The 269,323-nt window shown below is 45.6% G+C and overlaps 2 protein-coding genes across 3 annotated transcripts in view; one reads left to right on the forward strand and one right to left on the reverse strand.

The window, feature by feature from the left end:
* The first annotated feature begins 51,389 nt into the window (after window positions 1-51,389).
* PAPPA (pappalysin 1) lies at window positions 51,390-243,357 on the forward strand. The gene is made up of 22 exons (XM_058159425.1): window positions 51,390-52,113; window positions 83,754-84,825; window positions 100,449-100,594; window positions 106,276-106,569; window positions 107,607-107,799; window positions 112,209-112,330; window positions 114,046-114,553; window positions 128,745-128,873; window positions 133,266-133,357; window positions 160,151-160,344; window positions 179,792-179,890; window positions 181,426-181,570; window positions 182,550-182,763; window positions 189,495-189,663; window positions 197,400-197,583; window positions 200,719-200,929; window positions 205,980-206,151; window positions 208,087-208,234; window positions 214,106-214,215; window positions 222,327-222,398; window positions 233,134-233,232; window positions 241,587-243,357. The coding sequence occupies exons 1-22, from the start codon at window positions 51,591-51,593 to the stop codon at window positions 241,692-241,694; spliced, it is 5,004 nt and encodes a 1,667-aa protein (XP_058015408.1). The 5' UTR covers window positions 51,390-51,590; the 3' UTR covers window positions 241,695-243,357.
* Window positions 243,358-257,016: 13,659 nt separating this feature from the next.
* The window catches only part of ASTN2 (astrotactin 2), a 479,279-nt gene continuing 466,972 nt past the window's right edge, over window positions 257,017-269,323 (reverse strand). For both annotated transcript variants that reach the window (XM_058159180.1, XM_058159179.1), the window contains exons 21-23: window positions 264,002-264,102; window positions 262,055-262,238; window positions 257,017-257,982 (exon numbers count right to left, since the gene is read on the reverse strand). In XM_058159180.1, the coding sequence (XP_058015163.1) occupies window positions 257,745-257,982; window positions 262,055-262,238; window positions 264,002-264,102 (523 nt within the window). In that variant the 3' untranslated portion in view covers window positions 257,017-257,744. The remainder of the gene's footprint in view (window positions 257,983-262,054; window positions 262,239-264,001; window positions 264,103-269,323) is intronic.

Consider the following 269,323-nt stretch of genomic DNA (forward strand, 5'->3'; position numbering starts at 1 on the left):
CACCTCAGACAGTCAGTAAACAAGGAGGAACGGAGAGACTTGGGGGAGGATGGGCGTGTGGGAACTGACTCAGCATCTGAGGTGTCTGAAGGTGAGACACTCTGGAAAATGCCAGCCTTTGCTTTGTTGTTCTAACCTTTCTTTCTTTCTTTCTTTCTTTCTTTCTTTCTTTCTTTCTTTCGAACCCATCAAAAAAATTCACCAACCTCCAGCAGGATGAGTATAAGAGCATTCATAAAATAACATAACGTAACGTAACGTAACGTAACGTAACGTAACGTAACGTAACGTAACGTAACGTAACGTAACATAACATAACATAACAGCATTCAAAACATTTGCCAGACCAATTCTTGAATACAGCTCATCTGTCTGGAACCCATACAACATCTCTGACATTAATACAATTGAACGTGTCCAGAAATATTTTACAAGAAGAGTTCTCCGCTCCTCTGAATACAACAAAATACTTTATTCCACCAGATTTGAAATCCTGGGATTAGAAAACTTAGAACTCCACCGACTCCGACAAGACCTGTGTTTAACACCACAGAATCATCTATTGCAATGTCCTTCCTGTTAAAGACTACTTCAGCTTCAGTCACAATAATACAAGAGCAAACAATAGATTCAAACTTAATGTTAACCGCTTCAATCTTGATTGCAGAAAATATGACTTTTGTAACAGAGTTGTTAATGCTTGGAATACATTACCTGACTCTGTGGTCTCTTCTCCAACTCCCAAAAGCTTTAACCAAAAACTGTCTACCATTGACCTCACCCCATTCCTAAGAGGTCTATAAGGGGCGTGCATAAGTGCACAAAAGTGCCTACCGTTCCTGTCCTATTGTTTCCTTTCAATATATGTTCTTGTATATAATGTTATGACAAATAAAAATAAATAAATAAATAAATAAATAAACCAAATTTGGACAGGGTTAAACCCACTAAGCGACCACGTCATAGGGACGCGGTGACTTAGTGGGTAAGACGCTGAGCTTGTTGATCGAAAGGTTGGCAGTTCAGCGGTTCAAATCCCTAGCGCCGCATAATGGGGTGAGCTCCCGTGACTTGTCCCAGCTTCTGCCAACCTAGCAGTTCAAAAGCACGTAAAAAACGCAAGTAGAAAAAATAGGGACCACCTTTGGTGGGAAGGGAACAGCGTTCCGTGTGCCTTTGGCGTTGAACCATACCGGCCACATGACCATGGAGACATCTTCGGACAGCGCTGGCTCTTCGGCTTTGAAACTGAGATGAGCACCGCCCCCTAGAGTCGGGAACGACTAGCATGTATGTGCGAGGGGAACCTTTACCTTTACCTAAACCTTATTGTAAGGTGGGGCAGGGAGAGGAACATCTGTCAGCTTAGGTGTCTAGCACAGGACTCTGAAGGCCACCACTTCCAATGGTCCCCTCTGAAAGCAAGTTCAGTTCCCCCCCTCCCCCCCAAAAAATGTTTTTTCACTTCCCAGACCTTCCCAAAGAGTTTTGGTTTGTGGGTTGAAACGGAGTTCCTCCTCGTTCTCCGCGCTCTGCCAATGGCTCAAAGGGAGTCCTTAAGGAACACAAATATTTCAGGGAAAGTCTTAATGGAAGTCTTGAAATAGCTCCGTGTCGGTTTGAAGAATGATACTGGAAGCTGCGCTTTGACCTTTTTCCTCACTGTGGAACAGAAAGAAAGGGTAAGACCCCAGTTCAAGACCGTCCTCAACACAAAAAGCACATTTTATTTTTATTTATTTTATTTTATTTATTTTGTCAAGCATGTATAAGATAACATGATTATGAATACAGGAAATGGGAATGAATAAATGAGGACAGCAGGACAGGGACAGTAGGCACGTTGGTGCTCTTATGCACACCCCTTACAGACCTCTTAGGAATGGGGTGAGGTTGACAGTAGACAGTCTAAGGTTAAAGTTTTGGGGGTTTGGGGAAGAAACCACAGAGTCAGGTAGTGCATCCCAGGCATTGACCCCTCTGTTGCTGAAGTCGTATTTTCTGCAATCCAGTTTGGAGTGGTTTACCTTGAGTTTGCATCTATTGTGTGCTCGTGTATTGTTGCGGTCGAAGCCGAAGTAGTCATTGACAGGTAGGACATTGTAGCAGATAATTTTGTGTACAACGCGTAGGTCAGTCTGAAGGCAGCATAGTTCTAAGTTGTCTAAGCCCAAAATTTCAAGCCTGGTGGCCTAAGGGATTCTGTTGCGATACATGGGTATCACTGGCTTTGTATCACTACTTGAGATGGTGCAAAAAGAATTGTGAGACGCTAGGTCAAAAATTATCCTCAATATGGAAGGCGCATGGATATTGTTATCTTTATTTGGGTGCTGGAAGAAAGTTGTGATCAGTTCTAGAGTCAAATAAGTATCGTAAGAAATAATATACTGTCCTTCAGGTTTTAGGTTAGGGTTAGGGTTTTGGGTTGTTGGGTTTTTTTTGTTTTTTGTTTTTTGGGTGATACCACAACTTTAGTATTGACACTATACCTATTTTGTTAGGTTACCTGTTGACTTTGCTTTTTGGAAGCCAACTGGGAACGTGACCAATGGTGATCACATGATCACAGAATGCCATTCCTAACATTCTGTCTTTGGGGTTCAAAGAAAAATGTTGGAGGAGGGGGGGGAGGAGGAGAAAAAAGAGAAGGAGATGGAGAATTAGAGTTAGAGTTAGAGTTAGAAGAAGGAAGAAAAGGAGGAGGAGAATTAAAATGAGGAGGAGGAGAGGAGGAGGAGGAGGAGGAGGAGGAGGAGGAGGAGAAGAAGAAGAGGAGGAGGAGGAGGAGGAGGGGGAGGAGGAGGAGGAGGAGGAGGAGGAGGAGGAGGAGGAGGAGGAGAAGGAGAAGGAGAAGGAACGCCCCACGTTGATTCCATTTCTCCTCTTGAGATATCTTGGACATAGTTGTACAAATTGGCTGAACTGCCTAAAGCGTTCCTAGAAATGAAGGAAAAAAGTATGAACATAATTGCTCGGGTTGCCTTTGGAAACAGAAAAGTCTTCTGATACTTTCCTGCTTTAATACTCTGGAAATGTTTACTCGGTTCAACTCTCATAGCTAATCCCTATTAAGCAGTTTTCAGTTAGCTTTTATTTATTTAGGTTTTTTTTTTTTAAGCTCCTCATCCCATCCTGAACTTGGAGAACAAGGTTCAACCTCAAAATGGGTTAGCAGGCAACAGCAAATTGCCCAGGTTCATAGCCCAGCTTCTAAGCTACAGAATTTGACTCTTCTAAGAGGGTTTCTGTAAAGCTTTCATACCAGACGTGTGATTTCATGCAGTGTGCAGCTGCTGCCAAAAAAGCCAACACAGTTCTAGGCTGCATAAACAGAGGGATAGAATCAAGATCACGTGAAGTGTTAATACCACTTTATAATGCCTTGGTAAGGCCACACTTGGAATCCTGAATCCAGTTTTGGTCACCACGATGTAAAAAAGATGCTGAGACTCTAGAAAGAGTGTAGAGAAGAGCAACCAAGATAATTGGAGGCTAAAACATATGAAGAACGGTTGCAGGAACTGGGTATGTCTAGTTTAATAAAAAGAAGGACTAGGGGAGACAGGATAACAGTCTTCCAATATCTCAGGGGTTGCCACAAAGAAGAGGGAGTCAAGCTATTCTCCAAAGCACCTGAGGACAGAACAAGAAGCAATGGGTGGAAACTAATCAAGGAGAGAAGCAACTTAGAACTAAGGAGAAATTTCCTGACAGTGAGAACAATGAATCAGCGGAACAACTTGTCTCAAGATCAGTGGTGGATTTTACTTACCTTTGCTACCGGTTTGCTCGCATGAAGCTTCTGCGCATGCACAGAGTGTATTTGATTACATCCGTGGGGGCGGGCAGAACCTTCTGCCGCTGCTACTATGGTCAGCAATCCACCACTGCTCCAGAGGTTGTGAATGCTCCAACACTGGAAGTTTTTAAGAAGATGTTGGATAACCATTTGTCTGAAGTGGTGTAGGGTTTCCTGCCTAAGCAGGGAGTTGGACTAGAAGACCTCCAAGGTCCCTTCCAACTCTGTTATTCTAAATGCTAAACTTAAGACGTCAATTGAATATCCCACCCCCCAATCTCTTCCCCCAAATGAGCCACAGAGTGTTGGAGAAAACTGTCTTCTGTTACTGTCTGGATCCTGGAAAAATTATGTTTCCTTAAGAATGAGCCAGAAATTCTATACTTCCAAATTGAACATTCAGAAGATTGTGCTGTGCACGCAGACAATTTGCCACAAATTTAAATCTTTCCACCGCTCTGAGATTCTGATGTGTGAAGAAGGGGGAAAACTCCTCCCCCCTCCAAAAAAATCTGCATTTTTTTTATTAAGATGAAGGTACTTCAGTGCTGGGTTTAACCGGGAAATAACGTTCAAAATGATGGATCCTGCAACCAGGCACACAATCACCCCAGCTGTTAAGAAGAAAGAGAAGGAGGAGGAGGAGGAGGAGGAGGAGGAGGAGGAGGAGGAGGAGGAGGAGGAGGAGGAGAAGAAGGAGAAGGAGAAGGAGAAGGAGAAGAAGAAGAAGAAGAAGAAGAAGAAGAAGAAGAAGAAGAAGAAAGAGAAGAAGAAGAAGAAGAAGAAGAAGAAGAAGAAGAAAAGAAGAAGAAGAAGAAGAAGAAGAAGAAGAAGAAGAAGAAGAAGAAGAAGTCCATACACCATTTCAGACAAATGGCTGGCCTATCTCTTCTTTAAAAAAATCTCCAGTGTTGGAGCACCCACAACTTCTAGAGACAAGCCATTTCACTGATGAATTGTTCTCGCTGTAGTGCGAAAATCCTGTTTCTCTTTGCGGACCAACTCCTTGCTGGCTGATGGATATTCAGATTATTCCCTTTGAAAATAGGGAGCCTCTGTTCACTGGGAAATTCCCGGACCATACAGACAGTCCTCGACTTACAACCATAATTGAGGCCAAAATATTATGTTGCTAAGCGAGACATTGGCTAAGTGAGTTTTTGCCCCCTTTTACAACCTCGCTTGGCACAGGCTGTTAAGCGAATCACAGCAGTTGTTGATTCGGTTATGAAGGGGAATCTGGCTTTCCCATCGACTTGGCTGGTCAGAAGGTCGACCAGCGACCAGAGATCGTATTCAGCTGGTTCAGACCAGTTCGCCCGAACCGGTAGAGGAAATTGTGGGCGGGCCTGCCCCACCCCATCTTTTTGTCATCCTACTTAGACACGTTTTTGAGGCCGGGCGCAGGTGCGGAAGGCAGGCGTGCGCACAAACCAGGCGCATGCACACACGGCAAACTGGTAGTAACATAATCCGAAACCTACCATTGAAGGGGACACTGTGACCCCCATAAATAAGAGTCTCGGTTGCCAAGTGTCTGAATTTTGATCACACGGACACCACAAAGATCTTAAGTGTGAAAAATGGTCGCAAGTCACTTTTTTTGGTGCTATTGTAACTTTGAACGGTCACTCAGCGAAACTGTTGTAAGTTAAGGACTCTCTGTACTTTCTACAAAGCAGGCATTTGTCTCTTGGTCCTATGACCATCATTTGTGTTGTAAATGTTGTACCTTTGATGTATTTTTTTCTTTTCTTTTTTCTTTTTCTTTTATGTACACTGGGAGCATATTCACCAAGACAAATTCCTTGTGTGTCCAATCACACTTGGCCAATAAAATTCTATTCTATTCTATTCTATTCTATTCTATTCTATTCTATTCTATTCTATTCTATTCTATTCTATTCTATTCTATTCTATTCTACTTTACTCTACTCTACTCTATTGTTTCCTAATTCTATTCTATTCTATTCCTATTCTATTCTATTCTATTCTTTCCTAATTCTATTCTATTCTGTTCTGTTCTGTTCTGTTCTGTTCTACTCTACTCTACTCTACTCTACTCTATTGTTTCCTAATTCTATTCTATTCTGTTCTATTCTATTTACAGCATCATGGGTTTTTGGACCGATCCAGGACATTCTAGAGACACTAACTCAGGGGTTGGCAAACTGAAACATTCAAAGAGCCACAAGGTCCTAACTGGAAGCCCCCTCCCCTTTCATTTCTGGAGCTGACCAGAAGTCTGGTTCCCTCACCATAGAGTCTCGTCTTAGCATGGTGTCCTTTTTCCTCTGCCGACTGGAAGTCCGGTTCCCCCACCATAGAATTTTCTCCTAGTGTGGCGTCCTTTTTTCCTCTGCCGACCAGAAGTCTGGTTCCCACCACCACCACCACCATAGAGTCTCCTCCTAGCACGGCACCCTTTTTTCCTCTACCTGCCCTAACCGAAAGTCCTATCAATTGTGGAGCTGCCTGGTGACAGTGAGACACAGCAGAAGGATGAAAGAGAGCCGCAAGCGGCTCCAGAGCCGCGGGTTGCCGACCCCTGCACTAACCGATGGCCAGGTTGCTTCTGTAAAGGTTGAAGAATTCCTTCTTTCTCTTGGAGAACCTTGGCTTGAAATGCTTCTCCAGCTTGTCTGCTGGCCACAAAGGACAGAACATTTCGAGAAGCTGTTTATGCTCAGCTTCACCAACAATGTAAATACAGAATAAGGGAAAGTTTCTCACCGTTATTTCTACCCAAACGCACAGAAAAGCCTACAGCTTTGCTTATTTTAAAAGCAATTATGCTTGCAAAAGCTTATTTGGCCCACGCATTGGTTGTAAACTAAGCACGGGGCACCCTCCGTGTGATGTCGTGTGAGCAAAGCCATCATGAGGTAACCATTTTATTTTATTTTATTTTATTTTATTTTATTTTATTTTATTTTATTTTATTTTATTTTATTTTATTATTTTATTTTATATTTTATTTTATTTTATTTTATTTTATTTTATTTTATTTTATTTTATTATTTTATTTTATTTTATTTTATTTTATTTTATTTTATTTTATTATTTTATTTTATTTTATTTTATTTTTCATCCCAAGCAACCCATAATTCCCCTGGTCACATTTCTCACTCCTATCAGCAAGTCTCAGCCAAATGTTTTCAGATCCAAGAGAAAACATCACAAGGAAGACAATAATTTTGTTGGCTAAACCATGAGCTCAGTGGCCGAGCTTGTCAATTGAGAGGTCGGCAGTTCGGCAGTTCGAATCCCGAGTGCTGCATAACAGGGTGAGCTCCCATTCCTTGTCCCAGCTTCTGCCAACCTAGCAGGTAGAAAGCAGGTAGAAAATGCAAGTAGAAAAATAGGGACCACCTTTGATGGGAAGGTAACAGTGTTCCGAGCGCCTTTGGCGTTGAGTCATACCGGCCACATGACCACGGAGACGTCTTCAGACAGCACTGGCTCTTCAGCTTTGAAACGGAGATGAGCACCGCCCCCTAGAGTCAGGAATGACTAGCACATATGTGTGAGAGGAACCTTTACCTTTACCTTAAACCATCAGCAGAGAAGTGAAAAATGGGTTTAATCGGAAGCTGCAAATAGCAGCAACGAAGCACCTGAAGGCCTTTTAATTAATTCTCTGGCAGACTTAGAAAGAGATTAACTCTGATGGCAATCTGTTCAGGATGTCCAAAAATTCATAAAGATCTCCTCAAGAAGAGAGAGAAGTGGATTTGGAAAAGCTTCTTTCTGCAGCCTTTCTGTGCCAGCTAGAAATGTTGAGATTCTAGAAAGAGTGCAGAGAAGAGCAACAAACATGATTAGGAGGCTGAAGGATAAAATAAAAGAAGAACAGTTTCAGGAACTGGGTATGTCTAGTCTGATGAAAAGAAGGACTGTGGGTGACATGATAGCAGTCTTCCAATATCTCAGGGGCTGCCACAAAGAAGAGGGAGTCAAGCTATTCTCCAAAGCACCTGAGGGCAGGACAAGAAGCAATGGGTGGAAACTAATCAAGGAGAGAAACAACTTAGAACTAAGGAGAAATTTCCTGGCGGTGAGAACAATTAACCAGTGTAATGGCTTGCCTCCAGAAGTTGACCAATCAAACCGATCAAACCAGTCAGTCCTAGAGGAGATCAACCTTGATTGCTCTTTAGAAGACCAGATCCTGAAGAGGAAACTCAAAACCTTTGGCCACCTAATGAGAAGGAAGGACTCCCTGGAGAAGAGCCTCATGCTGGGAACAATGGAGGGCAAAAGAAGAAGGGGACAGCAGAGAACAAGGTGGCTGGATGGAGTCACTGAAGCCATCAGCGTGAGCTTAAATGGACTCCAGAGGATGGAAGAGGACAGGAAGGCCTGGAGGAATGTTGTCCATGGGGTCACAATGGGTTGGACACGACTTCACAACTAACAACAACAGCAACCAGAAGTTGTGGGTGCTCCAATTCTGGCGGTTTTCGAGAAGAGACCGAACAGCCACTTGTCTGGAATGGTATGGGGTTGGACTAGAAGACCTCCAAGGTCCTTTCCAGCTGTGTTATTCATTATTCATTAATTGATCTAGCTAATGCAGCTACAAACATCATTCCACTTTCAAAAAGAAAAATCCATATTGGGAAGAGGTGAAGCAAATGTTCTAAACCTTTTCCTTCCTGTTGCATTTTCCTTGTTTACCAAGCCTAGAGATTGATCATCAAGCCTTTGTCTTCCCGATCTAAATACGTTACCGCCAGCCATTTACTCATTAGTAGCCCTATTAAGGTCACTGGGATTTCTCCATAATAAATGGCTTTGGGCCGGCAGCCAATTTCTGCACATACATTGACCCAAAGGAAGCGTCTCTCTCTCTCTCTCTGTGTGTGTGTGTTTGTGTGTGTGTGTGTTGTTTAACTGCAAGTCAAAGATAAATGGCTCAGGCAAAATGAAACAGATTTGGATAAAAGCTATAAATAGAGGTTAACCCTGAAAGGAACCTAGAGTGGGAATTGACTGAACAAAAGCATAACTTCTTGTAGGCTTGGCTGTAACCCGAAGTATATCCAGATGCACAAGGATTGAATTTGTGCCTTCTCCCATTTGTCCCATTAGGATGCTGCTATAGGGCATTGCATGCCAAAACAACTGGACACAAAGATAATCCCAGCCCCAGCCCCCATGCCATTGGTGCGCTAGGTGCTAAACACCTAATTCCCACAGCACTGTCTTAGGCCTAATGATGTTTACCCATGTAGTAGGGCTGTATTGCTATTACCCTTCTCATCTTTCCTACTATCTTCTCCTGTTGGTATTTTAGGATTTACCACTTGTTCTTTCAATGATTTATGATTGCATCTTATGATTTAGGATCTTTGAATTATCAGTTTGTTGTTTGTATGTACACAGAGAGCTTATGCTTATGTTCATGATAGATAGATCAGCAGTTCTCAACCTGTGGGTCACGACCCCATTGGGGGTCAAATGAGGATTTGCCAGGGGTCGCCTAAGACCATCAGAAATATGGGAAGTATACTTGCGAGTCGAAGAATCACGCTCCAATGGTTGACTCCACAAGCCAGCTGCAGGCTCTTCAAATCGCTAGCCGAATTTGGCTTCAGGCGCGATGCATTAAAAAAGAGAGAAATCTTTGCTCTGATGTCTCCCTCTCAAGCCAGCCGCAATCACTCCCAATCGCTAGGCTAATCTGGCTTCAGGCGCGATAAACTTAATAGGGGAGGAGTCTCCGCTTTAATGCCTCCGTCCTCAAGGCAATCGCAAGCAGTTCAGATCGCTAGCCAATACGGCTTCAGGCGCGATAAATTCAATACGAAAATAATTTTATGGTTGGGGTCGCCACATCGTGGGGAATTGTATTAAAGGAGTTGCAGCACTATAAAGGTTGAGAACCACTGAGAGAGAGAGATAGATAGATAGATAGATAGATAGATAGATAGATAGATAGATAGATAGATAGATAGATAGATAGATAGATAGGGATGATAGAGATGAGATGATAGATAGATAGATAGATAGATAGATAGATAGATAGATAGATAGATAGATAGATAGAGATGATAGATAGAGATGATAGATAGATAGATAGATAGATAGAGATGATAGATAGATAGATAGATAGATAGATAGATAGATAGATAGAGATGATAGAGATGATAGATAGATAGATAGATAGATAGATAGATAGATAGATAGATAGATAGATAGATAGATACTCATGGATGCTGTAAACAGAGCTTAGAAGCTTCTTGCATGCAAAAAAACCCCACATATCCGCTACTACAGACTCACATCAGGGATGCAACTGCCCCATTTTGGCATGCCGGTCATGTCTCCTTTGCAGGAGATGGAAGCTAGAACTTTTGGTATGCAAAACATGCGCTCTGTCGCATGGGCACCGCGATCCATCATGCTTTGTAGCATCTGTTCCCCCTGCCCAGGGGTTTCACACACACACACACACCCAATTTCAGTAAAAGATCATTAACAGCCTCGCTAGCCTAATCTCTTTCAGCTGGAAACGCTGGGAGATTGGACTAGGGAACTTCAGTATGGACAAGCAGAGGTTCCGGCCCTTCGGCTGTCGTCCCTTTGTGGAGAAGAATCAGGTGTGGAGTTCTACATGTTCTACATCTTTCTGACTGTTCAGACCGGGTGGTTTGGGGGAGAGAGAGAGAGGGAGTGGAGAAAGGCTTAATTAAACTAAACAAAGTTCTCCTGGGACAGAGCAATATTAGGTAAATTGATTGGGAGGGGGAAGCTGGCTGGGTAGCCGGAAAACAGATAGCATGGAAAACAAACAGCCAAGGCTGATCTTCCAATCAAGGAGAATAACTCCACCGCCTTCGACATGACCTGAGTTTAACTCATAAGAGTCATCTGTTACAATGTCCTTTCTGTCGAAGACTACTTCAGCTTCAACCGCAACAATACACGAGCACGCAATAGATTTAAGTTTAATGTGAACCGCTCCAATCTTGACTGTAGAAAATATGACTTCAGTAACAGAGTTGGTAATGCCTGGAATGCACTACCTGACTCTGTGGTCTCTTCCCAAAATCCCCAAAGCTTTAACCAGACTAACCAAAAGCTAGAAGACAGTGGGGTTCTCTCTCTCCCCCCACCCCTTTTGGCACCGATGACATTACCTAGTTACCTAGTAATGAAAAGTCTGCAAGTAAACAACCAAGCTCTGAGACCATCAAGAACCCTTCAAATCTGATCTTTCAAGAAAGTTGGTGTTTCTTCTTCTTCTTCTTCTTCTTCTTCTTCTTCTTCTTCTTCTTCTTCTTCTTCTTCTTCTTCTTCTTCTTCTTCTTCTTCTTCTTCTTCTTCTCCTCCTCCTCCTCCTCCTCCTCCTCCTCCTCCTCCTCCTCCTCCTCCTCCTCCTCCTCCTCCTCCTCCTTCTTCTTCTTCTTCTTCTCCTCCTCCTCCTCCTCCTCCTCCTCCTCCTCCTCCTCCTCCTTCTTCTTCTCCTTCTTCTCCTACTTCTTCTTCTCCTTCTTCCTCCTCCTCCTCCTCCTCCTCCTCCTCTTCTTCTTCTTCTTCTGCTTCTTCTGCTTCTGCTGCTTCTGCATCTCCTCCTCCTCCTCCTCCTCCTCCTCCTCCTCCTCCTCCTCCTCCTCCTCCTCCTCCTCCTCCTCTTCTTCTTCTTCTTCTTCTTCTTCTTCTTCTTCTTCTTCTTCTTCTTCTTCTTCCTCCTCCTCCTCCTCCTCCTCCTCCTCCTCCTCCTCCTCCTTGATTGATAACTTGTTTGCTCTTGCTTGTGTCTTGGTGTCAAGTTGGTGTCAACTCTTAGCAACTGCATATATTTTTTCTATGATGAGGTAATAATAATAATAATAATAATAATAATAATAATAATAATAATAATAATAATAATAAGAAGAAGAAGAAGAAGAAGAAGAAGAAGAAGAAGAAGAAGAAGAAGAAGAAGAAGAAGAAGAAGAAGAAGAAGAAGAAGACAAAGACGAAGGAGGAGGAGGAGGAGGAGGAGGAAGAAGAAGAAGAAGAAGAAGAGGAGGAGGAGGAGGAGGAGGAGGAGGAGGAGGAGGAGGAGGAGGAGGAGGAGGAAGCAGCCCTTGCTTTTCTGACTCCAGCTATGCAAGTGGCAAAACAAATAGCATAAAGCAGAGCTTGTCTGGGGGAAGGCTTCCAAGCGTCCACAGTGAAGAAATCTCAGAAAAAAAAGAGCCCAGCGAACCAAAACAAAAATGCAAAGTTTCTGAAACCAGACTCTTCCTTCTGGGACCAGATCAAAACAACCCAAAGTCCCAAAGATTCACTTAAGCTCAAGTCAAATTAGTTTACTATGTTACTATGTTTCTCAAAGCAAAAAGTGTTTACTTTGGAATTAAGAGACGAGCAAGTGGACACAAGCACACAGAGGACTTGCCAGAACTTCCAAAAGGTGTCTTAGTAATTTTCAGAAGAATAAAGAAGAGGGGAAAACCAAATCAAGGGGCACCAACCGGGTCTTTGGATTCCTCGCTCTCTGATGGATTAGGATGTGATTCAGGCAGGATGGAAGTGGGTGAATAGGATTTCTCCGACCATTTCCCCTAACTGGCTCCTGAAGGAGATGATCTCACGTTCCAATGTGATTCATGCATAGCTGTCAAGAGGTACTTTGTCTGGTCAAGGAGCCACCATAGGTGTTGTGTGTCGTCCTCCCTCCTCTCGTCAGCGGGCCCCTCCCATCTACATTCGGGCCTGTTATCAGACTCTGAGTCTGATAATGAAGATGAATGGCCTGTCATGCCTCCAGCCCCCAGCCCTGGCCCCATGCCTGGACAGGATGTCAGGAATGAACAAACAAACCTCACTCCTACAGCATGTGAGCAGGGAGCCAGCCACATGCTGGAATTACCGACAGCAGATCCAGCTGAAGAGAATTCACAGTGGGAGGATCCTCACTTCCGGAGATCTGAGAGGCGACGCCAGCAGAAGGAAGGGAGGGGCAGGCCTGGATAAATGCTGAGTCATGGAGCCACACCCCACAGCCTATATAAAGGACCTGCTTGTGGCATTCCAACCTTGAGTCAAGCAAAGTCTCATCTAGTTTGCTGAAGTCACACCTTGGACTCCTGCCTGCCCTGAGAAATCTGGAAGGAATTTGGCAAAGCTGCAGAGGCTTCGTGGCCACGCTTGATACGGACTTCCTAGACCCGGTCATCGGAGGGGGAGGGGGACACGACAATAGGAATCTTCTCGGATCAGTGGTGAACTTCTGTTTTCTGAAAGTCCAGGCCTTATAAATAAGATGGAGGAAAGAAGAAAGAGAAAATGTTCTCTGTTGTTGTTGTTCTTCTGCTTCTGCTTTGTGTAGAATTATCTCAGGGACTGCAACAAAGAAGGGGGGGTGGGTCAACTTATTTTCCGAAGCACCTGAAGGCAGGACAAAGAAGCAACAGATGGAAACTAACCGAGGAGAGAAGCAACCTAGAACTAAGGAGAAACTTCCTAACAATTAATCAGTGGAAGCACTTGCCTCCAGAAGTTGTAGGTGCTCCAACACTGGAGATTTTAAAGAAGAAACTGGAAGCTGTTTGTCTGAAATGATATAGGAGCTCCTGCTTGAGCTGGGAATTGGACTGGACGACCTCCAAGGTCCCTTCCAACTCTGTTATTCCGTAGAAGATGGAACATTGAAGTCAGGGATAGGCAGCCGTTTCTTGATTGGGTTCTTGGTGTTCACTAAGCTTGGTATTCTGTTCCCTGATGGGTGGACGAAAGACCTACAAGAAAAAAGCCAACAAACACCAAGATCTCAACGGTTCAAGCTTGAGTTGACATGCATTCTCTGCTATTGGAATCACCTTTTCTTGGAGTCATTGAGAAGGTGGATGGCGCTAACCTCCACAGTGAGCAGGACCAACTTTCTTTCACACACATCTTCCTTCTGAGGTCTGAGAAGGTTTATATCTTTCCAAAATCACTGGGCAGATTTATCCTTTCTTTGTGCTTGAGCTGAAAATCTGGAGACCAAATTCTTTGGCCCTTTTTGATCGCATTCCTAACTAAACCAGAATCTTCTCCAGGAAGATGACAAAGTTAGTTTAAATATCAAATGATGTTAGAATTATTAGTTTTGAAGAAAAGAAAGGGAGGGGAAAAAATCACCTTTGGCTACTTTCACAATAACATTGCACTCCTTTTCTGCATTTGGCCAGGAAAAGGAATATAACAATGTCTGTACTTTATATTATAGCTTTTGTCGCTTTGAAATTTTCCACAGTTTTTATTTGTTGGGAGAAAGTGGCAAGGATATGAGATCTGTCACCTTTCACATATAATAATGCTGCATTATTATATAGCCTCTGGTGGCTCAGCAGACTAAGTCTGTCTGTTATTAACACAGCTGCTTGCAATTACTGCAGGTTCAAGGCCCAAGGTTGACTCAGCCTTCCATCCTTTATAAGGTAGGTAAAATGAGGACCCAGATTGTTGGGGGCAATAAAAGTTGACTTTGTATATAATATACAAATGGATGAAGACTATTGCTAACATAGTGCAAGCTGCCCTGAGTCTTCGGAGAAGGGCGGGATATAAATTCAAAAAAAATATATATTTATTCTAATCAGACATTTATTTGTCATACATGCATCCAGTTTTGGTCACCCCATTGTAAAAAAGATGTTGAGACTCTAGAAAGAGTGCAGAGAAGAGCAGCGGATATGATAAGGGGAATGGAATGGAGACTAAAACATATGAAGAACAGTTGCAGGAATTGAGTATGTCTAGTTTAATGATATCAGCCTTCCAATATTTGAGGGGCTACCACAAAGAAGAGGGCGTCAACCTATTCTCCAAAGCAGCAGAAGGCAAGACAAGAAGCAATGGATGGTAACTCATCAAGGAGAGAACCGTCATAGAACTAAGGATAAAATTCTTAACATTTAGAACAATTAACCAGTGTCTCCAGAGGTTGTGGGTGCTCCACAGGGGTGAAATTCAGCCGGTTCTATCCAGTTTGGGCAAACCGGTAGCAGCGACTGCAGGAGGCTCCGCCCACCCACATGATGTCACTTTTTGTGACATTTTAAGCCTCTGCCCATGTGCAGAAGGCTTTATGCATGCGCGGACGACAGCGCATGCACATTTGCAAACCGGTAGGGGAGGTAAGTTAATTTCACCCCTGGTGCTCCATCTGTTGTGACCCAGGCCCAAGTAGGTAGTAGGAAACTCAGTCCGTGAAAAAAACAAACAAGCAGCTGAGAATTACTTCATTCCCAGCGTAGTTCAACTCAAATTAAAACAAATTCCTCCCAACACAAATTCCTCAGTCCTATCATCAACTTTGATGATACTTCCAATTAGGGAAACTGCCAAAGGCCTTTCTTGGCAAACGTTCAGAAGTCACAAAAATAAAGGCAAGACGTAGACGAAGCAGAAGACAAAGCTACCAACATTATTTTCCGGCAAAGCCCAGATGCCGTTGTTGGTCTGTTTTAAGCCTTATAGGAGGGGCCAATCATCTCTTGGCCTTACTCCTGAGTCATCCTCTCTGCTTGAGCTGCTCTTGCCTTCTGGCAGCTCTTCTCATGCATGTATTAGGAACAGGCTCCTCCTGTTCCTCTGCCTCCCTACTGTCAGCCTCTGGAGGCTCCGGAGTCCGCACCTCACTCCCCGATGGCCCTGGCCTCACCTCAGCCTCATCGCTGTCTGACTCTGTTGCCAGCTCTGCTGGCAGACCACAACACCATCACTGGAGGCTTTCAAGACCATACTGGATGGCCACTTGTCTGGAATGGTATAGGGTCTCCTGCTTGAGTAGGGGGTTGGACTAGATGACCTCCACGATATTTTCCAACTTTGTTATTCTTTCCCGTTAAGGTATACTGCATTCCCACACGCATATATATACATAAAAGTGCAACTTCCCATTCATAAACATCTTGCAGTTAATATAGAACACGAGATGAAAACAGTGCCACTATTTGCGTTGCGTCTGTGTGACTTCGAAAGGACTGTTTGTGCGGTTGGATCCACTCCTTGGAATGTTTGTGCTTTCCGCGAAAGGCAGTTGAAATGTTTGCACATTTTATTTCATTTGGAACTCAAGGCCTGTATGTGCGCATTTTATTACGCTGGCCATTTTTCTTGGTGGCATCTAAAGAGGGTTTTCAGCCTCTGTTCTACCCTAGCATGTCATTCGTGCACGTAGATTTTATAGCTGTTGGCAGCCCAAGGACTCGTGCTCTCTCTGTTTATGCGTGTGTTTATCTCTGTGTGTGTGTATGTGAAAAAGAGAGAAGCGGTGTGTGTGTGTGAGAGAGAGAGAAGCATTGTGTCAGGAAGAGCCAAGAGCAGATCTGTGCCACACAGCATGGAAGACGCACTGCATTGTTTGAGACAACATTGCCAGACACACAATCAAAATAAAATGGAGCAAGTTTTCAATAATGTTTAGTCTTGCCTGAAAATAAATATGCTGTCAGGGTATGTTCCTATGAAGTCAGTGCTAAGAAGGCAGTTTCCATGGTCATTAAGATGCTTTGGTTTATAGGAAGAGGACAAGAAAATACTGACTCCGAACGATGGTGCAAGGAGCTTTTCAGTTGCTGGTATCACCATCACTGTTTGAATATATATATATATATATATATATATATATATATATATATATATATATATATATGTGTGTGTGTGTGTGTGTGTGTGTGTGTGTGTGTGTGTGTGTGTGTGTGTGTGTGTGTATGTATATATGTATGTATGTATGTATGTATGTATATATGAACCTTTCACTGGTGAGAATGGAATGGAATGGAATGGAATGGAATGGAATGGAATGGAATGGAATAGAATAGAATAGAATAGAATAGAATAGAATAGAATAGAATAGAATAGAATAGAATAAAGAAAAGGGAATGGAATGGAATGGAATAGAATAGAACAGAATAAAATTTATTTATTATTTATTTATTTATTTATTCATATTTTTATACCGCCCTATCTCCCTAGGGACTCAGAAAAAAGAAAAAAGAAAAGGGAATGGAATGGAATGGAATGGAATGGAATGGAATGGAATGGAATGGAATAGAATAGAATAGAGAATGTGGAATGGAATGGAATGGAATGGAATGGAATAGAATAGAATAGAATAGAATAGAATAGAATAGAATAGAATAGAATAGAATAGAATAGAATAGAATAGAATAAAAACGAAAAAAGAAAAGGGAATGGAATGGAATAGAATAGAATAGAATAGAATAGAATAATGGAATGGAATGGAATTAAAATAAAAAATAGAAAGTGGAATGGAATGGAATGGAATAGAATAGAATAGAATAGAATAGAATAGAATAGAATAGAATAGAATAGAATAGAATAGAAAAAAGGGAATGGAATAGAATAGAATAGAATAGAATAGAATAGAATAGAATAGAATGGAATGGAATGGAATGGAATGGAATGGAACGGAACGGAACGGAACGGAACGGAACGGAACGGAACGGAACGGAACGGAACGGAACGGAACGGAACGGAACAGAATAGGGAATGGGGTAGGGGTAGGGGTAGAGTAGAATAGAATAGGAAATGAAACTTTATTGTCACTTTAAATGTACTCTAATCAGCATATATTAAAATGAAATTTCATTGCATTCAGGCTCTCAAAGAATAACCATTATGCATATACACACATGTATGACACAGAGAAATATCACAGTCCAGTTCGAAGACTAACAGTTGGAAGGGACCTTGTAGATCATCTAGTCCAACCCCACCCCACCCCACCCCTACCCCAAGCAGGAGACCCTACATCATTTCTGACAGATGGCAGTCCAGTCTCTTCTTGAAAGCTTCCAGTGATGAAGTTCCCACAACTTCCGAAGGCAACTTCTGTTCCATCGGTGGATTGTTCTCACTGTCAGGAAATTTCTCCTTATTTGTATATTTGAATCTCTCCTTGATCAGTTTCCATCCATTGTTCCTTGTCTGGCCTTCGGGTGCTTTGGAAAATAGCTTGACCCCCTTCCTCCTCTCTGTGGCAGCCCCTCAAATATTGGAAGTCTGCTATCATGTCTCCCCTGGTCCTTCTCTTCACTAGACTAGCCAGGCCCAGTTCCTGCAATCGTTCTTCATATGTTTTAGTATTCAGCTCCCTAAACATCTTTGTTGCTCTTCTCTGCACTTTTTCTAGAGTCTCAATCAGACCAACATCTTTTTTATAGTATGGTTACCAAAACTGGATGCGTATTCTAGCTGTGGTCTTACACACGTGATTTGGGGGAGGCAAGGAAAGGAAGGACTCAATGCAAATTCAATCCCAAGGGGGTCAGCCTTACCAAATAGACCGGACTAAAAACATGACCAAATGAGCTCCTTATTTCTAGGCTGAATCTCTCCTTGATATGACATATGTTGACACAAAGTGAAACTTTGGCCTGGGATTCCATCCATTATCACTGTCCCATTTATTGCTACCTGACAGGTGTGGACATCCTGGGACTTCACAAAACAGTAGATCTTCTTTGTGGTCGCCTCCCCCATAATATGAAATATACCAACCCCGTGAATTCTGAAGGTATCTTCTCGTCTCCTCTTCCTTCCGAAAGATTCTTCCTTCGGAAGATGTTGGCCCCAACTGATTCACTCAAGTCGGCTGCGTGCATTATTGTTTTATTAGCTGCACATCTTTGGTCTCTGTTCCACACACCCCCAGAGTCATAAAACTGCAGTGGCCACCAAATCTAATGAATGCATAATGACGCTATAGAGCAGTAGTTACCAACCAGCGGTCCGTGGACCACTGGTGGTCCGCGAGAAAATTTTGGTGGTCCGTAGAAAAATTGTTTGCATTTTTATATTAGCACTAAATACTATTTATCTTTTAAAAAAATTCATATAACTGGTCCGCAGGATTTAAAATTATGAATTTAGTGGTCCCTGAGGTCTGAAAGGTTGGTGACCCCTGCTATAGAGCACTGCACACCAGAACAACTAGACACAAGAACAGTTTTTTCCCGAAGGCCATCACTCTGCTAAACAAATAATTCCCTCAACACTGTCAAACTATTCACTAAATCTGCACTATTAATCTTCTCATCGTTCCCATCACCAATCTCTTTCCATTTATGACTGTATGACTGTAACTTTGTTGCTGGCATCCTTATGATTTATATTGATATCGATTGTTTCCTGATTGCTTATTTGTACCCTATGACTATCATTAAGTGTTGTACCTTGATGAACGTATCTTTTTTTTTTATGTACACTGAGAGCAGATGCACCAAGACAAATTCCTTGTGTGTCCAATCACACTTGGCCAATAAAATTCTATTCTATTCTATAAATAAGTGGCTGCAGCCAATATTTTAGATGCTGTAATATTTTGTTTTCCCCGTTGTTTTCCTGTGCTTCTGCCACTTAAACAAAACACATTTGGCTTTCTACGGTTTGAGGGTTTTTAATTTTCCGTGATGGCATGTTTCCTTTTATTTTTCTTAATTCGTTCCTGAATTTAGAATTCGCTTTTCCGTGCCTTCTGACCATCAACGCAACTTTACCCAACGGCGACAACAACCCATAAAGTATAATTTCGAACAGCTTGAAGAGCAATTCGCGAGCATCGCTGCTTAAAATCATGATCTATGGAAACCCCCGACCACCCCCCAAAAAATGTTGCATGAATGGTCTGGCTATAGAAACAGACTCGATGGAAGCAAACTTATCTCTTACGCATTCATTATCCTCATTGAAGAACTTGGGCCAAATTAGCAGAGATTTCTTTTCCTCCAGAAGGAGGAGAGAAAGCGAGGGGAAAAAAAATTAAATAAATCCACTTCTGCTGATAGTCATTGCAACATCTTATATTAATGACTTCCACCAGGAGTTTTGGCATGTCGTGAGTCAACCTTGTGGTCGCCTCTTTTACAGGTCCTACTTTAAAAGTCACAAGGATTGGGCAAGCCCTACATTCTCCCCTATTTTTTTTATAAAAAGTTTTTTCTTTTCTTATAGGCATATTATAAATGTACATTTTCTTATTCATAGATAATCGTACGTATTCTCTCTAAAGAAAGCACAAAAATAAAACATTTTAATTCCATTTGGAGTTGCTCTTCTACCCTTTCTTTCCCTCTGTTTTACAACAAACTTTTCTCTTTTCCCTCTCTCCTCCTTCTCCTTTCCTACCTTCTTCCTCCTCCTCTCCTTCCTCAAACCTACTTCTCCCCCACTCCTCTTCTCTTTCCCTTCTTTCTCACCTTCTCTTCTATTCTTATCCCCTAACCTATCTTCCTCTCCTTCTCCTTCCCTCCATCCTTCTCTCTCCTTCCCCTCCTCTATCTTACCTTCTATTCCTCTCTTCTTTCTTTCTTTTATATTTATTTATTTTTGTCACACAGTATATATAAGCATAAGCATGTAATAACTATACAATATATAAGCATATATATATATATAAGCATGGGTATGTAATAACTATATTAATTGGATATAACGAAAGGAAATAATAGGACAGGAACGGTAGGCACGCTTGTGCTCTTATGCACGCCCCTTACAGACCTCTTAGGAATGGGGTGAGGTCAACAGTAGACAATTTTTGGTTGAAGCTTTGGGGATTATGGGAAGAGACCACAGAGTCAGGTAGTGTATTCCAAACATTAACAACTCTGTTATGAAGTCATATTTTCCACAGTCAAGATTGGAGCGGTTAACATTAAGCTTAAATCGATTGTGTGCTCGTGTATTGTTGCAATTGAAGCTGAAGTAGTCTTCGACAGGAAGGACATTGTAGCAGATGATTTTATGAGTTGTACTCAGGTCATGCCAAAGGCGGCGAAGTTCTAAAGTTCTAAGTCCTTATCTCCTTCTCCTTCTCCTTCCCTCCATCCCTCTCTCTCCTTCACTTCCTCTATCTTACCTTCTATTCCTCTCTTCTTTCTTTCTTCTTTGTCGTATGATATTTCCCTTGTTTGGTATCTGAGCAACTCCAATCTTCTGATAATACATACTTTCTTTTCAGTTCCTTTTCTATTTTACCCAATCCATCATTTCATAATTGTACATTTATATCTTTAATCTTCTTTAACCCTAACTCTAACTCCCCACCCCCATCCCTTAACCCCCATATTCTGAGTCAAAAAATAACTTAAAAGAGTAGCTGGGAGGCTGGGAATTGGCGAGGCAGCCTTCTCCTTGCAGCTCACAACCCATACTTGGCATTTGTCTCCTTGTGAAATACAATCGCCTTTAATTAATACTATGATGATCCGTCTGGCATTTTAGCAAGCTTAACAGCCGGTGCATTTCCACCTGGGCCTGATGCCCACTTTACACTCTGATAAATAACATTTAAAGACTTGTGAGGAGGAAAGCATCCCGAATGGTCTCTGGAAGTCAAAGGCTCTCTCTCTCTCCCCTTGTTCTCAAGTCCCATTGTCTGGGCTGTAAAGAACGGAAAAGCTGGCAGACGCGGTCGATGGCTTGCGTCTTTTACGGATCTCGGAGAGAATATGGGACGTTTTATCTCGTGGTGCTTCGGATATTTCTCCTGCCACTTCTCTTAGCCTTCCCAATGTCAGGCATTGGTTTGGAAAGAGGAAAGGTCACGTAGGACCAGTCAAGGAGAATATTTGTAGCTCTAAGGTTGAAATGAGAGGTCCTTGGTCAAGGGTGGGCTTCAAAAATTTTAGCTAGGGGTTCTCTGCCCGGTTGCTGGGTGGGCGTGGCCATGGTGGGCGTGGTCTAGTTGGCCTCCTGCACCATGGGAGGTGGGGTTTGCCCTTCTCGGGCTCTGGAGGCTTTCCTTGAGCCTCTGGGAGGGCCTAAACGGCCTCCCCAGGCTCTGGAGGCCCTCTGGAGGCTGGAAACAGGCCTGTTTCCGGCCTTCCTGAACTTCCGGTAGGCCTATTTTTCACCCTCCCTGAGCCTTTGTGCATACCCTGCACTTACCTGCACCCAAAACAGTCCTGGGATGGGCAGGGAGGGGTGAGCAGGGCCACCCAAGAGTGGGAACTGCACAGAATCCTAGCTAGAAGTTCTCCCGAACCCCAAGCAGCCCACCCCTGTCCTTGATGCTCTCTAAGCTTGATGGTTTTCTTGCAGATGTGCAAGATCTCCATGTCCATGATCCAAACTAGGTAGCATCATCAGTGCTAAAAAGGAGGGGAGTTTGTAGGAAGGAGGAGGAGGAGGAGGAGGACTTTGTGGTCCTCGGAGCTCTCAGATTTGGTGGTTTACTTGCAGACGGTTCATGACCCAGACTAAGTAACATCATCGGTGCTAGAGGGGAGAGAGCAGGGGGTAAAATCCAGCAGGGTTGTGGAGAACCTGTAGCAGAAATTTTGAGAAGTTCGGAGAACCGGTAGCAGAAATTTAGAGTACTTTGGAGAACCGGCAAATACCACCTCTGGCTGGCCCCAGAACTAGTGATATTCCTGCAATGGATCAAGCCAGGCCACACTATAATTCTAATCCTAACCCAGGTACACCTTCTAGACTTTTGACCTGGAAGCATATACTCTGTTTTCCCCAAAATAAGACATCCCCTGATAATAAGCCCAATCGGGCTTTTGAGCGCATGGCAATAAGGCTTATTTCAGGGTTCAAAAAAATTTAAGACAGGGTCTTATTTTCAGGGAAACACGGTAGTGATACAACATTTTGGAGGCATAGTCTTCCCACACATTGCTTTCCATACTAACTCTTAGTCTATCCATCCTTAAGACCAGAAGACTACTTGGGAAGTTTCATAATGTTGATGGTTTTTTTCCCACCGGCCAGGAGGAAAGACACAATTGGGTTAAAACTGCAACTCTCTTGCCCCAATTAGGGGCCTGCACAACGCATTTGGTTCTTGACCTTAGCTAAGTATGCTGTGTAACCACAGCTAGCCAGAATACATGATTATGAAGCCAAAGTAGGTATAGTGAATGAAAATATTTAGATCTTGTCTTCTCAAGGGAACAGGAAAGGAACATGCAGGGCTGGTAAAAATTGCATGCCCTATCACCAATAGGCACACGTGAACATCTGGCGTGATCAAAAAACCCCCCAAAAAACGTAGGTCCAAAATGTCAGTGGGGCAAGCCATCCATCATTAGCAAGAGCATCCCATAACAGCAGTGTGTTTGGATGGCACAGCGTGGCCAACACTTTCCCATCTGGTCCCTCAGCTATCACAACTCTCTCCCTCTCTCCCTCTCTCTCTCTCTCCCTCCCTCCCTCCCTCCCTCCCTCTCCCCCCTCTCTCTCAATACATGTTTGAGCCTTTCTTGGCCTCCTGAAAAGCTAAGACACCTTGGACCTTCTGCAGGGTGTGGAAAACTGTCTTCTCTGAATGGCCTTTCTAGCAGAGTGAATAGTGTAGGCAGCTTTTTTTTTTTTTTATTCCGTAGAACTTCAAGCGTTTTCTCTCAAATGCCATCCGCGCAAGCCATCAGAAATGAAGTTTAATCTGGGTGGGCCTAAAAATAAGATGGAGAAAGAGAGAGAGAGAGGAGGAGGAGAGAAAGAGAGGGAGAGGGAGCAGAGAGAGAGAGAGGAAGGAGAGAATGAGAGGGAGAGGGAGAGAAAGGAAGGAAGAAGAGAATGAGAGGGAGAAAGGGAGAGAGAGTGGAGAGAATGAGAGAGAGGCACAGACAGGAGGGAGAGAGAAGAAGAGAAGGAGAGCGAGAAAGGGAGAGGGAGAGAAACAAAGAGAAAGGGGAGAGAGAGGGAAGGAGAGAATGAGAGAGAGGGAGGAGAGAGGAAGGAGAAGGAGAAGGAGAGGAAGAAAGGGAGAAAGGGAGAGAGAGAGAGGAAAGAGAGAAAGGGAGAGAGAGGAGGGAAAGGGAGGGAGAGAAACAAAGAGAAAGGGAGAGAGAGGAAGGAGAGAATGAGAGAGGGGAGAGAGGGAGAGAGAGAGAGGAGAGAAGGAGAAGGAGAGGAAGAAAGGGAGAGGGAGAGAGAGAAAGGGAGAGAGAGAGGAGGAGAGAGAGAGGAGAGAGAGAGAAGGAGAGAATGAGAGGAAGAGACGGAGAGAGGGAGGGAGATGGGGAAAGGAGAGAATGACAGGGAGAAAAGTAGAGAGAGGAAGGAGCGAATGAGAGGGAGGAGAAAGGGAGAAGGAGAGCGGGAAAGAGAGAAAGGGGAGAGAGAGGTGAAGGAGAGAATGAGAGAGAGAGAGAGAGAGAGAGATGCTGCGCTTCAACAGAGGCTGTTGTTCTCCCCAAAGAGGGTTAGAGTCAGGGTTTAGGTGGGCTGAAGGGAAGGAGAGTCTGTATTTGGCAATGATCGACCAAGCTGCTCACGGCAACATGAAAAAAAAAAAAAGAGAGAGAGAGAGAGAGAGAGAAAACCTTAAGGCTTTGAACTTGAATTTAGCACCTGAGGCCCCCTCTGGATGAAAGAGTTGGGTTTCTTTTCATGGTCCCTCTGGAGCTGCCAAGCTACCTCCAAAGAAAGCAAATTTAAAGATCTCTAGGAAACCACAACGACCCTTTGCTGACCCTTCAATATGAATAAGAGTTTAGAAACTCCGGCTACTGTTGCTCCCTCTGCAAAGTCCAGATAAGGTTCCCTCCCTGCCCCCCACTTTTCTTAAACTTAAAAAATATATATCTTATTTTGATATTTCACGTGTGAAATATCTTGGACGTCTCGTGAGAAGCGAGTGTGCTCCAGGCCATCATTGTGAAAGGAGTGTGGTATTTTTATTTTTTTTAAAGGATTCTATCGCAATTCCATGTTATTTTGCGGTTGAGAATTGGATGCATGTGCCTTCTTCGGTGGGGTGACAATGGAATCCTTCTCTGTTGCTCAAAGCCAGCTGCAGCTCCCTGGTAGAACATCTGTTCTGGGTCTGGAAGGTCTTGGTTTTGCTCTTGATTCTTCAGAATGGGTTGAGAAAGACGGCTTTGGTCAGGCTGGCTGGCTGGCTGGCTGGCTGGCTGGCTGGCTGTACTAGCTAAGGTTGACCAACAGATACGACAAAAGGCAGAACTAGAACGATAGTTGCACGCAGAACGTTGCGGCTTTGATTTCCACCCTTGGGATCAGTCCCGGTCATCTCCTACAGGACAAGACGTTCTTGCAAATCTGCTCTCCTAAAAAAATCTACAGCAGCTTTGTTTGGACACCTTTTGACTCAACTCCCAAGAGGTGCATCAAAGAATAGAATGGAATGGGATAGGATAGGATAGGATAGGATAGGATAGGATAGGATAGGATAGGATAGGATAGTGAATAGCATAGCATAGCATAGAATTGAATAGAATTGAATAGAATTGAATAGAATTGAATGCAGAACAGAACAGAACAGAACAGAACAGAACAGAACAGAACAGAATAGAATAGAATAGAATAGAATAATGAATCGGATAGGATAGGATAATGGATAGGATAGGATAGGATAGGATAGGATAGGATAGGATAGGATAGGATAGGATAGGATAGGATAGGATAGGATAGGATAAGGAATAGCATAGCGTAGCATAGCGTAGCATAGCATAGAATTGAATAGAATAGAATTGAATAGAATAGAATTGAATGCAGAACAGAACAGAACAGAACAGAATAGAATAGAATAGAATAATGAATTGGATAGGATAGGATAATGGATAGGATAGGATAGGATAGGATAGGATAGGATAAGGAATAGTATAGTATAATATAGAAATAGTGTAGTGTAGAGTAGAGTAGAGTAGAGTACACTAGACTAGAGTAGAGTAGAGTTCTTCATTTGGCCAAGTGTAATTAAGAGACACAACAAATTTGTCTCCAGTGCAGAAGCTCTTGGTGTTCATGTGAAGAAATATCATCATCATCATCATCATCCCAATAAGATGTAAAGAAGTAAAGGAGTTACGTACTACCTGGGTAAATAGATATAGACATAAAGAACCTAACAGCAATCCAAGCCTATCACACTGTTGTGCCTTCCATCTCTCTTACTTCCCAACTAAGGCAGTTGCCCCATCTCTCCCTTTCCCTCTCCCTCTCCCTCTCCCTCTCCCTCTCTCCCCCTCCCTCCCTCCCTCTCCCCCCCACCCTCTCTCTTTCCAAAGCCATAGGCAGCAGGCAATTGGAAGACCGATCAATATTGTCAGACTTGTGCGCCTTCAGATCGTTCATCTCCGGGTGGTTTGTAAAGTTTAATTTTTATAATGGGATTGCGGTGGCCAGACAGTCCTCTGGATCCCTCTCCAGCACTTTCTGCTGAGAAGAAATTACTGAATGGAGGGATGAGTCACCCTGTAGGAGGAGATGCAACTGCAAACATCAATATTCTGTTTCAGAGCCGAGGAGGAGGAGGAGGAGGAGGGCGGAAACGGGAGGGTGGGCTGGCTGAAATAAATTACCTCCCTCTTTCTCCCCTCCCCTCTTTCCCAAACCACCTTCCCCAACCGGGAGTCCATCTAGAGAAGGGAGAGTCAAGCAGGACTTCCTAGGGGAGGCCATCTTTATAACTTATGCATTGCCTGGAAATGCCATAAGAAATTAATATGTGTTACAGAAAAAGCAGCAACACATTAATATTTCAATGGCGGGGAGGGGGAAGGAGAGAGATGAATATTTAATTTGAAAGCCGTGATTTGAAAGCGAACACGACAAGACTGACACAGACGGCGGCAGTTGCTCCTTGGTTATGGACACTGAGAGCATATGCCCCAAAGACAAATTCCTTGTGTGTCCAATCACATTTGGTCAATAAAGAATCCTATCCTATCCTATCCTATCCTATCCTATCCTATCCTATCCTATCCTATCCTATCCTATCCTATCCTATCCTATTCCATTCCATTCCATTCTTCCCTTCCCTTCCCTTCCCTTCCCTTCCCTTCCCTTCCCTTCCCTTCCCCCTTCTCTATTCTATTCTATTCTATTCTATTCTATTCTATTCTATTCTATTCTATTCTATTCTATTCTATTCTATTCTATTCCATTCCATTCTATTCCATTCCATTCCATTCCATTCCATTCCATTCCATTCCATTCCTCTCTTCCCCTTCTCTATTCTATTCTATTCTATTCCATTCCATTCCATTCCATTCCATTCCATTCTTCCCTTCCCCTTCTCTATTCTATTCTATTCTATTCTATTCTATTCTATTCTATTCTATTCTATTCCATTTCATTCCACATTCTCTATTCTATTCTATTCTATTCTATTCTATTCTATTCTATTCTATTCTATTCTATTCTATTCTATTCTATTCTATTCCATTCCATTCCATTCCATTCCATTCCATTCCATTCCATTCTATTTCTATTTCTATTCCATTCCATTCCATTCCATTATTATGCTATTCTATCCTATCCTATCCTATCCTATCCTATCCTATCCTATCCTATCCTATCCTATCCTATCCTATCCTATCCTATTCCATTCCATTCCATTCTTCCCTTCCTTCCTTCCTTCCTTCCTTCCTTCCTTCCTTCCTTCCTTCCTTCCTTCCTTCCTTCCTTCCCTTCTCTATTCTATTCTATTCTATTCTATTCTATTCTATTCTATTCTATTCTATTCTATTCTATTCCATTCCCTTCCCTTCCCTTCCCTTCCCTTCCCTTCCCTCCCTTCCCCCTTCTCTATTCTATTCTATTCTATTCTATTCTATTCTATTCTATTCTATTCTATTCTATTCTATTCTATTCTATTCTATTCCATTCCCTTCTCTTCCCTTCCCTTCCCTTCCCTTCCCTTCCCTTCCCTTCCCTTCCCCCTTCTCTATTCTATTCTATTCTATTTTATTCCATTCCATTCCATTCCATTCCATTCCATTCCATTCCATTCTTCCCTTCCCCTTCTCGATTCTATTCTATTCTATTCTATTCTATTCCCTTCCCTTCCCTTCCCTTCCCTTCCTCTTTCTATATTCTATTCTATTCTGTTCCATTCTGTTCCGTTCCGTTCCGTTCCATTCCATTCCATTCTATTCTTGTTATGCTTCCCGCAAGGACCATCCAGGCATGGGCACAAATCAGAACACCATCAAACATCTTGCTGCTTTTCCTGTGGTGGTCCATTCATGATGTGGAACCAGCTCAGCAAGTCCCAAAGTCATCCAAGAAGCTCCTTCAAGGAAAAACAAAGTCCAGTTGCCTTTAGAAGAAGCACCTTTGGGACAACCATGACCTGGATGACTGAGAATCTCCATAGATTTTAGCTACACCAGAGCTGAAGAAGCTTCTTGGATGAGAAGCAAAACATCTTCAAAGAAAAACAAGGAAGTCCAGTTTTCTCTTGAAAAAGCACCTTTGGGACAACCATGACCTGGATGACTGAGAATCTCCATAGGTATCTCCAGCTCAGCAAGGTTCTCAGCTCTAGTTGCATCCAACCATGGATGAAACCTCAGTAGATGACAATGCTTGACAGCCACCCATTTGTTTTGATGATGATGATGATGATGATGATGAAGAAGAAGAAGAAGAAATGATGATGATGATGAAATGATGATGATGATGATGATGATGATTCTGCATCCTGGCAATGGTTGGATGAGAAGCCCAGCAGAGATGGAAAAGGGTTGAATCAAGAGTGGACAAGTTATTCAATTTTCAGCCATGAGAGTCCGCTGGGTTCGGTTGTAATTTCAACGCTAGCATTTGGGACCAAGACAAGAGTGGAGCTTGTCTTCACATCTTTTGACTTACTGAATGTGGATGAATTTGTCGTGTCCCACTCCTCCGCTGATGGCCAGGTCAGGGAAATCCGAATCAGGTGTGCCTCTGCAGCTCTGCCAAAGTCCTAGCAAAGTCCTCAAGGCAGGCAGGAGACCAGAAAGTGACTTCAGCAAGATATATTTAGACTTTGCCTGACTCAGAGAATGCCAGAAAGCAGATCCTTTATATAGGCCATGGGGTGTGGCTCCATGACTCAGCACTTATCCAGGCCTGCCCCTCCCTTCCTTCTGTTGCCTCTGCCTATCAAGTCTTCTGACGCGAGGGTCACTCCAGTCTGCAGCTGTTGGCAATTGACCTCCCTCAGGCTCACATGCTGTGGAGGAGGGGGAGGGGTCTAGTTGGTCCGTTTGCCTGGGCATGGAGCCAGAGCTGGGGGCTGGAGGTATTTCTTCTGTGTTCGGAAGCAGATAAGAAGACCCCGGCTGAGTTGAGATTGGACGAAACACAACAGAATTCTAGTTAATACGATGGTTCTCCACACAGATCTTGAATGACACGGAGGGATTTTTTAATTACCTAAAGTTTTGAGGAAGGGTAGGTGGATGCAATGTCATAGTCGATCATAGAATAATAAGAGTTGGAAGGGACTTTGGAGGTCTTCTAGTCCAACCCTCTGCTTACGCAGGAGACCCCTTTACCATTCTGGACAAAGGACTGTCCCATCTCTTCTTAAAAATCTCTAGTGATGGAGTACCCACATCTTCTGAAGTCAAGCCCTTCCACTGGTTGATTGTTTTACCTGATAGGAAATTTTTCGTGAGTTCTAAGTTGCTTCTCTCCTTGATTATTTTCCATCCATTGCTTCTTGTCCTGCCTTCAGGTGCTTTGGAGAATAGTTTGAGCCTCTTTGTAGGAGCCCCTCAAATATTGGAAGACTGCTATCATGTCCTCCCGGTCCTTCTTTTCATTAGACTAGACATACCCAGTTCCTGCAACCGTTCTTCGTATGTTTTAGCATGTTGGAGTCTCAGACTGTACAACCTCTGATTTATAGCCAAATATCGATCAAAATAAGCATCAGCTTTGATTAGTTAGATGTATCCAGCATTACAAATCATCTCCCAGACACTGATTTTGCAAGGCAAGCTTGGTTAAAAGTTGACCTGTTCAGGGAAATAGAGATCATTTCCTTGGAAATTACAGTTTAATTACATTTTTGTATGCTGTCCTTTTTTATTTTTTTTGCTTGTTTGTTTTTTTCCAAGACGTTTGCCACATTCCCATGCCACACTTTGTGAATACGTTCCTGTGAAAAATGTTATCGTACACTTTTAATATAGGTTTCCACCAGCCAAGAACATTAGCCGAGAGCTTTCTCTTGCTAGTTGCCATCTTATCTCTTGCTGAATCGAGGTAGGCAGCAGAAGACGTGTTTTGTTTTTTTTTGGCAAACCTCCTTTGAATTTGGAGAAATGAATCCGAGAGAAAATGGCCCTTTTGGTGCGACAGGATTTTACCGTGAACTGAACTCGGAAGCTGATCGGACGGAATTTTGGCTGTGTCCGCCTCTTTGAAAGCAAAGCTCTGTTATGTCTATGGCTTATCCATCCTTTGTGCTTAGCTGAACTTGTTGGTCCAATTGGGTTATATACCGGTCAATGGGATGAACTGTGGTCTTTTACACTCTAAATGGCAGAGAACTGGATTGGTGAATTCTAATCTTGGCTTGGCCGTACAGAGATATTTTGCTGGCCTTGGAGAAGATGGCAATTGAAAGCAAGCAAGCAAACTCAGAGAGCACCAAGGACCCCTCATGGCAACCCTGAGCTACAAATATTCTCCTTTATTAAGAATAGAATAGAATAGAATTTTTTATTGGCCAAGTGTGATTGGACACACAAGGAATTTGTCTTGGTGCATATGCTCTCAGTGTACATAAAAGAAAAGATACGTTCATCAAGGTACAACATTTATAACACAATTGATGGTCAATATATCAATATAAATCATAAGGATTGCCAGCAACAAAGTTACAGTCATAAGTGGAACGAGATTGGTGATGGGAACAATGAGAAGATTAATAGTAGTGCAGATTCAGTAAATAGTCTGACAGTGTTGAGGGAATTATTTGTTTAGCAGAGTGATGGCCTTCGGGAAAAAACTGTTCTTGTGTCTAGTTGTTCTGGTGTGCAGTGCTCTATAGCGTCGTTTTGAGGGTAGGAGTTGAAACAGTTTATGTTAAGATGATGGTTGTTGACATTCAGGGACCAAACATGATTGAATTGGGAATTGGCTGAACTCATCACACCCAAACTCTCAATTCTCTACTCAAAACTCTTGAGGTTCCACATCTTCTGCCTGAACTAACTGTCATACATTTGATCTGAACGGCAGGACTCGCCTAACTTGATGTAGGAGAAGAGAAGGCAGAGCTAGGGAGGCGGAGTTAAATGTGTCATCAGCTTAGCTTCTTTACATTAGCTTAAATGATCCAAATCCAGTCCCTCTTGAATTCCATTGACTTATTTAGTGCCAATTCTATTAGTTGACTAGATTCTTGTATATAGGCTTCAACTATAGGTGCTGTTCAACAGGTTCTGACAGGTTCTGGAGAACCAGTTGCAGAAATTTTGAGTAGTTCAGAGAACCAGCAAATACCACCTCTGGCTGGCCCCAGAGTGGGGTGGGAATGGAGATTTTGCAGTGTCCTTTCCCTGGAGTGGGGAGGGAATGGGGATTTTGCAGTGTCTTTCCCCTGGAGTGGGGAGGGAATGGGGATTTTGCAGTGTCTTTCCCCTGGAGTGGGGTAGGAATGGGGATTTTGAAGCATCCTTCCCCTACCAAGCCACACCACACCACGCCCACCAAACCACACCCACAGAACTGGTAGTAAAAAAAAATTGAATTCCACCACTGGCTTCAACTAATATGTCTTCTATGCTGCAACTTAACTCCTAGTTCCGATCCTTTGTGCCTGACACCCATGCCTGAATTTTGCAAGGACTCTTTTTGAAAGTCTTAAACTTTTCTTCTACACAGGAACAGTTTACATTCACTGATCGGTTTCTCAAATACCACTCAGTCCTTCTCAATTCACTGAAAATTACCCCAGATCCCTCCTTCACCTTTCCTTCATAGAGGAAGCAAAGGGGACTTTTTATTAAGTCAACGAATAAGCCCCTGGAATGTTTTCGTAATGCAGGCTGCAACTAATTATACAGAAACAAGAACAGCCTTAATTTAAAAAAAAAAAAGCTATGGAGACATTGGGTGCAGTTTGCTCTTGAGGCCACGCATGGTAGGTCTCTGGCTTTGTGATTCTAGCTTTGCTTGAAGACTTTTGCAAAATAGAAGAGGGAAAACCAAAAGGATTTGCTTTTTGTAGCAAGACAAACAAATGTGTGTTCCTTCATCTGTCCATCAGGTACCCTTATAAAAATCAGTCTTAATAAAACCTCGGCAAAACCAAGAATTACCAAGCCCAGATATAGGGCACTAGTGAACGTCGGCTTAAAGGCAGGCAGCATCACCGAACCAAGTAGAAAAAAAATCTTGTTTGGGTTTTCCAAGGGAATTTAACACTGCTAGATGGGATGGGTGACAAGATTCAGGATCTGTTTCCAACCAGGTTCGCTCCCACTAGATTATAAAAGAGACATTGTAGGAGAAGAGCAGGCGATGCTGGGAGGCAGAGTGAAATATGTCATCAGTTTCGAATCTTTACGCTGCCACAATTGATGGCCCTCTTGAATTGTGTTGACCCTTATCTGGCTGATTTGGAACCCAGGATTCAGAGTCACCATAATTTGCCACGCAGAAGAAAACTAATCTGCTAGGATTCTTACCCAGTAGATTTAACTTAGGTGTTGATGCTCAGTCTGGCCCAGTCTATTTTGAGTGCTTGTGAGGATTTAAGAGAGAAGGACTATGAAACCACCCTGTGTTTCTGCATGTCTGAATTCTTTCTTAGCTTTGGGACTGTGAAATTTATTTGGACAGTGACCTTCATCCATGTCACTTTGCCTGCTTCTTCACTGACCAAACATATTTCTCATGCAGGATCTTCACGTAAGAAAGAGAAGAAGAAGAGGAAGAGGAAGAGGAGGAGAAGAAGAGGGAGAGGAAGAGGAAGAGGAAGAAGAGAAGAGGAGGAGGAGAAGACGAAGAGGTGAGGAGGAGGAGGAGGAGGAGGAAGAGGAGGAGGAGCAAACTAATTGAACATTGGGCGCTATCTAACAAAATGAAATTCAACAGTGAAAAAAGGAAGGTTCTACATTTAGGCAAAAAAACCAAAATGCACAGGTACCGTATATGTGGTACCTTGCTCAATAGTAGTACCTGTGAGAGGGATCTTGGAGTCCTAGTGGATAACCATTTAGATATGAGCCAGCAGTGTGCAGCAGCTGCCAAAAAAGCCAACACAGTTCTGGGCTGCATAAACAGAGGGATAGAATCAAGATCACGTGAAGTGTTAGTACCACTTTATAATGCCTTGGTAAGGCCACACTTGGAATACTGCATTCAGTTTTGGTCGCCACGATGTAAACAAGATGTGGAGACTCTAGAAAGAGTGCAGAGAAGAGCAACAAAGATGATTAGGGGACTGGAGGCTAAAACATATGAAGAACGGTTGCAGGAACTGGGTATGTCTAGTTTAATGAAAAGAAGGACTAAGGGGTGACATGATAGCAGTGTTCCAATATCTCAGGGGTTGCCACAAAGAAGAGGGAGTCGGGCTGTTCTCCAAAGCACCTGAGGGTAGAACAAGAAGCAATGGGTGGAAACTGATCAAGGAAAGAAGCAACTTAGAACTAAGGAGAAATTTCCTGACAGTTAGAACAATTAATCAGTGGAACGACTTGCCTGCAGAAGTTGCGAATGCTCCAACACTGGAAATTTTTAACAAAATGTTGGTTAACCATCTGACTGAGATGGTGTAGGGTTTCCTGCCTGGGCAGGGGGTTGGCCTCCAAGGTCCCTTCCAACTCTGTTGTTTTATATATTATATATTATAATTCAAAGGATCCTAACCAGTAGAATCTCCTTTGTCTCTTGATTCCTCTTGAAATCATAAGAAAGCAAACACAAATCTGAAAAAAAGAAAAACGAAAATCCCATCATCTGCTGGTTATTCCCCTTCTGCTTGGCCCTCAGACGGCAGTCTTTTCAGGAAGATCCTTCATGTGGATTGCGTTGTCTACCAAGTTTTTAAAAGTATGAATGGCGGGTTCTGCAGCCGGGTTGAACTCTTTCCTTGGTTTGCATTGGGAGCGCTGAGTTGTTTTCATTTCTACTGCAACTCGAAAGGCCACCTCTTTCTCCTCCGCAACCATCTTGGAGGCATCTACTCAGAGTCTCAGGTGGCACGCTTGGAATGTTTTCATTTCATTCACTCCTGGGGTCCCTTCCCTTTGTGGGATCGATCAATCAAGGGATGGCTGCCTTAGTGGAACCCTGAGGGTGGGAGGAGAGAAAGAGAGAGAGAGAGAGAGAATAAGGGAGAGAAAGAGAATGAGAGAATGAGAGAGAGAACATGAGAGTATGAGAGAGAATGAGAGAAAGAGACAGAATGAGAGAGAGAATGAGAGAAATTTGAGAAAGAGACAATGAAAAAGAGAGACAAATGTGTGTGAGAGAGAGAAAGAATGAAAAAGAAAGAGAAAGAGAAAATTAGAGAGAATTAGAGAGAGAGATAATGAGAGAGAGCAAAATGTGAGAAAAAGAATGAGAGAGAAAATGAGAGTGAGAGATAGACACAGAGAAAGAGAGCGAATGAGAAAGAGAGAGAGAGAGAGAAAGAAATGAAAGAAAGAGACAGACAAAAAAGTGTGTGTGAGAGAGAAAGAATTAGAGAGAGAGAGAATGAGAGAAACAGACAGACACAGAGGAAGAGAGAGAGAAAGAGAGAGAGAAAGAAAGAATGAGAGAGAAATTAATGAGAGAGTGTGTGAGAGAGAATGAAAGACACAGAGAGAGAATTAGAGAAAGAGAGACAATGAGAGAGAGAGAGAAAAATATGTATGAGAGACAGAAAGAATCAGAGACAGAAAGAGAGAGAGTCAGACAGACACAGAGAGAGTGAGTGAGAATGAGAGAGAGAGAGAAAGAATGAGAGAGAGAAAATAAGAGAGTGTGTGTGAGAGAGAATGAGAGAAATAAGAGAAAAAGAAAATGAGAGAGAGAATTAGAGAAGGAGAAGAAGGGGTTTGCATGAAGGAGAAGGAGAGGGAGAGGGAGAGGAAGAAAGAGAAGAAGGAGAAGATTTGTCCATAATCCAGCTTGGTAGCAAAGTTGTGACAGGATGGATTCCAAGCCAGCTCCTGTTGAAATAGGAACAAACCTCCTTCTGGCTTCCCAGACTTGAAACTCTTCATTTCTCTGGCGCGAGCCACAACTTTTTGTTCATTCTGTGGCTTTCACACTTCCCTTATTCCTGACGGATCGAATCAAGGCAGCTGATTGAGCAAAATACAAGCCGACTTCTGGGGTCGTTGAAAACATGTCGGTGGGTTGGCGGGCTCCATTACACCCAGCCAACTTTCCCTACTTCCCTCCCAGGGACAAGATTTCTTCTTCCAGCGGTCTCAGCAATGGTCAACCCCCTTGGAGCTACTCCATCCTAGCTCACCTCACCTCACTGCCATCAAGGACAAAAGGCTTTGGGCCCAGTTGCGGAGTTGGTGTGTTTATGCTTTTCTTGGTTCCATTGGTTTTTGGTGCCTTTCCCACGATTCTGCAGTTTTCTCACTGTTGTGTTTACCTTTCTCTCTTTTGGTGGTTATAAGGTGTCCCATTTTCTCTCTGGATTGCTTCGGAACAACCACCTGTCACTCTGAGAATCCCTTCAAGGGTAGACAAAGAGCCCACAGTCCTTCTTCTCCTTCTCCTTCTCCTCCTCTTCCTCTTCCTCCTCTTCCTCCTCCTCCTCCTCCTTCCAATTCTCCTTCTTTCTCCACTCCACAAACCCCACTCCCTTCTACCACTGATGATGTTCCCGAGCTGGGTCATGAAACGACTGCAAGAAACCCCCAAGTGCATAGAGCACCAAGGACTCTCACAGTCTTCCTCCTCCTCCTCCTCTCCTCCTCCTTCTTCCAATTCTCCTTCTTTCTCCGCTCCATAAACCCCACTCCCTTCTACCACTGATGATGTTCCCTAGTTGGGTCATGAAACGACTGCAAGAAAACAACCAAGCTCAGAGAGCACCAAGGACCCCACAGATCCAACACTCCAACATTTTGGAATGGGGGACAAACTCCAATTGCCGCTCGTAAGACCAACCTCCTACCACAGATAACCTAAATCAGTGGCCTCTGACCTTTTGGGCACCAGGGACCAGTTCTACGGAGAGAGTTTTTTCCATGGACCGGAGGGGATGGAGTTTCATGTGCTGGCTGTATCCTGAAAATGGGGCCTTTTGCTTGTTTGCATGGCCCCTGTTCTGACATACTACAGCTTAGTGCTGGTCCACGGACTGGGGATCGGGGACCCCTAGTCTAAATCATGCCACCAAATCTCCACACGTGGGCTCTAGTGTGGTGTTTCCCCTCCTCCCCAAAATACGGATTGGGAAAGAGGGGGAGTGCTCTTGGCAGGACAACTTCTGTTAGAGATGCTGATAAATGAAGGAATGAATTAGGAGCTGCATTTACGAGAAGGCTTTTCATGATTCATGGAGATATTCTTGGGAATGGATTGAGCTGGCGGGTGACCTCAGCCAGGGTTTTGAAAAGGGCCCAGCTGTCCCAACAGAAGAGGAGCACCTAGGACAGGGGTCTGCAACCTTAAACACTCAAAAGAGCCATTTGGACCCGTTTCCCACAGAAAAGAAAACACCGGGAGCCACAAAACCTTTCCCGTACCTAACTGTTCCTTGAGCAGCCACAAAACTAGCATGTGTCGTTGAATTAAACGTTCTGTTTTCTTCTGAAACTTTTTCTTCCTTGGATTTACCCATGGTCAGACTACCGGTGGGGTCGAAAAGCTCAATTAATCACGTGCCGGCAGGTGTCGCATCTTGGTGGTTGTGACGCATATTTTGAGCGACCGAGAGTCGCAGCAGAGGGGTGAAAGAGCCACATGCGGCTCCAGAGCCCCAGGTGGCTGACTCCTGACCCAGGAAATGGATCATGGCCAACGTAGCCGTTTTTTGTTTTAAAGAGAACAACCTCTCCAAAAGTCTCCCACCCTGTTATTCTCCTCCATCAAACTAAAAAAAAAAAAAGGAGGGGAAAAATACACCTTCCACCTTTGGACACCTTTTTTTTAAAAAAATAATAATACACAAGTTACTGCCTCGATTAAACAAAAGGGAAGACAGATTCGATTTCCCCTGTTCCTTCAGCTTAGCCGGTGGGTTGGATTTAGTCATACTTAAGAGTAATCTCATTGAAAAGACTGAATTTGTCAGCTCTGACTAATTTAAGCTCTGTTGTATGACTAATGGCTGGAACCGTCCCAGTGTTGTTTAAGCCACTTTCCTTATTCTGATGATTAGATAAATAGAGCAGCGAGCGGGGCTTGTGCCAAAATCCTTTCCTGTACATTTTTATAAGGAGTGGAGGGACTTTGAATGGCCTATCGTCTCTAGGCGAGACACGTAGTTATTGTATTTAGTCTGCAAATTCTTATCTCCCGGTTTTCAAAATCCTGCACGCAAACATGCTTGGGCTGGATGGCCAACTCAGATATTGAATGTCGGAAGGGGGAAGGTCCAGAAATTGGAGTCATTGTGACAAGGACCGACTCATCCGATCTACGCCGTGCAGTGAATTGCATCGAATAGAGCTGGTAGAGACCTTGGAGGTCTTCTAGTCCAACCCAGAGGTGGTATTCAACAGGTTCTGACCAGTTCTGGAGAACCGATAGCGGAAATTTTGAGTAGTTTGGAGAACTGGTAAATACCACCTCTGGCTGGCCCCACCCGGATCTATTCTCTGTGTCCCGAGTCCCAGCTGATTGGGAGGAAATGGGGATTTTGCAGTATCCTTCCCCTGGAGTGGGGTGGGAATGGGGATTTTGCAGTATCCTTCCCTTGGAGTGGGGTGGGAATGGAGATTTTGCAGTATCTTTCCCCTGGAGTGGGGAGGGAATGGGGATTTTGCAGCATCCTTCCCCTGGACTGGGGAGGGAATGGAGATTTTGCAGTATCCTTCCCCTGGGGTGGGGAGGGAATGGAGGTTTTGTAGTATCCTTCCCTTGGAGTGGGGTGGGAATGGAGATTTTGCAGTATCCTTCCCCGGAGTGGGGAGGGAATGGAGATTTTGCAGTATCCTTCCCCTGCCATGCCACCAAATCTCCACACGTGGGCTCTAGTGTGGTTTTTCCCCTCCTCCCCAAAATAAGGATTGGGAAAGAGGGGGAGTGCTCTTGGCAGGACAACTTCTGTTAGAGATGCTGATAAATGAAGGAATGAATTAGGAGCTGCATTTACGAGAAGGCTTTTCATGATTCATGGAGATATTCTTGGGAATGGATTGAGCTGGCGGGTGACCTCAGCCAGGGTTTTGAAAAGGGCCCAGCTGTCCCAACAGAAGAGGAGCACCTAGGACAGGGGTCTGCAACCTTAAACACTCAAAAGAGCCATTTGGACCCGTTTCCCACAGAAAAGAAAACACCGGGAGCCACAAAACCTTTCCCGTACCTAACTGTTCCTTGAGCAGCCACAAAACTAGCATGTGTCGTTGAATTAAACGTTCTGTTTTCTTCTGAAACTTTTTCTTCCTTGGATTTACCCATGGTCAGACTACCGGTGGGGTCGAAAAGCTCAATTAATCACGTGCCGGCAGATGTCACACCTTGGTGGTTGTGACGTATATTTTGAGCGACCGGGAGTCGCAGCAGAGGGGTGAAAGAGCCACATGCGGCTCCAGAGCCCCAGGTGGCTGACTCCTGACCCAGGAAATGGATCATGGCCAACGTAGCCGTTTTTTGTTTTAAAGAGAACAACCTCTCCAAAAGTCTCCCACCCTGTTATTCTCCTCCATCAAACTAAAAAAAAAAAAAAGGAGGGGAAAAATACACCTTCCACCTTTGGACACCTTTTTTTTAAAAAAATAATAATACACAAGTTACTGCCTCGATTAAACAAAAGGGAAGACAGATTCGATTTCCCCTGTTCCTTCAGCTTAGCCGGTGGGTTGGATTTAGTCATACTTAAGAGTAATCTCATTGAAAAAGACTCGAATTTGTCAGCTCTGACTAATTTAAGCTCTGTTGTATGACTAATGGCTGGAACCGTCCCAGTGTTGTTTAAGCCACTTTCCTTATTCTGATGATTAGATAAATAGAGCAGCGAGCGGGGCTTGTGCCAAAATCCTTTCCTGTACATTTTTATAAGGAGTGGAGGGACTTTGAATGGCCTATCGTCTCTAGGCGAGACATGTAGTTATTGTATTTAGTCTGCAAATTCTTATCTCCCAGTTTTCAAAATCCTGCACGCAAACATGCTTGGGCTGGATGGCCAACTCAGATATTGAATGTCGGAAGGGGGAAGGTCCAGAAATTGGAGTCATTGTGACAAGGACCGACTCATCCGATCTACGCCGTGCAGTGAATTGCATCGAATAGAGCTGGTAGAGACCTTGGAGGTCTTCTAGTCCAACCCAGAGGTGGTATTCAACAGGTTCTGACCAGTTCTGGAGAACCGATAGCGGAAATTTTGAGTAGTTTGGAGAACTGGTAAATACCACCTCTGGCTGGCCCCACCCGGATCTATTCTCTGTGTCCCGAGTCCCAGCTGATTGGGAGGAAATGGGGATTTTGCAGTATCCTTCCCCTGGAGTGGGGTGGGAATGGGGATTTTGCAGTATCCTTCCCTTGGAGTGGGGGGGGAATGGGGATTTTGCAGCATCCTTCCCTGGAGTGGGAGGAATGAGATTTTGCAGCATCCGCCCCCTGGACTGGGGAGGGAATGGAGATTTTGCAGTATCCTTCCCGTGGGGTGGGGAGGGAATGGAGGTTTTGTAGTATCCTTCCCTTGGAGTGGGGTGGGAATGGAGATTTTGCAGTATCCTTCCCCGGAGTGGGGAGGGAATGGAGATTTTGCAGTATCCTTCCCCTGCCATGCCACCAAATCTCCACACGTGGGCTCTAGTGTGGTTTCCTCCTCCCAAAATAAGGATTGGGAAAGAGGGGAGTGCTCTTGGCAGGACAACTTCTGTAGAGATGCTGATAAATGAAGGAATGAATTAGGAGCTGCATTTACGAGAAGGCTTTTCATGATTCATGGAGATATTCTTGGGAATGGATTGAGCTGGCGGGTGACCTCAGCCAGGGTTTTGAAAAGGGCCCAGCTGTCCCAACAGAAGAGGAGCACCTAGGACAGGGGTCTGCAACCTTAAACACTCAAAAGAGCCATTTGGACCCGTTTCCCACAGAAAAGAAAACACCGGGAGCCACAAAACCTTTCCCGTACCTAACTGTTCCTTGAGCAGCCACAAAACTAGCATGTGTCGTTGAATTAAACGTTCTGTTTTCTTCTGAAACTTTTTCTTCCTTGGATTTACCCATGGTCAGACTACCGGTGGGGTCGAAAAGCTCAATTAATCACGTGCCGGCAGGTGTCGCATCTTGGTGGTTGTGACGCATATTTTGAGCGACCGAGAGTCGCAGCAGAGGGGTGAAAGAGCCACATGCGGCTCCAGAGCCCCAGGTGGCTGACTCCTGACCCAGGAAATGGATCATGGCCAACGTAGCCGTTTTTTGTTTTAAAGAGAACAACCTCTCCAAAAGTCTCCCACCCTGTTATTCTCCTCCATCAAACTAAAAAAAAAAAAAAGGAGGGGAAAAATACACCTTCCACCTTTGGACACCTTTTTTTTAAAAAAATAATAATACACAAGTTACTGCCTCGATTAAACAAAAGGGAAGACAGATTCGATTTCCCCTGTTCCTTCAGCTTAGCCGGTGGGTTGGATTTAGTCATACTTAAGAGTAATCTCATTGAAAAAGACTCGAATTTGTCAGCTCTGACTAATTTAAGCTCTGTTGTATGACTAATGGCTGGAACCGTCCCAGTGTTGTTTAAGCCACTTTCCTTATTCTGATGATTAGATAAATAGAGCAGCGAGCGGGGCTTGTGCCAAAATCCTTTCCTGTACATTTTTATAAGGAGTGGAGGGACTTTGAATGGCCTATCGTCTCTAGGCGAGACACGTAGTTATTGTATTTAGTCTGCAAATTCTTATCTCCCAGTTTTCAAAATCCTGCACGCAAACATGCTTGGGCTGGATGGCCAACTCAGATATTGAATGTCGGAAGGGGGAAGGTCCAGAAATTGGAGTCATTGTGACAAGGACCGACTCATCCGATCTACGCCGTGCATATCGAATAGAGCTGGTAGAGACCTTGGAGGTCTTCTAGTCCAACCCAGAGGTGGTATTCAACAGGTTCTGACCAGTTCTGGAGAACCGATAGCGGAAATTTTGAGTAGTTTGGAGAACTGGTAAATACCACCTCTGGCTGGCCCCACCCGGATCTATTCTCTGCGTCCCGAGTCCCAGCTGATTGGGAGGAAATGGGGATTTTGCAGTATCCTTCCCCTGGAGTGGGGTGGGAATGGAGATTTTGCAGTATCTTTCCCCTGGAGTGGGGAGGGAATGGGGATTTTGCAGCATCCTTCCCCTGGACTGGGGAGGGAATGGAGATTTTGCAGTATCTTTCCCTTGGAGTGGGGAGGGAATGGAGATTTTGCAGTATCCTTCCCCTGGGGTGGGGAGGGAATGGAGGTTTTGTAGTATCCTTCCCTTGGAGTGGGGTGGGAATGGAGATTTTGCAGTATCCTTCCCCGGAGTGGGGAGGGAATGGAGATTTTGCAGTATCCTTCCCCTGCCATGCCCACCAAGCCATGCCATGCCCATTAACGAATTTTGAACCCCACCACTGATCCAACCCCTTGCTCAAACAGGAGATCCTATACCAGGGGTGTCAAACTCGATTTCATTGAGGGCCATGTCAGGGTTGTGTTTGACGTCAGGTGTGTGTATGTGTGTGTGGCCAGGTCAATGTCACTCATGTCAGGGGTGGCCCGAGCGCTCTGCCAGTGAAAATAGGCTCCTGAGTTCCATTTTCAGCTGTGACAGCCTCCTGCAAGCCTCTGCCAGTAAAAACAGAGCTTGGGAGGTCCATACGCAGTCCTCGCGGGCTCCTTTTTCGGCTGTGATGGCCTCCTGCAACCCTCTGCCAGTGAAAACAAAACTCCTTGACAGAGTTTTGGGTTGGTCCTTCATTGTTTTTCAGCCCACGGGCCAAATCTAAGCCCTCCCCGGGCCAGTTCCAGCCCATGGGCCTTAAGTTTGACACCCCTGCCCTATACCATTCCAGACAGGTTGCTGTCTAGCCTTTTCTTAAAAACCTCCAATAATGAGGCATCAGGGGTGGGATTCAGCCAGTTTGGACCGGTTCGGGCGAACTGGATGCTAATTTTACACCTGGGTTCACCGAACCAGTAGTCGCAATGACTAACTGGCCCCGCCCACCCCTCTCTGTCCCTTCTAGGAGTCTCCATGCAGCCCGTTTTGGATGCTAGGTAAGTGCAGGGCCCGTGTGGAGGCTCTGGGAGGGCAAAAAACGGGCCTCCCGGAAGTTCCAGAATTCCGGAAATGGGCCCGTTTCTATACTCTGGAGGGCCTCCAGAGCCCAAGGGCGGCTGTTTTTGCCTGTTGTGTCTGCGCCCCCCGAGCCGGGCCTGCTGGCAGAAAGTGACTTGGACAGTTAGGGGGAAGGGCCGTCAGGACTTACCTCGGGAGCACCGGCTTGCCTGGGTCAGCTCCAGGAGCCAGAAACAGGCCAGGTGGAAGAGATAATGAGGCCTCCATCCCCTGACTCTTCCCCCCCCGGCAACGCCTGCAGACCCAGCTGAAGGCAATCAAGCCTGGCTGGACCCTAGGTTTCGTAGGCAGGAGAGGAGGGAACAACAGAAGCAAGGGTGGGGCAGGCCTAGGAAGTGCTGAGTCATGGAGCCACACCCCACAGGATATAAAAGGCAGCCAGAGCTTCTGTGTCTCTTCGTAGCAGGCAAATCCACTGATTAAGAGCTGAAGTTTGTTTCTGCCACCAGCATCGTGGAAGATAACGGAGGCTCTTGGCAGATGCTGGCTATTCTGCTGCCAGAGCTGATAGTGCCGGCTAATTAAGCCATCGTTCGGACGGAGGCAGACAGAACATTGCCCTTCCGGAGGCTTAAGGAAAGCCTCTGGAGTTTGGGGAGGGCAAAAACGCCTCCACCCCCCCCCCACCACCATGGTGCAGGAAGCGAAGTAGGCAATGCCCACCATGACCATGCCCACCAAGCAACCCCACCGAGATCCAGTTGCTAACATTTTTTCAATCCCACCCCTGCGAGGCACCCATGACTTCTGGAGGCAAGTCGTTCCACCGATTAATTGTTCACTGCCCAAGGAGCTGCTGATCCAGTTCTACAGAGGCATTATTGAGTCTGTCATTTGCACCTCTATAACTGTCTGGTTAGGTTCTGCAACCCAACAAGAAAGACACAGACTTCAGAGGATAATTAGAACTGCAGAAAAAATAATTGCTACCAACCTGCCTTCCATCGAGGACCTGTATACTGCACGAGTCAAAAAGAGGGCTGTGAAAATATTTACAGATCCCTCACATCCTGGATATAAACTGTTTCAACTCCTACCCTCAAAACAACGCTATAGAGCACTGCACACCAGAACAACTAGACACAAGAACAGTTTTTTCCCGAAGGCCATCACTCTGCTAAACAAATAATTCCTTCAACACTGTCAAACTATTTACTAAATCTGCACTACTATTAATCTTCTCATCATTCCCATCACCAATCTCTTTCCACTTATGACTGTATGACTGTAACTTTGTTGCTGGTAATCCGTATGATTTATATTTATATTGATTGTTTCCTGATTGCTTATTTGTAGCCTATGACTATCATTAAGTGTTGTATCATTAAATTTGTACCCTATGACCATCATTAAGTGTTGTAAGTGTTGTACCTTGATGAAGGTATCTTTTCTTTTATGTACTGAGAGCAGATGCACCAAGACAAATTCCTTGTGTGTCCAATCACACTTGGCCAATAAAAAAAAAATCTATTCTATTCTAGTTCTAGATTGCTTGAACACGAAACACGGATGAAAAAAAAAGCATCATTTCTAGAGCGAAAATTGCAAAGCTCGTGGCAGGGAAAACTTTGAGGCCAAGCCGAGCCCAGAGGTACATGCCTCAGAAGCATTTCAACAGTGATGGGTTTTTAATTGCAGATGTCTTTCTCCATCCCAAAGGGCATGAGCTGGAAGGATTTTTCTTTCCCCTTGTGGTATTTATTTATTATTTCCTGTGAACTCATTGCCGCTAAGGGAAAAAGAAAAAAAGAAAGAAAGAAAACTTAAGAGGCAGTATAATCCCAGCCGTTGTGATCCCAAGCGTTGGAAACTCTTTCAAAAGAGAAGAAAATGAGCTGAAGGTAAATTTCCACGATCCCTTTAATGATACACCTACAGAGAAGAACCACCTACGGAGGAGGAGAAGCAAGCAATAAGGACTCTGGATGAGAGGACAACCCCGGTGTGAGAAGGTCAGAGGAGGGGAGGATTTATGGGGAGAAGACACCACTGGTTCTACAAAGAAGACCCGAAAGAGGGAGGTTAGGTGGAGAGCTGGTGGAAAATGTGAATTGTGAGCAAGGGTGATTCGAGTTTCCTAAAGAGTTCAAAGAGTCAATCCCAAAGGTTGTTGTTCTTTCATTAAGCTTGCCTGGCAACGCATGTTTCATTTGAGCAAGTGTTTAGGAGAGTATGGTTTTGTGGAAGGAGGAGGTGGAGAAGGAGCAAGATTAGGAGGAGGAGGAAGAGGAGGAGGAAGAGATGGCGGTGGAGAAGGAGAAAGAGAAAGAGAAGGAGAAAGAGAAGGAGAAAGATAAGGAGAAGGAGAAGGAGAAAGATTAGGAGAAGGAGGAGGAGGTGGAGAAGGAGAAAGATTAGGAGAAGGAGAAGAAAGATAAGGAGGAGAAGGAGAAAGATTTGGAAGAGGAGGAGGACAAAGATTAGGAGAAGTAGGAGAAAGATTAGGAGAAGGAGAAGGAGAAAAATCAGGAGAAGGTGAAGGTGGAGAAGAAGAAGGAGGAAGATTAGGAGGAGAAGTAGGAGAGAGATTAGGAGGAGAAGGAAAAGAAGAAGATTAGGAGAAGGAGAAGGAGGAAGGAGGAGGAAGTGGAGAAGGAGGAAGTGGAGAAGGAGGAGAAAGGTTAGGAGAAGGAGAAGGAGGAGATACGGAACAGTAAGCCATCTCTTGGAGGCCAACAGCTTTTCTGGATTCCCACATTTTCATTAAGTCTTAAGGAAGTAGATCTCTGGATGCTTCTCAAGGGACAACCGAGTAGTTTTCAGATATATGAATGAGAATGGAATGGAATGGCATTGAAGGAGGAGAAGGGAAGGGAAGGGAAGGGAAGGGAAGGGAAGGGAAGGAGAGGAGAGGAGAGGGGAGGGGAGGAGAGGGGAGGAGAGGAGAGGAGAGGAGAGGAGAGGAGAGGAGAGGAGAGGAGAGGACAGGAGAGGAGAGGACAGGAGAGGAGAGGAGAGGAGAGGAGAGGAGAGGAGAGGAGAGGACTTTGCTTGTCAGAAGGTTGCAAAAGGTGATCCCATGAGCCCAGGATGCTGCAGCCATCAGAAATATGAACCAGTTGCCAAGCATCTGAATCACATAATCATGAGGATGCTGCAAAGGTCGTAACTGTGAAAAAAGATCATCAGTCACTTTTTTCAGTACCATTTGAACAGTCACACTGTTCTAAGTTGAAGACTATCTGTCCCATTTCAGACAAATGGACATCCAACATCTTCTTAAAAATTTCCAGTGTTGGAGCATTCACAACTTCTGGAGGGAAGTTGTTCCACTGGTTAATTGTTCTGTCAGGAAATTTCTCCTTAGTTCTAGGTTGCTTCTCTTCTTCATTAGTTTCCACCCGTTGCTTCTTGTCCTGCCCTCGGGGGCTTTGGAAAATAGCTTGACTCCCTTTTCTTTGGGGCAGCCCCTGAGATATTGGAACACTGCTATCATGTCTCCCCTGGTCCTTCTTTTCATTAAACTAGACATACCCAGTTCCTGCAATCGTTCTTCATATGTTTTAGCCTCCAGTCCCCTAATCATCTTTCTTGCTCTTCTCTGCCCTCTTTCTAGAGTCTCAACATCTTTTTTACATCGTGGGGACCAAAACTGGAGGCAGGATTCCAAGTGCGGCCTTCCCAAGGCATTATAAAGTGGTATTAACACTTAACACCTCTGTTAATGCAGCCTAGGACTGCGTTGGCTTTTTTGGCAGCTGCCACACATTGCTGGCTCATATTTAAGTGGTCGTCCACTAGGACTCCAAGATCCCTCTTGCAGTTATTAACTGTGAAGTAAGTCTGGTAAATCAGGGATGCGGCAGCTTAGTGGATAAGATGCTGAGCTTGTCAATCAAAAGGTCGGCAGTTCAGCAGTTCGATTCCCTAGCGCCGCGTAACGGGGGTGAGCTCCCATGATTTGTCCCAGCTTCTGCCAACCTAGCAGTTCGAAAGCACGTAAAAAGTGCAAGTAGAAAAACAGGGACCACCTTTTTGTGGGAAGGGAACAGCGTTCCGTGCGCCTTTGGTGTTTAGTCATGCCGGCCACATGACCACAGAGACGTCTTCGGACAGCGCCGGCTCTTCGGCTTTGAAACAGAAATGAGCACCGCCCCCTAGAGTTGGCAACGACTAGCACATATGTGCAAGGGGAATCTTTACCTTTTAAGTCTGGTAAGGTCTGAGAAGATTTGCCAAAGAAGAATAAGATGGACTTAGTGAATATTGGCTAATCAGCAGAGTAAGGACCATGGGGGAAAAAAATCAACCTATCAACATGTGTTGTATTGGGGAATAAAAACCTGTGCAGAGAACACTCACCATGTAAATTCCTTCATACATGGTAGAGATGTTCCTCAGCAAAACAATGTAGGATAGAGTTTAGACCTTTGTTACAAAAAAAAAACACAACCTTATGTTTGTTGACTCCTTTTTTGGTTTTGCTAACTCTGATGAGTTCTTTTTATAGGAGATATTCATGGCTTTCTGGAAGGCCTTGAGGACCTGGCCTGGGGCCCCAAGGTTGTGAAGGGCCCCAACAGACTATAATATCTCTCAGCTGCTACTTGTTTTTAATATCGTGGGGTTTTTTTGGTCTTGTATGTTAAGTGTTTCAATTGTTTTGCATGATTGTCTGCTGGCTCTGAAAGACACTGGTTTGTGATGGGCGGCTACCAGGGGTGAAATTCAGCAGGTTCTGACAGGTTCTGGAGAACCGGTAGCGGAAATTTGAGTGGTTCGGAGAACCGGCAAATACCACCTCTGGCTGGCCCCAGAGTCGGGTGGGAATGCAGGTTTTGCAATATCCTTCCCCCAGGAGTGGGGTGGGAATGGGGATTTTGCAGTATCCTTCCCCCCAGGAGTGGGGTGGGAATGGGGATTTTGCAGTATCCTTCCCCCAGGAGTGGGGTGGGAATGGGGATTTTGCAGTATCCTTCCCCTGCCACGCCCACCAAGCCACGCCCACAGAACCAGTAGTAAAAAAAATTGAATTCCACCACTGCTGGCTACACAAATCGAATAAATGAAGTTAACAAATCAAATCAATAAAATGAGGAGCGATTGGCCTCCCCAACTAAGTTAGAAAGAAACGATGAGACTGCAGTTTACAGGTGAGATGGCAACCTGATTAGAATACGTGAGATCAGCTGCCTTTCTAAATCTTTTGTAAAACTATTGGCAGATATCCTAACCCGGGGCAAATACTGCATTTATGAACAAGCAAAATTAGTTGGATTGGTTGGATTGGGTCGGAACTGAACCGTGTGCCCAGCTCATTGGTCAAACTTCTGCTTACTTAAGAAAATGTTTTTTTTAATTTATTTATTTTCTCTCTGAAAACCAACCTTTTGTTGCCATTAGGGGGAGCTTTTGTGATCTTCCAAGAAGCACAAAGCAAAGAGGTGTGTGTTGTGTTTATATACAAATACACAACATCCACCCCCTCACATATAGATACAGGTTTGCCCTTCAAACCCAAATATCCCCAGCTCAGGCACAGAGGTGTACAAACTCATGGCCTTTGTAGGTACCTGTGAATTTATGATTTGGGGCAAGGAAGATAGAAGACAGATAAGAAACTGGGTCCAGGCAGAGGCTAATGTGCTATTTGGGAGGAAAGGAAGGAAGGAAGGAAGGAAGGAAGGCGAGAGAACGTTTTTTTAATTTATTTATTTTTTCAATTTAAAAATTCAGCCTTGCTCAATTTCTGTTTGGTGTTTTCCACATTAGAAACTTACCAATTGAATTAATAATTTTCTCTCTGTTTGTGTCTCTCTCACTCCCCACTCTCCCTCTTTTCTCTCCCTCCCTCTCCCTCCTTCTTTCTCCCTCTCTTTCTCTCTCTTTCTCCCCACTCTCTCTTTCACCCTTTCTCTTTCTCTCTCCCTTCCTCTCTCTTTCTTTTCTCTCCCTCTCCTCCTTCTTTCTCTCTCTCTCTCTCTCCCTTCCTCTCTTTCTCTCCCTCTCCCTCCTTCTTTCTCTCTCTTTCTCTCCACTCCCAATTTGCCCAAAAGGCCTTAAAGCAGCTTTTAAACGTCCCACTCTCTGACTTAACACCTCCAGTTCCCCAATGAAGGAATGAAGTGTGTATTCTCCAGGATAATCTGATGAGAATCTCGGATTTGAAGTAATGGATTAGCTACAGCGAAGGGGACACCCAACCCTCCAAGATTTACATGTGTGTCTCTGTGTGTGTGTCTCTGTGTGTGTGTCTGTGTGGCTGTGTGTCAGACTGACAATTGCATAACTTTGGAGGAAAGAAGAGGGGAAGAAGAAAAATTAAGACAGAGAGAGGCAGGGAGGAAAGAAAGAGAAAGCCTTTTTAAAAAAAACTTTAAAAAATGAGCATCACATTTCAAGACTTTTTTTACTAGCTGTGGGACAAAAAAATTTTTTTTTAAAAAAAGGGGGAGATTGTACCAGCACTGGGGAGGGGGTGTGGTCCACCCCAAAGTGAGGGCAATTCTTGGGGGCCACAAGGCAAAAGATCAAGAATATGAGCTTTGGAAGGATCTCAAAACAGAGGTGGGGGTGAAAGGAAATGTTTCTTCTTCTTCTTCTTCTTCTTCTTCTTCTTCTTCTTCTTCTTCTTCTTCTTCTTCTTCTTCTTCTTCTTCTTCTTCTTCTTCTTCTTCTTCTCCTCCTCTCCCTCCTTCTTTCTCCTCTCTTTCTCTCTCTTTCTCCCACTCTCTCTTTCACCCTTTCTCTTTCTCTCTCCCTTCCTCTCTCTTTCTTTTTCTCTCTCCCTCTCCCTTTCTCTTTTCTCTCCCTCTTCCTTTCCCTCTTTTCTCTCCCTCTCCCTCCTTCTTTCTCTCTCTTTCTCTCCACTCCCAATTTGCCCAAAAGGCCTTAAAGCAGCTTTTAAACGTCCCACTCTCTGACTTAACACCTCCAGTTCCCCAATGAAGGAATGAAGTGTGTATTCTCCAGGATAATCTGATGAGAATCTCGGATTTGAAGTAATGGATTAGCTACAGCGAAGGGGACACCCAACCCTCCAAGATTTACATGTGTGTCTCTGTGTGTGTGTCTCTGTGTGTGTGTCTGTGTGGCTGTGTGTCAGACTGACAATTGCATAACTTTGGAGGAAAGAAGAGGGGAAGAAGAAAAATTAAGACAGAGAGAGGCAGGGAGGAAAGAAAGAGAAAGCCTTTTTAAAAAAAACTTTAAAAAAAATGAGCATCACATTTCAAGACTTTTTTTACTAGCTGTGGGACAAAAAAATTTTTTTTTAAAAAAAGGGGGAGATTGTACCAGCACTGGGGAGGGGGTGTGGTCCACCCCAAAGTGAGGGCAATTCTTGGGGGCCACAAGGCAAAAGATCAAGAATATGAGCTTTGGAAGGATCTCAAAACAGAGGTGGGGGTGAAAGGAAATGTTTCTTCTTCTTCTTCTTCTTCTTCTTCTTCTTCTTCTTCTTCTTCTTCTTCTTCTTCTTCTTCTTCTTCTTCTTCTTCTTCTTCTTCCTCTTCTCCTCCTCCTCCTCCTCCTCTTTGAATTTTTCTCAGAATAAAAGCTGTCCCAAGAGAGGATGGGGCGAAGACTTTAATCTGGCTCTTTTTTTCTAATCCCTCCCTCCCTCCCTCCCTTCCCACCGTTTTCTCCAAAGTGATGGATTAGTCATTATTCTTTGCTGGGTGGGTATCTTTCTCCTTTTTTTTTTTTTGATGGGGTGGGGGGGGAAAAGAAATCTCTCCCTTCCTCTCTCTTTCTTTTTCTCTCTCCCTCTCCCTTTCTCTTTTCTCTCCCTCTTCCTTTCCCTCTTTTCTCTCCCTCTCCCTCCTTCTTTCTCTCTCTTTCTCTCCACTCCCAATTTGCCCAAAAGGCCTTAAAGCAGCTTTTAAACGTCCCACTCTCTGACTTAACACCTCCAGTTCCCCAATGAAGGAATGAAGTGTGTATTCTCCAGGATAATCTGATGAGAATCTCGGATTTGAAGTAATGGATTAGCTACAGTGAAGGGGACACCCAACCCTCCAAGATTTACATGTGTGTCTCTGTGTGTGTGTCTCTGTGTGTGTGTCTGTGTGGCTGTGTGTCAGACTGACAATTGCATAACTTTGGAGGAAAGAAGAGGGGAAGAAGAAAAATTAAGACAGAGAGAGGCAGGGAGGAAAGAAAGAGAAAGCCTTTTTAAAAAAAACTTTAAAAAAAATGAGCATCACATTTCAAGACTTTTTTTACTAGCTGTGGGACAAAAATTTTTTTAAAAAGGGGAGATTGTATCAGCACTGGGAGGGTGTGGTCCACCCCAAAGTGAGGGCAATTCTTGGGGGACACAAGGAAAAAGAACAAGAATATGAGCGTTGGGAGGATCACAAAACAGAGGTGGGGGTGAAAGGAAATGTTTCTTCTTCTTCTTCTTCTTCTTCTTCTTCTTCTTCTTCTTCTTCTTCTTCTTCTTCTTCTTCTTCTTCTTCTTCTTCTTCTTCTTCCTCTTCTCCTCCTCCTCCTCCTCCTCTTTGAATTTTTCTCAGAATAAAAGCTGTCCCAAGAGAGGATGGGGCGAAGACTTTAATCTGGCTCTTTTTTTCTAATCCCTCCCTCCCTCCCTCCCTTCCCACCGTTTTCTCCAAAGTGATGGATTAGTCATTATTCTTTGCTGGGTGGGTATCTTTCTCCTTTTTTTTTTTTTGATGGGGTGGGGGGGGAAAAGAAATCTCTCTCCCCTCTCCACCCCCCCCCAAAAAAAGGACAGGACCCCTTCTACAATTTCTTATTCACTCTTCCTCTTGTCTACCTCTCTCTCTCTCTTTCTTTCATTTAAGTGGGAAAGAAAGGAGGGGAAGTGATGAAGATGATGGGGAGGGAAGCTGAGAGAGCAAGCGAGTGAGGGGGGGCAGGGAAGAAGAAGGAGAGAAAGAGGGAGAGGGAGAAAGAGACGGTGGGTTGGGGAAGGAGAGGGAGAGGGGGAGGGAGGGAGAAGGAGAGAAAGAGGGAGAAAGAGGGTGGGTTGGGGAAGGAGAGGGAGAAGGGTGAGAGAAGGAAGGGAGGAGAAGAAGGGAGGGAGGGAGGGTCAAGGAGGAGAAAGAGAGGGAAAGGGAGGGAGGGGGGGAGAAGAAGACGAGAGAGAGTGGGTGAGAAAGAGGGAGGGAGGGAGAAGGAGAAAAGAGGGAGCGGGAGAGGGAGGGAGCGGGACAAGAAGAGGGAGGGGGGGAGAGAGAGAGAGAATAAATGAAACGAATCGGAGCATCTCACGCGCGCCGGACTCTTTGAGTGGCTGTTGCTGGTTCAGGGGGAGCCAACGGGGGGCCGCGAAAGAGAGGCGGTTAAATTTCATTTTATTTTGAGAAGGGTGGGTGAAGGCGAAAAAAAAAAAATCTCGAAGCCGGAGGGGTGTGTGTGTGTGCGCGTGTGTGCGTGCGGGTGAGAGAAAGACGCTCGGCTGTGGGGGGGGTGGGGGCAAGAGAGAGAGAGAGAGAGAGAGAGAAGGAAGAGAGAGAGAGAGAAGGAAGAGAGAGAGAGAAGGCAACGGAGAAGGGATATATAAAAAGCTCGAGTCGCCAACAAGGGCGAAGGAGAGGCGAGGAGCCGGGGAGAGAAGTCCGAGCGCGAGCAAAAACCAAAAAGCCGCGAGGAGGAGCTCGCAAACTGGCAGCCAGCGCGAGCGCTCGCCAAGGCAGCCGCGGGCGAAAGCACGCGCGGCGATGCGGCGCTGGGCTCTCCTGCTCCTGCCTCTCGCGGTCGTGTGCGCGGCGGCGGCGGCGGCAGCAGCAGCAGCAGCAGCCCACGCCACCGGCGGCCACGGCGGCCCCGGCAGCGGCGGCGGAGGCGCCGAATGCGGGCTGGAGGAGCGCTCTCGGCGGGCGCGGCGGGCCACCCGGCGCCAACAGCACCACCAGCAGCGACAGCAAGCGCTCCTCTGGCGTTACCCCGCGCCGGGCACCTGCGCCACTAGGTTAGCCCGGGGTAGGCGCTCTTCTTCCACTTCGGCGGCCGGTGGCTTGGAAGCGCCGCGCGTCCCCCGGCGCAGGAGGCGAGCGCAGGACGAGGGGCCGGGGCCAAACGAGGGTCGCCGGCCCGTGACCCCACCGAGCAGGGCGTTTTATTTCCGCGGCCAGGGCGAGCAGCTGCGCTTGAAGGCGGAGCTGGAGATACCTCGGGATGCTTTCACCGTCCAAGCTTGGCTGCGGCCCGAAGGGGGGCAGAAGGCACCGGCTGTGATCGCAGGTAAGGAGGGGGGAGGGGAACGGGGGACTGGGGGCTTGGCAAGCCGGGGCAGAGGAGGCCCGAAGTTTGGCGGGCGCACGGTTGGGGAATGACAGGGGAGACGGGCGGGCGGGCAAGGGTGGTCCTTTTGCTGCTGCCCGAAGTTTGGCGGGCGCACGGTTGGGAATGATAGGGAAAGCGCGCGCGTGTGTGTGTGTGTGAGAGAGAGAGAGGCTGGGGGGGGGGAGAGATGTGGCATTGCCCGAAGTTTGGCGGGCGCACGGTTGGGGATGACAGGCGAGGCGTGCGACGGAGGGAGAGGAGGGAGGAAGTTTCCTTTCGGCGCTGCCCGGAGTGGGCAGGGTTGGGGGAGGACAGGTGCGCCCGGGCGCTCCCCTGAGAGGCGGATGCTGACTCCTTGGCGCCGCCGAAGAGACGCGCGCGGGGCGCTGGGGTGGGAGGGGGTGGTCCCGAGCGGGGTCTTGGCGTGGGAAGGGAGGCGGGCGGGCGGGCAAGAGTGGTCCTTTTGCTGCTGCCCGAAGTTTGGCGGGCGCACGGTTGGGAATGATAGGGAAAGCGCGCGCGGGTGTGTGTGTGTGTGTGTGAGAGAGAGAGAGAGAGAGGGGCTGGGGGGGAGAGATGTGGCATTGCCCGAAGTTTGGCGGGCGCACGGTTGGGGATGACAGGCGAGGCGTGCGACGGAGGGAGAGGAGGGAGGAAGTTTCCTTTCGGCGCTGCCCGAAGTTGGCACGGTTTGGGGATGACAGCTGCGCCCGGGCGCTTCTCTCAGATGCGGATGCTGACTCCTTGGCGCCGCCGAAGAGACGCGCGCGGGGCGCTGGGGTGGGATGGGGTGGTCCCGAGCGGGGTCTTGGCGTGGGAAGGGGAGGCGGGTGGCATTGCCAGGGCGTTCTCCAGCGACGACGATAACAACAAATAACAACAGACCCACGTGCTGTTGTGTCTCGACTTACACACACCCTTGCTTGTCTGGGTTTTTTTTGTTTTGTGTTTGTGAATGAGTCGGGGAGACCCCAGCGGACGTCTCTCTCCTGCCCGCTTTCCCACCACGCGGGGAGTGGATTTGCCGAGCCGATGGGTCGCTTTCCTTAGTTGGTCGTTTACACCTCCGATGCTCCTCGCCTTTGAGACTCCGGGGAGTTAGCAGCTTTGCGCCTGCAGCCCGAAGGAAGGAGCGAGGCTAGGAAGCGCGCCTGAACGTGTGTGTGTGTGTGCGAACCGTATCCAAACTGGGAAGGGATGTAGAGCTGCTGCTCCCGGACGAGGGGAGGAAAAGAAACGGACGGAGGGAAGCCCCTTTCGTCTCCTTGCACGGGATCCCGAGGCGGCAAGCTCGGCGATTTCCGTCGCCCATCCTTGGGGGAAACCCACCCCGCCCCCCAACCCGTTTCCAAGGACACCGATCGGCCTCGGGGGCACGTCTGCATGCGCCCAACGGGAGTCAGCGCCGGGGAACCGCGGGAGTTTGGCTCCTGCATCCAATGACGCACAAGATCGCGCGCGCCTCTTTCCCGGGCGGGGAGAGGAAAGGGAAAAAAATAATAATAATAAAAAAAACACACCAAGCCTCGTTTTTCACCCGTGGCCTTATTAGCGTCAAGTTAAGTTTGGGAGAGCCGCGCCTCCCCTTCCCTCCCCGCGAATTCCTAAACTGGAGGGATGGGGGGGAGGGGAGAAACACCTTTTAAAAGCGACAATATCGGGATAAGTAGTTTTTTTTAAAAAAATTGCCATTGTTATCCTTGGCTCAGGAGAAGCCTGAGGAAGGAGAGGGGAAGGAGAGGGGGGAGAACTCTCTCCCCTTCGAGATTTGGCTTGGGGTGGTGCCCCCCCCACCACCCCAGCTCCGCCTTGCGAGGTTCAAGCGATCTGCAGAAACCTTCCGCTCCAGCCCCGCGTGGCTTGCGGCGTGTTGCGTTGGCTTTTGTCAAACCGCTTGGCGGTTGCGGTTAACCTTCGCCAGGGGGAACTTGAATGGGGCGGGTTTACTCAGGGGTCGATCCGGGTTGCACTGGGGGTGGGGGTGGTCTGTCAGCCAGAGTAACAAGAGCTGGAAGGGACCTTGGAGGCCATCTAGTCCAACCCCCCTGCTCAGGCAGGACCGGGGATTCGAACCGCCGAACACTACTCAGCACCCTCTCACTCCCTCGCCCCCAAAGAAAACCTAGCTTGGCATCCTAACCTCAAATCAACCAAGTTATTACCAGGTGGGGTAGGGTGTGGGGGGGTTTACGGTTCCCCCTCCCCCAATCGTGGCTTCTGTGGTCAGCATTAGTTTTCCTCTCTCTCCCCGCCTTCACACGCCTTCCCGTTACTCTCCTGTGCTCTCTCAAACGGGCTGCGGATGATGGGTGCTGGGCTCCACCTCCGGAGAACACCTTTTGGAGGGATAAGACCCGGCCCGGCTCTAACTGCGGGCGGCGATTTAAGCATAAACATATGCAGGCAGGTTTTTTTTTTTTAAAGCATTTTTGAAATTCCTTCCAATTTAGCGACTGTAAGTCTCTTGCTCCGAGGGGGAAAGCGCTTGCTTGCTTCTCCCAAGTTTCCTCCTCTCTTTATTTGGGTGGTTGAAAAGGGCAGTTGCAAAATAAAAAAAGGGGAGAGGGGGGAATTGAAGGATTTCTAAACCCTCCAGGTTTGGCTCACACACCCACTCACCCCCGTCCCAGGGAAGGCTTGCTTGGGTGTGCTAGCATCGCAGTTGAAAGGCTGCCTTGAATCTGACCGGTTGGGAGAATGTGGTTGAATCTTCAAGCTGGCCAAAAGTTCTTGGACTCTCCTTTTGATATCAGTAAAGGAGAATATTTGCAGCTCAGGATTGAAAGGAGAGGACCTCGGTGATCTCTGAACTTGGTGGTTTTCTTGCAGGTCTTTCATGACCCAGACTAGGTAGCATCATCAGTGCTAGAAGGGAGGGGGGTTTGCGGGGGGGGGAGGGGAGGAGGCGGCGGCGGAGGAGGAGGAGGAGGAGGATTATGGGGTCCTTGGTGCTCTCTGAGCTTGGTGGTTTTCTTGCAGGTCTTTCATGACCCAGACTAGGTAGCATCATCAGTGCTAATCCTACTTGGTTACACAATTTGGGTCATGAAACCTGTCTGCAAGAAAACCACCAAGCTCAGAGAGCACAAAGGACCCTTCCTCTCCTTTGATATCCCTACACTAACCCTGCAGAGCTGGGTCTTCAAGATGGGATGGTTCTGCTTCTGACAATTAGTTAGGCGAGGTCTCCTCGCTTTCTTCTCTTGCTCCAGAGACCCACTGTAATTAAGAGGCGCCCTCCTGCTTCTTCGAAGAAGCTTGGGTTCAAATTCGCCAAGGCCACTAAGAAGTTGGTCCTTGACAAGCTCAACCCTCCTCCTATCCCATCCATCCATCCGTCTGTCCATGCAGTGCTTCTTTTAAAAGACTCCCTTGCTATTTCAAGGATAGTTAGAAAACTGCTGAGAGAGACAGAGGTTTCTGAAATGATCCATAGATCGGAAATGGTGTTATTCTTTTGGTGTTATTGGGAATGTTTTATTGGTTGGTTGGTTGGCTGGCTGGTTGGTTTGCATCCCTTCCGCCTATTTTCCAACATCACCCTGTGAGGTGTGCTGGGGAGAGGGAGGGGAGAGGGGGACAGAGAGGGGAGAGAGGGGGGACAGAGGAGGAGGAGGAAGAAGAACAAGAAGAGGAGGAGGAAGAGGGGCAAAGGAAGAAAAGAATTAGAAGAACAAGAATGAGATGGAAGAAAGAAGGAGGAGGAAGGGGAAGGAGGGAAGAAGAAGAAGAGGAGGAGGAGGAGGAGAAGAAGAAGAAGAAGAAGAAGAAGAAGAAGAAGAAGAAGAAGAAGAAGAAGAAGAAGAAGAAGAAGAAGAAGAAGAAGAGGAGGAGGAGGAGGAGGAGGAGGAGGAGGAGGAGGAGGAGGAGGAGGAGGAGGAGGAGGAGGAGGAGGAGGAGGAGGAGGAGACTGGTTCAAGGTCATTACCTCCAGGCCCCTCATCACACCATACTTGCACTGAGATGTGGATGATGGGAGTAATGGTCACCAGCTGCATTTTTTTTCCTGAGGGAGGGGTTTGATGCTTTGAAATGACAAATGAGCAAAAATATGGTCACAATGGAAGCTGTTTTTCTCTCTTCCTTTCCCTTCCCGCTCCCTTCCATTAATTAATTAATATTTATTGGCCACCCAACTCCTGTGGAGTCTAGTTGCTAAAGCTGAAGAATAATTACTTAATTAATTAATGTTTGTTGGCTAGCCAACAAATACAGTGAAGGCTAGCTGCTAGAGCCTAGGGATTAATTAAATTAATTAATCAATATTCATTGGCCACTCAACCCCAGGGGCGTCTAGTCACTAAAGTCTAAGAGTAATTAATTAATTAATTAATTAATTAATAGTTGTTGGCCAACCAACAAATCCAGTGGAGTCTAGCTGCTAGAGACTAGGAATAATTAATTAATTAATTAATTAATCAATTAATATTTATTGGCCACCCAACTCCAGCGGAGTCTAGTCACTACAGTCTAAGAATAATTAATTAATGAATATTTGTTGGCCAACCACCAAATCCAGTGGAGTATAGCTGCTAGAGACTAGGACTATTTAATTAATCAATTAATCAATTAATAATTGGCCACCCAACAAATCCAGTGGAGTCTAGTCACTACAGTCTAAGAATAATTAATTAATATTTTTGGGCCACCCAACTCCAGTGGAGCCCAGTTGCTAAAGCCTAAGAATAATTACTTAATTAATGAATATTTGTTGGCTAACCAACTAATCCAGTGGAGTCCAGTTGCTAGAGCCTAGAAATAATCAATCAATCAATCAATCAATCAATCTACATTGGCCGCCCATCCCCAGTGGGCTCTCTTGTTGCCAGAGCCTAGAATTGCTTTCCGTCTCCCCACATCTGCTGCAACAGATACCCCATGACCGGGGCCGGCTTGCTGGGTGAGTCTTTATCTCAATGTCCTAGACTTGACCTAAAGGAAGAACTATCTCCCCTCACGCAGTGGTAGGAAGCAGCAATACAACCTCAAAAAAGGGGGTTCCCTACCAATTCCCCCATTTTTTCCTGAGGGAGGGGTTTGATGCTTTGAAATGACAAATGAGCAAAAATATGGTCACAATGGAAGCTGTTTTTCTCTCTTCCTTTCCCTTCCCGCTCCCTTCCATTAATTAATTAATATTTATTGGCCACCCAACTCCTGTGGAGTCTAGTTGCTAAAGCTGAAGAATAATTACTTAATTAATTAATGTTTGTTGGCTAGCCAACAAATACAGTGAAGGCTAGCTGCTAGAGCCTAGGGATTAATTAAATTAATTAATCAATATTCATTGGCCACTCAACCCCAGGGGCGTCTAGTCACTAAAGTCTAAGAGTAATTAATTAATTAATTAATTAATTAATAGTTGTTGGCCAACCAACAAATCCAGTGGAGTCTAGCTGCTAGAGACTAGGAATAATTAATTAATTAATTAATTAATCAATTAATATTTATTGGCCACCCAACTCCAGTGGAGTCTAGTCACTACAGTCTAAGAATAATTAATTAATGAATATTTGTTGGCCAACCACCAAATCCAGTGGAGTATAGCTGCTAGAGACTAGGACTATTTAATTAATCAATTAATCAATTAATAATTGGCCACCCAACAAATCCAGTGGAGTCTAGTCACTACAGTCTAAGAATAATTAATTAATATTTTTGGGCCACCCAACTCCAGTGGAGCCCAGTTGCTAAAGCCTAAGAATAATTACTTAATTAATGAATATTTGTTGGCTAACCAACTAATCCAGTGGAGTCCAGTTGCTAGAGCCTAGAAATAATCAATCAATCAATCAATCAATCATTCAATCAATCAGTCAATATACATTGGCTGCCCATCCCCAGTGGGCTCTCTTGTTGCCAGAGCCTAGAATTGCTTTCTGTCTCCCCACATCTGCTGCAACAAATACCCCATGACCGGGGCCGGCTTGCTGGGTGAGTCTTTATCTCAATGCCCTAGACTTGACCTAAAGGAAAAACTATCTCCCCTCACGCAGTGGTAGGAAGCAGCAATACAACCTCAAAAAAGGGGGTTCCCTACCAATTCCCCCCCATTTTTTTCCTTGGGGAGGGCAGAGAGTCCTGCTTTTGGTCCCCTCTTCCTTTCTCTCCTGATCCCCAGGGAGCGCTGACCGAGTTGGGGGTGTCCTTCCCCATCCTCCCCCCCCCGGCATCCCCTTTCTCCCAACCCCTGGCTTGGGAGATGGGTCCCTGGGCTGTGCCTCTTGCTTGGTTCCTGGCTTTTCCTTGCCCCTCCATTGAAAGTTGAGAGGCGTGGAAGTTCTCTTTTCTCTCCCTGTTTCTCGCAGGGCGGGAGAAAAATTGAGGCCAAGCCAAGTTTGGCTGGATGTAGAAACATTTGGGCTTCTGCCAAGGAGCGAGTCTAGCCTTCGCCAAGGGGGAGGCTCTTCCCCCACTCCCTTCTCGTCCTCCAGATCCGTGGCGGCCCGCCAATCCAGAATCCACTGCCTTCCCTAAGAGATTCCCGAGCACGCAGGTTGCTCAAAGAGGGTGTTATGTCCTCCTCGCCTCTGTCTGAACATGGGGCCAGGTTCGGGGGCGGGAGCCACAACAGAGGGTGGCAGAGTAGATCCTAAATGAGGATCTACTTGGGGGGCGAACCCAGAGAGAGAGAGAGAGAGAGAGAGAGATCCAAGAGCGAGCAGCTGATCTCCTATGGCAAAGTGGGTTCCTTGATTCCTTATATCAAGGAGCTGGTTTGGCTTGGGGAAGAGGCTAAAAACTGCTTCCAATTAGAGGCGCTTTTTATCAGACGGTTCCATCGTCTGACTCAGGGTGACCAAGTTGCTTTTTGTTCCTGCGACTTGAGATATGACAAGCCCGGCTTTTAAAAAGCAGTAAACACACACACACACACACACACACACACACACACACACACACACACACACACACACCGAGCCGGACTTATGGACACCATCGGCCTAAGTGACTCTTCCTTGCTGTTCACCTAGATCAGGAGTAAAAAAGGTAAAGGTAACGGTTTCCCTCGCACATATGTGCTAGTCATTCCCGACTCTAGGGGGCAGTGCTCTTCTCTGTTTCAAAGCCGAAGAGCCAGCGCTGTCCGAAGAAGTCTCCGTGGTCATGTGGCCGGCATGACTCAACGCCAAAGGCGCACGGAACGCTGTTCCCTTCCCACCAAAGGTGGTCCCTATTTTTTCTACTTGCATTTTTTTTACATGCTTTCGAACTGCTAGGTTGGCAGAAGCCGGGACAAGTCACGGGAGCTCACCCTGTTACGCAGCACTAGGGATTTGAACTGCTGAACTGCCGACCTTTCGATCGACAAGCTCAACGTCTTAGCCTCTGAGCCACCACGTCCTGTTGATCAGGAGTAGGCAACCTTAAATATTCAAAGAGCCACAAAGGTCCTAACCGGAAGCCCCACCCCTCCGTTCAATTCTGGAGCCGACCAGAAGTCCGGTTCCCCCACCATAGAGTCTCCTCCTAGTGCAGCGTCCTTTTTACTCTCCTAACTGAAAGCCCTATCAATTGTGGAGCCGACCGGTGACAGGGAGCCACAGCAGAGGGATGAAAGAGCCACCTGTGGCTCCAGAGCTGCAGGTTGCTGACCCCTGACCTAGATCAGTGTTGGAGAACCTTTTCGGCACACCGGTTAGCTGGTCTTCCAGTTTCTGGTGTGCGTGCGCGCATGAAGATCAGCTGGCCAGGGCACATGCGTGTGCCAGAAACCGGAAGATCATCTTCCCGGCACATACATGTCCACCGGGCGGCTGCTCTTCCAATTTTCCTGCGCTCCTGCATGTGTGAAGACCAGCTGGCCGGCATACCGGAACCCAGAGGAGCAATGGGCGAAGGCTTCCATGCTCAGAGACATGGCTCTGCGTGCCATTTGCAGCATGCGTGCTATAGGTTCGCCGTCACGGACCTAGATGGCTTGCCAATCTGAATCCTTAGATGGCCTGTTCGATCTAAAACAGGGCTGTCAAATTCGATTCCATTGAGGGCCACTTCAGGGTTGTGGGTGTGGGTGTGGCCCAAGTGGGCAGGGCCAGATCAATGTCATTTGTGTCAGGGGAGGCTGTGGTGGCCCGAGAGCTCTGCCAGCGAAAACCGGCACCCAAGCTCCGTTTTTGGCTGCGACGGCCTCCTGTGACCCTCTGCCTCATGCTGCCCTCCTGAGCTCTATTTTTGCTGTCAGAGGCACTGTCTTCAAGGTCACCCCACGGGCCAGATCTAAGCATCCCACGAGCTGGATCTGGACCCTGGGGTCTTGAGTTTGACACCCCAATCTAAAAGAAGCCAGACTTGAGGAAAAAAGGCAGAGGAGGGAAGAAGAAAATTAAGAACAACAGCTCTCCTTTAAAAAGAAAGGATATTCCAGATTTCGTTAAAAGGTAAAGGTTCCCCTCGCACATATGTGCTACTCGTTCCCGACTCTAGGGTGGCGGTGCTCATCTCCATTTCAAAGCCGAAGAGCCAACGCTGTCCGAAGATGTCTCCGTGGTCATGTGGCCGGCATGACTCAACGCCAAAGGCGCACGGAACGCTGTTCCCTTCCCACCAAAGGTGGGCCCTATTTTTCTACTTGCATTTTTCACGTGCTTTCGAACTGCTAGGTTGGCAGAAACTGGGACAAATCACGGGAGCTCACCCTGTTATGCAGCGCTAGGGATTTGAACTGCTGAACTGCTGACCTTCTTATCCACAAGCTCAGCGTCTTAGCTACTGAAATACTGAGAGCAGTCCTCTTGGGCTGTGATGCGAGGATGTGTGCTGGGATTGTAAATTTAGGGTGTGTTCTGCCTTTTAATCAAGAGAGACTTTTCCAACCCAGGATCCCAATTCTCTCAAATCGCTCTTGATGAATGTTTAAGGGAGTTAGGTATGCCTGGCTTACTGAAGATAAAGGTTGATGGGGTAAGGAGAAACATGATAAGTTCTTCTAATACTTGAGGGGCTGTCAAAGAGAAGAGGATTATTACAGATTAGATTAAAGAAAAACAGAGCTGGAAGGGACCTTGTAGGTTATCTAGTCCAACCCCCTCCCCCCGCCCAAGCAGGAAATCCTACACTATTTCTGACAGATGGCAGTCCAGTCTCTTCTTGAAAGCCTCCAGTGATGAAGCTCCCACAACTTCCGAAGGCAACTTCTGTTCCATGGGTGGAATTGCTCTCCCTGTCAGAAAATTTCTCCTTATTTCCAGGTTGAATCTCTCCTGGATCGGTATTCCATCCATTATTCCTCGGGGATTGACTTCTTCTCCAAAGCCCTTGAGGACAGGATAAGAAGCAATGGGTGGAAGCTCATCAGAGAGCGATCCCATTACTAGAAGTAAGGAGAAATTTCCTGACCGTGAGAAAAAAAAAATTAATCGATCGAACAGCTTGCCTCCCAGAATCGTGAGTGTTCCATCACTGGAGGTCTTCGAGAAAAAGTTGGAGAACCATTTATCGGAAATGCTGTAGGGCCGTGAAGGCGAACCTATGGCATGTTTGCCACAGCAGGCGCACCAGCGGTCGCCCCAGACCAGCTCCACTGTACCTTGTTTTGGAAAATCTTCTGCACCAATCTGGAAGCCAAAAATTGCTGAGAGGGGGCCCATATGCGCAGAGGATGCGTGGGGGATGAGCACGTATGCATGGGGGTTGGCATGCATGGGAGGGGGGTGCTCGCATTGCATTTTGGGGTTTCGTACTCGCTTTGGGCACTCAGCACCAAATCACTGGTACAGGGTCTCCTATTTTAGACAGACGATTGGACTGAGAGATCTCGAAGGTCCCTCCCAACCTTTATGTTTTTTGAAGAAACGCAACGTTAAGGCTCAAGTTCAACCTCATTGGGACAAATGGCCTCTTTGCCTTATAATATAATATATAATATAATAACAGAGTTGGAAGGGACCTTGGAGGTCTTCTAGTCCAACCCCCTGCCGAGGCAGGAAACCCTACACCATTTCAGATGAATGGCTATCCAACATTTTCTTAAACATTTCCAGTGTTTGGAGCATTCACAATTTCTGCAGGCAAGTCGTTCCACTTATTGATTGTTCTTACTGTCAGGAAATTTCTCCTTAGTTCTAAGTTGCTTCTCTCCTTGCTTAGTTTCCACCCATTGCTTCTTGTTCTACCCTCAGGTGCTTTGGAGAATAGTTTGACTCCCTCTTCTTTGTGGCAACCCCTGAGATATTGGAACACTGCTATCATGTCTCCCCTAGTCCTTCTTTTCATTAAACTAGGCATACCGAGTTCCTGTAACCGTTCTTCATATGTTTTAGCCTCCAGTCCCCTAATCATCTTTGTTGCTCTTCTCTGCACTCTTTCTAGAATCTTAGCATCTTTTTTACATCGTGGCGACCAAAACTGAATGCAGTACTTTAGATGTGGCCTTACCAAGGCATTATAGAGTGGTATTAACATTTCACATGATCTTGATTCTATCCCTCTGTTTATGCAGCCCAGAACTGTGTTGGCTTTTTTAGCAGCTGCTGCACACTGCTGGCTCATATCTAAATGGTTATCCACTAGGACTCCAAGATCCCTCTCACAGGTACTACTATTGAGCAAGGTACCACATATACGGTACCTGTGCATGTTGTTGTTTTTTTTGCCTAAATGCACATGTACCAGATATGTGGTACCTTGCCTTAGCTAGAAGAAACTCCCCCTCCCTTTCTTGCTCCAGCAGATGGAGCCAATGGTGGGCCATCATTTCCACAAAGTGCACCGAAACTCTGAACCAGGGTTGAAATGTAAAATTTGTTACTACCGGTTCTGTGGGCGTGGCTTGGTGATGGTGGGGTAATGTGACTGGGTGGGCGTGGCCAACTTTTTATTTTTTAACTTTTAAAAGCATTTTTTACAACCCCTTCGGCCGAAGACGTTGTAGAAAAAAATGCTTTTAAAAGGCTCTGACGATCCCAGCTGAGTTGCCTGATCGTCAGAGGCTTTTCTTTTAAAAGCATTTTTTTTTTGCCTTTAAAAGAAAAAAAAAGCCTCTGCGATCAGACAACTCAGCTGGGATTGTCAGAGGAGCCTTTTAAAAGCATTTTTTCTACAACCTCTTTGGGAGAACAGGTTATAGAAAAAATGCTTTTAAGAGCCTCTGACAATCCCAGCTGAGCCGCGTGATCATCAGAGGCTTTTTTTTTTTACTTTTAAAAGCATTTTTTCAGCTGAAGAAAAGCTGCTTTTAAAAGTAAAAAAAAAACACCAAACCTTTGATGATTGCGTGGCTCAGCTGGGCATGGGGGTGGGGGCAGGGATTTTTGCTACCGTTTCTCCAAACCACCTGCTGCCATTGCTACTGGATCGGGCGATCCGGTCTGAACCGGGAGCATTTCATCCCTGCTCTGAGCCCTTCAGAGGTTCCCAGGATCCAGCCTCAAAGTCGGGGCCATTCTTGGAAGCATCTTTCAAAGAAAGCCAAATGAAACAAAACAGACAACGGGAAAGGTTTGCCTCGGTTTCCAGGTGACAGCGGATCAAAGTGGGGGAAAAAAAACACCCGTTCCTTCTACTCGAAACTTTTACGAGCTTGCTCTCTGCTCCTCTGAAATGGAAATGTCCTGACATCACCGGCAGCTGCAGCGCGTAGTGTGTGGGTGTGGGTGTACGCCTGCCTTTTTTTTTTTTTTCCAAACAGTTAATTTTACAATGCTATTAAACGAGGGCCTCTAAGTTGCTCAGGGTCATCCTTGTCTCTGAGAGTAGGTGGCCTTTGGTGCGAGGGGCTGCCAATTTTCACACGGCCTCCTCTCCCAAGCAGCAGTTATTTTGCAACTTCGTGACTTTGGGGGATATCAGCTGCTGCCTCTAGCAAAGCCGAGCAGCAGGCGAACACATGTGTGTGTGTGTGTGTGTGTGTGTGTGTGTGTGTGTGTGTGTGTGTGTGTAAGCCTGGATGAATTAAGTTATTGCAGCAGCTGAGGTCAAACTTTCCACCCCTCCCCGCCCCCCAGTTTCAGGTTCAGTGCCTGGGTCCCTACATGAGCTAAATAGCAATAGCACTTAGGCTTATATACCGCTTCATAGTACTTTTACGGCCCTCTCTAAGCGGTCTTGCCCCCCAACAATCTGGGATCCTGGGAAGGATGGAAAGCTGAGTCAACCTTGAACCAGTCAGGATCGAATTCCAGACTGCGAGCAGAGTTTGACTGCAGTACTGCATTCTAGCCACTGCACCATCACGGCTCCTAAGGCAACCTCCGATCAACTATGGCAATATCAATAGCATGTATATACCCAGTGGTGGGCTGCTGTCGGTTTGGACCGGTTCGGGCGAACCGGTAGTTGCAAATCTGGGCCCTCCCAGCCACCCCAGCGCTATGCTGTCCTATTAGCTGCATTTTTTAAGTTGTGTGCATGTGTGCAAGCAGTGTTTGAGATCAAAGCACATGCGCGGAAGGCCATGTGAATGCATGGATGCACACACTCTCTTACATTTTTGGTGCTCGGCGAACCGGTTGTTAATTCATGTGCTGCCCACTGCTGTATATACCGCTTTGCAGTGCTTTACAGCTTTCACTAGGACGCGGTCGCTCAGTGGCTAAGACACTGAGTTTGTCGATCGAAAGGTTGGCAGTTCAACGGTTCGAATCCCTAGTGCCGCGTAACGGGGTGAGTTCCCGTGACTTGTCCCAGCTTCTACCAACCTAGCAGTTCGAAAGCAGGTAAAAAAAATATGCAAGTAGAAAAATAGGGACCACCTTTGGTGGGAAGGTAACAGAGTTCCAGGCACCTTTGGCGTTGAGTCATGCTGGCCACCTGACCACGGAGACGTCTTTGGACAGCGCTGGCTCTTCAGCTTTGAAATGGAGATGACCACTGCCCCCTAGCATCAGGAATGACTAGCACATATGTGCGAGGGGAACCTTCACCTTTTACCTTTATCTTAGCTCTCCCTAAGCAGTTTACAGAGTCAGCCTCTTGCCCCCAACAATCTGGGATCCTGGGAAGGATGGAAAGCTGAGTCAACCTTGAACCAGTCAGGATCGAATTCCAGACTGCGAGCAGAGTTTGACTGCAGTACTGCATTCTAGCCACTGCACCATCACGGCTCCTAAGGCAACCTCCGATCAACTACGGCAATATCAATAGCATGTATATACCCAGTGGTGGGCTGCTGTCGGTTTGGACCGGTTCGGGCGAACCGGTAGTTGCAAACCTGGGCCCTCCCAGCCACCCCAGCGCTATGCTGTCCTATTAGCTGCATTTTTTAAGTTGTGTGCATGTGTGCAAGCAGTGTTTGAGATCAAAGCACATGCGCGGAAGGCCATGTGAATGCATGGATGCGCACACTCTCTTACATTTTTGGTGCTCGGCGAACCGGTTGTTAATTCATGTGCTGCCCACTGCTGTATATACCGCTTTGCAGTGCTTTACAGCTTTCGCTAGGACGCGGTCGCTCAGTGGCTAAGACACTGAGTTTGTCGATCGAAAGGTTGGCAGTTCAACGGTTCGAATCCCTAGTGCCGCGTAACGGGGTGAGTTCCCGTGACTTGTCCCAGCTTCTACCAACCTAGCAGTTCGAAAGCAGGTAAAAAAAATATGCAAGTAGAAAAATAGGGACCACCTTTGGTGGGAAGGTAACAGCGTTCCGTGCGCCTTTGGCGTTGAGTCATGCCGGCTACATGACCACGGAGACGTCTTTGGACAGCGCTGGCTCTTCAGCTTTGAAATGGAGATGAGCACCGCCCCCTAGAGTCAGGAACGACTAGCACATATGTGCGAGGGGAACCTTCACCTTTTACCTTTATCTTTACAGCCCTCCCTAAGCAGTTTACAGAGTCAGCCTCTTGCCCCCAACAATCTGGGATCCTCATTTTACTGACCTCGGAAGGATGAAAGGCTGAGTCAACCTTGAGCTGGTCAGAATTGAATTTTAGGCAGTGAGCAGTGAGTTAGCCTGCAATACTGCATTCTAACCACCGTGCCACCACGGCTCAAGAACCAGCGTTGGGATTCACACAACAAGCTAGACGCGACTAGTGTTTTTTTGGTTTTTTTGCATTTATATCCCGCCCTTCTCCAAAGACTCAGGGCGGCTTAGACTATGTTAGCAATAGTCTTCATCCTATTTGTATATTTATATACAAAGTCAATTTATTGCCCCCAACAATCTGGGTCCTCATTTCACCTACCTTATAAAGGATGGAAGGCTGAGTCAACCTTGGGCCTGGTGGGACTTGAACCTGCAGTAATTGCAAGCAGCTGTGTTAATAACAGACTGTCTTAGCAGTCTGAGCCACCAAAGGCCCTATTAATCTTGATTAGGGCTAAATGCTGCCTCCTCCTCCTCCTCCACCTCCTTGTCTTAACCTATGGTATGAAAGAAGGCTTTCCTTGCTGAATTAGGAGACAAGACATCTTGAAAGCCAAGAGAATGGACTAATTCACTAGCCAGATTTGCTGCTAGCTCTTGTCTAGCTGATGAGATGCTACATGCTAGCTGATGAGATCTGTTTCTAGCTGCTCTCTAGAAAATCCAGCAGCAGTTTCTTCTCAGGCAGGTTTGGGTGTTCCAAAAACCTCTTTGTTTTGGGAAAGTTAACCAGATGAAGGCTTTTCAATCTTTGGGATATGCTTAGGATCTTCATCCTTAAATGTAGCCCTCTTCAAGTTCTAAAAGCTGGGTTTAATCTGACCTGATTAAACCCAGCAGAATAACTGAATTGGAATGGACCTTGGGAGTCTTCTAGTCCAATCTCTTCCTCAAATAGGAGACCCTACCATTCTGGACAAATAGCTGTCCAGCCCTTCCTTGGAGATCTCCAATGATGGAGCATCCACAGCTTCTGGAGGCAAGCCGTTCCACTCATTGATTGTTCTCACTATCAGGAAATTTCTCCTTAGGTTTAGTTGGGTTCTCTCCTTGAATAGTTTCCATCCAGCCTTTCTCGCCTTTTTGTTGTTGCTGTTGTTAGGTGCAAAGTCGTGTCTCACCCATTGCGACCCCATGGACAACATTCCTCCAGGCCTTCCTGTTCTCTACCATCCTCTGAAGTCCATTTAAGCCCACGCCAACAGTGACTCCAGCCAGCCACCTCGTTCTTTGTCGTCCCCGTCTTCTTTTGCCCTCAATCGTTCCCAGCATTAGGTTCTTCTCCAGGGAGTCCTTCCTTCTTATTAGGTGGCCAAAGGATTTGAGTTTCTTCTTCAGGATCTGGCCTTCTAAACAGCAGTCAGGGTTGATCTCCTCTAGGACTGACCGATTGGATCGCCTTGCAGTCCAAAGGACTCGCAGGAGTCCTCTCCAGCACCAGAGTTCAAAGGCCTCCATTTTTTGGCATTCAGCCTTTCTTATGGTCTAACTTTCACAGCCATACATTGCAACTGGGAAAACCATCGCCTTGACTATACACACTTTTGTTGGCAGGGTGATGTCTCTGCTTTTTAGTATGCTGTCTAGATTTGCAATAGCTTTCCTCCCCAGGAGCAAGCGTCTTTTAATTTCTTGGCAGCAGTCCCCATCTGCGGTGATCTTGGAGCCCAGGAAAATAAAATTTGTCAATAGTAGTGCAGATTTAGTAAATAGTTTGACATTCTTGAGGGAATTATTTGTTTAGCAGAGTGATGGCGTTTGGGAAAAAACTGTCCTTGTGTGTAGTTGTTCTGGTGTGCAGTGCTCTATAGCGTCGTTTTGAGGGTAGGAGTTGAAACAGTTTATGTCCAGGATGCGAGGGGTCTGTAGATATTTTCACAGCCCTCTTTTTGACTCGTGCAGTATACAGGTCCTCCATGGGAGGCAGGTGGGTAGCCATTGTTTTTTCTGCAGTTCTAATGATCCTCTGAGGTCTGTGTCTGTCTTGTTGGGTTGCAGAAAGAGCAGGAAAAGTTGAATTCCTTAGGGCCCTCCTAAGTGTGCACCGCAGGTAATTCTACTTCCCACTCCTTTTGAAGGCTCTTCTTTGAGAAGAAACATCTTCTGCTTTCTTAAGGTTTTATTCCCTGGCAGCGAACAAGGCTCTGTCAGAGGTCAAGACGAAAAGTAAGGAGGAGGTCAGGGCAGGCTCCTTGAAACAGCCTCGGGACAGTATAACCGTGGTCCCTTGCGCAGAAGGCGTTTCAAAGGCCGCTGAGTTTGGGCCATGTCAACACTCAGCATCCCTAACTGCCTCCCTTTAGACAGAATGATAACAGATACGCCCGGTGTTTCCAAAGCAGAAGGAAATGTTAGCAAACATCTCCTTTTTTCATTATGCAAACATCTGCCCTGCGAAGGACCCTGAAGGATGCTGGAGAGCTGGGACAAGAAGAACGCTTGGCTAGTGCTCTACAGGATCTTCCTTTCCCTCCCTCCCTCCCTCCCCTTGGCATGCAATTCCCCAAACGACAAAGAGGGAGGGGGGAACGCCTTGCATTGTTGGTGTGTTTGTTGGTTTTGTAGGGGTAGGATCTGCGAGAAGGGGAAATGCAGGCCAGAATAATGGCCAGACACGTTTGTGACCTTGCTGTGATAGCGGGAGCTTCAAAGCCCTCCCTGCGAAATGAAATTCGAAAGAGCACCGATAACAGAAGCTGAATTGTGTGGTGTGTTTTTTGTTTTGTTTTTTGGTGGGTTTTTTGGGTGGTTGTTTGTTTCGGAGACCAAGGAAAGTTTGGAGAAACCAAGAGAGAGAGAGAGGAATAGATTGCAACGTGCTGGGATGATGGGCAGCTAGCCTTAATCTAAAAACCCCGTAAAATGATAAGCTTTCCTCCCCACCACACCACCTACTTTTCGGCCAGTTAGACGTTAGAGCTGTTATCCTGTTTTTCTGATGCAAACACCTGAATTGTTGACTCTGCTTCCCTTGTTTGCTGTTTTCTTACCTTATCGTCCTCTTCTGAGTTCCTTCTCTTTCTATCTTTCTGTCCTTGGTGCCCTTTTTTTTCCGCTCTCCCCCGCGGTATCTTGCAAAAAGTTGTCATCTGTTTGCCGTAAGCTTGACAAAGCAAAGAGAAGGCGTCTGATAACTTTGATTTTTTTTCCCGTCCTTCCTTTGTGCCTTGAGACCGAGCTCTGTTTGCAGAGAGGAGGCAAGGTATACTGAGATCACACACAGCCCTACACACACACACACACACACACACACACCATCACAAGTGACGGGATCTTACATCTTGGCCCTAAAGCGTTCAGAGTTGTAAGATGAATGGCCATGAAAACAGGACCAGATTCGGCCCATTCTGAAACATTCTCGAGCAACCGCCTGCTCAAGCAGGAGACCCTGTAAGATTTCTGACAGATGGCAGTCCAGTCTTTTCTTGAAAGCCTCCAGAGATGAAGGTCCCACAACTTCTGAAGGCAACTTCTGTTCCATGGGTTGGTTGCTCTCCTTGTCAGGAAATTTCTCCTTATTTCTAGGTTGACTCAATCAATCAGAATAGAGTTGGAAGGGACCTTGTAGGTCATCTATTCCAACCCCTCATCAAGCAGGAGACCCTACACCATTTCTGACAGATTTCAGCCCAATCTCTTCTTGAAAGCCTCCAGGATGAAGCTCTCACAACTTCTGAAGGCAACTTCTGTTCCATGGGTTGGTTGTTCCCACTGTCAGGAAATTTCCAGGTTGAATCTCTCCTTGATCAGTTTCCATCCATTGTTCCTAGCCTGACCTTCGTGTGCATTGGAAAATAGCTTGACCCCCTTCCTCCTCTCTGTGGCATCCCCTCAAATATTGGAAGACGGCTATCCTGTCTCCCCTGGTCCTTCTCTTCGCTAGACTAGCCAGGCCCAGTTCCTGCAACCGTTCTTCGTATGTTTTAACCTCCAGGCCCTTAATCATCTTGAATATCTAATATTCATTAGCAGTAAAGAGGAACCGAATTGCATAGACCAATCAATAGGCCATTCATTCATAATAAATGCAACTGATAGGCCTCCACGTTCCGTTGCTGAGCGCCATAAACATATTTTTAGTACAAGGCCTAAACTGCAACTATAATTAAACAGTTATTGTTTCAGTGCCATTCTGGTCTGGATGCTTTTGAAACGTAGGCAGGATAAATACAGCAGAAAGAGTCATAGATGGGGTAGGTTGTTCTTGTATTTATTTGATGGGATGCTGTGATTCTCCCCCCACCCCTTTTCCCTATAGTATATTCTGGGCTGTATAAGCAATCTTTCATTGTGCCTTTCGAACAGTTTATATAGCAGGGGTCGCCAAGAGTGGTGCGGTGGCCTAGAGGTGGCGCTCTCACCTCACAATCAGGAGTTCGATCCTAGGTAGAGGCAGATATTTCTCTCTCTGGTCACAATAAGAATATATCTGGCTGAACGAAACTCCTCATTGGTGACGGGAAAAGCATCCGGCCAGTAAACACTCCACTAGCTCCGTTCAGTTGCCCAGATTCCACCCCGCAAGGGATTATTCGGTCGTTAAAAGAAAGCTAGCAGGAGTCCCCCAATTCCCAGTCTGTGGACTGACACCATCTGCATATGCCTGGGGTGCAGGCGGCATTTGAACCCGCGTCCTCCCCTCTCGGTTCATGGAAAAACTGATCTCCACGGAACCGGTCTGCGGCGCCCAAAAGGTCGGGAGCATCTGTTGGACAGCCTCCTTGGTTTCTGACACTTCCAATCGATGCTTAGGGAAGTGATTTGCATGAAAGTCCTATGGGATTTAGTCAGATCTGGAAGTAGAGAAGAGGCAAGGAAGATGCTAATGAAACGGATCATGTAGCATAGGGGTTCCCTTCCCCATTTTTTTTTCCTACTGTGGTTCCTACTCTAGATGACTGCTTTGGTTGCACTCATCCTGATGGGTGAAGAGTCTTCGTAGAGCGAGATTCTTCCTGCCCACCTCTTCTCAAAAGCCCCTGATGGATTTCTGGACAACAACCTAGTTTTTGGGGTCTTCGGTAGGTGCCCCTTGACCCACCAGAAGTCCTTCAAGAAAAGACATGGAAGGAGGAACAACAAACACATTGAGCTCGGATGAATGAATCGGAGGTGAAACTCCATCATCTAGAACAAGGGTCACCAACCTTTCAGACCTCAGAGACCACTAAATTCATAATTTTAAATCCCATGGACCACTAATATGTTGTGCCTAATGACTGGCTGGGTGTGTGTGGCTAGATGGTCATGTGACTGGGTGGGTGTGGCCAACTTGATGTCACTCACGTCGAGGGGCGCCTTGCCAGCCTCTACTCACCCCCTCCCCTCCCAGCCACTTCTTGCCTGCCCTCCCGGGCTCCTTAGGGCCCCGACAGGAAGCAGTTTATTTATTTATTTATTTACATTTATATCCTGCCCTTCTCCGAAGACTCAGGGCGGCTTACAGTGTGTAAGGCAATAATCTCATTCTATTTGTATATTTTTTACAAAGTCAACTTATTGCCCCCCCAACAATCTGGGTCCTCATTTTACCTACCTTATAAAGGATGGAAGGCTGAGTCAACCTTGGGCCTGGTGGGACTAGAACCTGCAGTAATTGCAGGCAGCTGTGTTTTAATAACAGGCTATCTTACAGCCTGAGCCACCACGGCCCACTTGCTGGAGCTAAGTTGCTGGAGCTAAGCAGCTACCATGAGAAAGAGTTGGCAAAACAGCTCAGTTCAAATTGGATCTGACCGAGAAGGAGGCTCAGCAGAAGCACCTCACTGAGGACTATGAGCATAGGCTTTCCAAGCAGAGGGAAGACCTGCGGGAGTGCAAGGCCAGGTACCGGCGCCTGGAGGCTCAGCGGGCTGAGATCGTCAGCCAGTTCCAGGCCATGATGCAGCCCCACTGGAACGAGGCCCTCCAGCTCTTCGCCATCAGTGGTGCTTCCCTCTAGCCTTCACCCAAAGCCCCTCACCAGGAGGCTGAAGCAGACCCCAAGTTAGAATTTCTCCCCCCCTTCTGACCCACACAAAGAGACCTCGAAGTGGGAGACTCTCTGCAGCAACACAAACGTTCATTGCACGTATCTGTCCCAGGGGCCGTAGTTTGAAGACCCCCGATTTAGTGCAATATAAGAAAATGCAAATAATTTTTCTGCGGACCACCAAAATTTTCTCGCGGACCACCCGTTGGTGACCGCTGATCTAGAAGACCTCAAATGATGCGTTTTTTTGGGGGGGGGAGGGTCTTTCTGTGCAGCATTCTATAAACGTCTCCTGAGCCCCTCAACCTCTGCTTTCCATTATCCTGGAGTTTGAAGGAAAGGTGGGCCGAGGGCGAGCTGCTGCGTTTCCGAGCAGAAAAGAGGCAGCGGAAAGAAAACGGTGTTAGATTTTACAACTGTTGCTGGGAGAAACCAAGCCAGCTTGCACTGGGAGGGTGGGGGGAAGACCCTTTGTCAGCCAGGGGGGGTTGGGTGGGTGGGGAGGACGCGAGACCTTTGCGATGGTGCGGACGATTATTTAAATTGGGCGTGTTGCACGCTCAGCCACTGCCAGCGGGAAGCTCTTCTCCGGAGGTTCTCGCTGGCTTGCGTTTGGTCTAGCCTGCAACTTCTTGTATTCCCACCAGCCTTGTTAAAAAAAACAAAAAAAACACCAGTTTGTGTTAAAAAAAACAAAACAAAAACCAGGGTTGTGTACACGTTTCCCTGGGGTTGCTGGCTCAGGAACGGGCTTCACGGCAAAGTTTGGGATCGAAGTGGGCTTGCTCGCCTGTTTTCAATTGCAGGGAGGAGAGGTGGTCCTATAAACCTGGCTCATAAACAGCCCCTTCCTCCTCCTCTCCTCCAAGTTGAAAAGGGAAAGAGGCAAGTTTCGGAGGGGATTGGGAGCCCCTCGTATATTGTCTTGCTGGCTGAAAAGCAGGGGTCCTGCAGGATTTCAGGCCTCCTTCTGCTTATAGGAATCACTTTTGACAGACAAGGTGGCCCCGCTACCCACAGAAGCATCTCTGGTTGGAATCTGGTCTCTTTCTGGCTGCCACCCGTGTGGAAAATGAACTTACTAACAATGTGCAGGATCTTTCTTTTCAAAAAAAAATGCTTCTAGCCTTAACCCAGTTGTGAATATAGGTCTCTTTCTTTCTTTCTTTCTTTCTTTCTTTCTTTCTTTCTTTCTTTCTTTTTCTTCCTTCCTTCCTTCCTTCCTTCCTTCCTTCCTTCCTTCCTTCCTTCTTCTTCCCTCCCTCCCATCTTTTTCTCCTTCCTTCCTTCCTTCCTTCCGTCCTTCCTTCCTTCCTTCCTTTTTCCCTCCCTCTTTTCCTCCCTCTTTTCCTCCTTCCTTCCTTCTTCCTCCCTCCCATCTTTTCTCCTTCCTTCCTTCCTTCCTTCCGTCCTTCCTTCCTTCCTTCCTTTTTCCCTCCCTCCCCTCTTTTCCTCCCCTCTTTTCCTCCTTCCTTTCTTCTTCCCTCCCTCCCCTATTTTCCTCCCATCTTTTCCTCCTTCCTTCCTTCCTCCCTCCCTCCCTCCCTTCCCGATTTTCTTCTCATGTGAGTTTTCAGACACAGCCTTTTCAAAATTACATTTCCCCAGTTTCTTGAATCAATTGGCCATTGCTCCAAATATCACCTTTTCCTTCTTGACTTTTCCCGCCTGCAAGATTGGTTTATTTCTTTATTCAATTTATATTGATCTTCTGGATATAAATGTCCCCTATTAACTGAAGTTCTTCCAGTCTCCCTCCCTCCCTCCCTCCCTCCCTCTCTCTCTCTCTCTCTCTCTCTCTTTCTCTCCCTCTCCCTCTCCCTCCCTCTCTCTCTCTCTCTCATACGGTTGGACTGAAATGTATCTTGTGCTTTTCTAAACGATCGTTTATTGTGGAATCAACACACTGAACTCTAAAAGGAAGGTAACAACGGTATGCAGATAATATTGGAAGACTGCTATCATGTCTTCTAATATTTGAGAGGCTGGCACGGAGAAGAGCGGGGTCAACCTCTTCTCCAAAGCACCTGAGGGCAGGACAAGAAGCAACAGATGGAAACGTGTCAAAAGAGAAAACCGACCTGGAACTGAAGGGAAATTTCATGACAGTTATGACAATTAATCAGTGGAATCACTTGCCACCAGAAGTTGTGGGTGCTCCAACACTGGAGATTTGTCAGAAGAGATAGGACAACCATCAGAAGTGGAATTCACATAATTTACCTACCAAGTTCGCCCAGCACCGAAAATATGAGTGTGTGCTCCACCTCCTTGCATGCCGCAGGCCTTCCGCATATTTATTTTATTTTTATTTTTATTTATTTATTTTGTCACAGTATATATAAGCATAAGTATGAAATAATTATACAGTATATAAGTATATACATAAGTATGAGTATGTAATAACTATATTAATTGGATATAACGAAAGGAAAAAATAGGTCAGGAATGGTAGGCATGTTTGTGCTCTTATGCACGCCCCTTATGGACCTCTTAGGAATGGGGTAAGGTCAATAGTAGACAGTTTTTGGTTAAAGCTTTTGGGATTTTGGGAAGAGACCACGGAGTCAGGTAGTTTATTCCAGGCATTAACAACTCTGTTACTGAAGTCATATTTTCTGCAATCAAGATTGAAGCGGTTAACATTAAGTTTAAATCTATTGTTTGCTCTTGTATTGTTGTAATTGAAGCTGAAGTAGTCTTTAACAGGAAGGACATTGCAATAGATGATTCTATGTGTTAAGCACAGGTCTTGTCGGAGTCGGCGGAGTTCTAAGTTTTCTAAACCCAGGATTTCAAGTCTGGTGGCATAAGGTATTTTGTTGTATTCAGAGGAGTGGAGAACTCTTCTTGTAAAATATTTCTGGACACGTTCAATTGTATTGATGTCTGAAATGTGGTGTGGGTTCCAGACAGTCGAGCTGTATTCAAGAATTGGTCTAGCAAATGTTTTATATGCTCTGCTTAGTAGTGTAGTGTTTTTGGAGAAGAATTTTGGAGAAGGTTTACTCGCATGCTTGCCTTCCCCGCACGCTCCTGAACTCAAAAACATGCCTTAATAAGACTGCATAGAGCCAGGGTGGGTGGACGAGCCCGCCTGCGATTTCCGCTACCGATTTGCCCGAACCGGCTGAATACCACCTTTGACAATCATTTGTCTGAAATGATATAGGGCCATGATGGCGAACTTAAAAAAGTGGCACGCAAAGCCATGTCGCCTTGCATGCGCAGCCTTGCCTGTTTGTCTTTCGGGTTTCTGGCGTGCATGGGCGCATGATGATCAGCTGTCCTTTGCACTCACGGCAGTGCCAAAAACCAGTGTGCGTAGGCGCGCTGGCCAGCTGATTGTCAGTGCACATGCGCACCAGAACCTGGAAGTTCAGCTTTTCCGGAGTGCGATAACTTCGCACGCGTGGCAGTGCCGAAAACTGGCCTGCGCATGTGTGCCGGCTAGCTGATCGTTGGGTGCGCATGTGTGCTAGTTCAGCTTTTCCAGAGCGCAGCCCCGATGAGTGCGCATGCATGCGACCTTTCCGTGCGACCTTTTGGCACTGAAAAGGTTCGCCATCACTGGTATAGGGGGTTGGACTAGAAGACCTCCAAGGTCCCTTCCAACTCTGTTCAGCTGTCTCACAGTCATGTATGGATTTGCAGGTGTGGTGGGGAGGATCCTTTTTAACTGTCTTGATACACCTGAGAAAATGAAAAGCAAACAGCCAACTCTCCAGCAAGTTACACAGAATGTTCGGCTTCTCCCAATCTTCACGAGAGTTGGTTCTCGGGAGGTCTAGTTTCACTGGTGGGATTCAGCCAGTTCGCACCACTTCGGGAGAACCGGTTGTTAACTTTCTGAGCAGTTTGGTGAACTGGTTGTTGGAAGAAATCATTAGGGCAGAGAACCGGTTGTTAAATTACTTGAATCCTACCACTGTCTAGTTTCCATGGGTTGAAACAATCCATGGATTCCGCGATTGGACTTGGGAAATGTTTACAAACATTCCAACAGCTCCTAAAATTGAAAGGGCCGATCATTCTTCAAAACAACTAAATCAAGGATTTAGTTAAACTGGCGCGTTCTAGACTTTTCATCCGTCCCAGGACAGCTATTGGCAAGGAACTGTGGGAGTTGTAGGTTAAAATATTTGGAGGCTGCAAGGTTGCCAATGCGAGAACAAGATGGGAAAACTCAACGGATGTTGACAAAGATGAAAGTTTTCCTCCTTCTCTCCAGGTGTCTGAAAAGCCTGGACCATCCATCGTTTTGGCTGCCATCCTAGCTCTTTGTGCCAAAAGCAGCCAGCGCTGTAGTGAGGGTGGGCTAAGACGGAATATCATGAGAGCTGAATGAAAGTTTATTTCTACTAGGTAGCCAGAAACGTAAATCTGTTAACAGAGTTGGAAGGGACCTTGTAGGTCATCTAGTCTGACCCCCACCCAAGTAGGAGACCCTACACCACTTCTGACAGATGGCAGTCCAGTTTCTTCTTGAAAGTTTCCAGGGATGAAGCTCCCACAACTTCCGAAGGCAACTTCTGTTCCATGGGTGGATTGTTCTCACTGTCAGGAAATTTCTCCTTATTTCTAGGTTGAATCAATCAATCAGAATAGAGTTGGAAGAGACCTTGTAGGTCATCTAGTCTGACCCCCACCCAAGCAGGAGACTCTACACCATTTCTGACAGATGGCAGTCAGGTCTCTTCTTGGAAGCTTCCAGGGATGAAGCTCCCACAACTTCTGAAGGCAACTTCTGTTCCATTGGTTGATTGGTCTTCTTGTTTCCAGGTTGAATCTCTCCTTGTACCGTTTCCACCTAGACGCTATATAGGGAGTCCTTGATTCATGACCATAATTGAGCCAAATGTTTCTGTTACTAACATCTGTTAGGGTTAGGGTTAGTTTCTCCTATCTGATGACCTTTCTTGCCACAATTGTTAAGTGGATCCTTGTAGCTGTAGCTGTTAAATTACCCAACTAAATGGGGATTTCCCCCTTAACCTTGCTTGTCAGAAGATCGCAGAAGGAGATCACGTGATCCCGGAATACTGCAAGAGTCCTAAATATGAGTCAGGGGCCAAGTGTCTGAATTTTGATCGCACGATCATGGGGATGCTGCAGTGGTCGTGGGAATACCATCACTGATTGAATCCCCTTTTGGCTGTCAAGTGCAAGAAACCAGGATCCAGGATAAGAGTTCCAAATGTATCCCCGGCAATTTACACACAGGAATCTGATCTACTAAGGGTCAATGCGAATCGGTGCCAGACAAGAGCCAACTCACTTCAAGGGGGGCTGGATGAAGGTCTCTTTCCAAGGTGTAGGGACTCCAGACTGATGACGCATTTGACCCTCCCCTCGCCTGTGCTAGCAGTCACTAGCTAAACTGTTACCTAGTTTGGGTAATGAAACGTCTTCAAGAAAACAAGCAAGCTCAGAGAGCACCAAGGACCCCACAGTTGTCGTCCTCCTCCTCCTCCTCCTCCTCCTCCTCCTCCTCCTCCTCCTCCTCCTCCTCCTCCCTCTCCCTCTTCCTCCTCCTCCAAACCCAACTCCCTTCTAGCACTGATGATGTTACCTAGTTCGGTTAATGAAATGTCTGCAAGAAAATAGCCAAGCTCAGAGAGCACCAAGGATCCCCATGGCCCTCCTCCTCCTCTTTTCTTTCTCCTTCTCCTTCTCCTCCTCCTTTCTTCCCTTCCCCTTCTCCTCCTTCCCCATCCTTCTCTTTCTCATTTTCTTCTACATTCTTCCTTCTCCTCCTTCTCCTCCTCCTTTTTTCCCTTTCACTTCTCCTCCTCCCCATTCTTCTCTCCTCCTTTCTTCTACATTCTTTCTTCTCCTTCTCCTCCTCCTTTCTTCTCTTCCCCTTCTTTTCCTTTCCCATCCTTCTCTTCCTCCTTTTCTTCTACATTCTTCCTTCTCCTTTTCCTCCTCCTTTCTTCCCTTCCCCTTCTCCTCCTTCCTCCTCCTCCTATTCTTCTTCCTCCTCCTCCTCCTCCTCCTCCTCCTCCTCCTCCTCCTCCTCCTCCTCCTCCTCTTCTTCCATCTTCATCTCCCTTCCTCCTCCTCCTCCTCCTCCTCCTCCTCCTCTTCCTCCTCCTCCTCCAAACCCGACTCCCTTCTAGCACTGATGGTGTTGCCTTGTTTGGGTAATGAAACATCTGCAGGAAAACAACCAAAGAACTCACGATTTTCAACCCTGAGCTACAAATATTCTCCTTTATTGGTACTTTATAAACTTTATAAGGGCTACTTTTTAAAAATGTTAAGGAGGGATTCTTCAAAGCTGTGGGCAAACATGAGTTCCCTTCTACCCACAGGTTCTCCTCTTCCAACAAGAAGAGTCAGAAACAAAAACCGAGTCTCTTCCCCTTGACGGTTACAACTTCTGAATTGTTTCGGGTTCGCTTGGGAGAAAGGGATGGGAGAGTTTTGAGCTCGGCGAAGAGAAGTTTTTCTCTGCTCTTTGGGTTGTTTCTAACTCTGCCCAACAGCCACCACCAGCCCAAGAAACCTCCCCTGACTTTTGGCAATATGTTGGGTCAGTCATCCCCAACTTTATTCAGTTGCATGCACCATGGAAATAGTTAACCCAAATCTGTCTCTTGTAATTATTTTCTGCTGCCCAGAAGAAAGCTCCGGATAGGTTCTCGTAGAATTGTTGCTCTTTCAAGCGTTCTGCGGCAAATTTGATACGAAGTGATTAAAGCATGCAAAGGAGAAAGGACGGAGCTCCAACCTTTTTTCCTCCCCGTCCATGGGCCTCTTTGACTGCAGCTTTGATTGTTGACCGAAATTCCCCTTTCATAACTAAGACCTGTCACCTTAGGTTGGATTATCCCAGCCATGAAAGCCATGACAACTTCCAGAAGTTACTCAGGGGGAAATTAGCTCTCCTTGTTTTTCTGCAGTACGTGACCGGTGGCCTATCCCCACCCAGATCTCTCCTCCTGGAAGGTTTGATATAAACAGGGTCCTGTCCTCCCTTCCGTCTTCCCAATCGTGTTTCCATCACCCTTTTTTCCCGCGTTTGTGAAAGGCAAACGTCTCATCGAGAAGCCCGCCATATCGTGCACACCGGTCCTTCTCCCTTGGGCGCCCGCCTCTAAAGTTGTTCATTGGCTTTAGTTCATAAGTTGTTGTGGCTTCTGTTGAGTATTGCATCTTAGAATAATTTACTACATTTTATTTTATTTATTTATTTTGTCAAACACAACAGTATATATAAGCATGAAATAACCCTACGAATTGGATACAATCAAAGGGAACATTAGGACAGGAACGGTAGGCACGTTTGTGCTCTTATGCACGCCCCTTACAGACCTCTTAGGAATGGGGTGAGGTCAATAGTAGGTAGTCTTTGGTTAAAGCTTTGGGGATTTTGGGAAGAGACCACAGAGTCAGGTAGTGCATTCCAGGCATTAACAACTCTGTTACTGAAGTCATATTTTCTACAATCAAGATTGGAGCGGTTCACATTAAGTTTAAATCTATTGTGTGCTCATGTATTGTTGTGATTGAAGCTGAAGTAGTCTTCGACAGGAAGGACATTGTAGCTGATGATTCTATGAGTTAAACTTAGGTCATGCTGAAGGCGGCAGAGTTCTAAATTTTCTAAACCCAGGATTTAAAGTCTGGTGGTATAAGGTATTTTGTTGTGGTCAGAGGAGTGGAGAACTCCTCTTGTAAAATATTTCTGGACACACTCAATTGTATTAATGTCCGAAATGAAGTGTGGGTTCCAGACAGGCGAGCTGTATTCAAGAATTGGTCTAGCAAATGTTTTGTATGCTCTGGTTAGTAGTGTAATCATGTAGTCCTTGAGTTACAACAGTTCATTGAGTGACCGTTTGAAGTTACGATAACTTACAGTCAGAGGTGGGTTTCACATTAATTGTATCACCGGTTCACCGCACACCAAAAATGTGAGCTTGTGTGCGTGTATGCTCACTTTGCGCATGCGTGCGGCTTTCTGCACATGCACTTTGCTCGTGCGCATATATGTCTGCAGCTTAGAAAATGTGGCTAAATAGGATGATATAGTGCCAGGGTGGGTGTGCGGGTCCATCCGCAGGTCGCCACTACCGATTCGCCCAAACCGGTCCGAACTAGCTGAATACCACCACTGCTTACGACTGTTTTTTTCACACCTATGACCGTTGGGCCATCCCCAGGGTCATGTGATCCGAATTCTGACACTTGGCAAGTGGCTCACATTTATGACGGTTGCTGTCTCCCAACGTCAAGTGATCCCCTTTGGTGACCTTCTGGAAGGCTGAGTCAACCTTGAGCTGGTCAGGATCGAACCCCTGGCAGTCAGCAGAATCGGCCTGCAATACTGCATTCCAACCACTGTGCTACCATTGTCCTGCTTTCTACAATGTTCCCCCAGAGTCCTGGTGGCACAGTGGTTAGAATGCAGTATTGCAGGCTGACTCTGCCCACTGCCAAGAGTTTGATCCTGATCGGCTCAAGGTTGACTCGGCCTTCCAAGGTCAGTAAAAAGAGGAACCAGATTGTTAGGGCCAATACACTGACTCTGTAAATCACTGTCAAGCACTGTGAAGCAGTATATAAGTCTAAGCGCTACTGCTATTCGTTCCTTCCTTCCTTCCTTCCTTCCTTCCTTCCTTCCTTCCTTCCCTCCCTCCCTCCCTCCCTCCCTCCCTCCCTCCCTCCCTCCCTCCTTCCTTCCTTCCTTCCTTCCTTCCTTCCTTCCTTCCTTCCTTCCTTCCTTCCTTCGTGACGCAATGGTTAGAATACAGTATTGTAGACTGGGAAAACCAATTTCACTTCAGAACTTAACAAACTTCAATGATTCACTTAACCACTGTGACAAGAAAGGTTGTGAAAATAGGGAAAAGTTCACATAACAACTGCCTCGCTTAGCAACAGAAATTTTGGGCTGAATTGTGTTTGTACGTTGAGGAGTAGCTAGCTGTACTTGGGTTCTCTGAGTTGGAAGTAAGTTATCAATAAAAGACTTATTCAGCTTATATAATTTTTATCTTTTCTGATTGCTAGCTGCCCAGAGATACCGTGAGGTAGGATGGGCAGCTGCTAAATTTTACAAATAGACAAAAATAAAACAAATAATACTAATAAGTTCATTTGAAAATTAATCAAGGAGAGAATCAACTTAGAGCTAAGGAGAAATTTGCTGAGAGTGAGAACAATTAATTGGCTTGATTTTTTTAAATTTTTAAATTTTTGAATTTGAACAATTTTAACTGGGGTATTTTATCATGGGTCAAATTTGACGGTTTTAATTTTCGGCCATTTATAGAATATGTATTTTAATTGTTGTTTTAATTTGTATATTGTTCTGTTTTAATCTGGCTGTACACCACCCTGAGTCCTTCGGGAGAAGGGCGGTATAAAAATCTAATTAATTAATTAATTAATTAATAAACAAACAAACAAACAAACAAACAAACAATTAATCAGTGGAATGATTTGCCTCCAGAAGTTGTGAATGCTCCAACACAGGAGGATTTTAAGAAGAGACCCAGACAACCATTTGTCCGAAATGGAATAGCGTCTCCTGGTTGAGCAGGGGGTTGGACTAGAAGACCTCCGAGGTCCCCTTCCAACTCTGTTATTCTCTTCGTTTCATGTATTATTTTTCTTTTAGCTGTATCCTTCATTTCAATCTGTGATTGGATCCCGAACAAGGATTCCATTGCTGTTCTGGCGGGCAAAGGTTTTGACTGTTGTCTTTTTAAGAAAAACAACACCGGTGGCATTTTATAATCATCATGGCCCAGTCAGTGGTCGTGTGGCATTTTGCAAACCCTGCAGCCCAGTTTAGAAAGAGACGAGGAAAGGGAAAAGGAATGGGAAGCTGGTGTTAAAGAGCCTAGCGAACGTTATTGAAATGAGATGTATCTTGGCTTCGTTTCAATGGCGTATGAGACTTAGCGGGTTTGTGGCAAAGCCGGCCGTAAGTATGGCATACCACAGCTAAGTGTTTCATCCTCAAACAAAAACCCAGCTCCCTGTTATTAGGAAGCTGGCACTTCTGCTTTTTTTATTTTATTTTATTTGCACAGGCCTCTAAAAATACAAAAGGGATTTTTTTATAAATAGGACCCACCCACTGTCCGTTTCCTTGCGTCGGCAAAGTAGGCGGTAAGAGACGAAGGCAGGTCTTCCCTGAATCGGATCAGGCAGAACGTGGGAGCTGAGCCTCCTCTGAGTCTTTGGAACCAAAACAGAAGCAGTGATAGTAAAGACCTTGAGACCCTCATTTGGGTCTGCTGCTAATCACCTTGGAAGCAAAATCGGAGCGGTGATGGTAGAGGAATCTCTTCTTGTCTTGAGAACCTGATAACGCCCCCAGTTCGACCCCCCCCCTGCAGAGCTGTTCCTCAGTTTGTCTGTAGAGGTGGTGAAATGCAGAGGGAGTAGAGCAGAGGTGGGTTTCATATAGGTTTACCACTGGTTAACCCCAGGCGCGTGTCTTCCGCTCATGCGCCTGGCCTTGAAAACATGGCTAAATAGGATGGCATAGCAGTTGCCGCTACCGGTTTGCCTGAACCGGCTGAACTGGCTATTGGAGTAGAGACACTAGTGCCAATTCAGATACCTTGATGACAAAATGCATGTTCTTGCTGATGACTCAGTGGGGTACCTTCTTACCTACATACTCAATCAAGGTTGTAGCCCACTTCGTTTCCTTTTGCAGAAGTTTAATATGTAGTGGGGCCCATCTTCTCGGTCTTCTCCTACCTCCCACACTCTTTGGTATTTGACTACCTCCTTCCATCTCGTTCCGCTCTCCACACATTATAAGGGATGTGTTAGATTTTTGTGGGAAGGTAGAAATGATGATTGTTGGCTTACAGCAGGGGTGTCAAACTCAAGACCTGCGGGCCAGATCTGGCTCTTGGGCCCACCCTGGAAACAGCAAAGGACTGGCCCATGATGCCTCTGCCAGTGAAAACAGAGCTCGGGGAAGTTACGTGAAGCCTGTTCGAGCTCTGTTTTCAGCCGCGATGGCTTCCTGCAGCTCTCTGCCAGTGAAAATGGAGCTCGGTGGGTCACGCAGCCTTCCCGGGCTCCTTTTTCACCAGCAGAGGTCTGCAGGAGGCTGTCGCGGCTGAAAACGGAGCCTCGATGAGTGACATCAAGCTGGCCATGCCCACCCTGGCAATGCCCCCAGCCCCCCAAGATGAAACACAACCCTGATGCGGCCCTCAATGAAATCAAGTTTGACATCACCGGCATACAGGGTCAGAAAGCATTGGGCAAGTAGATTTCTTAGGTTTTCGAAACCCGTCTGGATGAGGACTGACAATATAACTAATTGTAAGCCAATGCATCCTCATGAGAGATTCTCAAGCCAGTTTCCAGGAATTCTTTCTGGAAAACGGCCAAAACTTTGTTCATCGTTTGTTCACACGGTGTTCGATAACATGAGATGAAACACCTTCTACCTCTTGTGCACAAATAAGTAGCTTACATTCCACCCGTTCTCTCTCGCACGGATTTGTACGGAAGAATTCTAGGAACTGCCATTTTGGGGAAGGTTCTGAGAATTTCGCTCACGAATCGTTTGATAATGAGGATTTGGTTGAATTAATTGACATTAAGCATATACTTCAAGGGGCATTAATGAGAGTTCTCGTGATGCTGAATATTAGACAACTTTCGGCTGAATGTTGGAGTGATGGATGGGGTCAAGTAAGTGCTGAGAAACAACAGCTGAATCTAGGGATGGACCACTTCTGGTCCAAATTAATCATGATATCATGATATGTTGCTCTCACTCATATTCACTCTCTTCTCCTTTCTTTTCTTTTTTGTGTTGGGGACACTTAGGATTATATGACAAATGTTCTTACACCACCCTGGACCGAGGATGGGTTTTGGGAATTAACAACATCAGTGACCAAGGTAATCGAGATCCCCGCTATTTCTTCTCACTGAAGACTGACCGTGCCCGGAAGGTCACCACCATCACGGATCACCATAGCTACCTTCCGAATCAGTGGGTTCATCTCGCCATCACTTACGATGGACATTTGATGAAGATGTACGTGAACGGTGCCCAGGTGGCGGCCAGTAGAGAACAGGTAGGGAGTATCTTCAGCCCTTTGACTTTGAAATGTAAGATCCTTATGCTGGGTGGCAACGCCCTAAACCAAAATTACCGAGGATACGTAGAACATTTTAGCCTTTGGAGAACAGTCCGTTCTCAGAAGGAGATATTGATGGACATGACTCTGGTGGCTCATGAAGTAGATGTTCCTCTACCTCAGCTAGTGTTTCAGGAGACTTTACTGAATGTGAAAAGCAACTGGTCTCCCATGAAAGACAACCCACGTCTTCCTCTGACCGAGTTCACCTCCCACTCGGGCTACCTGTTGGATACCAGCCTGGAGCCTCCTCTTTGTGGCCAAATGGTTTGCGACAATGTGGAGGTCATCGCCAGTTACAACCAGATCCCGACCTTCCGTCACAGGAAAGTGGTCCGTTATCGCGTGGTGAACATTTACGACGACCATCACCGCAACCCGACCATCAGCCAGCAACAAATAGAGTTCCAGCACCGACAGCTGAACGATGCTTTCGGCCCGTATAACATCTCGTGGGAAATAGAGGTGCTGGAGATCAACGATTCCTCCCTTCGCGACCGCCTCATCCTGGCCAACTGCGAAATCAGCAAGATTGGAGACGAGAGCTGCGATCCGGAGTGCAATCATACGTTGACCGGCTTCGACGGAGGAGATTGCCGCCACGTGCGCCAGCTTTCCTTCAACAAGAAGAAACAGAATGGCGTTTGTGACATGGATTGCAACTCCGAGAAGTACAACTTTGACGGCGGGGATTGCTGCAATCCGGATATAACCGATGTCACCAAAACCTGCTTTGATCCCGATTCTCCCAACAGGTAAGCATCTTCAAATCACACGTATTCCATCTGCACATGTTCTACAGGTGGTCCTTGGTTTTCAACCATCCATTTAGTGACCGTTTGAAGTAAGAGCGGTACTGAATAAGCGACTGGTGGCCGTTTCTCTTTCTTACCATGGTTGCAACATGTAACATGACCAAAATGTGGGCGCTTGGCAACTGGCATGTATTTACGACAGTTGCACTGGGTCCTGGGGTTGCGTGGCCACATTTGCAAACCATTTTCAACAAGCAAAATCAGTGGGGGAAGCCAGATTAGCTTTACGACTACATGATTCACTTAATGATTGCAGTGATTCGCTTAACAACTGTGGCAAGAAAGGGGCAAAACTAAAATAGAATGGAATAGAATAGAATATAGAAAGTGGAATGGAAGAATAGAATAGAGTAGAGTAGAGTAGAAGAGAAGAGAAGAGAAGAGAAGAGAAGAGAAGAGAAGAGAAGAGAAGAGAAGAGAACATAGAAAGTGGAATGGAATAATAGAATAGGAAATGAATTAGGGTAGGGTAGGGTAGAGTAGAGTAGAATAGAGTAAAATAGAATAGAGTAGAGTAGAAGAGAAGAGAAGAGAACATAGAAAGTGGAATGGAATAATAGAATAGGAAATGAATTAGGAGTAGAGTAGAGTAGAATTAGAATTAGGAATACAGGAGAATAGAAAATAGAATAGAATAGAGTAGAGTAGAGTAGAGTAGACTAGAGTAGAGTAGAGTAGAGTGAGAGAGAACATAGAAAGTGGAATAATAGAATAGGAAATGAATTAGGAGTAGAGTAGAGTAGAATTAGAATTAGGAATACAGGAGAATAGAAAATAGAATAGAATAGAGTAGAGTAGAGTAGAGTAGACTAGAGTAGAGTAGAGTAGAAGAGAACATAGAAAGTGGAATGGAATAATAGAATAGGAAATGAATTAGGAGTAGAGTAGAGTAGAATTAGAATTAGGAATACAGGAGAATAGAATAGAAATGAATTAGAGTAGAGTGAGTAGAGTAGAGTGAGAGTAGAGTGGAATGGAATAATAGAATAGGAAATGAATTAGGAGTAGAGTAGAGTAGAATTAGAATTAGGAATACAGGAGAATAGAAAATAGAATAGAGTAGAGTAGAGTAGAGTAGAGTAGAGTAGACTAGAGTGAGTAGAGTAGAAGAGAACATAGAAAGTGGAATGGAATAATAGAATAGGAAATGAATTAGGAGTAGAGTGAGTAGAATTAGAATTAGGAATACAGGAGAATAGAAAATAGAATAGAATAGAGAATAGAGTAGAGTAGAGTAGAGTAGAGTAGAAGAGAGAGAATAGAATATAGAAAGTGGAATGAAAGAATAGAATAGAATAGAATAGAATAGAATAGAATAGAATAGAATAGAATAGAACAGAACAGAACAGAACAGAACAGAACAGAACAGAACAGAACAGAACAAGAGTAGGGTAGGGTAGGGTAGGGTAGGTTAGGGTAGGGTAGGGTAGAGTAGAGTAGAGTAGAGTAGAGTAGAATAGAAGAGAAGAGAAGAGAAGAGAAGAGAACATAGAAAGTGGAATGGAATAATAGAATAGGAAATGAATTAGGAGTAGAGTAGAGTAGAATTAGAATTAGGAATACAGGAGAATAGAAAATAGAATAAAATAGAGTAGAGTAGAGTAGAGTAGAGTAGAGAGAAGAGAAAATAGAAAGTGGAATGGAATAAGAATAGGAAATGAATTAGGAGTAGAGTAGAGTAGAATTAGAATTAGGAATACAGGAGAATAGAAAATAGAATAGAATAGAGTAGAGTAGAGTAGAGTAGAGTAGAGTAGAAGAGAACATAGAAAGTGGAATGGAATAATAGAATAGGAAATGAATTAGGAGTAGAGTAGAGTAGAATTAGAATTAGGAATACAGGAGAATAGAAAATAGAATAGAGTAGACTAGAGTAGAGTAGAGTAGAAGAGAACATAGAAAGTGGAATGGAATAATAGAATAGGAAATGAATTAGTAGAGTAGAGTAGAATTAGAATTAGGAATACAGGAGAATAGAAAATAGAGTAGAGTAGAGTAGAGTAGAGTAGAGTAGAGTAGACTAGAGTAGAGTAGAGTAGAAGAGAACATAGAAAGTGGAATGGAATAATAGAATAGGAAATGAATTAGGAGTAGAGTAGAGTAGAATTAGAATTAGGAATACAGGAGAATAGAAAATAGAATAGAGTAGAGTAGAGTAGAGTAGAGTAGAGTAGAGTAGAAGAGAACATAGAAAGTGGAATGGAATAATAGAATAGGAAATGAATTAGGAGTAGAGTAGAGTAGAATTAGAATTAGGAATACAGGAGAATAGAAAATAGAATAGAATAGAGTAGAGTAGAGTAGAGTAGAGTAGAACATAGAAAGTGGAATGGAATAATAGAATAGGAAATGAATTAGGAGTAGAGTAGAGTAGAATTAAAATTAGGAATACAGGAGAATAGAAAATAGAATAGAATAGAATAGAATAGAATAGAATAGAATAGCAATAGCAATAGCAATAGCACTTAGACTTATATACCACTTCACAGTGCTTCTCTAAGCAGTTTACAGAGTCAGCCTATTGGCCTCCAACAATCTTGGTCCTCATTTTACCAATCTTGGAAGGATGGAAGGCTGAGTCAACCCTGAGCTGGTCAGGATCGAACCCCTGGCAGTCAGCAGAATCAGCCTGCAATACTGCATTCCAACCACTGTGCTACCATTGTCCTGCTTTCTACAATGTTCCCTCAGAGTCCTGGTGGCGCAGTGGTTAGAATGCAGTATTGCAGGCTGACTCTGCCCACTGCCAGGAGTTTGATTCTGACCGGCTCAAGGTTGACTCAGCCTTCTATCCTTCCGAGGTGGGTCAAATGAGGACCCAGATGGTTGAGGGCAAGAGGCCGACTCCGTAAACCGTTTAGAGAGAGGGATGTAAAAGCACTATGAAGCGATGTATAAGTCTTAAAGTGCTATTGCTATTAATGATACTTAAGTACCACCTCTGATGCATTTCCCTCCATAAAAATGTGATGATGCTAGTTGTTGGCTGAGTTTTGGGAGAATCTGGTTTTTATTTGTTTTTGGAGGGGATGAATTATGTGCCACCGAGTCATTTTTGATTCTTGGTGACCGCGCAGATAATAAACGTTCTGAAAACAGCTTGGCTTTTAACCAAGGCTCACTTAGTTTCTCATTTCACCTGCTCCTCCTACCTCATTCTGCCTTAGTAATATTATCTCTGCGGAGACTGGAACATAAGTGTACCCTAGAGGGTAAGGAAGCCATTCTGGGTTCTTTTTGTGAGTATTTTATACCAGCAATAAACTCAGGCAGAACCAATAAAGCTGGAGGAACATGAAAAAGCAAATGAATTTGTACCTTTCTGGAAGGACCATCTGAAAATTGTATCAGGAACGAGATGTGTCCAGAGACATGAATTCAGACCGGTTGCCTGGTTTTAAAAGCCTTTGCTGCCCCATTAACTTGGTTTTGATGGATGGCACATCGTTTTTTAAACCATAAGGAATCTGTCTTAGCGGTAACTATTATTTGGACTCCGGTGTGACTTGGTGGCGATTCAAGAAAGCTTTGGCACAGCCTGTAAAGAGAAGCCATAAAAATTAGTAGCTGGCAAAGCCTTTTGAGGTTTGATAGATGGGGAGATGAAACACTCCAATTATTCTTTGGATTTCTGGGGAAGAGACCTGGGCAGAAAAAATTTCCTTGCTCTAGCTATGAGTCTGCTTGTGTTTTAAGACGTTCCAAAATCTTTAGGTAGAGGGAGGGAGAAAGAGAGACAGAGAGAGAAAGAAAGAATGAGAGAGAGAGAGAGAAAGAATGAGAGAGACAGAAAAATGAGTCCGTGTGTGTGTGAGAGAGAGAGACAGAGAGAGACAATGAGAGAGAGAGAGAATGAGAGAGAAAGACAGACACACAGAGAAAGAGAGAGAGAGAATGAGAGAAAAAGAAAGAACGAGAGAGATAGAAAATGAGAGTGAGAGTGAGAGATAGTGTATGTGTCTCTGTGTGTTTGAGAGAGAGAGAATGAGAGAGAGAGAGAGAATGAGAGAGAGACAGACAGACACAAACACAGAGGAAGAGAGAGAGAGAATGAGAGAGAGAAAATGAGAGACAGACAGACACAGAGAAAGAGAGAATGAGAGAGAAAGAAAGAATGAGAGAGACAGAAAATGTGTGCTGTGTTTGTGTGCATGTGTGTGTGTGTGTGTGTGTGAGAGAGAGAGAGAGAGAGAGTTTTCTTTTCCAAAAGGAAAATATATATTTCCCTTTTGGAAAAGAAGATTACCTGTCTATTATCCTGTGGCTGTTCCCTTCAGCCAAGGCCTTATATTATAAATCAGCTTTCACTGGGAACCCCCCTCCCCGCCCAATGGGTAAAGCAAGGATCAGAAATGCAAGAAATAACAGAACGACAGTATTGGAAGGGACCTTGGTGGTCTTTTAAGTCCCATTCCTTGCTCAAGCAGGAGACCCTATGCTATTCAGGACACGTGGTTGTCCAATCGCTTCTTAAAAACCTCCAGGGATGGATGGAGCACCCACAATTTCTGAAGGCAAGCCATTCTGCTGGTTCAATCAATCAATCAATCAATCAATCAGAACAGAGCTGGAAGGGACCTTGTAGGTCTTCTAGTCTGACCCCCTGCCCAAGCAGGACACCCTATACCATTTCAGACAGGCGGCTGTCCAGTTTGGTTTTTTTTAAAAAGGACCCACTGTTCCACTGGTTAATTGACCTGACTTTCAGGAAATTTCTCCTTGGTTCTAGCTTGATTCTCTCCTTGATGAGTTTCCATCCGTTGCTTCTTCTCCTGCCTTCTGGTGTTTTGGAGAATAGGTTGACACCCCCCCACACTTCTTTGTGGCAGCCCCTCAGATATTGGAAGGCTGCTGACATAGACCAGGAGCATTTTTGCCTCCTTCCAGACTGCTCCATTTTCATGAAGAAAAGAGAATGCAGAATAACAGAGTTGGAAGGGACCTTGGAGGTCTTCTACTCCAACCCCCTGTCCAGGCAGGAAATCCTATATCATTCCAGACAAATGTCTATCCAATCTCTTCTTAAAAACCTCCAGTGATGGAATACCTATAATGATTATGATTATCGGTTCAGTAATCGAAGTAGATCCGGGCTTTTTACATTTTGGAACAGGAGGGATGAAATTTAGACTTTACCGTGAGTAGGGTCATATCGTGACCAGTGGTGGGTTTCACATTAGGTTACTACCGGTTCGTCGCGTGCCTGCACATTCGCTTCGTGCGCACGCCCCACCGGTTTGTGCCTTCCACACATGCACCCGGCCTCAAAAACGTACTTAAATAGGATGGCATAGAGCAGTGTTGTTTTACCAACAAAGTTTTGGCACCGAGGGCCAAAAAGGGAGGACTTTGCAGGCATGCGCGCGCTCGTCAGGGCTGCAACCAGGAAGAGGATCTTTCCAGGGGCATGCGCACTCTGGATAAGGTACTTCCAGTTTCCAGCGCACGCATGCGTGCCAGTCGGCAACTCTTCCGCTTACTGCCGTGCATGCTCCCAATTCCGAAGTTTGAGGAAGCCCCATTCCTGGCTCACAGACTAGCTCTTCTGGTTTCCAGCATGCACAAAGGCCGGCTGATCATCACGTGCACATGCACGACAGAAACCTGGAAGAGAAACGGGTGATGCCATGTGTGCCAGGCGAAATGGCTCCGCAGGCTACTTCGGGCACGCGGAATACCATAAGTTCGCCATCCCGGGCATAGAACCACTTGCAATTTCCACTACCAGTTCGGGCGAACCCATCTGAACCGGCTGAATTCCACCTCTGCGTTCATGACCCATAAGCCCCATAGACTGAAGTTTCCCCCTATGTGACCCTCCCAGACTTAGCTTGTTCGGAAGAGTCTCCCATCCTGTTTGGCAATCGTTTTTGATGGAGTCATTTCGTCCGGCTTCCGAGACAGGAAAAACCTCCGAGATGTGTGATCTCACAACAGCTTGCCTTCAGGCGCTTATAGTACTTCTACTAAAAAAACAAGAGAGAGAGAGAGAGAGAGTGACTTTCCCTTGCTCTTGATCAAAACTTCTGTGTTTTTAATAGCCACCCAAGGAAGACTATTAATAGAAGACGTTTGTCAAAATATGGAACAGCCTGATGGAAAGAAGGGAGACCTGCGAAGTCCATGCCAGGAATAATTTCTGCCTTGAAATGAGACCAAAAGATGTAGTAACGTTAACTCTGCGCAGGGGAAAGGCGGGTGTTTCGATTCTTGGAGGGCTGATAGAAATTTCTCCTGCCCTTTTTTTTTTTTCCTTCTCCCGCCAGTGCATGTTAGCAGCTTGTTCTGCCCTGATCTGTGAGTCAGCTCCTTCTGTTCCTTCAAATAGAATAAGGAAACGAGCGACAATAAACGATTCATGATTAAAATTCTCCATGAAATCAAGGCTGAGCTGAAATTGATGCCAAGATCACCCGGCCAATTTCCCTCCCCCCCCCCACTCCCACCGCCCCGGAGTCTTTGGCTTCCCTGAAAAAGAAATGTAGATTCTGCTTTTCCGCCTTAACAGATTAACAGGCTCGGAAGGGACCTTTTAGGTCATCTAGTCCAACCACACACACCCCCGCCCAAGCAGGAGACCCTACACCATTTCTGACAGATGGCACTCCAGTCTCTTCTTGGAAGCTTCCAGGGATGAAGCTCCCACAACTTCTGAAGGCAACTTCTGTTCCACTGGTTGCTTGTTCTCACTGTCAGAAAATTCCTCCTTATTTCTAAGTTGAATCTCTCTCCTTGATCAGTTTCCATCCATTATTCCTTGTCTGGCCTTCAGGTGCTTTGGAGAATAGCTTGACCCCCTTCCTCCTCTCTGTGGCAGCCCCTCAAATATTAGAAGACTGCTATCCTGTCTCCCCTGGTCCTTCTCTTCCCTAGACTAGCCAGGCCCAGTTCCTGCAACCGTTCTTCATATGTTTTAGCCTCCAGTCCCCGAATCATCCTGGTTGCTCTTCTCTGCACTCTTTCTAGAGTCTCAACGTCTTTTTATAGTGTGGTGACAAAACGGATGCAGTGCTCTAGGTGTGGTCTTACTAGGCCTTTATAGAGTGGTATTAGTACCTCCCTTGATCTTGATTGTATTCCTCTGTTAATGCAATTTAGGATTGCATTGGCTTTTTTGGCTGCCGCTGCACACTGCTGTGTATTTAATTGGTTGTCGTATTCTTAAGGCAGACTAGAGAATTGTCACCAAGGTGCTTTTTTCAAGAAGGCAGCTGGATGGTTTTTTTTTTGTTTTTCTTCGAAGACATTTCGCTTCTCATCCGAGAAGCTTCTTCAGCTCTTGACTGGATGGTGGGGAATGGACGGATTTATATTCCTTGCAGACAGCTGGTCCTTTGCATCCTTCTAGAGAGTCGTTGAGGCCACTTGATCTCGGTCCTAAGGGTCAATGCAGTGGCCTCAACGACTCTCTAAAAAGAATGCAAATGACCAGCTGTCTGCAAGGAATATCATTCCTTCCATTCTCCACCATCCAGTCAGATGTGGTATAAAAAGCTGTAGAGGATGACTTCTAGCAAATGAATTGGTCTAGCAAATGTTTTATATGCTCCGGTTAGTAGTGTAGTGTTTCTGGAGAAGAAGCTACGCAAGATTAGGTTTACAACTCTTAAAGCCTTTTTTGCGATGTATTTGCAGTGGGCTTTGGCACTTAGATCATTTGATATGAAAACTCCAAGGTCTTTAACAGGGTGGGGGTCATCTATAAGGTAATGTCCATCGAGCTTGTACTTAGTGTAAGTTATCCCTACACTAAGTTAATTAAGATAAGTAAGTTAGTGTAAGTTATCCTTACGATTTATACTGATGTTGATTGTTTCCTGATTGCTTAATTGTAGCCTATGACTATCATTAAGTGTTAAATTTGTACCCTATGACTATCATTAAGTGTTATAAATGTTGTACCTTGATGAAGGTATCTTTTCTTTTATGTACACTGAGAGCGTATGCACCAAGACAAATTCCTTGTGTGTCCAATCATACTTGGCCAATAAAAAATTCTATTCTATTCTATTCTATTCTATTCTATTCTATTCTATTCTATTCTATTCTATTTAAAGCAACTGAAAAAAATAAAGGGAGGGAGGGAGGGAGGAATAAAGGGAGGGAGGGAGGGAGGATGGAAGGAAGGAAAAGAAAGGAGGAAATGAAGGAGGGAGGAAGAAAGAAGGAAAGGAGGGAGGGAAGAAGAAAGGAAGGAAGGAAAAGAAGGGAGGAAGAAGGAAGGGAGGGTGGGAGGGAGGGAAAGAGGGAAGGAGGGAGGAGGGAGGAAGGAAAGGAGGGAGGGAGGAAGAAAGGAAGGAAGGAAAAGAAGGGAGGAAGAAGGAAGGAAGGGTGGGTGGGAGGGAGGGAAAGAGGGAAGGAGGGAGAAGGAAGGAACGAAAGAGAGAAAGAAGCCCACTCGCCCATGCAGAAGGATGCATCAAAGAAATGTTCCGATGATAGCGGACAACATCTTTGATCGCTTTCCAGAGCTGTCCTCATGGCTTTGAAATGTAATTTTGGCAGTTCCTGACGTCTGGCTTCTTTGGTTCGCTTGGCTCGGGTTGATGTGGCTGACATTATGTCCTCCATTATGGAATGCAAATAACTTTGAGAAGAATAGAGTGCGGCTCACGTGATCGCACTGGGGGAAGGAGGAGGAGGGAGGACCCCAACACACCATCAGCTGTTCTACAATCAGAAACCAGCCATTAAGAAGCCCCCTGCAGATTCCGACCATCGTACCTGCAAGGCCCCTCTGTTAAAGTGGCTGGTGATCTAACGCTGTTTTGTAAACAACTGTAAGTTGTCATAAAGCTCAGTAAGACTGGAACTCAGGACTTAAGACCAGAGTTCCATCAGCCATTTTATTTCCCACCTGGCCAACCTGTTTTTTTTTGTGTGTGTGTTTTTGTGTTTTTGGGGAAAGAGTAGGGAAGTTTGATTTGGAATGCTTGGACTTGAATCTAAAAGTTGTTTTCTTTTGGAAACCCAAGTGCATGATATGTCAAATTGATCTTCTCCTCCTCCTCCTTCTCCTCCTCCTCCTCCTTCCTTCCTTTTTTTTTTTTTTTACATTTATATCCCACCCTTCTCCGAAGACTCAGGGCGGCTTACAGTGTGTAAGGCAATAGTCTCATTCTATTTGTATATTTACAAAGTCAACTTATTGCCCCCCGCAACAATCTGGGTCCTCATTTTACTTACCTTATAAAGGATGGAAGGCTGAGTCAACCTTGGGCCTGGTGGGATTCGAGCCTGCAGTAATTGCAGGCTGCTGTGTTTTAATAACAGGCTATCTTACAGCCTGAGCCACCACGGCCCTTCCTTCCTTCCTTCTTTCCTTCCTCTTCCACTTTCTTCTTCTTTTTCTCAGATAAAAGCATTCCAATTTGATCTCTTCATTTGACTTGGGAAAACAGTGACATGGTTTGATCAAATATTTCTTTCAGAGTGAATCTCCAAAGTGAATCTTGCTGTAAGCAGCAATGGGCCCATATCCTTTGATACAAGCTTCTTTGAGTCAAGTTGAGTTCCTGGCATTTTAATGGACGTGTCCATTTTGGTTTTCTTGGCAGCAATTTGGGGGTAGATTCCACTGTTTTCTTCTGGGGTGTTTTGAGATATCCAGATTAGCCTACAGCCATTTTTCTAGTTGTTTCCATCCTCCTCTTCTGAGCCCAAAGTTAGCCAGGTGTTTCCACTTGCTAAGACCCCCCATATAACTTGTTGTTGTTGTTAGCTGCAAAGTCATGTCCTACCCATCGCAACCCCATGGATCACGTTCATGGATTCACTAAGGATTCACTGACATGGTGATCATTTTTGTATAGCTCGTTTTTTTTTTTTATGGGGATCAGTTTTGTATAATCTCGTTTTTTTCTACGTGTTTCACTTTTCTTCTTTATACTGTAACTGCTGTCCTAATAGTCAATCTGTCATAAAAGTTATTGCATTACATTCTTAATTACATTATCTTTCCATTGATATATAATTTTATGGTACTACTCCCCCCAAAAAAGTGATGTTATTAGCTAGTTTTAGAAAATACACTTTTCCTAATATGGAACAGATGTTATGATTGGCTGGAAAAGGAATCAAAAATTAATGGATGGTGTACAGTAAAAGAGAAGATATTATAATGAAATGTTATATTTAATGGGTAGTAGGTATGTATTATAGTATGTAGTAGGTATGGGATGCAACAAACGAGTCCCTAACACGAGGAATGACACCAGACCCACACTCACAGGGTCCACACAGGATGTCACCACCACACATCCACCCAGAAAGCAGACCCAAACCCACACTGATCATGAAGCACGACCAAGGACCAGAAGCCAGACCACAGCTGCAACATTAGCCATTTCAAACCCCTCCAATCCATACATACAGCAGACAGACACCCACTATGAAGATGTAGCACTCAGGGGCTAGGACGCTGAGCTTGCCGATCGAAAGGTCGGCAGTTCAGCGGTTCGAGTCCCTAGTGCCGCGTCATGAGGTGAGCTCCCGTGACTTGTCCCAGCTTCTGCCAACCTAGCAGTTTCAAAAGCACGTAAAAATGCAAGTAGAAAAAATAGGGACCACCTTTGGTGGGAAGGTAACAGTGTTCCATGCGCCTTTCATGCCGGCCACATGACCACGGAGACGTCTTCAGACACCGCTTTGAAACAGAGATGAGCACCGCCCCCTAGAGTCAGGAACGACTAGCACGTATGTGCGAGGGGAACTTTTACCTTTACCTTTTAGGTATGTATATAAAACGTATTGATTATGTAAATAAGTATGTAACAAACAAAATGCATATGTATATAATGTCTATAATCGGCTGAAAGGTAGTGGATATTACTAAAAATGCCGGCATTGGAAAGCTGTAAAAATGTAATTATGATTTAAAGATGTAAACGTTGAATAACAACAATTTTTTTAAAATATATATATATATATGAAAATACACTTTTCCCAAAAGGTTTCCACAATTTTGGCCACTACTGTATGTTAGGAGGATCTAATGCTATTAATAAATGGCAACTACCTCCTCTGAGGACAGCTAAATCTTAACACTGGCGGACTCCCTTTTGGCCTTTGCCACAAACCTACAGAGAGGGCACTGAAAACTAGGACCATCCGTAGCCGAGCTTCAACCTTCGGGAGGCAGCTACTGTTCCTTGAAGTTAAGCCCTGCCTCTCCTTCTTGGTTCTGTGCCTAGGGAGGTAGCTTTCATGATTCAGCGGAAGGAGGGGCCGGAGACGCCAAGCCCAAAGCTATTTCCAATTTGATGACTTCATCAGCAGGTGGGGGAGGGGGGGCGGCGTTGGTGAGGAAGGCTGGTGTACTAGCGAGAAAAAAAATGTGCGTGTGAGCAGTCATGGTATTGTTGGAAACATCATGTTTGTCTTGCTTTGTTTGGTTGGGTTATTTCCCCTCCCCCCCCTCTCCCCACCTTTCTTAGAGAGTCCTTGGGATGGTGGGGTGGGAGGACTGGAAAGCTTTGGTGCGTTGCCAGTTCTTGTAGCTCCTCATTTCCTCCTGGGGATGGAATTCCAGAAAAGAATTCTAGGAACCTTAGCCTAGCAGACGAGTGGAGCAGATTGGCTTGGAAATGTTCCACGTTAAACAGCCCACATAACCTAGTTATTCTCTGTGGAGAATGCTTAACTAGGTCTCCTTCCTTTTTTTCCTAGCCCCAATCCTTCCTCTGTTGTTTTTAGTTGCGAAGTCATGTCTGACCCATCGCAACCCCATGGACCACGTTCCTCCAGGCCTTCCTGTCCTCTACCATCCCCCAGAGTCCATTTAAGCTCACGCTGATGGCTTCAGTGATTCCATCCAGCCACCTTGTTCTTTGCCGTCCCTTTCTTCTTTTGCCCTCCATCTTTCCCAGCATGAGGGTCTTCTCCTGTGAGTCCTTCCTTCTCATTAGGTGGCCAAAGTATTTGAGTTTCCTCTTCAGGATCTGGCCTTCTAAAGAGCAGTCAGGGTTGATCTCCTCTAGGACTGACCAATTGGATCACCTTGCAGTCCAAGGGACTCGCAGGAATCTCCTCCAGCACCAGAGTTCAAAGGCCTCCATTCTTTGATGCTCAGCCTTTCTTATGGTCTAGCTTTCACAGCCATACATACATTGCAACTGGGAAAATCATCGCCTTGACTATACGCACTTTTGTGAGCAGGGTGATGTCTCTGCTTTTTAGTATGTTATCCTTCTTCTACCACTCCACAACTGCACACTGAGTCTCATGTCAGGCATGATAAATCAGGAGTTAAGTTCCACATAAGCTGATTTATTGCTCATTATTCTTTCATACCCAAGAATCTAGTCAACCAATGTCCAGGACTAAATTGGTATTACAGAATTCAAGAAGGGTTGGAACTCAGACCATTTCTGAGTACCGTATTTTTCGGAGTATAAGACGCACCTTAGTTTTTGGGGAGGAAAATAAGAAAAAAGCTGATTGGCAGGTGAATTGGCGTCCCGGAATACACCCCCCCCCCTGCAAATCAGCTATTCCCAGAGGTGAGTTTTAGCGACAGGTTCCTTGGTTGTGAGCTCTGTGCCTTGCTTGTTTTTTTTCTGCCTCTGAAAGCCTCCGAAACAGCTTCAGAAAAAAAGCCTCTGAAACTCTGTTTGGGGGCTTCTTTTCTAAAGCTCTGTTTTGAGGCTTTTTTTTCTGAAGCTCTGTTTGGGGGCTTCTTTTCTGAAGCTCTGTTTTGAGGCTTTTTTTTCTGAAGCTCTGTTTGGGGGCTTCTTTTCTGAAGCTCTGTTTTAAGGCTTTTTTTTCTGAAGCTCTGTTTGGAGGCTTCTTTTCTGAAGCTCTGTTTTGAGGCTTTTTTTTCTGAAGCTCTGTTTGGAGGCTTCTTTTCTGAAGCTTCATTTCTGATGCTTTTTTCAGCCTCTGAAACCTCGGTTGGGCGGGGCTACATTCAGAGTATAAGACGCACCCAGATTTTCACCCTCTTTTTTTTGGGGGGGGGAAAGGTGCATCTTATACTCCGAAAAATACGGTATGTAAGGATTTCAAGCTGATTTCCCCTCTTGCCTCCATCCCTCAGGCTCTGCCTCTTCTTCTCCTACATCTCATTCAAATAAGACCTACAGGGTCAGACATAATCCGTTCTCCATGAAATCCCAACCTGGCATTTTGCTTTGGATCCCAACATCACGTTTAATCGAAGTATTTATTGCAAGGTGGCATCCCTTTTGAAATTATATCCTGATGGATCACAGCTGGATTTCCAGACATCTCTCTCTCTCTCCCTCTCTCTCTCTCTCTCTGTCTGTCTGTCTCTTTCTCTCCTGTCCAGTAGAGAAATGTCATTGAATGGAAAGCAACTGAATTGTGTTTCCACCCTTCCAAAGTTTGCAAAATTCTACGCTAACGTTCATGAGAACTTTCATGCTGGTCAGCAGGGAGAAATGGTTGAAGGCTTTGTAGCATTTTTGTGCCAGGGTGGAGGATGGAGATCAGCAGAAACCCAAGAAGCTATAAAATATGGGACTTTAAAGGAAGGAGTTGTAGTGCAGTGACATCCTCTTTTGAACCTCGTCTCAGTCTTCAGTAACTACAAATTGGATGTAGGAAAATGACTCCTTCAAACTTTGGAGACCAGTGCTGTATAAACTAGTGGTTTGCTTTTAAGGCAACTTGTTATGACTATAAGGTGAGGGAGTGTAACTCAATGGCTGAGCATCTATTTTGCGTACCAAAAGACCTGAGTTCATTCTTGCTTGAAACTTTGTGAAGTTACCAAAACTGGCTTAGACAGAACAAAGGTGTGCCTCAGCAGGAAGCAGTAAAATGAGGATCCAGATTCTTGGGGGCAATAGGCTGACTCTGTTAACCCCTTAGGGCTGTAAAGAACTTTGAAGCGGTATATATAAGTCTAAGCACTATGGCTATTGCTGTGGCTGATCAGATGTTGCATTAGGAGCCGTGATGGTGCAGTGGTTAGGCTGCGGTATTGCAGGCAAACTCTGCTTTGCAGTCTGGAGTTCGATCCTGACCGGCTAAAGGTTGACTCAGCCTTCTATCCTTCCGAGATGGGTAAAAGGAGGACCCAGATGGTTGGGAGCAAGATGCTGACTCTGTAAACCGCTTAGAGTGTCCTGTTAAGTGGTATAGAAGTCTAAGCGCAATGGCTATTTCAGATAGGTGGCTGACCAGTCTGTTCTTGAAACAGTGTTGGAACACCTACAACTTCTGGAGGCAAGCTGTTCCAAGTCCTCACTTTTTTAGGAAGTTTCTTTGAATGAGGAGGTGGGAGAAGCGAAGGCAATTGCAGCCTTTATTTTTCCTTCATTTTAACATTCCTTTATTTTTAAACGATGCTGAACCCTGGTTACAAGAAGGTTGTTCTGATGCAGGTGTTTTCTCCACCCCTATGTTAGCAATAAGGTAATACAAGACTCAGGCTTCTTCCTTGTGGCAGCTCGTCGTCGTTAACCTGTGAGTAAGCGGCTGATGTTAGGGAAAAATCTCTCCATCGTTGTCTCAGGACGGATCCGGTACACTAGCAACTCCAGGAATGTTCCAGGATCGTATATCACAAAAGCATTTTTCTTGATACACTCACTTCCCGTAAGAGGTTCTGCCCAAATGGGTTTTTAATAGAAGATGAGGAACATCTATATGGCATCAGGCCACAGATGTTCCTCGTGTATTAGGGTGAGGAATTGGAAGGGTGGTTCTTCTTGCAGCTGGCTAATTTGAACCCTGGGAAGGGTTTTCTGGAAAGATAGGCAGTCCACGTAGAAACATACAATCCTAGGGCTGTGCTGGAAGGGATCTTGGAGATCTTCTAGTCCAACCCCTTGACCAAGGCAAGAGACCTTAAACCCTCCTGGACAAATGGATGTCTTGCAAACCTAGACTTCTGTGTTGTGGTCCACCAGCAGCCTACGGAGCTGGCAACGGAGTCGGACGGCGATGAGGCTGAGGTGAGGCCAGGGCCATCGGGGAGTGAGGTGCGGACTCCAGAGCCTGACAGTAGTGAGGCAGAGGAACAGGAGGAGCCTGTTCCTAATGCACGCATGAGAAAAGCTGCCAGAAGGCAAGAGCAGCTCAAAAAAAGAGGACAACTCGGGAGCAGGCACAAGAGATGATTGGCCCCTCCCATAAGGCTTAAAACAGACCAGCAATGGTGTTTGCGCTTTGCCGGAAAACAACGTTGGTAGCTTCGTCTTCTGCTTCATCTACGTCTTGCACTTATTTTTGTGACTTCTGAACGTTTGCCAAGAAAGGCTTTTGGCAGTTTGCCTAATTGAACCAAGGTTTGCGATAGGACTAAGGAATTTGTGTTGGGAGGAATTTGTTTTCATTTAATTGAACTACGTTGGGAATGAAGTAATTCTCAGTTGTTCAAATACATTTTGTTCATTTTTTCACGGACTGAGTTTCCTATTATCTACTCGGGCCTGGGTCACAACATTCTGACTCATCCTCTAAAGATAGATTGGATGGTGCAAGACCAAGAGTTTCCAACAGCCACTCAGAAGTCGAGGTACGTTAATAATATCTGACGCAGGTATGAGGACGACCAACATTAACATGCTAACCGGTCTTTCTTATTCTTGTTTCAGGGCCTACTTAGATGTCAAGGAACTGAAGAACAGGCTCAACCTGAACGGCTCCACACACCTCAACATCTTCTTCGCCAATTCTTCCGAAGAAGAGCTGGCTGGCATGGCCACTTTTCCTTGGGACAAAGAAGCCTTGGTGCACTTGGGTAAGGCAGAGTGGTGGTGCAGTGGTTAGATAGTCCTCGTCTTCGTTTAGTGACCGTTCGAAGTTACAACGGCACCAAACAGAGGGACCATTTTTCACTTACTTACGACCAGTGGTGGTATTCATCCAGTTCTATCCGGTTCGGGCAAACTGGTAGTAGCTCTACCTACCCGCCTGGACGTCATCACGTCCCACTTTTGACAATTTGTGAACCGGAAGCAAAGGTACATGAATACCACCACTGCTTACAACCGATGAAGTCTCCCTGCAGTCACATGATCAAAATTAAAACGGTTTGGCAACTGACTCGTATTTATGACGGTTGCAGGGTCCTGGGGGGGCAGGGGGAGGGGTCATGCAATCTCCTTTTTTGCGACTCTCCGAAAAGCAAAATCCACATGGGAGCAGATAGATTCACTTAACAACCCATATTGCTCACACTGATTCGCTTAATGACAGCAGCAAGGAAGGTCATAGAATGGGCGAAAACATTGTTGGGAAACTGGGGAGTGTGGCGTCTTTTTGCATTTGCTTAATGAAGAGGTAGAGAGCCAGTTTGGCGTCATCGGTGGAGGCACCAGGTTAGAAACCGGGAGGCGGTGAGTTCTAGTCCCACTTTGGGCATGAAGCCGACTGGGTGGGTGTTGTGACCCAGGCCCAAGTAATAAACTCAGTCCGTGAAAAAACAAACTGCATTCGAACAGCTGGGAATTACTTCATTTCCAGCGTAGTTCAACTCAAAGTAAAACAAATGCCTCCCAACACAAATTCCTCAGTTATCTCACAAACCTTAGTCCAATTAGGCAAACTGCCAAAGGCCTTTCCTGGCAAATGTCCAGAAGCCACAAAAACAAAGACATAGATGAATCAGAGGACGAAGCAGAAGACACAGCTATAACATTATTTTCCGACAAAGCCCAAACGCCGTTGCTGGTCCTTTAAGCCTTATGGGAGTAGCCAATCATCTCTTGGCCCTACTCCCGAGTTGTCCTCTCTGCTTGAGCTGCTCTTGCCTTCTGGCAGCTCTTCTCATGCGTGCATTAAGAACAGGCTCCTCCTGTTCCTCTGCCTCACTACTGTCAGTCTCTGGAGGCTCTGGAGTCCGCATCTCACTTCCCGATGGCCCTGGCCTCACCTCAGCCTCATCGCTGTCCGACTCCATTGCCAGCTCCATAGACTGCTGACAGACCACAACAGTGGGTGACCTTGGGGCAGTTGTTCTCTCTTAGCCCTAGGAAGGAGGCAATGGCAAAGCAGAGGTGGGACGTAATTGTTGGACTTCTTTCTCTTGGAAAAATTGAAGAACAGCTCCGCCCAACTTATTTGCGTACATATAGAGCGAAGAATTTGCAAAGCACCTTTGTGCCAACTTTAGCATGTTGCTTCCCAGGATGGCTCAAAGGTCCTTTTTCAAAAGGCTGCTGCAATTTTGTTTTTTTGTTTTTTTTCCCTTGAAGACGTTTCGCTTCTCATCCAAGAAGCTTCTTCAGTTCTGGAGAACTTCAGAACTCGTCAGAACTGAAGAAGCTTCTTGGATGAGAAGCGAAACGTCTTCAAGGGAAAAAAAACAACAAAGTCCAGTGGCCTTTTGAAAAAGCACCCTTTGGGACAAGCATAACCTGGATTGTTGAGAATCTCCACAGACTTCCCAGGATGGGTTGGTTAAACACCAAGATGAAATGTTCATGCGATGTACAACCCAGTCTGATAAATATAAAATATTTTACTTTGCCCTGGAGCCCTCGGGACCTGGCTAATGCTCTGTGCACCGTAATTCATGAGACGACATCCTGTAACGGAGAGAAACATAGCTGAGCTGGGTGACTGGATGGGAGAAATATATCCAACTTCATTTGCATTTAAGTTCTACTTCAGCATTAGCCACAGGAGGGACCGAAAGGAGAACTAAGAACTCCTAGAATTAAGGAGAAATTTCCTGACAGCGAGAACAATTAACCAGTGGAACGGCTTCCCTCCAGAAGTTGTTGGTGCTCCATCACTGGAGGTTTTCAAGCAGAGACTGGACAGATCATTTGTCCGGAATGGTAGAGGGTCTCCTGCTTGAGCAGGGGGTTGGACTAGAAGACCTCCAAGGTCCCTTTCAACTCTGTTATTCTCTAATCCCAGATCAATTAATCAATGGAAGTTGCCTCCAAGAAGTTGTCGGTGCTCCATCGCTGGAGGTTTTCAAGTAGAGGCTGGACGGCCATTTGTTCAGAATGGAATAGGGTCTCCTGCTTCAGCAGGGGGCTGGACTAGAAGACCTCCAAGGTCCCTTCCAACTCTGTTATTCAGTTAACTGTGTAACAGCCAAAGAGGAACAGAACATTTCAATTCCAATGACTGGATATTTGGACCAATTAACATTATGCTCTCTTCTAGCACCTCCTGCTGGATTTATCAGATGTCTTGGTGACATTGTCAGCTGCCTATCCTCCCTTTTAAGGTTTAATTAAAGCTCAGGCTGACCAAGGTGTTGCCTGTACAGTTCTACAGAGGAAGGATTGAGTCTGTCATTTGTAAATCTACAGTAGTGGCCAAAATTGTGGAAACCTTTTGGGAAAAGTGTATTTGTGAGGTTTGATGGCTAATAACAGCATTTTTTTTCTTTTCTTTTTGGAGTGTCAAGATAATCCTAATCCACTACTGGAATGGCCTGGGAATAGCCCAGACCCTTCACCCAATTGAAAATCTATGGAATTTCTGACTAAAGAAACTTGTTAGTCAGAAGTGACCCAGCAATAAAACCCAGTTAATAGAAGCAATTGTTCAATCTTGGTTTCACATTATGACAGCTGCAGAACTAAAAGACTTGGTTCACTCCATGGGAAGACGTTGCAATTCTATTCTATTCTATTCTATTCTATTCTATTCTATTCTATTCTATTCTATTCTATTCCTCTCCTCTCCTCTCCTCTCCTCTCCTCCCTTCCCTTCCCTTCCCTTCCATTTCACTCTACTCTACTCTACTCTACTCTACTCTACTCTACTCTACTATCTTCTATTTTATTGTATTCTATTGTATTCTATTCCATTCCATTCCATTCCATTCCTTGTTCTTCAAAGGGAGAGTCTCTTAGGTGAATTTACCCACAAGAGCACCAATTCTAATTATTGTACCATCAGTCTGAAGTCAGCTCCCAAGGAAGGAAGGAAGGAAGGGGGGGGGGAAACCCCAAGAATGAAGAGAATTAATTTCCTGTTTAGACACCTTCTCTGCCCCCTTCTCGCTCAGAAAAATCCTGCCCCGCCTCTCCATATTCATTTCCCCCACCCGTTCCCTAAATCCAATATCTGTTTAATAAGAAAATAAAATGAAATATGTTCACTTGTCCAGATCTTAACTTTGGAATACATTATTATCGGAGCACACACACAACACCCCCCCTCAATCTCCCTCTTTTTGCTTTTAAATGAAAAAAAGAAGGGGTAATTGATTTAGACCTTTGACAGCGGTGAAAAATATACGGTTGCTTTCCTCTTCTCTCCCCCCCTCCCCCCAAAACCACCCCTCCTCCCTCAAACAGACAGAAGAATCTAACAACCTGCTCAGCTAACTTGGCCCTGATAAAGTTGTGCCAGCCTGTACTGTGATGTTTATCTTTTCCGTTCAGGGAGAATTTTCCCCCACTTTCCCAATATCTAATCAGCCATCAGAAAAAAAAAGAGAAACATGAACAAAAAGAAAACCAAACTCCAAAGCCTCAAACGAGAAGAAGAAAATAAAACTGGGAAGGATAAGAGAGATGGTGCTTTGGGATGAATCTGTTGCAAAAACAACTCCTATACAGTAGATTCTGTTTGGATTCTCATACAATCGTTTGGGAGCAGGAGTGCTATTCAGCAGGTTCTGACAGGTTCTGGAGAACTGATAGCAGAAATTTTGGAGAATCGGCAAATGCCACTTCTGGCTGCCCCCAGAGTGGGGTGGGAATGGAGATTTTGCAATATCCTTCCCCCAGGAGAGGGGAGGGAATGGAGATTTTGCAATATCCTTCCCCTGGAGTGGGGAGGGAATGGAGATTTTGCAGTATCCTTCCCCTGGAGTGAGGTGGGAATGGAGATTTTGCAGTATCCTTCCCCTGCCATGCCCACCAAGCTACGCCCTCCACGCCACACCATGCCCACCAAGCCACACCCACAGAACAAGTAGTAAAAAAAAAAAATTAATTCCACCACTGCTTGGGAGTATTATATTCCCAAGAGATGGTATCCAGGAATTGGGTCCAGTTTGGTCTAGGCATGAAGGCGCCAGGCTAGAAATCAGTAGATGGTAAGTTCTAGTCCCGCCTTAGTCACAAATGCCACTTTGGGCCAATCACCAGGAGTCGGTGAGTTCTAGTTTTGCCCCTTAGCTGCGAAAGCTGGCTGGGTGACTTTCGGCCAATCAACAGGAGATAGTGAGTTCTAATCCCACCTTTGGCATGAATGGTAACTGGTTGACTTTGGACCAATCACCAGGAGTCAGTGAGTTCTAGTCCTGCCTTAGGCATGAAAATTGGCTGGATGACTTTGGGCTAATCACCGGGAGTCAGTGAGTTCTAGTCTTGCTTTAGCCATGAAAGCTGGTTGGGTGACCTTGAGCCACTCAGTCTCTCTCAGCTCTATTCACCCCACTGGGTAGTTATTGTGGGGAAATCAGGAGGAAGAGGAAGTATAATGCCTTAAGTTAGTTATAAAAAATGATAAAGGCAGGATACAAACAAACAGATGGACGGACAGACAAATAAATTGGCTTATTGGGCTCCAGCAAAGATGCTACTGAAGCCTATTGGAGTCCCTCGTCCTCCTCTGATGTATATCCTTCCTTGCTTTCAAGCCTACAAACAACAAGGAAGTACTGAAGAAGTTTTGTTGATCTTCCTTTTGTTGGTTCTGAGTGGTGGCATTGTTTAGGGTTCCAGGGATCACACATCAAGAACTGGGGTCCACACAATTCATTTTGTCCCCCATTTAAAAGAAAGTTTGTTGCAAATGCTGTTGGTAGGTGTTAAGGGTAATCTGGGTTCACAACCAAGGTTGTGGACTGTTGAGTAGAGTACCCTACGCATGAAAATGACTGAGATTGGTTGCATACAATAACAGTCACTTGCAGACAAACTGGGGTTTGAATATTCCTTTACTTTTAGGGAAAAGACAAAGTGATAGTCCAAAAACAATTCCAGGTCATACACACATAAAGCCAGTCAGGGATGTTACAAATATCAAGGCTTCTTACCAATGTAGACTTGCAAGGTCTTCTTTCAGTTCGGCAAAACACAGTTCAATTCACAACAGTCAGTATCTTGAGGAATCAGTAACTAGCCATGATCAAGCAACGATCATAAAGCTCAAATAGACAGTTGCAGCATGTCATTAGGTTACAATGCTGTAGTGTCCTTGTAGATTCCCCACAAGCCATAATTTAGTAGTCCTTTTATACATTGGCTACAGAGCTCAACCAATCAGGATGCTTGCATGATGCAGCACAGCCTTAAAGCAATATCATGCCTTTCTACAAACATACAAAGTTAGTTTATATATTGCCTGGCCAACTAGTTAGGCAAATAATAATTTCCTGACAGTAGGCCTGCGGCCATGACACCACACAAGTCTTGTATCTGTGTGTGTTGTTGTTTTTTTCCCTTCCACAATGTTTCTGAAGCATGGAACAATGCCCCTTCCTCCTTCTTGTCCATGCAGGAGGCATCGTCCTGAACCCTTCCTTCTACGGCATTGCGGGTCACACCCACACCATGATCCATGAAGTCGGACACAGCCTCGGACTCTACCATGTCTTTAAGGGGGTGTCTGAGATCTTCTCCTGCAGCGACCCATGCATGGAAACGGAACCATCCTTCGAGACGGGAGATCTCTGCCACGATACCAATCCTACCCCGACTCACAAAGTCTGCGGTGATCCCCCTGCTAATAGTAACATGTGTGGGTTCCATAACTTCCAGAATACACCGTTCAACAACTTTATGAGCTACGCAGGTAAGAACTACGTTTTTTGTTGGTGTACATGGTTGATTGTAGGCTTTAGATCTTTGGAGGTACCCAACTTTTGTAACTTGAAGGCCTGTCAACTTCGACTCCCAGAATTCCCCCTTGCTGGCTGGGAGATTTCTGGGAGCTCGAATGTGCCAGTCTTAAAGTTGCCAAAGTTGGCTTTAGACAATGTTGCACAATATCTGGACTCACAGGTTGCTCAAAGCTGCTGCATTCAGTGCTGACTGAGGTGAGGTCCATACCAAAAGCTATGTTTGATGTAGATATAAGCACTGTGGTCCAGATGAAAATAATACTTCAGAAGCAGATAGTGTTGGTAGTCTCAGCTAGTCTAGGTCGGACCTGGTAGGAACAAAGGGAGCCAGAACACACACTCAAAGGTGGCAGAACTCCGCTTTAATACCCACAAACAGGCCAGGGCCTCAGAAGGCGACAAATAGGTAACAGGTTCCTTGTAAAGTCAGCACTGGGAGCATCCGCCTCCCAGAGCCTTTTCAAGTCTTTGGGTCTCATCCCCTCTCCATCTGCTGCCCACAGCCACCGGTAACCACTATCCGGCCCCTGTCAGCATTGGGGCTGCGCAAATCCGGCCACCGCGGTAGCCATCAGGGCCGACACCCATCTGGTGGCAATGGTCTTCCTCGCCATCCGGAATGGCCCAGCGAATGGCGCGTGGCCCCTGACGGGACCAACCAGCTGGGCGGCACAGGTTCGGATGGGAACGCCACGGCCGTTTGGCGCCATCGGATGTGGGGCCACCGTTAGTGAGCCACTGCCTCACTCATTGCTCCCGCTGCATCCCCCCCACAATTATGGCAATCCCAGGCCAGGGCTCGACAGGTAGATTATAACATGGACATTCTGGAGGACAGCTCGGGACTTCTGGAGGACAGCTCAGCTTGAAGCTTGGCTGAGTTCAGAAAGCTGCTAGTAGTTATTCCGATAGAAAACTGGGAAATCCTGTTTTACTAAGTCTTAATTTTCTCTTTCTCCTGTTTTTTTGATGGTGTGTGCTACTCTAGATGATGACTGCACCAATTCCTTCACCCCAAACCAGGTTGCCCGTATGCACTGCTACTTAGATCTAGTGTATCAAAGCTGGCAACATATCAAGAAGCCAGCTCCCATTGCCATCATGCCCCAGATTGTGGACCGAACGGAGGCCTCTGTTACCCTGGAGTGGTTTCCACCAATCGACCGACACTTCTTTGAAAGGTGAATGGGTGGGACGATGTGTGAATTATCGGGTGAATTTTGGAAGGCGGGCTCAGAAAGCCATCAATGCGCTCTGAATGTTGCTCTGAATGTTGTTGGATGTCTGTTCCCCTACTTTGGTGGATTGTCCATCTGATTAGGGAGCATGGCCTAACCGACTGAGTATCATCGGAGAAAATTCACAGGAGCACCCTGCCGAAAAAGGAAGAGTGAACAAAATTTAAGATCAGATAGGGAAGGAGACTGAAGAATTATCCCAGAAACAAAGAGGAATATATATTGTGCATCCTAGCTGTGTGGCCACAGGACAAAGATTGAAAATAATTATGTTATGTCGGAGAGAGATTGGCTGACCCTGGGGGGAGGAGTCAAGCAGGGAATTAGTCTGGAATCCTTACCTGGGCCCAAGTAAGCAAGGTCATATCTCCTTGAATGCTGTTGAACCTTGTCTAATCTAATCCAAGTGTAGACAATCGGTCTGGGAAGATTAATATTAGGTGTGAATCAGAGGTGGGTTTCAGCAGGTTCTGAACAGTTCTAGAGAACCGGTAGCAGAAATTTTGAGTAGTTCGGAGAACCGGTAGTAAAAATTCTGACTGGCCCCGCCCCCATCTTTTCTCTGCCTCCCAAGTCCCAGCTGATTGGGAGGAAATAAGGATTTTGTAGTATCTTTCCCCTGCCACACCCACCATGCCACGCCCACCAAGCCACACCCACAGAACCGGTAGTAAAAAAAATTGAAGCCCACCACTGGTGTGAACAATTAGATTCACACAGGAAGAGTCCAAATAGCATTCAAGAGGGGCCAGATTGTGCCTTCTTGTGCCTACGTAAGGATTCCAGACTAATTCCCTGCTTAACTCCTTCCCCAGATTCAGCCAGTCTCTGACGGGTTGATGCTCACCACGATTCCGTAATATTTTGACCAATTCAAACACTAGGTTTTTAAAGCAGCCAAGAACTTAAATTCAAGCTCAGCCATCCCCTTCTCCAGAAAAGTTGTCCGATTCTGAGACGGGCGGCATCTACATTTCACAAAATAAATAAGGCTGTGGAGACTTCCAAGGGTGGGGCTGCTGGGGGTTCCCAGGGGTTCGGGAGAACCTCTAGCTAAGGTGCTGTGCAGTTTGGAGAACCCCCAAATTCCACTCTTGGCTGGCCACGCCCACCCACATGGCCCATTTTGGATCCAGGTAAGTGCAGGGCGCACACAGAGGCTTGGGAAGGGTGAAAAGCATGCCTTTCGGACGTTTGGGAAGGCCGTTTCCAGCCTCTGGAGACTTGGGAGCCTGTTTTCACCCTCCTGGAGATTCAAGGAAAGCCTTTGGAACCCGGGGAGGGCAAAAACGCCCCCATCCCTGTCCACCATGGTGCAGTTTTTTTAAAAAATTTGCATTTATATCCCACCCTTCTCCGAAGACTCAGGGCAGCTTACACTATGTCAAGCAATAGCCTTCATCCTATTTGTATATTATATACAAAGTCAACTTATTGCCCCCAACAATCTGGGTCCTCATTTTACCTACCTTATAAAGGATGAAAGGCTGAGTCAACCTTTTTTGAACCTGCAGTAATTGCAAGTAGCTGCTGTTAATAACAGACTGTCTTACCAGTCTGAGCCACCAGAGGCCACCAGTTGCTGACTAGGCCACGCCCACCATGGCCACATCCACACGGCAACCGGGCAGAGAACCCCTTGCTAAAATTTTTGAAGCCCACCCCCTGACATTCACCTACAATGTCATTTTCATCCTCTACTTCCCCTTCCTTTGGGCCTCGATGGAGGCCAGGCAATGTGCATTCAATTTATATTTCATAAAGTGGCGATTATACACCCGATAAATTCAATCGGTCTATTAAGAGGCCTGCTGATCGAAGGCTAATTGTCGTGTAATGAAAGACACCAGTCCGGAGGTCCTTCTTCAGCCTCCACCAGCCTGTTTTTATTAAGCCCCGGCGAATGGATACTTAAATGACATCCAATGGCCAGCTAGCTTGATCTAAGATTTCATAACAAAAAAAAAACAACAACCTTAAATCAACACACAGGTTTTGCTTTACAGATCCTTCCATTGGGAGGGTTTTCGTTTTTTGTTTTGTTTTTTTGTCGAGCAGGTATGACCTGGAGATATCAAAGGAAACATTCTCCTGGAATGATGTCATCGTTTTCTAAGGGGTTCTCCCCCCCCAATCTTGGATAAGCAAATCTTTTTTCTCCTGCAGCCTGAAGGGAGGGAATTGCTTAATAATCTTATTTTTTGAAACTATAACCAGCCCTTTTGTTCGTTCCTGCAAATTTAGCCTTCATCTCAGCTGGCAATTAATATGCATTGAAAATTTGGATGAGCACCCACAACTTCTGGAGGCAAGCAGTTCCACCGGTTAATTGTCCTCACTGTTAGGAAATTTCTCCTTAGTTCTAGGTTGCTTCTCTCCTTGATGAGTTTCCACCCATCGCTTCTTGTCCTGCCTTCAGGGGCTTTGGAGAATAGCTTGACTTCCTCTTCTTTGGGGCAGCCCCTGAGATATTGGAAAGCTGCTATCATGTCACCCCAGTCCTTCAATCAAAATTCCCCCGGAGATTTAAAACAATAACAACCTGGGGTGCATCACCCCAAGATACTTTCCAACAAACAGAACAGCGATATTCATGTCTATCATCTCTTGGTCCCTTTCTTCTTCTTCTTCTTCTTCTTCTTCTTCTTCTTCTTCTTCTTCTTCTTCTTCTTCTTCTTCTTCTTCTTCTTCTTCTTCTTCTTCTTCTTCTCCTTCTCCTTCTCCTCCTCCTCCTCCTCCTCCTCCTCCTCCTCCTCCTCCTCCTCCTCCTCCTTCCTTTCTCCTCCCCCTCCTCCTCCTCCTTCTTCCTTCTTCTGTGTTCCTTTCTCCTCCTCCTCCTCTTCTTTTCCTTTTCTATCTTCCTTCTCCTCCTCCTCCTCTTCTTCTTCTTCCTCCTCCTCCTCCTCCTCCTCCTCCTCCTCCTCCTCCTCCTCCTCCTTCTCCTTCCATCTTCCTTTCTCCTCCCCTCCTTCTTCTTCTGTGTTCCTTTCTCATCCTCCTCCTCCTCTTCTTCTTCTTCCTTTTCCATCTTCCTTTCTTCTTCTCCTCCTCTTCTTCTTCTTCTTCCTCTTCCTCTTTCCCTTCTCCTTCTCCTCCCCTTTCTCCTCCCCCTCCTCCTTCTCCTCCTCCTTCTTCTTCCATCTTCCATCTCCCTTCCTCCTCCTCCTCTTCCTCCTCCTCCTCCTTTCTTCTTCCAAGGAAATAGTTTGCATAGTACAGATTTTCTGATTCAGGGAGATAGTCGGTCAGGAGGTTGATAGGCCTTTCATTTTTCAATCCTGATTTCCATCTCTCTCAGGGAGAGGGAGGTGGAAACCCGAGTAGCAAGAGCAATGTTTTGTCTCTGAAGCTGATTATCGGCAAGATGAGCCTGGGCTTAGAACGTGATTCATTGAATGGCCTCAAACACATTCTTCACCGAGGAAGCTATTTACGTGGCTGAGCAAATTGGTTAGCTGCCTTTAGTCCTAGTCCATGTGGAGTATAATTCAACTTCTCTGCACTTGCCAAGAGAGTTGGTATGTGTGTGTGTGTGGGGGGAAATGTGTTGGTGATTGGGACCCAATTTACTTTAAGAAGAAGGAATCTGATCTAAAAGATTAAACCCCTCAAGGGGCAGACCCAGCTAGAGACGGGTTCATGTGATACGGCTGGTGGGTTTGAAGTTAACCTACTGTGTGAATGGTGGACTGACAATTATAGCGTAATGTATCGTATCCCAAATCTCAGTGAATCATAATTAAGTAAACCATGGATACAGCAAGCCATGACTCTTTTGTGTTCTGCGGAAGGAAGGAGGGAAAGAAGGAAGGAAGGAAGGAAGGAAGGAAGGAAGGAAGGAAGGAAGGAAGGAAGGAAGGCAATATTATATCATGGCAGAGAAGGAAGAGAGGGAGGGAGGAATGAAGGAGGGAAGGGAGAAAGGGAGGGAGGAAAGAAAGGAAGGAAGGAAGGAAAGAAAGACTCTGAGGGAGGCAAGGAGAAAGAGAGGAAGGGAGGGGCGAAAGGAAGGAAGGAACAAAATCCTGTATCATGGGAGAGAAGGAAGAGATGGAGGAAGGAATGAAGGTGGGAGGGAGGAGAGGGAGGGAGGAACTAAGGAAAGACTCTGAGGGAGGGAAGAGGAAGAGAGGAAGGAGAGGAAGGAAAGGAAGAAAGGATGGAAGGAATGAGGAAGGACTCGAAGGGAGGAAGGACTCAGAAGGTAGGAAGAGGACTCGGAGGGAAGGAGGAAGGACTCCGAGGGAGGGAGGGAGAAATGAATGAATGAATGAATGAATGAATGAATTAACGTTCCTTTCAACTGTTACTAAGTTGGAGCATTTCCTTCTTTTTACTTCCTGGCCACCTAGAGAAGTGGGATCATCATGCGAGCTGTGTGGGGAAGAACAAATTCTGGTGCAATACGCTTCCAGCGCCTCTTCGCCGATGCCGTGTGACCCGTCAGGCCACTGGAGCCCCCGAGGAGCTGAAGGTCAGCTTCAAGTTACCGACCTGGACAAGGGGTGGGATGGAGGAAGAGAGGCACAGTGGGCATGCAGCTAGACCCGTGATGACGAACCACAGGTGACATGCAGAGCCATATTGGTGTGCATACAAGCTCAGCTCGGGGGCACATGCACACCCTGGCCAGCTGATTTTTGGGCCTTCTGGGTCCACCGGAAGTCAACAAATGGGCTATTTCCAGCCTCCGGAGGGCCTCCGGAGGAGTGGGGAAGGCCGTTTTTACCCTCCCCAGACTCCTAGAAAGGCTCTGGAGCCTGGGGAGAGCAAAAAATGGGTCTACAGGTCCCGCCATGCCATCGTGTGCCAAAAGCGGGGGGAGTATGGAGGGGGGACATGCACTCATGCGCAGGGGGAGGGGCGCATAGACTTATGGGTGTGGACACACACGCGCACAAGGACACCCCGCCTCCCGGTTGACCCCCGCTTTTGGCACACGATGGCAAAAAGGTTAGCCATCACTGGGCTAGACAGTTCCTACAAATAATCATTGGGAGCCCCTTTCAGAAAGCACGATTAATATCTAGAAAGGATGACAAATTTTGCAGAGGGAAGGCGAAAAGAATGCAATCAATGGAGTAGCAGCGGAGGATGAATGACAAATTTATCATTAAGCGTGGAGTCCTTTTTTTTTTGTTTTCCCCTCCTCCTTGGCCGGTGTTTGTAATCAAGACTGGCTTTTTCTTTTTTTTAAAAAAATAAAATAAATAAAACAGAGTTTGCTCACTCTGTGTTTTTTCCAAACTGGTGCAAATAACAAAACAAAAACAGAATCTCTTTCTGTTACTCGATCTTGCAACTGTGGCCGAGGTAGTCGGTTGCTCTTCTCCTCTGTTGTATCCTTCTTTGACGTCTGTTTCGTTTTCATCTGCTTTTGTAATAATAATAGTAATAGTAATAGTAATAGTAATAAATAATAATAATAATAATAATAATAATAATAATAATAATAATAATAATAATGAGAAACAACTTGAAAAAGTCACCAGATATCAAGATTTGAGAATCGAATTGCAGAGACTCTGGCATAAACCAGTGCAGGTGGTTCCAGTGGTACTCGGCACACTGGGAGCTGTGCCTAAAGACCAAGGCAAGCACTTAAAAGCAATTGGCGCTGACAAGATCACCATTGGTCAGCTGCAGAAGGTCACCTTACTGGGATCTGCTCGCATAATCCGCTGATACATCACGCAGTCCTAAACGCTTGGGAAGTGTTCGACTAGTGATCTGTGATACGAAATCCAGCATGGTTATCTCGTTTGCTGAGTATACTGTCATTCTGTGTAAATAAAATAAAATAATAATGATAATGATAATGATAATGATAATGATAATAATAATAATAATAATAATAATAATAATGTAATAATAATAATACATAATAACAATAATACATCACACAGTCCTAAATGCTTGGGAATTGTTCAACTAGTGATCTGTGATACGAAATCCAGCAAAGTTATCTTGTTTGCTGTGAATACTGTCATTTTGTGTAAATAAAATAATAATAATGATGATGATGATGATGGAAAGCTCCATGCTTCTGTTTTTTTCCCCTTGACTCTTGGAATTTGTTGGGGAAAGCGGTTGGAAAAAAAAAAATCCACTTTGGCATTCCTCGTTTGGGTAGGTTTCCTGCAAAGTTTGATTCCCTTCTTCTCCCTTTTTCCTTCTCCTCTACTCAAGGGCACCCAGACGTAGAACAACCCTGTAAACCTGACGTCCGAACGTGGACTCCCAATTCAGCGGTCATCAAGCAAACAGTCCCACCGGCTTGCCCTGAACCTCAAGGGTGCTACCTTCAGCTTCAGTTCCAATACCCGGTCGTCCCAGAATCTCTGACCATCTGGGTGACTTACGTTTCCCCCGAGTGGGACTCCAAAGAAGCCATCAACGACATCAAATTGCTGATGGTTGGTGGAGAAAACATTTCGCTCGGGCCGCAGAACTTCTTCTGTGACATCCCCATGACCATCAGGCTGGAGATGGAGAAGGTGAAGGGCGAAGTCCGTGGCATACAGATTTACACCTTAGACGAACAACTGGAAATCGACGCTGCTAGGATCACCTCGGTTCCGCAGAGCTCACAATGTAAAAAGTGCCGGCCCATCCGCTACAAAGTCTCCCGGGAGCCCCCATTTCCGAAAGGACCTTCGTTTCTCATCTCGGACCTCAGTCGGAGATTTGTGGACACGTAAGTACCGTATTTACCAATTTGATGACCTGTTCTGGACTTTAATTGAAGTGGAGTAACCACGTTCTGACTTCTGTTTGCCCCTTTGCAAAAACGACTCCTTTTCATCCTCAGCCCCTAACCAGGTTAAAAGATGGTGGATGATGTTTATCTATTCGACCAATGACTGGTCAGAAAATTAGTTTGAAGGTGAACTGGGATCATGTCCACGGAGATTCTCAGTCATCCAGGTCATGGTTGTCCCAAAGGTGCTTTTTCAAAAGGCCAATAGACTTGGTTTTTCCTTGAAAGGTTTTGCTTCTCATCCAAGAAGCTTCTTCAGTTCTTCAGACGGCAACCGGACCTTGTTTTTCCTTGAAAGGTTTTGCTTCTCATCCAAGAAGCTTCTTCAGTTCTTCAGACGGCAACCGGACCTTGTTTTTTCTTGAAGAGGTTTCGTTTCTCATCCAAGAAGCTTCTTCAGTTCTTCAGAAGGCAACTGGAACTTGTTTTTCCTTGAAGAGGTTTTGCTTCTCATCCAAGCTTCTTCTTCAGTTCTTCAGACGGCAACCGGACCTTGTTTTTTCTTGAAGAGGTTTCGTTTCTCGTCCAAGAAGCTTCTTCAGTTCTTCAGAAGGCAACTGGAACTTGTTTTTCCTTGAAGAGGTTTTGCTTCTTATTCAAGAAGCTTCTTCAGTTCTGAAGACGGTTCTTGGATGAGAAGCAAAAGAACTTCAAGGAAACTTCAAGCACAAAGTCCAGTTGCCTTTAGAAAAAGCATCATTAGGACAAATGGAACCATAGTTTCCCTAGTATTTATTTGATATCTTCATTACTGAACCGGTGTTATTGAACTAACCCACATTATATGTGGTGCTAAGCTGCAAACAAGGCACACGGTGGCTCAGTGGCTAAAATGCTGACCTTGTCAATTGAAAGGTCAGCAGTTCAGCAGTTCGAATCCTGCGTAAAGGGGGTGAGCTCGTATTACTTGTCCCAGCTTCTGCCAACCTAGCAGTTCGAAAGCACATAAAAAATGCAAGTAGAAAAATAGGGGCCACCTTTGGTGGGAAGGTAATAGTGTTCCGTGCGCCTTTGGCATTGAGTCATGCCGGCCACATGACCACAGAGACGTCTTCAGACAGCGCTGGCTCTTCGGCTTTGAAACGGAGATGAGCATCGCCCCCTGGAGTCAGGAACGACTAGCACATATGTGCGAGGGGAACCTTTACCTTTAAGCTGCAAACAAACCAAATATGAATACTTACCAAATGAACCAGGCTGTGTGGATGCACTCAAGCCATCATCTTACCTGCTATAGGAACTCAACCAGGGTTTCCATCTCCAGGCACTTCTCTTTTAGCTTAAAAATGACTTGTCCTTCTCCGAAGGTTGAAATTCACCCACATTTCTCAGTGCTTTTTCTCTCTCTCTCTCTCTCTCCCCTCCCCTCTCTTGCATGAAAACTGTACTGTCTCAGCGGCTTGAAAACTTACCAATTAAAGAACAGAAGTTGTTTCGATGAGGTTTATCTCAATTGTTGCCTTGCTTGCATATTTATTTGCGAGCTTATTCTTGGCTGTGTCTTACATCAGGAAATGCATTGAAATGAGTCACTCTGGAGATTTAATTTGGACAGCAGGGGTAGCAATCTACATAAGAAATAAACAAAGTTGGCTTAACCTAGCCCTCTTTTTAGGTCTGCTCCTTAGTGGGGTGGGCCAAAAATCTTAGGACTGGATGTTCTGATGCTATGGGGATTCAATTAGATTGGAACAGGCAGGGCCAGGGGACTGGAAGTTTAATTGCAATAGCATTTAGACTTATATACCGCTTCACAGTGCTTTACAGCCCACTCTAAGCAGTTTACAGAGCCAGCCTCTTGCCCCTCACAATCTGAGTCCTCATTTTACCAACCTTGGAAGGATGGGAGGCTGAGTCAACACTGAGCTGGTCAGGATCGAACTGCCAGCAGTGGGCAGAGTTAGCCGGCAATACTGCATTCTAACCACTGCACCACCATGGGAAGGAAGGTAGGAGAAAAGGGAGGGAGAGAAAACAGAAAAGGGAGGGAGAGAAAGGAAGAAAGCAATAGCAATAGCATACTTATATACCGCTTCACAGTGCTTTATAACGCTCTATAGGCAGTTTACAGAATCAGCCTGTTGCCCCCAACCAGGATCGAACTCACAGCAGCGGGCAGAGTCAGACTGCAATACTGCATTCTAACCACTGCAGCACCTCAGAAGGAAAGGAAGGAGGGAGGGAGGGAGGAAGGAAGGAAGGAAGGAAGGAAGGTAATAACAATAGCAATAGTAGTTAGACTTATATACCGCTTCACAGTGCTTGTACAGCCCTCTTTAAGTGGTTTACAGAGTCAGCCTCTTGCCCCCAATAATCTGGGTCCTCATTTGACCCACCTCGGAAGGATGGAAGGCTGAGTCAACCTTATGCCTGTTGAGAGTCGAACTGCCAAATTGCAGTCAGCCGGCAGTCAGCAGAAGTAGCCTGCAGTACTGCACTCTAACCACTGTGCCACCACAGCTCTTCTACCATTTCCCCTATAAATTCCAGCTCCTGTATTAATGATAACTTGGGGATAAGTTAAGGCAGTCCTAGACTTACAATGAACTCATTTAGTGACCGTTCGAAGCTGCAATGGAAAAAAACGAATCATGGGCCATTTTTTTTCACACTTATGACCATTAGAGTCACGCGATCCCGTTTGCCGAACTCCTGAAAAAGCCACGTCAATGGGGAAACCGGATTCACTTAACAACCGTGTTACTAATTCAGGAACGGCAGTGCTTCACTTAACAAATGTGGCGAAGAAAGTCATCAAACGGGGCAAAACTCAACCGATGTCTCACTTAGCAATATAAATTCTGGGCTCAGCTGTGGTCGTTAAATCAGTTTCCTAAATTAGGAAACTGATTCAGAGAGTGAGTTACGTCATCATCCTTCAAAGTTGCTTCTTCGGTTGATTTGATGCTCTTCTGAGCTCATGGCCTTCCATACCTTCGTTGTTTCTTCTCTTGGCTTTTGGAGATGTTTCTCCCCTGATGGTAGACCTGAAGAATAGGAAATGAAGACGCGTCTCTTGAGAAGGGCATTACGTCATTGTTCTGAAGTTCAGAGGAAGGTTTCTTGAGGCTACTTGCCATGTCTTCATGGTTCTAGATTCGGAAAGACCTTCCAAGATCTGGCCCAGGGCACAAAACCATTAAAACATTTTTCGCGCTTACGGCCATTGTACTATCCCCATAACAACATGATCAAAATTCATATATTTGGCAACAGGTTTATATTATGTCCTCCTCCTCCTCATTGTCTATCTCCTTCTCCTTCTCCTTTTCCTCCTCCTTGTCCTCCTCCTCCTCCTTGTTGATTTTCTCCTTCTCCTTTTCCTTCTCCCTCTCTTTTCTTCATTATCTCTTCCTCCTCCTCCTCATTGTCTGTCTCCTCCTCCTCCTTCTCATTTTCCTTTCTTATTCTCTATCTATCTAGCTCCTCCTCCTCTTCCTTTTCAAGTCCTCCTCATTGTCTATCTTCTCCTCATTTTCCTTCTCCTTCTCTTTTCCTTATTCTCTATCTAGCTCCTTCTCCTCCTCATTATCTAGCTCCTCCTCATTCTCCTTCTTCTCATTTTCCTTCCTTTTTTTATTTTCTATCTAGCTCCTTCTCCTCCTCTTCACCTCCTCCTCCTCATTGTCTATCTTCTCTTTCTTGTCCTCATTTTCCTTCTCCTTCTCCTTTCCTTATTCTCTAGCTAGCTCCTCCTCCTCATTATCTATCTCCTCCTCTTTCTGCTTCTCATTTTCCTTCTCTTTTTCTTATTCTCTATCTAGCTCCTCCTCTTCCTCCTCTTCACCTCCTCCTCCTCCTCATTGTCTATCTCCTCCTCCTTCTCCTCATTTTCCTTCTCCTTCTCTTTTCCTTATTCTCTATCTATCTCCTTTTCCTCCTCCTCTTCACCTCCTCCTCCTCATTGTCTATCTCTTCTTCCTCCTTCTCCTTTTCCTCCTCCTTGTCCTCCTCCTCCTCCTTGTTGATTTTCTCCTTCTCCTTTTCCTTCTCCCTCTCTTTTCTTCATTATCTCTTCCTCCTCCTCCTCATTGTCTGTCTCCTCCTCCTCCTTCTCATTTTCCTTTCTTATTCTCTATCTATCTAGCTCCTCCTCCTCTTCCTTTTCAAGTCCTCCTCATTGTCTATCTTCTCCTCATTTTCCTTCTCCTTCTCTTTTCCTTATTCTCTATCTAGCTCCTTCTCCTCCTCATTATCTATGTCCTCCTCATTCTCCTTCTTCTCATTTTCCTTCTTTTTCTTATTTTCTATCTAGCTCCTTCTCCTCCTCTTCACCTCCTCCTCCTCATTGTCTATCCTTGTCTCTTCCTTGTCCTCATTTTCCTTGTCCTTCTCTTTTCCTTATTCTCTAGCTAGCTCCTCCTCCTCATTATCTATCTCCTCCTCCTTCTGCTTCTCATTTTCCTTCTCTTTTTCTTATTCTCTATCTAGCTCCTCCTCTTCCTCCTCCTCTTCACCTCCTCCTCCTCCTCATTGTCTATCTCCTCCTCCTTCTCCTCATTTTCCTTCTCCTTCTCTTTCCTTATTCTCTATCTATCTCCTTTTCCTCCTCCTCTTCACCTCCTCCTCCTCATTGTCTATCTCTTCTTCCTCCTTCTCCTTTTCCTCCTCCTTGTCCTCCTCCTCCTCCTTGTTGATTTTCTCCTTCTCCTTTTCCTTCTCCTCTCTTTTCTTCATTATCTCTTCCTCCTCCTCCTCATTGTCTGTCTCCTCCTCCTCCTTCTCATTTTCCTTTCTTATTCTCTATCTATCTAGCTCCTCCTCCTCTTCCTCTTCAAGTCCTCCTCATTGTCTATCTTCTCCTCATTTTCCTTCTCCTTCTCTTTTCCTTATTCTCTATCTTGCTCCTTCTCCCCCTCATTATCTATGTCCTCCTCATTCTCCTTCTTCCCCTTTTCCTTCTTTTTCTTATTTTCTATCTAGCTCCTTCTCCTCCTCTTCACCTCCTCCTCCTCATTGTCTATCCTTGTCTCTTCCTTGTCCTCATTTTCCTTGTCCTTCTCTTTTCCTTATTCTCTAGCTAGCTCCTCCTCCTCATTATCTATCTCCTCCTCCTTCTGCTTCTCATTTTCCTTCTCTTTTTCTTATTCTCTATCTAGCTCCTCCTCTTCCTCCTCTTCACCTCCTCCTCCTCCTCATTGTCTATCTCCTCCTCCTTCTCCTCATTTTCCTTCTCCTTCTCTTTTCCTTATTCTCTATCTATCTCCTTTTCCTCCTCCTCTTCACCTCCTCCTCCTCATTGTCTATCTCTTCTTCCTCCCTTCTCCTTCCAAAGTTAAAGGATTGAAGTGAAAAATATGTCTGTGTATGTGTGTGTACTGTATCTGTCTAACAATATATATTGTTACGCATTTTCTCATGGGCTGTTATTTCACCATAGTATTCCATATTTAGACGCTGGAGTGAATGCTAAAATACCGCAAAATCTCTCAGGCGTAAACAAATGGCATTTTCTCAGTTTGATTGAAGGAAGCAAGGCTGGATGTGTGTGCATTACTCAACGACGTTAAAAATAATTTCCTTTCTGAACTTGTGCACGGTTCCCCACCCCCCCTTCTCACCCCTCTTCTCTTGCTTGTTTTGGCCAGAGCTGCATGGTCTCCACATCCAAAATAGGTCTTTTCCGTCCCTGGGTCTTTTTTCTTTAGCGGACAGGAGCAAAGCTTGATCTACTACTTCTCTGTGGCTTAGTTGGTGAGGCCAGCTGCAAATTGGATGATAACAGAGAAGGGGGTTCTTCTCCCCCCCACACTATTTTTTTTTAACGTGTGGTGGGGGATGGGCCAAGGGAAACAGGTCCTGTTTTGTTTTTGTTTTCTTTAACTGTTGCTTGAAATGCAAGCAGCTTCCTTCTGGGTCCTCCTGAGAATCTAAAGCAGATGCAATTGACCCAAGCTCCCTCCTTCAAGAGGCCCCAAACTTGAGGGCACCTTAACTTTTCACATGTGTGTGACTCCTCCAGCCATCTCCTGAGAAAGGAGGAGGAGGGGGGGGAAGAGGAGGAGGAAGAGGAGGAGGATGAGGAGGAGGAGGAGGGGGAGGAGGAGGAGGAGGAAGAAGAAGAAGAAGAAGAAGAAGAAGAAGAAGAAGGAAGAGGAGGGGAGGAGGACAAAGAACAAGAAGAAGGGGAAGGGGAAGGGGAAGAGGAGGAGGAGACAGAGGAAGAGGAGGAGCAGGAGGAGGAGGAGGGAGGAAGAAGAAGGAAGAGGAGGAGGAGGAAGAAGAAGAAGAGGAAGAGGAGGAGGAGGAAGAAGGAGGAGGGGAAGGGGAAGAGGAGGAGGAGGGAGGAGGAAGAAGGAGGGGGAGGGGGAGGAGGAGGAGAAGGAGGGAGAAGGAAAAGGAGAGAGAAGGAGAAGAAGAAGAAGAAGAAGAAGAAGAAGAAGAAGAAGAAGAAGAAGAAGAAGAAGAAGAAGAAGAAGAAGAAGAAGAAGAAGAAGAAGAAGAAGAAGAAGAAGAAGAAGAAGAAGACATCTCTCTATTTGGTGTGAAGAAACCAACTTTAAACGTTGAAGGAGATATTTGCAGAGTTTTCTTTTTCTTACCAATAAAAGAGAATATTTGTAGCTCAGGGTTGACAAGAGGAGTCCTTGGTGCTCTCTAAGCTTGGTGGTTTTGCTGCAGATGTTTCATTGCCCAACTAGGTAACATCATCTGTGCTACGAGAGAATGGGATTAGTGGAGTGGAGGGTGGAGGAGGAGGAGGAGGAGGAGGAGGAGGAGGAGGAGGAGGAGGAGGAGGAGGAGGAGGAGGAGGAGGAGGAGAATTGTGGGTTCCTTAGTGCTCTCTGAGCTTGGTGGTTTTCCGGCGGACGTTTCATTGCCCAACTAGATAACATCATCAGTGCATCCTCCTACAGTAGTTATCCTCCCAGGCCATATTTTAGCAGGAGGAGCTGCAGAAGAAGGATTGGAGATGACCTTTAGGACCCCATCTCCCAATCTTTAGCAGGGTTTTCTTCTTCCTACAGGCAACGCCATACACACCCACCCTGTTAACCCTGACAGTTGTGTGTCTCGATGGCCTCCTTTAGTTTGCAAGCTTGCATCAGACCCAACATTGGCTAAGGTGCTTTGGATCCACCTGCCCGTTAAGTCAACAAACACCGAACACTTGGACACTGTACCTGTTCTTCTGCTCCAGCTTGTCCAAACAGCAGTAGACCAGCTGAAATAACAGACAGATGCAAGGAACTTCTGGCTTTCCACAGTGTTTTTTTTTTTTCCTTTTCATTAAATTTGCCAAATCCTGCCCTTGTCCTCTGTTTTGGATACATAGACAAAAACAGACAAAATATATAGACAAATCCTTGTGGGTTTTGATTTTTTTTTACAAAGTTTCGCTTCTCATTCAAGAACTGTAGAAGTTCTCTCTTCAGAACTGAAGAAGTTTCTTGGATGAGAAGTGAAAAAAAGATTGCACAGAAGACTAACAAAAAATGAGGACTGGAGGCTCAAACATATGCAGGAATTGGATATGTCTAGTTCAGAGGTCAGCAACCCATGGCTCTGGAGCCGCATGTGGCTCTTTTCCACATGTGCTGCAGCTCCCTTCACTGCCACAATTTTGAGAAGAGCTTCCGGTTATGGGGAGGAAAAACATGGCGCACGAGGAAGAGACTCTATGGCAAGGGGCGGGTTTTCTGATAGGGCTTTCAGTTAGGACAGGTAGAGGAAAAGGGATGCCGTGCTAGGAGGAGACTCTATGGCAGCGGTTCTCAACCCATGGGTCGCGACCCCGTTGGGGGTCGAATGACGATTTGCCAGGGGTCGCCTAAGAGCATCGGAAATATGGGAAGTATACTTGCGAGTCGAAGAATCGCGCTCCAACGGTTGACTCCACAAGCCAGCTGCAGGCTCTTCAAATCGCTAGCCGAATTCGGCTTCAGGCGCGATGAATTAAAAAAGAGAGAAATCTTTGCTCTGATGTCTCCCTCTCAAGCCAGCTGCAATCACTCCCAATCGCTAGCCTAATCTGGCTTCAGGCGCCATAAACTTAATAGGGGAGGAGTCCCCGCTTTAATGCCTCCGTCCTCAAGGCAATCACAAGCAGTTCAGATCACTAGCCAATACGGCTTCAGGCGCGATCAATTCAAAATGAAAATAATTTTACGGTTGGGGTCGCCACATCGTGGGGAATTGTATTAAAGGGGTCACAGTACTATAAAGGTTGAGAACCACTGCTCTATGGTGAGGGAACCGGGCTTCCGATCGGCTCCAGAATTGAACGGGGGGCTTCCATTTAGGACCTTTGTGGCTCTTTGAGTGTTTAAGGTTGCCGACCCCAGTCTAGTTCAATGAATAAGAAGGATTAGGGGGTGACATGGTAGCAGCCTTCCAATATTGGAGGGGCTGCCTCAATAGCAGTACCTGTGAGAGGGATCTTGGAGTCCTAGTGGACAACCATTTAGATAGGACCCAGCCGTGTGCAGCAGCTGCCAAAAAAGCCAACACAGTTCTGGGCTGCATAAACAGAGGGATAGAATCAAGATCACGTGAAATGTTAATACCACTTTATAAGGCCTTGGTAAGGCCACACCTAAAGTACTGCATTCAGTTTTGGTCGCCACGATGTAAAAAAGATGTGGAGACTCTAGAAAGAGTGCAGAGAAGAGCAACAAAGATGATTAGGGGACTGGAGGCTAAAACATATGAAGAACGGTTGCAGGAACTGGGTATGTCTAGTTTAATAAAAAGAAGGACTAGGGGAGACAGGATAGCAGTCTTCCAATATCTCAGGGGCTGCCACAAAGAAGAGAGAGTCGGGCTGTTCTCCAAAGCTCCTGAGGGTAGAACAAGAAGCAATGGGTGGAAACTGATCAAGGAAAGAAGCAACTTAGAACTAAGGAGAAATTTCCTGACAGTTAGAATAATTAATAAGTGGAACGACTTGCCTTCAGAAGTTGTGAATGCTCCAACACTGGAAATTTTTAAGAAAATGTTGGATAACCATCTGTCTGAGATGGTGTAGGGTTTCCTGCTTGGGCAGGGGGTTGGACTAGAAGACCTCCAAGGTCCCTTCCAACTCTGTTGTTATTATTATATTATTATTATTAAAGAAGAGGGGATCAACCTATTCTCCAAAGCACCTGAAGGCAGGACAAGAAGCAACGGATGGGAACTAATCAAGGAGAGAAGCAACCTAGAACTTCCCTGACAGTGAGAACAATGAACCAATGGAACACAAGTTGTCTTCAGAAATTGTGGATGCTCCATCACTGGATGTTTTTTAAGAAAAGATTGGACAACCATTTGTCTGAAATGGTATAAGATCTCCTGCTTGAGGACTAGAAGACCTCCAAAGTCCCTTTCATCTCTGTTGTTCTGTTATGTTTTCAAAGGAAAAACCAAGAAAGTCCAGTTGCCTTAACAGAATCGGAAAGGACCTTGGAGATCTTCTTGTCCACCCCTCGTCCTTCTCTTTGTTAGACTAGACGTGTCTTCAAGAACTTTGTTTTTTGCGAGTGCACACAGAGTTGGCCTTTGAGGTCTAGCAGAAGGAATTTTCTCCAGCCCTGGAAATTCAGTTGTAGGAAAATACCCGTAAATGAATTTGGGAGGAGGGGGAGAAGAGATTAATCGCCTAAGAGGAGGATAACTTGGGGACATCATGAGCAATTAAAGAGGAAGGAAAGTTGATAGGAAGGTTCATTTGAGAGGACAGATGAGGTCAGACTCTCGAGCGACTCTATTTGAATTATTTGTTAGCTTCTGGTCCCTTTTGGGTAGAAGGACGTTCTGTTCCGTTATCATGTAGGAAAAGGACACCAGCTTGATGATTCACAGGGACCTTCCTCTGGCTGGAAATAGCCATCTGGTTGAATGAAGCTCTTTATCCATTTTGTGGCGCATCATCGCTGAAAATGTTCTCAAGGATTCTTCCCTCCGCCCTGCCACCTTTCCCTCTTTCGGCAGGGTTCCATATTTAAAACGAGGCTGTTGCAGAACCGGCACCATAATTGAATAGCTACTAACTTCAGCCATCCTTGTCTTCTTTTAAAAAGACCAGTTTATAATGTACATAATTATTAGACACTTTTCTTGTCCCTTTCTTTCCCTTCTCTTCCCTTCCCTTCCTTTCCCTTCTCTTCCCTTTTTCTTCCCATCCCTTCCCTTCCCTTTCCTTTCCTTTCCCTTCTCTTCCCTTTTTCTTTCCTTTCCCTTCTCTTCCCTTTTCCTTCCCTTCCCTTCCCTTCCCTTCCCTTTTCCTTTCCTTTCCCTTCTCTTCCCTTTTCCTTCCCTTCCCTTCCCTTTCTTTCTTCTTCCTTTTCCTTTCCTTTCCTTCTTTTCTTTTCCTTCCCTTCCCTTCCCTTCCCCTCCCTTCCTCCTTCCCTTCCCTTCCCTTCCCCTCCCCTCCCTTCCTCCTTTCCTTTCCTTTTTTAAAATTTTTTATTTGCATTTATATCCCCCCCTTCTCCGAAGACTCAGGGCGGCTTACACTATGTCAAGCAATAGTCTTCATCCTATTTGTATATTTATATACAAAGTCAACTTATTGCCCCCAACAATCTGGGTCCTCATTTTACCTACCTTATAAAGGATGGAAGGCTGAGTCAACCTTGGGCCTGGTGGGACTTGAACCTGCAGTAATTGCAAGCAGCTGTGTTAATAACAGACAGACTTAGTCTGCTGAGCCACCAGAGGCCCTTTCCTTTCCCTTCCTTTCCTTCCTTCCTCCTTCCTTCCTCCTTTCCTTCTTTTCTTTTCCTTTCCTTCTCTTCCTTCCTCCTTTCCTTTCCTTTCTTTTCCTTTCCTTTCCTCTCCTTTCCTTTCCTTTCCTTTCCTTTCCTTTCCTTCCCTTCCCTTTCCTTCCCTTCCCTTCCCTTCCCTCCCTTCCTTCCTTCCTTCCCTTCCCTTCCCTTCCCTTCCCTCCCTTCCTTCCTTCCTTCCCTTCCCTTCCCTTCCCTCCCTTCCTTCTTTCCTTCCCTTTCTTTCCTTTCCTTCTCTTCCTTTCCTTCCTTCCTTTCCTTTCCTTCCTTCCTTCTCTTCCTTCCTCCTTCCTTCCTTCCCTTCCCTTCCCTTCCCTTTCTTTCTTCTTCCTTTCCCTTTCCTTTCCTTCTTTTCTTTTCCTTCCCTTCCCTTCCCTTCCCCTCCCTTCCTCCTTCCCTTCCCTTCCCTTCCCCTCCCCTCCCTTCCTCCTTTCCTTTCCTTTTTTAAAATTTTTTATTTGCATTTATATCCCCCCCTTCTCCGAAGACTCAGGGCGGCTTACACTATGTCAAGCAATAGTCTTCATCCTATTTGTATATTTATATACAAAGTCAACTTATTGCCCCCAACAATCTGGGTCCTCATTTTACCTACCTTATAAAGGATGGAAGGCTGAGTCAACCTTGGGCCTGGTGGGACTTGAACCTGCAGTAATTGCAAGCAGCTGTGTTAATAACAGACAGACTTAGTCTGCTGAGCCACCAGAGGCCCTTTCCTTTCCCTTCCTTTCCTTCCCTTCCCCTCCCTTCCCTTCCTCCTTTCCTTTCTTTTCCTTTCCTTTCCTCTCCTTTCCTTCCTTCCTTCCTTCCTTTCCTTCCTTCCTTCCTTCCCTTCCTTCCCCTTTCCTTCCTCCTTCCCTTCCCTTCCCTTCCTTTCCTTCCTTCCCCTTTCCTTCCTCCTTCCCTTCCCTTCCCTTCCTCCTTCCCTTCCCTTCCCTTCCTTTCCTTCCCTTCCCTTCCCTCCTTCCCCTTCCCTTTCCTTCCTTCCTTCCTTTCCTTCTTTCCCTTTCTTCCTTCCCTTCCTTCCTTCCCTTCCTTCCTTTTCTTCCTTCCTTTCCTCCTTTCCCTTCTTTCCTTTCCTTCTTTCCTTCCCTCCTTCCTTCCTTCCTTCCTTCCTTCCTTCCTTCCTTTCCTTCTCTTCTCTTCCCTTCCCTTCCCTTCCCTTCTCTTCCCGTCCCTTTTCTTTCCTCCAGAAACTCATTACTTCATGCTGCATGTCTTCTTTTACACGAAGAAGAGGAAGCACAGATATTGTGACTTAATTTTAAAATGTAAACATCCAGCAGTCGGGCAATTGTCATTTAAAATTAGGCCTTAAATGCTCCCCGCGTGCGCGCGAAGCAAACCGGTGGCAAACCTCAGTGGACGATATTCCCCCCCACCCGCAAAAAAAATAAGACGTGGTGCCTTTTTCGGTGGCAAAATAAAATAAAAATAAGACAGGGTCTTATTTTCGAGGAAACATGGTAAAAGAGGGTAAAAAGATGCCTCTTTCCTGGTGTTTTTCATTATTTTAATGATTGGTTTTAATTTGGGTAGTGATTGGTTTATGTTCCTTACTGTTTATTGTTGTAAATTGCCTGTGTTCTTGGAATAAACAAAGCAGGGCTGAGTCTAACGCTTGGATGCTACAAGCTTTAATACTTAAATAAGGAAATAGAGGCTTTGGTTTGGAATCGCCCGTAAAAATGCTAAACGGGACCATCTCCTTTCTAAACCCAAATCCCAAATATTAAGGTAGCAGTGACACACACACACCCCTCCCCCCACCTCAGATGATAAAATGAATTCGTACAGCAGCCCCACTCCTGGGAATAAAACAAACTCTTATTAAGAGAGGAATAAATTAGTTTGGCTTACGTCTTCATCTCTTTAGCCAATCAAACCAGGGCCGAAACCTTACTAGCTTTAAGACAATGCAACCCTTTCATTGGAAATAATTAAAACAATCCAGTAACATTAAAATAAAATTCAAATAATAAAAAAAAAGCACCCATACTTTATGAAGAGGACGATTTGGCTAATTTTTGCACAACCCAGCAATCTGGGTTTCATTTAGAAGAGGGCCACTCTCACTCCAAAGATGTGGTGGGGCTGGGAGAGGCTGTTTCCTCGACTTAAGCCTCTTTCTCTTAAACAACCTTTAAATGTCATTGCTTGCAAAACACAAGCAGGAGGCATGGGATAATTGGAAAGACCCCTCAGGAACTGTGGTTTTGAGTTGCTTTCAACATGCCTTTTTTTTTTGCCTGAAGTTGGAGAGCCTGCACGGAAAAGGACTTGTGAGGATTTTGTGCTCCTCTCCATCCCTTCTCTCGAAGATACCCGAGCGATTGTGATGCACAATTGTATGAAAGTCCATGCTGGATACGGTCTGTGTTTTGTCTCCCACGTACGCTGCTTTCCGTGAGATAGGCGGTCGTATTGCGCTGAGAAATAAATGCGTAACCAATAGAAGAAAACATCTGCAGCTCAGGATTGAACGCTGGGGTCCTTGGTCCTCTCTGACCTTGGTGGGTTTTCTTGCAGATGCTTCATTATGCAATTAAGTAACTTCAGTGATAGAAGGAAATGAAAGAACCCCTCTCCCTTCTAGCACTGATGATGGTACCTGGTTTGGGAATGAAATGTCTGCAGGAAAACCACCAAGCTCAGAGAGCACTAAGGACTCCACAGTTCTCCTCTCCTCCTCCTCCTCCTCCCCCTCCTCCTCCTCCTCCTCCTCCTCCTCCTCCTCCTCCTCCTCCTCGTCTTCCTCCTCCTCCTCCTCACACTCCACTCCCTTCTAGCACTGATGATGTCCTTAGCTGGGAAAAAGAAACATCTGCAGGAAAACCACCAAGCTCAGAGAACAAGAAGGACCCCACGGTTCTCCTCCTCTTCCTTCGCCTTCTCCGCTCCACTCCCTTCTAGCACTGATGATGTCCTTAGTTGGGAAAAAGAAACATCTGCAGGAAAACCACCAAGCTTAGAGAACACTAAGGACTCCACAGTTCTCTTCCTCCTCCTCCTCCTCCTCCTCCTCCTCCTCCTCCTCCTCCTCCTCCTCCTCCTCACACTCCACTGCTTTCTAGCACTGATGATGTCCCTAGTTGGGGGGAAAAAAAAACATTTGCAAGAAAACCACCAAGCTCAGGGAGCACCAAGGATCTCACAGTCCTCCTTCTCCATCTCCTCCTCCTGCTCCACTCTCTTCTAGCACTGATGATGTCCCCTAGTTGGGTAAAGAAACATCTGCAAGAAAACCACCAAGCTCAGTGAGCTCCAAAGATCATCACAAATAAATAAACACAGCATTGCTACATCTGGCAAAAAAAAATAAAAAATTAAAAAGTGGTTTTTCAAGGAAGTGGACATTATGCCCAGGTTCTAAGGATCTCAATGTCCATCTGACTTATCTTCTTTTTCCTCTTCACTTGCAGGGACCTGAAGGATGGCACATCATACCATTATCGGGTTTCTGTTGTTTCTGAGCAAAAGGAAAGTGAGCCTTCTCCCACCCTGTCCTACACACACGGAAAAGGCTACTGCGGTGATGGGATTATCCAGAAGTAAGTACAAATCTTTATTGTTGTTGCTGCTGTTGTTGTTGTTATTATTGCCTCACATTTTCTGCTTCCATTCAAGATTTTGGGTTCCGTGCAGTGGTGGGATTCAAGTAATTTAACAACCGGTTCTCTGCCTTAATGGTTTCTTCCAACAACCGGTTTGCCAAACTGCTGAGAAAGTTAACAGCCGGTTCTCCCAAAGTGGTGAGAATTGGCTGAATCCCACCATTCTGTCTGTCTGTCTATCTATCTGTCTGTCTGTCTGTGGGATTCAAGCTGTATTATTATTATTATTATTATTATTATTATTATTATTATTATTATTATTATTATTATTATTATTATTATTATTATTATTATTATTATTGCTTTTGAGCGGATCGCTCTTTCATAGAAACTGCTTCTTGAATTTTCTGTGTTCGAAATCAAAAACATTTCTTGTAATTTTCCACAGGAGGATAATACATTAAAGAAAAATCAGCCATGCATTGATAATAAAGGAGTTATCGTTGCTTTTCAGAGGGGGATTTTGCTGTTGTCGTTATGTTTCCCCCCCCCTTATTTAAAGTTAAGGAAGGCTGCATTTGTAAAAAAAGAAGAAGAAAAAAAGCTTGATGTTAGTGAGATCTAGTGGAATTCTTCCTTTTATTCTTGGCCTACCAACCCTTATTGCATCTGTTGAAACTGTTGAATTTTGCTTTCCAGATTTATTTCCTACCAAAACAAAACAAACAAAAACCGAAGGAAAATTCTGGCGTTCGTTCGCCGCTCAGCCAGCTCATTTGAAACACTAAAGGCTTTTGCTAAGCTTTGCTAAGCTAAGCTCTGGTTAGTCTGTCTGTGGCTTAGCTTAGTGTATAAAACCCAGCCTGGTTGGCGAGTGTATGATTCGGTGTGATGCAGATGCAAAAAAAATGAGTGTGTTGAGTAACAGGACTACTCATGTTGTAATGAAACAGAATAACAGAATAGAATAACTGGTTTCGACTTCGTGCTTGTGCGTGCAAACCATGGTCAGAGCTGCCATCTCTCTATAAGACGTCTCGCACAAGCACAAAGCCGAAAGCCTGAAGATGACGAATGAGACTTCGTCGAAATGTTGCCAAGACACTTCCAATTTTACGCGGGAGAAAACCTGAATAACCAAAGACCCATATATATAGGTCTTTGGTTGTTCGGGTTTTCTCCCGTGTAAAATTGGAAGTGTCTTGGCGACGTTTATAGCCTACACCCCAAAATACAGTTCACCATGGAAACAGAAGTTAACAACCAACTTCCCTTCCTAGATGTCTTAGTCTACAAGAAACCCAATGGCTCCCTAGGACACACCATCTACCAGAAGAAAACACACACAAACCGCTATCTGCATGCACTCTCACACCACCACCCAGCACAGATCAACTCCGTAGCCAAGACACTCATCTCTAGAACAAAATGCTTAGCTGACGAACAACACCTAAAAACCGAACTACACACTCTCACAAACGTACTAACATCCAATGGATTCCAGAGAAATAAGATTACCAAACTAATCCAAAAAGAACCCCCCACTAAAACCCAAGACAGAGAGCAAGAAAATGGCACAGCCCTCCTCCCATATATAAAAGGCACCACAGACAGAATCAGCAAGATCCTCCACAAACATAACATCAAGACAGCATTCTGCACAAACCAAAAATATCCACCATCCTAAGAAACCCCAAAGACAAAATTGAGTTAGAAAATCAAGGAGTATATGAAATCCCATGCACCGCCTGCCCCACCACATACATTGGACAAACCAACAGAAGAATAAGTGCACGCATTGAAGAACACAAGAACTCATTCACAAAAGAGGAACCAACTTCTTCCCTGGTCCAACACTTTAAAGTCACAGGACACGATATTGACTTTAAAAGACCAGAACTATCGCCAAAACTGAACACTTTAACAACAGAATAATCAGAGAAGCCATCGAGATAGAAAACGCCCACACAGCATGAACAAACGAGATGATACCTCCGCCTACCAGCCATTTGAAACCTGCCCTTATTGACAAACGTGTCCCTAACACGAGGAATGACACCAGACCCACACTCACGAGGTCCACACAGGATGTCACCACCACACATCCACCCAGAAAGCACACCCAAACCCACACTGATCAGGAAGCACGACCAAGGACCAGAAGCCAGACCGCAGCTGCAACATTAGCCACTTCAAACCCCTCCAATCCATACATGCAGCAGACTGACACCCACTACGAAGATGTAGCACGACCACGAACACGGCCAAACAGCAGCAGTGCAGCTCACCAGCTCAAATCCCCTGCAGCACAGATTAGACTGAGCACAACCAAGCCCCCACCAACACAGGACACACCCCAGCCAATCAGAGCACAGAAAACCCCATCCAATCAGAGCACAGCCAAGCTCCCACCCAATCAGTTCAAACCCCACTAGCAGTTAAAAGGAAGAAACAGCTGCGATCACATTGCTCCCAGAAGCACGAAGCTGAAGCCTGAAGATGACGAATGAGACTTCGTGAACGTCGCCAAGACACTTCCAATTTTACGGAGAAAACCCGAACAACCAAAGACCTATATATATATATATATATATATATATATATATATATATATATATATATATATGTCTTTGGTTGTTCGGTTTCTCCGTGTAAAATTGGAAATGTCTTGGCAACGTTCTAAGTCTCATTCGTCATCTTCAGGCTTCAGCTCCTGGGAGTATATATATATATATATATATATATATATATATATATATATATATATATATGAACACTAAGGCCATGCTGAAAAAACAGAATTCTCTTTGTGGTGGGGGGGACACACACAGAAAAAATCTGTTCGAGAATCTGCAAGGTGGGTCCCAACATTGCACAATTTGACACCAATGTCTCCCATTGTTTAAAAGTGTGCTGATCTTTTTGCGTCTGGCTTCATATCATTGTTGACTTCTGGAGACTAATCCCCTGCTAGTTTTCTTGGCAAGCTTTTTCAGAAGCGATTCTCCCTCCACCACACGGTTGATTTTAGCTTCCTAGGGCTGAGAGACAGAAACAAACTGACCCAAAGTAACCCAGTTCGTTTTGTGCTTTAAGGCAGAACTAAATCTCTCCATCTCCTGATTTCTAGTCTGGGGCCTTTAACCGTTACCCCAAACTGGCTGACCTTCAATCAACATTCATTGCTATGTTGTTGCTTGCCTGCAAATCCCCATAATTGTTTTATGATGTTTCGGCCCACTTAAGAGACATTATTTTATTTTATTTTTAACCAGAAATATTCCAGAGGGCAAATTAAATACGCGAAAGGCTGTAACAGTCCCTTGACCATCAAAGAAAAAAACAGAACAGAGACCCAAAGTCATTGGTGCTGTCAGAAAAAACGAGAGGTCCCGCAAGGATTTATGACAATGAGAAGATTGAATTTCAGTCCTATTTCAGATTTGAGGTCTCTGCATAAGTGAGCACAGACCAAAATTTCCTCTCTTCAGGGGATGAGTAAAGGTGATGGGTACTCCGCCATCTCATCCTTGGCCAACCAGCTAAAGTCCCTGGCTTTAAATTTTTTAAAGCTGATAGGAAATGTTTAGAATGTATTGGTACCCTACTTCACCAACCTTTCTGATGGAGCTTACAGGAGTTTTCATCTAGTCCCAAACAGTTATAATTGCCTCCCTCCCTCCGTTCCTTCCTTCCTTCCTTCCTTCCTTCCTCCCTCCCTCCCTCCCTGTTTCCTTTCTCCCTTACTTCCTCCCCTCCTTCCTTCCTTTGTCCCTTCCTTCCCTCCCTCTCTCTTCCCTTCCTCCCTCCTTCCTTCCTTTCTTCCTTCCTTCCTCCCTCCTCCCTCCCTGTTTCCTTTCTCCTTCACTTCCTCCTTCCTTCCTTTGTCCCTTCCTTCCCTCCCTCTCTCTTCCCACCTTCCTTTCTTTCTTCTTTCCTTCCTTCCTCCTCCCTCCCTTCCTCCTTGCTTCCTTCTTGCTTCCTCCCTCCCTCCCTTCTTCTCTCCCTCCCTGTTCCTTTCTTCCTCCCTTCCTCTCTCCCTCCTTCCTTCCTCCTCGCTTCCTCCCTTCCTTCCTTCTTCCCTCCTTCCCTTCTTCCCTCCTTCCCTTCTTCCCTCCCTCACTGTTTCCTTTCTTTCTCCTCTTCTTTCTTCCTTCCTTCCTCCCTCCTCCCTCCCTTTCTCCTTCCTTCCGTCCTTCCGTCCTTCCTTCCTTCCCTATTCTCTTTTTGGTGCATCTTGTAGAAAAGCAAAAAAAAAAAAAAAAAGGCCCATTAAGAAAGAAATTGGCTTAACCTCTTAAGGTTTAAAGGTCTCCTCTCCAGATCCTCTCACCCTTTAAAATTTATTTTAATAATCCGATTGTCCTAAACAGTTGTTTCTCTTGGCAGAGACCTTGGGGAAGAATGTGATGACATGAACAAAGTGAATCATGATGGATGCTCCCTCTTTTGCCGTCGGGAATTATCTTTCAACTGTGTAGGTAAGTTTGGCTGATATCTTTCTCGTAAGCAAACACCAGCAATGCCTTGGTAAGGCAACACTTGGAATATTGCATGTAGTTTTGGTTGCCACGATGTAAAAAAGTTGTTGAGACTCTAGAAAGAGTGCAGAGAAGAGCAACAAAGATGATGAGGGGACTGGAGGCTAAAACATATGAAGAACGGTTGCTGGAACTCGGTATGTCTAGTTTAATGAAAAGAAGGACTAGGGGAGACAGGATAGCAGTCTTCCAATATCTCAGGGGCTGCCACAAAGAAGAAGGGGTGAATCTATTCTCCAAAGCACCTGAGGGCAGGACAAGAAGCAACAGGTGGAAATGAATCAAGGAGAGAAGCAACTTAGAACTAAGGAGGAATTTCCTGACAGTTGGAACAATTAATCAGTGGAACAACTTGCCTCCAGAAGTTGTGAATGCTCCAACACTGGAAGTTTTTAAGAAAATGTTGGATAACCATTTGTCTGAAGTGGCGTAGGGTTTCCTGCCTGGGCAGGGGGTTGGACTAGAAGACCTCCAAGGTCCCTTCCAACTCTGTTGTTGTTGTTGTTGTTGTTGTTGTTATTATTATTATTATTATTATTACCATGTGCGTACATCGCATGGATAACAAACGATGGAAAGGAACGTCGCTCTTACCATCCATCCAAGGTGGCCTGAAATGAGATAGAGAACAGCATCTCTTCAGCAGGTTTCTTGGACCAAGAGGCAACTGTTGCGGAGCTAGTCTTTTCTTTCTAAGCCAGGAATACAAAAATAAATTCATCTCAATAATAATAATAATAGTAATAATAATAATGATGATAATGATGATGTTAGTGTTATAATAGTAATAGTGTTCGACTAGTGATCTGTGATACGAAATCCAGCATAGTTATCTCGTTTGCTGTGTATACTGTCATCATCATCATCATCACAACAACAACAACAAAAACAACAACAACAACAACAATGTTGAGGTTTTTGGCAACCAGGCTTATGAGCGCTTCCATGTCTTTTATGTGAGAACGCTTAGCCTTTCTGGACGTTGTGTTGTTAACTCATCTAGTTAGATATAATTCCAATAGGATAACCAAATAGTTTAAACTGTTCCGTATCCGCTCGTAACCTGAGTCTTCTTCATCTTTAATTTTAAAAGTTACCCTATCCATTTCAGCACATTCTAAAAAAATTTCGGAATCACGTCTCCGTCTGTCGGGGTGTTTTCATTCTTCCAGGATTTAGCAACTAAAATCCTTGCCGCTGTCAGTATATGTAAAAACTTAAATATTATCGTAACCCTCTGTCTGGTATTATTTCCAACAGATATAATTCCGGTTTGGAATCTATATTCTGTTGAGTTATCTCTTAGATTAGATTAGAATTTTTATTGGCCAAGTGTGATTGGACACACAAGGAATTTGTCTTGGTGCATATGCTCTCAGTGTACATAAAAGAAAAGATACGTTCATCAAGGTACAACATTTACAACACAATTGATGATCAACATATCAATGTAAATCATAAGGATTGCCAGCAACAAGTTATAGTCATACACTCATAAATGGAAAGAGATTGGTGATGGGAACAATGAGAAGATTAATAGTAGTGCAGATTCAGTAAATAGTCTGACAATGTTGAGGGAATTATTTGTTTAGCAGAGTGATGGCCTTCGGGAAAAAACTGTTCTTGTGTCTAGTTGTTCTGGTGTGCAGTGCTCTATAGCGTCGTTTTGAGGGTAGGAGTTGAAACAGTTTATGTCCAGGATGCGAGGGATCTGCAAATATTTTCACGGCCCTCTTCTTCCAGCCGATTATGTAATTTCTCCCAATACTTTATTTATTTATTTATTTTTTATTTATTTATTTTGTCACATCATCATACAAAAAGATTATATAGTATATACACATATAAACATATATAGGAAGAAGAAAAGAAAAACAATAGGACAGGAACGGTAGGCACGTTTGTGCGCTTTATGCCTTATGGTCCTCTTAGGAATGGGGTGAGGTCAATAGTAGAAAGTTTTTGGTTAAAGCTATTAGGATTATGGGAAGAGACCACAGAGTCAGGTAAAGTATTCCAAGCACTGATGATTCTGTTGCAGAAGTCATATTTTCTGCAATCTAGATTAAAGCGGTTTACATTAAGTTTAAATCTATTGGTTGCCCTTGTATTATTGCAATTAAAGCTGAAGTAGTCTTTGACAGGAAGGACATTACAATAGATGATTCTGTGAGTTAAACTTAGGTCTAAAAGTATTAGGTCTTAATACTTTCTTGCTTTCCTTGCATATCCACCACATGTGGTAGTATGTGCCTGGGGACGGCTACCTGCTATCATCTTGATGGCCAGAATAGTACTTTGACTAGTTTTGACTAGTGTGTGAAACCAGCCTGAAATCTCACCCAGATTCAGGTTTATTCACACTTAACACTCGGGTTTAAGCCTTCTTTGTTTTTCCTCTTTGATGATAGAAGGTCATTCCTTCCTGGTTTCTTTGTAATTGGAGCCCTCCTCCCCACCCTCCACCTCCCCATTCTAAACCCTAGATCCAGTGAAAGCTTATCTGTGGGATTTTTAGGGGGAAGCTGAGCTCTGAACAGCTCTGAAGGGCGAAATCTTTGGGAGCTCCAAAGTTGGCAAAGCTAAAGTAGCTGACATCTCCTTTGAGATGCTAATGAGCCCCCTTCAAGGGGGCATCAAAGTTGCTTTTATCCTTCCTTTTCAGGGATGATAATTGCTTAACCAGATCTTTTTTTTTTATTTTTTTTATTCCTGAAGCTTGATTAGCGATGATTGTCAGCGTTCAATGGCGGCAGGATACTTGCAGCGGTTTAGCTGTTCGTTATACATTCCCCCCCCCCCGCCAGTCTCTCTCTCTCTCTCTCTCTTTTTTTTTTTTGGTGGGAGGGAAACAGTTCTGTGACTCTTTAGGGCAAAGAAATTCACACTAGTGGGAGAATCAGGCTTCATAAAAGGACAAAAGGACATCGCTGGCTGTTGCTAATTGGGGCAATTCAATGGGAATGCTCCAATCCCTGAAATATATTTCAGCGTTTAGATGTTGACAGTCATGTCGGGGCAAAGCTGCACTAGGTGTATCGTTATGCTACCAGACTGGAAATTTGGGACTTAGACAACTTAGAACTACGCCGCCTTCGGTCTGACCTAAGCGTAGTGCATAAAATTATCTGCTACAACCGTCCTACCTCTCAATGACTACTTCAGCTTCAACCACAACAATACACGAGCAAATAATAGATACAAACACAAGGTAAACCGCTCCAAACTCTATTGCAGAAAATACAACTTCAGCAACAGAGTGGTCAATGCCTGAAATGTACTACCCTGACTCTGTAGTTTCTTCCCCAAACCCCCAAAACTTTAACCTTAGACTGGCTACTGTTGACCTCACCCCATTCCTAAGAGGTCTGTAAGGGGCGTGCAGAAGCGCACCAGCATGCCTACCGCCCCTGTCCTGTTGTCCCCATTTATTCATACCCATTTCTTATGTTTATATTTAGACCTGTTCATACTTATATGTTTATATGTTATTTATTAATCATATTTGTATCCCGCCCTTCTCCCGAAGGACTCAGGGCGGTTAACAGCCAAGTTAAAAACACAATATCCAACAAGTTAAAAACAAGATAAAATTAATATAACTTATGGCCGAATTATCTAAAAACTAAACAGTAGCAATCTAAAACCCCATTAAAACAGCATTTTTAGGCTAGCCCTGCTCGATGGAATAAAAGAGTCTTCAGCTCGCGGCAGACGGTCCGGAGGTCGGGGAGTTGGCGAAGCCCCGGTGGCAACTCATTCCAGAGGGCCTTATGTTGAAACTTATACTTATTTTCTCATACATGCTTGGCAAATAAATAAATAAATAAATAAATAATAATAATAATAATAATAATAATAATAATAATAATTATTATTATTATTATTATTATTATTATTATTATTATTATTATTATTATTATTATTATTATTATTTGCAACAACAAAGTCAAAACTGTTTCACATTTAATATGTGAATGCAGCAAAATCGCACAAACTGGTTACAAAGCTAGACACGACCGAGTTGCTAAATTAATCCACTGGTCATTATGTAAAAAATACCACTTGCCTGTATCCAAAAAAAAGTCATGGGAACATAAAGTAGAAAAAGTTATAGAAAATGAGAAGGTGAAGGTTTTGTGGGGCTTTCAAATAAAGACGGATCGTCACTTGGAAAAACAACACGCCAGATGTCACAGTTGCCAACCTTGAGCCGGTGAGATTTGAACTGCCGAACTGCAGCTAGCATCAGATGAAGTAGCCTGCAGTGCTGCACTGTAACCACTGCGCCACCTCGGCTCTTTTGACACCTTCTCCAACTCTCAAGGGTTGCTACTGTTGCTACTGGCCCACTAAGTAGACCGAGGTACCTGAGATTCCTTTCCTTTCCCTTCCTTTCCTTCTTTCCTTTCCTTTCCCTTCCTTTCCTTTCCTTTCCTTGCCTTTCCTTGCCTTCCCTTCCCTTCCCTTCCTTCCTTCCCTTTCCTCCTTTCCTTTCCTTTCCTTTCCTTTCCTTTCCTTCCCTTCCCTTCCCTTCCCTTCCCTTCTTTCCTTCCCTTCCCTTCTTTCCTTCCCTTCCCTTTCCTTCCCTTCCCCTCCCTTCCTCCTTTCCTTCCCTTTCCTTTCCTTCCCTTCCCTTCCCCTCTCTTCCCTTCCTCCTTTCCTTTCCTTTCTTTTCCTTTCCTTTCCTTTCCTTTCCTTTCCTTTCCCTTCCCTTCCCTTCTTTCCTTTCCTTTCCTTTCCTTTCCTTTCCTTCCCTTCCCTTCCCTTCCCTTCCCTTCCCTTCCCTCCTTTTCCCTTGGATGTGATGTCAGGTATTTCTTTGGGTCTCTATGACCATGTTGGTGTGTTGTGTTCTTCTTGGTTTTTTTTCATGGGAAGAAGGAACCGTTGCATTTTGCTCTCGCCTTGCCTGGATCTATCACCTTTTGCTTCTGTGCATTCTCAGCTCACCAACCCTCTTGCATGTGCTTGTTGACCTGTAATGTTGTTAGCTTCTGCTTATGTTTTCCCTGGCCTGTTCTTTGCCCCAAGCCTCCTCCTAATCAGATAAGAGTTGGATCGATCTGCTTTAGATCACAGGAGGTAAAAATAGCAAGAACAAAAGTGAATGTGTGGTCTTCTCTCTCTCACACACACATATACGCTTTCTCTCTCTTACTTTCTCTCTCTCTCTTACTTTCTTTCTCTCTCCCTCTCCCTCTCTCTCTCTCTCACTTTCTCCCTCTCTCACTTTCTCTCACTTTCTCTCTCTCTCCCTCTCTCTCACTTTCCCTCTCTCTCTTATTTTCTCTCTTACTTTTCTCTCTCTCCCTCCTTCCCTCCCTCTCCCACTTTCCCTCTCCCACTCTCTCACTTTCTTGCTCTCACTTTCTCCCTCTCTCTTACTTTCTCTTACTTTTTTCTCTCTCCCTCCCCCTCTCTCTTTCTCCCTCTCTCTTACTTTCTCCCTCTCTCTCCCTCCCTCCCTCCCTTCCTCTCCCTCTCTCTCACTTTCTCTCTCTCTTTCCTTTATCTTACTTTCTCTCACACACACTCACTTTCTCCCTCCCTCCCTCCCACTCTCCCCCTCCTTTCCTTTCTCTTCCTCTCCCTCTCCGTCTCTCTCAATTTCTCTCTCTCTCTTACTTTCTCTCTCCCTTACGTTTTGTTTCTCACACACACTTTCTCTCTCTCTCTCTCCCTCCCTTCCTCCCCCTTTTTCCGTATCTCGGTCAGACTGCCCTGGCCTCCTGAAACCCAGGTTTTTTTTTTGGTGTTTTTTTTTGTCATGTGCACAAAAAGCTGAATAAAAGGGAGCAGATCGGATTAAAGATGTTTTGTTCTTCTAATGCTCCCATTGGAATAGAGTTCCCTGGTACCTGACTCTTTTCCTTTTGCTCATTCTGATGTGGTACCTTTCCCTGAGATGCTCTGAAGAATGTAGATGTGCTCCTTTGGTCTATAATGTCAGGGATGCAAATGTTGGGGTTGTCACCGGAATGGGGGGGGGGAAATCACAAAAATGCTTGTCACTTAATTTTGGCCGTGTTCATGCCGGGGAATTCACTGGAGGAAGCAAATTACATTTGGAAGAGTTTGCGGTAAAAGGAAACCTGGCCACCAAAGAACACGGTGGATGGACGCCATCAAAGCTGATATGTTCTGTCCCCCCTCGCCTCAGTCCGAGCGATGACTTAATTAGCCGGCAACTATCAGCTCTGGCAGCAAACTAGCGAGCATCTGCCAAGTGTCTCTGTTATCTCTCTTGATGAGTCAACCAGGAACAAACAGTACTTCAGCTCTAGTTAAGCAGTTGATTTGCTTGCCACAAAGTGGTATAGCAGCCCTTGCTGCTTTTATATCCTGTGGGGTGTGGCTCCATGACTCAGCACTTCCTAGGCCTGCCCCACTCCTGCTTCTGTTGTTCCCGCCATCAGCCGGATCTGGAGGTGTGGCCTGGGGGGGGGGCGGGAAAGAGTCAGGGGATGGAGGCCTCGTTATCTCCTCCACCTGGCCTGCCTCTGGCTCCTGGAGCTGAGCCAGGGAAGCCGGTGCTCCCGAGATAAGTCCTGATGGCCCTTCCCCCTCACTTTCCAAGTCACTTTCTGCCAGGAGGCCCAGCTCGGGGGGCGCAGACACAACATGATACCAACCAGAGCAAAGAACAACTTACAGAAGTAGTGCAACATCCAAAGAGACCTGGGGAGACCTGGCCCAAAGAATCGCCAAGAGTAGGACACAACTGAATGGATGGCATCATCATCATCAAAAGTTGGGTTTACTGCTGGCTAGTGTTTGTGGCTTAGTGACACTCAGGGACACAGTGGCTCAGTGGCTAAGACGTTGAGCTTGTCGATCGAAAATGGCAGTTCAGCAGTTCGAATCCCTATTGCCGCATAATGGGATGAGCTCCCGTTACTTGTCCCAGCTTCTGCCAACCTAGCAGTTCGAAAGCATGTAAAAGAAAACACAAAAGCAAGTAGAAAAAATAGGGACCATCTTTGGTGGGAAGGAAACAGCGTTTCATGCGCTTTTGGCATTGAGTCATGCCGGCCACATGACCATGGAGACGTCTTCGGACTGCGCTGGCTCTTCAGCTTTGAAACGGAGATGAGCATCACCCCCTAGAGTCGGGAATGACTAGCACATATGTGCGAGGGGAACCTTTACCTTTAGTGTTTGTTTGCTTTCTGGTTTTCTCCTCCCTAACCTTTTTTTTCTGCAACTATCTTGGACTTCCCACATGCTGTGTGTGGTTCAATGCATGCTTTCATGACATACATCCCAGAATTCTAGGGTTGGAAGGGGCCTTGAAGGTCTTCAACTCCAACCCCCTGATTAAGGCAAGAGGTCTTATACAATCCCAATCAAATGGTTGCCAAATCTCTTCTTAAAAACCTCCCGTGATGGAGCACCCACAACTTCTGAAGGCAACTTCTGTTCCATTGGTTAGTTGTTTTGATTCAGATATTGATAACAGAAGAACAGGGTTGGAAAGGACCTCGGAGGTCTTCTAGTCCAGCCCCTTGATCAAGCAGGAGACTCTCTTCTAATTCAGACAAATGGGCTGTCCAATCTCTTCTTAAAAACCTCCAGTGATGAGCTCCCAGTACTTCTGGAGGCAAATTGTTCCACTGGTTGAATTGTTCTCACTGTTAGGAAATTTCTAGGCTGGACCTCTCTTTAACAAGCTCCCGCCAATTAATCTCACTGTAGATTAATTCTCCCCGTACTTTGATTGAGTCTTCCCGGGGACTTTTGTCCCGTTCAGAAAGAGGGAAGAGGTGAAGAAAGGACCCCCTGAGGGAGGGGATGATGAAACGAAATGTCGTGTCCCACTTCTCCGCTGACGGCCGGGTCAGGGAAATCCGAATCAGGTGTGCCTCTGCAGCTCTGCCAAAGTCCTAGCAAAGTCCTCAGGGCAGGCAGGAGACCAGAAAGTGACTTCAGCAAGATATGTTTAGACTTTGCCTGACTCAGAGATTGCCAGAAAGCAGATCCAGGCCTGCCCCTCCCTTCCTTCTGTTGCCTCCGCCTATCAAGTCTTCTGACACGAGGGTCACTCCAGTCGGCAGCTGTTGGTAATTGACCTCCCTCAGACTCACATGCTGTGGAGGAGGGGGAGGGGTCTAGTTGCTCCGTTTGCCTGGGCATGGAGCCAGGGCTGGGGGCTGGAGATATTTCCTCCTCTTCAGCCTGTCTGGGCATGGAGCCAGGGCTGGGGCCGGGAGGCATACTAGAACATTCTTCAGCGTTCAGATGCAGATAAGCAGACCCCGGCTGTGGTGGTGAGATCGGACGAGACACAACACAAAAGGACCAACAGTGGTCGCAAGGAAGTCAGTTAAGCAGTGGTGGTATTCAGCCAGTTCTATCCGGTTCTGGCGAATTGGTAGCGGCGGCTGCGAAAAGCTCCATCCACCCATCCGGATGTCATCACATCCCATTTAGCCACGTTTTTTGACGCTCGGCGGCTGCGCGGAAGGCCCTGTGCATGCACGGTGGTAGCACATTATTTATTTTATTTATTTATTTATTGTTCGCATTTTTATACCGCCCTTCTCCGAGGACTCAGGGCGGCGTACAGCATCGATAAAACACAAATACCAAAAAAATTTAAAATACAAGATATCATTACAAATCTAATTCAATAAGCTGAATATTTAAAATAAGTGTGTAAAATTATAAAAACAGAATAAGCCCCATTAAAAACCCCACTAAAAACCCTCGATTAAAATTTATCATTAGGCCAGCCCTGCTTGATGAAAGAAGAAAGTTTTGAGCTCGCGCTTAAAGGTCCGAAGATCAGGGAGAAGGCGTAGCCCCACAGGCAGTTCATTCCACAGGGCAGGAGCCCCCACAGAGAATACTCTTCCCCTGGGGGCCGCCAGCCGACATTGTTTGGCTGATGGCACCCTAAGGAGGCCCTCCCTGTGAGAGCGCACAGGTTGATGGGAGGCTACTGGTGACAGCAGGAGGTCCGGTAAATATCCCGGTCCCATGCCATGGAGCGCTTTAAAGGTGATGACCAAAACCTCGAATCGCACTCATTTGTGAACCGGTAGCGAAAGTAGGTGAATACCACCCCTGCAGTTAAGGAGGATTCCACTCAAGTACAAGCTGAGAAAACCTAGGAGAAAACCCAGTCAGTACAAGCTGAGAAAACCCAGGAGAAGAAATGACTTCCAGGAAGCTGGAAGATAATTTCCGGCAAGTTGTTCGGCTCCAGCCAGCAGATCATCAGTGCTTGGCTTTAGTTCTTATTGTAATCGGTCGTAGTCAGAATTTCTTTACAATAAAAACCTGCCCTTGGCCAACGATTGGGGTTTTTTTTTTTTTTTGGTTGCTTCCCCAAAGAAAAGCAGTGGGGAGTTGACCCCAAATAGACTTTAGCAATTGGCAGAAGAGAGGCTGATGCAGAAGACAACTCGGTCCAAGAATCTGTAACTCAGAAACAATTCTTGAACATTCTTGTTCCCTTTCTCTCTCTCTCTCCCTCTTTTTTTTTTTTAATAAAATAAAATCAAAATTGGACATGTAGTTAATACGATTCTGGGCTGGTTGCCTTTGGATTGATCCCTAAATAAATAATCAGACTTAAAAATATCCCTTTTCTTTGCCTCTTTAATTTCGTCTGGGCCGCATTGTCCCCCTCCTCTCCCTGGTTTTTCCCCCCCCTTTTTTTGGGGAGGGGGGAAAGGACTTAACTAGTGTAGAAGAAAAGATAATTCTGGTGCCAGCAGCTCCATCCCAAACTGAAAACAGGATGCAGCACTGTGGGTCCTTTCTGTGCTGGTTTGTGCAACGCAGTCGTCCCCCCACCCCAGTCGAAACCCAAAATTAGACTCATATTTTTGGGTTTGGGTTTGCCCGTGTGGAAAGCTGTTGTGTTGTTCTGCCCGCTTCCTAATGTGGTGGAGGTTTTGCACCCACTTACTCCCATGTTTTTCTGCCTCTTCTAAAACAAAACAAAACACAAATCAGAAGGATCCAGGACAAATAAACAAGAAGGAAGGACCATCTGCCCACAGGAGACATGCCAGCGCGATAGAGTGGTTAAGCTAAGGAGGACCCTCCAGATGTTGCTCTTCCATCATTCCCAACTGTGATGGGCTGGCTGACCCACAAACACAGGGAGCTGTAGTTCTCTAACGTTTGTGAGGTGTGAAGACCTGGATTCAAAGACTCCTGGAGGAGATCAACCCTGACTGCTCTTTAGAAGGCCAGATCCTGAAGATGAAACTCAAATACTTTGGCCACCTAATGAGAAGAAAGGACTCCCTGGAGAAGAGCCTCATGCTGGGAACGATTGAGAAAGAAGATTGAGAAAGATTGAGAAAGAAAAAAAGATTGAGAAAGAAGAAGAGGACGGCAGAGAATGAGGTGGTTGGATGGAGTCACCAAAGAAGTCGGCGTGAGATTAAATGGACTCCAGAGGATGGTAGAGGACAGGAAGGTCTGGAGGAACATTGTCCATGGGGTCGCAATGGGTCAGACACGACTTCGCAACAAAAGGGATGGAAGGGACCTTGGAGGTCTTCTAGTCCAAGGTTCTAGGAACACTGCTATCATGTCAAGGGTGACATGATAGCAGTGTTCCAATATTTGAGGGGCTGCCCCAAAGAAGATGGGGGGTGTCAACCTATTCTCCAGAGCCCTTGAAGGCAAGACAAGAAGCAACAGATGGAAACCAGTCAAGGAGAGAAGCAACCTAGAACTAAATTTTCTTACAGTTAGAACAATCAATCAACGGGACAGCTGGTCTTCAGAAGTTGTGGAGGTTAAAAACACTGGAGGTTTTTAAGAAGAATCTGGACAACCATTTGGTATCATATTTTTTTTCCTGCCTGAGCAAGACTTGAAGACCTCAAAGGTCCCTTCCAAGTCGGTAATTCTGTTACTCTGTCCTGTCCAAGGCGGGAATCTTTCTACCATCCTCGGACCAATCTTCTCTTGAAAATCTCCAACAATGGAGCACCCACTCGGCAACTTTATGATAGGTGGACCTCATCTCCAGGATTCCCTGGCCAGCGTGGGTGGACTTCAGCTCCCATCCTTCATCTGACTGCTTGAGTTTAGAGGCACATTTTGATTGGATGGGTCTTCTCCATCAGCGCCATGCACTGCAGACCACCAATGCAAGAAATAAAGAACATCAGGTGAACATAAGTGTGGATTTCTTGGGATAGCTTGCATCTCTCTGGCAACTCCTCCCCCTAACCCAGCGATAAAATATTCTAAGCATTTAGCAAGCAAGCACATCAAAGGGATGGGAAATTTATAGCTATTTCTCCAAGTTTGGAGCCTTCTTTTTTTTAACTGTATTTCACCCAAGTCTTCTAAAAAAAAGGCAAGCCCCATGCCAATCCATATTTATATACTAGCTTATCCCAACCTTGAAATTGGATTTAAGATTTTTCAGAGGAGCAGGTCCATATCTGAGGATGGGCCCTACAATGGGAATGTTTCTGTCTGGGTTTGTGAGTCAGACATGGATAACAGAGTAACCGAATTGGAAGGGACCTTGGAGGTCTTCCAGTCCAACCCCTTGCTCAAGCAGGAGAGACCCTATGACATTTCAGATAAATGGTTGTCCAATCTCTCCTTAAAAACTTCCCGTGAAGGAGCACCCATAACGTCTGGAGGCAAGTTGTTCCACTGGGTAATTGTTCTCCCTGTTTTTTTTTTAATTTGCATTTATATCCCGCCCTTCTCCAAAGACTCAGGGCGGCTTACACTATGTCAAGCAATAGTCTTCATCCATTTGTATATTATATACAAAGTCAACTTATTGCCCCCAACAATCTGGGTCCTCATTTTACCTACCTTATAAAGGATGGAAGGCTGAGTCAACCTTGGGCCTGGTGGGACTTGAACCTGCAGTAATTGTAATTGCAGGCAGCTGTGTTAATAACAGACTGCATTAGTCTGTTGAGCCATTAGGAAATTGCTCTTTAGTTCTACTTTGGATCGCTCCTTTGTGAGCTTCCATTCCAGCCTTTAGCTGCTCTGAAGAACAGACTGATCCGCTCTTCTTTGTGGCAGCCCCCCAGATATCGGAACATTGCTATCATGTCACACAGATACACGCCTCTAGTTTTTCTTTTCATTAAACTAGACGTGCCCAATTCCAGCAACCGTTTTTCATACGTTTTAGCCTCCACTCCCCTAATCATCTGTGTTGCTCTTCTCTGCACACTTTCTAGAGTCTCAACGTCTTTTTTTATATGGTGGTGATCAAAACTGGCTCCAGTGTGACCTTATCGAGGCATTACAAAGTGGTACTAACACTTTGCGTCTTCTTGATTCTTTCCCTCTGTTCATGCAGCCTAGGATTTATTGTTGTTATCTCCCTTGACATGATAGCAGTGTTCCTAGGACATTGAAGACCTCCAAGGTCCCTTCCATCCCTTTTGTTGCTGTTAGTTGTGAAGTTGTGTCTAACCCATCGTGACCCCCATGGACAACATTCCTCCAGGCCTTCCTGTCCTCTACCATCCTCTGGAGTCCATTTAAGCTCACACCAACTGCTTCGGTGACTCCATCCAGCCACCTCGTTCTCTGCCATCCCCTTCTTCTTTTGCCCTCCATCTTTCCCAGCATCAGGCTCTTCTCCAGGGAGTCCTTCCTTCTCATTAGGTGGCCAAAGGATTTCAGTTTTATCCTCAGGACTCCATCCAACCACCTCGTTCTCTGCCGTCCCCTTCTTCTTTCTCAATCTTTTTTTCTTTCTCAATCTTTCTCTCTTCTTTCTCAATGTTCTTTCTCAATCGTTCCCAGCATGAGGCTCTTCTCCAAGGAGTCCTTCCTTCTCATTAGGTGGCCAAAGTATTGGAGTTTCATCTTCAGGATCTGGCCTTCTAAAGAGCAGTCAGGGTTGATCTCCTCTAGGACTGACCGGTTTGATCGCCTTGTGTTGATAAAAGAGGGGCCCCACTAACTTCTTAAAATAGAGATAAGTTCTCCTGGAGAACAATCTCTCTGTGTGGTCATGAAGAGTCAACACCTCCTTGATAGCACATAATCAATCAAAGCGGAAGGAGGACTGATCTAGCTATTTGACCTTAATGCCAAGATGTAATACAGCAGAGATGGGGTAGAAAGAGAGAGAGAGGGAGGGAGGGACTGATCCCACCCTCAGTTCTACCTCCATCCAATTCTGGCATGTGGACCCGGACAAATTGATCCTGAAGGAATGCAGCCCTTGTCTGAGGTGGGAGTTGGAAGTTACTCGCCCATAATCATCATTCTGATAAATCTCAGGAATGTTTTAAATGGACGGGATGGATCAAGTTTTCTCCGAAGAAGCAGGTTCACAATGCCTTCTTCTCTGCAATCCATTGTGAGGCATTCCAGACATCGCAGTCTGCTGTTTATAAGAGCTCGGCCAATGTCTTATCAGCTTTTCGGCCTTGCCAAGTTCCAGTTTGTTACCAGGAACAATGAAAATCAACTCTGGTGGGCCAACTTCATGCGGCTTCAACTCTCCAGCTTGTAAGGGGGAGACAAACCAGCTCTTGAATTAATCAAAGGGAGAAGCAAACCTAGAACAGGGGAGAAATTTGCTGACAGAACAGTGGAACAACTTGCCTTCAGAAGATGTGGGTGCTCCAACACTGGAGGCTTTATGGAAGAGACTGGACAGCCACCTGTCTGAAATGGTAGAGGGTCTCCTGCTTGAGCAGGGGGCTGGACTAGATGACCTCCAAGGTCCCTTCCTACTCTGCTATTCTGTTATCTCTTGGATTTCTGACCCTCACTTTGCTCTGGGGGGGTTTGTCCCAGTGAAAGCTAATTTTTAATATAACACTGTCTGTCTGAAATGGTAGAGGGTCTCCTGCTTGAGCAGGGAGTTGGAGTAGATGACCTCCAGGGCCTCTTCCACGTCTGCTCTGATTGATGGATTGATTGATGGATTGATTGATTGATTGAACCAGCAGAATGGCTTGCCTTCAGAAGTTGTGGGTGCTCCATTTTCCAACATCATATTTATGTACAAACTATTATCCATCATTAATCATTAATCATTATTTATTACTGATTCAGGCCTGCCCGACTGCCACTTCCTTTCTTCACAACCTCCCTCTCTACCCTCTACTACTTTCACATCCTTCATCTCCTTCACTTTACTACTTCCTCTCCTCCTTCTTCACTCCTCCCTTCTTCTACCCTATCTAACCTTCTTATTCCCCTCCTCCTTCTCAACTCTTTCCTACCTACTTTCTTCCCTCCTTCTGCTCCTCTCTCCCACATGTCCTGAATAGTATAGGGTCTCCTGCGTGAGCAAGGAATGGGACTTAAAAGACCTCCAAGGTCCCTTCCAGCTCTATTCAATTCAACCTTAAACTACCGAACAACATGGTTCACGTCACTCGCGAAGCCTCGAAAAGTTGACTGAGTTTAAGATGACGTAAGCTGAATCTCTTGCGCGAATGCCTAAACTACATTGGATGGAGCAAGAGAGTGCATGGATTGTGTCAGCTTTCTGCATCTGACAGCTCGTTTTTTTTCATACATGGGTTTGTCATACATGTTTTTTCATACATGGGTTTGTCTCCGTTCTTCGTGAGAATCTGTCAAACCTGGGACCAAAGGGAGCTGCTACTTTTCTTGATGCCGGAAACGGGTCAACCTTGCGATCGCATTTAGCAATAGCACTTAGACCTATATACCACTTCACAGTGCTCTACAGCCCTTTCTCTAAGCGGTTTACAGAGTCAGCCTACGGTCCCCAACAACCTGGGTCCTCATTTTACTGACCTCGGAAGGAGGGAAGGCTGGGTTAACCTTGAGCTGGTCAGGATCAAACTTCTGGCAGTGGGCAGAGCTAGCTGGCAATACTGCATTCTAACCACTGCGCCACCATGGCATGGAAGGAAGGAAGGAAGGAAGGAGAAAAGGGAAGGAGAGAAAGAAGAAAGGGAGGGAAGGAAGGTAGGAGGCAATAGCAATAGCACTTATGTACCACTTCACAGTGTTTAACAGCCCTCTCTAAGCGGTTTACAGAGTCAGCACATTGCCCCCAACAATCTGGGTCCTCATTTTACCCACCTCGGAAGGATGGAAGGAGAAGTCCAGCTTGAGCCTGGTGAGATTCGAACTGCCAAATTGCAGGCAGCCGTCAGGCAGCAGAAGTAGCCTGCAGTGCTGCACTCTAACCGCTGCGCTACCGAGGCTCTTATTTTTGCCTTTTGTTGTTGTTGAAGCGTCTTCTCTCTAGAGTGGTAGCCGCTTTCGAGAAAATGGCTATTGAACCCCTTCTGCCTCTTCTCCTTTTTTCCCCCCCCTCCTTGTTCTTTTTTCTTGTCCAAACCACAAAGCTTGGCACGGAGCTCGGGGGTGGGTGGGCCCCCCCCCACGGTAATTTCTTTTCCACTGTGTTCCTTTTCTTTGTCTTTCTGGCTGGACCTCCGCGACATTTTGGGGTCAGTCCAGCAGCTGCCCTCCTTGAAAAGGGCAGTTTTGAGAATATTTCACAGTGACCTGCCAACGCTGGGAACAGGTCTTCCCTGGGAAAGAAAACAAATGAGGCCGGGGGAGAGAAATACAGTACTGAAGCTACATTTTCTCCCGTCTACCTAATCTTTTCCTGGCTCCCCCTAACCCGTGTCAGTGGGGGCCAGCCTTGCCAAGAAGGTAAGAGAGGGTAGGACGTGCTGACTCGGAAAACCAAAGCTGGAATCCAACAAGGGAGATGTTCACTGTCTGTCTTACGTTCCGGCAAAAGACTTTTCCTTTTAATAACTTGGAGAAGAACTTCTCTCTTCATCCAGACAGCTCGGTCTCCCTTTTCTCTTGGACTCCCATTGAGCCCGAGCAGAAGGATTTATGGAGGGTCTTAAACGTAATCAGGAACAAATTAGCTGCTGTACCGGAGAAGATCGCAAGCTTGGACTCTTCTCCGAATGAATCAACTCGGCGCAACGGAGCAGACCAGGGCTGGCTAGCTTAAACTCAACACATGACTTTAATTGCAGGTGCGCTGTTGATCTACTGCCGCTTTTTTGTGTTGTTTTAAAGCCACGATGCCTGGTATGAACAAAGAATATTTTTCCCCGCAACAAGGACATGAAAGACCTGAGTGGTCCTAGGTGCTCTCTGAGCTTGGTGGTTTTCTTCAGTTCTAGAAGGCTGTAGGGTTTATGGAGGAGTAGGAGGAGTAGGAGGAGTAGGCGGACTGTGAGGTCCTCCATGCTGTCTGAACTTGGTGGTTTTCTTGCAGACATGTCATGACCCAACTAGATAACATCATCAGTGCTAGAAGGGTGAGAGCAAACCCCACATCCTTCTAGCTCTGATGATATTACCTAGTTTTTTTTTAATTTGCATTTATATCCCGCCCTTCTCCGAAGACTCAGGGCGGCTTACACTATGTCAAGCAATAGTCTTCATTCTATTTGTATATTATATACAAAGTCAACTTTTATTGCCCCCAACAATCTGGGTCCTCATTTTACCTACCTTATAAAGGATGGAAGGCTGAGTCAACCTTGGGCCTGGTGGGACTTGAACCTGCAGTAATTGCAAGCAGCTGCTGTTAATAACAGACTGCATTAGTCTGTTGAGCCACCAGAGGCCCAGTTGGGTCATGAAACATCTGTAAGAAGACAACCCAGCTCAGAGAACACTGAGGACCCCACAGTCCTCTTCCCCTTCCTTCTCTTCATCCTCCCCACAAATCCCTTTCCCTTCTAGCAATGATGATATTATCTAGTTGGGTTATGAAACATCTGTAAGAAAATAACCCAGCTTGGAGGATGCCACACTCCTCCTCCTCCTTCTTCTCCTCTCCTTCCCATCGCCTTCTCATCCCCTGTTGTGACTCGTCCTCTTCTCAGCCGGGCCCCTCCGGTCTCCAAACCGGGCCTTTTATCAGACTCCGAGTCTGATAATGTAGATGAACGGCCTGTCATGCCTCCAGCCCCGGGCCCTGGCCCCATGCCCGGAGAGGATTCAAGGAGTGAAGCCCAATAAATCTCACTCATACAGCGTGTGTTCCTTTGGCTCAGCCTTCAGAGCAGGAAGCCAGCCAAGTGCTGGAATTACTCGGCCCTACTCCCTTTGACTCCTCCCTTTCCCAGACGTTGACAGCAGATCCAGCTGAAGACAATTCAGATTAGGAGGACCCTCGCTTCCGGAGATCTGAGAGGTGACGCCAGCAGAAGGAGGGGTGGGGCAGGCCTGGATAAATTCTGAGTCATGGAGCCACACCTCACAGCCTATATAAAGGACCTGCTTTTGGCATTCCAACCTTGAGTCAAGCAAAGTCTTATCTAGGTTGCTGCTACCGGACCCTATCGCTGAAGTCACAACTTGGACTCCTGCCTGCCCTGATAAACCTCGAAGGAACTTGGCAAGCTGCAGAGGCTTCGTTGCCAAGTTTGTTACGGACTCGTTCGTCGGAGTGGAAGTGGGACATGACATCCCCTCCAAAAACCCTACATCCTTCTAGAACTGAAGAAAACCACCAAGCTCAGAGAGCACCCAAGACAACCCCCACAAAAATAACACTCTACCTCGGAAGAACTCGAAAATGTGACCTGCCTGTCAGGTAGAGAAAGGAATCGTTTGCGTTTCTCTGATTTGAAAACAGGGTTGTTATTCAGTCTCCACCCCACTCACTCACCCACCCAACCTCAGGAAACGAATATGCCGCAAAACAGATGGTGGGGGTCTTCAGGTTTCTGGCGTGCATGCACGCGCGACGATAACCTGGCCTTCATGCGTGCAGCAGTGCCGGAAACTGGAAGAGGTGGTCTTCCGTTTTCCTGCATGAGCATGTGCGCCAGCCAGCTGATCGTCACATGCACATGCGTGCCGGAAGCCCAGAAGAGTAGATACCCCTTCAGATATCAGAACCTTGTTTCGATTGTTTAATGGAGGGGTGGGCTTCAAAGGTTTTAGCAAGGGGTTCTCTGCCCTGTTGCTGGGTGGGCGTGGCCATGATGGGCATGGCCTAGTCAGCCTGCTGCACCGCGGCAGGGTGATGGTGGCCTTTTTGTCCTCCCCGGGCTCCAGAGGCTTTTCTTGAGCCTCCGGGAGGGCAAAAATGCTCTCTGGAGGCCAGAAACAGGCCCATTTCCAGCCTTCCTGAACTTACGGTAGATCCATTTTTCGCCCTCCCCGAGTCTCCATGCGCACCCTTGCACTTACCTGCATCCAAAATGGGCCACATAGGGATTCCTGGGAGGGGAGGGCAGGGGAGGGGAGGGGAGGGCAGGGCAGGGCAGGGCCAGCCAGGAGTGGGACTTGAGGGGTTTCTCCAAACTGCACAGAATCTTAGCTAGAGGTTCTCCCGAATTCCTGCGAACGCCCCCGGCAGCCCACCCCGGTTTAATTGTTCTCCCCGTTAGAAAATTTTCTCCTTAATTCTTCCATATTTTCTTTTTTTAAAAAAACAAAAACAACAACAACAACACATTTTCAGCGTTGGGAGTTCCCGGAGACAAGAAACCTCTAAGCATCCTCCCTCTTTCTGTGTTCCGGTGTTAGCCACTTGGTGTGTGAGTTCCGTGTTAGCCACTTGGTGTGTGAGTTCTATGTTAGCCACTTGGTGTGTGAGTTCCGTGTTAGCCACTTGGTGTGTGAGTTCCGTGTTAGCCACTTGGTGTGTGAGTTCCGTGTTAGCCACTTGGTGTGTGAGTTCCATGTTAGCCACTTGGTGTGAGTTCCGTGTTAGCCACTTGGTGTGTGAGTTCCGTGTTAGCCACTTGGTGTGTGAGTTCCGTGTTAGCCACTTGGTGTGTGAGTTCCGTGTTAGCCACTTGGTGTGTGAGTTCCGTGTTAGCCACTTGGTGTGTGAGTTCCATGTTAGCCACTTGGTGTGTGAGTTCCGTGTTAGCCACTTGGTGTGTGAGTTCCGTGTTAGCCACTTGGTGTGTGAGTTCCGTGTTAGCCACTTGGTGTGTGAGTTCCGTATTAGCCACTTGGTGTGTGAGTTCCGTGTTAGCCACTTGGTGTGTGAGTTCCGTGTTAGCCACTTGGTGTGTGAGTTCCGTGTTAGCCACTTGGTGTGTGAGTTCCGTGTTAGCCACTTGGTGTGTGAGTTCCGTGTTAGCCACTTGGTGTGTGAGTTCCGTGTTAGCCACTTGGTGTGTGAGTTCCGTGTTAGCCACTTGGTGTGTGAGTTCCGTGTTAGCCACTTGGTGTGTGAGTGTGCGCGCGCAAGGATTCAGAGTACTTTCTCTGTACACTCTATAAACCCACACAAGTCTATAGTCTTCTGAGTTTCTTTTTCTTTTTCTTTCCCCTAACCGCTCGGTCCTATTAAGAAATTGGAACGGCATGCCGCGAGGATAGAAAGGAAGAAAGAGAGAGAGAGAGAGAGACAGAGGCGGAGTCATTAAGTAATTGAATTGTAATGATCTAATTTATCCTGGCGCTGGCAATGTTATTTCACAGTATAACTTGAGAAAAAATGTCAGCAAAGGAAAGTGTTGGTGGTGGGGGAGTTACTTCCTTGGTAGGGAGACAGCCCAGAGAAGCTGCTGTCACTCACCTGGAGACGGTTGGAAGCCTTGGCTTCTCGGATTATAGTCGGTGGTGGGGAACCTATGATTCGCGTGCCAGAGGTGGCACTCACAGCGCTCTCTACGGGCACGCCCCAGCCCAGCTCCATCACAATGATTCTCCCACAGGAGAGAGGGAGGGAGGGAGGGAAATACAGAGGGAGGGAGGGGAAGAGAGAGAGAGGGAGAGAAAAAGAGAGGGAGGGAGGGAGAGGGAGGGGAAGAAAGAGGGAGGGAGGGAGGGAAATACAGAGGAAGGGAGGGGAAGAGAGAGAGAGAGAGGGAGGGAAAGAGAGGGAGAGAAAAAGAGAGGGAGGGAGGGAGAGGGAGGGGAAGAGAGAGAGAGGGAGGGAGGAAGGGAAATACAGAGGAGGGAGGGAGAGAGAGAGGAGGAGGAAGAGAGGAGAGAAAAGAGAGGGAGGAGGGAGGAAGAGAGGAGAGAATGAGAGAGGAGGAAGGAAGAGAGAGGAGGAGGGAAGAGAGGAGGAAAGAGCGGTAGAGAAAAGAGAGAGGGGAAGAGAGGGAGGGAAAGAGCGGTAGAGAAAGAGAGAGGGAGGGGAAGAGAGGGAGGGAAAGAGCGGTAGAGAAAGAGAGAGGGAGGGGAAGAGAGAAAGAGAGGGAAGAAAAGCGAGGGAGGGAAAGAGAGAGGGAGGGAGGGAGGGGAAGAGAGAAGGAGGTGAGGGAGAGAAAGAGAAAGGGGGGAAGCGAGGGAGAGAAAGAGAGAGGGAGGGAGGGGAAAAGAGGGAGGGAGAGAAAGAGAGGGGAGAAGAGAGAAGGAGGGAAAGAGAAATCACATTACAAAAGTTTTTTTTTCTTTTTTATTGTTGCTAAACGTAGTATTTCAAAAGCGGGGTGGAGGAAGGGAAATGAAGGGGCGTAAAAGTGCATTTATCACGTTTCCCCCCCCCTCAGAACAATTAGCTGAACTCTGCCTCCTTTATCATTATTTTAGGTAGCAAAAACCTCAGGATTCAGGTTAAATCGCCCATGTTTGGCCCTCGGCGATAAATAAGTGGGGTTTTGGGGGTTGCAGTTGTGTGGGCCCCCTCGGCCTGTAAAAGGTAGCTGATCTAGGTGAATCCAAAAAATTAAAAAAAAGGAAAGGAAGGGGGGGGAGAAAAAAAACCCCCCAAACCAACCACTACGCATTCCTCTTCCCGTTGTTTTGATATCGTTTGTCTTCGTTATTTATTTCTCAACTCTGCCTGTCGCCTCCGTGGAGGGGGCGAGTCTAGGTGGCTTACACAATTGCGATTACAACATCTGGCGGCGGGGGGGGGGGAAGAAGAAGAAGAAGAAAAAAGCAGTTAAAAACAAACAAACAGAATGAGTACACGTGTGTGTGTGTGTGTGTGTGTGGTGGGGGGGTTGTATGGGAGAATAATACTACGCCTCCTCCAAGGGAGCAGATCTTGCCAGCTACGACTGGACGAAACGATTAGGTTTTTATAGCTTTTGGGATGGACGGGCCCGAAGGGAAGGTCGAGGTGATATCGCCCTGCGGGAAGGAATAAATATTCCAGTTTTGAAGGAAGGTAGAAGCTGAGGGTGGGAGGGGGGTGTTAGTGGGGGTTAGGGGGGGTGGAAACGGTCAGAATGAAAGCCTTGATCGTGCCCACTGGAGATATTGAGGTTTCGTTTCTAAGCGGTTGAAATTAAATAAACGATAGTTGCTGAAACAGATTTGAGCAGGCATCCTCCAGCCAGCAATACAAGGGCAGGGATTTGGTTTCCTGGAGAACACTTCCAAATGTTCTTGTAAAGAATTCCTTTCTTCCTTCTCCCTCCTTTCCCTTCTCCCTTCTCTCATCTCTCCTTCTTTCCTTCCTTCCTTCCTTTCTCCCTCCCTCCCTCCTGCCGGCCCTCTTCTTTCACCTCTCCTTTCTTCCTTCTTTCCTTCCCCTTTCCATCCTTCCCTCCTCCTTCTCTCATCTCTCTCTCTCCTTCCTTCCTTCCCTCACTCTTTCCTTCCTCCCTTCCTTCCTTTCTCCTCCTTTCCATCCTTCCTTCCTCCTCTCTCATCTCTCTCTCTTCTTCCTTCCTTCCCTCCTTCCTTCCTCCCTCCCTTCCTTTCTCCCCCTTTCCATCCTTCCTTCCTCCTTCTCTCATCTCTCCCTCTCCTTCCTTCCTTCTCTCCCCCCTCTCTCTCCTTCCTTCTTTCCTTCTTTCCCTCCTTCCTTCCCCTTTCCATCCTTCCTTCCTTCTCTCATCTTTCTCTCTCTCCTCTCTCCCTTCTCTCACCTCTCCTTCCTTCCTTCTTCCTTCCTTCCCCTTTCCATCCATCCCTCCTCCTTCTCTTATCTCTCTCTCACTCCTTCCTTCCCTCCTTCCCAGTGGTAGCATCAAATAATTTAACAACCGGTTCTCTGCCCTAGTAATTTCTTCCAACAACCAGTTTGCCAAACTGCTCAGAAAGTTAACAACCGGTTCTCCCGAAGTGGTGCGAACTGGCTGAATCCCACCACTGCTCCTTCCCCTTTCCCTCCTTCTGTCCTCCTTCTCTCATCTCTCTCTCTCTCTCTCCTCCCTCCCTCCCTCCCTCCCTCCTGATATCATTTGGTAAAGGACATTCTTAATAATAGAAATAAAGGCAGCTCTGTTGCAAAAGCTTTGCTGACGTTCAAGAGATGTTGGGATTCATATTTATTGGGTTCCAGGTCTGCAAAAAAAAAACAACGGTCTGATTAAACAGTAAGAAGTGGAACCTATTCAGGACCCTGGAAGCATCACAGTTTTCCTCTGCTTTCTCTCCTTCCTTCGTTTAGTTCGGTCTCTCACTGTTTTCCCCTCCTTCCCTTCCCCCCTTTCCTCACACAGGCCGCATGTGGGATAAATAGAGGCTTCCAATTACTAAGACTTTGTCCTCACTAAACTTGGTGTTTCGCAAGTATCAGGAGTAGAACAAAATAAGGGATGACCCTGGAGCCTGGAGTTTCTTGGCTGGCCTCAAGCCACCAAAATCAGTCTCCCTCGGCCAACTCTGAATCCGCTCTGTTGTTATTTTCTAACCCTGCCCTGTTTATTTTTGTTTACTTCTCTTTGCTTTCATACAGGTTTGTGTGTTAAGATACAGATGCATGACTACGAGCCACTGGGTAAGAAGTCTCTTGAGGATCTTAGGGTCACTTAGACAGAACACCGACAATGGGGATTTGTCGAGCACATGGAACGGCCTGTTCCCTAGTGAAGGTAGCAAATCTATAGCACATGGAAATCCCCCGGTTTTGTTTAATGAGAAGACTTATTTTATTTATTTATTTATTTATTTTGTCACAACAGTATATATAAGCATAAGCATGAAAGTAACTATATAATATATAAGCATATATATATAAGCATAAGCATGCAATAACTATATTAATTGGATATAATGAAAGAAAACAATAGGACAGGAACGGTAGGCACGTTTGTGCTCTTATGCACGCCCCTTACGGACCTCTTAGGAATGGGGTGAGGTCAATGGTAGATAGTTTTTGGTTAAAGCTTTGGGGACTTTGAGAAGAGACCACAGAGCAGGTAGTGTGTTCCAAGCATTAACAACTCTGTCACAGAAGTAATATTTTCTGCAATCAAGATTGAAGCGGTTAACATTAAGTTTAAATCTATTGTGTGCTCGTGTTTTGTTATGATTGAAGCTGAAGTAGTCTTTGACAGGAAGGACATTGCAATAGATGATTCTATGAGTTAAACACAGGTCCTGTCGAAGGCGACGGAGTTCCAAGTTTTCTAAGCCTAGGATTTCAAGTCTGGTGGGATAAGGTATTTTGTTGTTTTCAGAGGAATGGAGAACTCTTCTTGTAAAATATTTCTGGACACGTTCAATTATATTGATGTCTGAAATGTGGTATGGGTTCCAGACAGGCGAGCTGTATTCAAGAATTGGTTATATCCTGTTTGCGCAGAGGAACAACTGTCAACGGAGAGAAACCAGTTCCAAAATAAATGGGGCAAATAGTTTGGGTTTGGGTTTCTAAGGATACACGTGATTCCATAAGGGTGCTGATAATGGAGAATATTTGTAGCTCAGGGTTGAAATGGAGGGGCCCTGGGTGCTCTTTGTGCTTGGTGGTTTCCTTGTCAACATTTCATGACCCAACTAGGTAACATCATCAGTGCTGAGAGAGCAAGCTCCACTCCTTTCTAGTGCTGATAATGTTACCTAGGTGGGTTATGAAACATCTTCAAGTAAACAAGCAAGCTCAGAGAACACCAAAGACCCCACAGTCATCCTCTTCCTCCTCCTCCATACAGACCCTCACTTCCTTCTAGCACTGATGATGTTACCTAGCTTGAATAATGAAACGTCTGCAAGAAAACAACCAAGCTCAGAAAGCACCAAGCACCCATCGTAAATGGTGCTCCTTGTGCTAAATTATAATTCCCTTATTTTTTGGAGTATAAGACGCACCTTTCCCCTCCAAAAAAAGAGGGTGAAAATCTGGATGCCTCTTATAATCCAAATGTAGCCCCACCCAGCTTTTCAAACAGAAGTTTCAGAGGCTGAAAAAAGCATCAGAAACAAAGCTTCAGAAAAGAAGCCCCCAACCAGAGCTTCAGAAAAAAAGCCTCCAACCAGAGCTTCAGAAAAAAAGCCTCCAAAAAGAGCTTCAGAAAAAAAGCCTCCAAATAGAGCTTCAGAAAAAAAGCTTCCAAACAGCGTTTCAGAAAAGAAGCCCCAAACAGAGCTTCAGAAAAAAAAAAGCCCCCAAACAGAGTTTCAGAGGCTTTTTTTCTGAAGCTGTTTCAGAGGCTTTCAGAGCCATAAAAAAGTTTTTTCTAAAACCGAATTTCAGAAGTTTTAGAGGCAGAGAAAAAAGCAAGGCACAGAGCCCACAACCAAGGAAACTGTTGCTAAAATTCACCTCTGGGAAAAGCTGATTGGAGGTATTCTGGGAGGCCGATCCACCTGCCAATCAGCTTTTTTTCTTATTTTCCTCCCCAAAAACTAAAGTGCGTCTTATACTCCAAAAAATATGGTAATTAGCTATATTAATATGAGGAGATTCTCCATTAGTGGTAGATCTCATCTGCAGAAAATTCCAGGACATTTCAATGTTGAGACCCCAAAAAAGAAGATCATCGGTGGGTTTTAAATGTGGTCTCTGTGGATCATCTGATCCATCCCTCTCATACGGAAGGTTTCAAGTACGATCTTTGATCAACCAACAGACGGTTTTATTTCCAAGTCAGAGTAGATCCCCTCGGGCAATTCCCCATGTGGGTTGCAATTGGTAGGACATTCCTCTAGATGGATCCGGATGGATGCGCGGCCAAAACAAAGCAGAGCGCACGGCCACCGATCAGCGATGAAGTATGTCAGGAGAAGGCCAAGCGGTGGGTCACATCTGATGCGACAATACTCTTCCAAGCTGTTGACAGGCTTGTGAAAACGTGCGGTTCACAACTGGCCTGTGATACATATGTTAGCAATTCACTGTTCCTCTCTGTCTCCTTGCCCTCTGCCAACTTTGACGAGAAGAAAAGGGTGGCGGGGAAACGGCGTGATGAAAACCAGACTGGGATTGGAAGTTGAGGGCTTTCTGCCAGAGGAGTTAATCTGTGCAAATGTTTCTAATTTGCATAATTTAGTTCCAGGGCAAGAGCTTGGCTTCCCCCCCACCCTCCCCAAGACACTTTTGACATTGGTTTGTCGAGTCGCACCGTGTTGCCACCCTTGGGCATTAGAGGGGAGAGACGTCAGCCATCCCAACTTGGTCAATAGAAAAGAATGATTCCCAGACTCATAGCCAGTGAAAGTATATTTTACTGAAGCAAAGTACTTTTTTCTGTGTCACATGAGAAAAGTACACCTTCCTTCCCCTGTCCTCACCACTTTCCATAGAGGGATGATCGAGAGCATCCTAATCATATGGCATTACTGCCTGGTTTGGAAGCATTCCTGCTTTGGACAGGAAGGCAGCGCAGAGAGTGGTGAGGACAGCAGAAAAAGATTATTGGAAATTCACTTCCTTCCATCCAGGACATATCATATAAGTGATGCTTGAGCAGAGTCCGCAGGATTGTCTGGAATGCTACACATCCTCTTCACAACCTGTTTTCCTTCTTACCTTCTGGAAGGGGGCTTCATGGTACCTGAAGCAGAACATCCAGATCCAGTTGCAATTTTGTTCCATGTAGCATCAACCATGTGAACTCCCAAGTTTCTTCTTTCCGCTACGTATTCAAAATGGACAGTGATTAATATGTATATACATGAATACATGTATTCATTGTTATGTTATGTTATGTTATGTTATGTTATGTTATGTTATGTTATGTTATGTTATGTTATGTTATGTTATGTTATGTTATGTTGTAGAGTAGAGTAGAGTAGAATAGTATTTTTGAATAGAATAGAATAGAAAATGTAGAATGGAATGGAATGGAATGGAATGGAATGGAATGGAATGGAATAGAATGGAATAGAATAGAATAGAATAGAATAGAATAGAATAGAATAGAATAGAATAGAATAGAATAGAATAGAATAGAATAGAATTTTTTTATTGGCCAAGTGTGATTGGACACACAAGGAATTTGTCTTGGTGCATACGCTCTCAGCGTACATAAAAGACAAGATACGTTCATCAAGAATCATAGGTACAACACTTAATGATAGTCATAGGGTACAAATCAGCAATCAGGAAACTATCAATATCAATATAAATAGTAAAGATACAAGCAACAAAGTTACAGTCATAGCTTCCATAAATGGAAGGAGATGGTTGATGGGAAGGATGAGAAGAGTAATAGTAGTGCAGACTTAGTGAACAGTTTGACAGCGTTGAGGGAGTTATTTGTTTAGCAGAGTGATGGCATTATCTTATCTAAGTGGTCTCAGTGTAGCAAAGCCAAATCTGGCCTTTCATGCCCTAAACAAGCAGTTAACCTTCCCCTTGGCTACCTGACCCACCCCTCAATAGTTATCGGTGAGTGTCTAATTATATTAATAATATATATTAGTAATTCAAATTACTAATTATTTTGGTAACAGTCTTTAGTTGCGCGGGCTTGGACATGTTGCATTTCCTTGGGTGACCTTGGAGCAGTCCCTGGCAGTCATGGGATGATACGAAGACTTTTGGTTTCTTTTCTTCTATTCTCCCATTCAATCCACTCAAAAACTCATTTCCCCCTATTTCTCACGATAGCCTAGCTTCTAGCTAAGCAAGGACGGTACAGCAGAATGGCGAGAGGTGGCCTTTGCTTCTTCCCTTACTAGTTGTGTTTCTCTTTCCTACAGATGAGCCGAGTCGTTGCTACTTTCACGATGGGGATGGCGTGTGCGAAGAGTTTGAGCAGACAACCAGCATCACGGATTGTGGCATCTACACCCCCAAAGGGTTCCTGGACCAGTGGGCATCCAATGTGTCAGTTTCACACTATAACGAGAAATGCCCAGCTACGGTGGTAGCAGGTCAGCCGGCAGCAAATCAAGTAAGGAAGTTTGGGCTGAATGGGGGTTGAATGGGGTGGGTTGAATGGGGGTGAACAAGCCATGGTTTTGGACAACCCTGTATATCACCTCGTGGCTCTGGGAGCTTCCACATGCGATAACTTGATGGCATTTGAAGGATTTTCTGCTACTTTCAGGCAGAAGACAGACAAGTGCATTAATTATGCAAATTAAGATTTGCATAGTTAGTTGGACTAGATTAAAATAGAACTGTGCCTTTCATGATTGGGTCTGCTTGTAGGAATGAGGTATGTTTTATTTGTTTTCTCACAGTTCATCCATCCATCCATCCATCCATCCATCCATCCATCTATCTATCCATCCATCCATCCAATCAATCATCCATCCATCCATCCATCTAATCAATCAATCATCCATCCATCCATCCATCCATCCATCCATCCATCCATCCATCCATCCAATCAATCAATCATCCATCCATCCAATCAATCATCCATCCATGCATCCATGCATCCATCCATCCATCCATCCATCCAATCAATCAATCAATCAATCAATCAATCAATCATCCAATCAATCATCCATCCATCCATCCATCCATCCAATCAATCAATCATTCATCCATCCATTCATCCATTGTACCTGTCTACCACCCAATCAAGAATGATCCCTGGCTATTTCTAATACTGAACACAATTATATTTAACTAGCTCTTTTAAGATTTAGCATGTTGTAGTTTTATGACTAGGGGGTGCAGTGGTGCCGTGGTTAAGACACTAAGCTTGTCAGACTCGAGTGCCACATGACAGGGTGAGTTCCCATCCTCACCTCAGCTTCTGGCCACACTAGCAGTTCGGAAGTGTGCAAATACGAGTAGATTAATAGGTACCACTTTGATCGGAATGTAACAGCATTCCATCTGCCTTTGGCATATAGCCATGCTGGCCACATGACCACAGAAATTGTCTTCAGACAATGTTGGCTCCCTTGGCCAAGAAACGGAGATCAGCATCATGCCCTAGGCTGGACACAACTAAGAGGCAAATCTCTACCTTTAGCTTTATGAGTAAGGGAAGTTCACTTGTCCTTCTAGATGTCCCTGCTTATTGCTACTTCTGAGTTGTGCACCTATGAACCTAAGGCTAGTTTGGGCCAAGGGTTTGTCTGATCCACCATCCTTTGTTGGCACAGTGGCCAACCAACCGATTGCACCCAGGAGCTCTCAAACCACAGAGAACGGAGCAGTAAACGTAAACTACACAGTTTTGGGTGAAGTCAACAGTAACCGAGACTAGTAGCCCACTAGTAGCTTGATACTCCAGGAATTTATCTAGTACCATCTCAGATTACAGTTTAGCAGAGTTGGAAAGGACCTTACAGGTCATCTTCTAGTCCAACCCACCTGCTCAAGCAGGAGATCCTACACCATTTCTGACAGATGGCGGTCCAATCTCTTCTTGAAAATCTCAAGTGATGAAGCTCCCCGAACTTCCGAAAGGAACTTCTGTTCCATTGGTTGATTGTTCTCGCTGTCAGAAATTCCTCCTTATTTCCAGGTTGAATCTCTCCTTGATCAGTTTCCATCCATTGTTCCTTGTCTGGCCTTTGGGTGCTTTGGAAAATAGCTTGACCCCCTTCCTCCTCTCTGTGGCAGCCCCTCAAATACTGAAAGACTGCTATCCTGTCTCCCTTGATCCTTCTCTTCACTAGACCAGCCATGCCCAGTTCCTGCAACCATTCATCCTATGTTTTAGCCTCCAGTCCCCTAATCATTCTGGTTGCTTTTCTTTGCACTCTTTCTAGAGTCTCAACATCTTTTTTATAGTGTTGTGACCAAGTTGGTGTTCATCGCAGCGTCTGAAGGTACTGGATTCTTTATGCATTAAGTACTGCTTTTTCCACTACGTGTCCAGATTGAATCATGGCTCCAGGTTGTCATAAAATGAGAGAAGAATTCTCTTCCCCCATTTTTCAAACTCTTCATTGTTTTAGGGATATCTCTCGGTACCAGTGGTGAAATCCAAATTTTTTTAACATTGGTTCTGTGGGCATGGCTTGGTGGGCGTGGTGTGGCTTGGTGGGCGTGGCAGGGGAAGGACACTGCAAAATCCCCATTCCCTCCCCACTCCAGGGGAAGGATACTGCAAAATCCCTATTCCCACCCCACTCCGGGGAAAGGATATTGCAAAATCCCCATTTCCTCCCCACTCCGGGGAAAGGATATTGCAAAATCCCCATTCCCTCCCCATTCCCACCCCACTCCAGGGGAAGGATAGTGCAAAATCCCCATTCCCACCCCACTCCAGGGAAAGGATACCGCAAAATCCCCATTCCCACCCCACTCCGGGGGGGGAAGGATATTGCAAAATCTCCATTCCCACCCCACTCCTGGGGCCAGCCAGAGATGGTGTTTGCTGGCTCTCCGAACTGCTCAAAATTTCCGCTACCGGTTCTCCAGAACCTGTCAGAACTTGCTGGATTTCACCCCTACTTGGTACTCTCTTCTCCATCCAGTCTCCAAGCTGCCAAGTTCCATCTCTCTCTCTCTCTCTCTCTCTCTCTCTCTCTCTCTCTCTCTCTCTCTCTCCCTCCCTCTCTCTCTCTTGCTTTGTGGTCCTAGTGGACAACCCGGAAAAAAAAAATCTTTGGTTACTGTCTCATGTGGTTGTGCGTGTGGGTATGAACTTCTTGCAGAACTCTCGTTGACAGCAATCCAAAGCAGAAAATCTGCACGAGGACGTCCATTGACACGTTTCTCCTATTTTCTTGAACTCTCTGATTTCACAACTCCTTCTTTGGTCTCGTTGGGTAGCTTCTCCTTGGAAGAATCCCCCTGGTGTTGTTGTTTCTTTCCCACCCCCACCCCAATTTTCCTTAATCCTTAGTTGTGCTTGGCTGTCCTGTGCCTCAAAAGAATGTGGCCGAGGCAGGTTTCGCACAGAAAAACCGCCAGAAAACATTTCTAGGTAGTTTTCTTGAAATGCTCCAACTTTCTACTACTGGGTTTTCAACCAAAGAAATAATCTCCTCCTTCCTCCGGCTCCTGATCAAAAGTCATTTTTGGAGAAGAAAAGCAGCGAACGCCACCGAGAAGGGCAGGACACCCTGCTCCTCTGATTCTGTGCTGCAGAAGAACACACACACACAAACGCACACATACACACAGAGACGCACAACAACACACGCAAGTAAGGAAGCAGAAGGCGGGTCGCTTCCAATCCAGAGTTTCCAACAAAGTTTGCTTTGACCTTTGTTGCATGAGACGGGGAGGTTGAAATTAAGCAAAAAAAAAACCGTGAGGCCTTGCAACATTGCAAGGGAGCTGACTTGGCACCAGAGGCGGCTTTCTTTCTTTCTTTTTTTATATTTTTGCAAAAAACAAAAACCCAAGCTCCAGTTGGAAAGGGGAGGCCGTGTAAAACATTCTGGGACCTCCAGCAAATTGGGACCTTTTTAAGAACAAGAGGCCGAGAGAAGGAAAGAATAGTTAGCTTGTTTCCCCCCAACCACCTACCCACCCACCACCCCTGCCTGCCCTCTTAACTGGTAAGGACTCCCTTGAGCTATTTCTTTTTGAGGTTATGAGGTTTTGGAGTATTTGGCTAGAGATAGCTTTTTTTGTGGGGGGTGGGGGAAGGAAAAGAAGGAAGAAAATGGGCCTTACGGTTTTCATTAAATGCCTTCTTCCCACCCACCTCCCACCCACCAGGGGTGCTATCAAGATAGGAGTCTGAGGAACTTATCCAGAGTTTTCTTCGTTAGAATAAGCACAGAAGGAGTTACACCGTGTGTAAGGCAAGGACTGGCTTAACGTCTTTAAGTAAAATAACCCATTTTACCATCAGATTGAATTGCCTCCTGCTTTGCTTTGCCCGGACTCTAGAAAGAGTGCAGAGAAGAGCAACCAAGATGATTAGGGGACCGGAGGCTAAAACATATGAAGAACGGTTGCAGGAACTGGGTATTTTAGTTAGTTTAATGAAAACATTAGGTAGTTTAATGAAAAGAAGGACTAGGAGAGACAGGATAGCAGTCTTTCAATATCTCAGGGGCTGCCCCAAAGAAGAGGGAGTCAAGCTATTTTCCAAAGCACCTGAGGGTAGAACAAGAAGCAATGGGTGGAAACTCATCAAGGAGAGAAGCAACTTAGAACTAAGGAGAAATTTCCTGACAGTGAGAACAATTAATCAGTGGAACCACTTGCCTCCAGAAGTTGTGAATGTTCCAACACTGGAAGTTTTAAGGAAGAGATTGGACAACTATTTGTCTGAAGTGGTTTAGGGTTTCCTACCTAGACTACCTGGACTAGAAGGCCTCCAAGGTCCCTTCCAACTCTGTTATTCTATTCTATTAATAGTGACTGCCCACACCTCATGGACCTATTCATTCTCATTTGGCTGAGATCAATCAATCAGAATAGAGCTGGATGGAACCTTGGAAGTCCAACCCCCTGCTCAAGCAGGAGATACCATTTCAGACAGGTAGCTGTCCAGTCTCTTCTTAACAACCTCCGGATGATGGAGCACCCACAACATTTGGAGAGAAGATAACATTCCACTGGTTAATTGTCCTCACTGTTAGGAAGTTTATCCTGAGTTCCAAGTTGCTTCTCTCCTTGATTAGTTTCCATCCGTTGCTTCTTGAATTGCCATCTGGTGCTTTGGAGAATAGCTTGACTCCCTCTTCTTTGGGGCAGCCCCTGAGATATTGGAAGGCTGCTATCCTGTCTCCCCTAGTCCTTCTTTTCATTAAACTAGACATACCCAATTCCTACAACCGTTCTTCATAGGTTTTAGCCTCCAGTCCCCTAATCATCCTTGTTGCTCTTCTCTGCACTCTTTCTAGAGCCTCAACTTCTTTTTTTACATCTGTGGCGACCCAAATTGGATGTGTCGTTCCACCAAATGGATAGGATGAGAAAGATAGGAGAAAGAAAAGTTTATTTCTGACTGAAAACGATCCTTCACCTTGGTATAATGTAGGCAGTGGGGGGTGGGGGACGTGGGACGACAGGAACTACACAGCCACAGAAATGTTTAATTCTAAACTTAGCTGTTTCCAACATGGTGACTGAACAAGGAAAAAGCCTCCCAGCTTAAAACGACAACACTCCTTTGATTCCAAAACTGGATTTTCCATCTCTTAATACCCTAATTCTCTTTTACTCAGAAATATGTTGCAGAGTAGAGACACGGGTGGTTTGGTGCCAGAGTAAGTCTGCAAGTGTTTAGTTGTGTCGTTGTTGTTTCTTCTTCTTCTTCTCTTTCTCTCTCTCTCTCTCTCTCTCTCTCTGTCTCACAAACACAGACAGTTAGTAAACTGTGAGTCAGTACAGATGGGCAACCTGTTTCTACTTTTTAGAGATTTGCGTTGAGATGCTTTTCAGGCAGAAAATGCAAATTAATTTGCAATCAGTCCCAGTTTTGCATTCCGAAAACTGTTAAAAAAATAATAACCCACGAATCGGAATCCAAACGCATAATGTGGGAATTATTTACCGTAATAAGTTCAACCAACGGGCCTACTCATTTTTCGTTTGGGTGGCATCCCTAATTAAAAATGGTTTGCGGTTGTCTCAGCGGGGAAGTCATCTGAATTCTCTTTCTTTCTTGAACACAAGAAAGACTTTGTTCTCCTCGACTCAAAGAGATTTGAAAATAATTAATAATAATACTTTTTTAAAAAATAGTCTCCTGACATTTTTTTTAATACTTTATTGAACTTTTATGACATTAAAAACATGAAAAATTATATCACTTAACAGCTATTTGTGGTGTTTTTCTTATAACACCACAAATAATACCACTCATATAACACCACTCCTGCGCAAGCTGCACTGGCTTCCGGTGGTCTTCCGGGTCCAATTCAAGGTGCTGGTTACCACCTTTAAAGCGCTCCATGGCTTAGGACCGGGTTACTTACGGGACCGCCTACTGCCACCGTTTGCCTCCCACCGACCCGTGCGCTCTCACAGAGAGGGACTCCTCAGGGTGCCGTCGGCCAAGCAATGTCGGCTGGCGACCCCCAGGGGAAGGGCCTTCTCTGTGGGGGCCCCTACCCTCTGGAACGAGCTTCCCCCGGGACTTCGTCAGCTTCCCGACCTTCGGACCTTTCGCCGTGAGCTGAAGACGTGTCTATTTCTTCGAGCAGGACTGGCATAGGATTTTAGAATTTTATATGTTACTATTGGGGTTTTAAAGTTTAACTGGGTTTTATTGTTTTATATATATTTTAAATTGGCCATATTTGATAGATTTTTTAATTATTGTTTTATTATATTTATTATTGTGGTTTTAGTTGGCTGTGAACCGCCCAGAGTCCTTTGGGAGAAGGGCGGTATAAAAATTTGATTAAAAAAATAAATAAATAAATAACAATACTCCGTGCATTGTTTACAAAAATGAAATTGTGTGTATTTACATTCTTGTTTTATCTTTTGCTCATATTTAATAATTAACTATTTTTAATCTGTCTCCATTCTATCCATTTATACCACTGTTCCCATACATTATAAAATATCGATGTCTCTTTATCTTTTAAACTCAGCGTTAATTTGTCCATTTCTGCACAGTTCATGACCTTCTGTATAACAAGTTCCTCTGTAGGTATACATGGCTGTTTCCAACATTGAGCGAAGGCCATCCTGGCGGCAGTTAATATGTGTAGTACTAGGTATTTTGTGCTCTTCACATATATATATATATATATAGGTCTTTGGTTGTTCGGGTTTTCTCCCGTGTAAAATTGGAAGTGTCTTGGCGACGTTTCGACGAAGTCTCATTCGTCATCTTCAGGCTTCAGCTTCGTGCTTCTGGGAGCAATGTGTGATCGCAGCTGTTTCTTCCTTTTAACTGCTAGTGGGGGTTTATTTATTTATTTATTTATTTATTTATTTTATTTTATTTTTATACCGCCCTTCTCCCGAAGGACTCAGGGCGGTGTACAGGCATAATAAAACCAACAATGAAGCACGACCAAGGACCAGAAGCCAGACCGCAGCTGCAACATTAGCCATTTCAAACCCCTCCAATCCATACATGCAGCAGACTGACACCCACTATGAAGATGTAGCACCACCACAAAGCCAAACAGCTATGCAGCTCACCAGCTCAAATCCCCCTGCAACACAGACTAAACTGAGCACAAGCAACCCCCCACAAACACAGGACACACCCCCAGCCAATCAGAGCACAAAAAAACCCCATCCAATCAGAGCACAGCCAAGCTCCCACCCAATCAGTTCAAACCCCCACTAGCAGTTAAAAGGAAGAAACAGCTGCGATCACACATTGCTCCCAGAAGCACGAAGCTGAAGCCTGAAGATGACGAATGAGACTTCGTCGAAACGTCGCCAAGACACTTCCAATTTTACACGGGAGAAAACCCGAACAACCAAAGACCTATATACAAACACCCGTGAAAACCTCAGAAAACAAATATATATATATATATTGAAGATCCCCAATGGAAAGAGTTCCGGTTCTAAGTCTATTTGTTCATTAGTAATTTCCTGTAGCCAATCTTTAATTTTAAGCCATTTTTAATATGGGGAATTATGATTAAAGCTGGCATAAGCCACTTGCTTGATTGTTTACAACAAGGACTAGTGATGCTCAGCAACCAGTGGTGGGTTTCAAATTTTTTTGATACTGGTTCGGTGGATGTGGCTACATGGGGGGGGGCATGTGAAAATTTTTGGAATTTCCACCTATCTACCCCTGCCCTCCCTTCTCAAGTCGCCCCCATTTTCCCCTAACCCTCCCCTCCCCCCACCTAGCCACGCCTCTTCGTTTCCGCTGCAGTGATTCATAACATAACATAACATAACATAACAACAGAGTTGGAAGGGACCTTGGAGGCCTTCTAGTCCAACCCCCTGCCCAGGCAGGAAACCCTACACCATCTCAGTCAGATGGTTATCCAACATTTTCTTAAAAATTTCCAGTGTTGGAGCATTCACAACTTCTGCAGGCAAGTCGTTCCACTTATTAATTGTTCTAACTTAACACTTAACAAAGGTGTTAACATTCACTTAACAAAGGTGTCAAAAAAAAAAAAGTCATTAAAAATGGGGCATAAACTCACTTAAGAAATTTTTCCTTTTGCAACGTAAAATTCTGGGCTCGGTTGTGGTTGTAAGTCGAGGACTACCCGTGTAGTGCTAAATAAAGATGAGAAAAGGGGATTTCTCAGGGATTGGACCTAGGAACTGTCCATGGTAAAACGCTGGCAGATTTCCTGACTGGCTCCACTCTCAAGAAAGTTCTTATCTTCTGAATATGTTTATAAAAAAATACACCCCAAACTCTTCCAGACTTTTGGCGAGCTGAGAAGAAAATGACTTTTAAAATCAGAAGGTTCCTGTAAATCTTTCTCCGTGTCTGTAGGGCACCAAGCAAAGCAGCGGAGCTAATGAGGAAAAGATGTAGCTGGCTTAAAAACCCAAAGAGCATTTGGGTTAATTTTTGATAAAGGGCAAGGAATAGAATAGAATAGAATAGAATGGAATGGAATAGAATAGAATAGAATAGAATAGAATAGAATAGAATAGAATAGAATAGAATAGAATAGAATAGAATAGAATAGATAATGTGGAATGGAATGGAATAGAATAGAATAGAATAGAATAGAATAGAATAGAATAGAATAGAATAGAATAGAATAGAATAGATAATGTGGAATGGAATGGAATAGAATAGAATAGAATAGAATAGAATAGAATATATAATGTGAAATAGAATAGAATAGAATAGAATTCTTTATTGGCCAAGCGTGATTGGACACACAAGGAATTTGTCTTTGGTGCATATGCTCTCAGTGTACATAAGGAAGTTAAAATACATTCTTCAAGAATAAAAAGATACAACACTTAGTGATAGTCAAAGTTACTAATAAGCTATCAAATCATACCAGGAAACAAATAAAAACAATATAAATTAAAAGATACAAGCGACATGGTTATAGTAATAAGCGGGAAGAGATAGATACTAGTAGGGAAGAGAAGAATAGTAGTAATACAGTCTTAGTAAATTATTTGACAGTGTTGTGGGAATTAGTTGTGATGGCATGGGGGGAAAATACTGTTCTTGTGTCTAGTTGTTCTGGTGTGCAGTGCCCTACAGCATCATTTTGAGGGTAGGAGTTGAGACAATTTATGTCCAGGATGTGAGGGGATCTGTAAATATTTTCACAGCCCTCTTTTCGACTCGTGCAGTATACAGGTCCTCAATGGAAGGCAGGTTGGGAGCAATGGTTTTTTCTGCAGTTCTAACTATCCTCTGAAGTCCGTGTCTGTCTTGTTGGGTTGCAGAACCGAACCAGACAGTTATGGAGGTGCAGATGACAAGACTCAATCATTCCTCTGTAGAACTGAATCAGCAGCTCCTTGGGCAGTTTGAGCTTCCTGAGTTGGCACAGAAAGAACATTCTTTGTTGTGCTTTTTTGATGACGTTTTTGATGTTAGCTGTCCATTTTAGATCTTGCAGTATGGTAGAACCTAGAAATTTGAAGGACTCTACTGTCAACACGGTGTTGTCCAGTATTGTAAGAGGTGGTAGTATGGGAGGGTTTCTTCTAAAATCCACCACCATTTCTACGGTTTTCACACACACACACACACACACACACACACACACACATGATTTATCTGCCCGAAAGTCCTTTCTGTGATTATCTGTTGCTGCCAAGTCCTTCCATGCCATTGTATTTCACTGCAGCTTGACATCTTGCTCTGCTGTAATAGAGTAGAAAATTCCCCCTTTTTCCTTCCGAGCTTCGTCCCCCTTTTCAAAGCAGCCCCTCTGCGGAGTAGCTGGCCCCCCTATTGATTTACGGTGGGAGATGGGTGCTGTCTGCCTCGCTTTCCCAAGTGGAAGAAAGCCATCATTTACCCTTCATTCACAAAAAGAGATCCCCTCCGAGCTTGGCCTTGAGCAGGAAGGAGGAACGGAGGAACACAGTTCTTATTATTATTGCTGTTATTATTATGATTTGGGAACGGAACAGATGCGTCTTCCCAAAAAGTACCCAGCCTTAAGTCAACCACGATCTTCTAAACACAACGGTAGATAAATAAATAGCCCCGGGTTGCAAAATGTCCTTTGCATGGGTCAAATTCATTCTCTCCAGCTGACATTCCATGCTAATCAAGGTTTCTGTGGTTTCCCAAGTGTCATCTTAGGTCTCGGTGCTGGAGCTGGATGAGAAGCACGGCTTTAGAAGGGTTAGGCTAAAGGTCTTTTGAGTGCAGAGTTGTGGCCGCTTGCTTTCGTCAACCCGATAGCCGTGATAGCGAAGCCTACTGGCCTTGAAATCCAGCATCATTTGATGGAAGGCAGGGCCGGCTTCCCTCATGCTATATCAATCTCTCTTTTTTTTTCATTTTGGCAAAGGACAATATTATAGTGGCGGGGTTCTTGATGGTCTCTGAACTTGGGGGTTTTCTTGAAGATGTTTCATTAACCAACTAGGTATCATCAGTGCTAGAAGGGAGTGGGGGGGGGGAGGGGGAGGAAGAAGAAGAGGAGGAGGAAGACTGTGGGGTCCTTGGTGGTCTCTGAGCTTGGGGGTTTTCTTGCAGATGTTTTATTACCCAACGAGGTATCATCAGTGCTAGAAGGGAGTGGGGGAGGAGGAGGAGAAGGAGAAAGACTGTGGGGTCCTTAGTGGTCTCTGAGCTTGGCGGTTTTCTTGCAGATGTTTTATTACCCAACTAGATGATATTATCAGTGGTAGCAATGGAACATTGTTTTCTGCTCATCCAATAGGGAATGTATGTTCTTTCCCGCCCTTCTTCTTGGCTTCCCGTTTGAGTTTCCCAACCATTGAATCCAGTGGGAGTGTGGGTGGTTTATGCCAGTACAATGAAGAGAACTAGAAGGCTTGAGACATAACCTGGAGTCGAAAGCCAACACTCCTCAAAATATGCAGTGACAAGAGTTATGGGAACTGGAGCTCCCTCACATCTGGAGGAGGGCCATAAACTTTCCCACTCCTGGGCTAATATAACAGGACTGCCACATAGCCAAATGCTTCTTGGATGTAAGATTACTCAACCAAAACCAGGGGGTATATGTGATCTGTGTGGCTTTGCATATAGGTGGATGCATAGCCTTTCCTGTCCTTAATGTGTTAATTTTGTACTTAGTTTTGTCTTAATGCATAACTTTTGCACTTGTTGGCATTGTTTAATTAGGCAGGGGTGGGCTGCCGGGGGTTCACAGGGGTTCGGGAGTACCTCTAGCTAAGATTCTGTGCAGTTCCGAGAACCCCCAAATCCCACTCCTGGCTGGCCCCGCCCACCCCACCCTGCCCCTCCCAGGAGTCCCCACACAGCCTGTTTTGGGTGCAGGTAAATGCAGGGAGCGCGCAGAGGCTCAGGGAGGGCAAAAAATGGGCCTACTGGAAGTTCGGGAACAGGCCCATTTCCAGCCTCCAGAGGGCCTCCAGAGCCTGGGGAGGCCGTTTTTTTTTTGTTTTTTTTTCATTTATATCCCGCCCTTCTCCGAAGACTCAGGGCGGTTTACACTATGTCAAGCAATAGTCTTTATCCATTTGTATATTATATACAAAGTCAACTTATTGCCCCCAACAATCTGGGTCCTCATTTTACCTACCTTATAAAGGATGGAAGGCTGAGTCAACCTTGGGCCTGGTGGGACTTTTTGACCTCCCAGAAGCTCAAGAAAAGCCTCTGGAGCCTGGGGAGGGCAAAAACGCCCCTCCCCCCGCCACCGTGGTGCAGGAGACCAACTAGGCCATGCCCATCATGGCCACACCCACCCAGCAACCGGGCAGAGAACCCCTTCTTAAATTTTTGAAGCCCACCCCTGGCATATCCCTTCGAGGAAGCAGACCGAAGCCATCTTGTTCTTTCAATTTTGATGGGTGAGCTACAGGCTCAGTTTAATCAGAACTAAAGAACTGCCTTTGATGGCCTGTCATGCTGTCCATCGAATTCAAGCCTTCTCATTTGAAGGAGAGGAGGGAGTTGCTGCCATGGGGTTCCAGCATACTTTTCTGTCCCTATCCAGTCATCAAGCCCAATAATGAACACTTCTTAGTATGTCACGGAACCATCTCAGATGGTTCTCCCTCCCTGGTTTATGCAAGAGCTATGTTTCCATCTTGCTTGGTAGCGCAGTGGTTTAGAATGCAGTACTGACAGAACTACTGCCACTAGTTCAATCTTGACCGACTCAAGACTGACTCAGCCTTCCATCCTTCTGAGGTCAGTAAAATGAGGACCCAGATGGTTGGGGGCAAGAAGCTGACTCTGTAAACCGCTTAGAGAGGGCTGTAAAGCACTGTGAAGCGGTATATAAGTTTAAGTGCTATTGCTATTTATGCATCCATCCGCCCGTCTGCCCACTCACCCATCCGCCCACACATCCGTCCGTCCATCTGTCTGTCATCTATCTACCTACCTATCTGTCTACTTATCCATCCATCTATCCATCTATCCATCCATCCACCCAATCATCCAACTACCCGTCCGTCCATCTGTCTGTCTGTCTGTCTGTCTATCATCTATCTACCTATCTGTCTACTTATCCACCACCCACGTATCCATCCATCCATCTATCTATCTATCTATTTATCTATCTATCTATCTATCTATCTATCTATCTATCTATCCATCCACCCATCCGCCTGCCCACTCGTCCATCCGTCTGTCTATCATCTATCTACCTACCTGTCTACTTATCTCAATCCAAGCATCCATCCATCTATCCAGCCACCCATTCATTCATCCATCTATCCATCTGTCTGTCTATCATCTATCTACCTACCTATCTACTTATCTCCATCAATCCATCCATCCATCTATCTCTCTCTCTCTCTCTCTCTCTCTCTCTATATATATATATATATATATATCCATATCTCTATATTTATCTAAGAGCCCTGGTGGCACAGTGGTTAGAATGCAGCATTGCTGGCTGACTCTGCCCAATGCCAGCAGTTCGATCCTGACCAGCTCAAGGTTGACTCAGCCTTCCATCCTTCCAAGGTTGGTAAAATGAGGAGCCAGATTGTTGGGGGCCATAGGCTGACTCTGTAAACCATTTAGAGAGGGTTGTAAAAGCACCGTGAAGCAGTATATAAGTCTAAGTGTTCCGGCTATTGCAGGAAAGCAGTAGAACAGACCGGAAGCACAGCTGGTTTCGCAGACTGCTGTACCAAGGTTTGGAAAGGCAGGGATCAGGGGTTGACATGAATATTTGTTCATGCATGACTGCTAGATTACTTTTCCCCTGGCCTCCCACAGAAATTTATGGAGCTTAGGGCTCCAGGAGAAAACTCTGACAGCCTTGAAGGATCAGTGGTGAAGAGAAACATGTTGCCTTCTTGTTGGCAAAAACCGGATTCCGTGAGTCACAGGGAAATCTCACCGCATCCCAGAGGAAAATCCCAACTCTTGATCCTCCTTTGCTCCGTCTTTTGCTTTCCTCTACCGTGTGTGTGGGTGGAAGGAAGGAAGGAAGGGACAAAACTGGATTTAGAACCCACTCGAAGGCAGAAGCGCTCAGGATAGCTCTAATTGAAAACAGCTTTCTAGAGGGGATGCCAGGAAGCAAAACGTTCAGTTCATCTGCAAGCAGAAAGAAAAAAAAAACAGAATAACAGAGTTGGAAGGGGCTTTGGAGGTCTTCTAGTCCAACCCCTTGCTGAAGCAGGAGACCCTATACTATTTGAGACAAATGGTTGTCTTTAAAGGGTGATGGAACACCCACAACTTCTGAAGGCAAGCGGTTCCACTGGTTAATTGTTCTCACTGTCAGGAAATGTCTCCTTAGTTCTAGGTTGCTTCTCTCCTTGATTAGTTTCCATCTGTTGTTTCTTGTCCTGCCTTCTGTGGCTTTGGAGAATAAGTTGACCCTTTCTTCTTTGTGGCGGCTCCTTAGATATCGGAAGACAGCTATCATGTTACAATGCAGAATTGTGACATGATAGGAAGGGACCTTGGAGGTCTTCTTCTATCCCAACCGCCTGCTCAAGCAGGAGACCTTATACCATTTTAGACATGTAACTGTCCAGTCTCTTCTTTAAAACCTCCAGTGATGGAGCACCCACAACTTCTGGAGGCAAGTTGTTCCACCGATTAATTGTTTTCATTGTTAGGAAATTTCTCCTTAGTTCTAGATTGCTTCTAGATGATCTCTGGAGGGCCAGGGATAGGGGTTGTTCCTCTGTCCTGGTCCTATTAGACCTCTCAGCGGCTTTCAATACCATCGACCATGGTATCCTGCTGCGCCGGTTGAAGGGATTGGGAGTGGGAGGCACCGTTTATCGGTGGTTCTCCTTCTATCTCTCCGACCGGTCGCAGACGGTGTTTACAGGGGGGCAGAGGTCGGCCCCGAGGCGCCTCACTTGTGGGTGCCGCAGGGCCGATTCTCTCGCCTTCTGTTCAACATCTACATGAAGCCGCTGGGTGAGATCATCAGTGGCTTCGTGTGAGGTACCAGCTGTACGCTGATGACACCCAGCTGTACTTTTCCACACCGGCCACCCCAATGAAGCTATCAAGTGCTGTCCCGTGTTTGGAAGCCGACGGGTCTGGATGGGGAGAAACAGGCTCAAGCTCAATCCTTCCAAGACAGAGTGGCTGTGGATGCCGGCATCCCGGTACAGTCAGCTGAGTCCTCGGCTGACTGTTGGGGCGAGTCATTGGCCCCGATGGAGAGGGTGCGCAATCTGGGCGTTCTCCTGGATGAACGGCTGTCTTTGAAGACCATTTGACGGCCGCTCCAGGAGAGCTTTCCACCAGGTTCGCCTGGTGCGCCAGTTGCGCCTTTCTAGACCGGGATGCCTTATGCACGGTCACCACGCCTCGTGACGCCTCGCCTGGATTACTGCAATGCTCTCTACATGGGGCTCCCTTGAGGGGCATCCGGAGGCTTCAGTTAGTCCAGAATGCGGCTGCTGGTGATAGAGGGAGCCCCTCGTGGCTCCCGTGTGACACCTCTCCTGCGCAGACTGCACTGGCTACCTGTGGCCTTCCGGGTGCGCTTCAAGGTTTTGGTGACAATCTTTAAAGCGCTCCATGGCATAGGGCCGGGTTATTTACGGGACCGCCTACTGCTACCAAATACCTCTCACCGACCCGTGCGCTCTCACAGAGAGGGACTCCTCAGGGTGCCGTCAGCTAGGCAGTGCCGTCTGGCGACGCCCAGGGGAAGGGCCTTCTCTGTGGGGGCTCCCACCCTCTGGAACGAACTCCCCCCAGGACTTCGTCAACTTCCGGACCTCCGAACCTTTCATCGCGAGCTTAAAACATACTTATTCATCTGCGCGGGACTGGATTAGGTTTTAAAGTAATTGGTTTTAAGGGATTTTTTATTATTTATACTGTTTTTAATGATTTGGGCTTTAGAATAAGTTTTTTAATTGTCATTTTAATCTGTATTTATATGTATTTTAACTGCCTGTGAACTGCCCTGAGTCCTTAGGGAGATAGGGCGGTATATAAATATGAAAAATAAATAAATAAATAGATTGCTTCTCTCTTTGATTAGTTTCCACCCATTGCTTCTTGTCCTGCCTTCAGGTGCTGACCCTCTCCTCTTTGTGGTTAGCCCCTCAAATATTGGGAAACTGAAGTGCCTAGCAGACTTTAGACTTTGAGACGCACCAAACTGGGGCTACTTTCAAATGCAGGGGCCAGACCTGGGGGGAAAAAATGGTGCGATTTGATGAGAAAATTTTTCATTTCCTCAAAATTGGCCAAATTAAAGGCCATGAATGATCATAAAAAAAGCCTGGGATGTTTGGGAGCATCAATTCCATTGGGAAAATTTAATGAATGGGAATGGTCGAGTTAATTTGAAAACCGAATCCAATAGATAAGTGGAGATCATTGGGCGTAACATTTCTTGTGCCGATATATGACTGCTCACTTGACTGCCAGATGTTAAGGCATGACATAGGTACTCTGGCTGAGGAGGTCTAGTTTGGCATTTGCCAATATAGGTTGGCGGCCCCCAGGGGGAGAGCCTTCTCTGTGGCAGCACCGGCCCTTTGGAATGAGTTGCCTCCGGGTTTATGCCAACTCCCCGACCTCCGGACCTTCAAGCGGGAACTGAAGACTTTATTATTTCATCGGGCGGGACTAGCCCAAGTGTATTTTAAGTGTATTTTAATTGTAATTTTAAGGGGCTTTATGTCAGTCTAAGACCGTTTTAGTCGATTGCCCTTTTAAATATTTGTTTTTAAATTCTTTTTAAACTTGTTATTTATTCTCTGTATTTTAATAAGGCTGTACACCGCCCTGAGTCCTTTGGGAGAAGGGTGGTATAGAAGTTAAATTATAAATAAATAAATAAATAAATAAATTGATCATAGATGTTGGGTGGAAAATTGGACATAAAGGAGATGATGGATGGGTGGGTGGGTGGGTGGGGGTTGGGTGAAGAGAGGGATGGATGGATGGATGGATAGATGATGGGTAGGTGGATGGGTGGGTGGATGGGTGGGTTGGGTGGAGAGAGGGATGGATGAATGGATGGATGGATGGTCGGTGGATGGGTGGGTGGGTGGGTGGGTGGAGAGATGGACAGACGGATGGATGGATGGATGAGTGGGTGGGTGGGTGGGTGGATGCATGGGTGAGTGGAGAGACGGATGGAGAGAAGGATGGGTGGATTGGTGGAGGGAGGGAGAGAGGGAGGAAGAAACAGATGGGATGGAGAAAGGGATGGATGGAGAAATGGATGGAAGGAAGGATGGATGGATGCAGAGACAGATGGATGCATGGTTGGTTGGTTGCATGGATGGATGGATGAATGGATGATCAGACAGACAGACAAACAAACAGACAGACAATTTCCATTGCTTTCTGCATTTAATACTATTTGGACACTAGGAATGTTCACTGAATATTGTAGGTCCGAACGAAAGACCCTGAATGAAATCCAGGCTAGAAAAGGGCTACGGCATGCATTTTCACATGGTGCCTGCCAACAGCCATGGTTAGCCTGTCCAAAGTATTCCCATATTTTTGAAAGTTGGTTCGAAAAGAATGCAATCGAAGAATCCGATGAGTTAGAGCTCAACTCGACCTCGTCGGGAGACTTTCGGCAAAAAGACTTTGGGCATAAACGATCTCTGGCAATTCTGACCCAGGATATGCCCGTTCAGCCCGTGCAGAACGGAGGAACAGTTTCGGGAGAAAGCTGGGCCCTCTACCCCATCCTTAAACCGCACCACCAAATCCAACAGAGCCAAGCAGTTCTCCTTCTGATTGCAAGCATCTTTCACAGGAAAAGTGCTGAGCTTCACAAAAATAACAGGAAGAGAGAGAGGGGGGGAGGGAGGGAGAGAGAGGGAGGGAGGGAGGGAGGGGAGAGAGAGAGGCAAAATAAAATAACATAATATGAAAACCTTGATATTTTAAAAACGAGCAGAGCTTTCTTAAAGCTCGCCCGCAGGTTTGTTTTGGGCTTCGCTCAAGTTTTTTCGCAAAGGCTGGGGGGTCAGCTTTTAAAAGCAAGTTCTCACTCATCCATTCAGCGACAGGTGACGGGTGCCAAACTCCATTCCTCCCAGTTCAGTTTCCTTCAGCCTGTCTTGGGGAGGGGGGGGGTGTTGGAGGAAAAGGAGAGGAGAGGCACACTGCAAGGGTTGCAAAAAAAAAAACCCCAAAAAAACAACCAGGGGCGCCCCATCGCTTCTTGGTGAGCCCCGCGCGGCTGTATAAATTGCAGATGTGGGCAAGGAATCGATCCCCTGACTAGGAGAGGTATTAAAATCAAAACCAGTCTTTCCCCCCCACTCCTCCCTCCCTCCCTCCCCCCCCCCATCTCATTCCACCACTGTTGAAAATGATACATGTCAAAATTGCTGGAATGAATTTCAAACGCCAAAGATACTTTATGTAAAAAAAAAATCCTGCATTGCTGTAAAATGTAACACTATCCATTGGCAAGTCTCGGCAAAAATTTGGTCCCAGTTTGGGTTTTCTTTCTCTCTTTTTTTCTTCCCCCCCCCTTCTATTTTATTTTTTTTTTAATTTTTATTTAACAAAACTGAAAAACTTTTTCCAACCCATTAAACCTGATTTATGTTTTGCCCATGGATTCCTTCCCTCTTTTTTTGTTCTTTTTTCTTTTTTGGAGGGGGTTTAAATTAGAGAAACTATGACTTCACTTTTGGCCAGTCTAGCTGCTCCGTTCTCTGAATACTTGGTTTTTATTTTTACTTTTTTTAATCTGTGTGGATGTAAGGAAATCGTTCTTACTTGAAATTCCGTGGAATTCCTTTTCCATGTTTGCCACCATGGAAGTTTCACAGTGTTTCCTTCAAAAACTTTCTGCCCTTCGTATCCAATTGCAGGACGGTCCCGTCGTGAACGATAGCAATAGAATAGAATAGAATAGAATAGAATAGAATAGAATAGAATAGAATAGAATAGAATAGAATAGAATAGAATTTTATTGGCCAAGTGTGATTGGACACACAAGGAATTTGTCTTGATGCATATGCTCTCAGTGTACATAAAAGAAAAGATACCTTCATCAAGGTACAACATTTACAACGCAATTGATGGTCAATATATCAATATAAATCGTAAGGATTGCCAGCAACAAGTTATAGTCATACAGTCATAAGTGGAAAGAGATTGGTGATGGGAATGATGAGAAGATTAATAGTAGTGCAGATTCAGTAAATAGTCTGACAGTGTTGATGGAATTATTTGTTTAGCAGAGTGATGGCCTTCGGGAAAAAACTGTTCTTGTGTCTAGTTGTTCTGTTGTGCAGTGCTCTATAGCATCGTTTTGAGGGTAGGAGTTGAAACAGTTTATGTCCAGGATGTGAGGGATCTGCAAATATTTTCACGGCCCTCTTCTTGATTCGTGCAGTATACAGGTCCTCAATGGAAGGCAGGTTGGTAGCAATTATTTTTTCTGCAGTTCTAATAGCGCTTATAGCAATAGCACTTAGATGTATATACCGCTTCACAGTGCTTTTACAGCCCTCTCTAAGCGGTTTACAGAGTCAGCACCCAGAATCTGGGTCCTCATTTTACCAACCTCAGAAGGATGGAAAACTGAGTCAATCTTGAGCCGGTTGGGATCAAACTCCTGACAGTGAGCAGAGTTTAACTTGCAATACTGCATTCTAACCACTGCATCCCCATGGAAGGAAGGAAGGAAGGAAGGAAGGAAGGAAGGAAATCAACCTTGAGCCAGTCAGGATCGAACTTCTGGCAGTGAGAAGAGTTTAGCCTGCAATACTGCAGTCTAACCACCTCACCACCATGGCTCTTCAACTGTACCTGAATGAAATGATTAATGCAGCATTGAATTGTCCTGCGGCGAGTTGTCCTGCAAGAAGTTGTGCACAATGAGTTGTCCTAGACCCCGTAAAAGCCTATAGGTCAACAGATAAGTTGCATCCACTGGTTGCATGAACTTTATGTAGACTTCCCCACCTCCAACTGGACATCATGTTCTTCTTTTTATCAGATGTGCCGGACCAAGGAGTATGACTTCAATGATGCTATGGCCCAATATGCGTGGTACCCCTGCACCGCCAACCACACTCACACAGTCTTCTGGCTGAAGGTAAATATACAATGCAATTAGTTAACATAATGAGGTTTAAAAAGAAGCAGAAGGAACTCCATTCAATAGAGTTTTGTCACTTTTCAAGGACAAATGGAGTCTCCAGCCAAGCTTCTGAAGAAATCCAGTTATTTATTAGAAGCCTCATGTCAGCACTTCCCAAGTGAAGCCAGTTCTGACCCTATGTAATTTACGCTCCAATTATGATCCTGTTTCCCCCCTGCCCCCCAGGGTGTGTCATCAATCACATTCGCCAATGGAGCAATTTCACGGGTTGTAGAAGTCAATCCCTTCAGCTGCTGTAGGTAACCCTGGGATACAGCCTTGAGAGAGATAAGTGTGGAATGTGCATCTGTCTTTGGCTGCTGTGCCATTTCTCCAGTTTCCCATCCCCCACTGGCCTATGGCAACTCAAGAGCAGGCCTGGGATGCTTTGCGAGTTGACACACATAGTCTTTAGATGTCTTGTAATTTGGTGGGATTTTTTGCAGGTGGAAATTTGAAGGTCACCACCACGGACTTTCTTGGTAGACATGGATAGATTCAGAAGGCTAATGGGATGACACCCTACAGCTTCCTGAAGAATCTTAGGTTCACCACTTTCTTTAGCTTCCCCAGCTACACAGGCACAACCTTAACAAAATCTTGGGCTACAGACACGATCTTCTCATTTGTGTCTTTCCAAGAACAACTTTCAGTCTTCCATGCGGTCCAGAGGCCTCCTTGAAAATAATCATGGTGTTGGAGGCTTTGCAATTGGTGGGAATCCCATTCTATGTATTTGTTAAATATATACATATTGTTGCTTTCTTTTTTTTAAAAAAAAGTTGCAATCAAAGTGAGGTTTATCAGGAAACTCACTGAGTTCAAATAGCGCATCTCAACGGACAGGAGCCCCAGATGGAGAAATCTAACTGACTACTTGGAAGTCCTTTCTTGATGAGCATGAAGTTCAGGGAGAACTTTCCAAGAAACTTAATATATCAGATTCTGGTTGAAGATTGTGAGGGAAACTTGTGGGTCTCCAGATAGTTCTCAATAGGCGTCATGAGTGGGTGTGAGATTAAGGTTGCTAAGAATCTTAGTCCTGGAGTTTCACCAAGAGTGGTAGCATCTCCCTACTGGTTAAAGGTCTTTCCCATCTTTTTTTTTTATTTATTTGAATTTATATCCCGCCCTTCTCCGAAGACTCAGGGCGGCTTACACTGTGTTAAGCAATAGTCTTCATCCATTTGTATATTATATACAAAGTCAACTTACTGCCCCCAACAATCTGGGTCCTCATTTTACCTACCTTATAAAGGATGGAAGGCTGAGTCAACCTTGGGCCTGGTGGGACTTGAACCTGCAGTAATTGCAAGCAGCTGTGTTAATAACAGACTGTCTTAGCAGTCTGAGCCACCAGAGGCCCTTATCAGTTGCCCTCAAAGGGATTGAAATTCAGGTCTTCAACAGACAACCTTTGCAGAAGCTTCCAACTTGGACCATTGATGGTTATGTTTAAGTGAGAACTGATCCACTCTCTCTCTCCATAGGCTTTCTATACCCAACCCATGGTAGCTGCGGCAGTGATTATCCACTTGGTAACAGATGGGACATGGCTGGAAATGGAGCTCGACCAGAAACAAGAGTCAATTTTTGTGCAGCTGCTGGACACTAAAAACCAAAGTCACGATCTCGGTGAGAACGCTAGCTCGGTTATAACGCAACATGAAATAAAACACGTGGTGTGGTTTTTTTTAATTCTCCTTGGGATAGGCCAGGGAACAAGAATATTTAAAAAAAAAAAAAATTAGTCACACAAAAATGAGCAGCAAATTCCATAGCAGGAACTAGTGGAAATATATTTATATGTATTTATTGTTGATTTTTAACCTAGGGGCTGATTAGCACAAAGCTAAGCTAAAAACCCTGGATTCCCACTGGGTGGCATTTAATACAGTGCCAAGCATGGTGGCTCGGATCCCTTGCAATGTTCACTTAGAATCCTATTCAGTAAAGATCCAATGGACTTCTAAGGAGAACAGAATAACAGAGTTGGAAGGGACCTTGGCGGTAGATATCTTAGATAGATAGATAGATAGATAGATAGATAGATAGATAGATAGATAGATAGATAGAGACATATGATATAGTTAGATAGATAGATAGATAGATAGATAGATAGATAGATAGATAGATAGATAGATAGATAGATAAATAGATAAATAGATAAATAGATAAATAGATAGATAGATAGATAGATATAGATAGGCAGGCAGGCAGGCAGACAGACTGACAGATGATAGATAGATGATAGATGATAGATAGATAGATAGATAGATAGATAGATAGATAGATAGATAGATAGATAGATAGATAGATAGGCAGGAAGACAGAGAGACAGACAGACTGACAGATGATAGATAGATAGATGATAGATAGTTAGATGGAGAGAGAAAGAGAGAGGGCAAGAGAGAGGGAGAGAGAGAGAGATATGATAGATAGTTGAGAGATAGATAGCTCAGCCCCCTCCTCAAGCATTGTTGTCCTCCTTCTTTCCATTTAGCTCCATCTGCCCAATTAAGAGACCCTCCTCAATCTTTTCTCTCTTTCCCACCAACCCTGGCCCTCCTCTCTCTCTTTTTCCACTCTCTCTAACCCCCCACCCCAACCCCAGGGGAGCACGGTTTGAGCTGCCGAAAAAACCCTTTGATTATCCCGGTTGTCCATGACCTTAGCCAGCATTTCTACCGGACTCGGGCCATCATCATCACCTTCCGATCTCAGTATGTGGCGATCTCCGGGGTGGCCTTGCGCTCCTTCCAGAATTTTGACCCCATCGCTGTCAGCAGCTGTCAAAGTGGACAGACCTACAGCCCGGCTGAACAGAGGTAAGCTCCCCTCGACCTCTTTCTCTCTGGTTCTCTAACGCTCATTAGTCGCCCGACTTCAGAAGTCGCCCGGGATGAATCAGGAGGAAGAAGAAGAAAGGGAAAGGAGCGATTGACCTTTGGCCCTGTTGGCAGAAGCCATGTGGCTCTCCCTGAATACAAACAGGCGGGGCCATTTAACCCCACAAGGGAGACGGTCCATAGATTATTTCCACCTCTGCTGACCCCACTGGGTGACCTCAGTCCCTCCCGGCGCAGTTCCAACTTTGGACTTCAATGAGCAGCTCAAGAAGACAAGACCTCCCCCTCCGGGAAAGAGGGAAGAGATATCTGCCGTTTGGGTTTTAATTCTTCTCTCTCTCACACACACAATTCTTCTCACACACACACACACACACAAATGCTTTCTTTGCTTTTCAGTGGGTATTTCCGTCAGCCTTGAGCGGGAAGCGTGGTGTGGTTTGAAGCACAGAGGAACAAATCAGGCCCGGTTTTAAATTCTGCATTTGCTGCAAAAAAACCAGCTGGGTGGGCGCTGGATTAGGAAGGTGTTAAAATCCTTCTTCCCGTGTCCCCATAAAACTTCTTTTTCTTCCTTTATGTTGATGTTTAAGGATGGCTTAGAATTTCCTTCCTCCATCCCTCCAAGTCCTTCCTTCCTTCCTTCCTTCCTTCCTTCCTTCCTTCCTTCCTTCCTTCCTTCCTTCCTCTTTATTTTTATTTTATTTATTTATTTTTGTCACGCAGTATATATAAGCATAAGCATGATATAATTATACAATATATAAGCATATATATGAGTATGAGTATGTAACAACTATATAATTGGATATAACGAAGGAAAACAATAGGACAGGAACTTCCTTCTTTCCTTCCTTCCTTCCTTCCACCCTTCCCTCCCTTTCAGTAGTGGGCTCCTCTTACCTTCGCTTGCGGTTCGGAACTGGGAGCGTGTGCGTGCTCACTTTGCTCACGCGCGGCGCTTCTACGCATGCACAGAGCATCCTGTTGACGGCCGGATGGGTGGGCGGAGCCTCCTGCCGCCTCCACTACTGGTTTGCCCAAACTGGGGCAAACTGGTAGAAACCCACCGCTGCTCCCTTTCCTTCTTTCCTTCATTCCTCCCTCCATCGAAGTCCTTCCTTTCTTCCTTGTTGCTCTCTCCAGTTCCTTCTCTCCTTTCTTCCTCCCTCCCTCCCTCCCTTCCTCCTTCCTTCCTTCCTTTGTCCCTTCCTTTCCTCCTTTCCTCCCTCCCTCCAAGTCCTTCTTTCCTTTGTCCCTTCCTTTCCTTCTTCCCTTCCTTCTTCCCTCCCTCCCTCCCTCCCTCCCTCCGAGTCGTTCCTTCCTTCCTTCCTTCCTTCCTTCCTTCCTTCCTTCCTTCCTTCCTTCCTTCCTTCCTTCCTTCTTTCCTTTCCTTTCCTTTCCTTTCCTTTCCTTTCCTTTCAACATTCAGACACCTCCTGTCCAGCTGATGTATGGACAAGAAACCCTCATACCATTCATTAGAATCTCACGCGCATTGATTTCTCCTTTGGAGGATCAGCGACATGCGTTCCCAGCCACCTTGCAAGAGAGCAAGATACACAACTGGAAAAAAGGGGGCAGTTGTTTAAAGTTGTATTTCCTGTTTCCTTTTTAACACCCAACTCCCACAAGCTCAAACCATCCAACATGTTTTTGTTTTTAAATTTTACTTTAATAGGACATTAGCCTCTTCCTTTCCCTCTTTCTCTCTCCTGTTCCTCCCACCTCCATCACGTTGGCTGTGATCTAGACTTGGAAAGTTCAGCCTGCGAGGAGACAATTGCGATTTTCCTTTGGAAGGAAAAGTGCCCAGAAGCTCTGGGGTCTGTCCGTCTATTTGTCTATCTTGCATCAGAACATCCCCCCCACCCCAAGTGGGTTTTTCAGCAACGCTTTCTCTCCCGTGATTCCAGGAAGTCTTTTTTTCTAGCTCTGCCAGCTTCCCGCCGTGGGGCTTGGCCCCAGCATCCACACAGAGGCCCTTGGGTTTGAAACCAGATCTGGCTAATGGGAGGTCTCCGAATTTACTCACCCCCTTTGGGGCGATTCGGAGCCAGGTCTCTTGCTTCAACCCTAACGTCTCTGTGCCAAAGTTGGTTTTGCTTTTCTCATGTTGGAGGTTTCTTTCTTTGCAGCAAAAGGGCAGAGATGTCTCAGGGCAGGGCCCCGTGCAAATGTTTAGGTTTATTTCCACCTTGGATCTTAATCTGCATTTCACCCCATTATTCCCTTGCTCACTGATAGCAAGAGCAAGAGCACTTTGACTTATATACCGCTTCACAGTGCTTTACAGCCCTCTCTAAGCGGTTTACAGAGTTGGCCTATTGCCCCCTCAACAATTTGGGATCTTCATTTCACCCACCTCAGAAGGACGGAAGGCTGAGTCAACCTTGAGCCGGTCAGGATCGAACTGCTGGCAGTCGGTAGAATCAGCCTGCAATTCTGCATTCTAACCACTGCGCCACCACAGCTCCTAATGCAACATCCGATCAGCTACAGCAATAACACTTAGACTTATATACTGCTTCACAGTGCTTTACAGCCCTCTCTGAGCAGTTTACAGAGTTGTCCCCAACAATCTGGCTCCTCATTTTACTCACCTCGGAAGGACGGAAGGCTGAGTCAACCTTGAGCCGGTCAGGATCGAACTGCTGGCAGTCAGCAGAGTCAGCCTGCAATACTGCATTCTAACCACTGCGCCACCACAGCTCCTAATGCAACATCCGATCAGCTACAGCAATAACACTTAGACTTATATACTGCTTCACAGTGCTTTACAGCCCTCTCTGAGCAGTTTACAGAGTCAGCCTCTTGCCCCCAACAATCTGGCTCCTCATTTTACTCACCTCGGAAGGATGGAAGGCTGAGTCAACCTTGAGCCGGTCAGGATCGAACTGCTGGCAGTGGGCAGTGTTAGCCGGCAATACTGCATTCTTACCACTGCACCACCGTGGCTTCGATAGATAGATGGGTAGATGGATAGATGAATAGATAGACAAAAAGATAGAGAGATAGACAGACAGACTGGTAATGGACAGACAGACAGGAAGATAGAGCAATAGCAGTAGCACAGACTTATATCCCACTTGAGTGCTTTCCAGCCCTCTCTAAGCAGTTTACAGAGTCACCTCCTTGCCCCCAACAATCTGGGTCCTCATTTTACCCACCTCAGAAGGATGGAAGGACGAGTCAACCTTGAGACCGATGAGATTTGAACTGCCGAAGTGGGTGATCAGCAGAAGTAGCCTGCAGTACTGCACTCTAACCACTGCGCCACCTTGGCTCTCTGTGATATCCCTGCCTCTTTCAAGAGAGGTTGACTCGAAACAGTTACCTGGGTGGTCTCTTCCCAACCAAATTCATTTGTTGAAATCATTTGCCGCGGCTTTCCAGGTGTGTTCCAAAGCCTTTGGTGATCTAGCGATGGCGCTTCCTTCTTCCATATGTAAAAATCAACATTTGAAGGCCTGCTGGGAAGCAATTACTCTTTTTTTTTGTATTGTGTTTTTTTGCAAAGGAAACCTTCTCTTTCTCTGTTCTGGATACTGGTTGGAGAGCTCCGGGGAGGGGCGGGGGGGCTTTCTCCATGGCTGCTATTGAGAGATTTGCAAAACAGGGATTTTTTTACCTTGATGTGGTGGGGGCCCCCTTTTCCCCTGAGAATCATCTCGGGGGTTTCTTTTTGAACCCGGAAAAGAGGAAATATTATCACCTCGCTTGTGTTCGCAAGCTCCGGATGGGTTATAAATCTAATGATCGTATTCAAATTCCAGCATCAAAAAGCTTGCGGTCTTCGCCAAGGCATGTTGAGCGGTTTCCCAGTAGGACTTTACTCTGGACAGGAAGCTTAAATGATTTGCCTGCTGCTCTGAACTCTTCCAGCTCTTCTGCTTTTTCTTTTTTTTGGCCTGGTGAAGGTCTTCTTCTTCTTCTCTGGAAAGGATTCTGGTTAGTGTCTCTCATCGCCTGAGGTTCTGAAGGCACTTTGAGGTCAGATTCAGGTGGTCCCTTGAAGAACGAGGGTTGGGGAACCTGGATCTCATCGTCCTGGGATCCCCTTCCTGAACTTCTGAAGGTATTTTGAGGTCAGATTCAGGTGGTCCCTTGAAGAACAAGGGTTGGGGAACCTGGATCTCATCACCCTGGGATCTCCTTCCTGAACTTCTGAAGGTATTTTGAGGTCAGATTCAGGTGGTCCCTTGAAGAACAAGGGTTGAGGAACCTGGATCTCATCACCCTGGGATCCCCTTCCTGAGCTTTTGAAGGCATTTTGAGGTCAAATCAGGTGACACACCAAACAACTAGGGTTGAGGAAGGTGGATTATTCCATACGTTTAACAGCATATACCAACCTTCTAAGGAATGCGGTGGCTCAGTGGCTAAGATGCTGAGCTTGTCAATCGAAAGGTCGGCAGTTCGGCAGTTCGGATCCCTAGCGCCGCGTAATGGGGGTGAGCTCCCGTGACTTTTTCCAACCTAGCAGTTCGAAAGCAGGTAAAAAATGCAAGTAGAGAAACAGGGACCGCCATTGGTGGGAAGGAAACAGCGTTCTGTGCCCCTTTGGCATTGAGTCACGCCGGCCACATGACTACGGAGACGTCTTCGGACAGCGCTGTGGCTCTTCGGCTTTGAAATGGAGATGAGCACTGCCCCCTAGAGTCGGGAACGACTAACATGCATGTGCAGGGGAACCTTTACCTTTACTTTTACCACGCTTCTATCAGCTTCTACCAAGAGAATTGACATGGGCCAAGAACTGGAAGGTCCCGAATTCCCGGTTTCAATTTCATACTGTTTCCCCACCCCCATACCCTGCCCAGATAGCATGTGTTTTCCTTTCCTTTTATGTGCAGAGTGTGCATTGCATACTTGATGGTAGTGTGCTTTGGTTTCCTCAGATCCTCTGAACCGTATTCTATCATTCATACATTTGTTGAAGCAGCCAAGAGGCAGCTTCTGCAGGATGGGCCGTGTGTTTTCTCTCACACACACCCTTCAATATACAGCTGTGCAGCACAGATGGTAGTTCACACAAACACACACAGACAGAAAGAGAGACAGACAGACAGACAGACAGAGAGTCAGAGAGAGAGACAGAAAGAGAGAGAGAGAGACAGACAGACAGACAGAAAGACAGAGAGTCAGAGAGAGAGACAGAAAGAGAGAGAGAGAGACAGACAGACAGAGAGTCAGAGAGAGACACAGAGAGAGAGAGAGAAAGACAGACAGACAGATAGAAAGACAGAGAGTCAAAGAGAGAGAGAGAGACAAAGAGAGAGACAGGCAGACAGAGAGAGAGAGAGAGTCAGAGAGAGAGACACAGAGAGAGAGAGAGAGGCAGAGAGAGAGAGTCAGAGAGAGAGAGAGACACACAGAGAGAGAGAGAGGCAGACAGAGAGAGAGAGAGAGAGAGTCAGAGAGAGAGACACACACACAGACAGAGAGAGAGACAGAGACAGAGACAGAGAGACAGACAGACAGATAGAAAGAAAGACAGAGTCAGAGAGAGACAGAAGGAGAGAGACAGGCAGACAGAGAGAGAGAGTCAGAGAGACACACACACACACAAAAAAACAGAGAGAGAGAGAGAGAGAGAGAGACAGAGAGAGAGAGAGAGACAGACAGACAGAAAGAAAGACAGAGAGTCAGAGAGAGAGAGACAGACAGAGACAGAGAGAGAGAGAGAGAAAGAGAGAGAGACAGAGACAGAGACAGACAGACAGAGAGTCAGAGAGAGAGAGACACAGAGAGAGACAGACAGACAGACAGAAAGAGAGAGCGACAGAGAGAGACAGAGAGACAGACAGACAGACAGAGAGTCAGAGAGAGAGAGAGAGAATATACTTTATGAGAAGATATTTCATTTCTGAGCTTGACCATGGGCCACCGACAGGGGGAATTCCCAGCACATTCAAAATGCCTCTCTTTAATTCAGTTTTTCCCCCAATCCCTGAATGTTTTTTTTTTCTTGATGTGGTTTTTAAAACCCAGATGCACCTTGGCATAAGTGTTGTGGCCTTGAACCAATTAAGGAACCATTTCTTGAACATCTCCTGCAATTTGAGGTGGTTCTTTCATCATCAGATTTCAAGAGGCTAGTCCTTAGGATTAAGCAAGCCAGAAATTGAGTGAACACGCATTGCATGTGTGAAGACAGCTTTTCTGCTTTGTCTTGGGAGAGAGAGAGGGAGGAAGGGAAGAAGGAAGGAAGGAAGGAAGCTCAGAGGAAGAAAGTGAAGGGGAAGGGAGGGAAGGAGGGAGGGAGGAAGGAGAGGGAGGGAGGAGAAAGGAAGGGAAAGGAAAGAGAAGGAAGGAAGGACTTGGAAGGAGGAATGGAAGGGGAAGGAAGGAAGGAAGGAAGGAAGGAAGGAGAGGGAGGAGAAAGGAAGGGGAAGAAAAGGGAAGAGAAGGAAGGAAGAAAGGAAAGAGGGAAGGAAGGACTTGGAAGGAGGAATGGAAGGGGGAGGGAGGGAGGGAGGGAGGGAGGGAGGAAGGAAGGAAGGAAGGACATTTTAACTCATCCTAAACATGAAGTATGAAGAAAAAAAAATTTAGGACACGGGAAAAAAAAATCAGAAGAAGAAAATCACATTTAGGCGAAATCCCAGTGCTCTTTGGGATATTACTGCCCTACCAGCTATACCCTACCTTGGAAGTCTGATTATCCTCCTCTAACTGAGACTTTTCCCTTTCCCCCCTTTGAACAGCTGTGTCCCCCATTCTTGCAAGACCATGGATTGCCAAGAGTTGGACATTGAGAACGCCGTGCTGACTTTCACCGATGGAGGGCACTACAATGGCGCCCAGTGTAACGTTACCTGCCGAACCGGTCATGTCCTCCACGTTCACAGAACTGACAATCTGCCCCAGAGCCAGGTTGGTGGAACTGAGAGATGCTTTAAGACAGTGGTTCTCAACCTTCATAGTGCTGCGACCCCTTTAATACAATTCCCCACGATGTGGCGACCCCAACCGTAAAATTATTTCCGTTTTGAATTTATCGCGCCTGAAGCCGTATTGGCTAGCAATCTGAACTGCTTGCGATTGCCTTGAGGACGGAGGCATTAAAGCAGAGACTCCTCCCCTATTAAGTTTATCGCACCTGAAGCCAGATTAGGCTAGCGATTGGGAGTGATTGCAGCTGGCTTGAGAGGGAGACATCAGAGCAAAGATTTCTCTCTTTTTTAATTCATCATCGCACCTGAAGCCGAATTTGGCTAGCGATTTGAAGAGCCTGCAGCTGGCTTGTGGAGTCAATCATTGGAGCGCAATTCTTCGACTCGCAAGTATACTTCCCATATTTCCGATGGTCTTAGGCGACCCCTGGCAAATCGTCATTCGACCCCCAACGGGGTCGCGACCCACAGGTTGAGAACCGCTGCTTTAAGAGATGCTTAAACAGGCCGAGGTCTTTCTTGGCTATGGGATTGCACGGAGGCAGCAGTGAGAACACAAAACATAGAATGAAATGGTTGGAAGGATGCTTGGAGGTCTTCTAGCCCAACCCCCAGCTGAAGCAGGAGACCCCTGCACCATTTCAAACCAATGGCTATCCAGTCTCTTCTTAAAAGTGATGGAGCACCCACAACTTCTGAAGGCAAGCCGCCCCACTGGTTAATTGTCCTCATTGTTAGGAAGTTACTCCTCAAGTCTTCTCTCCTTGATTAGTTTCCATCCGTTGCTTCTTGTCCTGCCTTTGGAAAATTAGTTGACCCCACTCTTCTTTGTGGCAGCCCCTCAAATAGCACTTATATACCACTTCACAGTGCTTTTAGAATAGAATAGAATAGAATAGAATAGAATAGAATAGAATAGAATAGAATAGAATAGAATAGAATAGAGTAGAGTAGAGTAGGGTAGGGTAGGGTAGGGTAGGGTAGGGTAGAGTAGAATAAAATAGAATAGAATAGAATAGAATAGAATAGAATAGAATAGAATAGAATTGAATTGAATTGAATTGAATTTTTTATTGGCCAAGTGTGATTGGACACACAAGGAATTTGTCTTTGGTGCATAGGCTCTTAGTGTACATAAAAGAAAAGATACATTCATCAAGGTACAACATTTACAGCCCTCTCTAAGTGGTTTACAGAGTCAACCTATTGCCCTGCAACAATCTGGGTCTTCATTTTACTGACTTTGGAAGGATGGAAGGCTGAGTCAACCTTGAGTCGGTCAGGATCAAACTGCTGGCAGTGGGCAGAGTTAGCCTGCAATACTGCATTTTAATCACTGTGCCACCATGGCTCTTAGATAGATATAGATGGATGGATGGGATAGAGAGGGAGAGGGAGAGGAAGAGGGAGAGGGAGGGGGAGGAGAGAGATAATAGACGGACAGACATAGAGACAAATAGCAATAGCACTTATATACCGCTTCACTGTGCTTTTACAGCCCACTCTAAGCAGTTTACAGAGTCAGCCTCTTGCCCCCAACAATCTGGCTCCTCATTTTACCCACCTCGAGAAGGATGGAAGGCCGAGTCAACCTGGAGCCCGGTGGGATTTGAACTGCCAAATTGCAGGCAGCCGGCGGTCAGCAGAAGTAGCCTGCAGTACTGCATTCTCACCACTGCGCCACCGTGGCTCATATATTTCCAATATTCCACCATGTTCCAATATTCCAAATATTGGAAAACAGCTATCGTGTCCCGTCCCCGCCCCCCCCCCCACCTCCCCAGGCTCCTTCTTTTCTCGACACTAGAAAGCCCCAATGCCTGCAACCTCTTCTTCATATTCCTCACCTCACCGGCAGATGCCAAGAGAATGCCAAGTGATTCGAGCAGAGTTGTCCCTCCCCTTCTTGCAACGAGCAGCATCGCAAATAAATAAACCCTAAAACACACACACACACACACACACAGAGAGAGAGAGAGAGAGAGAGAGATAAATGTAGGAGGAGGAGAATCAGGGGGACATGAAATTTCCATCCCTCAAAAAACACCAAGAGGCTGTTTGTTATGATGTCTTCCGGGGAAGAGAGTCTGGCGGGTGTCTTTGACCCCTGCTATCACCATCCAAACTAGGGTACTTTCTTTTGGCAGCTAGCAGAGACCCAATTTGTCTGGGGGGGTGGGGGGGCGGAAAGTCAGGAGCATGGTGTCTTCCCATAAGAAACGGGGAAGATATGTTGAGTTTTCTCAATTTAGGAGAGCCGAGTTCAACCATCTGGGCCTCTGTTGCGGGAGGTTTTTACCCTACGACGGCCCCAGCACTGACTAGCTTCTTTCTCTTCCAGGAGAAACTTGGCTTTTTCTTTTCCTTCTCCAACCTGCCCTCCCCAATACACAAACACACACACACACACACACAGACACACACACACAGAGAGAGAGAGAGAGAGAGAGAGAGAGAGAGAGAGACACCGCGCCCAAGCCTGAATTGTTTATTTCTCTCTCTTGCGGGCTCTTTGCAGCCAAAGAGAATCCAGAGTTTTTCAGGAGAAAAAAAAAAAAGAAAAATCCGGAGAGTTTCTCCCAATTATTTTCTCGGTGTGTGTGTGTGTGTCTGTGTGTGCAAGCTGCAAAGATGTTTGTGTGCACGCGCCAATCTTAATTTGGCACCGACTCTGTGCTATCAGCATACCCGTGGACTGCACTGGAGGTTTTCCATTGCTTATGGTTTGCAAACGTCTTTTCCTGAAGTTGGATGATGTGAGAGATTTGCTCTGCGGTGAGGGATGAGAGAGAGAGAGAGAGAGAGAGAGAGAGGAGAGGAGAGGAGGAGAGAGATAATAGACGGACAGACATAGAGACAAATAGCAATAGCACTTAGACTTATATACCGCTTCACTGTGCTTTTACAGCCCACTCTAAGCAGTTTACAGAGTCAGCCTCTTGCCCCCAACAATCTGGCTCCTCATTTTACCCACCTCGAGAAGGATGGAAGGCCGAGTCAACCTGGAGCCCGGTGGGATTTGAACTGCCAAATTGCAGGCAGCCGGCGGTCAGCAGAAGTAGCCTGCAGTACTGCATTCTCACCACTGCGCCACCGTGGCTCATATATTTCCAATATTCCACCATGTTCCAATATTCCAAATATTGGAAAACAGCTATCGTGTCCCGTCCCCGCCCCCCCCCCCCACCTCCCCAGGCTCCTTCTTTTCTCGACACTAGAAAGCCCCAATGCCTGCAACCTCTTCTTCATATTCCTGACCTCACCGGCAGATGCCAAGAGAATGCCAAGTGATTCGAGCAGAGTTGTCCCTCCCCTTCTTGCAATGAGCAGCATCGCAAATAAATAAATCCTAAAACACACACAAACACACACACAGAGAGAGAGAGAGAGAGAGAGGAGAAATAAATGTAGGAGGAGGAGAATCAGGGGGACATGAAATTTCCATCCCTCAAAAAACACCAAGAGGCTGTTTGTTATGATGTCTTCCGGGGAAGAGAGTCTGGCGGGTGTCTTTGACCCCTGCTATCACCATCCAAACTAGGGTACTTTCTTTTGGCAGCTAGCAGAGACCCAGTTTGTCTGGGGGGTTGGGGGGGCGGAAAGTCAGGAGCATGGTGTCTTCCCATAAGAAACGGGGAAGATATGTTGAGTTTTCTCAATTTAGGAGAGCCGAGTTCAACCATCTGGGCCTCTGTTGCGGGAGGTTTTTACCCTACGACGGCCCCAGCACTGACTAGCTTCTTTCTCTTCCAGGAGAAACTTGGCTTTTTCTTTTCCTTCTCCAACCTGCCCTCCCCAATACACAAACACACACACACACACACAGAGAGAGAGAGAGAGAGAGAGAGAGAGAGAGAGAGAGAGGGAGAGAGAGAGAGACCGCGCCCAAGCCTGAATTGTTTATTTCTCTCTCTTGCGGGCTCTTTGCAGCCAAAGAGAATCCAGAGTTTTTCAGGAGAAAAAAAAGAAGAAAAATCCGGAGAGTTTCTCCCAATTATTTTCTCGGTGTGTGTGTGTGTCTGTGTGTGCAAGCTGCAAAGATGTTTGTGTGCACGCGCCAATCTTAATTTGGCACCGACTCTGTGCTATCAGCATACCCGTGGACTGCACTGGAGGTTTTCCATTGCTTATGGTTTGCAAACGTCTTTTCCTGAAGTTGGATGATGTGAGAGATTTGCTCTGCGGTGAGGGATGAGAGAGAGAGAGAGAGAGAGAGAGAGAGGGAGGGAGAGAGGGAGAGAGGGAGGAGGAAAAGACAGGTGGGAAGGAAGAGAGGGGAGGGGAGAGAGAGAGAAGGAAGGTTGAGAGACAGACAGAGAGGGAGAGAGGGAGAGAGAAGTGGAAAAGAAGAGAGAGGAAAGGAAGGAGGGAGAGAGAGGAAAGGAAGGAAGAGAGAGAGAAGGAAAGGGAGAGAGAAGGAAGGGAGAGAGAGAGAAGGAAGGAGAGAGAAGTGGAAAGAAGAGGGAGGGAAGGGAGAGAGAGGAAAGGAAGGAAGAGAGAGAGAGAGGGCAAAGAGAAAGAGAGGGAATGGAGACAGAAAAGGAAAAAAGGGAAAGAGAAGAAAGGAAGAGGGAAGGAAGAGAGGGAAAAGGGAAGGAAGAGGGAGAAAGAACGAAGAAGGAGGAAGAAAAAGAAGGGCAGGGATGGAGACGGGGAAGAAAGAGAGAGAGGGAGAGGGAGAGAGAGAGACTGTTTAATTTAGTGGCACGCGAAAAAGGATCACAATTCCCTCCCAGCTCTGCCCCATGGCTTGGATTTCCACATCTTAAGCCCCATAGCAGAACTCCCCTGTGGCTGTGCCCTTTCCGCAGAGCAGAAAGCTGGTTCTGCAAGGAGGCTGAGATGGATGGATGGATGGATGGATGGATGGATGGATGGATGGAAGGAAGGAAGGAAGGAAGGAAGGAAGGAGGGAAGGAAGGAAGGAAGGAAGGAAGGCTCGGAAGCCAAGCTGAAGAGTCCAGAGAATGTGAGAGTCCACTAACTAAATACAGCCGGCTTATAGGTTTCACCAGCAGAGCAATTGTGTGTGTGTGTGTTGATGTTAAGAACCAAGAGCCAACTCATGCGCCTGGTTTTGATCAAGGGGTTTTGTCTCCAAAGCAAATAGGGATGCTTGGTTAATTTTACCACCCTGCCCTACTCTGGTTGCTCCGTTTGGAATGGGCCAACTCGCTGTGGAACAGTTTAAGAATTCCGTTTAATTATTTGAAATTATTAAATAAAAATATTTGAATTTTTGTCATTCCCATGTCATCCTGTCTCTCCTTTTTCATCCTTTCACACTTTTGCAACCTATGACCATCATTTGTGTTGTAAATGTTGTACCTTTGATGAAGGTATTTTTTTTCTTTTTCTTTTCTTTTATGTACACTGAGAGCATATGCACCAAAACAAATTCCTTGTGTGTCCAATCACACTTGGCCAATAAAATTCTATTCTATTCTATTCTATTCGATTCGATTCGATTCGATTCGATTCGATTCGATTCGATTCGATTCGATTCGATTCGATTCTTTCTTTAATGATTCTATTCCACTATTTCTTGGATATTAGTGTAACTCTTGTCCTGCGATGAGTTGGCTATGGCAAGTGGGCTTGGTGAGTTGGCCTTGGTGAGTTGACCATGGTGAGTTGGCTGTGGTCAGTTGGCTGTGGTCAGTTGGTCATGGAGAGTTGGTTGTGGAGTTGGTCATGGTCAATTGGTCATGGAGAGTTGGCCGTGGTGAGTTGGCCATGGTCAATTGGTCATGGAGAGTAGGCCATGGTCAGTTGGCCATGGTGAGTTGGCTGTAGTCAGTTGGCTGTGGTCAGTTGGTCATGGAGAGTTGGTTGTGGAGTTGGCCATGGTCAATTGGTCATGGAGAGTAGGCCATGGTCAGTTGGCTGTAGTCAGTTGGCTGTGGTCAGTTGGTCATGGAGAGTTGGTTGTGGAGTTGGTCATGGTCAATTGGTCATGGAGAGTTGGCCGTGGTGAGTTGGCCATGGTCAATTGGTCATGGAGAGTAGGCCATGGTCAGTTGGCTGTAGTCAGTTGGCTGTGGTCAGTTGGTCATGGAGAGTTGGTTGTGGAGTTGGTCATGGTCAACTGGTCATGGAGAGTTGGCCATGGTGAGTTGGGTGTGGCAAGTTGGCCATGGTGAGTTGACTGTGGTGAGTTGGCTATGGCGAATCATCATAGACCCTGCTCAATTGGACCACAGCTCCATTGTAGCTCCAAGATGGCAGTGATGCCCTATCACACTTAGAGTTGGAGGTTGGAAAACATCTCAGCAAATGTTCCCATGTGTCACTCCAGGTCAGGAGTGCCCAGCATAGCCTCGACAGTTCTTCTGGGACTCTAGAACTCTACAGTGGCACTGGAAAAGTGACTTATTACCATTTCTCACACTTACAACCATTGTAGCATCCCCATGGTCACATGATCAAAATTTGGATGCTTGGCAACAGGCTCATATTTATGACAATGGCAGTGTCTAGGGGCCACATGATCCCCTTTTATGACCTTCTGACAAGCAAAGTCCGTGGGGAAGCCAAGTTCATTTAACAATGGTGTTAGGAAAGGAAAGGAAAGGAAAGGAAAGGAAAGGAAAGGAAAGGAAAGGAAAGGAAATATAGATGAGAAGCTAAACTAAGCTAAACTAAGAGATAAGATAAGAGATAAGAAATAAGGAAAGGTAAGGTAAGGTAAGGTAAGATAAGATAAGATAAGATAAGATAAGATAAGATAAGATAAGATAAGATAAGATAAGATAAGATAAGATAAGATAAGATAACCTTTATTGTCACTTTTTCTGCCTCCAGGAGTTGTGGATGCTCCAACACAGGAGGCTTTCAAGAAGAGCTTGGAATTTGTCCTGAATGAGTCTCCTGCTCAAGCAGGGGGTTGGACTAGAAGACCTCCAAGATCCCTTCCAACTGTATTATTCTATATTCTATACATACATATGCATATTTGTTTGTGTACATTTATATATACACACACACCTCTATCTCTGTCTCTATCTCCATCCATCATCTGTCAGTCTGACTATCTATCTATCTATCTATCTATCTATCTATCTATCTATCTATCTATCTATCTATCTATCTATCTATCTATCTATCTATCATCTATTATATCTATCTATCTATCTATCTATCTATCTATCTATCTATCTATCTATCTATCTATCTATCTATCTATCTATCATCTATTATATCTATCTATCTATCTATCTATCATCTATTATATCTATCTATCTATCTATCTATCTATCTATCTATCTATCTATCTATCTATCTATCTATCTATCATCATCATCTACATCTATCTATCATCTATTCATCTATCATCTACATCTATCTATCTATCATCTATATATATATATACATCCATCCATCCATCCATCCATCCATTTATCATCATCTATCATCTACATCTATCTATTGTCCATCCATCCATCCATCCATCCATCCATCCATCCATCCATCCATCCATCAGAATGCATCCAATGCAGGGATGGGGGTCTAGTTCTTGCTTCCTACATCTACAGCACATTCTTTGGAAGCCCCCCATGGTCCACTAAGAGCTCCCCCATCCTTTGTGAAAGGGGAATTTGGACACGCTTCCATTTGGCCAGGGGGGAAAAAAATCAGAAGAGAAGCCAGGATACAAGTCGGTGCCGTGAGATCGCTCAAGTCCTGACTTAACGAACCCTGTTTCCCTTCTTTCAGTGGGAGTCAAGCACCACCATGACGTGCCTGAATGGGGAATGGAACAAACAGGTTTCCTGTGAGCCCATTGACTGCGGAATTCCAGACCAGCACCATGTCTACCCTGCTACTTTTAACTGCAGCGAAGGGACCACTTTTGGCAAGAAATGCTCCTTTACCTGCAAGCCTCCGGCGCAGCTGAAAGGTAGGTTCTCAAGCAGGGGGGTTGTTTTGTCAACTGGAATGTGATGCTTTGAGGTGCCTGAAGACTAATAGAATTGGAAGGGACCTTGGAGGTCTTCTAGTCCAACCCCCTGCTTAAGCAGGAGACCCTATACAATTGTAGACAAATGTCTGTTCAGTCTGCACCAGAAGGCAAGACAAGAAACAACACTCCTCCTCCTCCTCCTCCTCCTCCTCCTCCTCCTCCTCCTCCTCCTCCTCTTTCTCCTTCTCTCCCTCCTCCTCCTCCTCCCCCTCCCCCTCCTCCTCTTCTCCTCCTCCCCCTCCCCCTCCTCCTCCTCCTCCTCCTCCTCCAAGACAGGAGACCTTACACTTCGTGGTTGAAGGAGAAGGAGATTGTCTGATAAAGTTTGAATTGATCCTAAACCATTATCACCCTCCTCCTCCTCCTCCTCCTCCTCCTCCTCCTCCTCCTCCTCCTCCTCCTCCTCCTCCAAGACAGGAGACCTTATACTATCCTGGTTGAAGGAGAAGGAGAAGGAGATTGTCTGATAAAGTTTGAATTGATCCTAAACCATTATCACCCTCCTCCTCCTCCTCCTCCTCCTCCTCCTCCTCCTCCTCCTCCTCCAAGAACAGGAGACCTTATACTATCCTGGTTGAAGGACAAGGCGATTCTGAACGCTGAATCAGTGGGCTGTGAATAACACCGATCCTCCGTCAGTGAGCTGCATGTTGGGGCCAGAGTCGGGAATGACTCACTCTAAAATTCAATCCTCAATGTCAGACCAGCCACTGTTTCTTAATGTCACAGTTCATCACCCTGCCGAAAGAAACATGAGATCATCCATGCTGGACTGTGGTGGACCTGCTGGGTGAGTCAGACCGAAGAAAGCAGAGGAGTTGGCACAGGGAAAGAGCATTCAGAGGAGTCCAAGAAGACTCAAAAAGCAGCTCAAAAGCAGACAGAAAGATCTCAAGGTTGTTTTCCTTCTCCCTGCAACTCCCGTTCTGGATTTGGAAGGGCCTCTTGAGCATTTTTTTTTTTTAATATCATGGATGGTCCTCCTTGCCGGTCTTCTGCAAGAGGAACCAAGGACCTCCCAGAGACATGAAATTGCAATGCAATCTCTGTTGTAGGTTTTTACTCAAAGGTTATGTCCCAGAAGGAGTTTTGTTTCCAAGAAGCCCAAGTGAAGAGGATGGAGAACAGGGAGCCTCAGCTGTTGTGGAAAGCTCTTGTGCCATGAAATCAAGTGTGGGATGAGAAATCAAGAATTAGTTGCTGGACTATGACTGACCGGATAAAAATCGATTGATTGAGTGATTGATTGAGTGATAAACATAAGACTCAGGAGGTCACATTCCCAGAACTCAGGATGTTTCCACACAGCCCATTAACCAGGCCGTTACAACACAAAAGACTAATGGGCACATAACTAGGACCACACCCACACAGGATGCTGACTAAACAGCCGACTAATCTGAAAACACCCACTCCACCTACCAATCAAGATGCAACCACACAACCAACCAACCTGCTTACAGCAACAAAGCCAACACTCCACACACACCCCACCAGTATTTATAGAGAGATGGCAGCTCCGACCACGCTTTGCTCGCACAAGCACGAAGCCTTGTTTACCAAGAATAAATATATTGTGTATATATATATATATTTATTCTCGGTAAACGAAAAGAAAAATGGGAGGAGAAGGAAGTCTGGCCCGTCTGAGGATGGTTCTGAAAAAGAGAATTGGGACGTCTGAGACTCAAGGAGGAAAGTAGGATGGATGGACGGAGGAGATTTTCAGAAATTTTCCTTGAATATTATGGCCTCAGGTTCCCCATTTTCCTCCGCATAAGTGTCAAAATCTACTTTTAATTCCCCCCCCCCCAAAAAATCTGGTTTCTTGCCTTGCGAATGAGTTTTATTCTTTTGCTTTTCCACTTTGTTTCTGGGATGCTTTAAAACTTCTTTTGATGGTTTTAAGCTTTAAAGCATTACCTTTATTGTTTTAAGGTAGTAGACATTTTCTTTCTCCCTCCCTCTCCCTCCCTCTCTCTTTCTTTCTCCCTCTCTCCCCCCTCTCTCTTTCTCTCTGTCTCTTTCTCCTTCTCTCTCTCTCTTTCCTCTCTCTTTTTTTCTCCTTCTCTCTCTCTCTCCTCTCTTTCTCTCTGTCTCTTTCTCTCTCTTTCTCCTTCTCTCTCTCTGTATCTCTCTCTGCCTCTCTTTCTGTGTATGTGTGTGTGTGTCTTTCTTTCACTTTCTCCCCCTCTCTCTCCTTCTCTCTCCCTCTACCTCCATCTCTGTCTGTCTGTCTCTCTCTCTCCCTTCCTCTCTCTTTCTTTCTCCCTCTCTCCCCCCCCGTCTCTTTCTCTCTGTCTCTTTCTCCTTCTCTCTCTCCTCTCTTTCTCTCTCTCTCTCTTTCTCTCTCTTTCTCCTTCTCTCTCTCTGTCTCTCTCTCTCTCTGCCTCTCTTTCTGTGTATGTGTGTGTGTGTCTTTCTTTCACTTTCTCCCTCTCTCTCTCCTTCTCTCTCCCTCTCCCTCCATCTCTGTCTGTCTGTCTGTCTCTCTCCCTTCCTCTCTCTTTCTTTCTCCCTCTCTCCCCCCTGTTTCTTTCTCTCTCTCTTTCTCCTTCTCTCTCTGTCTCTGTATCTCTTTCTGCCTCTCTTTCTGTGTATATGTGTATGGGTCTTTCTTTCACTTTCTCCCTCTCTCTCCCTCTCCCTCCATCTCTGTCTGTCTGTCTGTCTGTCTGTCTCTCTCTCTCTCACACACACACACACACACACACTGAAACCCAGTTTCCATCAAACTCCAGTCCTTGTTCTTGACCTGAAAAAGCCATCTGAATAAAAAATAAATAAATGAATTAAAAAATTTCCCTTTGGAAAGCACAGCAAGACCAGCAGGTTCCTGGCAAGAAGGCAGCAGCCTGCCCAGCGAAAGGCAGGAAAATAAGAACCTGCCTGTGAGAAGGATACCTCCGACTTTCTTTCCTGCTCCCTCTGCAGGCAACGGGGATGGAACCCCCAAATACCCATTTTTTATTGACTTATTTACTCCCCACACAGCTGTATTTTTTTATAACCGCTTGCACCCATCTGACATTGTCGTTTCCCACCCTCCCACCCCACCCCAATCTTTCCCAGGAAGCAATAACCATTTGACGTGCTTGGAAGATGGGTTGTGGTCCTTCCCGGAGGCTCTTTGTGAGCTGATGTGCAAGGCACCTCCTTTGATTCGCAACGCTGACCTCCAAACTGGTCGCTGCCGGCTTCAGAAACATAAAGTGGGCTCCTTCTGCAAATATAAGTGCAGACCAGGCTACCACGTCCCTGGACCTTCACAGAAAACAAGGAAGTAGGTGGTATCTCCTCAATGATCTTTGCATTTGTCTGTAGGTCGGTTTTGGGACACAGAGTAGACCACTGGAGACCATCTGGGGTTCTCCAGCAAGAATAGCGGCAGGTGCTTTTAAGAATAGAATAGAATAGAATAGAATAGAATAGAATAGAATAGAATAGAATAGAATAGAATAGAATAGAATAGAATAGAATAGAATAACAGAGTTGGAAGGGACCTTGGAGGTCTTCTAGTCCAGGGGTCTCCAACCTTGGCAACTTTAAGACTTGTGGACTTCAACTCCCAGAGTTGACGTCCACAAATCTTAAAGTTGCCAAGGTTGGAGACCCCTGTTCTAGTCCAGCCCCCTGCTTAGGCAGGAAACCTTACACCACTTCAGACAAATGGTTATCCAATCTCTTCTTAAGAACTTCCAGTGTTGGAGCATTCACAACTTCTGGAGGCAAGTTGTTCCACTGGTTAATTGTTCTAACTGTCAGGAAATTTCTCCTTAGTTCTAAGTTGCTTCTCTCCTTGATTAGTTTCCACCCATTGCTTCTTGGCCTGCCCTCCAAAGGCCTGCCCTTTGGAGAATAGTTTTGACTCTCTCTTTTTTGTGGTAGTCCCTGAGATATTGGAAGACTGCTATCATGTCTCCCCTGGTCCTTCTTTTCATTAAACTAGACATACCCAGTTCCTGCAACCATTCTTCATATGTTTTAGCCTCCAGTCCCTTCATCATCCTGGTTGCTCTTCTCTGCACTCTTTCTAGAGTCTCAACATCTTTTTTACATCGTGGCCACCAAAACTGAATGTAGGTATTCCAAGTGTGGCCTTACCAAGGCCTTATAAAGTGGTATTAACATTTCACGTGATCTTGATTCTATCCCTCTGTTAATGCACCCTAGAACTGTGTTGGCTGCACACTGCTGGCTCATATCTAAATGGTTGTCCACTAGGACTCCAAGATCCCTCTCACAGTTCCTACTATTGAGCAAGGTACCACATATACTTTACCTGTGCATTTTGTTTTTTCTTGCCTAAATGTAGAACCTTACTTTTTTCACCATTGAATTCAGTGGTGCGTTTCAATTTTTTTTTTACTACCGGTTCTGTGGGTTTGGCTTGGTGGGCGTGGCTTGGTGGGCACAGCAGGGGAAGGATACTATAAAATCTCCACTCCCACCCCACTCCAGGGGAAGGTTATTGCAAAATCCCCATTTCCTCCTGATCAGCTGGGACTTGGGAGGCAGAGAATAGATGGGGGTGGGGCCAGTCAGAATTTTTACTACCGGTTCTCCAAACTACTCAAAAATTCTGCCACTTTGTGCATTTTGTTTTTCTTGCCAAAATGTAGAACCTCGCTTTTCTTCACCGTTGGGTTTCATTTTGTTAGATAGCGCCCAATGCTCAAGTCTGCCAAGATCCTTCTGTATCTTGAGCCTAACTTCTGAAGTGTTGGCTATTCCTGCCAGCTTGGTGTCGTCTGCAAATTTGATGAGTTCCCCATCTATCCCCTCATCCTTGATGAAGATGTTGAAGAGTACTGGGCCTAAAACAGAGCCTTGGGGCACTCTGCTGCATACTTCCCTCCATGTAGATGCGGTTCCATTGAGTACTACATGTTGAGCGCGGTTGGTCAGCCAGTTACAAATCCATCTGGTAGTGATGCTGTCTAACCACATTTTTCTACTTTATCTAATAGTATGTTATGGTATACTTTATCAAATGCCTTAGGAACATTTTAGGAACTGTGTGTTAAGGTTCCAAGTAATACACCCGTAGCAAGCAAAACTCCAAGGCAGGTAAATTCCTCAAAGAATAGCTTTATTGGAAATATCATATTGGCACATATCTGGTGAAAACCGACTCTGAAGGGCCTCTCGGCTTTTCATCTAATTAAAAGTGAAATTTTTACCCCCCAATCCCAACCAATCAGTCGCATGGCCCAATCAAAGCAGTATCCACTTGTTTAGTGACGTTACTCCTCCTTCCTCGGGCCAGGCGTGAGAACGTCCTTGGTTCCCAAGAAAAAGTATTTTGTTTTGACTATACAACCCCAGCTATCTCTAATCCCGCCCCGCCCCCTTCCTTGATCAGTTTCCATCCATTGTTCCTTGTCTGGACTTCGGGTGCTTTGGAAAATAGCTTGATCCCCTTTTTTCTGTGGCAGCCCCTCAAATATTGGAAGACGGCTATCCTGTCTCCCCTGGTCCTTCTCTTCCCTAGGCTAGCCATGCCCAGTTCCTGCAACCGTTCTTCGTATGTTTTAGCCTCCAGTCCCCTAATCATCCTAGTTGCTCTTCTCTGCACTCTTTCTAGAGTTGTGCTTGCTTGCTTGTTAGATCTGACTTCTAAAATCATTGAGGTAGACCTTAAAAGAAACCCCTTCTGCCCCACTCTGTAAACTCTGCCTTGGAGCTAATGAAGGACCAATCTACAAAAGATCCATCCCTGCCTTTGCAATTTGCAAGAAAAGCTGACAGAAGTGAGAAAAGCCATCGCTCCCAGAGGGGGAGGTGTTAATGAGAGCAGAGGAGGTTAGATAGGATACCCCGATTCTTAAATAGGGCTGCTCAAATTCCTTTTTTAAAAAAAAATATTTTATCTCCACTAAAGAAAAGGACAGCTGGCTATTTCCCCCCCCCCTCTTCTTTCTTTCTTTCTTTTTCTTTTTTTTCTCAGAGGGGCTTAAATGGAAGGGTCTTTAATGGGTGCCTTTGGGGAGGGGACCGTTTTTGGACCTGCTTCGGTATTTTAAAAAGAGAAAAGAAAGAGGCAGTTAAGTTCACTCCCCGTTCTGCATTTCTATGTCTTTTTCATTCAACAAGCCAGCTTTGGCCCACCCGCCTCCTTCTGGCAAATGCCCTTTTGGTATCGCAACCTGGGGAGCCCCCTTTGAACCTTGGTGGGAAAACTTTCTCACTATCCTACGTTGTTGTTGTTTTTTTTACGACTTGGAGGAAGGGAGGGAGGGAGGGGAGGGGAGGGAAGGGATAGGGGAGGAACCACACCGCCACATTAAAAAACAAAACCAAACCCAGAATCTTCAAGCGTTTTTCTTGGGCCGCAAAGCGCTTGAAGATTCTGGTTGAATGTAGAAGGTTTTTGGTTTGGTTTGGGGTTTTTTTCCCCTCCCCTCCCCTCCCTCCCCCAAAGGGGCCATTTGGCCTGAGTGTGTTTGTGTATCTCCTTCTGCAAACATGGATGCCTTCTTCCCCTGTGTTTATCATAAATAAACAGCAAACCCCAAAGAAAGGAACATGATCGGTGATCTGAATACGACAAAATACCTTATGCCACCAGACTTGAAATCTTGGGTTTAGAAAATTTAGAACTACGCCGCCTTCGACATGACCTGAGTTTAACTCATAGAATCATCTCTTACAATGTCCTTCCTGTCAAAGACTACTTCAGCTTCAATCGCAACAATACACGAGCACACAATAGATTTAAGCTTAATGTGAACCGCTCCAATCTTGATTGAAGAAAATATGACTTCAGTAATAGAATTGCTAATGCTTGGAATACACTACCTGACTCTGTGGTCTCTTCCCAAAATCCCCAAAGCTTCAACCAAAAACTGTCTACTATTGACCTCACCCCATTCCTAAGAGGTCCGTAAGGGGCGTGCATAAGAGCACAAACGTGCCTACCGTTCCTGTCCTATTGTTTCCTTTCGTTATATCCAGTGGTGGGATTCAAATAATTTAACAACCGGTTCTCTGCCCTAATGATTTCTTCCAACAACCAGTTCACCAAACTGCTCAGAAAGTTAACAACCGGTTCTCCCGAAGTGGTGCGAACTGGCTGAATCCCACCACTGGTTATATCCAATTAATATAGTCATTACATACTCATACTCATATATATGCTTATATATTGTATAGTTATTTCGTGCTTATGCTTATATATACTGTTGTGACTAAATAAAAAAATAAATAAAAAAATAAATCTTGATCTTTAACCGAATAACAGAGTTGGAAGGGACCTTGGAGGTCTTCTAGTCCAACCCTCCTCCACCAAGTACCGTTTCAGACAAATGGTTGTGCAACCTCTTCTTAAGAAAACCTCCAGTGTTGGGGCAACCGCAACTTCTGATTCTGAACTTTTGCTCCATTGATTAATTGTTCTCCCTGTCAGGAAATTTCTCCTTAAGTTGTAGGTTCTTTCGTCTCCTGGGTTACTTGCCGTCCGTTGCTTCTTGTTCTGCCTTCAAGTGTATTGGAGAATAGGTTGACCCATTCTTCTTTGAGGATGAAATATTGGAAGGCTGCTATCATGTCACCCCTAGTCCTTCTTTTCACTAAATTAGATGCATTCAATTCCTGCCGCCATTCTTTGTAAGTTTTAGCCTCCAGTTTTTTAATCGTCTTTGTTGCCTTTCTCTGCGTTCTTTCTTTTTGTTGTTGTTGTTGTTTTTAGTTGTGAAGTCGTGTCCAACCCATCGTGACCTCATGGACAACGTTCCTCCAGGCCTTCCTGTCCTCTACCATCCTCTGGAGTCCATTTAAGCTCACACTGACTCCATCCAGCCACCTCGTTCTCTGCCGTCCCCTTCTTCTTCTCTATCGTTCCCAGCATGAGGCTCTTCTCCAGGGAATCCTTCCTTCTCATTAGGTGGCCAAAGGATTTGAGTTTCCTCTTCAGGATCTGGCCTTCTAAAGAGCAGTCAGGGTGGATCTCCTCTAGGACTGACTGGTTGGATCACCTTGCAGTCCAAGGGACTCACAGGAGTCTTCTCCAGCACCAGAGTTCAAAGGCTTCCATTCTTTGGTGCTCAGCCTTCCTTGTGGTCCAACTTTCACAGCTATCCATTGCAACTGGGAACATTATAGCCTTGATTATCTGCACTTTGGTTGGCAGGGTGATATCTCTGCTTTTTAGTATGCTGTTTAGATTTGCCATGGCTTTCCTCCCCAGGAGCAAGCGCCTTTTAATTTCTTGGCTGCACCAATGGCTATTGCAAAGAGAGGTTGAAGAAACTGGTATTATTTGATTTCTGGATTCTCTTCTATCCTTCTCTTATTCATGTATCTCTCTCTGTGTGTCTTTGCCTCTATGGAAGGAGGACATTTAAGATTCAGTGTGCCCAAGATGGGACGTGGCTGGAAGGAGCCTGCATCCCTGTGACCTGTGACCCTCCCCCTTCCAAGTTTCATGGGCTGTACCATTGCACCAACGGCTTCCAGTTCGACAGCGTGTGTCAGATTAAGTGCAAAGGGGAAGACCTTCAAACTGTGAGTCCTATTGAGTGATTGCTAAGCAGGAAGGGGGTTGATGACGCCCTTGTCTTCTCTACCTGTCAAGCGCAGGAAATCAGGAGCCTGGGTAGTCCAAAATGAGTACAGATTTCTTGCGCTGCTAACACTCTCATACAAGAATCTGAACTACTAACGATTAAGGTAGGTTAAAGGAGAATATTTGCAGCTCAGGACTTGAATGGGAGGTCCTTGGTGATACCTGAGCTTCGTTGTTTACTTGCAGAGGTTTCGTTACCCAAAAGAGGTAACAGGAAGGAGCGGGGTTTGCAGGGGGAGTGGGAGGAGGAGGAGGACTGTGGGGTCCTTGGTGCTCTCTGAGCTTGGTGGTTTTCTTGCAGATGTTTCTTTACCCTAACATCATCAGTGCTAGAAGGGAGTTGGGGGGGAGGAGGAGGAGGAGGAGGAGGACAACAATGACTGTGGGGTTCTTGGTGCTCTCAGAGCTTGGTTTTTTTCTTGCAGACATTTCATTACCGAACTGGGTAACATCATCAGTGGTAGAAGGGGTTTGCACTGCTACCTAGTTTGGGTAATGAAACATCTGCAGGAAAACAACCAAGCTCTGAGAGCACCAAGAACCCCACAGTCCTCCTCCTCCTCCTCCTCTCCTCCACCCACTATCGAGTTTAAAGACCACCAAGGACCCACAGTCATCTTCCTCCTCCTCCTCCTCCTCCTCCTCCTCCTCTCCTCCACCCACTATCAAGTTCAGAGACCACCAAGGACCCACAGTCCTCCTCCTCCTCCTCCTCCTCCTCCTCCTCCTCCTCCATTCCCTTCCAACACTGATGATACCTAGTTGGGTAATGAAACACCTCATTACAAGAGAGTGTTTCATGTACATGAAACAAAAAAAAATTCAGAGAGCGCTACGGACTCCCCTTAAGGCTAATTGGCCTTAATGGTCAATGGAATTCAAGGTGGGCTGCACTTAGATCTCCTATGGGGGTGAAGGGACTCAAGACTAATGACGTATTTGACCCCCCCCCCCTCAGGCTCAGCCTGATCATCTCCTACACCACCTGCCTGAAACCCATAGTAGGCCCTTTGAACCAGTTAAGACATGGGTGAGCCAGGTGGATTAACGCAGGGCCAGGGCCATATTTAATCCTGCCCGTTTGACCAGAAACACGAGGCCCATCGATCTGTAGCAGAATGCTGAAACGTAACAAGCTCAAGCTCTACCATCTCCAGTTGCAAACTCCCATTAAAAAAGTTCCATTCTCCAATTTGTTGGGGGGGGAGGGGAAGAAAAGCTTTTGCAGATGAACTGGAGATGACAAAATTCATTCTACCACGCCATGAAGAGGGTGAGGATTCCCCCCCCCACTTGGTATTTCCCTGACAATTGTTTCTGCAGCCTGGTGTGCAGGGGTGGGGCTGCTGCGGGTTCGCAGGGGTTTGGGTGAACCTCTAGCTAAGTCTGTGCCCCAAATCCCACTCCTGGCTGGCCCCTCCTGCCCCTCCCCGCCCCTCCTAGGAGTCCCCATGGGGCCCGTTTTGGATGCAGGTAAATGCAGGACTCATGTGGAGGCTCAGGGAGGGTGAAAAAAGGGCCTACTGGAAGTTCGGGAAGGCCAGAAATGGGCCTGTTTCTGGCCTCTGGAGCGCCTCCAGAGCCTGGGGAGGCTTTCACCCTCCTGGAGACTCAAGAAAAGCCTCTGGAGTCCGGGGAGAGCAAAAAGCCCCCCCCCGCCGTGGTGCAGGAGGCCAACTAGGCCACGCCCACCATGGCCATGCCAACCCAGCAACAGGGCAGAGAACCCCTTGCTAAAAAAATTTGAAGCCCACCCCTTTCTGGTGTGGTGTGGTGATTAAGATGGTGGACTACAACCCTGAATCAATTCCTCTTCCTTCTTTTGGGCTCTGCTTCCTTTTCTCCTGCCTAACATCTCCTGTTCTTTTTTCCAGGGCCAGGAAAATAACGTGATTCGTTGTCGGAAGGATGGCAACTGGAGTGGATCCTTCCATCTCTGCCCGGAAATGCAAGGACATTGTTCTCCACCTCAACAGTTGAGTGGCGACCTGAAGTTACAATGTCCGGAGGGCTCCGGAATAGGTATTTAACCAGTATTCACTTACCTTTGCTGCAGGTTCGTAAATCTGAACACGCGCGCACATGGGCAGGGACTTCCGCCTGGGTGGGTGGATGGGCGGAGCCACCTGCATCCGCCGCTACTAGTTTGCCCGAACCGGATATAACCGGGTGAAAATCACCATTGTATTTAACACTAAGTTTCGGTTCACATTAAGAACCTTAGTTGCTGTCATTTAAGACAACAACCTTGGCATCGTTAAGACTTATGGACTTCAACTCCCAGAATTCCTTTTTTTTTTATAAAAAGTTTTTTTATTTTATAAACAAGCAAACATTTAGTACATCAGTCATTTCTTCTGTGTGACATCTCAATGTTTTCTTCATGGCTCCATCTTTTTGTTGTTCTTCTTTCTTCACTTCAGTTTAATCTATTATCTTTTTTTTTTTTTGCAAATACAATATTCTAATTATACCATTTTCTTGCATAATTATCCATTGCTTATCTATATCTTTTCTCTATCCAATGGTAAAATTGGTCCCATATCTTAAAATATTCTGAATCCTCTTTTTCTTTAATCATCATAGTCAATCTTTTCATTTCTGCACAGTCTAAATTTTTTAAAAAAATAATTTCTCCTTCCAGGGGTATTTTCTCTGCTTTCCAATTTTGTGCAAAAAAACAATTCTTGCTGCTCTTATTACATGTATAATCAAATTAATATTTTCTTTACTAATTTTCTCTGGGAGGATACCCAATAAGAACAGCTCCGGTTTTAAGTCAATATGTTGTTGGGTCATTTCTTCTAACCAACCCTTTATTTTATTCCAATAATTTTTAGTTTCTGGGCATGTCCCCCACATATGATAATATGATCCTGGTAACTGGTGACATTTCCAGCATTTAGCTGATTTAAACTCCCAGCATTCCTGAGGAATTCTGGGAGTTAAAGTCTATACATCTTAAAGTTGCCAAGGTTGGGAACTCTGATTTAAGACACACACAAGAAGGGTAGTGGAGTCAGAACTCACCTCTTTTTTTGCGTGTTTGTTTGTCCTAGTGGCGAAATTCAATTTTTTTTTACTACTGGTTCTGTGGGCGTGGCTTGGTGGGCATGGTGTGGTTTGGTTTGGTGGGCGTGGCAGGGGAAGGATACTGCAAAATCTCCATTCCCATCCCACTCTAGTGGAAGGATACTGCAAAGTCCCCATTCCCTCCCCACTCCAGGGGAAGGATATTGCAAAATCTCCATTCCCACCCCACTCCAGGGGGAGGATACTGCAAAATCCCCATTTCCTCCCCACTCCAGGGGAAGGATATTGCAAAATCTCCATTCCCACCCCACTCGGGGGCCAGCCAGAGGTGGCATTTGCTGCTTCTGTGAACTACTCACAATTTCCGCTACCGGTTCTCCAGAACCTGCTGGATTTCACCCCTGGGTTGCCCTCGGTTGTCCCCACATTTCAAAACAGTAGCTTCTGAATCTATTTTTAAAGTGTGAAGTTGGGATTTCAGGTGCCAGAAGGTTCATTCAGGGATGGAGCAAGTCAAGAAGTGTTGCCTTCTGTCTTGGTTGATCTCCCTGGGCAACTTTTAATGATGCCGACTGATGCTAACTCTGCCAGATGGATGGAAAGTAATCCAGGAGAGAAGCAATCTAGAACTAAGGAGAACTTTTCTGTTAGAACTATTAAGTATTTATTTTAATTTTTAACTTTTGTGCTGGTCTGTGACCATAATAAAGATTGATTCTGTGTTTGAGTGGAACAGCTTGCCTCCAAAGATTGTGGGTGCTCCATTACTGTAGGCTTTTGAGAAGAAATTGGATGGCCATTTCTCCGAAATGGTATAGGACCCTCCTGCTTGAGCAAGGGGTTGGACTAGAAGACCTTCAAGATCCCTTCCAACTCTGTTCTTCTCGTTAGGCTGTAAGTGCATGAGGTGCTTTCTTCCATGGACCTTAAAAGCTTATTGTTGTTGTTAGTTGAAAAGTCGTGTCTGACCCATTGTGACCCCATGGACAATGTTCCTCCAGGCCTTCCTGTCCTCTACCATCCTCTGGAGTCCATTTAAGCTCACACTGACTGCTTCAGTGACTCCATCCAGCCACCTCGTTCTCTGTCGTCCCCTTCTTCTTTTGCCCTCCATCGTTCCCAGCATTAGGCTCTTCTCCAGGGAGTCCTTCCTTCCACTCCAGGGGAAGGTTACTGCAAAATCTCCATTCCCACCCCACTCCAGGGGAAGGATATTGCAAAATCTCCATTCCCACCCCACTCCAGGGGAAAGATATTGCAAAATCTTCATTCCCACCCCACTCTGGGGCCAGCCAGAGGTGGTATTTGCCGGTTCTCCGAACGACTCCAAATTTCCACTACCAGTTCTCCAGAACCTGTCAGAACCTGCTGGATTTCACCCCTGTCTCAGCCTGAGAAGGCGAGACAGTTTGTTCTTTTTTCCGCAAACCTACCTTTTGCGCCTGGTTCTGTCTTTTTTCCCTCCCGAACTGGCAGGGAAGCTGTTTGTTTATTCCCCCCCCATCTTCCATGTGTGTCTCCACCCCCCTTTCCCGTTCATTATAGACCAGCTATAGTGGAGCATCAGGGCTTGCTCTGCACCCGTCCCAAGGGGGGCTGGGAAAAGAGCACGTGACCAGGATGAGCTCATCGCTCTATAATGAAGCCAATTATGGATTGTATATCAAAACAATTCCAGAACTGCTTTTCTTCCCGAAGTGTAAATTGCAGCATTAGCGAGAACGAGCAAGGAAGGCGGCTGCAGTTGCCTTCCTCCAGATGATGTGTTTCGCCCCTGGAGACACAGGTGACCTTTTGAATACCTATCAAGGTTTGCTGGTACTTTGCAAAGAATATTTGACTCGCTTTTTCGGGCAGGCGGAGAGGAAGGACGGGAGGAACGAGAAAGAAAGAAAGAAAGAAATCCTGGTGTGTTTTTTTTTCCAATTTCAGGAAGAGAAACAAAGGCAGGGAGAACCTTTAATTCTCTTGCCTCATTGAAGGGTGCTTTGCATTTTTTTTTATTTACATTTATATCCCGCCCTTCTCTGAAGACTCAGGGCGGCTTACACTATGTCAAGCAATAGTCTTCATCCATTTGTGTATTATATACAAAGTCAACTTATTGCCCCCAACAATCTGGGTCCTCATTTTACCTACCTTATAAAAGATGGAAGGCTGAGTCAACCTTGGGCCTGGTGGGACTAGAACCTGCAGTAATTGCTGGCAGCTGCTGTTAATAACAGACTGCATTAGCAGTCTGAGCCACAGAGGCCCCACATCAGGCATAAGAAATCAGGACCCAGGATTTTAATTTTAGCTTTATTGGTCTTTTAATGACCCCATAATCCCTTACGTCAAGGTGGAGTCGGGGCAATTGAATGGAGTTGAGTGTTTACTGGCCGGATGCCCTTCCTGTCCCCAATGCAGAGTTCGCAGCAGATAATAATTCATTGTGCCCAGAGAGAGAAATACCTGCCACTACCTAGGATCAGGAGCCAGGATAGAGTTCAAAAAACACTATAAGTTTATTTCCTGCTACCTATGCACGAGTGGGACGCGGTGGCTTAGTGGCTAAGACGCTGAGCTTGCCGATCGAAAGGTTGGCAGTTCAGCGGTTCGAATCCCTAGTGCCGCGTGACAGGGTGAGCTCCCGTTACTTGTCCCAGCTTCTGCCAACCTAGCAGTTCAAAAGCAGGTAAAAAATGAAAGTAGAAAAATAGGGACCACCTTTGGTGGGAAGGTAACAGCGTTCCGTGCGCCTTTGACGTTGAGTCATGCCGGCCACGTGACCACGGAGAAGTTTTTGGACAGTGCTGGCTCTTCGGCTTTGAAACGGAGATGAGCACCGCCCCCTAGAGTCAGGAATGACTAGGACATATCTACGAGGGGAACTTTTACCTTTACCTTTATTCTTTTGTGTCCATAGAACAAAACTGAAGGTTAGGGAGCGAGAGTCTTCTTCCTTTCAGAACCCTGGACAGGTCCTGCAGATGAAGTAATTTAAACTGGGAAGACGTGATGGATCGGAGCCTTCCCACAAAAGGATGCTGTTGATATATTTTATTTATTTATGAAATTTCTATGCCCTCCATCTTCCCTATGAGGTGACTCTGGGTGGGTTGTTAGAAACTGAACTGCTTTTTAACGGCTGGATCCTTCTCCTTAATTCTTCCTCAAGAATGTTTTCCTTGTAGTGATTATACGTAGACCAAGCCCACATTTTCTTGCAGATGATGCTTGCTAATTCTTTGATAGTATCCACCTTATTTCTGGATTTTTATTTAGAATTTAAAATGCCGTGTTTTTGAGATTGCTCTATGCAGGCTAAGTTCTGGCAGCCAGATAAGCATGAACAGAATTACAGAGTTGGAAGGGACCATGGAGGTCTTCTAATCCAACCCTCTGCTCAGGCAGGAAACTCTAGACCACTTCAGACAAATGGTTGTGCGGACTCTTCTTGAAAGCCTCCAATGATGGAGCATTCACAACTTCAAGTCGTTCCACTGATTAATTGTTCTAACCATTAGGAGATTAGTTCTAGGTTGCTTCTCTCCTTGAACAGTTTCCATCCATTGCTTCCGCCTTCAGAAGCTTTGTAGAATAGGTTGACCCCTTCATCTTTGGGGCAGCTCCTTAGATATTGTAACTTAGATATTGCTTCACTTGAGCAAGACAGACTTCACTTCCGTCTTCAAGTGAAGCTGCAAGTTGCTGTTGGTGGACGGAGCCCTGAGGTTGGTTCAGATGCCTACAAGTTAATCCTACTGCTGACACAGGTGTCCCAACTTGTGTCGTGTTGTATTGAAAACCCGTTCTTCATCTGCGGAGATAGACCATCTCTGAATCTGGCTGTCGTGTCCCACTCCTCCGCTGACGGCCGGGTCAGGGAAATCCGAATCAGGCGTGCCTCTGCAGCTCTGCCAAAGTCCTAGCAAAGTCCTCAGGCCAGGCAGGAGACCAGAAGTGACTTCAGCAAGATAAGTTCGACTTTTGCCTGACTCAGAGACTGCCAGAAAGTAGATCCTTTATATAGGCCATGGGGTGTGGCTCCATGACTCAGCACTTATCCAGGCCTGCCCCTCCCTTCCTTCTGTTGCCTCCGCCTATCAAGTCTCCTGACGCGAGGGTCACTCCAGTCTGCAGCTGTTGGCAATTGATCTCCCTCAGGCTCACATGCTGTGGAGGAGGGGGAGGGGTCTAGTTGCTCCGTTTGCCTGGGCATGGAGCCAGAGCTGGGGGCTGGAGGTATTTCCTCCTCTTCAGCCTGTCTGGGCATGGAGCCAGGGCTGGGGCCAGGCGGCATACTAGGACATTCCTCCGTGTTCGGAAGCAGATAAGAAGGCCCCGGCTGTGGTGAGATCGGACGAGACACAACACTTGCAGATTTAATCCATAAAGTTAGACCTGCATTAGAGAATTTAATCCCTCCTGTTGGTCTCTCTTTTTTCCTAACTAGTTTATATTCAAGATTTTACCTCCTTCCCAGTTTAGCCTGAGCGTAGAATCACCTTCTGAATCAGGCAAATCGATCTGTTACATCTGCTTTTGAATTAGCAGCTCTGCCTTTTGAGTTACCAGCAGGTTTTTACCGCCGTGTTGAAATCTGTAACTAACCGGAGACTATGCAACCGCCTGTTTTATGTATCCACAATAACAATATCCGGGGGCCAATTAAAATAGTAGGCAGCTTGCAGAATAGATGCTGTCGAAGTATTAACCCCAAGGAGTGTGTAAGTGCCAGCGTAGTATGTGTGAGCCATTGTTGTTGTTGTTGTTGTTGTTGTTTTAAAAAAAACCTAGTTGAGCAGGAAGACCTGCGATATGAAGGCATTGCTTTTCCTCTCTCACTTCTTCTTTTTTTTTTTTAATCCTTTCAAGGAGCTGAATGCACCATCTTATGCCCTGAACATCATACGGAGCCCATCCTGTTACCTGCCAATGAAACATTGCAGGACATCCAACACTGGATGAAACCTCCACGAGTAAAGGTGAGAGACCAAAAACAACAGGTACAAACACGGGTTGGCAAAAATAGGGACGAAGTGTTGTTCTCATCAGTGGGTTTTATTGCTCCGCAACACGGTTAGTTCTTCCCTTTTGCCCCTTCCTTCCTTCCTTCCTTCCTTCCTCCCTCCCTTCTTCCCTTCCTCCCTTCCTTCTTTTCTTCCTTCTTTCCTCCCTTCCCTTTCTTTCCTTCTTTCCCTCTTTCCTTCCCACCCTCCCTCTCTTCCTCCCCTTCCTTCAACTCTTCCTCCCTTTCCCTTTCTCTCCCTTTTCTTTTCTCCTTCCTTCCTTCTTCCTTCCTTCCCTCCTTCTTTCCTTCCTTCCCTCTTTCCTTCCCACCCTCCCTCTCTTCCTCCCCTTCCTTCAACTCTTCCTCCCTTTCCCTTTCTCTCCCTTTTCTTTTCTCCTTCCTTCCTTCCTTCTTCCTCCTTCTTTCCTTCCTTCCTCTTTCCTTCCCACCTCCTCTCTTCCTCCCTTCCTTCAACTCTTCCTCCCTTCCCTTTCTCTCCCTTTTCTTTTCTCCTTCCTTCCTTCCTTCTTCCTTCCTTCCCTCTTTCTTTTCTTCTTTCCTTCCTTCCCTCTTTCCTTCCCACCTCCTCTCTTCCTCCCTTCCTTCAACTCTTCCTCCCTTCCCTTTCTCTTCCTTTCTTTTCTCCTTCCTTCCTTCCTTCTTCCTTCCTTCCTCTTTCTTTTCTTCTTTCCTTCCTTCCTCTTTCCTTCCCACCCTCCCTCTCTTCCTCCTCCCTTCTTCCTTCCTCCCTTCCTTCTTTTCTTCCTTCTTTCCTCCCTTCCCTTTCTTCCTTCTTTCCTCTTTCCTTCCCACCCTCCCTCTCTTCCTCCCTTCCTTCAACTCTTCCTCCCTTCCCTTTCTCTCCCTTTCTTTTCTCCTTCCTTCCTTCTTCCTTCCTTCCTCCTTCTTTCCTTCCTTCCTCTTTCCTTCCCACCCTCCCTCTTCCTCCCTTCCTTCAACTCTTCCTCCCTTCCCTTTCTCTCCTTTTCTTTCCTTCCTTCCTTCTTCCCTCCTTCCTCCTTCTTTCCTTCCTTCCTCTTTCCTTCCCACCTCCTCTCTTCCTCCCTTCCTTCAACTCTTCCTCCCTTCCCTTTCTCTCCCTTTTCTTTTCTCCTTCCTTCCTTCCTTCTTCCTTCCTTCCCTCTTTCTTTTCTTCTTTCCTTCCTTCCCTCTTTCCTTCCCACCCTCCCTCTCTTCCTCCCTCCTTCAACCCTTCCTCCCTTTCCTTTCTCTTCCTTTTCTTTCCTTCCTTCCTTCCTTCTTCCTTCCTTCCTCTTTCTTTTCTTCTTTCCTTCCTTCCCTCTTTCCTTCCCACCCTCCCTCTCTTCCTCCCCTCCCTTCAACTCTTCCTCTCTTTCCCTTTCTCTCTCTTTTCTTTTCTCCTTCTTCCTTCCTTTCCATCCCTTCCTCTACCTTCATGCCTTCATGCCTTCGTCCCTTTCCCCTTTCCTCCTTTCTCTTCTTCCCTTCTTTTCTTGCTTGCTTCCTTTCTTCCTTCTCTCCCTCCTTCCTTCCTTTTCCTCCCTCCCTCCTCCTCCCTCCCTTCAACCCTTTCCCCTTCTTTCCCTTTCCCTCCTTTCTTTCTTTCTTTCTTTCTTTCTTTCTTTCTTTCTTTCTTTCTTTCTTTCTTTCTTTCTTTCCTCCCTCCTCCCTCTCTCCCTTCCTTCCTCCCTTCCTCCCCACCTGCCATGGTCCTTTATTGATGGTGGCTTTTAGAAGGAACCATAACGCATTTTATACCTGCCTATCCCTGGAGGTCTCATTAGGTAGCTGGAAAGAAAGAAAGAAAAAAAATAACTGGTCATAAAAACGAAAGGGAAAAAATGGAAAGAGAAAGCAAGCAGGATGTGGAGGGAGACGGGAAGCCATGGAGAGGATGATATCATCCAGAATACAAAAGAAAAAAGAAAAAAGAAAAAAGAAAGAAAGAAAAAGAAGGAGAGAGAAAACAAGAATAGTTTTTATTACGAGAGGTTTGCTGAACATTCAGGAAAAAATGAGGCGGCGCGACAAATGAATTTGATAACTCCATTGTCCAGAAAAGCCATTTCGAGATGCTGCTGGATAAAATTACAGGATGGGGAGGAAAAACCCTTTGCTGAATGCGTGGGATATTTGTCACCCACGGCAGTGTCCCCTGTCCTGTGGCTTGCGGTGTTCTTTGACCTCCGCTGCCCCGTGACTTTGTTTGTCCAGAGTGTGGTCTGCTCTATTTGTCCTGGCCAACCCCGGGATTCTGCAAACTGGCATCTCTGAGGCCACCATCCGCCACAACAGTTCAAGGGATGACAGTTTAGCCAAGACCTTTAAAGGTAAAAGGTAAAGGTTCCCCTCGCACATACGTGCTAGTCGTTCCCGACTCTAGGGGGCGGTGCTCATCTCTGTTTCAAAGCCGAAGAGCCAGCGCTGTCCGAAGACGTCTCCGTGGTCGTGTGATCGGCATGACTCAACGCCAAAGGCGCACGGAACGCTGTTACCTTCCCACCAAAGGTGGTCCCTGTTTTTCTACTTGCATTTTTTACGTGCTTTTGAACTGCTAGGTTGGCAGAAGCTGGGACAAGTCACGGGAGCTCACCCCGTTACACGGCAGCACTAGGGATTCGAACCGCTGAGCTGCCGACCTTTCGATCGACAAGCTCAACATCCTAGCCCCTGAGCCACCATGTCCCCTATTGCCAAGACCTTTAGACAATGGCTAAAAGAAAAAGGAGGGAGGAGGGAGAGAGGATGCCTCAGAGAAGGCACCCAAGATGGAGGGGTTTCTACAGCTGAAAAATGACCTTTGCTTATTTGCGATCAGGAGCCCGTGGAGAGGTTGAAAGCTCACCATAAATTTGCAGAGGATTTGGGATTGCAAAGTTCCTGACCATGCTGGTTGGAACCAACAGACGTTATTGTCCAAGATATCTGGAGGAGCTGATGGCCCAAGAAAAAAAAATAATAATAATTGGATACTTACCAAGGGGAATATTTGTAGCTTGGGGTTGAAATGAGGGGTTCTCGATGTTCTATGAGCTTGTTGTTGTTTTCTTGCAGATGTTTCATTACTCAAACTAGATATCATCATCAGTGCTAGTCTATTTGGGTAATGAAGTCTTTGCAAGAAGACGACCAAGCTCAGAGACCATCAAGGACCCCACAGTCTTCCTCCTCCTCCTCCTCCTCCTCCTCCTCCTCCTCCTCCTCCTCTTCCTCCTCCTTCTCACCCCCTCCTTCTCTCTGCAAGCTCACTTCTTTCTAGCAGTGATGATGTTATCTACTTTGGTAATGAAAGATCTGCAATAAAACAACCAAGCTCAGAGAGAACTAAGTGCTCCACAGTCCTCCTCCTCCTCCTCCTCCTCCTTCCCTTCCTTCCCTTCCCTTCCCTTCCCTTCCCTTCCCCCCCTCTCCACAAACCCCATTTCTCTTTCTCCTTCTCTCCCTCCTCTTCGTCCTCCTCCAAGACAGGAGACCTTAAATTTCCTGGTTGAAGGAGAAGGAGACTGTCTAATAAAGTTTGAATTGATCCTAAACCATTATCCCCCTCCTCCTCCTCCTCCTCCTCCTCCTCCTCCTCCTCCTCCTCCTCCTCCTCCTCCTCCTCCTCCTCCTCCTCCTCCTCCTCCTCCAAGACAGGAGACCTTATACTATCCTGGTTGAAGGAGAAGGAGATTGTCTGATAAAGTTTGAATTGATCTTAAACCATTATCCCCCTCCTCCTCCTCCTTCCCTTCCTTTCTCCTCCTCTCCACAAACCCTATTTCCTTCCAGCACTGATGATGTTACTTAATTGGGTAATAAAATGTCTGCAAGAAAGCAGCCAAGCTCAGAGAGCACTAAGTACCCCTCAAATGATACCTTCACTCCTTCAGTTCTTGGATCCTGTCCTGTCTCCAGTCTAGGATTATATCCCACCCACCCGCAAACATTTACATTTTACAGCCATCCTGAATATTCCTTCTGTGATCAAGCAATGAATCCCAATCCTATTCGGGATAACTCATACAGAAAGAAAGCCGTCTGTCCATCTGGCCTTTTAAGATTTTACCCTCAAAGCAGTGGTGAAATTCAATTTTTTTTTACTACCGGTTCTGTGGGCGTGGCTTGGTGGGCATGGCAGGGGAAGGATATTGCAAAATCCCCATTCCCTCCCCACTCCTGGGGGAAGGATATTGCAAAATCTCCATTCCCTCCCCACTCTGGGGCCAGTCAGAGGTGGCATCTGCCAGTTCTCCGAACTGCTCAAAATTTCCGCTACCGGTTCTCCCGAACCTGTCAGAACCTGCTGGATTTCACCCCTGGCTCAAAGTTGAGATTCTACAGAGGAAAGATTCAAGGCAACTGTGTGGCAGTTCTTGATTGGAAGACAGTATCACACAGATCTGTGAGGAAATGAGAGCCACTTTAGTGGGAAACTACGCGTTCCAATTGGAAGTACGAATTTGGGCAGTTCCTTGGGGTTTTGTGACCACATGGGGAGACGTTACAGTAGTGGCCAAAATTGTGGAAACCTTTTGGGAAAAGTGTATTTTTGAAGTTTGATGGCTAATAACACCACTTTTTTTTTGGAGTTTCAAGATAATTCTGTTCCACTGCTGGATTGGCCTGGGAATAGCCCAGACCTTCTCCCAATTAAAAATCTATGGAGCCGACTAAAGAAACTTGTTAGTCAGAAGCAACCCAGCAATAAAACCCAGTTAATAGAAGCCATCAATTCAATCTTGGTTTCACATGATAACAGCTGCAGAACTCAAAGACTTGGTTTACTCCATGAGAAGACGTTGTAAGGCTGTAATTCATGCTAAAGGTTAACCGGCTAAGGATTAACTGACATGGTGATTACTTTTGAATATCTCGTTTTTTTCTACTTGTTTTCTTCTTTATACTATAACTGCTATTCTAATAGCAAATCTTTCATAAAAGTTATTGCATCACATTCTTGATTAAACTATTTTCCCATTGATATATAATTTTATGGTACTACTCCCCCACCAAAAAGTGGTGTTATTAGCTAGTTTTAGAAAATACACTTTTCCCAAAAGGTTTCCGCAATTTTGGCCACCACTGTAACTTACAATCCTAGCTGAATTACATCCCCGCTTCCCAAAAAACCCAGCAACGATGCTCACCTTTTTACCCATAATTGCAGCCTCCTCCTGTTTGTTTCCAAAGGCTTTAAAAATAAAATCCAATACCCCCATGTGAAATAAGTCGAGCTGCAGACAAGCCAAAAAAACAAAACAAGAAATCCCACCATTGCCTTCCCATTGGCTAGGAAAACCAGCCTTTCTGTTTCCAATAGAAATTTCCCTGAATTGTCAACGTGATGCCCTTCACCTCTTAGTCACCTCTGTCCATCTCCCCACCCCCCCAGACTGCCTTCGCATAAATCAGGCCTGTTTTTAAGACAGGTGGAACAATTTGGGGACCGTGAGTCACAGGGTAAAACCCCTGTGCTACGGAAAGATCCACAACCCCACACAAGCGATCTAAACAGCCTTCGATGAGCAACACTAAAACGCACACACCCCGAGGTTTTCCTGTAGCGTTAGACCTCAAATAAAAGCAAGGGAAAGTTAAATTATGGCTCCCGGGTGTCGCTGTTGTGGTCCACCAGCAGCCTGCGGAGCTGGCAGCGGAGTCGGACAGTGAGGAGACTGGGGAAGACCATGGGCCAGTCCTGGAGTCAGGGGAAGGCCCGGATGAAGGCTCTGCATCGGAGGCAGTGAGGGGGCCAGGGCCATCTGGGAGTAATGCACGGACTCTGGAGCCTCCAGAGGCGGACAGCAGAGAGGCAGAGGAACAGGAGGAGCCTGTTCATAGTGAGCACATGCACAGAGCTGCCAGAAGGCAAGAGCAGCTAAAGCAAAAAGGACAATTTGGGAGTAAGGCCAGGAGATGATTGGCCCCTCCCATAAGGCTTAAAAGAACAGCAACGGCTCTTGGGCTCTTTGTAGGAAAGCAACGTTGCTACAATTGTTTCTAGTTGGCGTCTCTTGTTTCTAAACTTCGTGGGCTTCTTGCCAAGAAAAGCCTTTGGCTGGATGCCAAAGAAGACAAAGGTTTGTGATAAGGCCAAAGGACTGCTTATGAAGAATTTGTTTTGGACTAAGCTGAGAATGAAGTAATTCATGAATTACTTACTGAAGTAAGTAATTCATGAATTACTTCATTCTCAGCTGTTCTAATAATATGTGTTTGTTTAGGACTGATTGTGTCTGGCAATAACTACTTGGGCCTAGGTCACAACAATTGCTCTTGCCATCTCCGCTCGTAAAGTTCTCTGCATCTTTCACGGAAAAAGAAGGGGAGGCTTTCTTCGTGAATAAATAAATAAATAAATGGCGCTGTAATTAAACAGCTGAATCAAAGCATTCTTCGCATCCGTCAGAAAGCAGAGCGATGTGGCCGATAACGCTCACCAAAACCAGGGAAGTAAGAGATAGTTAGAGCCAGGGGTGGGTTTGAAAATTTTTTTAGCAACCGGTTCTCTGCTCAGTTGCTGGGTGGGCATGGCCATGGGGGCGTGGCCTAGTCACCTTCCTGCACCATGGAAGGGTGTGGGGGGGTGTGTGCATTTTCGCCCTCCCCAGGCTCCGGAGGTTTTTCTCAAGCCTCCGGAAGGGCAGAAACGGCCTCCCCTGGGCTCCGGAGGCTAGAAACAGGCCTGTTTCCAAACTTCCGGTACTTCCAGTAGGCCCGTTTTGTGCTCTCCCAGAGCCCCCGCATAGGCCCTGCACTTACCTGGCATCCAAAATGGGCCATGTGGAGAGTCCTGGGAGGTGGGCAGGGTCAGCCAATCCTTGCAACTACCGGTTCGGTGAACCAGATAAAAATTAATATCCGGTTTGCTCGAACCATTCTAAACCAGCTGAATCCCACCCCTGGTTACAGCGATGGCCAGCACCCAACGGTATCAGTGTAATAATTTGCGAAACGTGACATGCGGGGGGAAAATATGTAAATTAGTTTTAGCTATGCCTCCTTTCCCTATCTCAGGTCTTCAGAATAACAGAATTGGAAGGGACCTTGGAGGTCTTCTAGTCCAACCCCCTATTTCAGCGAGAGCCCCTATACCATTTCACCCAAATGGCTGTCCAATCTCTTCTCGAAAACCTCCAGTGATGGAGCACCCACAACTTCTGGAGGCAACTTGGGTTCCACTGGTTAATTGTTCTCATTGTCACAAAAATTCCTCCTTAGTTCTAGGTTGCTTCTCTCCTTCATTAGTTTCCATCCATTGCTTCTTGTCCTGCCCTCAGGTGCTTTGGAGAATAGCTTGACTCCCTCTTCTTTGGGGCAGCCCCTCAAATATTGGAAGCCAGCCAGAGGTGAAATCCTTTGCTACCAATTTGCCAATGTGAGCTTGTGCGCCTCCTCCACGCACACACAGAGCCTTCTGCGCATGTGCAGAGGATCAAAAACGGGATGTGGTGACGACTGGGCGGGTGGGCGGAGCCTCTCGCCACCGGTACTACCAGTTTTCCCGATCCGGATAGAACCGTCTGCATTTCACCACTGAAGTCAGCTAAATTTATTTAGGATCCAGTGTAGTCCTTTCCCCCCCTGTAAACCAGACATACCAAATTCCTGCAGCCATTCCTCATATGTTTCTTTAGCTTAATATTTCCTACACTTTTTCTTAGAGAGGTCATCTACGTACGTAAATCTCCATCGCCCTATTCCTAAAGTGTTTATGTTTGTCGATGACCACTTTAAGAAAACCCTTCTTTGTGCTAATAGTAGAAAGGGGGGGGAATCTTGACCTCATTACCAAAATCCCCCCCCCCGTCTTCTTTTGCCTGTCTCTATTTTCCACCACAGAGGCTCCTCTCCTTCTTGCAAACGAAATATCAACCATGATGGAACCTTAAATATTATTTTAATCTTGAGCTTTCTGTTATTGTGACCGTTGGGTGTCTAACCGTTCTTGTAAATACTTGGAGGAATTCCAGGTCCTGCAATGCAGCAAACCTATGGGGAGAAGACATTTGATTTTTAAAGGAAGGACCATCTAAAGATTTAGACCTGGGTCAAGAGAATTTGCTACTTTGCTTTAGGTTGATGTTCCTCATATGTTCCTTCTTCCATTCAATCTTCCAGAAAGTAGTCTGCACAGGAGAACGTAAGTGGTATCCTCGCCCTGCGTTGATTCACTGCATCAAAGGTTGTGAGGTGAGTAAGTCGGTCCAGTTCTCTGGCTTTTCCACTTATTTTTATTTATTCATTTCTTTTTATTTATTTATTTGTCAAATACGTATAACAGAAATAAGTAGAAACATGATTATGAATACAATATAAGGATACGAATATAATGGGGACAGTAGGACAGGGAGGGTAGGCACATTTGTGTGCTTATGCACACCCTTTACAGACCTCTTAGGAATGGGGTGAGGTCTACGGTAGACAGTCTAAGGTTGAAGTTTTGGGGATCAGAGTCAGGTAGTGCATTCCAGGCATTGACCACTCTGTTGCTGAAGTCGTATTTTCTGCAATCAAGTTTGGAGCGGTTTACCTTGAGTTTGTATCTATTGTTTGCCCGTGTATTACTGCAGTTGAAGCTGAAGTAGTCATTGACAGGTAGGACGTTGTAGCAGATAATTTTGTGTATTACGCTTAGGTCAGACCGAAGGTAGCGTAGATCTAAGTTGTCTAATCCCAAGATTTCAAGACTGGTGGCATAAGGGATTCTATTGTGAGCAGAGGAATGGAAGACTCTACTTGTGAAATATCTCTGGACTCCCTCAATTGTATTAATGTCCGATATGCAGTGCAGGTTCCAGGCAGATGAGCTGTATTCGAGAATTGGTCTAGCAAAGGTTTTGTATGCCCTAGTTTGCAGTACAATATTACCGGAGAAGAAGTTTTGTAAGATTAGTTACTACACTTACACTACACTTACTACACTTCTCTCTCTTTCCTCAACTCTGTCAGCTCCATTGTTCCCCCCTTCCACCATCATAATCTATGATGGTGGCTTATGGGTGTGTGTGTGTTCATATCATACACTTGTTATTCTTTGTTTGTTTTTGCCAACTTCAAACAAAAATGCTTTAACAGTGAACAAGCCAGTTCCGTTGGAAATCTTTCCCTCAACTTCGGTAAGTAGCAAAACCTCGCTGACCTGTTCTAATCTCCAGTAGTAAAGCCAGGATCAAACCTGGTTTGTGTTTGGATGGGACAATTTCAGGAAAGTAAACTAGGCTAGGCTGTAAAAGAGAGAGAGAGAGAGAGAGAGAGAGAGAGAGAAGGAGAGGGAGGGAGGGAGGGAGAGAGAGAGAGAGAAAGAGAGAGAGAGAGAGAGAGAGAAGGAGAGGGAGGGAGGGAGGGAGAGAGAGAGAGAGAAAGAGAGAGAGAGAGAGAGAGAGAGAAAGAGAAAGAGAGAGAAGGAGAGGGAGGGAGGGAGAGGGAGAGAGAGAGAAAGAGAGAGGGAGGGAGAGAGAGAGAGAGCCTCAAAGGTGACGGTGAAAAAACAGTTCCATATTAAGAGGTTCTCCGGGATCAAGAGGGACTTGAGTAAGGCTTTTTATCTTTAACCCATTCTTTTAATTTGTTTAGAAAATTCAGATCTACATGTTGTAATAGAAGAAACTTTGAAGAGATGCGTGCAAAACTTTTGCTTCAAAATGAAGAGCGTACACTAGTGACGGCTAACCTTTTTGCCATCGCGTGCCAAAAATGGGGGGGGATGTGGGGGGTCGGCCCTGCTCCCCTGGGCATGCGCACGTGACACCACCACCCCGCGCTCCCCCCGCTTTAAGCACCTGATGGCTCGGTGGGTCCGATAGGCCCATTTTTCCCTCTCTCCAGACTCCAGAGCCTTTCTAGGAGTCTGGGGAGGGCAAAAATGGCCTTCCCCCCTCTCCAGAGGCCCTCCGGAGGCTGGAAATGGCCCATTTGGCAACTTCTGGTGAGCGCAGAAGGCCTGAAAATCAGCTGGTCGCCACGCGCATGTGTCCCGGAGCTGAGCTCATGTGCCCACTGATATGGCTCCGCCATAGGTTCGCCATCATGGGCATCATGATCCCAGCATCTTCTTCTGAAATGGCTAGCTTCAAAAAAAAATTATGCAAAAGGGATAGATTTGTTAAAATGGGCCGCGGTGTGGCTCAGGCTGTAAGAAGCCTGTTATTAAACACAGCTGCCTGCAATTACTGCAGGTTCTAGTCCCACCAGGCCCAAGGTTGACTCAGCCTTCCATCCTTTATAAGGTAGGTAAAATGAGGACCCAGATTGTTGGGGGGGGCAATAAGTTGACTTTGTATATAAATATACAAATAGGATGAGACTATTGCCTTACACAATGTAAGCCGCCCTGAGTCTTCGGAGAAGGGCGGGATATAAATGTAAAAAAAAAAAAAAGATACTGAATTTAGTTTATTAACGTTTTGGAATTAAGACTAATTCAAGTGGGGGTAATTTGTGTGTGTGTGTTCCATTTTGTGTGTGTGTTCTATTTTGTGTAATCTCGTCAAATCTAAGCTTCAGACTAAAGTGGCATGCCTGCTCCAAACGTTTAAACCCATAATCTTTCTCCCCTCTCTCACTTCTTTTTTAAAAAATATCATCATCACCATCATCATCTCTTCTCACTTCCGAGCTTCCTGCTTACACTTACATAATGCTTTTTCGCACTTTTTCCTCGAGTTAAAAATTGCCCACAGGTTGTCGTCTCTCCTGAAGAGCGAAGGCTTCCACACACAGGGGAAAAAAAAAAAAGTGGAAGTTTTTGTTTTTAATTTTGTTTTTTAACACAGCAGGCAAGAAGGAAGGTCTCTGAAGCCTATGATTAAAAATTGTCTCACCGTGCCTTTAATAGATCGGTGTTTACGTTTTCCACTTAACTCATCTCCTCGAAAATAGCTTGCTTGTTTGAGGGATGCGTGCGTGTGTGTGGGTTTGTGTGTGTATGTGCACAAGGATAGCTCTGGTTTTCATGCAATTTTTTTCCCCCCTCTTTGCAAGATTTAATCAAGAATATTTCTCACCCTACCCGTCCTTTGGAGAAAGGCTTCAGTTTAAAACTGTTAGAAAGAAGGGTTATTTGGGGTGTGGGGGGTTTGGGAGAGGATGAGATCAACTTCCTTAAAAACACTGGAGAGAGGGAGAGAGGGACAATTATCCCATTGAAAAAACGGTCTGCAGAAAACGAAGAGATGTTGGAAGAACTGTCCATCTGGGTTCAGCTCCAAGTCGGGAAGAAAGGTGTTGGAATCATGGAGGCTGCTTGGGAAGATGGTTTTTAATGATGGACAGGAGCACATGGTTAGAGGTCATGGGGTGGGTGCAGGAGGAAAGGGAAGAGATGCTACGAGTACCCCATTTTTTATGGCCCCTCTGGGCTTTTGAACTTGAGCTTGTATTCTCATTGGTTGTCGGACTCCCATGGGGCCATGCAGGGGCAACTCTGTAGGCTGTCCTGAACCCCAAGCTTGGTTGACTCTTTGCTGCGTGATGATGTAATGAAAGGGGCTTTTGGGCAGGAGTAGTAGTATTCATTTCCCTTCGCTACAGCAAATGTGAGAGCCTTCCGTGCATAAAGTGGTATTAACACTTCCGTGAAGTGTTAATACCACTTTATAATGCCTCGGTAAGGCCACACTTGAAATACTGCATTCAGTTTTGGTCGCCACGATGTAAAAAAGATATTGAGACTCTAGAAAGAGTGCAGAGAAGAGCAACCAAGATGATTAGGGGACTGGAAACTAAAACATATGAAGAACGGTTGCAGGAACTGGGTATGTCTAGTTTAATGAAAAGAAGGACTAGGGGAAACAGGATAGCAGTGTTCCAATTTCCTCAGGGTGCCGTTAGCCAAACAATGCCGGCTGGCGACCCCCAGGGGGAGAGCCTTCTCTGTGGGGGCACCTACCCTCTGGAATGAGCTTCCTCCGGGGTTACGATCACTTCCCGACCTCCGGACCTTCCGACGCGAGCTCAAGACTCTTTTGTTTTACCAGCGCAGGGCTGGCCTAATGTGTTAATGGTTTTAGTCAGGGTTTTATTATTATCTTAATTAGTTTTAACGTTAGCCAAAATTGAATTAGATTTTTATAGCGTCTTTTAACTTTATTTATTAATATTGTTTTACGTTGGCTGTAAACCGCCCTGAGTCCTTCGGGAGAAGGGCAGTATAGAAATTTAATTAAATAAATATAAATAAATAAATCAGGGGCTGCCACAAAGAAGAGGGAGTCAAGCTATTCTCCAAAGCACCTGAAGGCAGGACAAGAAGCAACTAATCAAGGATAGAAGCAACTTAGAACTAAGGAGAAATTTCCTGACAGTTAGAACAATCAAATAAGTGGAACAACTTATTTATTTTTATTTATTTATTATTTAAATTTGTATACCGCCCTTCTCCCGAAGGACTCAGGGCGGTTCACAGCCAAGTAAAATGGTCGCCACTTGCCTGCAGAAGTTGCGAATGCTCCAACACTGGAAATTTTTAAGAAAATGTTGGATAACCATTTGTCTGAAATGGTGTAGGGTTTCCTGCCTGGGCAGGGGGTTGGACTAGAAGACCTCCAAGGTCCCTTCCAACTCTGTTATTATGTTATCATGCACAGAGTGTCAAAAAAACATGATGTGATGATGTCCGGGCAGGTGGGCGGAGCCTTCTGCAGCTGCCGCTACCAGTTTGCCCAAACCTGAAGCAGCCGAATAGCACCAGTGGCTTCGAGATTCCTATTATGGTTCTGCCTGAAGGAGGTAGATCTTTGTTATGTAAAATAACATACATAACAGGCCTAAATGGCCCATTGACAAAAGTGGGGGGGGGCTGAGTTTCTGCCTCCCTTTTAGAGGAAATATTCTGCCCTTTTAATATTTCCTAAAATATCTCACTTTCCTAGGAGAGGGGTGGGTGCTAACTTCCCACAGAACGCCGCCTTTGAAGGGACATTTGAGGTCCTGTTCAGCCCACATTCGCTCAGGGAGGGAAATCCAGGACCTGAATTCTTGCCAGTAGAGAGCAATTCACCTTCTGCCTTTGAAACAGAAACCCGGTCGCTTCTCAAGGCATCGATTCCAGCATCAAATTGCATTTATTAGGAAGGGATTTATTCTAGGATTCAACCCTTCTTAACTCAAGGTCATCGCAGCTAAACCTTCAAGGAGTTTTTGCCTGTATCTCATCCACAGTTAGAAGCTCTTGTTACGGGGGAGCTGATGAGATTCGCAATCCATCCAGGTTAAAGGTGCTTTCCCAAAAAGTGACTGGATTTTCTTGGGTGTTTACCCACCCCACCCCACCCTTCCTTGAAAACCGACCAAGCAATGTCGGTTGGCGACCCCCAGGGGGAGGGCCTTCTCTGTGGCAGCACCGACCCTATGGAACGAGCTGCCTCTGGGTTTATGTCAACTCCCCGACCTCCAGGCCTTCAAGCGTGAACTGAAGACTCTACTATTCCATCGTGCGGGACTAGCCTAAGAAATATGTTTAAAGGAATATTTTAGTGCAATTTTAAACGGGTTTTAAATCGGTCTTTGACCGTTTTAGTTGATTAGGCCATTAAATATTTGGTTTTAATTTGATTTTATATTGTTATTTATATCTGTATTTTAATATGGCTGTAAACCGCCCTGAGTCCTTCGGGAGAAGGGCGGTATAAAAATTGAATTATAAAATAAAATAAAATAAAATAAAATAAAATCTTTGGTAGCTTCTCATCCATTAAGCTTCTTCAGTTCAGTCCAGAACAGAAGACGCTTCTTTGGATGAGAAGCGAAACGTTTTCAAGGGGAAACAAAATCAAGAAATTCCAGTTGCCTTTTTTTTGGAAAAGCAAATTTAGGACTCTTGTTATGGGGTTTTTCTACAAAGCAAGGAGGACCCCAGCTTTTGAGAGCAACATGGAGGCAAGCTTCAATCGCAATAATACAAGAGCAAACAATAGATTCAAACTTAATGTTAACCGCTTCAATCTTGATTGCAGAAAATATGACTTCTGTAACAGAGTTGTTAACGCTTGGAACACACTACCTGACTCTGTGGTCTCTTCTCAAACTCCCAAAAGCTTTAACCAAAAACTGTCTACTATTGACCTCACCCCATTCCTAAGAGGACTATAAGGGGCGTGCATAAGTGCACAAAAGTGCCTACCGTTCCTGTCCTATTGTTTCCTTTCATTATAGAATAGAATAGAATAGAATAGAATTTTTATTGGCCAAGTGTGATTGGACACACAAGGAATTTGTCTTGGTGCATCTGCTCTCAGTGTACATAAAAGAAAAGATACGTTCATCAAGGTACAACATTTACAACACAATTGATGGTCAATATATCAATATAAATCATAAGGATTGCCAGCAACAAGTTATAGTCATACAGTCATAAGTGGAAAGAGATTGGTGATGGGAACTATGAGATGATTAATAGTAGTGCAGATTCAGTAAATAGTTTGACAGTGTTGAGGGAATTATTTGTTTAGCAGAGTGATGGCCTTCGGGAAACAACTGTTCTTGTTTCTAGTTGTTCTGGTATGCAGTGCTCTATAGCGTCGTTTTGAGGGTAGGAGTTGAAACTGTGTATAATGTATACGTGTATAATGTATATTGTATATAATGTTGTGACAAAAAAAAAAAAGCTACAGGGGGTCTACGAAAGAGAGGAGCAAGGCAGGTCATGCGCAATGTGGTGACGTCATCCGATGTTGAAGTGAGAGTATAATACCTAGGTTTGCTCTGCAAAGCAAAGACACCCACAAGGTCCAGGAATGTGAGGGAGGCAACCACGAAGCTCTGTCCAAGAGAAGAGCGAGCGCTGTCATGCACATTGGGGAAAAGATCATCTGATTCTCTGATGACATCATCATCCCACCATTTGTTCTACAAAGATAGCAGGTCGCCAAAGGGCCAGGGGGGCAAAGGGCAGGGCTCTGTCCAAGGCAGGAGATGGCAACGTTGTGCACATTGGGGTGACAACATCGCAACAAAGGATAATGTCGCCCTAAACTTTCCAACAGCACAACTGCCAGGACTAGGAAGAAGCAGGAAGGGAAAAGGTAGGGCTCATCCTAATGAGAACAAGGTTATTTTGTTGACTGTTGGGGCGACATCATTGGAATGCAGGATTACCTCGCCCCGGTTTTTTTCTCAGGGCCTAGCTGGCGCTGTGCCAGGCCAAAAAAAAAAAAAAAAGGCAGAAAATTCAGGGTTTCCCCAAAAAAGAAAAGATGACATAACGCACTTTGCGGACCACACGAATGGAATACAGCATTACATCACCCCTTTCTTTCCTTGGTCCCAGGCTGGCACGAAGCCAAGTGAATAGGCAAGAAAGTTAAGTTTTCCCTAGAAATAAGAGATGACGTAATGCACAAAAGGATTACATCATTGGAATGCGGCATTACATCGCCCCTGGCCCACAGCCAAGTGAATAGGCTAGAAACATAGGTGTTCCCTAGAAATAAGAGATGATGTAATGCAAAAAGAAAGACAACATCATTGGAATGGGGCATTACATCGCCCCTTTGTTTCCCTGGGCACAGGAGAAGGCAGGCACAGGCTACAACAGTCTACTTGGGGACCAAGGCAATGCAACAAGAAGGTACAATGATGTCTCCCTGCCACACAGGTGCCCTTGATGGGACTTGGCCCCGTGCCAGGAGGGGTATAGAAATTGGACTGGGGGTTCTGAACCACCAGGCAGCCCCTGGGAGTCTGGGAAGGCAAGCAACCTGGTTTAACGGGAGCCAAGGCAAGGCAATGGGGAAGACACGATGAGGTTTCCCTGTGCCACAGGTGCCCTTGATGGGACTTGGCCCCGTGCCACAAGGGGTATAGAAATTGGACTTGGGGTTCTGGACCACCAGGCAGCCCCTGGGAATTTGGGAAGGAAGCCAGGAGGCAGGCAACCTGGTTTAACTGGGGGCCAAGGCAAGACAATGGGGAAGACACAATGAGGTCTCCCTGTGACACAGGTGCCCTTGATGGGACTTGACCCTGTGCCAGAAGGGGTATAGAAATTGGACTGGGGGTTCTGGACTACCAGGCAGCCCCTGGGAATCTGGGAAGGGAGCCAGGAGGCAGCCAAGCTGGTTTAACTGGGAGCCTAGGCAAGGCAACGGGAAAGACAGGGAGAGACACAGGTGCCCTTGATGGGACTTGGACTCATGCCAGAAGGGTATAGAAATTGGACTGGGGGTTCTGGACCACCAGGCAGCCCTTGGGAGTCTGGGAAGGCAGCCAGGAGGCAGGTGACCTGGTTTAACTGGGAGCCAAGGCAAGGCAATGGGGAAGGCAGGGAGAGACACAGGTGCCCTTGATGGGACTTGGCCCCATGCCAGGAGGGGTATAGAAATTGGACTGGGGGTTCTGGACCACCAGGCAGCCCTTGGGAGTCTGGGAAGGCAGCCAGGAGGCAGGTGACCTGGTTTAACTGGGAGCCAAGGCAAGGCAATGGGGAAGGCAGGGAGAGACACAGGTGCCCTTGATGGGACTTGGCCCCGTGCCAGGAGGGGTATAGAAATTGGACTGGGGGTTCTGGACCACCAGGCAGCCCCTGGGAAGGTTGGAGGGCAGGCAGGAGCACACCTTATTTCTAGGTTTTCCCTAGAAACAAGATGACGTCCTGCAGCACAGAAGGATTACATCATTGGAATTCGGCATTACATCGCCCCTGGCGCAGAGCCAAGTGACTAGGCTAAGAACTTAGGTTTACCCTAGAAATAAGAGATGACGTAATGCAGTACAAAAAGATGACATCATTGGAATGAGGCATTGCATTGCCCTATTCTTTCCTTATCCTTTCGGTGGCACTGCGCCAGGCAGAAAGCATTCAGGGCTTTTCCCCCGCAAAAGGAAAAGATGACATAATGCATCTTGGAATTTTCACATGAATACCTGGGTTTGACCAGAATTTATTTATTACAGATTCAATCCTCACCCCTTGAGTTTTGGTCATAGCTACCAGACCCTTATTTTGTTTAACTGCGAAAGACCCTCACAATGGATTTGTGCAAAGAATGAAAACAGATGAGCAGAAATGGTGGAAAATATGATTTGCTTTATTTTACACAAACACAGGTTTATTATTCTCAAAGACCCAAATATAAGCCCGGAGATCTTAGAACATGTTTCAAACATTTGCAGTCCCTTAAAACTTTACTGGGATGCGGTGGCTCAGTGGGTAAGACGCTGAGCTTGTCGATCGAAAGGTCGGCAGTTCGGCGGTTCGAATCCCTTAGTGCCCTGTAACGGGGTGAGCTCCCGTTCCTTGTCCCAGCTTCTGTCAACCTAGCAGTTCGAAAGCCCGTAAAAAATGCAAGTAGATAAATAGGAACCACCTTTGGTGGGAAGGGAACAGCGTTCTGTGGGCCTTTGGCGTTGCGTAATGCCGGCCACATGACCACGGAGACATCTTTGGACAGCGCTGGCCCTTCGGCTTTGAAACGGAGATGAACACCGCCCCCTAGAGTCAGGAACGACTAGCACATACGTGCGAGGAGACCCTTTACCTTAAAACATTACAGTCTTGCAAGCTTTGATAATGATCAAACACGTATGTCTGCAAACGTGACCTCTTCAAGACTTGGGGACTTCAACTCCCAGAACTCCCTATGGCTGGCTGAGGAATTTTGGGAGATGAAGTCCACAAGTCTTGAAGTTAAGGGCCGTAATAGCTCAGGCTGTTAGAAGCCTGTTATTAGAACACAGCAGCCTGCAATTACTGCAGGTTCAAGCCCGGCCCAAGGTTGACTCAGCCTTCCATCCTTTATAAGGTAGGTAAAATGAGGACCCAGATTGTTGGGGGGGGCAATAAGTTGACTTTGTAAAATATACAAATAGAATGAGACTATTGCCTTACACACTGTAAGCCGCCCTGAGTCTTCGGAGAAGGGCGGGATATAAATGTAAATAAAAAAAAAAAGTGGCTGAGTTTGGTGCTTCCTTGTTATCTTGAACAATAAATGGCTAAAGTAAGTGATTGTTACAAGAAGGAGAAAAAATTACCTTTGAGCCTGTTTGCCGTGGAATTGCAGAGTACCTTAAAAGCAATGGAGACAAGTGATAATAGGAAGGCTTAGCAAAGGAGCCCAACGTAAACTCCACACGCGACTCTATGATTATTCAATGCAATAATAAATCATTAAAAACAAATCAAATCCATCAACTTCTTTTCACAGACTAACCTAACCGGGTGGCTTAACTTATTTATTTATTTATTTATTTATTGTTTATATTTATATACCGCCCTATCTCCCAAAGGACTCAGGGCGGTTTACAGGCATTTAAAAAACAAAAAATACAATAAATACAATTCTAAAAACAATTAAAAAACTTATTCAAAAGCCTTAATTAAAAATATAAAAATTAAAACCCAAGATAAAACCCACAAACTAAAATCTAACTCAGTCCTGCGCAGTTAAATAGATATGTTTTAAGCTCGCGGCGGAAGGTCCGAAGGTCCGGAAGCTGACGAAGTCCTGGGGGCAGTTCATTCCAGAGGGTGGGAGCCCCCACAGAGAAGGCCCTTCCCCTGGGCGTCGCCAGACGACACTGCCTCGCTGACGGCACCCTGAGGAGTCCCTCTCTGTGAGAGCGCACGGGTCGGTGAGAGGTATTCGGTAGCAGCAGGCGGTCCCGTAGATAACCCGGCCCTATGCCATGGAGCGCTTTAAAGGTGGTCACCAAAACCTTGAAGCGCACCCGGAAGGCCACAGGTAGCCAGTGCAGTCTGCGCAGGAGAGGTGTCACACGGGAGCCACGAGGGGCTCCCTCTATCACCCGCGCAGCCGCATTCTGGACTAACTGCAGCAGTTCTGGATTTTCCACCAAAAACATTCATTTCTCTTGCTTCTCATTCTCCAGAGTCTTTGTGGTGGATATTTGTAGCCGATTCCCAATGTTTATTAATGAGCCAATTAACACTCTCCTCATCTTTCCCCCCCCCCCGCTTCTTTCCCAGCCTTTTGGGGGTGACAACTATTGCGATCCGGTCAACAACCGAGCCTTTTGCAACTACGATGATGGAGACTGTTGCGTCTCGACGGTGAAGACCAAAAAGGTAAGGTTGGCCTTTTTGGCCATTTGTGTGATAAATCCAACGGGGTGTATAATCTCCTTTGGCTTTCTCCTTTCCGTGGCAATTGCTGTTTTCCCGTTTGCAATTAAAAAACCTCCGGGGAAACTGGGGACTCCGCTTAACGGTGGGACGTCACCACGGCGTCTTACATCCTTTGTGGAGGTTCTCCCCTAGTAACCTCAGAGGAAAAAAAAAAGAAACAAGTTAGAGATCCTTAAGAAGGAAGGCGAGCACGCTTCAATTATTTTTAAATTGAAATTGAACGGAAACTGAAAGATTTGCTGTGTATGTCTACACTTAAGGAAGAGAAGGACTAGGGGTGAGATGGAAGCAGTCTTCTAATATTTGAGGGGCTTCAAAAATTTTAGCAAGGGGGTTCTCTGCCCGGATGCTGGGTGGGCGTGGCCTAGTTGGCTTCCTGCACCATAGCGGTGGCGGGGTGGTGGTGGTTTTGCCCTCCCCGGACTCCAGAGGCTTTTCTTGAGCATTTGGGAGGGTGAAAACAGCCTCTGCAGGCTCCGGAGGCTTTCCTTGAGGATGTGGGAGGGTGAAAACAGCCTCCGCAGGCTCCGGAGGCCCTCTGGAGGCCTTCCTGAACTTCCGATAGGTTTCCTTCCCGTTTTTCGCCCTCCCTGAGCCTCCGCGCACACCCTGCACTTACCTGCATCCAAAATGGGCTGTATGGTGACTCCTGGGAGGGCAGGGGTGGGGCGGAGTGAGCAGGGCCAGCCAGAAGTGGGATTTGAGGGGTTCTCCAAACTGCACAGAATCTTAGCTAGAGGTTCTCCCGAACCCCTGCGAACCCCCAGCAGCCCCAGCCCTGGAGGAGCTGCCATAAATAAGAGCAGGAGTTTCAACCCATTCTCCAAAGCACTTGAAAACCGGACGAGAAACAATGGATGAAAGTTAAATCAAGGAGAGAAGCAACCTGGAACCAAGGAGGAATTTCCTGACATTTCCTTCAGCTTTAATTGCAATAATACTAGAGCAACCAATAGATTTAAACTTAATGTCAACCGCTTTAATCTAGATTGCAGAAAATATGACTTCTGTAACAGAATCATCAGTGCTTGGAACACTTTACCTGACTCTGTGGTCTCTTCCCATAATCCTAAAATCTTCAACCAAAAACTTTCTACTGTTGACCTCACCCCATTCCTAAGAGGACCGTAAGTGGCGTGCATAAGAGCACAAACGTGCCTACCGTTCCTGTCCTATTGTTTTTCTTTTTTCTTCTTATATATATATATATGCTTATACTTCCTTATACTTCCTCATATATATGTTTATATACTATATAATCTTTTTGTGTGATGCTTATATATATTGTTGTGACAAATAAATAAATAAATAAATAAACAACCAACCAACCAACCAAACAAACAAGCAAACAAACAAACAATTCCATCAGTGGAATGACTTCCCTCCAGAAATTGTAGGTGCTCCGACAGCGGAGGTTTCTAAGAAGAGACTGGACAGCCGTTTGTCTGAAATGGTTTGTGTTTCAAACCATTTTGTGGTTGTGGAGCAAGCGTGGTGGACTAGAAGACCTCCAAGGTCCCTTCCAACTCACTTATTTATTTATTTATTTATTTATTTATTTTATTTGCATTTATATCCCGCCCTTCTCCGAAGACTCAGGGCGGCTTACACTATGTCAGCAATAGTCTTCATCCATTTGTATATTTATATACAAAGTCAACTTATTGCCCCCAACAATCTGGGTCCTCATTTTACCTACCTTATAAAGGATGGACGGCTGACTCAACCTTGGGCCTGGTGGGACTAGAACCTGCAATATTGCAAGCAGTTGCTGTTAATAACAGGCTGCATTAGCCTGTTGAGCCACCAGAGGCCCCATATAATATTCTTGTTATATTCTGTTTTGAATCTCCTGGAAGTATAACGGCTCTACTTATCAGTCACTAGCAGAAGGGGAAATGAAGTTTATATAGGATTCCCCAGTTTGTGTTTCACTCTCCTCCTGCGATGAGGCCCACCTGCCTTACAACTGCCGTTGTGCCCTTATCTTACAAGATGCTAGTTTCCTTCTCCTTTGGAATTTTAAAAGCCTCGCTGAGGTTTATGAAAAGGCCCAACTTTTGGAATAAATTAGCAAAAAAACCCGTCTGGCCAGCACAGCTGATGAATACATTTGGTGAGAAAGAGAGACGAGAAAAGAGATAATCTATATCAAACGCCCCCAAACTTTCTGCATTTCAAAGAGAGACCAAATTCTCCTTTGGTCTGGTGAGGGTCTCATTCTTAAGAATTCAGCTGCTGTAACATATTAAAGCTACAGGCAATGTTTTAAAAAATAGGTTGCCCAGTAACTGCTGACCTTCCATAAAGCCTTAAAGATATGAATTTATCAACAAGTTAGGGAAGCCAGATATGTGGCAGAGCTGATGCAATAGCGATATTGCTGGGTTCTTGGCTGATCTGTTTAACTTTGGTTGATGACATGAGTTGTTTTTATTGTTATATGTTTTATGGTGTTTTTACCTGCCCAGAGATAGAAAATTGAGATGGGGGGGCATATCATTTGAAATAATGAATGCATAAATGAATAGATTAAAAAAACAACAACTCTGGAGCGCTTAAAAGGTATTTGCTGCTGGATATGGATTTCATTGACACTCTGGAAAGTATATCAATCAATCAATCAATCAATCAATCAATCAGTCAGTCAGAATAGAGCTGCAAGGGGCCCTGGAGGTCTTTTAGTCCAACCCTGCTCAAGCAGGGGACCGCATACGATTTCAGACAAATGGTTGTCCGGTCTCTGCTTAAAAAACCTCCAGTGATGGAGCACCCATAACTTCTGGTGGCAAGCAGTTCCGCCGGTGAATTGTCCTCACTGTTAGGACGTTTCTCCTTAATTCCAGGTTGCTGCTCTCCTTTATGAGTTTCTATCCATTGATTCTTGTTCTCTCTTCGGGTGTTTTGAAAAATAAGTTGACCCCCTCTTATTTGTGGCAGCCCCCCCCCCAAATACTGGAATACTGCTATCATGTCCCCCTTCTCCCCCCCCCAAATCCTTCTTTTCTCTAGACTGGCCAAACCCAATTCCTGCAACCGTTCTTCCTATGTTTTAGTCTCTAGGCCTTTAATCATAGTTGCCCTTCTCTGCACTTATTTTGATAATGTGGTGACCAAACCTGGATGCCATATTCCGGGTACGGCTTTACGAAGGCTTTATAAAGCAGTAATAATACTTCCCGTGGTTTGTAAGAAGCAGTTCAAGAGAGCAAAGCATATCCAGGAATTTACTGATCCGGTGAAAGAAAAATTAAAATAAAATATATAAAACAAGGATCTAAAGTTAGAACATTCTTTCCCTGAAGTTTTCAAGTCAGAAAACCTTCCCTCAAATCGTGAGGCATTCTGCGTTCTCGCAGAGCTAAGCAACTTCTCGAAGGACAAGAACAGGTGAGGTGAGGACAGGAACAAAATTAGATTTTGTGTCATTTGTGGGGGCATAGATGTATGGAATTAAATATAGCGCATAGCATGACTGCCCTTCGTGAAATCAATAATTTCTTTCTCCAGTTTCTATCGCCGCCCATCTCAGTCAATGACCCTGGGAGGCTTAGAGTTCCGAAAATGCATTACAATTAAAACTACTAAAAAAAAAAAAAAACAATTTTCAAACAATAAAAACGCTAAAAAAAACCAACAACATTCGGATGAAATATGCATGGAAGCAAAATGCTTGGCCAGCTAGCAATGCAGCCAGGGAACGGCCCCTTAACACATTGAGCATACCACACAGGGGAATGTACCCTGGTTTTTAGGGCCTTACAGTAGTGGCCAAAATTGGTGGAAACCTTTTGGGAAAAGTGTATTTTTGAGGTTTGATGGCTAATAACAGCACTTTTTTGGGGGGAGTTTCAAGCTAATCCTATTCCACTGCTGGAATGGCTTGGGAATAGGCCAGACCTTCACCCAATTAAAAAATCTATGGAGCCGACTCAAGAAACTGGTTAGTCAGAAGCAACCCAGTAATAAAACCCAGTTAATAGAAGCCATCATTCAATCTTGGTTTCACATGATAGCTGCAAAACTCAAAGACTTGGTTCACTCCATGGGAAGATGTTGTAAGGCCATAATTCATGCTCAAGGTTACCCAACTATTAACTGACATGGTGACCGTTTTTGTATATCTTGTTTTTTCTACGTGTTTCCCTTTTCTTCTTTATGCTGTAACTGCTATTCTAATAGCAAATCCTTCATAAAAGTTATTGCATTACATTCTTGATTAAATTCTCTTTCCATTGATATATAATTTTATGGTACTACTCCCTCCAAAAGTGGTGTTATTAGCTAGTTTTAGAAAATACACTTTTCCCAAAAGGTTTCCACAATTTTGGCCACTACTGTAAGAGAAGCTAACAGGGTTGGGGGCGACGTTGATCCATTGATCAGGGGCCACTGCAGAACAAGGACATCCTTTGGTCCTCACCAGCCAACTCTCTTTGGCTGACTGGATTTGCAGCAGGATCCTTTCTGCTTGATTTGGTTGGACAGGTAGAGAGTCTTGGGAAAAGGTGATCCCTCACAGATCCCTCTTAGGTTCCATTAGAAACTAGGATCTGGGGACAATTTGGGAATGTCTACGGAGATTCTCCATCATTCAGGTCATGGTTATCCCAACAGTCCTTTTTTTCCCAAAAGGCCATTGGATTTTCTAGGAGGAGGAGGAGGAGGAGGAGGATGGGGGGAAGAGGGGGGAGGGGGAGAGGAAGAGGAAGAAGAGGAAGAGGAAGAAGAAGAAGAAGAAGAGGAGGAGAGGAGGAAGGAGAGGCGTGGGAGAGGAAGAAGAGGAGGAGGAGGGGAGAGGAAGAGGAAGAAGAAGAGGAGGAGGAGAGGAGGAGGGAGGAGGAGAAGGGGAGAGGAAGAGGAAGAAGAAGAGGAGGAAGAAGAGGAGGAGGAGGAGAGGAAGAGGAAGAGGAGGGGAGGATGGGGAGAGGAAGAGGAGGGGAGAGGAAGGAGGAGGAGGAGGAGAGGAAAGGAGGAGGAGGAAGAGGAGGAGAGGAGGAGAGGAGGAAGGAGAGGCGTGGGAGAGGAAGAAGAGGAGGAGGAGGGGAGAGTAAGAGGAAGAAGGAGAGGAGGAGCACGAGGAGGAGGGGAGGAGGAGAAGGGGAGAGGAAGAGGAAGAAGAAGAGGAGGAAGAAGAGGAGGAGGAGGAGGAAGAGGAAGAGGAGGGGAGGAGGAGGAGAGGAAGAGGAGGGGAGGAAGGAGGAGGAGGAGAGGAAAGGAGGAGGAGGAAGAGGAGGAGAGGAGGAGGGAGGAAGGAGAGGCGAGGAGAGGAAGAAGAGGAGGAGGAGGGGAGAGGAAGAAGAAGAAGAGGAGGAGGAGAGGAGGAGGAGGAGGAGAAGGGGAGAGGAAGAGGAAGAAGAAGAGGAGGAAGAAGAGGAGGAGGAGAGGAAGAGGAAGAGGAGGGGAGGATGGGGAGAGGAAGAGGAGGGGAGAGGAAGGAGGAGGAGGAGAGGAAAAGGAGGAGGAGGAAGAGGAGGAGGAGGAGAGGAGGAAGGAGAGGCGAGGAGAGGAAGAAGAGGAGGAGGGGAGAGGAAGAGGAAGAAGAAGAGGAGGAGGAGAGGAGGAGGGGAGGAGGAGAAGGGGAGAGGAAGAGGAAGAAGAAGAGGAGGAAGAAGAGGAGGAGGAGGAGAGGAAGAGGAAGAGGAGGGGAGGAGGGGAGAGGAAGAGGAGGGGGAGAGGAAGGAGGAGGAGGAGAGGAAAAGGAGGAGGAGGAAGAGGAGGAGAGGAGGAGAGGAGGAAGGAGAGGCGTAGGAGAGGAAGAAGAGGAGGAGGAGGGGAGAGGAAGAGAAAGAAGAAGAGGAGGAAGAAGAGGAGGAGGAGGAGAGGAAGAGGAAGAAGAGGGGGAAAAGGGGGAGGAGGGGGAGAGGAAGAGGAGGAGGAGAGGAAGGAGAAGGAGGAGAGGAAAAGGAGGAGGAGGAGGAGGAGGAAGAGGAGAAGAACAACACAAGAAAGTCCAGTTGCCTTTTGGGGAAAAAAAGTACCACTGGGGGATCAACTCGGGAAGGAGCTCCCCTCCCAAGTCTTCTGTGGGCCTGGACACCTCTGAAAGCTATTGTTACAAGCCTGCCCCTCCCTCCCTCTCTCTCTCTCTCTCTTTTTCTCGCACCAATAAGTCTTAAACTCCCAGCAGTTCACAAATGAAAACTCTCGTCTTGCTTGTTGGAGGCCAGACCAGACCCAGAGGTCAATGCGTTGAGCTTCTACCAGATTCTGGGTGGAAGAGAAACTGTCTAGCTAGGAAGATGGCCTTTCTCTTCCTTTGCCTAACCTGGGTGTCAGAGAAGCAGGTTAGATGCACGTATGGGGAGAGCCTCTCCGGCAAAAGCGTATCTATAAATACCTGGTCTATTTCCAGAAGCCCCTGCGGATATCATCGCGAGAAAAGCTGGCAGATGTTTTTCTTTAAATTGCCCAAGGACGAACCAATCGGGGTGCCAGGAGGGAGAGACGGAGTGTGTTGCAAATGCTGAAAAAAAAAAAAAAAAGGGAGAAACGGTTGTGGCATCGGCCAGCAAGGGAGGGGATTTAGACCATTAACGCTGGCAGCGCAGATGGGGAAAGACACTGGGGACTTCGTTCCTCACCTCCATCGCCAGCTCAGTCCCTGCCTTTTCCTGATGCAATCCTTCGAAATTGGCTTCCTCCTGTGCTGAAGGAAGCCCATCGCACAATGATTAAACCTTGGACATCCCCTGGCTGGGTTATGATAATATGCTTGGTCTGGAGATGTCTGAGGAGGCCTCACACCAGACGTTCAAGTTTAGTTCCCAACTTCCTTCTGGGAGGAGAGCCAATTGATTGCTTCCAGGAACGTGAAATGGCCTGAGAAGTCACCTTACCTCCTAAAGGTGTTCCAGGCCTGCTGTCCCATGAGAGGAAGGAAGCCAGGGGCGGGATTCTGCCCAGTTGCTTGTTGGGCAAGGCCTACTCTGCTTCCTGCACCACGAAGCGAGTGGGGGGCATTTTCACCCTCCCCAAGCTCTGGAGGTTTTCCTCGAGTCTCCGGGTGGGCAAAAACGGCCTACCCCAGGCTCTGGAGGCACTCCCGAGGTTGGAAATGGGCCTGTTTCCAGACTTCCAGAACTTCTGGGAAGCCCATTTTTCACCCTCCCAGGACCTCTGCACTTACCTGGTATCCAAGACTCCTTGGAGGGGCAGTGTGGGGTGGGCGGGGCCAGCCAGTCCTTGCAACTACCGGTTCGGCAAACCAGATGTAAAATTAGCATCCAGTTCATCCGAACCAGTCTGAATCCCTCCCCTGGATGAAGCCTCCTCTTTCACTGGCCAACTGCAGCTGGGCAGATAAAGTCAAGAACTGCTCTTCTTGTCTCCACACATGTAAAAAAAGATTCTAGAAAGCGTGCAGAGAAGAGCAAGAAAGAGGATTAGGGGACTGGAGGATAAAACATAGGAAGAACGGTTGCAGGAACTGGGCATGTCTAGTTTAATGAAAAGAAGGACCAGGGGAGACATGATAGCAGTGTTCCAATATCTCAGGGGCTGCCACAAAGAAGAGGGAGTCGGGCTGTTCTCCAAAGCACCCGAGGGCAGGACAAGAAGCGATGGGTGGAAACTCATCAAGGAGAGAAGCAACCTGGAACTAAGGAGAAATTTCCTAACAGTTAGAACAATTAACCAGTGGAACATCTTTCCTTCAGAAGTTGTGAATGCTCCAACACTGGAGGTTTTCAAGAATGGTGGAAGGCAGGGGTGTCCGATTCGATTTCATTGACGGCCGCATCAGGGTTGTATTCAGTGGTGGGATTCAGCCGGTTCGCACCACTTCGGGAGAACCGGTTGTTAACTTTCTGTGCAGTTTGGCAAACTGGTTGTTGGGAGAAATCATTGGGGCAGAGAACCGGTTGTTAAATTACTTGAATCCCACCACTGGTTGTATTTGACTTTGGGGGTGGGGGGCGTAGCCAGGGTGGATTTGGCCAGCTTGACGTCACTCATGTTGGGGGCGCCTGTGGAGGTCCAAGCCCTCTGCCAGCAATAACTGGCTCCCAACCTCCATTTTTGACCGATGGGCTCCTGCAAACATCTGCCAGAGAAAATGGCGCTCGGAGGAGCACTCCCAAGCTTCATTTTTGCTGGCAGAAGCACCACAGGTGGATCCTTAATTGTTTCCAGGGCGGCCCTGCGGGCCAGATCTAAGCACCCTGTGGGCTGGATTTGCCCTCTGCCGGCCCTTGAGTTTGACACCCCTGGTGTAGGGTCTCCTGCTTGAGCAGGGGGCTGGACTAGAAGATCTCCAAGGTCTCTTGTTGAAGATCTCTGTTCTTCTCTTACAGGTCATCCCGTTCCCCATGTCTTGCGACCTACAAGGAGAATGTGCTTGTTTAGATCCCAATGCTGAAGAGCACAATCAACAGGACCATCGTGGCTTCAACTTTGCCTAACGCCAAGCGCTAAGGCGCAGCAGAGAGAGAGAGAGAGAGAGAGAGAGAGAGAGGGAAAGAGAGAGAGAGAAAGAGCTTCCCCACCAGCGGCAGGCAAGGAGACGCACCGTTCCACCTCTCGTTTTTATCAGTATCATTTCTTTTTTTTTTTTTTAACAAGCTGCTCAAACTGTCACCCGGTGTTGTTTCCGCACCAGGGGCATTTATAGACTGCAACCGGTTCTGCCTTCCATTTTCTTTGCCCCGAGGAGACCCGAAACTCTGGCGGAAGGCGGGAAGGCCGAAACGGCGGCCAGCCGGATTATTTGTATTAATTGTATCTTAACTAGCAAGACCGCCAACAACACACAAAAAACGGACTTTCCAGGGCAGGTCGTCAGGGTGGGGGTTGGGGTGGGGGAAAGAAGAAAGCATGTGTTATACTCAATACCGCGTCCATCTCGTAGGAGCCGTGTTATGGTATTTTTTTAGGTTCGGTTTTGTACGTCTTTGGAGTCAAGTTTTGGTTTTCTGCATTTCTGGATCCGGATTCCGGCAAGAAACATAGATCAATGTTTCACCTTAATATTGATAGGGAGAAACTAGAGGGAGGGACAGAAAAGAGGGACAGAAAAGAGCACGAGAGATAGAGAAAAAGGGAGCTCAATGTTCACAGCCCTCAAGTTTTTTTCTTCCAGAGAAGATTGGACCTCTTCAACCGAGCCAAGTTTTGCTTGGTCCGAACACGGATCCCCTCCCTACGTCTCGACGTCATTGCAACCGCCAGAGAGCAAGGACAGAGAGGCATTCTCAAGAACCTTGCCAGCTCTTGTGGACACACACCTGTGGTCAGAGGGGCTGAGTGCCAAGAGGGGGGTGGGGAGGGCGAAAGCTGCTACGTGCTCTACATCGCCGCCGGAGAACCGAGACGATGACAAAGATGACCAAGAAGGTCAACCATAGATCTCCATTTCCGCCATGCTGCTAATTCTGCTGCTGCTAGATTCTCAGTCAACCAAAATATCCCTTCCCGTTTCAGGAACAGGGTGAGGTTCAACCTTCCGAACAACCGGACAGTCTGCCTTAAAATTGCTTTATCGACTGCCTGCCTGCCTTTCCAAATCCTCCATGGCTGTTCGTCTCCCCTTTGTACGTGTGTGTGTGTGTGTGTGTGTGTGTCACACTGGGGAAGAAACTGTGGTGTCACCAACCTGAAGAGCTTCCCTTCCCCAGGACGAAGCATCCTCCCCCAGTCTATTCTTACTTGGGTGACGGACAGTTCCTCCTAGCTGTGTCTTAACCCATGGTTCATCTGTTGGGGTCAGGACTATCCAACCTTGGTGACTTTAAGAACCTTAGGAACTTCAACACCCAGAATTCCCCAGCTAGCGTGGAATGACGGAAGTTGAAGTCCACAAGCCTTAAAAGTTGACCAACTCCTGCTCAGCCAGCGACAAGACAGTTCCAAGGCTTGTTTCTTGGCCCATAGTTTCATCTGTTGGGATCAGGGCTGTCTAACCTTGGTGACTTTTAAGACTTAGGAACTACAACTCCCAGAATTCCCCAATCAGCAGTCCGCAACTCTTAAAAGTCACCAAGAAGGCTCGGTTTAGTTCCTTTTCTCTCTTCAGCTTTAAAAATAACACTTAAAAAAACAAAGTAGTAGCTGAGACAACACTATAAGTGATGGATGGATGGAGGGAGGGAGGGAGGGACCATGCCCAAGGAGAAATGAGGACTACATTATGCCAACTTTCCAATTGAAGGAACCCCGTATATCAGTATTAATTTTTTCATGGAAAATTCCATTTTGAAAAAGAAAAAAAAAAGAGGGTTGAATGCAACCGCCTTTGCAGTCTAACCCCTCCCATTTTGTCCTCTTTGGGGGGTCAGCCTCTTCTGCTGGAGCATAAGGGAAGCCCCCTCTCCTTCAACTTGGGTGTCCTCCTTCCGCAAGGAATCTGTGAAAGCAACCACAATTCAGAGGAGCCAACCGTTCCCGTGGCCCAGGGCATGGACCAGGAGGGACAATTTAGCACATTGCTGCTCCTGCCGGGTGTTAAGCTTGTTGTTTTTTGTGCCGAATGGCTCCATCGCCACAGTCTGGATGCCATTCGGGTGAGAACAAACCACAACTTCGGGACGCTCCAAATGGCAGAGAAAGTTGGCTTCCTGATTCCCTGGGTGGAGAGAGAAAGAGAGAGAGAGAGAGAGAGAACGAGGGCGAGTTGAGTTTTGAGGAAAGAGTTAGTGTCTTTGGAAATCCTTCAAGTTGAGCTGACATTTGCAGTTTGTTTGGGGTTGAGATGCTCTGTGAGGTTTGCCAACGTCAAATCCCAAAGATCTTTCCATCCCGGTCTTTCACAATAACCTTGTTTGAGCTCCATCCTCATCCTTCCCGGCCTGCCGGCATGTTGCCTGGGATGGATAGAACATGGAGGCCAATTAGTTCCTGGGAAGACCCAACTAGTTTAGCCAGTTGAGTTAAACCGGAGGTTTAAGTGGAAAATGGACTTTCTTTGTTTTTCCTCGAAGACCTTTTTTTGCTCTTCATCCAGGAAGAGCTTCTACGGTTATGAACGGAAGAAGCTTCTTGGATGAGAAGCAAAACGTTTTCATCCTCAAGGGGAAAAAATGCAAATTCAGGTTGGGGGACTACCACCTCCTCCTCCTCCTCCTCCTCCTCCTCCTCCTCCTCCTCCTCCTCCTCCTCAAGCTCTACTCCCTTCTAGCATTGATGACATTACCTCGTTGGGTCATAAAACATCTGCAAGAAAAGAATCAGACTCAGAGAGCACTAAGGACCCCACAGTCATCGTAGTCCTCCTCTTCCTCTTCCTCCTCTTCCTCTCCTCCTCTCCACAAGCCCTACGCCCTTCTAGCTCTGACCATTGGGTCATGAAACATCTGCAAGAAAAGAATCAAACTCAGAGAGCACCAAGGACCCCACAGTCATCATAGTCTTCCTTTTCCTCTTCCTCTTCCTCCTCCTCCTCCTTTGTCTTGGAGGGTCCTTTGGAAGCAGGCTTCAGCTACCTCTGTCATGGTGTCCTTTGGTTGTAACTGTAAGTTCGTTTTTGGTTTTTACCTGTGTTTCGTTTTCATTTGGAAGGAAGAGAGAAGAAGAGGGGAGAAGGTGAGGAAGTTCAAAAAAATAATAATTTTTTTTTGTTTCTTGGCCTGCAAATTGTTGCAACTGATTTGGGGAGCATGTGAAGGGGAGAAAAATATCCATCTCCAGACAGAAATAGGTTGGTGCTGGGCTCAAAAATTGACGGGTGAGAAATATCAGACCTTTGTCTTGTGTTTTAAATGAAGCATCCATTTCTCGCCAGTCGAAAGAAAGGACGGAGAACCTGAATTTCTTCCAGATGCTGCTGCCCTACAACTACCAACATTCCTTCTCATTGAACCACAGCTGCTCAAAGTTGTAGGTCATCTCCATCCGGTAAGGCTCTTCAGGTCCCCCGAGTATCTAAATAGAAGGAGGTAGAAGCAATGGACTTCTAAAAGTTGTGTGGGTCAACGTTTTATGGCCTCCAAAGAGCAGCGCTCTCTAAAATAACACAAGGTTTACACTGTGTTGGAAGCTGTGCGTTGCACACCCCGGGGAAGTTATGGAAAAAAGCCTGAGAAGGTGATGAAGATCCAACCCACGCTTGAACGTCTTTCTCTCCTTCCTTCCTTCCATTGTTGGTTAGTTAACAAGGATTTACCTTCCTGAGCAAGTGGCATCCCGTGTCTTATGAATATGAAAATTTTGAAATATTTGCATGCGTGTAGGTTCTCCTTCCCCATGTTTGTTATGGACTGTACATATGTTTTTCAGTATTTTACAGATTTGCCCAACTGCAGAGTTTCAGTCTTTTGTAGAGAGGTCTACAAAGCATATCTAAGATCGCCCTGTTGTAATTGTTACCCGAGATAGTGTCCACAACCTTCATCAAAATTGGGCAGGGTCACCTTCACGTGATCACAGATGAGAAGTGGAGCGCAAGACATTTGGAGACCTGTGGTCTACCCAGAGAAGTTGCCTAGAAAGCTCTCATCCAGTCCTGTGGTTGGAAGCCCAACATCTGGAGATGGGCAAAAGTTGTAGAGGACCAACTCAGAGAGACCATGAATCTTGTTGAGGTTCTTCTCAAAGACCGCTTAATCGCAAAAAGCATCTTGATTTTCAACCATGGGAATTCAGCCACTGAATTGTGGCTGAAGAATTCATGTTTTCAACCACGGGAGAACTCATGATTTTCAGCCACTGAATTGTGGCTGAAGAACATGAGTCAGCTTTGGGGTAGACCACAGAAAGGTTAAGTCTGGGCCAAACTCACACCAGGAAGAGATAAAGTACCAGAAGACCCATTTGGTTGAGGCTTTCAGCCCCCCCCCCCCCGGTGAGTTGACTTTGGCTAACAATATACTCATCACCATGACTGGCTACATCAAAGTACCAAAGATGCTGATGAGAGATATTTTTTTCTCTCCATCCTTTTCTCATCAAAAGGACCCATGGCAGAAAAGGGCGAGCTTTCCTTTCCTGTTCCCATGTATGCATTAGCGACATCGGTCAACTCTCTTGGGAGGCCAACGAGAGATGTTTCCTGACCATCAGAAGGTCACGTTAGGTCTCCAGCCAGGCTAGTTGGCCGGCAATGTGTGGGTTTTTTTTTTTCCATCCTGTCTTCTTGCCCAGTTGAACATTTTCAGCACAGCCTCCACCTTTGCTGAAAATCGAGGGTGGCAGGTTCGAAAAGAGGTGATTTCCCTCCCACCCACCCCATCAGCAATTAGGAGGCGGAGTGAGGAGAAATAGGACACCAGTTGTCCTAAAATGTCCTCTCTGACAGCAATTACAGAGGAAGAGTGACTTCTTTTAGAACACACACACACACACACACACACAAGGGGAACATAAAGAAAGAAGAGAGAACTCTTTTTTTCCACCCTTTGGCTCCTAACTTCAAGACAAATGGGTTAGCTAAGATGACACACGCGCCAACAGAACTCACTACTAGTGAAACGTATATCTTTCTCTCTGTAGAATACTCGTACTACCAAGCATTCCTATCCTATCGATAAGAGGAGCATATTTGTAGCTCAGGGTTGAAAGGAAGGGACCCTGGGTGGGGATCTCTGAGCCTGGGGCTTGCAGGCGTTTCGTGGCCCAACTAGGTGGTACTGTTGTGTCTCGTCCGATCTCACCACAGCCAGGGCCTTCTTATCTGCTTCCGAACACGGAGGAATGTCCTAGTATGCCTCCCGGCCCCAGCCCTGGTTCCATGCCCAGACAGGCTGAAGAGGAGGAAGTATCTCCAGCCCCCAGCTCTGGCTCCATGCCCAGGCAAACGGAGCAACTAGACCCCTCCCCCTCCTCCACAGCATGTGAGCCTGAGGGAGGTCAATTGCCAACAGCTGCAGACTGGAGTGACCCTCGCGTCAGAAGACTTGATAGGCGGAGGCAACAGAAGGAAGGGAGGGGCAGGCCTGGATAAGTGCTGAGTCATAGAGCCACACCCCATGGCCTATATAAAGGATCTGCTTTCTGGCATTCTCTGAGTCAGGCAAAGTCTAAACATATCTTGCTGAAGTCACTTTCTGGTCTCCTGCCTGCCCTGAGGACTTTGCTAGGACTTTGGCAGAGCTGCGGAGGCACGCCTGATTCGGATTTCCCTGACCCGGCCGTCAGCGGAGGAGTGGGACACGACAGATACCATCAGTACTAGAGGGAGTGGAGTTTACAGGGAGGAGGATGAAGAGGAGAAGGAGGAGGACGACGGCCGTGGGATCCTCGGTGCTCTCTGAGCTTGGCGGTTTTCTTGCAGACATTTAATGGCTGAACCAGGTAACGACATCAGTGCTAGAAGTGAGTGGGGTTTGCACAGATGATGTTAGCTATTGGAGTCATGAAATGTCTGCAAGAAAACCACCAAGCTCAGAGAGCAATGAAGACCCCACAATCTCCTCCTCCTCCTCCTCCTTCCTTCAAACCCCACTCCCTTCTAGCACTGATGACGTTACCTAGTTGGGTCATGAAACGTCTGCGAGAAAACCCACCCAGTTCAGAGAGCACCAACAAAAGGGCCTTTCGTGACCCTATTCTATCATTTTTTTAAAAAATCTTGTTATAGTTAAGATGGTTGCTGTTGGACTTTCAGTTACAACATTTGTGTTCCACCACCCTCCATGCCAGCATCATTCGATGCGCGACAAACCTCCCACAACCGCAAATGTTTTCATAAGATTTTTACTGGTCTACTGTATTATAATAAAAAAAAAGAGAGAGAGAGAAAAAGGAAGAGAAAGGGACGGGAGAAAGGAAAAAGGAGATAGGCAAAGCGAAAAGAAAAAAAAGAAAAGAAACCAGTTTAAATCTGAACATCTGTACCTCACGCCTGTAAGTTTGCTGCTCCAGTTTGTTGGGGTTTCGCTCCCCCTGTTTTTTGTTTTTGTTTTTTTGTTTAAAAAGAAAAGAAAAAGAAATTGTTTTGTTGCTGCATTCATTTGTTTTTAACAAATCTAATTTAAATCTTCAAGCAATATATAAAGATGTAAATAGTAAAAAAAAAAAAAAGCTTATTTATTAAGATGGTCATTTTTAAAAATTATATTTACACAGCGGTTCATCTAATTTATTATTATAATTATTTGTTATTGTTTAGTACAGGTTTTGGGGAGGGGTGGGGAGGTCTGATCCCGACGTCTTTCTATTTTTTCTGTTCAAGTTTGTCTTTCTTAATTTTGAAACCGGTCTGGTGTTTTTAAATAAGTTCCACTCCCCCTCCCACCCACCCACCCACCCCTTTTTAAAAAAAAAAAAAAAAAGCAACTGGTTATTATTATTATTTTTGGATTTATTAAAAAAATACTGTCGATGTACATGGAAACTATTTTTTTCCCATTGTCTCTTCCTGTATGTTAAAGTTCTATATTATATAAATATAATACATTGTACGCACCAATATCCAACGGTGTGGTTTTTGTATATAAATGTCCCATTTAGCTCACCTTGATGGATTTATTTTTTTCCTGGAAACGATAATTCCAACGCAGTGATATACACTTGTATTAAAAAAATATCTGAACTGGACATTCATTCTTTATTATTATTATTACGACAGTATACACATAAATGAGATAACTATGCTGGATTTCGTATCACACATCACTAGTCGAACACTCCCCAAGCGTTTAGGACTGCGTGATGTATCGGCGGATTATGCGGGCAGATCCCAGTAAGGTGGCCTTCTGCAGCTGACCAATGGTGATCTTGTCAGCGCCAATTGCTTTTAAGTGCTTGCCTAGGTCTTTAGGCACAGATCCCAGGATGCCGAGTACCACTGGAACCACCTGCACTGGTTTATGCCAGAGTCTCTGCAATTCGATTCTCAAATCTTGATATCTGGTGACTTTTTCAAGTTGTTTCTCATCAATTATTATTATTATTATTATTTTATAATCTCTACCTCTCTACCTATCTATCTACCTCACTCCCTCCTTCTCTTTCTCTCTATCCATCTATCCATTTCTCCATCTCTCTATCTCTCTCTACCTACCTACTCACCTACCTATATCATAATCTATATTTCTCTCTCTCTCTCTCTCTCTCTCTATCTATCTATCTATCATCCATCCATCCATCCATCCATCCATCTATCCATTTATCCATCTCTATATCTCTCTCTATATATCTCTTTCTACCTACCTATCTCTCTCTATATATATATATTATATATCTCTATATATCTCATGATAAATAGATAGATAGAAAGAGAGAGAGAGAGAGAGAGAGCTCCTGTTCATCGAGAGCTGCTCTAAAACATCTCTGCAGCCACAGAAGGAAGAAGGAAAACATTTAAACATTCCGAAGGGAATCCCTTTCCTGCATCCCCTCCCCAATCCCCAAAATTTTCCAAGCTTCAGAATTTCCAGCCGGTTACAGAGAAACCTCAACATCTGAGTTTCAACGTCTGGGTTTGCGTAAGAAAACTCTCAAATATGAGAAAAATTTACCAAGTTTGGAGTACTCTCTCTCTCTCTCTGCCTTTGCCTCAAAGCGATTCCTTTTTGGAACAGGATGTCTGGAGGATACCCAAAGGCTCTGGGTTGGATATTAAACCAGGGCGTTTAAGATGAAAACCCAAAATTAAAACTTTTTATGAATATTTTGCCAAGCGGCCAAGGGAAGGCACGCAGTTCAAGTTCAAGAACCTGCCAAAACTGCACTGGCTCCCTTCCTCTCGCCTTCAGTGCTTCTCAGCTGCAGGTAGTCCTCGATCTACGACCGCAATTGAGCCCAGAATTCCTGTCGCTAAGTGAGACATGCCAGGAGTGCCTTCCCCCCCCCCCCGTTTTCCCACCTTCCTCGCCACAATCGTTAAGTGAACCGTTGCAAGGGTTAAATTAGTTGACACAGTCATTAAGCGAGTCGGGATTCCGCCCTTGACTTCGCTTGTCGGGAGGTCGCAAATGGGGGTCATGCGACCCTGGGACACACCGCAACCGTCGTTAAGTACGAGTCCGTTGCCAAGCGCCTGAATTTTGATTGCGCGACCAGGGGGAATACTTCAAATACGTTGTTAAATATGAAAATGGTCCTAAATTGCTTGTTTCAGTGCCGTCGTAACATCGAACGGTCACTAAATGAACTGTTGTAAACCGAGGACTACCTATATAAACTGCTACCCAGGTGCTATTTTATTTTGAAACAGAAGAAGGACTGATACCAGGGGTGAAATTCTCCCGGTTCGGACCGGATTGGCCGATCCGGTAGTAATGGCAGTGGGTGGTTCGGAGAACCGGTAGCAAAAATCCCTGCCCCACCCCACACCTCAACATGCCCAGCTGAGCCATCACGCGATCGTCAGAACCCTTTTTTTTTTTTACTTTTAAAAGCATTTTTTAACAACCTCCTCGGCCGAAGAGGTGGTAAAAAAAAATGCTTTTAAAGGGTTAAAACAAGGCTCTGACGATCTCAGCTGAGGTGCCTGATTGTCAGAGGCTTTTTTTTTACTTTTAAAAGCATTTTTTAAAAGGTAAAAAAGCTGAAGCCTACTAGGCAAAAAACGGGGGGGGGGGTTCGTTTGAGAGAGAGAGAAAGAGGGAGAAAGAGAAAGAAAGAAAGAAAAAGAAAGAGAGAGAGAGACGAAGGAAGGAAGGAAGGAAGGAAGGAAGAAAGAAAGAAAAGAAAGAGGGAGGGAGGGAGGAAAAAGGAGAGGAAGGAAGGAAGGAAGGAAGGAAAGGAAGGAAGGAGGAAGGAAGGAAGGAAGAAAGAAAGAAAGAAAAAGAAAGAAAGAAAAGAAAGAGGGAGGGAGGGAGGAAAAAGGAGAGGAAGGAAGGAAGAAAAAGAAAGAAAGAAAAAGAGGGAGGGAGGGAAAAAAAAGGAGAGGAAGGAAGGACTACAAACCTGCAGCATGGTGCATGGGGCGCACTGCACATGAACATGCGCAGCCAGCGAACTGGTAGTAAACCGGTTCATATTTCACCGTTGCTTTAAACCAAATCCTCTACAAATTTGCCTTGCACGAGGAACTTTTACCCATATATGAAAAAGTAACACACACATACAGACACACAGACACACAGACAAACGTCGAACTTAACACGAGACGCAACCTTAATCGTGCAATTTCCATTGGCGGAGGGGGAATTCTTTTTTGGCAAGAGAGACGGATGGAGACCAAAACGTTGAAAGGGAAACACAAAGGGAACGCGGAGAAATCTAAAGATGCTCGGATTTCAATGCCAAGACAGGTCTTCTTTTGGAAGAACACCCAAGAGGATTTTAGAAAAAAGGAGGGGGGGGATTCCCTCCCACCCACCCGCCAAGTCTAGATGGGCTTGTTTTGTTTTTTTTCTTCCCAAGAGAAAACCCTCAGACGGGCTTATTCGGTGGCCTCGCGCGCGCTTCCAAGCATTCATAACTTTTCAAAGCCCATTTCCATATAAATGCCTGCACGGATTTCTCCCAGGACCAGCAAAAGGAGATGCCAGCACTTAAAAAGAGGAGAAACAAGGGGGGTAGAACCACCCCCCCACACACACACACTTCTATCAATCAAGAGGTGGCGAAATCGCTGGTGGAATTTCCTCTTGCACATTAAAATGAGCACGTCCCCAACCTATGCGGTCCTGAGTAAGTAGTAACTGTGAGAGTCCTAGTGGACAACCATTCAAATAGGAGCCAGCCGTGTGCAGCAGCTGCCAAAAAAACCCAACACAGTTCTGGGGCTGCATAAACAGAGGGATAGAATCAAGATTCACGTGAAGTCTTAATACCACTTTATAAGGCCTTGGTAAGGCCACACTTGGAATACCTGCATCCAGTTTTGGTCCCCACGATGTAAAAAAGATGTGGAGACTCTAGAAAGAGGGCAGAGAAGAGCAAGAAAGATGATTAGGGGACTGGAGGCTGAAACATATGAAGAACGGTTGCAAAAACTGGGTATGTCTAGTTTAATGAAAATAAGGACTAGGGGAGACATGATAGCAGTGTTCCAGTATCTCAGGGGCTGCCCCAAAAAAGAGGGAGTCAAGCTATTCTCCAAAGCACCTGAGGGTAGAACAAGAAGCAATGGGTGGAAACCAATGATAAAATCCTTTTTTTTACTACCGGTTCTGTGGGCTACAAGCTACACCATGTCTACACGTAGACGTGGTGTAGCTTGGTGAGCGTGGTAGACGTGGTGTAGCTTGGTGAGCGTGGCTTGGTGGGCATGGCAGGGGAAGGGATACTGCAAAATCTCCATTCCCACCCCACTCTGGGGCCAGCCATTTGCTGGTTCTCCAAACTACTTAAAATTTTCGCTACTGGTTCTCCAGAACGTGTCAGAACCTGCTGGATTTCACCCCCGGTGGAAACTAATCAAGGAGAGAAGCAACTTAGAACTAAGGAGAAATTTCCTGACAGTGAAAACAATTAATCAGTGGAACAGCTTGCCACCAGAAGTTGTGAACGCTCCAACACTGGAAGTTTTGAAGAAGAGGTTGGATAACCATTTGTCTGAAGTGGTGTAGGGTTTCCTGCCTAAGCAGGGGGTTGGACTAGAAGACCTCCAGGGTCCCTTCCAACTCTTGTTATTCTGACTTTTATACATTGGGTTTGACAGAGGTCTGACAGCTTTGACATAACTAGCTTTTATTCCTATGATAGTTGGCCTTACAGTTTTGAGAAACAGACTTTATTTATGTTTATCGTTGCTCATTTCATCATCTTTTTTTCTTTTTTTTAACGCTGGTCGAACAACAAAGACACGTTAACTGTGCATTTCTCCATTCTACAAAATCATCAGAAGACCAGAACAAAGTTGGGGAATGAACCAGAAGGGATTTAAGGCAGCGAAATTGTAACCCATGTATTCTGGCTTGCAAATGTTTAGAACTATATATAAACCAGGTTTCACTTTACAGAGGTGTCAATACAAAAATATATAAATTACTCACAGTCTATGGAAGGAAGCCAATTCCACTGCTCCTAGTTGCTCACTGAAGTTCCAATGACAAAATAGCACCTGCTTGTAGCTTCTAAAGAGCCTTCAGAAACGTCACAAATCCAGGAAAACAGGCAAGGTGGTCACACAACACAGAAGCTGGTTTAAGCCTTGCTCCAATATCCACCCCAAAAACTTGTTGCAGGCAATCCAACCCCAATGAGGGGTGTGTGTGTGAAATTCCTCTGCATTGTACCTTGAACCCAGAGTAGGAGTCAGAAAAGACTTAGTTCAACTGAGCATGTCTGTTTTGAAGAACTTCACCTGATGGTTGCTGGGCGGACAGTTCTTCAGCGGAGGGGAGAGAAACTAGCACACCCCATGCTATATTTTACCACAATCTCACAGTGCTTCAAAAGCTAAGCGGCCATGGTGGCACAGTGGTTAGAGCACAATGCTACAGGCTGCTTCTGCAATTTTGACTCTCCCAATCAGAAATGGTTTAGGGTCTCCTCCTTGGGTGGGGGGTTGGACTAGATGACCTACAAGGTCCCTTCCAGCTCTATTCTTATTGATTGATTCAGCCTAGAAATGAGGAGGACTTTTTTGACAGGGAGAACAATCAACCCATGGAACTGAAGTTGCCTTCAGAAGTTGTGGGAGCTTCATCCCCTGGAAGCTTTCAAGAAGAGACTGGACTGCCATTTGTCAGTATCGGTGTAGGGTCTCCTGCTTGGGCAGGGGGTTGGACTAGATGACCTACAAGGTCCCTTTCAACTCTGTTATTCTATATTCAATGGAACAGATCGCCTTCAGAAGTTGTGGGAGCTTCATCCCTGGAGGCTTTCAAGAAGAGACCCGACTGCCATTTGTCAGTAACGGTGTAGGGTCTCCTGTTTGGGCAGGGGGTTGAACTAGATGACCTACCAACTTCTGTTAATCCATTAATGGTTTAATGGAATATTAATGGCCTCTGGTGGCTCAGACTGGTAAGACAGTCTGTTATTAACAGCAGCTGCTTGCAATTACTGCAGGTTCAAGTCCCACCAGGCCCAAAGTTGACTCAGCCTCCCATCCTTTATAAGGTAGGTAAAATGAGGACCCAGATTGTTGGGGGCAATAAGTTGACTTTGTATATAAATATACAAATGGATGAAGACTATTGCTTAACATAGTGTAAGCCCCCCTGAGTCTTTGGAGAAGGGCGGGATATAAATGTAAATAAATAAAAAAAAATATTTACGCATTGCTAAGATGTCGGCTGGTTTTTCTAAAACAGCTCCATTTTTGACCAATCTAACGTCCTGTACGAACCTACCAAGAATATCCCGGTTGCAGAAGGAAGCATCCCACGTGTTAAAAAACAGATTTCTCACCTCCTTCAATCTGCTTTGATTCTGACACTGGAGATCAACAGATTGTATCTTACCTGTGTCCTCTTCTGGTTTTCAATGAGAAGCTGGGACCGTAATGGAGACGGACAATTGAGGAGGAAGATTGCTTGTGAGGTTCAAGTAGCTGCCCAATTTTTGTCAGTTAAAACAGAGAAGATGGTAATTGTTCTCTCCAGCCCCCAAATCTTACCATATCAATACCGGAAGCAATATCTTTAGCATTTCAAACAACATTTAGAAGCATGTATAATTTTAGAGTTTCAAAAAAAAAAAAAAAGGTTAAACCATGGAGGACTGGACGAAACTTGGTTAATTGGAGACGTTTCATTACTCATCCGAGTAACTTCATCGGTCAAAAATAAAACACAATTCGTTAGATTAATTCATTCAAAATTATCCTTGCCGATATTCAATACTTTTGGGTTAAAACATCGACTATGTAAATAAATAGGATGCAACAGAAGAATTGAATTTAAAAGCAAAGACAACTGTCGATGCGGAAAGTTGTAAAAATGTTATATAATGTTGTTACTTGTGTTTTATATTTTAATCTGTTTGGTGTATGCATATGTTTTCTTTCTTTTTTTTTCTTTTTTTTCTTTTTCTGTTACGTCTTTGGTTTTTAAAAGTGTAAAATATTCAATAATATTTTTTTTAATTAATTCAAAATTACCAGTCATTTTAGAGTTTCCAAATTTCTCCCAGTGATATAGTACATATATGTTGTTTCGCCGGCAAGTAATTTTAACTTTTATTTCTGACTTAAAGGACAAGGAGATACAAAAGAATGATTGAGCCAGATAACATTGTAAGAATCGGGCAAAATCCAGTTTAACTGGAACCCAGACAAGCAATCTGGAAAACTGATCTGATTTTTCTAGGGCACCCATATCACACTGGACCAAACTGAATTAGATCCAGATATTCAGAAGCGTGCCCAGACTCACAATATCTCACAATATCTGTTCCAAACTGATCTGAAATCCGTTTGATGGGTGAAAAAGCCACAAAGGTATTAATTTGTAAATATAGGAACTGTTTGAATTTAAGTGCACGTGAGATTGAAGTGTAAACACTTTTTTTTTTAATTTAATTTTTTTTTTAATTTACATTTATATCCCGCCCTTCTCCGAAGACTCAGGGCGGCTTACAGTGTATAGGGCAATAGTCTCATTCTATTTGTATATTTTACAAAGTCAACTTATTGCCCCCACAACAATCTGGGTCCTCATTTTACCTACCTTATAAAGGATGGAAGGCTGAGTCAACCTCGGGCCGGGCTTGAACCCGCAGTAATTGCAGGCTGCTGTGTTCTAATAACAGGCTTCTAACAGCCTGAGCTATTACAGCCCTACTAGCTTCTTGACTTGATTCATATAGCCACCATTCAAAGTTACAACAGCACTGGAAACAGGGACTTAACGACTGTTTCTCACACTTACGACTGTTGCAACATCTTTGTGGTCACATGATTTAAAATGCTTGGCAACTGGCATGTACTTATGACAATTGCAGGGTCCCAGGGTCACGTGATTACCATCTGCAACCCTCTCACGAGCAAAGTCAATGGGGAAATCCAATTCACTCAGTTATCTTAACAAGCGCAGTGATTTCCTTAATAATCGTGGTAACTGGCTCATATTTATGACGGTTGCGGTGTCCCGGGGTTATGCGATTCCATTTTGCTACCTTCTGACGAGCAAAATCAACGAGGGAGCCGGATTCACTTAACAATCGTCTTACTAACACAACAACTGTGGGGTTTAGCTTTACAACCGTGGCAAGAAAGGTTGTAAATTAGGGCAAAACTCACGTAACAACTGTCTCGCTTATAGCAACAGAAATTTGGGGCTCGATTGTGGTCGCAGGTCAAGGATGACCTGTAGCGGACAGAACATTGTCTCTCTTGTTCCAATATTGTAGGGGCTGCCACAGAGAGGAGGAAGGGGGTCAAGCTCTTTTCCAAAGCACCCGAAGGCCAGACAAGGAATAATGGATGGAAACTGATCCAGGAGAGATTCAACCTGGAAATAAGGAGGAATTTTCTGACAGTGAGAACAATCAACCCATGGAACTGAAGTTGCCTTCAGAAGTTGTGGGAGCTTCATCCCTGGAAGCTTTCAAGAAGAGACTGGACTGAAATCTGTCAGAAATGGTGTAGGGTCTCCTGCTTCGGCAGGGGGTTGGACTAGATGACCTACAAGGTCCCTTTCAACTCTGTTATTCTATATTCAATGGAATAGATCACCTTCAGAAGTTGTGGGAGCTTCATCCCTGGAAGCTTTCAAGAAGAGACCGGACTGCCGTTTGTCAGAAATGGTCTAGGGTCTCCTGCTTGGGCGGAGATGGGGTTGGACTAGATGACCTACAAGGTCCCTTCCAACTCTGTCAATGGGAGAAGAAACTTGAGCGAAGTTCAAGAGGCGATAAGGAAGCAGATGCATTTTGGGGTAGGGGAAAAAAAGATTTTTCTGACATGACTCAACAAAACAACAACAACAACACAACAGGCAGGCCAAGAGGTTGGAAGTAAATATGAATGTTTTAATGCACAGAACAACCTGTCAGGATACCTATAGTGACAATCACCCAAGGAGCCTTTCTTTATTTCTTTATTTATTTTTGACACCTGATGTACGTATGATACGTGCCACTGTTCTCTTGCAAAGTTCTTTCTCCATTTTGCTGCGAACTGCTCAGTGGCTGCTACAAGGATGCGAGCCCTTTCCAAAACGTAGGTCCTTCTGACTTCCGGTCTAAAATTCTCACGTTACTCCAAGCCTCCAAGGGTGAGTCAGCCGCTGTTGCCCTCCCAAGTCCAGCACTTGTGGGTCCCCCATCCCCCCCGCCCCCCCGCCCCCCCATCCCACCAGCTGAGTTGTCTCTCCATCTCCGGCTCTCAATTTTTGGAGATTTTTAACTGGGAGAAACACGTCGAAAAAAGAGGTCGCCTTTTATTTTATTTTTCCCCTCCCCATTGGATGGAGCGAAACGATGGACTTCCTTCTTAAATAATAATTGTTATTATTATTATTATTATTATTGATAAAAAGAGAGGGAACCTAAGCAAAGGGGAGGAGGGTGGGATCTTGCTGCCCCTTGGATGGCTGTGGATTGTCCAGCTGATCTCCCGTCCATCAAATGGTAGGTTTGCCACATGTCCTTGACTCGCTTGAGCTGGGGGGGGCGGGGAAGAGTGAGTGGCTCTGCCCCATCGTGCCTCGGTTGGCCGGCCTGGGTTTTTTTTGTCTTCATCGTCCCTTGGAGTCGCCGTACATGTTGCGCAACAGGGAGATCATCTTCTCTTCGCAGGTGATCTTGGTGTCCTTCAAGACGTTGTACCAAACCATGCCAGGGGATCGGTCCTCCTCGCTGCGGCAGAATAAGTAAGGCATGGTGTCAGTCCGGCTCTGGATGTAGGCGCTGCGTAGCAAACTTGAACAGTGGTGACTGACTTTCTCCAGCCGCCGTAAGATGAGATGGGCTTTTCTAGAAGGGAGAAGGAAGTGGGAAAAGAGAAAAAAAAAAGGCAGCGTTGAGGTTCCGAGGAAGGCAAAGAGGAAGAGGAGGAAGAAGAGGATGGGAAGAGGAACTGCCATTTTTAGTCGCCGTTATGGTGCGGGAGAATCCAGATTAGTCCGTGGTAGCAAAATGATCAAACTCAAAGGGAGGGGAGTTTGTGGAGAGGAGGAGGAGGAGGAGGAGGAGGAGTAGGAGGAAGAGGAGAACTGTGGCATCCTTGGTGGTCTTTGAGCTCGGTGATTTTCTTGCAGATGTTTCATGACCCAAATAGGTTACCTAATCAGGAGGATGGAGAAGAAGAGGAGGAGGAGGAAGAGGAAGAAGAGGAGAAGGGGGAAGAGGTAACAGAGTGGGAGTGGGGTTTGCATGGAGGAGGAGGAAGAAGGAGAAGGAGGAAGAGAAGAAGAAAAAGAAGAAGAGGAGGAGAGAGAGGGAGAAGGTGAAGGAGATGGAGAAAGAGAAGAGAGGAGGAGGAGGAGGAGGAAGAAGAAAAAGAGGATGAGGAAGAGGAAGAAGAAGGACGACTGTGGGGTCCTTGGTGGTCTCTGAGCTTTTTTGTAGACATTTCATGATCCAACTAGGTAAAACCAGTACAGAAAACATCTGCAAAAACTCACCACGCTTACACAGCATTGAAAACCTCTTCCAGAATTACTTTGGAACAGCTGCGCTGAATCCCTCTCCATTCCCAATTGTACAGCCACAAACATTTTGCTCTTTTTAATTTTCCCATTAGGACAAAAATAAGCAAAACCCACTGCTTTTACCCATACCAAAGGAGGGTATTAAGATGTTTAAGGGCCCGGAGATGAAAACATACAAAGAACGGTTGCAGGAATTGGGTATGTCTAATCTAGAGAAAAGAAGGATGAGAAGGGGGTGACACGATAGCAGTGTTCCAGTATTTGAGGGGCTGCCACAAAGAAGAGGGGGGTCAACTTATTTTCCAAAAACACCTGAAGGTAAGACAAGAAACAATGGATGGAAACTAATCAAGGACAGAAGCAACCTAGAACTAAGGAGAAATTTCCTGACAGTGAGAACAACTTAACCAATGGAATAACTCATCACTGAAGGCTTTTAAGAAGAGACTGGGCAGCCCTTTGTCTGAAATGTTATAAGGGTTGAACTAAAAGACCTCCAAAGTTACTTCCGAGTCTGTTATTCTGTTATTTTGACTCTCTTTCTAGCGAACCACTCTTTGGAGAGGCTCTAAAGAACTCCAAATTAGTTTCTATTTTTCTCCGTTATTCTATTTATTTATTTATTTTGTCACAACATCATATAAAAAAGATTATATAGTATATAAACATATATATGAATAAATATTAGGAGGTATAAGCATCAATATATATATAGGAAGAAGAAAAGAAAAACAATAGGACAGGAACGGTAGGCACGTTTGTGCGCTTATGCACACCCCTTATGGTCTTCTTAGGAATGGGGTGAGGCCAATAGTAGAAAGTTTTAGGATAAAGTTTTTAGGATTATGAGAAGAGACCACAGAGTCAGGTAAAGTATTCCAAGCACTGATGATTCTGTTACAGAAGTCATATTTTCTGCAATCTAGATTAAAGCGGTTGACATTAAGTTTAAATCTATTAGTTGCTCTTGTATTATTGCAATTAAAGCTGAAGTAGTCTTTAACAGGAAGGACATTACAATAGATGATTCTATGAGTTAAGCTTAGGTCTTGTCGAAGGCGACGGAGTTCCAAGTTTTCTAAGCCTAGGATTTATTCCGCTAGTTGGGAGGGAAAATTACACTAGAATTAAAATGAGTTGAGAGCCGCGGCCTTTGAATGCTTCACTCAACAGGAACTGGACCGTCTTTTTGAATTATGATCCATCTCACCCGACGTAGCTCTTTGAACCAGTCTGTTCCTCTCAACCCTAGAAACCCTGCAATGATAGCCTTGGGTGTGGCCCATGGGAACCGGGCCTCAGCCAGCTGGCTGGGAGAATCAGCAGCAAAATTTAGCATCTTACAAATCAGAATAAATTTGTAGGGAAGGTACGAGCGGAGTGAAAACGGAACCCGTGGAGGCTTTCCTAAGGAGGAATCCATCGGCCAAAAAAACAGATTATGGCGAGTTATTCAGGCCGAGCTACCGAAGTGAGTCACTTGTGTGAAAAGGTTAATGAAGTCACGTCTAAAGGGTAGACTTATCTTTGGCTGACATTTTCCCCTGAGGAAGGGGGAAACAAAGGAGAGGGAAGGCTGGGAAGAGGAAGTGGGAGGAGGGGGGAAAATAGGGGAGAGAGGTACCTCCCAGGGCAGGGCGGAAGATAAATCTGAAGGGCAGCCACTTGGATGTCATAAATCACCTTCTGGGTCCTCTTCCAAGCACTCGCTATAGAGGAGGTCGGACTTTGTCCAAATCTGGAGATGAAATTGGCCAGGACTCCTGACCCTGACCTTACTCCTACCAACTCCGCTCCAGAAAATGGGAAATTTGGGGGGGGGGAAGAGAAAGGACAGACGTTAATGATGCGGTTAAAAAAGGCAGGTCAGGGAAGGGAGGTCGTAAGAGGGAGTTACCCAGCTGGCCTTCTGCTGCCAACTCCTAACCGCTTCCTCCCACACAAGGCCACCTCTGTTCCACCTTGTCTATTGGGAGGTAGCTAGATTATGTGATGATGGAGGGAGTGTTAGACGCCCAGGTTCTAGAGCTCCCTGGTTTGGGATGAAATGAATGAGGGAATGGATAAACCAGGAGTGAAAATCCAGCAGATTCTAACAGGTTCTGGAGAACCGGTAGCGGAAATTTTGAGTAGTTCAGAGAACCGGCAGATGCCACTTCCGGCTGGCCCCAGAGTGGGGTGAGAATGGAGATTTTGCAGTATCCTTCCCCTGGAATAGGGAGGGAATGGGGATTTTGCAATATCCTTTCCTGAAATGGGTTAGGGTTAGGGTTAGGGTTAGTCTGCAAGCATGCACAGTACACGTGAAAAGCATGCTGCGTATGCATGCTCATTACACGCCAAACACGTGAATTAAATTCACTAGAAAGCAGGATTTTAAATCGCACGGCACAGCTGATAGTTGGAAATACTGGTTCGGAGGAACCGGTAGCTTTTTTTTTTTACTACCGGTTCGCCTGAACTGGTAGTTTTTATCACTACTGGTTCGCTCAAACCGGTAGTTTTTATCACTACTGGTTCGCTCGAACCGGTAGTTTTTATCCACTGGTTTACTGGAGTGGATGAGAAGAGGAAGAGGAGGAGGAGGAAGACTGTGGGGTGCTTGGCACTCTGAGCTTTGTGAGTTTCTTACAGACATTTCATTACCCAACTAGGTAATGTCATCAGTGCAGTGATGATGTTCCTTAGTTGGGTAATGGAATATCTACAAGAAGGGTTCTCTGAAACCTCTCAAGTGGTTTGAATTTCCGAGGGGTCAAAAGGGCAGACGCTCACTTATGCTGGTGGCATCTTAGCTAGTCCTGTTGTGTCTCGCTCGTTTTCCCTGCAGCCGGACCCCTCTTATCTCCTTCCGAACGCTGAGGAATGTCCTGGCATGCCTCCAGGCCCCAGCCCTGGCACCATGCCCAGACAGGCCGAACAAGATGAAGGGCCTGAAGTGCCTCCAGCCCCAAGCCCTGGCTCCATGCCCAGGCAAATGGAGCAACTAGACCCCTCCCCCTCCCCCACAGTATGTGAGCCTGAGGAATGTCAATTACCAACAGCTGGAGCCTGGAGAGATCCTCACTTCAGGAGAATTGATAGGCGGCATCAGCAGAAGGAAGGGAGGGGCAGGCCTGGATAAGTGCTGAGCCATGGAGCCACACCCCATGGCCTATATAAAGGATCTGCTTTCTGGCATTCTCTGAGTCAGGCAAAGTCTACCTTGGATTGCTGAAGTCACTTCCTGGTCTCCTGCCTGCCTTGAGAACTTTGCTAGGACTTTGGCAGAGCTGCAGAGGCACGCCTGATACGGACTTCCCCGACCCGGCCGTCAGCGGAGGAGTGGGACACGACAAGTCCTAACAAGTGTAAGGAAGAGAGCAGGAATACTACACTCTGGGGAAAAGAATTACCTGGGGCCGAGCTCATCCTCGCTACGCCAGACAAAGTCCCCAAATTTCTCGTAGTGGGAGTTGTAGTGATGCTGGACTCGGGAGAGCATGGAAGCGGAGACTTCCATGAGGGTGTTGTAGGCTGTTTGTTGCTCCTTCCCACTGGTGTAGCCATTGTACAAGTTGTAGATCTTATCTGCTATCTCTGGAAAACAAAGCAGAGAGGGGGGAAAAAATGCTGAGCAGGAACCATGGAGCAGAACATCTCCTAGTCTCCAACAAAGCATCCGAGGACAAAACGAGAAGCAATGCATGGAAACTAATCAGAATCAGAACAGAGCTGGAAGGGACCTTAGAGGTCTTCTAGTCCAGCCCCTTGCCCAAGCAGGAGACCCTATACTATTTAAGACAGATGGCTGTCCAGTGTCTTCTTAAAAACCTCCAATGATGGAGCACTCACAACTTCTGGAGACAAGTTGTTCCACTGGTTTAATTGTCCTCACTGTTAGGAAGTTTCTCCTTAATTCCAGGTTGCTTCTCTCCTTGATTAGTTTCCATCCATTGTTTCTTGTCTTGCATTCTGGTGCTTTGGAAAATCAATTGACCCTCCCTCCTCTTTGTGACAGCCCCTCAAATACTGGAACACTGCTATCATGCCTCCCCCCCAGTCCTGATTTTCCCTAGACTGGCTAAATCCTGCAACCATTCTTCATATGTTTAAGTCTCCAGGCCTTTAATCATCTTAGTTGCTCTTCTCTGCACTTTTTCCAAAGTGAAAAGGAATGCAAATCATGGAGAGAAGCAACCTGGAATTAAGGACAAATTTCCTGACAGTGAGAACAATTAACCGGAATGGAATGACTTATTTCCAGAAGTGGTGGAGCCTCACTGGAGGCTTGTAAGAAGAGATTGGACAGCCATTTGTCTGAAATGGTATATTGTTGTGGCCTGCCGGCAGCCAGCAGAGCTGGCAGCAGAGCAGTGAGGAGGTTGGAGAGGAATGTGGGCCAGTCCTGGAGTCTGGGGAAGGCTCGGACAAGGGATCTGCATCGGAGGCAGAGAGGGAGCCAGGGCCATCTGAGAGTTATGTGCTGCCCCTGGAGTCTCCAGAGTCTGACATCAGCGAGGCAGAAGAACAGGGTGAGCTTGTTCTCAGTGTGCACATGTGCAGAGCTGCCAGAAGACAGGAACAATTAAGAAAAGAGGGTCGACTCAGGAGTAAGGCTTGGAGATGATTGGCCTCTCCCATTAGACATAAGAGAGAAGCGAATAGGACATGAGCTTTTGCAGGAAGCAATTAGTTCATCTGGTCGGTAAAGGCTCTGGAAAAGCTCTGTTTGACTCTGTGCTAAGTTTGGCCTTGCCCTGCGTGTGGCAATTAGTTCTCTGGCAGCATTCCAAGGGAGATAAGGTGGGTGTTTGTAAACACTCCCCTGAAAGACTGTTTGAGAAGCCTGTCAGACTGGGAATGACAATAATTCACAGCTGTCTGAATTAAAGAGGTTTGCAGGACTAAGTTTGTGCTACTTACTTTCTAAGGAAGCCTAGGTCAGAACATATATAGAGTCTCCTGCTTAAACAGGGGGTTGGACTAGGTCCCTTCCAACTCTTGGTGGTTCTGTTCAATTGAGTCTAATTATCAGTTTTTTCTTTTAAAAAATGACTCCCTTCTATTAAAGGAAAAGAATTACAGAGCAATTCCAATGCACCAGAAGAGACCAAGTTGTTTCGTGTATAAACTGGTCAAAGATTTGCTACTTTATCCATTCACCCAATTGCTAAGAATCCTGGGAGTTGAAGTCCACACATCTTAAAGTTGTCCAGTTTGGGAGGGGAGGGGAGGGGAATCGCTCTAGACTACGTCCCAGCAATATTTCAGCATGGAATATCCGTGAGAAGCTCCGTGAGAAATTAAGGCCAAATTAAGATGCGGTTAGGAGCCTTTAGCCACGGGAACAAGTTTTTTACCTTCTGCTTTGGTGTCGTCCACGAGCGGACAAGCCGTTCTCAGCGTGATGGTGCTCAGTTCTGAGTGTCTCCCACGAGTATCTACGGCATAGAGAGTAAATCTGGAAAAAAAGAGGGTAAACGTGAGGAAGAAAGAGTTTGAGGAACACTTTTCTTCTTGTTAGGGCTCTTTCAGCAGCACACAAAGAAAGAGGGTTCATTCAGACAAGATATAAACATAGGAGCAGAGATGGTATTCAGATGGGTCGGACTGGTTCGGGCGAACCGGTAGTAGCGACCTGCTGGTGGGCCTGTCCACCCACCCTGGCGCTATGCCATCCTATTGAGCCACGTTTTCAAGCCGTGCGCATAGGTGGAAGCCAGGTGTGTGAGCAAACAGCATGCATGGAAGGCCACGTATGGACGTTGCATGTGCAAGTGAAGCGATCTTGCAGGCACGCGTTCCCACATTTTCGGTGCTGGGCGAACTGGTAGGTAAATTATGTGAATCCCATCCCTGCATAGGGGGTTACGATCTAAGTTTCACCGTGCTCCTTTCTCAATGTCCTTGACCACTGCTCTGAATGGAAAGGGTGGGGGGGAGAACCAAAAACAAATGTAATGGATAAAAATAATAATAAGAAAAAAGACCAAGCATGCTTAGGAAGAATTTATGGGGTAAAAAATACAAGGTCTTTGGCTGGAGAGAATTGAGGGCAAAAAAAAATAAATTTCTAAGCTTTCCTTCAACGTGTTTTCCTAGGGGATAATATCTATCCATCAGTCTGTCAGTCCATCCATCCTTCCATCCACCAACCCTTTCCCCTTCTTCTTCCATCTGATGTAGAACAATGGAGAAAATTGGTGGGGGGGGAGAAGGAGGAGGAGGAGGAAGAGGAGGAGGAGAAGAAGAGGAGGAGGAGGAAGGGGGGGAAGAGGAAGAAAAGAAAGAAGAAAAAGAGGAGGAGGAGATAGATGAGGAAAAGAAGGAGGAGAAAGGGAAAGAGAAAAAAGAGGAGAGGGAGAAAAAGGAAGAAAGGGGGGAGAAGAAAAAGAAGAAGAGGAAGAAGAAGAAGAAAAGGAGGAGGAGGTGGAGGAAGAAGAAGGAAGAGGAAGAAGAAGAAGAAAAAGAGGAGGAGGAGATAGATGAGGAAAAGAAGAAGGAGAAAGAGAAAGAGAAAAAGGAGGAGAGGGAGAAAAAGGAAGAAAGGGGGGAGAAGAAAAAGAAGAAGAGGAAGAAGAAGAAGAAAAGGAGGAGGAGGTGGAGGAAGAAGAAGGAAGAGGAAGAAAAAGAAGAAGAAAAAAGAGGAGAAGGAGGAGATAGATGAGAAGGAGGAGGAGAAGAAGGAGAAGAAAGAAAAGGAGGAGAGGGAGAAAAAGGAAGAAAGGGGAGAAGAAGAAAAGAGGAAGAAGAAGAAAAGGAGGAGGAGGTGGAGGAAGAAGAAGGAAGAGGAAGAAAAAGAAGAAGAAAAAAGAGGAGGAGGAGGAGGAGATAGATGAGAAGGAGGAGGAAAAGAAGAAGGAGAAAGAGAAAGAAAAGAGGAAGAAGAAAAGGAGGAGGAGGTGGAGGAAGAAGAAGGAAGAGGAAGAAAAAGAAGAAGAAAAAAGAGGAGGAGGAGGAGGAGATAGATGAGAAGGAGGAGGAAAAGAAGAAGGAGAAAGAGAAAGAGAAAAAGGAGGAGAGGGAGAAAAAGGAAGAAAGGGAGGAGGAGAAGAGGAGGAGGAGGAGGAGGAGGAAATAAACCTGATGAAGTCCAACTCTTAAATTATTTCTAAGCAGAAGGATAAGGCCAATAAGGAACTTGTAAAACTCAAAACTATTTTGTTTTTAGGCTGGAAGAATCACGATGGGCTAAACGAGGGGATGGCCTGGAAGCAAGTTCCTTTCTCCAACATTTTGGGCCACGGCTGCCACGGCCCTCCTTAAATCTGTAGCCTTGCATAGAATCATCATCCTTTCATCTCTGCTTCCAGAAATCCCGAATAAGGGAGAAGAAGATCCAAGATGCAAATTCTATTCCCTCTGCACGAGAAGCGACTTCCAGAAACTTTGAAGAATGTGCAAAATACTTCCTCTGGGAGGAAGTTATGGAAGCAGCTATCGGGGACAGAAGCCAACATCTGCCCTTCTCTCTCTCTCTCTCTCTCTTTCTTGTTTTTCTTTAGTCATTGATGTGGGCAGCAAAACCTGTCTTTCTTTTTCCTTTCTCTCTCCAAAACAAAAGAAAAGAGACAAACAATAAAACCACTGCTATGCCTACGGATGGTCCAGCTAGAGAACCAAAGGAGAAAAGGACGACGCTTGTTTTATCAAAGGTTGTCTTGCAAAGGTTCGGTTTTCAAAAAAGAAGAAGAAAATAGAGAGAAAGGCTGCCCCAGATACAACATGTCCACCTGATAACTTGGATATAAAACCCAGGGAACATTTTATTGACGCTCTGCTATAACATTCTCATTCTCTTTTTCCCTCTCCCTCCCTCCCTCCCTCCCTCTCTCTCTCTCTGACTCCCTCACTCTCCCTCTTCTCTCTTCTCTCTCTCCCTTTTTTCTCTTCTGTCTGTCTCTCAGTTTCTTCCTCTCTCTCTCTTCTTCCATCTCTCTCCCCTTTTTTTCTCTTCTATCTGTCTCTCAGTTTCTTCCTCTCTCTCTCTCTTCTCTCTCCTTTTTCTCTCTCTCCTTTTTCTCTTCTGTTTGTCTCTCAGTTTCTTCCTCTCTCTCTCTCTCCTTCCATTTCTCTTCTCTCTCCCCCTTTTTTCTCTTCTGTCTGTCTCTCAGTTTCTTCCTCTCTCTCTCTCTCCTTCCATTTCTCTTCTCTCTCCCCCCTTTTTCTCTTCTGTCTTTCTCTCCGTTTCCTCCTCTCCCCCTCTCTCTTCTTCCATTTCTCTTCTCTCTCCCCCTTTTTTCTCTTCTATCTGTCTCTCAGTTTCTTCCTCTCTCTCTCTCTCTCTCTCCTTCCATTTCTCTTCTCTCTCCCCCTTTTTTCTCTTCTGTCTGTCTCTCAGTTTCTTCCTCTCTCTCTCTCTCTTCTTCCATTTCTCTTCTCTCTCCCCCTTTTTTCTCTTCTATCTGTCTCTCAGTTTCTTCCTCTCTCTCTCTCTCTCTCCTTCCATTTCTCTTCTCTCTCCCCCTTTTTTCTCTTCTGTCTGTCTCTCAGTTTCTTCCTCTCTCTCTCTCCTTCCATTTCTCTTCTCTCTCCTTTTTTCTCTTCTGTCTGTCTCTCAGTTTCTTCCTCTTTCTCTCTCTTCTTCCATTTCTTCTCTCTCCCTTTTTCTCTTCTATCTGTCTCTCAGTTTCTTCCTCTCTCTCTCTCTCTCCTTCCATTTCTCTTCTCTCTCCCTTTTTCTCTTCTGTCTGTCTCTCAGTTTCTTCCTCTCTCTCCCTCCCTCCATCTCTCTTCTCTCTCCCTCTGCCTCCCTCTGTCTCCCTTTTTCTCTCTTCTCTCCATCTCCCTTTTCTCTCTCTCCCTCCCTCTCTCTCTCTCTCTCTCTCTGTGTCTCTCAGCTTCTCTCTCTCTCTCTCTTCCATTTCTCTTCTCTCTCCCTTTTTCTCTTCTATCTGTCTCTCAGTTTCTTCCTCTCTCTCTCTCTCTCCTTCCATTTCTCTCTCTCTCCTTTTTCTCTCTCTGTCTCTCAGTTTCTTCTCTCTCTCTCTCTTCTTCCATTTCTCTTCTCTCTCCTTTTTCTCTTCTATCTGTCTCTCAGTTTCTTCCTCTCTCTCTCTCTCTCTCCTTCCATTTCTCTTCTCTCTCCCTTTTTCTCTTCTGTCTGTCTCTCAGTTTCTTCCTCTCTCTCTCTCCTTCCATTTCTCTTCTCTCCCTTTTTTCTCTTCTGTCTGTCTCTCAGTTTCTTCCTCTCTCTCTCTTCTTCCATCTCTCTTCTCTCCCTTTTTCTCTTCTATCTGTCTCTCAGTTTCTTCTCTCTCTCTCTCTCTCTCCTTCCATTTCTCTTCTCTCTCCCTTTTTCTCTTCTGTCTGTCTCTCAGTTTCTTCTCTCTCTCCCTCCTCCATCTCTTTCTCTCTCCCTCTGCCTCCCTCTGTCTCCCTTTTTCTCTTCTCTCCATCTCCCTTTTTCTCTCTCTCCCTCCTTTTTCTCTTCTCTCTCTCTCTGTGTCTCTCAGCTTCTCTCTCTCTCTCTCCTTCCCTTCATCTCTTTCTCTCTCTCCTTTTTCTCTCTTCTCCCTTTTTCTCTCTTTCTCTCTCTGTGTCTCTCAGGTTCTCTGTTTCTCTCTCCCTCCCTCCATCTCTCTTTTCTCTCTTCTCTCTCTCTCTTTCCCTCCCTCTTCCCTCCCTCTCTCCCTCTTTCTTTTCTCTCTCCCTTCTCTCTCCCTTTTTTCTCTTCTGTCTGTCTCTCAGTTTCTTCCTCTTTCTCTCTCTCTCTCTCTTCCTTTTTCTTTTCTCTGTCTCTTTCTCTGTTTCTCAGTTTCTCTCTCTCTCCCTCCCTCGCTCCATCTCTCTTTTCTCTCTTCTCTCTCCCTCTCCCTCCCTCTCTCCATCAGTTTCTCTGTCTCTCCTTCCCTCCATCTCTCTTTTCTCCCTCTCTCTTTTTTCTCCCCAACCCCCAGCACAAGAGAGAAAAATGTGTAATCTCTGTGAAATATCCAGTGGTTAATCTAATTTCAGTTCAGCTTTCTAACAACAAGGGACATTCAAATTGTATACTCCTTAGCTACCCCGTAGAAAAAAATTATGCCTCTTTTCTAGCCACTGTGATACGAAATAGATATTTATACAAATATTATGCACCAAAGCCACAAGAATGCATTTCCTCCTATGGATGGCAGCTTGGCACAATTAGGAAACAGTAAATCAACAAACCAAGCATGCCGTGCCAAGCGAGACAGTAAAACAAAAAATGTTAAGCCTCTCCGAATCGGGCTTTAGGCTCCATGGATTGGTACATCCACAATTTCAACTATTTGACCAAAAAAAAAAAAAAAAAAAGCCAATGTTTACCCACTCCAAAGAGATCAAAGACAATCTTTATGGAAACTACTACAAAGATACTTTTGTAAAGGAAAGAAAGCAACTTCAGTGGAAACACTGATCGTAAAGAGCCATGCCGAAGAAGATTTTAGGGTGGGGAGAGAGACCTCGTCAGGGGGAATCATCTTATTCTGAGCTGGAATACATCACATTTTGCCTACCTCGAATATCCTGCAATTCTGGGAAATGTCTATTTGGCTTCATTTGAGATAGATGATAGATAGATGGTAGGTTGGTAGGTAGGTAGGTAGATGATGGATGGATGCGTGGATAGGTGGATAGATGACACAGGATAGATTGATGATAGATGATAGATAGATAGATAGATAGATAGATAGATGGATGGATGGATGGATGGATGG

The sequence above is a fragment of the Ahaetulla prasina genome, chromosome 16 (assembly GCF_028640845.1).
Source record: "Ahaetulla prasina isolate Xishuangbanna chromosome 16, ASM2864084v1, whole genome shotgun sequence".
NCBI classification, from domain to species: domain Eukaryota; kingdom Metazoa; phylum Chordata; class Lepidosauria; order Squamata; family Colubridae; genus Ahaetulla; species Ahaetulla prasina.

Bases quoted from the DNA above. Each gene is read 5' to 3' on its own strand.
- PAPPA (XM_058159425.1), top strand. From the start codon at position 51,591: ATGCGGCGCTGGGCTCTCCTGCTCCTGCCTCTCGCGGTCGTGTGCGCG. The intron at 100,595-106,275 runs GTAAGGCAGAGT...TTGTCCATGCAG, and splicing joins AGAAGCCTTGGTGCACTTGG to GAGGCATCGTCCTGAACCCT. The intron at 181,571-182,549 runs GTGAGAACGCTA...CCCCAACCCCAG, and splicing joins AAACCAAAGTCACGATCTCG to GGGAGCACGGTTTGAGCTGC.